At 35.4% G+C, this 280,415-nt stretch overlaps 7 protein-coding genes across 22 annotated transcripts; 4 read left to right on the forward strand and 3 right to left on the reverse strand.

The window, feature by feature from the left end:
* Window positions 1-12,914: 12,914 nt before the first annotated feature.
* On the forward strand, window positions 12,915-15,445 carry Mettl2 (methyltransferase-like protein). 2 transcript variants are annotated; one of them, XM_073093097.1, is made up of 4 exons: window positions 12,915-13,304; window positions 13,791-13,943; window positions 14,405-14,839; window positions 15,081-15,445. In XM_073093097.1, exons 1-4 carry the CDS (start codon window positions 13,123-13,125, stop codon window positions 15,391-15,393), a joined length of 1,083 nt encoding a protein of 360 aa, XP_072949198.1. In that variant the 5' UTR covers window positions 12,915-13,122; the 3' UTR covers window positions 15,394-15,445. The 2 variants fall into 2 exon arrangements, with proteins under 2 accessions (XP_072949198.1, XP_072949199.1); XM_073093098.1 differs by having other exon boundaries at window positions 12,918-13,153.
* Window positions 15,393-26,686, reverse strand: LOC140757409 (cytochrome P450 CYP12A2). 2 transcript variants are annotated; one of them, XM_073093093.1, is made up of 10 exons: window positions 26,669-26,686; window positions 21,015-21,101; window positions 20,037-20,197; window positions 19,158-19,294; window positions 18,768-18,880; window positions 18,563-18,679; window positions 17,736-18,011; window positions 17,233-17,392; window positions 16,495-16,707; window positions 15,393-16,192 (listed from the first exon to the last, which is right to left on the reverse strand). In XM_073093093.1, the coding sequence occupies exons 2-10, from the start codon at window positions 21,077-21,079 to the stop codon at window positions 15,866-15,868; spliced, it is 1,569 nt and encodes a 522-aa protein (XP_072949194.1). In that variant the 5' UTR covers window positions 21,080-21,101; window positions 26,669-26,686; the 3' UTR covers window positions 15,393-15,865. The 2 variants fall into 2 exon arrangements, with proteins under 2 accessions (XP_072949194.1, XP_072949195.1); XM_073093094.1 differs by lacking the exons at window positions 20,037-20,197; window positions 26,669-26,686 and having other exon boundaries at window positions 21,015-21,479.
* LOC140757407 (tripartite motif-containing protein 3) lies at window positions 21,501-39,524 on the forward strand. 2 transcript variants are annotated; one of them, XM_073093091.1, is made up of 12 exons: window positions 21,501-22,029; window positions 26,900-27,009; window positions 27,574-28,211; window positions 28,703-28,943; window positions 29,207-29,369; window positions 29,845-30,021; window positions 30,906-31,009; window positions 31,095-31,180; window positions 31,530-31,688; window positions 32,381-32,513; window positions 32,887-33,146; window positions 33,734-39,524. In XM_073093091.1, exons 1-11 carry the CDS (start codon window positions 22,010-22,012, stop codon window positions 33,132-33,134), a joined length of 2,079 nt encoding a protein of 692 aa, XP_072949192.1. In that variant the 5' UTR covers window positions 21,501-22,009; the 3' UTR covers window positions 33,135-33,146; window positions 33,734-39,524. The 2 variants fall into 2 exon arrangements, with proteins under 2 accessions (XP_072949192.1, XP_072949193.1); XM_073093092.1 differs by having other exon boundaries at window positions 32,887-33,138.
* A 4,679-nt stretch (window positions 39,525-44,203) lies between these two features.
* LOC140757411 (transducin beta-like protein 2) lies at window positions 44,204-167,713 on the reverse strand. 3 transcript variants are annotated; one of them, XM_073093101.1, is made up of 6 exons: window positions 167,392-167,713; window positions 163,687-163,884; window positions 95,063-95,286; window positions 57,018-57,390; window positions 47,378-47,563; window positions 44,204-44,754 (listed from the first exon to the last, which is right to left on the reverse strand). In XM_073093101.1, the coding sequence occupies exons 1-6, from the start codon at window positions 167,543-167,545 to the stop codon at window positions 44,540-44,542; spliced, it is 1,350 nt and encodes a 449-aa protein (XP_072949202.1). In that variant the 5' UTR covers window positions 167,546-167,713; the 3' UTR covers window positions 44,204-44,539. The 3 variants fall into 3 exon arrangements, with proteins under 3 accessions (XP_072949202.1, XP_072949201.1, XP_072949200.1); XM_073093100.1 differs by having other exon boundaries at window positions 95,063-95,301; XM_073093099.1 differs by lacking the exons at window positions 44,204-44,754; window positions 47,378-47,563; window positions 57,018-57,390; window positions 95,063-95,286 and adding an exon at window positions 111,427-112,760 and having other exon boundaries at window positions 167,392-167,711.
* Window positions 167,714-168,291: 578 nt separating this feature from the next.
* Window positions 168,292-170,686, forward strand: Chchd2 (Coiled-coil-helix-coiled-coil-helix domain containing 2). The gene is made up of 4 exons (XM_073093105.1): window positions 168,292-168,442; window positions 168,825-168,969; window positions 169,052-169,193; window positions 170,116-170,686. Exons 2-4 carry the CDS (start codon window positions 168,920-168,922, stop codon window positions 170,356-170,358), a joined length of 435 nt encoding a protein of 144 aa, XP_072949206.1. The 5' UTR covers window positions 168,292-168,442; window positions 168,825-168,919; the 3' UTR covers window positions 170,359-170,686.
* Window positions 170,687-171,798: 1,112 nt separating this feature from the next.
* LOC140757417 (coiled-coil-helix-coiled-coil-helix domain-containing protein 2-like) lies at window positions 171,799-172,930 on the forward strand. Its single transcript, XM_073093106.1, has 3 exons — window positions 171,799-171,979; window positions 172,382-172,598; window positions 172,827-172,930. The coding sequence occupies exons 1-3, from the start codon at window positions 171,911-171,913 to the stop codon at window positions 172,835-172,837; spliced, it is 297 nt and encodes a 98-aa protein (XP_072949207.1). The 5' UTR covers window positions 171,799-171,910; the 3' UTR covers window positions 172,838-172,930.
* A 1,501-nt stretch (window positions 172,931-174,431) lies between these two features.
* LOC140757418 (rho guanine nucleotide exchange factor 10-like protein) lies at window positions 174,432-225,433 on the reverse strand. Of its 11 annotated transcripts, none has more exons than XM_073093116.1 (14): window positions 224,962-225,433; window positions 219,786-219,889; window positions 208,602-208,704; window positions 197,425-197,641; window positions 191,428-191,604; window positions 183,782-183,941; window positions 182,309-182,538; window positions 181,744-181,866; window positions 180,766-180,915; window positions 180,067-180,271; window positions 178,818-179,032; window positions 178,093-178,356; window positions 177,382-177,564; window positions 174,432-176,717 (listed from the first exon to the last, which is right to left on the reverse strand). In XM_073093116.1, exons 2-14 carry the CDS (start codon window positions 219,838-219,840, stop codon window positions 175,095-175,097), a joined length of 3,705 nt encoding a protein of 1,234 aa, XP_072949217.1. In that variant the 5' UTR covers window positions 219,841-219,889; window positions 224,962-225,433; the 3' UTR covers window positions 174,432-175,094. The 11 variants fall into 11 exon arrangements, with proteins under 11 accessions (XP_072949217.1, XP_072949216.1, XP_072949215.1 ...); XM_073093115.1 differs by having other exon boundaries at window positions 197,425-197,644; XM_073093114.1 differs by having other exon boundaries at window positions 197,425-197,647.
* Window positions 225,434-280,415: the final 54,982 nt, after the last annotated feature.

The following is a 280,415-nucleotide window of genomic DNA, read 5'->3' on the forward strand; positions in this document are numbered from 1 at the left end:
ACGGAACGTTATAAAGTATTCAATAATATTTTTATTAAGAAGTAAGTTGTATTACACAAGTACATAAATAACAGCCAGTTAATGCGAGTATAAAATAAAGCTATTATATGCGAAATTACCCACGTGGTAATTTATTATAATACTTAAACCATATATTTTAATCAAACACATATTTATTTCTTGATTTTCGTAACCCATTTTTGCAAGATTACAAAATTTGATATTTGGTACAAGTACTTTGGTATAAATAGATTATTGTTTATTGTTATATATTATATCATTATCGTAACTTAAGTACAACAGCTGCAACCTGAAAGCAAAAAATCCCTGAAAAATAAACACATAATTAAAATGGAGTTCGTTATAATCCGCGACACTTATTCCTCTCCGAGCCACAGTTACCCACAATACTCAGGTACGTTTGAAATAACAACGTTACCTCATATTCCAGTTTTATCCGTGCAAAGTGAATCGTGATTGTAGAGGCGTCGAGGAGCTGGAGCGCCGCCAGGTGGCTCTCGTGAGCGCCCTCCGACGCCTCGCAGTAATTAAGTCAATTATAAATTATTCTTAATGGTACCATTTCTTGACTTCACATTTTTGCGTGACATTATTTTATTACCGAATATTTAATGCGCGGATATTTATTGTAAAATGTATTCGGGAAAATAATAATTTCGCTTTTAAATATTAAGATTGAAACTATATTTAATATAAAAATGTGGCAACACGTGAAAGTTTGAATGGCGCTGCGAGTATCAAAATGATGTGGAAAGGTGTCTTAAAATAACAATACGTTACCCTCGATACCTACACACCTACACCCTTTTGCTTCGAAAGCTTGTTATATTTACCTCGTCCACTTCACCAAATACGTATGGTGACGATGGTACTGTCAAGGGCTTCTTATTATTATATAGCCTTCTTAGTATTATGTGATATTACTATAAAACTGGCACGATTGATAGATGGATTTATACATGTAATTATAAATGTACGCACTAAAGAACATAATGAGTCAGACTTATTAAGTCTAGGTGTCGCTGCACTCGATTCTCGATCCCAAATTAATGGTAAAGCACACTAAGTACTTCACTGTGGTGTTTCAACATGGAGCCATAGAAATATGGAAAGGTAATCCAACTGATAGTATTTTAAGTTATCCAAATTTTATGTAACCGGTAAATATGTGATGGGTCACGAAAAAGTCCCTAAACCACAATCGGTAACCCATTGCACCGATACGGTTGAAGTACCGATCGTCGTGAACCGCGCTTGGTAATGCTTAACTTGGCAGATTGGTTGCCAAGATTACCTACCTATGAGCACATATTACGCACCATACATTATAGGAATGACGTTTATTCTCTAGCTTTACCTGTAACGTCACTGAAGACATCTAGTATTTAAGAGAGAGTAAGAAGTGCTTGCAGATGTTTGGTACAACAGTAATAGTTGTAAATCGCAATAAATACTCAGTTGTTATAATGAAGTAATTTCTAAGAACGTATAATGATAGGTACCTATATACAGTTATTCTTACCAGTTCATGCCGAAGTAGCTACGAATATTGTGGTTTAGAATTTCCACAAGCTTACAGCAATATATACATTTGCGTACCTTGAGAGGCGAGGAAAGATTAATATTTTACTCGTACCTTTTCATGTAATATAAAAGTAACAGATGAGCATGCAGTCCACCTGATGGTAAGTGGCTATTGCCGTACATGGAAATTAGTAATCAACCCCATATAAGATTACATTCCTGCCTAAGGTCGCCGAAAAATACGCCGCACTAATCTGGAATGCCTCGAATAAGTATGCCCCTTCCCTTCAAACCAGAACACACTAGCGTTTAACATTGTTGTTAGGTATGAGGCAGAAATAGATGTGGCGGTCGTGCCGCCGGAGTCAAACCACAGAAGCTTCTACCACCTTCAACATATTAAAACCTTACTCGTTTCACTATTTAAAATAACATAGCCTGTAAAACAACGAGCATACAATTTCGATACATTTATACGACCGTAAAATAAAGTTGAAGGGTAATTTTGCGGTGTATGTCGGAATTTCAAACAGGCTTGCTCGAAACAACACGGCATATCGAACATCCCAGAACTAGATAGGGTCGTTTTCAGTTTTATTTGAAAAGGGTTACGTAGCCGATATATCGTTAACATATCGATATGGAAAACGGTTTTATCATATCGATATTAGAAGCGCAGCTTGTTACTAATTTAAGTATCTGTGATATCATTTGTGCCTCTACGGTAAACGAGCGCTCTATATATCTGGAAGATATACTATCTACATATATATTGCTATATACCGATGGGATGTTAATTAATTTATAATTTTATTTCACATACAAAAATGAACAGTTATTCAATTTATATTAAAGTTCAATCGTTTCAAGTCTTTTCACCCCAACGAATATTGAAAGCCAAAAAGCGACGTTACGAATATAACATTGTTTTAATTTTGCTTTTTATTTGATTTGTGTATTTATTGATTCGTTATTTTATTGGTTGCGTTATAATATTTGACTATTTATAATGGGTTAATATTTCATTGGTTTCGTTGTAATATTTGACTATTTCTAACATATAGTATCATGAACGATGAATTGATTCGTTGGGCTTGTTATAATGGTTAGATATATTTGGTGTGTCGATATGATACGATACATACCATACGACTTGATAACGATTAAAAACTGTTTGTAGTATATATGGTATATCGAGACCGTGCCTACTAGAGGTGAGGCGTATATACTGGAACAGGTTCAGGGACTAGGTATTTTATCGGACTAGGTAGGACCTAGTCCATTTTTTAATATGTACCTAGTCCAAGAATAAGTACCTAGTCCACACCAAATTACATTAACTAATGAGACTTTATGGGACTAGGTGGAACAGGTTTCTGGATCAAGTATTTTTAAATACTAGGAACAGGCATACCTAGTCCCAAATTTACCTAGTACAACCCATCTCTAATGCCTACAGAACCGTTACCCGCCACATTGGACACGCGCCAACAGGCCATGGTCGCCACATTTGCAAAGGCACACATACATCTGAGAATCAAGCCAGCACCCTGGCTTTGATAATTGACGACCTAGTAGCGTAATTGTTTCATTTCCGACATTACTACATTCCCGACATAAAGACGAAGAATTTTTTAAACCATTTTCGTACTTCTGTAAACAACTCTATATAAAACAATTGCGTTTCTACCCCAGAAGAAAAGAGATAATATTTACATATTTATATTTACATGACATTACAATGTATTATAATAAACGGTACAACATGATATAGAATAAAAAACTGTTACTAGTTACGGTATGGTATCGGAACCATGCCTACGGAACCGTTACCCGCCACATTGGACACGCGCCAACAGGCCATGGTCGCCACATTTGCAAAGGCGCACATACATCTGAGAATCAAGCCAGCACCCTGGCTTTGATAATTGACGACCTAGTGGCGTAAGCGTTCCAGACTACATTCTAGACATAAAGACGGTGGTGTCATTTTTTATTCTATTCGTACTTCTGTAAACAACTATATACAAAACAATTGCGATTCTACCCCACGAGATAAGAAATGATATTTACATATTTGTATTTACATTACATTATAATACATTATAATATATTACACTATATGACATACGCTTCTGGCCTGCTTATTGTAAGTTGGCTTTAATCGTTATTAGAGTTCTTAGGTAATTTTCTTCTACAAGCTATTATCTGTCAGTACATGATGTATCAAACTAGTATCTATCCTAACTAGTGACTAGTGTATCCCAAATCCTTTCCCACATTGGACAGGTTCCAATAAGCAGTCTGAACACGGCCACATTTGCAGAAGGGACACTCTTGTACAGAAATCAAGCTAGCAGTTGCTAACAATATATCCGGGTCAATAGCAAATCCTAAAAAGGTATCCTGCTATGTTTATAACCTTTTCTTCGGATCCTTTACATTCACGGCTACAAGTAGTACCTTAATCAACAGTTCAACACCTACGTATAGTCCGCATAAAACTGCTAGTCCGCTCTGAATGTAGAAATGAATCGCGTCGTCATAGCAAATTGTATGACTACACCTGCTCGCAACAACTTCAAAGCGAACTAGCAGTTTGGCGCGGACTATATGTATTGCAAATGACAACTTAAAGTTAACAAACCAATTCTGAAGAAATAAGTATCGCTTTCAGCGTTTTCTTAGCAGGAATATTTGAGCGGTTATGACGGACTAGATCTGTTGGGCTGTTTTTTTTCGAATCTGAATAGCTGTTGATGTCATTTCTTAATGGAAATTTATATCTAAAGTTACCCATGTAGCACCACGGGATGTATCTTTCCAATTTATCACCAACCCATTACAATCGCTGGGCACAGGTCTTCTCTCAGAATGAGAAGGATTAGGCCATAGTCCACCGCGCTGGTCTAGTGCGAATTGGTAGACTTCACATACCTTTGAAGGCCTTTTTTTAAGGTTTGTCAGGTATGCCTGTTTCCTCACGATGTTTTCCTTCACCGTTCTTAAGCAAATGATAATTATTTTATACTACGCACCTAACTTTGAAAAATCAGACGTGCGTGCCTAGGATTTGAACCTCGGATACCTCGATCGAGAGGCCGAGTTTTTTAACCACTAGGCTATCACTGCTCTTTCCAATCCTATCTTTCTAATTAGCAAAAGAATTTCCAACATCGCATCAATAGTTCCAGATATTTATGATACATCCGAAATTACAAACTCACAAACCTCGTTTCCTTATTTCGATTTGCTTTGAACCCGATATCATTCCATACAGTCCTAATTAAGGTAGGCAAACATGTATCCAACTATCCCAAAGCCGTTACCCACTACATTGGACAGGCGCCAACATGTCGTGTCTGAACGTGGCCACATTTGCACAAGGGACACACTCATCTGCGGAAATCAAATCGACACCCTTTTTAAATTAATAATGGAATATAAAAATCCTTATAGATATTCACGTGTAACTTACACATAACTCTATGTAAATATGATTTGTACTACATCTGTGTCCGACATTTACAACTCCAATATATTTTAAGTTTCAACACAGACCTAAATGAATACCACTTTTAGCCAATTTACACTGCCAGTTGACACTTAAAAGTATTCAGTCCACCAAAAAAAAACGATTGAATAATTGTTACTTTTATTTCTACCCGATGAAGAAAATTATAAAAGTCAGACATAACAAAATATAGAAGTGCCAAATCAGTAGTTTTGCCAATGCCAAAGCTTTGTGAATGTGTTTATCTTCGTCTTCCGTACTTACTCACCGAGTGTAGCAATTCGGATTAGAGGAAGGTACTCACATACGGGCTGACCCTTTTACCAAGAGCCACTTCCATTCGAAGGGCATTTACCTACAACATGGCGTCACATTACACCACAACGTTACCCGCTTCATTGGACAGGCGCCAACACGCCGTGTCTGAACACAGCCTAAGCCACATTTGCTTTAGGAACCCACTCATTGAAATCCTACTGACTTATTGAACTTTAACAAATGGTAAGAACGAAACAATTCTTAAAACTTCTTACTAAGGAATACACCTCTCTAACGCGCTGAAGTTATACACATAAATTATACAATAATTTAAACTAATAATTTAAACAAAATCAAAAACAGTTGTGAAGTCTAAGAAAAAGAAAAAAACAACAAGAAAAGCTATCTTATCTCTAAAGGAAGCAAGAAGGAAAAAAAGTAAGAACTTCTATCTCATTTTTTTCTGAATATAGGAAAATAGGTATTAATTGTTACTAAACATTTTTTCAAATGGGTTTATTTAAAATGAAATGAAAAATGTAGCTAAATTGCTTCCTCTCTTCAACCAGCTTTTCATCTCATGAATTCGCCTTAACGAAGATTCATTTGTGGACAAGGCAAGACTTACTTCTGTATCGAAGGTGAAATATCAAAACATTTTGCTTTAAAAATATAAAGAACATCCCTAATCGTCTATTAGTTCCATCAATGCGAATTATAGTAATATGCGCTGTAGCAACAATAAAATTGATCTCCCGCCAGCAATATTTTCCTATTATTCTAACAATCTGCGAAGCTATCACTACGTTATTTCAATTTTAAACTCCTCGTAAAATAAGCTAACGCAGAGCAATGTCTGTACAGTGAAAGAATCTATTACTCTATGTCCATAGTACATTTGTTAGCTCAGGCTACATTTCCTACTAACCAATTTATTTTATACATAAAACGTAAACTCTTTCTATCTGTACCCCTCAGCGTTGTTCTACTGCTAAATATGGATTTCTGGGCTATAACAAACATTGCAGTTACAAACGAAAATCAAAGTAGATACTGCTATAAGTTTTGTATTTGATGCAATATTTTTGTTCAAAATATGGTATAGGGTCAGGGGTTAAAATTTATAGCTCGAACTTCAATTGTTCAGTCATGTGTGTACTATAATTTCATTAAGCGGCACTTGCACGGTAAATGAAAACCTGAATTTTGGTGAGAAAACCTAAAACATAATTTTATATCCATCAACGATTCTCTTCCGTAACAAAAGAAACGAACATAACAGAATAGAACTGAAGAAGTTATAATTAAAATTAAGAAGAGCTGTATACATTTCTTATAAAATTACTAAACTTCGCTATTTTATTCAATACGCTATAAATAAGAACATTTATATACTATTGTATAATTGAATGTACTCGTATATTAGCCATCGTCTTATTGCGGCGATGAAGAATGAAGTCTCATCCGCCGCGAGAAGTGCACTACACCGCAACAGATGGCCGCGCTCCCTACACGACCTTTCCATTATATCCGCCCTACCTATACTACACACATAACTGTTATAAATGTATTTTTATATGAATGAAGTAGAATAAGCATGCAAGCCATCTGATAGTAAGTGGTCTCTCTCGCCCATCGACTGCTGTAACCAGCTTAGTGTAGAACTGAATAACTGAATGTGTATGAAGGTGGTAGAACCCTTTCTGGTTCGACTCCGGCGGCACCACCGCCACACCTATTTCTACCTAATAACAGCAGTGTTAGGCGCTGCTGTGTTCCGGTTTGAAGGGTGTGGTAAGGGAGACAGACTTTTCCGAGGCGTTCCAGCTTAGTCCTCAGGGGTAGCGGCGCATCTGTGGCCGACCTCAGGTAGGAATATCTAATCCTATCTGGGGTTGATTACATATGTCCATGGGCGGCAGTAGCTACTTACCATCAGGTTGACTGCATGCTCGTCTGCTACTCTTATATTATAAAAAAAAAAAAAAAAACTAGGGCTCCACCTGAAGTAGCACATGAGGGTTAGCCGACATCCTGCAACCAAGGGTATATATTAAGGGTAGATATTAGTATCATCAAGATCGAGCTATCAGGAGGTCTACCATTTTCCATTTACCATTCAGAAAAAATATAAATTAAAATCAACAATTACTGTATTAAAATTACCTGTATCGTACCATATTATCCCATGAAGACGTGAACACAATAACATAAATAAATATACACCCAGATCCGGAATAAAAAAAATATTGACTAGATGTTTGAGCTGAGGATCGAACATATAACTCATTGCATTTCAAACCGGTATTGCTACACACGTCGAAATATCACTAAAGTAGTTAGTCACACTTTCAAATCATTAATTTTTGATTACCTACATCTCACTTGCTATTGCCATAAAATATCACATACAATACAAGTAATTACGAGCTACTTATATTTCATAGTTACCGCGTACATCGTTTTATTGTGTCTGTGAAGGATGGATGCTCATTCCACTTCAAAGAAGTACACTTGACGTCAAAAGATGGCTCCACTCCCCTCATACCGGCGACCCAGCCAGTATGTAGCTTCTTGTTTTTTTATTATAAATAAAACATGGTTTCTAATCTTTGGTACTATTTTTACTTTTAAAATATTTTTGGAAAAGTAATATAAATTCCAATTAATCAAAAAACGATGTTGTTGCTTTGTTCTATGTTGCTACGTGAACTATTTTTCGATTTATTTAATTAGTGTCGTTGGTATATTGATTTTTATGTTATTTTTTCATCCCCACTACATCTTTTTATGCCTTTGGCATAAAAGATGGCTTACGGCAACACACCTTTATGATCCATTACTTAGCCATAGGTAATTGAGGGAAGCCTGAAGCATACTCCACTGCATCAATGTAAATTACTCGAGATTTCTGCCTTAACACAAGCCACCCTTCACTGCTTTATTATGCTGCAATAAGTAAACTGCTGTTATTATGTCGTAATAGGTTTAGCCGTAACGCCGCACTAGTCAACCAAAAAGTAAAAGACGTGTAACATACCATTTTGTAACAATGCAAACATTTTACTACCCATTTCAGCAGGAAACAGAATTTAGGTTAATGACCTAGTTAACTTACAATAGAAATAGTTTTAAATAAAAGTACTGTTATCATCGTTAATAAGAAGCTTGGATATTAACGATATCACATTTTTATAACGTTACATTAAAATAATAAGTGACTCATTTGATACTACAGTTTAAAAACAGATGCGGGTAGGTGAAGTGGGGACGACACCTTGGCGGCGCTCGAATTAACAGAGAGCGACATTCTGGTCGGAGACTTCAGCAAGAACAGTCGAATAACGGAGATACTTGTGTAGTTATACTACTTCTAATCACTAGTGTGAACTTACTTGCGTATAGTTATTATATCGTTACTCTGTACCTTTTATGTGACTATAAGATTACACGCCTTCAAGACCTTCAAGATGACTATCATTTATAGTACGTTTAAAAATTAAAGTTCCTTTACTGTGGCTACTGCTGCCCATGGGCATCTGTGGTAATTAGCCCCAGAATTATCCCCAGTCATAGATGTTTTGCTACCTCTCAGAACTATATTAACGCCACTGATTGGTCCCCCCACACCCGTCAACCTAAAATACGACAGCACTTAACACTGCTATTATTGGCCAGAAATAGGTGTCGTGGTGCCTCCGTAAAACCACAAAAGGCTCCATCACCTTCTCCTAGCAGCTGTTAACAATGTTATTTGTTTTAATTTTTCAGCGGTGTAAATACTATACTTATCTATATAAAGAAACATACTGAGAGGCAGACGAACAACTATTACCAAAAACAACATCATCAACGCCTTTAATATAATAATCTAATTCTGATAAAAATAGAAAACACTACCGTATAATATTAAAGATTTGTGTCCTCGAATAAGTGCTCAATGAACCATAGTGTGAGCTTTTTATATTCTGTTATACTCTGCAATGAACGCTCGCTACTACGCTACGCTGCTACAGTATCGCGTATCTCCCGGATATTGGTAATTTAATCTTGAAACAAATACGAGAACATTTTAGCTTACTTGCTTTTAACTTTACCAATTTAGTTTTACGCCGTAAAATGTCTTAAAATAACTGTTGGATATCTGTCCAAAACAACTTTGTAATCAAAAAATATGATTGATTACCTATTGTCATTTTTATCTGCATTGGCAGAATACCTATATAAGTCACCATTTGCCTATGTATGCCAATATTCCTAGAAATAAACAAGACTATTCCTAATTCCACATTCAAATCAAAACTTAATTTGTGTGAGAAGTAATTTAATTTGCTTACACCGCTTCACATTGCCTTTAAATACTAGATCGATCTTAATATCCGAGATCAGAATGTTCATTTGTGAATATCAGTGCGAGCATCCAGCGCAGTCATTCTGGCATTGTCTTTACGAAATAGCTGAATATAAACGAGATGAAAATGAGGGCATTCATATCTTCATATCTTCGCACATTGGTTCCCGCGCAATGGGACGAGCGGTACACGCAGCCGGCGGCGGTGCATTTCCGAACGCATCGCCGTTCAATATCCGCCAGGATTGTTTGTAGATCCACTCCTATACCCCCTCGTCCTGCCTCCCCTCGCCCGATACCGCTGCTCTAATGGAGCCTAGTGGGGTGTCTAGTTTAGAAATAGGTTGCCTATATTATGTGGACATGTCGGAATTACGTCTGCGGGCGCTGCTTTCAATTTCTTTTTGCGGACAAGATAGTAAATTTTGTAGCGAAGAATTTTTCAATGTTTCCTACTAAAAATGTGAAGACGCTTTCTGCTTTCAGCTTATATGTTTTAGTTGAGTATTAAATTTTAACATCATGTCATGTCTCTAAATAAAATACTTCTATTTCGCGGATTGAAATAGTTCCTATATTCATAGATGCTTAGATACACATACAAATTACAAACAGCACAATTTAAATAGCTATATTCAACTCTTTCATAAGTAATGATACTTCACCGCCTTGAAATTCAATGAAACCACAAAGGGCTGCTTTGATGATTTGTCAGTTTTTTTTTTTTTAATTCTTGACAAATAAAAAATATTTTTAGAGAAAATTTACTAACTAATACTGAGTAATTCGCATAATAAATAAATAGGTATTCCAAATATTTTAGAGACATTTTAGCACGGAGACGTGGCAAAACTTTTTTACGCAACTATTTCAATTCTCAAAACTGGTTACATTTTCTTGTTAGAAGTAATCTTAACTAATCTATGATTCAATTCCTTTTTTGATAGGATCATCAAAATATAAGGTTAGATTTTTAACACGCTTTTATTTTTATAAATCAGATTTGTATAGTAAGTTCTGTCTACTCCTGGTAAAAACGGTAATAAAAAATATTTCTGAATCATCTGAATAATAAAATAGAAGACTGCATACTGGCCGAAAGAAACTACTTTAAACCTGAAAATTTCTAGGGCTCTCATTTAAGAATGTAAAAACAATGTACCTACAGGCAAGCAACCGGGCTGTTCATTTCGTTTGACACGGCAAAGCACTACCTACACTAGTATTTAGAGAGGTTTATATAAGTGACTAGTTTCATACCTACCTAGTACCTACGTATCACAGTAAGTAGTGAAGACAGTGAACTAATATGTTTGACAACGAACAAGTTAAACTCACGTGTAAACTAACTCGGGATTCAACGGGAAAGTTATGCAGTCGATTTCAGAGTTGTCACATGACACCTTTTCACTGCACGAACATCGCGTGTCGAAGTTTACTAAATCCGATATTCTCGACTTTAACTTGTTCATGCCGTGGTCTACTATTTTAATAGTTGCATGAATTTAGATACGGTTTATAATGTAACTGATGATTTTATAACAGTAGATATTGTTGCATAATGAATCCTTCTGACACATATCTACCTATAAGTTATGTAAGAGTGTAAGGCACTTCTTACCACTAAAGATAATATTTTTGCATAAGTAACGTGTAAGTATTTGAATGTTGGCATATCACAAAGAAAACATGATTTTTCTTAGAAATCCTAAAAATAAAGTAACGTCCCTGTGTTGTAAATGGCATATAAGTAATACGATATTAGAATCTCAAATAAAATACGGATCTAGATCGGCAATTCAAGCCTAGTTTTGTGCTATCAGCTTAGAATACTAGTCCCTTTTTTCCCGTGGAAGTCGTAGGAGGCGACTAACGGGATTAAATGTAAAAGGCAGCAGCGTCTTGCAAAATTCTACTGCGTTTACCAAAGCGCGATGAGTACGGCAAAGCCTCCCTTTACAGAGAGTCTTGTGTCCAGTCCAGTCTCGGGTCTATAGACATTTGAATTCTGGTAGATCGTTGGAGAACTGAAAGTAACACGTTGAGAATTCGAAGTAGCAACTTTATGTAGGATTTATTGCCATTGTGACTTTATCAGTCGTAAGCTCATAAGTCTCTGATCCAAGAATTTCAAACAATCTAGGCCAAATGTTGTTGATCTAAACAATTTAGAAGACAAACAACGTTACAACATCCATTAATAGTTATAACATCAACTAATTACTTGTAGGTTGTAGGCTTCCTTCTAGAATCCTACTTTGTTTTATGATGCTATCTCGCAGAAGTTTATTTAGGAGACGATATAAATTTCAACGCGCAGCTATTTCGTTTGCGGGATGTCGTTAATGACCCGGAGAATCGTTTTTATGATGTTTGCTTTGATCAGAGAACAGCATCAAACGTCGTTTATGGCGCAATAACATCGAATTCGATAACAAATTGAAAATGCTGTACCAGAATGTGCCGTTAAATGAATGCGAATTTGATTCGGAAAGGTCCTACTGACAAAATAAAATAATTTTAAATATCAGTCAGCACGATCAATGATGGTATCAAGTGCGTATGATAGGATTGATATAAACTATTTATTTTGGAGGAATTTTATAAAAACTTTTTCAAACAACCGGGTGCCAAACAAGTATTTTTGTTTTTTTCAGTTAAACGATTCAATGCTTTTTTCTTTTATTTTGATGACATCTGCTGCATAGTGATATCTCAGCTCAATACGCTGCTGCCCGTTTCTGCTTTGACAGAATGACCTAAATTCATGCTAGATTTTAAAATAAAATGAGGTATTCAAATCCAACCATTTTGCCAAATCAAACTGATTTGACGGTTTAGTGTTGCCAGGTACGTGTGAAATATTAGTAGTGATGTAAGTATCGATATATAAGTACGTGTACACGCATAATATGGTACTACACTATTTTGATCCAAATAAATTTTCTCTCTCCGGAATATATTTTTATAATATTGCAAAATAAACAGGACACTTATCTTAGTATCCTCGATAATCGTATCGATATAAGCTCAGCTATTGATTCTCAGACATGAACTTCAGTCATGATATTGAGGATTGATTTGGTGTAACTAATTGTATCAATACGAATTACATCTAAATTATCAGTACAGTATCGAACGAACGAATTTAATGAATAACAAAAACCGTACACCGAAATACCGATATTAATAGTAAACAGCATTAATGAACAACAAAGTCTTACAATGGCAACATTGTGCTGTCAATGTCATTTGTCAAAGTAAAGTAAATATTAAATATTTTTAAGGTTATAATCGTGTGTTTCATGTTTCTTGGAATATTTATGAGTATACGAATAAGTTTCATGGCTTTAGGCGTCTTCTATGTGTAAATATTTTAAGACTGTGTCAAACGTGTGTGATTGATAAATGGAACCTGAAAGAAGGCCTCAGTTTGGCAACAGAATACTTGAAAATGCTGACGAAGTATTCAAACACAATGCTTGGTACTGTATTTAAGTTTTTGACAAGAAATAAATGTTTTAAAAGCTATGATGATAAAATAGTAGAATTGGAAAAAACGAGGCACAGGAAAAAGCCTCCAGGTGGTTCACGATATCTGACAGATAAACAACAATTGTATCTCTTTAATTCATGGTACATAATTTTTACCCTAAAAATTATAATATATACGTGCAATTCGTAAGGTCAGACCTAATAATAAAGATATCAAAAATATATTCTTGTATTGTATGTTTAATTAAAGATGTGGTCTGTCTGTACTTAGCCTTAATTATACTTTATACTTATTAATTTAAACTACTTACCATCCATTATCTTAAGACCTGTGTGGAATGCTATACCTCTCTCATAGTTCTTTTTTCTCTATAGTCAATTATTATACAAGGCTTTCCTCTTCTATTTGATTAAACAATTGATAATCTTACAGTCTATTACACATTGGATGATTGTTTTGATTGTTATCGGTTACATGTTCCCATCAATGCTTACTAAGGATGGAGACATATCTAATTACCTTATCCAGAAGAAACTAAATACATCACAATTAAAATAAGTTATTTAACATATACATTTTACATATGTAGGATGCACTTCTAATAAGTTGCACTTTTGAATTTATAGGGACAATGTGGTATGGGATGAAGAGCAAGAAAAGGCTGCTGAGGACAAAATCAAACAGAACAGTATGGTGACATTCTCTGAAGATACCCTGAAGGATTTGGAAGAGAATGCTGACAAACATTGGGATGCATTTTATGATATACACCAAAATAGGCAAGTGTTACTTTCAATAATCCTAACTAATATTATAAATGTAAATGTGAGTTTGTTTGTTGCTACTTCTTCACACCTTAATTACGTATACATTTTGTACACACATTCTCGGGGGGTTCAGAAAAGGACATAGGGTATCTTTTATCCCAAAGAAGTACTGTTCTCAGAGGATATATAAAAACCGACAGAAAAGTCTTGGTTAAAAGCAACTCAGCTACATTAAATTAAAGACAAAATGAGATGAAAATGGTAAATCTTGGATAGACTGCAATCAATGTTATCTCCATATTTGGTTTGCTAAGCTTATCATAATACATTACAGCAAATGTACTGAAGTATATTTCGTTTTCATTCCAACTACTAGTTTCAGGCCAAAATTTTAAAGATATGGTGTTGCAACTATTATTTTTCAAACTGTTTCAACTCTTCAGTTATTTATCCCATACTTTCTACATTTACAGATTCTTCAAAGACCGTCATTGGCTATTCACGGAGTTCCCTGAATTGGCCCCAGATAACACTTCTGCTCCAGTGCGGGTATTTCCGAATAATGAAAACATAAAATCTGGAGAAAGTACAAAGGAGGAAGAAAAACCAGAGAATCAAATTTCCAAAACGTCAGATTCTAAACGCTACATATTTGAAATTGGATGCGGAGTCGGCAATACAATATTTCCCATTTTACAATACAGTAATGATCCTAACTTATTTATATATGGATGTGACTTTTCTTCAACGGCTATTAATATTATTAAAGAGAGTGAACTGTATGACACAAAGAGATGTGAAGTGTTTGTCTTGGATGCAACTGTTCCGGAATGGAAAGTACCATTTGAGGAAAATTCACTGGATATTATAGTACTTATATTTGTACTTTCGGCAATTGATCCGACAAAGTAAGTATAGAATGAATACCATTGGTTTTTATATTCAAAATTTGTAACATATCTTTACCATAGTTAACACAATTTTTACAAGGTACAAATAAGTGACACAGTCAAAGCAATAGATATAAGAATGTTCTGCTATTTATTTTCACCATTTAAACTTCTGTATTTCACACAAACCACAAATTAATTGGCTTGACCACAAATTAGTTGAAGTACTTGTTTTGAACTTGCTCTTTTTAATTTACAGGATGCAACCTGTTATAAACAATATATTCAAGTATCTAAAACCAGGGGGATTGGTTGTATTCCGTGACTATGGGCGGTACGATTTAGCCCAACTACGATTCAAGAAAGGAAGATGTGTCTCAGATAATTTCTATGCCCGAGGAGATAACACATTGGTATACTTCTTCACCCAAGAAGAAATAACCAACTTGTTCAAAACAGCTGGGTTTATAGAAGAGCAAAATTTAATAGATAGAAGGCTGCAAGTAAATAGAGGGAAGATGTTAACCATGTACAGAATTTGGATACAGGGGAAATACAGAAAACCATCATGACAAAATATAAATTTTATTGGAAAATAAAAGTTGATTTACAAATTTAAGCATATTATAAGGCTCATTTCTTAAAAGGTAAATTGATATAATTAAAGTTAAATGTGTGCACGTAACTTAATACTTAAACTTTCAACACATTGTGCGAGATAATATCCATACCAGGCATGAATAACAAATTTTGAGCTATTTGTACTCTGCGGTGACAGTTATTTACAAGTGGCGTGTGTGTTGTTAAGAAAACCCATTTAACTTACCTATTTATTCGCCCTATAAATTAAACAATCCCAATGCTTATTATGGACCAAAGATGAATAAATAATGTATATATACACATTTGTATATGTAGGTCAACTTATCAATATATTCATGCCTGGTATCCATATTATGTCAACTATTAGCCTAGAATAAATAATATAAAAAGAACAAGAATTCACAATTTGTCAAGTGCAATTTGCATACATTTAACTGTAGTTCATTTAACAGATTCGAATTTAAAATGATATGGTAATGCAAATGAATTCATGATTTTGGTTACAGTCTTCACTGGTGGACCATCCCACGATACTTTGAGGTGTGTCAATAGTCTTCTTACAAAAGTCTCTATTTCTAGTTCAGCAATTCGTCTCCCAATACACATTCTAATGCCGAATCCGAATGGTAATGTCACCATTGGATGAGCATTTCCATAATACAAGGGGTCTGTTTTTTCTGCAATCCATCTTTCCGGAATAAACTCTTTAGGACGTGGGTAGTATTTCTCCAACATCGATAAATATTCATTTGGTGCTATGACATCAACCTGAAAATAATAAATCAATATTTTTATAAAAATATACCAGCCACTTGACCAAGTCAGCCACATGGTTTGGGTCATGTGGTTGATCAAAAGCATTTTCCTATAACCTAATGGGAAGATCATTGATATCATGAAGAAATAATTATTAATTTCTTCATTATTCAAAGATGTACGTCTTGATTTTATGTATCGATGACGACTTAATTGAAAAACAAGTCTTGTATGTTTAAAATAATTTACGATATTTAGATGTTGCGTCTTTAACCTCGATAAATTAATATATAGTTAAATTTTAAGTTTCTTACCCCTTCTGGTATAATGTAATCGCCTACGATATGTTGTTTTGAGGTGCGCCTCAGTTGAGCCTGTATAACGGGATACATTCTCAGAGATTCCTTCAAACAAGCTCGAAGATATCGCTTATTTTGATCAGATGATTGTATTTCCTCTCGCAGTTTATCCTGTGCTCGTTGGTTTGTGGCCAGGTTATATAGAAGAGCAGTTGTAGTAAATGCCACCTACAAAAGAAAATAATTATACATAGTTTAAAAACTACAAACCACGCTAAAATCGCACAAGGAAAATCGTTAATCCTGATTCCTGACAATCCTGTGTGTAATGTTGTTAATAATTGTTCAAAATTTTAAATTAATCGGACTGTTCAAAGTGGGTAAAAATCGAGTTCAAAGATTCCGTTACATAGATACATACATACATACAACCCAAACTAATAAAGGCGTGGTAATAAATGTAAGAGCCAAACTTTATTATAAGCGTGATGTGGTGACTTCTTGGAACATACAATATATATAAGCATATATAAGCTCCGAACTGAGACTGTTGGAACACGCCCCCTCCCCGGGCATAATCACCTAACTCTGCCGAAGATGTTCCTTTGCTAAAGTTGCATACTGGTAGCTAAGCATTAGCGCCACCTATGCCCGAGGAGATAACAGAGATTGGTCATATCTTTTTATTGCAACCAACCCCCCCCCCCCCCCCCCCCCTATTAACGTATTAATGATTATTTTTTAAATAAATACCGTGTCAATGCCAGCAAACAGCATATCGCTAGCCATCATTATAGCAACTTTTTCATCAATAGCCAACAGTTTTTCGATTATACTTTTGTCCTCGTCAGGAATATCGTGACCGCGCTCATTTATTTTTCTTTGAGCTTCGTTGATGAATTTTGAAGTCACCCTGAAATATTTTATTATCTTGCGTTAGAAAACACTAATTATTTATGTAATTGTACTAAGCAAAATAAACAAAATAAATCTAGCAGTTTACTAAATAGAATCGAATTAATTTTAATTTTGACGACCCGCGTGGCGGAGCGGTCACTATACCGGTCTGACGCGCAAAGGGATTCGATCCCCGGCCAGACAGATATTTAAAATGATGAATTTAGATATCTGTTCCTGGGTCTGGGTGTTTGTGTATTTATCTATGTGTGTGTCCATGGCGCCCACGACACAGGGAATCCTAGTGTGGGGCTGTGAGTGAAAAAAGCGTTTATTTAATGTTATCAAAAAGTACTTACTCCCACTGCAAATCAAACACTTTGATAATTTTCTTAAAACTTGGAGTAGAGACGTACTTCCAAAGGCTTGGTGACAATTCTATTTTAAAAGCTAGATCTAAAACATCTTTAGAACAATTCATTAGTTGTCTCGCTGGGTGATCAGGACTGAGATTATCTTGGAAACATCCCAACCGTGTTCCCAAACCAATCAGACCTATAGATTCTAATGACAACTTCGTCATTTCCAAATGAAAATTATTTCGGAGATAGTCGTCGTCTTTAATTTTGACTAGCCTGTAAAGCAAAAATCATGTTGATGGTTTATAATTAAGTATATAAATTTTCATCCCCGGTTTTCTAAATCTAAATATATATAACTCAAAGGTGACTGACTAACATAGTGATCTATCAACGCACAGCCCAAACCACTGAACGGATCGGGCTGAAATTTGGCATGCAGGTAGATGTTATGACGTAGGCATCCGCTAAGAAAGGATTTTGATCAATTCTACCCCCAAAGGGGATAAAATAGGGGATGCAAGTTTGTATAAATCTTCTTAGTTAATAATATTACTTCGTAACGCGAGCGAAGCCGCGGGCAAAAGCTCGTAATGCATATAAACTCATGTGGGATTCCAGATTGTGCGAGTAAGTGGGGAAGAAAGACCTAAGAGTAATGGTCATACCTAGACGGACAATTTGCCCGATTTGAAAATTGTGGTCATATCGCTGAATGCTCAGGACAAGAACAATCAGGGTGGCATATCAATGGACGCTAATGCTCAACATACAAAGATACATTTCATATGGCTGATGGATGATAAATTGTTATGTATGTTACATACCTTGCAACCATCTCTTGTGCTATTTCATCAAGAGCCGGTTCGTACAATTTGACCAATTTAGGTTTGAGTAAAGCTGGATTTACTTTCGTCCGAAAATCTCGCCATTGCAGACCCTGTCTAAAATTCACACCGTAATCAATACTTCATTTTAGTTTAATTTCTAGTATATATTTAGCATTTAATACTACAACCGTGTAATACTGACGCATTAGTGAGTCCCTCTACGCCTTGATAAATAGATTTTCTCATCTTCGATCTATAATACACGAGAGTTTCAAAACCAGGCCTCAATGGAAGAATATCCTCCGATCTATAAACCTGTATTAATATTTACATTATGTAAGTATTTTTCTATATGCATAAAAGGGGAAGTTTATCTTGGCACCTTTTTAAGTTACACTTCTTTAACATTTATAATAAAATGTACATATAGTTAAAACATAACGAGAATAATTTAACATTGTGTTATATAACAAGTATCTACAGTTTAAAGTAGATACAAAATTTAACATTAAATTCCGTTCTTTTAAAAATTAGGTATAACATCAAAATAGCTTGCACGCAAACTACTTTACTAAGTATTCATGTATAAAACCTGTTCAAAATCTTCAGGTTCAAATAGAAGGACCATATCGGCTCGCGAGAAAACTCCTTCCATCTTGACGACAGACCCATACTTTTCATGTAGAATTTTAGACAAATTATACATGTTAAAATTTGCCCCGACGGTACCTAAAATTAATAAAAGCAATTAAAAAACCTGTCTGAATAAATATAAATTTAAAACGATTTTCAAATCACCGCTTATATTCATCAAAATCATATAATTTTTTGAGGTAAAAGTACCCTCTTATTGGACGAGAAAGAAACTTTTAAATATTACTCGGTGCAGTAGGAGTGACACATGGTTATGAGGAATTTTACTTATTAAAACCCTCTTACAGCTAGGGGAGCCCTCTTGCGGTCCCGAAACTACTGGAACAAGAGACATCAAAATACCCTACATTGCTTATTTAAAAATTCTATACAGGTACATAATTTTATATCTTTTATTGAAAATTATTTTTTTACTAGTTTTTGCCTGCGGCTTCGCCCGCGTTTAAAAGAAAATAATATAACACACATAAAACTAAATTCGTACCCTCAACTTTGCTAAAGATCATCATTTGATCAAATGCATAGTTTACGATTCGATCCTTACTAATATCGAATAAATAATCGATGTTTTGGGTCCAAAAGATCGATTCTCCGATTTATCGATATTAGATCGCCATTCCGTAGGAATTCCGGGATATAAACTATCCTTTGTCCTTTCTCGGGTCTCAGACTATCTTTGTAAAAACTTTCATTAAAATCGGATCAGTGGTTTAGGCGTGAAGAAGAGACAACCAGACAGACAGACAGAGTTACTTTCGGATTTATAATATTAGTAAGGATAAGGATTTGTGTATTGTAAATAAAAAAAAGTACTAACCGATTACAGGTAAGAAGTGATGCAATGGACCAATCAGCGGCAATGCTGATAATCCTGGTATCGATTTAAAAGGTTTAGGTGATCCGGTTTGTTTGGAATATGATAAACTATTTAGACGACTAAGAAAACCTTTATAAACATGATCATTTTGAATCTTACGTCTGAAATCATTTTAATATTGTAATTATTTCGTTACTGGGCATATCTTACGATGTTAGATCTTATTGTTTCTTGTTTTAAATTTTAATTATAGATTGTAGAAGCAAGGAATGCCATCTTTATCCAAAATAGTCTGTTGAGTCGTTTATTTAAGGTGGCGTTTGTGTAGCAAGAGGGTTAATTTTCAAAAAGCGCCAAGAAACTATGCTTCGTTTTTGCTCATTATTTTCAATGATATGAAGGATTTTTTTTTATAGTTAATAATATTTTTATTTATTTCATGAATTAAATGAAAATAAACATATTATATTCATTATATATAAAATAAAAGTTTCTAATATATTTAAATAATATGTATTTTAGAAAAATGGCGCACCCATACAACTGCTGCTAAGTTCATTTCATAACTTTTTGGTACACTAGCGCCATTTTGAATATACTCCGCATATACTCGTAGGTACATAAGTTAGTTGCTCTGCCTCTTACCTCTACCCTCCATAATTTGAATATTGAAAACGTCTCTACCGGTCACTGGAACCAGTTTGAACTACAAGTATAGTTTTAGGGCAAAGGAGTATGCATGATCAGCCAACAACAATAAAATATTAAGTCCGATGCTAACATTAAATCTTTACAAGAATCGAAATATGATATAAGATTAAATTTATCTTATAGTAGCCTTAAAATAATCGGCGTGCGATGTGGTTAGTTGTACATCATTATATTTTTTGATTGAGCAAGTTGTTCAAAAATCTTTCTAATTTAAGAAAATACTTATATAAACAAATTGAATGTTTATCTATCAAAATTATAACTTACCTATAATTATACCCCAGCCGGCCTGATAACTTATATGAAAAACCATAAGTACTTGCAATATACATTATACTCGTATTGAAAGTAACCCTGGAAAATAAATGTTATACTAGTCAATATGTACTTATGATACTTTATATAACAGTATTCTCGTTTTACGCTTTAATGCATATAAACTACTCTGTAAATTTATCAACAAAAACACGGCTGATTTGTGATTCTCCAAGTGTCTAAAGATAAATTCATTCGTCCTTGACTTTGTTGATCGCAATTATTTCAATACAATCTTTGTTACCATTTACAATATTTAGTTGAGAATAACAACAAACTTTATATCGCACCTGAAATATTGTAGGTATAATACTAATTGTTTAATTATACGAATAGTAAGTAATTTCACGGCGAAAATATAGTTCTCGCTGGCTTTACACAAAAAATAATCTTTGCCTAGACAGTGAATGCATTTATTTAGCGTAATTCTGAATGACAGTTGACGTTTAGGAGAGGTTAATGGTTGACACAGGTTGACATTAAAAATAGTTGTGATTGTGATAAATATTTGGAAACAAAACTATTTTAAACGAACACATCAAAAGTAAAAATGGCTCATAAACGTATTTTTGTAGCTCAGTGATGAGAATATCGAATCTTGTTTTAAGTTTAATACAAATGTGGCTAGTTAGGAATAATATTTCTTTGTCACGATCATAGTTTTCCTATAATATCGATCGATTACGAAATAGCATTTCGCTTTGTATTGTTTGGTAAATTGGCCAGAGTATTTTATTTTAAATACATGTCCATAATACATCGTGCCTGTGTGATTATACATGCGAAGTAGTATCGTATACGCTTGCTAACGTGTTAAGTTTACTTGAAAATGTCTTGTGTTACTAGAATATATAAAATCGTAAACTAGTGATTTTAAGCGAGATTAGGCGTGCTGAATATGAATAAGTAAATAAGTGTACCTGGAGTTATTCTCGGAACTTTCGTCCATGTATTGTTGCTCCTTTCTGTAAGTATCTCTAATCATTATGTATATTTTTATGGAAAATATTCTAATAATTCCAATACACGCATGATCATATTAGTCTACAGCAACGAAGTCTTACTACATAGATTCACTCCTCTCTTTAATCTATAATTTAATAGCTTTTAAAATACACTCAATACTTTTATACACTATTTATTTTGCATTAAGCTTTATCTAAAAATCTCATTAATTAATTACAAACATATAGTATTATTGCTATATAGCTGCATAAAATTAAGAAATCCATTTAATTTACTACCTAATTAATCAGTATTTAATTTTATCCATAATTCATAATAAAAATTCAAGCTTTTATAACATTTTGTTTTCATTAGTACTATAATGGGGGGGATTACGGTTCTTACGGCGCCAAGATTTGAATGCGGATCCGTATAGATATCGATGAGACAAGACGAACAGTAAGAATATTTTTTTTTGATATCTCGCTTAGTTTTCGAGATATCGATACTCAAAAATTATTCGAAAATTTAGATTTTTTGCGTTTTAAAAGTGAAATTGCCGAGGAACGGCGCGGCGGAAACGGGTGCGACTGGTATCTCCGGATAGGGGAGGACGTGCAGAATACGGTAGAAGAAAAATGAAGATAATTCGTTAAGAAACGGCGGAGGAAAATGAGAAAAACCAAAAATAGATTTTTGAAAAACGGAGAAAATTATATTTAAAAATTTAGAAAACGGAGAGAAACGGAAGTAGTATGTGCGAAAAGGTATCGTTGAGACGAGTACGATGGTATAAAATAATTTGAAATCGGGCAAGGGACAACGAAGTTAGAGGTGATTGAAATTTGAGTTGGTATTGGTTAGGTTAGGTTAGGTTAGGTTAGGTTTGTCCCTGTAGTTCCGGGACCAGAATAGGGCTACGGTATCCTCTGCCTGTCGTAAGAGGCGACTAAAAGGGGGCTTCCGGGGTTGCGGACGGCAAGAGTGGGAGCTCAAACCGCCCGGCCAGCGACCCCGGGAAGGACGGCGGTATGTGTGGTCGTATACCGTCGTGCACACCAGACGGTGTGGTGAGTATCAAGCTCACCTGGGCGGAGCCCGACGGGGCACAGCGCTAAGAGGACTCCGGTTGCGTTCCGTTGGAGATCCCGGAGTCCTCTACGCAGCGCCGAGGACGGCCACCGGGGGGGGTTTTAGTGCGGTAAGAGTCCCACATAACCCCGTGTCGCTCCCACGGCACCGGGTACCTTTTGAAGGTTTCCCCCTCGTTAACAAAAAAAAAAAAAGGTTAGGTTAGGTTAGGTTTTTTATTATTATTATTATTATTATCATAATAATAGTGATAATCATAATAAAGGATAAAATATATCTTCAAAAATTTTTTTCAATAAAATTCCAACATTTTTAATAATGTATTTATTAATATCTTGAAAACTAAGCAAGATATCGAAAAAAAATTATTCTTTGTTTTCGTTTTCTTTTCCAAAAATCTATCGAAATACATCATTAAAAGAATATTTTTTTTTTATTTTTCGATTTTTAAATATCGATATCTCGAAAACTAAGCGAGATATCAAAAAAATTTATTCTTACTTTTCGTCTTGTCTCGTCGAGATCTATAAGGATCCGCATTCAAATTTTGGCGCCGTAAGAATCGTAATCGTGCCCTATAATGAATTATAAAACATATTTATATGACAAATATTCTAAAACTATAAAACTTGCTTACCTCTTTAAAAGGCTACTACATGCATTTTCCTAATATGTAGCATAAAATGTATTCTTGTCCTAGAAGTCCTTTGTTCCTATTTAGGGTTACTTTTAGATGATATAAACTAGATTGGTTCAAATTGTAATAATTTAAAGTGACGTAGAATAAGTTCTCTGTTTCTTGAATAATCCATTTTTTATTCAAGTAAATCCTAAATATAAATATATATAGGCTTACAAAACATTCTGACTACTATACTTCGACACAGTCTACAAAGTTAATAATATCCAGCATTCACCATAAGTTATGTATATGGGGCAATAAAACATTTTTGGACATTCAATTGAAAGTAATGGAATAAATCAAGAGCAATCTGCAATGATTGGTGAGTCACAAGTGAGCTCACAGCATTATCTCACATTAACTGCCCGAGAACAGACTGCATTAATTGATACTATTTGCATGTATATTCTGTGATATATTAGAAATTAAATATCTTTATAATGTATTCTTGGTACCACTTAAAACTTTTTAAGAATAAATTTGGACATAGGCCTCCTGTAATTGACACAATCCCTTCTGTGTTCTGTAAAGCCAAGGTGTTCCCACACTTTGTTAGTTCATTATGAGATTAGAAAACATACTTCTAACTGTAACTCATTTTTGGCTATTGGGAAACTTATTAAAACAGATGTGCTTTATATCTCATACTTCTTCATATGTAAATGTCTTAAAATGACAACATATTCCTGTAATAATAAGAGTTACAAATTTGCATAGATATTTGCAAATATTTATATTCTTAATTACATTAGTATGATTTCTTAATTACCGTGACCTGAGTGATGTATATGTAAATATATTTATACATACAATTATTCTTATTTAATGAACAGGTATAGAAAAGTGACCTTTGACCATATAAATAAAGTCGAAGAACTTATTGGTAGCATCTTCTATTCCTAAATACTTATATACATACTTTCATTGATTTCAATTAGTCTTGCTATAGATAAAAGTAAATTTAGAATAAAATATATCAATGCATGTTAAATATCTTCAAAGGGATTATAATTTGTTAAGTGAAAACGTATCCCTGAATTTGTTGCAATCTTAATTTGTTTTCCAGCAATAGTTTTAGTATCAATTAGATATTATATTAAGTAGCAAATGAACATGAAGTCATGATGGTAAGTGATCACTGCTATCTATGGATACTTGTAAACAACTCCATATAGAACTGCTGTTCTGTTGGTAGGCGCGATTGTGACAAGTTTTTTTTACAGAGGAAATTTGGTTAAATTAGAACAATTTTTTTCTAATGTACTTTAAATGTATGTGTAATGTGTGTATTTTAGTATTTATTTTAAAGTCTGGCATATTCTATCCTACTCCGCAGCAGAGAGGAATCCATGCATGGGTTCCCCACAAAAAAAAATCTAACCAAGTGTGAGTCAAACTCAACTGTTTTGGGGGGTCATGACCTTTGTGACCTTCCCCTGGGATTGTGGCTGTATTGTAGTTGCATCAAATATAAGCCACCTAGCATCCACTCCCTCCCACCACAGAACTGAATCATGCTAGAACTAGTTATAACAATGGTACCTCTCAGTGGACCCAAATTTGTCTTCAAACCTTTCCAGAACTATTATACATACCTACAAATATTTTTTAGCAATTATTAAAGCAAATTGTTTGAAGTATTAAAGACATGTGCATGTTTCAATATGTATAAACCTTTATCATTGTTTGCTAACTTTAATTGCTGTCATCTGGTTCATTGAATTAAACTGATATGTTTTGTTGTACCTACAAGTATACAGCTAGAGCAAATTGTTTGCTTTGTGATCTATTTGTTTATTTTGACAGTGAGTATAAATTGAATAAACAATCATTACTGGTTCAAAAGGCTTTGTCTATCTCTTGAATAAATATGATATTGTATTTTTATAGTTTATTTATTATGTAGTTTTTTTTTTACTTTTAAATTGATTAAAAGTAGGGATAGTCTAGTGATTAAAGTTCTGCCTCTCAATCATCTTGTTTGAGGGACAAACTCCAGGCACGCACTTGTGATTTTTCAAAATGTATAAGAAATTAATTATCACTTGCTATAACGGGAAAGGAAAACATACTGAAGAAAACTAAATCCCCAAAAGTTCATAAAAATATTCTCAAAGACGTGGGAAGTCTCCCAATTTGCATTTGGCCAGCATTGGTAGATTATGGCTTAAATCCTTATCATTCTAAGAGAAGACCTGTGCCCAGCAGTGGGACAGTACTGGATTGATAACAAAAGTTACTTACAATTTTACTTAGTGAATAAGTAGTTATTTCCATAATTAAAGAAACATTATTTTTAAATGAAAGTTAAAATGACTCTGAAGGTATTTTACACATTAATGTAAGTGGCTTGTAAAATTCTCACAAATGGGCAAAGATGCAAGTACAATAATAGTTCAAAGCCACAATTTTATTAGTACATGTTCAATATCTGCTCTTTAATTTGTTGGTATAAGTATACATATGTTATGTATTTACATGTGTTATTGTCAGACTGGGAGGTATGAAGAGGAGATATCAATAATTATAATTTCCAATTTTCTATGATATTGCATTTTATTTTCTATGATTAAAATGCAATACTTTAATTATTGTTTAAAAATATTAACATAAAACTCTCTTCTCTTGATTTTGTAATATTATTGAAAACAAAATTTGGAAAAAAATCTGTGCCTACCTACATACTACCTATGTCTTAGTTGTCTAGTCAAGTTGTAAATTGTTTTATAATTACGAGTATGTAATTATAAAATAGTAAAGATAATGTATAGTCCACAGCAAAAAATATCTACTTCCTATAAAATATTGATGGCTATTTTTTCTCAATTAATTGCTCATTAGGTACGTCAACCGAAGCTGTAATCACGCTATACCTTGCAAAACTTACCATCATTATATACAGATCTCATACAATCAAAACATTTATGTACAATCACAATTAATACCACTCGCGTATAAACTTCACTATTCGGATCCGTATATATAAATTTGCTGCACTGGCAGTAATGTTTTCCTTTTATTATCGTGTAGGTATTCTAATTGTAATATCATTAGGTATTCACATTTCCGTTGGATGTATAATACTCGATGTTTATTTTGCATTATTATGGTGCCACAGTTCACGGCTGGGCGTCGGCATGGCGAGCATGAGTTCCACGCTCGTCGAGACCGTCTCCATCAACTATGAGGACTTTAACGAGAGCTTCCTCACGTGTGGCACATGTCTATGTTAGTACACTGCATTCTATTTTATTTTATAAGCACTATAACGCACTGTGTTATGTTCGTAAATACTCAGTTATTTGTTTTTTGGCGGCTGCGTGATTTGTCGTTGAAATGGGTTCGATTCCCGATGTAATCTAATGTCATTTATGTTTATGAAAATTTTTGATTATTACGCATTTTAACGTACCTTTGAAATTTAATCATAACCGATGTGTTATTTTACATTAAGTTTTAAATGTATAAAGTGTTATATTACAGTTTAACGTATGATATACTTCATACTCAGTACGTACTCCTTATAAACATCCTTAATAAATTGAAGTTATCTAAACGATACATAAATTTAGAATTTATGTGTGAGCCAGGCAAACAGGAAACAATAACATTACTGTTTTCAATCTCCTTAATAACCGAGTTGTGATTAATCTATTGTTACTGTTTCGATGAAGTTTTGGGAGCGATTTCTTGCACAAATAAATGTATGAGTGTTTTTGTTCTATAGCGTATTGGATATGAATGTATAGATGCGCTATTATTTTATAAAAATGTATTGTATTTTGTTTCCAGGCACTTACGATGGTGGAGAACATACACCGAAGCTACTGCCGTGTTCACACACAGTCTGCTTGCACTGTCTCACGCGGATAGCTGCCTCACAGACCAGGGACGCAGGGAGTTTCAGATGCCCGATCTGCCGCGAACTCATCACGATCCCACGTGGCGGCGTACCGGCTCTACCGCCCTCATTCTTGGTCAACCAGCTTCTAGATTTAATGGCGAGACAGCGCAGAGAGGTCATACCCCAGTGCAGTTCCCATCCCGGCCGGGAGTTACTCTTCTGTGAAACCTGTGATTGCGTTTTCTGTAGGCATTGCGCGGACGGACCGCATAGTGACACGCCCTGTGACCACACCGTTGTACCCTTCTCTATAGCCTTGAAGAGAATGTCCGAGATACTATTGTATAGAGCCAACGAGTGCCTCAGCAAGCTCGGGTCGGCGAGGGAAGCGGTGGCCAGTGAGCTCCGGAGATTGGAAGCGGCTGCCACCGCGGCGGACGAAGCGATAGACAGACACTTCAACGAACTCCGAGCTGCTTTAGATAAGCGTCACAACGAACTGAAGTCGGCTGCGGCGGCCGCTGCCACACATAAGCGAAAGTTGTTAGAAGAACAGTTGAAGTTAATCGATGCTGAGAAAGCAAAGGTACGTTTTACCGATTTGCATTCATAGGTTGATCCGTTTTTCTTAAAGTAGGCTGCGAACGCCCTCTGGTGGAAGTTGTTGTATTGGTTGAGGGCGATGGTTGATTTGAGTTTTTTGATTAGATGGCAGAAATAGGTTAGCCTTTGCTTGTTTTATTCACTGCCCTATTTCCAAAGAACAGAAAATTACTGAACAAACACAAATTAAAGGCACCTTTGATGCCTTTTATTTGCAAGATTCTGTCTAGCGCGAAGCTGTCCGTAATTACCGGCGCCAAGCGTCGCTACTACCGTCTGTAATTATGGTATTGGAAAAGTATGTCTTCTCAATTTGGGCGATAGATGAAATAAATGCCAAATAAATTATTGACTTGACGATAAAGACATATGGCACAATGTAAAAAATGTGTGTTTGATATTGACACCAACTCCAAATTAACATAAAAGAAAATTAAAACATGTTTGCTAATCAGTTGCTTGTTTTAATTCCAGGTGGAAGCGGAGTGTTCAGGTCTCCAGCAGCAAGTGGAAGTCCGCGAAGTGAGCAGTCGGGCCGCAGCGCTCGGTGCGAGACTAGGCGATGCTGCAGCGCTAGCGGAGCCGAGAGAGAACGCCTTCTTGGCAGTCGACTTCGCGCATAACGACGCGCAACAACGCTTCGTTGAAGCGCTGGCGGAGTTGGGCAGAGTTCGAACGAGTACCACTTTCCCTGGATTGTGCACTTTGCAGCTGGGTAAGATCACAATTATTTCTGATTTTGATAGATTGTCTACTATTGTTCAAACATACTCTTTGCTATTATAGAGCTCGCCTATAAGGTTTTATTCATACTCATATGTTCACGAAATGTGCAAAGAGTTCGTACGAAGTGAATGCACGGGTTTCAAGCTTTTCTTATGGAACATATTTACATCCTTTTATTTTTGTAAAACTCATCATCTTTGTTCATCTTTATTAAAATTCCAACCATTATGATAATGAACTATCTGTCTACAGAATCCTTGTGCGTATGTGGGCTGGAAGTGGTAGTGGTGTTGCGGACGGTGGACTACCACGGCGAGGCGCGCAGCACCGGCGGGGATCCTGTTTCCGCCGCTGCTACCCTCGACGATTCGCCCTTAGCTTGCACTGTCACGGATCTCGATACTGGACTCTATAGGTAAGGGAATTTATAAGTAGAGAACTGTGCCTTATTGCTAATCTGGCAATTTTTAAATATAAAATTTGCACATTTTCGCCATTGCGTCATGGGTGAAATGGAAACAGTGATAACAATTTAATATGACAAATGTTTTTACCAAAAATTCCTATACAACATTATTATGTAATGGAAGCCGTAAAAATAATATCCAATTTCTTATAAAACGGAAGCTTTATCCGAAATGGATCACATAAGTTACATTAACGCATGTAATCCATAGGACTGAAAAACTCGTAGAAGAAGGGTGTCTGCCTTTAAAATCAAGACAGCAACGTTACTTTGCTGTTTTAAGGCAAAAATAAACTCATGGTATTGTTAAAGATAAAAAGATTAAAAACTAAAAACTTACCTAGACGTTGACGTAGAATGACCCAAGTATCTTCAACATAAAAAGGATTACAGCCACTTCTATATGATCCATGATAATTTCCAGGATCACAATGCGTCCCTGGGCGTCGGGCGCGCTGTGCGTGCGGGTGCTGGTGTTCTCCCGGGGCGTGCGCGACTCCCCGCTGCGCGCGCACGTGGCGCCGGTGGCGGCCCCGCTGCGCGTGTGGGGCGCGCGCGGCACCGGCAAGGAGCAGCTCAGCCAGCCGGTGGCGCTCGCTAGGTAACGAGCGTGAAGGCGGTGGAACCCTTTATGGTTCCAATCCGGCGGCACCACCGCCACATCCAAATAATGATATCTATTAAAAATAATCTTCTCTTGTACCTTAAAACGAATTCACATTAACTCAAATATTTTTACTTCAAAATTCAAGAACTAAGTATAAGATCATAAGAAGTATAAATAGCCTAGTACAGGTAGAAGGTGGTAGAACCCTTTGTGGTTCCACTTTGGCGGCACCACCGCCTCATCTGTTTCTAACTAATAACAGCAGTGTTAGGCGCTGCTGTGTTCCGTTTTGAAGGGTGGTACGGGAGACAGGCTTTTCTGAGGCGTTCCAGTTTAGTCCTCTGGGATAGCGGCGCAACTGTTGCCGACCTCAGGTACGAAAATCTAATCCTATCTGGGGTTAATTACAGATGTCCATGGACAGCAGTAGCCACTTACCATCAGGTGGACTGCATGCTCGTCTGCTACTCCTATATTATAAAAAAAAGATAAACGTGCTTTATAAGTCATGTGCGGGTAAAAATTTTTCATAGAAAGTATAGTCAAATTGATCTTCCTGTTATATGTATATTACTATTTTTATTTCCTTACTTATTTTCTTTTCAAAATTCAAATCGTATTTGTACAAAATTGATTCCCATAGAATTTCACTACTTTATCGTCTACTGCTACGCGGAGCAGCTAAAAACATCAATTCTCCTTTATAAATACGGAAAAGAGTGAATCAGATTATATCATTGTGACTCAATGATTTTATTAATTTTCATGGCAATAAGACAGGCGTCATAAAATATTATCATTATTTTTACTGATAGTGCTCCTAACAGAAGACTACATATGCATGTAAATTCTGAATGTTATTTTTACTTACGTTTCAGGTGTCCCAAACGTCGAGAAATATACGTTCTGGATGCTGGCAACTCGAGGGTGAAGGTGTTAGACGACGAAACGTTTGCGTTCAAAACACACATTGTAAATGAAGGTAAAATTCTTGTACCAATTGATGAAATAAAACTGTATTTTTTATTTAGTACAGTTATTTGAATTATTTTTCCATATACTTTCAGGTTTAGCGGGTCGGAGTTGTACAGGGATAGCGGTAACGGCGGATGGCGTGGTAGCGGTCAATTGGAGGACTAGAACTCTTACAGAGGTAATATTTAATCTTACCTATGAAAAAGAAATATCGTAAACGATGTTCATTTTTGTATCTAACTTTTATTATACAAAAAAACAATGTGTAAGAACAATAATAGTCATTATTTTTGTTCAAATAATATTATAAAAAAGGTTTGTTGTTACATCAAAAGTATATTTCATAATTTGAAACAGCAGCAAAAGTTTCATCAGTGAATAAAGTTGCATTTATACTAACCAAAAAAAAAACTAATTATTAAGTTTATTTTCATTAAAGTTCTATGAATAAATGAGACTTGTTCACGAACATTACTTGAGGTACTATTAACACACTAATGTTTCGCCTTAATTACACCGTTCGCCAGGTGAACACTCTGGGCGCGACGCTGCGCACGGTGCGCTCCCCGCGGCTGGTGGAGCCGGTGTGCGTGGCGGCGGACGGCGCGTCGCGGCGGCTCGCGGTCGCCGACAACGGCGCGCGGGCCGTGTTCGTGTTCGACGAGCACGGGAACATCGAGCGCGAGGTGAGCCCTCGTGACGTCAGCTGTCGTCACGTGTCTCCGCGTACTCACGTTCTTTTGTTATTTTACATTTTACAGTGAGCTCGCGTGGACTTTGATGTGACATCACGTGACCCAGCGTACTCTCGTTCTTTTGTTATTTTACTGTGATCTCGCGTTGACGTCGATGTCACGTGACCCTGCGTACTCTCGTTCTTTTATTTTACTGTGATCTCGCGTTGACGTCGATGTCACGTGACCCTGCGTACTCTCGTTCTTTTATTTTACTGTGAGCTCGTGTTGACGTCGATGGCGACGTGACGTCACGTGCCTTGCGCACTTCCGTTCTTTTGTTATTTTACTGTGAGCTCGCATTGTCGTCGACTTCGATGTGACGTCACGTGCCCCGCACACATCCGTTCTTTTGTTATTTTACATTTTACAGTGAGCTCGCGTTGACACCGACGTCGACGTTACATCACGTGCCCCGCGCACTTCCGTCCTTTTGTTGTTTTATTGCATTTTTTTTAAATTAATAAACAGATAATTTCGTCATATTATATCGGTTTATAATGAAAGAAAAAAATAAGGAATAAATGGCAGTAAGTTTACTGCCATTTATTTTGTATTTTGGTTATTGATTTATGATGCATCGCTGTCTTATTGTTAATTAACGTGAGTTGATTACATAAAAAATGTGTTAATTTTTTTTACAGATTGGCAATGGTGACCTCGGTTTAGTTGGAGGGCTGGCGCTGTCAGAGGATCTAATTGTAATAGCTGATGTAGCCGTGCGCGTTTATAATGCGGAAGGAATTTTGCAGACTACTTTAGCGCCTGTACCGAAAGGTAAAAAGCATTTTCATATTATTGTAAATAAATATTATATTAATATCTTTTCACTTCGTATTTAATTTATTTTACCAAAATCAAAGTTAATAATGTTTTTTGCTATTTGTACTATAAAAATAAATTTCGAAATCAGTATATGTGAACGCGTTCGATCGCGTAAATCGCAATCCCTTTTTTATACCTTTATTATATTTATATTATTACCGCATATCTCATTCTTTTATATTAAAAAATATATATAAGGTATGTTTTTGTGATCAAAAGAATGAGTCTCGGTGAAGAATTCGGTCGCGTCCGCAAGACGATAAGATAACATCATATATCTATTATATTAAAATTAATACAATTTGTTTTATTTGTCACATGTTAGGTCGTGGCGGCTACGGCGGCATAGCGCTCGAGGCGACGGAGAACGGGTGGCACATCGTGTGCGTGCGGGCGGTGCGCGGGCGGCCCGCGCTGGTGGTGCTGGAGGCGCGCTCGGGGCACGTGCTGGCGGCGTGCGAGCTGGCCGAGCGCCGCCCGCGCCGCGTGGCCGGCCTCGCGCTGCTGCCCGCGCGCCGCGCGCTGCTCGCCGACCTCGCGGGCGACTGTCTGCGGCTGCACGCCTACTGGTGACGCGGTGACGCGGTGAGTGCGCTGGGGGTTGAGGTGAATGACCTTTACCCGCCTGTTGTCTACTGATGACTGAGGTGAAAGCCCTAGACCGCCCGACGCTTGCTGGTGACCGCGGTAAGTGCTGCTGGGGACTGGGGTGAATAACCTCGCCCACCCGGCACCCGATGATGACTGGGGCGAGTAAGAGCTACTGGTGATTGGGGTAAATACCCCCGACCATACAACGCTTGTTGGTGACTGTAATAAGTGTAACGCTGCCCTTCACCTGCTGATACCTGCGATTAATCACCCCCATCCGCACCAAATTGCTGGTGACCACGATAACTGACCCTCACCTAATCTTGCCTTTCTCTTAACTGCGGTGAGTTAGCTGCTCAAACCCACATATACTAGTGACTGGAGCGAATGTATTATGGTGACTACGTTGATTGCTAGCCACCCCCCTCGCTGCACGCGCTGTTGACCACGGTAAATATTCACACGGTAATTGCCACAATGAAAACCAAAATTAGTAACAAATACATTACACAACCTAAAAACTCTTAACAAATAAATTTTCCTGCTTGAATCATTAATAACGTTTCCTTTATATTTTGCAGAAGAACAAAGAAACTGGAATAGCAACGCATCGTGGCTGGAAGGGAAGGCGTATTGTAATCGAATTTCATGCTAGTCCAATATTGTAACTGAAAAATCGAACCGTTGGCCATAATCTCGGACTGCGAGGGACGAACTCGTACCAAAGTGAGGCCGGTGACGTCACCGCCGGCGATATCCGTAGTACTTACAGTATTTATTTCGTTTTAAGTTTTACTGCGTTATTTTTAGTATTTTTTTTTTATTTTATCTTCGTGTCGAAATTTCGACTCATTTGACAAATTGTGACTGATTTTTTTTCGATGTCTGCGTTCGCTGATGTCATTTTGTATTGTATCGGTTTATGTTATAATAGTTGTGGTCCAGTGAGGCAATCCAGCGCTAGACCTAAGAGTCTAATATTTCAATCAACTTAACCAAGATGTTTAGTAGAATAAGTAATGAACAAACATTCGAATTAAAATAATAATAATTGTCAGAATCATTAAGATTCACGGGAAGCATTGCTGATTGTGAAGCGTGATTGTTTTCAGTCAAACCAATTTTTTTAAGTGCCATTCACGCTGGAATAAAACATAAACCTTTATTCTAGTATTTCCTCCACATTCTATATAGCATCCAGTATACAGTAGGAGAGAAAACAATATATACGTCTAAATGTCAGTAGCAACTGCAGCCCATGGACATCTGTAATTAACCCCTGATTATTATCACCCCTGATTATTATCTGAATATTTTCAGTCCTTAATTAAGGCCGGAAAGGCTTAGTTAGAACCACACGAATTACTATGTCTCCTATACAACCTTATCACCAGTTCGACTGCAAGCTTATTTACTATTTGCGATTTCCAAGTGTTGGATTGTATCACTGGAGTCATATGAACCGGCCATTATTATTTGTGACTTATCAAGTGTATTTTTTCCTTTTCTCAGTTAATTGGCAATCTCGACGTTACTAGTCAGATGACGAACGCATTTATGTATTATTGAAATAAATATTTGTCGTCATGGAAATTTGTATTGCCGCGCCAACGACAATACGCGACTCGTGACAAATATGTTAATGCGTATTATACCAACGACTTAAGACAATATACATAATATACACTACACTACTTACTTAAATTATTGTATATAAATTAAGAAGGTAACGACTTTGTTTTCAATTGGAACGTATCTCTAATTTGTTCCTATTTTACTGATTTTTTTTCGAATTTTAAATTATGATGATAATTTATTTATCATTAAAAATATCATCAGTGGTCTTGTAATACTTCTCAAATTACTACGTTACGAATTAACACTTACTCAATATCATTTAGGACTAAATTTTTATCATTATTTATCATTAATATGAAACACAAAATCGTTAAGCGACTTAATTTTAAGAAAAAAATTAAAGAAACTTTTATTAATAAACGTATTTAATATTTAGTATTTTAAATTTGGGAGAAGAGTTTCTTCGTGAGTATTTTATTAAAAGGTCTAAATCATGAAACACTATTTACTTTACGAACAAAAATGGGATGCAGATGGGAAGGAAGAAATCTTAAAAGCGTATTTAATCAACGGACGTATAAACTGCATTAAGGCAACGCATTTGTTCCAGTATAAATTATTATCAAAAGAGATAAAAAGACGTGATTACATTATTCGTGATGCAGTGTGCATATTGAATAGACGTTTCTTTTTGAAAGTTGAAAATTCAATCGAAACAAACAAGAAGCAAACAATAAAAATCTGTATAAGTTTTTTACATTTGATTTGAAACAAAACTTATTTGGTGTTATAACAACTGTTCTGAATGTTTTCAAAATAAATACCTTGCATTAAATTTTCATTCTTAAAAAATAAATAAGTTTTTACATGGACTGTTTTGTAAGAAACAGACTAATTACCAAAAATAATTATGAAGGAAACGTGTATTACTTGTATATATGGATAATGTATGTAAGTATGGACACTAGTATAACGACGATAACGAGATTTTTGAAACATACAACTTTTACTTAAAAAATAGTTTTAATAATAAATTAGTCACCTACTTTTTGCTTTGGTGCAGTTTATAAGTCTGTAAGTTTTTACTGTAATATTGCACGGTTTCCATGCATAAACCTATTTACTTCGTGAATGACATTTCAAAGTCTTCAAGTACATACTAATTGTCTGGTCATTTACATCTTTGTCTATTTGACATTGCGTTCATTGACCTCGTGGCATAATCGCAAATTTGTTCTCTAGCTTACATATTATATTTTATTAAAACAGTTAAAACGCAAATTAATGTTATTTATGTTCAGTGTAAGGAAATAATTGTACAGAAATTAAGTATTGAAATTGTACCTATTCATCATAAATTTAATTCTAAAATTAATTGTAAGATCTTAATTTCGCACTGGAAAAACTAGCAATGCCACGTAAATTTAAGAGCCATGTGAACTGTCGTGTATGAGTAATATGGGACGGTTTTCAAATCAGAACACAACAACACCATACAAAAAAATCAGGCGATGCTTTTGTCGGAGAAAAATATCAGGCATTATGCACATGAATCGTTCGCCAAACATTAGTCGCCAAATTTGTTAAACGACTTTAATAAAACGAATAGCGAAAGAGAATGCAGTTCACATGATGGCAATTTGTAACAAGCAAAAAAATTGGCGTTCTTTACGACACACTTTAAATTCATACCCGTTGAATAGTGCCCTAGCAGAAATATATTTCCATATGGGGTTATGTAACTACATATCTCGTATGCCGAATATTAAGAGCCGCGTTTAAATTCTGCATAATAGTAACAACGTTTTATAGAATATGCACCGAAGTGCCGGCAACTGACTAAAAGGCTGTACTGTGGTTTATTGGACGTTTTGTATACCCAACGACTAAACCCAAGTGCCCTTGCGAAAAGTTTAAAAGATCTAACAATAGTTTATATTTATTGAATAAGAATATAACGTTATGTAAGAAATATATGTGAAATTTCTACGTTGGCAGATTATTAGCGCCTAGTTTTGTCATTAAAGCGTTGGTCTATTTGTTCATGATTTAAAAAAGTATGAATATTGGCGCTAAAAATATGCGTCATCGTAAACGCACTTGTGTTCATAATTGTACTTTAATTACCTTAATTTTGTAACCATACACGTTATAATTGAAATCTCACAACGCGTTATGTAAATACGTTATGTTTGTAATTGGATACCACATAATTATTTATTCACACTACTTGTTATTTGTTACATTTGTAACTCTAGTGACACAGATATTATGTATGTCTAGATGAACATCGATTACGAATATGGCACAGATATCATTAACATTAACTCATTATTGTCTCATTTCTTTGCAGAGGCATATCTTAGAATGGGAGAGCTTAGGCCGTAGTATATCCATCCGGCGAAGTGGTTTTGGGATTGAGTTTAGAACCACATAACTATGACTCATGTTGGTATATGGTAACCGACCCCTTAATTCAATACTACTATTAGTTTGAACCACACTTTTGGGAAACTTGGGGTTCAGACTTTCAATCTCACAAACTCAATTTTGATATTTAAAAAATCCTTTGTTGGCTTAACACACTGGTTGGACATTCGTTGAGAACTGATTAAAGTATGTACAAAAATACAAGAAGTATATACTCAGAATGTACATACATACAACACACCAGCCAAGCTTGTAAAATTTATAATTGTTTGTGTCCCGTGATGCGTTTAGACATGCATAATATCTTAAACAACGTTTGCTCAATGAGTACGATAACACCATATCACATTGTTGAAGCTTCCATTTTGCTAGAGTTTAGGTATAATAATAAATTACAGAAGAAACACTTATCTTTGATGTAATTGCATTGCGTAATTTATGTAGCATTGACTTTGTCGATTTTATCTCAAGTGTTGCGAATGTCAAGTGTAGATATGATACGACTGTAATACTTCCGGGTTCTTCTTTGAGGTTCAAATCATAGAAAATGTTCATGTCAATCTGTTTATTTTTTTATTTTATCTGTTTGTAACAACAAAATTATTCTTAAAATCTAAACATTTTTACAGATTGAAATTCACCTCGAATATTTAAATTTAGATATACAAATATTCTTCATATTATTTATGCAAATTACGTTTTTATTACTCTATATAATCAAATTTGACTTAAACAACAAACTTCTTGTGAAAATCTGTTCAAAATTAGGATGACCTGCTAGAGGAATTATTTAGCGCACAATTTATATAAAAAAAAAAAACAAAGAAATATTTTTGTAGATTGGACGTCTATGAAAGATTACAAAAAAGAAAATTAGATTATTGAATTCTATAGTAAGTATTTACGCGATTTAAAATTATATAAGAAATTGGGCCTATGTTTCTGCTCACTTTACCATGACGTGTACCTAAATTACAAAGTTAAATCATAAATTTTAACTCCATATAAAGAAAACAAAAAAGATTAACGTTTAAAATATACTTTGTTTTATACTTGAGCTTCTCAGAAAATTTTGGCGTTTTGATTTTAGTGAATACTTTTGATTAAAATTATGGTCAGTTTAAACAACTTAACTATAGTCAGTAATGTAAATACAGATAAATTTGATTTATGAATTCGAACGCATTATATGATGGTACCACCGATAGCAACAAAAATATTTGTTACAAGCTTTTTCAATATACTTTAAATATTACTTAAATTAAAATGTATTTTATTGTTAATATTGTGGCTACAGAAAATTGTGCTCTGACACTATGGCGTACTCGAATAAAAATTTCTGTAAACGACAAAACAGTAAGTAGAAGTCAAAATAAATTGAGTTTTTCGTAAGTTTTTGAACAAGTTATTTTAATATTTTACCATTCACTCGAAACTTTGTGTTCAGATCAACATATTTTTCGATTACAGAATATTCTGTAAAACTGTTAAATGTTTCTGTGAAGTGTATGGATCACTTGTGTATACATGTTAATATTGTAATTACATGCATCAATTTTGTATTAATTATTGAGGCTTTTAGCTCATAATTTTTAGATTTTAACTATTGGCGATAAAATGTTGCATAATACAAAAAATATATAGGAATTAACAAAATATCCGGAAGAAGGACAATGCCATTGTGAATATAGACTTGTAGCCTTAAGAAATAGTGTTGAAATTCTTGTTAAATAAATATTCTTTTAAAACTGGTTGCCGCACCCTGAATGTATAAAGAAATTGTTAAGTTTCGATTGCGTTATAATTACAAAATATTGTATAAAGATGAACCGTTCAAATCTCAATCTGTAGGTATTTGAAATATCTAAATTTCGTAGAAAATGGAATATATTTTTAATATATCAGCGATATTGTGTAGCCGGCTATATCGGTAAATAATTTCAATATTTGCTGCGATTTTGTCTTACTAACACTGCTTGAGAATCGAACAATAAGATTGCGACAAATTATAACCTTTTTTTACTACGATAAAGCTGGCTGGATATTGCTGAAAAACTATAACTTTTGAAAGTAGAAAATAAATCACTATCCTTTTCCAAAATCTGCAACATTCCACGTTTGGAAAGTGTTTGTCCGTTCTATGTTGTTATTACTTGTCTTACTGTTACTGCCTTAATGAAGAGGCAGAAATGTATTAATTATTTTGCATATTCTTCAAATTACCGTAACATTTACAACTTTGTTTTTCACAGAATTTAATTTACAATAAACTAAGATGATAGTTTAATACTTTAGTTTTCTAAAAGTACACCCAGAAAGTATTAAAACAGAGTTTATACTAACTAGACAAGCATACATCTTATCACCATCAAGGGAAGAATTTCCCGGATATGGTAGTTCGGAAAAATATGTAAAATAGTTTTTAATACAATTATGCCTCTGGAAAGTATATGTAAGAATAGTTTCTCAATAATTGCGGTCGACAATATTCGTAAGAGAAATTTAAGGAGAGAGTATAATATCTTACTTTTCTCTAAATTGTCTGTTTTGAAGAGACTGATGCTTTTTGAGAAACTACTTGTATGAACTTGAACAGCATTAGTGTCTAGTAGTGTACCAGTATGTAATATACCAGTTTTGTGCCTCAGTTTTTGCAGTGATGTGTTTACCTTTACAATAGTTGAATACCTTAACGACACGCTAGTGTTATACAAGCATAATTTTCCTGTGATTTTCCAATGTTTAATGTACCTACACTTTTCATACCTTATTTTATTCAATGTTTTTCAAACTATTTATCGGGGCTATCATTGAAACAAACCATATAAACGCTCTACTGATTTTAAATAGGCAATATGTAAGCCTATATAAAATTACGTAGTACGTTTTAAAATGTTTGCTTGACTTATCTGGGATTGCAGTAAAAGAATATATAAAGTACGCTTTAGACCAATATTCACTTGTAAAACCCTACCCTGAAAATATGTTGAAGAACACTGATTTAGCTAATTATACGTTTTAGCAGTAGTTACGTAACAACTCAATGTATGTCGCAAATCAAATACACCACCACTGCCTCTAGTACCTTACATGCATTTATAGAATACACGACTAACAACACGGCCAGAGACCATTATGTTAAATGAAAATAATAATAATTACTATATTAACTAGGACAGTTAAAACAGCGATTGGTACAAACATAATTTGTGATTGAATACATTAAGATATAAAATAAAAATGGTTATTTTTTGCATTGCATAGACAATTTAGATAAATCATTTAATATCATAGTGACGCATTCAAATTTCGTTTTATGAATGCTGAAGATATCTATTTTGGCACTAAACGACTATTTTTACATAACATATAAAGGAATTGATTCCCTAAATTCATTGTTTAATATTCCTCATATAGCTAAATTGTATTTATCGAAGCTGTGAACTGTACTTAAATTGTAATCACAGAGTATCTCAGTGTATTGTCGATAACGTCACTTATGCAAAATACAATAAAGTTACAAAATAAATAAAACTGGTTTGTTTTATTTTTATATTCTATTAAACGTACCTACCTGTCATCTAAGCAACCAAAAGTTTATCAACTACCACTTCGAAATGTGGTTCTCAAAGTTTGAACCAAAGACTCACGAAGATTCTTTCACTATAGAAGTCATAAGAATACAGGCACTAGGAACCGTAAGAATAAAGAAATATGAAGTATGAATCCGTTACACTAGAAGCATAATAATAATACTTTGTGGGCTTCATTCAAATTCTCACTGTATCCAGTATACAGTATAGTTGGGTTCCGATGACTTATGCAAGACGGTCACGGAACTGTCTATGGATCAATAAATAACCTTATTAATAACACACACAGGTGATCACAGGTTTATTTCATACGATAAAATCATCATACTTTGTCACATCATCATCACGTCTGACATGATGTGTTGTCTTTTTATAATATTTAATTTAGTATTAAGATATCAGTGGATCTGTATCTCTACTAAAATAATAAGTGTTAGTGATTTCAAAAAATCTTCTATCGTATGTTCCAGAAAATAAGAGATCTTACGGTCCAAACAATAGTTACATAAGTAGCACCATTTTGTATTTACCAAACCAAAGTTATACCGTTTTATTTTTTAAAGTGGCTCTTTGAATTACTTATACATTCAGAATTATTCATGTTTGATCTGACGTTATATCCGGTTTTCCGTATTTATACAAAAATATTCACAAATTCGTATCGATGTCTGAATACGATCGATTTCACAATATAAATAACAGAAACTGTATAATTTTCCTCAGAGGTATCAACTTTAAATTCATTGATTGACCATACGGGTTCTTATTCATGACGACGATATACGCCGGTTATTATTATTCAATCTAGCTCTTTAATCAATCTATCAAAATTTCTACCTACTAGAAATTGTGATATTTTGACGTTTGGTAGGCAAACAGCACAGAATGATTATTTATTTATTAATAAATTTTTCGTAAATCGTTAATTAGACAACTTGGTGAGATATAGCGTAAGGGTCCATCAGACATGTTCCATTTAGAATCGGCGAGCGATGATCTAGCTCGGCACATTGTACTTTTTCATGCAATTAATTTTAAAGTAAATTAAAAACAGATTTTCAAATAAAATATTTATTCCCAGTTAATATCCGACTACAGACAATCTTAGGAACATACATAAAAGTTTCACAAAGTAGATAGTTCAATAAAAAAAGATGTTTTAATGTTTACACGACAAATGTCTACCAAATATATTCTATTATAATGTGGCAGTCACGCCAGCATGTATTTATTTCAGCATACTAATTCATATTAAAATTAAAATATATTTGAAAAAGCTTTTCGATTATATATTTACTTTAGACAAATTACTAATGAATATATTTTTTAAGATCTTAAGGGTAAGGATTAAAAAAATTGGTCCAGAATACATACTAATAATTTATTCTTACATAGAAAGAAATAAAGAATATCAGTCAGTAAACATTTTAAATACTTACGATATATAATAAAAATGGTGAAATACAACTCACCTCCAACATACATTTTATTTAAGTATATAAAACGTATATTTTACATACATATATAATAATTTCATCAAATACGAATACTTAAATATATACCACGTAATATTGAAGCCAACTATGAGAGTTTATGTTTTAAACATTTAAGTTACTAAGCTCAATTTCAACCGGAGCATATGATTTTTTAAGAAATGTAAAAATGACCAAATATTGGACTTTGTTAACCCAATATTGGTGCAAACATTTGGCGTGTATTCTACAGCCTGTGCGAACATTTTTATTAGTATGACGATGCACGAATATTTGGAGCATGTAACGGTAATTAGGTATTGCTAAAGATAATTTCTAATTCTAACATATTACGCTTAAAGTCTTTTTCCTACGTCCAATAATATCATTACTTACTTTAAAAACTGGCTACATTATTATACTTATGTAAAATATCTTAAGATCACACCAATAAATTCTATAAATGCTTGATAACTAGACTCCGAAATTATATATCACTGGCTACTTTTCTTACTCTTAAAATAACATTAAGTGGCACTAAGATTTTGAATTTCTATAAAACGTAGATACAAAAACACTTAGGACATTATTAAACGACAAAATGAGGAAATAAATCTATTAATTCGTAATAATAAAAAAAAAATGTGAGCCGTCACGGGACGCCTGGCAGATGTGAAACATCGACATTATTTTGTAAAAGTAATATGCAGAAAAGAACATATTGTGATAGGAACTAAATATGTCATAATGATAAAATAAAATATTACGATTTTTTTTCAGATAACGATGACTATTTATTGAATTCGATTGCGCATGGCGACGCCACGCCAGAAATCGGTTTTTCGTGCGGCTATAGATGTTTCACATCAAAAATAAAAAAAACGCTGAAATATTTGAGACAAATATAAGTAATAAGAATATATTTAAAAGACAATAGGTACCTATTATTTAGGATTTCCAAAATTCATAAGATATTAATAGTATAATCAGCATTTAAAATGCAAACAGTGAAAATAATTATTTTTCTGTCATTAATAAAAAACATTTTATATAGGACTCTTTCAATAGGACTTTTAAATTAATTTTATCTAGTACGCTTCGATCACAAAGTTCTTATTAGTGATCGAAGCTAGTACGATAAAATATAAAGTAACTATGAAAACATTTCTAAAATAATGGATTATTTAGATTTTATCAATGAATAGCTATAATATTAATAAGGTAAGTAGTAAATAAATTGCTAAGGCTGTCTTCAAAGCAATTTTTCGGTTTCTATTTTAAGAATTTATCATATGCAACTGAAGTGATAAAAACACTTTTTTCATATGTTATATATGGAACAATGTAAATATGATTTTTCAACGCTCTAATAGCACATAAACCTAGTAGTCGGCCTAATTTCTAAGCCTTATCCTTTCTATGTCCTATAATATGTTTAATGTTTATATTTACTGGGATTACGATAGACACAATATTACATACGACAAAAATGCAATAAATGCATAATTAAAAAATAATTCTATAGAATATAACAATAGAGAAACACACTCGGCGGAATTCATGCGAAGTTATTATAATTATAAAGAATAGAACCATTTTTCAATTTCGCAAATCGGCCAACCGAGTGCGTTTGTACAAAAATAAATGCAGTACGAATCTTATAAGGGGTTATCCATATATTATTGTCATGTACTGAAATGTTTCGGTCTGGATTAGCACCACTCAATTATACCCTTGAATGTTCCAAATAATTCCATCAGAGGCTATATGATACAGGAGTCATTCCTTTGTGAAGTTATTTTTATATACCTACTAATGTCACCAACATACATTCATAGTTTTTTACAGCAAATGGCCTTGGGATGGAGAGCCTTATTGAAGATGGGATGTCTAGTGGTTAGCTACTAATTATTACATTACATGTCAATGTCATTACATGTCAATGTCATTACATGTCAATGTTAATTCGTCAGAATTAACTTTATAATATGAGGAAAAATAAGCGAATCTACAAAATTTCAAATTAATCAAGTAGAGAGGGGAAATTATAAGTTGTGTAACGTCACATTACTAATAACTTGACTCATTAACCATATCAAAACGATTACACATCGCAATTTATTAAAATATTAATAAAACGTAAGCAATTCTTTTTAAAACCAACTTATATAATGAATTGAGATTTTTATTCAGAAAATTAATTTTGTGACGTCACAACAGGGTTACTTTACAGTTTACACGACGTAAATTGCGGCTTTTCATGACATAATTTACGGTTAACCCCTAACAGCATAGAAGTATGTAGCATAAACAATTACTTTCCGAATTCAGTGAGCGTCCCCTTGCAGTCTTCGATGGTCTTCTTGAGGCGTTCCACAGTGGCCGAGGTTTGCTTCTGGGCGAGCAGCCTGGTGCAGCTCTGGATGGTGGTGTAGTAGCCGCAAACATTGTGGAAGATGCGCACGGCTCTGTCGCCGCTCACGAACAGATACTTGCCGCTCGCGTCGAACATCATGTGGTTTATCAGCCCTGAAACAAATAGGATATTTGAATTATATTCAAAATTATTCATTCTCTGAATGTTTTATAGTCTACTGAAAACAGAAGTAATGAAGCCTTTGTAACTTTATATTTTGAAATCCGTTCAGCCATTTGAGCTGCAGGGCGTGTCAAAGAATAAAAAATATCTAAATATGCGTTTAATACATTAGCCTCCGTATTCAGTGGTATGGTCCACGCCAAACTGCTAGTCAGTTTTGAAGTTGTTGCGAGCAGGTGTAGTCATACAATTTACAATGGCGGCGCGATTCATTTCTATATTCAGAGCGGACTAGCAGTTTTATGCGTACTATACAACTCTATTTGATGTTTTCTATTTCAAATTAATATATTTCTTAACGCAATCCTTCATGGGATGGGATGTCCAGTGGTTAGCTACTAATCATTACATTTAATTGACGAATTAACTTTATAATATGAGGAAAAATAAGCGAATCTACAAAATTTCAAATTAATCAAATAGAGAGGGGAAATTATAAGTTGTGTAACGTCACATTACTAATAACTTGACTAATTAACCATATCAAAACGATTACACATCGCAATTTATTAAAATATTAATAAACCGTAAGCAATTCTTTTTAAAACCAACTTATATAATGAATTGACATTTTTCAATCCTTAGCATCGTCTGCATCGTCTCCTTTTAAGTGGTAAAGCATAGTCTACCACGCTGCCTTATGTGGATTGGTGAAAAATAAAATTGTTGGGGAGTAAATTACTACTTCATCATCATTGCCATCAACCCATTTCTGTCTAGTTAGACAGAGTACAGACAGTCAGACAGATATAGACAGACGATTTTTATTTTATTAGACGATTGCTTGTTTACCAGGCACTACCTACTCTACTACTTATGTACTTAAGATTACAAAATATCTTCCTTGTTAACATTTATTACGGTGAATTATTTATTATTAAGAAAATTTCCATGAAACTTTCTGGTTCACAAGTTACGAGACACGTGTATTGATTCTAAATTATATCGAACGTACAAGTCCTTGGGTGTCTGTCGTTCAATAATTCAAAGCAACTGGTGACCTTCGACCGAAACCAATTTGCTAGCGATGTATTGAAACTGCAGCCAGCCTGATTTAACAGATACTCTGGGCCATGGACAATAAAGAGAAGATACATACGAAAAAATACTCGTCATAATTAAGTCTTCGTATGTCATACATATCATAAAAAAGAGTTTAAGTCGTACCCATAGATTAGTAAAGATACTTCGCCGCCTTGAAATTGAATGAAGCCACAAACGGCTTATTTTAGTAAGTTCTTTTTTTGAATCCTTGACAAATAAAAACATTTTTAGAGAAAATTTACGTTTAAATTTACGAATAAATAACTAATTTACGTAATAATTACGTAATTTACGTAATAAATAAATAATTATTTCAAATATTTTAGGGACATTTTAGCACGGAGACGTGGCAAAACTTTTTTACGCAACTTTTTCAATTCTCAAAACTGGGTACCTTTTCTTGTTAGGAGTGAGTAATCTTTACTAATCTATGGTCGTACCTATCAAATAAAATATTATAACGTAATAAAATAATATTTTTTATTTAATTAAAAGTTATTTTTTTATTTTCTTTAGCGCATTTCAATAAAAGTTTGTTTTATAAAAAATCTGAATAAATGTATAATAAACTAATAATTACTTATTTTTTCCGGTAAGAGAAACAGTCGTGCAGCAGTGTTTCTGCGAGCGCACGACTAATTTGAAATTTTGAAAGCACCTTTTCTTTAAACGGTTTCTTTCACAAAATAACAAATATCCCACGAAAGGAATACAAAGGTATAGTTCACATTACCCGTTCAAAAAATCAATAGCTGAACCTTGAAATGCTATTCGAACAATTCTACTATTCAATTATTAACTGAACACTACTCGGTTGCTTTGTTAATAAATTATTTAAAAATTTGGACATTGTCAATACCTTTTCAGCTTATTTTCTTTGATTGAATAATATAACAAAAGTACCTAGTTATTATTACAAGTGCATTTAAGACACGAACTTTAAGTCTATCTTCGATTCGTTAGTTCTTTTAGACATAAAGTTTTTTATAACTAAAAAATGCGATATTTTACGAGAGCGAGTTTACTTTGTAACTTGCTATAACTTCGCGAAACTCAACGAAGACATTCTAGCGTCGTAGAGCTTCTTAGGGTGCCTTTCTACCAGAGATGTGCTAAGCTACTGGTGTGTATTAAATACACTAATAGGTTGTTTTATTTTCATTTGATAACACTCTTGCATCTAAGTATTTTCACATAACATCTTACTCGCTTAGCTTACCTTCGACATCGCGAACCTCTTAAGGCCCTTGCACATCTTTAGTGTAAACAGCGCTCATAATGTTGTTATAACGCTAGTGTCAGCAGAAATGACACTTTCACTAAACTAGTCTAGCCAAGAATCACTTTGTGTATACCATGTTACCCGCACCAGTGTAGATTTTGGCAAGTCGTAGTAGTGGTAGTAGTTGTTGTATCATAGAGCTCGATGTTAGTGTCAGCAGATATGACATTTTCCCGAAACCTAGTCTAGCCAAGAATTTACTTATACGAGTACTATATGACACTCACCAGTGTATACATTCTCGATGGTGTCGTAGAGCTTGCCGGTGTAGGTGTCGTAGAACTCGATGTTAGAGTCAGCGGACACAGCCAGCACCTCGGCGTTGGGCGAGAGGGCGATGCGCGGGGGATGCGCCGTCTGTGTGTACGTGCCCGTTTCTAGCACGTGCGGGGACTCGCCCAAGGTGTATTGAACTGAAACCAGAAATAGTCGAATTTAATGATTTGTTGAACATATCTAATTATAAACCAATTTTATCCTTTTATAAGACCCTAAAAGGAGATTAATGAGGTCAGAACTACAGGAGTTTAAGCCATTGTCATTACATCGGCCACGTGCAGATTAAAAGCAAGGAAGAAATGGTAATTGATTATTTATTGTATAAGAAACACAACTGCAACATAATGGGAAAATAAATTACACAGACGTTTAAGAACTTTTAGTGAACTTTCATGTACCTTTACGATGATCGCCGTTAAATTATGCGTTACAAAATCTTATACGTAAGGCACTAGCTTATATAGTTAACGGTGCAGGGTTCGTATCATGATAAACAGATATAAACAGATACATAAATCATACTATCTGCATGTTAGTATAGTAATTACCATAGAACTTACATTTTACATATTTAAAATTGTAATAACAGTGAACGTCACACACGTGTTACATTTTCATTTATGATTTATCGATATAACATCTATCATAATGATATATTATATTTGTTACGACTGTGACAAGTCATAAAGAGCATATTTTACCTCAAATAAAAATAATACAATACCATAGGAAATATGTTCCACTAGGTACTCAACCAAATTAGATGCTCGTGGTGCAATTTATTTGTTATATGAATATACAAACATATTTTTATAAACTTCACTTAATTGTAGGTATGTTTATATGTTATTTGCGTCTTTTCGTATATTTTCCCTTTTTTAACATTTCATTATTTGAAAGAAATTGCTTACTAAGCGACAGGTCAAATGTGTAGCAAAAATCAATATTTTTTATTTGATATCGATATATTTAATTCCTTAATACTAAAGTCATAGTCTTAAATAGATATGACTGTACTGATTGTTCTCCAAGCTTCGCGTTGAACAAAGAAATACATTCAATAGTCGATATATTACTAAAACATAAATAGAATACGAAAATAGATCTATTAAATAATAGATTATTATTATAAGAGCCATGAATAAATTTATTACGATCCATCTGACCTTTGCCCAGCGTTTTATTTAGACTAAGACTATTTATATTTAGTTCGTAGAATACGTTCGTTGTAATCAATACAAGGACGTAATTAATACAAGAAAATATTGTGACGAAACCCAAAGACATTAAGCCATTTAAGCTCCTTGCAACCATAACTCATCATCGACGATAGCTTTATTAAAACAAATAGTAATAAAAATAGTTCTAAATAAAAAAACGCAGAATTACCTTTAAACGTCGAAAAAATCGATGTACAAATACAAAGGTACAGAGCAAAATATAAGCTCCTATTTTCATGAAGTCTGTTTAAATATAAAATTCAAACGAGAAAGTGAATGAATTCTTTGTCGGCCAATAATACGTCTATAATATTTAAATTATATATATTACATTTAAACTAATTAAACTATGTATATTTATTTAAAAATATTAAATACAAATCAACAAAACATGAAGAAAAGACAATTTAACTAATTAAATATTTTCAAACCACACATTTTTATCATTATATTAGAAAATATCATAGAAGAATATAAGCTATTTGAATTATTCAAACATAAAGATGCTAAGCGTATAAACTTTGTATTGCGGCAATAACATCATAAGGCGCTGTTATTCATTAATTATTAATATGAGAAATTCCATGCAACGTAATGAGAAACCCGCAGCAAACGTCGGCGTTGTTGAAATAATTTTCAAAAATAGATATTAATAAGGAGCAATAAACGTGCCCTCCGCCCTCCCTCCACCCACGCGCGTCAGGCGCCCACGTGCAACCCCGTACAGTTCAATACGTAGGAAGCTTTGATATTTATCGTACACAAGTAGAGCCCGCGACTTCCCCCGCGTTAAAAAAAATCGTGGCATATAATTTGTACCTTCATTGGAATGACAGTGGCGCTATCTGTCGAAAATTGATCGTACCAACTCAGAAACTTTCGTGGGCTCATGCACGATAACTTTTATAAAGATCATCACATAATTAAATGCATAGTTTACCATTCTATAAAGGACATACAGACAAACATAATTTTTTATGTATAAACATTATTTTTAGGTATAAGCAGCTTGTCGGCGTAAATCCTTTTCCTTTATGTAAAAATAAGTATTTTGTTATTACGTTCAAATAAACATAAAACCTTAGGAAGAAATTTATTATTAAAGCTTCTTTATTCGCAACAACAGAGTGAAGCACCTACAACAAACACTAAACAAGAATTTTCCACTTAAAGGAAACTAGTGGGCGGATCAAGTAGCATCTTCGAGAAAAGCAGCTGTATAACGATGTTTATTGACGCTGAAGTCCCTTGCGTTGTAGGTTCCCACGTAATCCTGTGTAGGACGGCACTATGCTTCGGTGCCTCGTTAGCGAACTAAGCATGGTTCCGATATAATATATAGTAAAGATCGTTTTCATTCGAATAGTATGCGATATCAGTACCCTTACCATGAGATTTTACGTTTTGACAAATATAACAGTTTTGGTATTTGTTTAAACATTCGCCCATACAAATTCTAATCAGCGCCCCTAGCGGATTGTATCAGAACTATAGTGTTAGTTACGTAACATTAAATGTCTAAATTGACAAAATGGCGTTTTATGTTTTGTCTCTCTTTTTTGCGTACATGTGAGGTAGACATAAAGACTTGAGCACTTTACTTATTATTACGTTTACATAGTCTACTGAAGCGACAGAACAGAATAATGGATTGAGTAAACGTAACGTAAAATTGTGGGATGTTTTGAAAACTCATGGTAAGGGTACAGTACTAAATGTAGTTATAATAACACAAATAAATAATCGATAAACGTACGTAACCTATGAATAGTACGCGAATGTAAAACCGTTTCCAATCTTATATTATATACTTCAACTTTTAAAACAAGCTAAAATGATAAAGTTGATTTGAATATTAATGCGCCTAAAAGCCGAAAGCTGCGATATAAGAAAACAGTTTTCCATATTGATATGAAAAGCCATATATCGGTAACGTTATCGTTTTCAAATAAAACTGAACACTATTATCATCGTTATAGCATATGGATTATTGTTATAGAATAGTCTGTCTTGAGGGGAACGTGAGCTTACTCATAAACTGTTTTCCCAGAACTTGAGCGGGGTTTAAATTTTCCATCGATCGTAGGTTCATATTGTTTATGACGGGATTTCTCGCTCACGTGGCCGTTACGTTAAAATCATTACGCATTTAATCAAATTACGCAGAATTGTATTTTAATATTCAGTTTATATCTTGACAAATTACATATAACGTAAGTGTTACGTCATAGAAAAACAAACATTACGTAGTGGATAACGCCTGCAACTTTGCTTGGTATACTTACTCATGTGTATTTCGTAATAAAAAAAATGTTTTTAAGACGCAAAATTAATCTAATTAAACTCTGTAAACCTTAATATAAAACCAAAATAAATTTCAAACAAAGATCACTGACTGTTGCCAATACTTTTCCTCAGAGGCGTTATATTTCCGACTTCAGAATATGACCGCGAGTCATTAAAATTTAAATAAAAAAATAATTTTCAAAGAATTAATACATACGATTGAGTAAATTATTACAGTCTTCTGTGAATAGGATTCGAAAATCGATAACCATCCACCCGAGAATTTTAATACATTATTAATTTGAATGCTTGTCCTGGATCTGGGTGTTTCTGTAGTCTTTAATAATAATAATAATAATACTCTTTATTGTACCATAAAATGAAATAGAACATAAAATGAAAACATACAATTTAGGACGACACAAAAGGCGGTCTTATCGCTAAAACAGCGATTTCTTCCAGACAACCTTAGGGTGAGGAGTTAAAGAAAGTATGAAATACAATAAAAGGTAGGGTGCAAAATTATTAAAATGTTAACTAATAATATGTAAGGGATAGCAGTAGGAGAAGAATAAATAAGTAAAAGGGAAAGAAGCTAATAATTAAATTTAGAAACAAAGTATGATTAATAGCAAGAGCACAACTTTAGAGAAGGAATAAAGTCTTTGTGTGACGTCACGGCATGCACGACAGATAATTCAACATTAAAGATATATGAATATAATCTTAAACTATTAACATTAGGTACATGTATATTTAAATGAATTGTGGATTACGTAGGCGTTTCGTCATGGAAATTAGTAAACAGACTAAAGGATATAAACAAGGATATCATGAACGTCCATCCCATATGGCTTCGGCGTAGGCAATTAAACGCATAGACCGGCCACGTGACGTATAATCAGTTAGGGCGATTACACGCTCCGTAACAATTGTTTAATTAGTAGATTTCTTTATTAATGGGTAGTAGGACCCGTCGTGTCTCGACTCTAGGCACCACTGCCGCAGATACTTCTGCATTTTTTATAATATAGGAGTAGCAGTCCACTTGATAGTATGTAGGTATACTGCAGTATGGCCACTGCCACCCATGGATATCTGTTATCAACCTCAGATAAGATTAGATACCTACCTGAGGTCGGCCACAGATGCACTGCTACCCCTGAGGACTAAGCGTAAATGCCTCGGAAAACCACCCACAACACAGCAACACTGCTGTTATTGTGCCTTTTCAATAGCCGTGATAACAACAGCAACATAGCAAGTATTAATAATAATAATGTCATTGTTATAGTCATAGGTATACACCGTTGAATTCAGGGCTTCATTCATAAAGTGTAAACAAATGACTAATAACATATTATTATTATAACGTGCCAAATTAATGTGACGATTGTTTTAAGTGTGCGTCAGGATGATACATTTTTTATATCTTAATATTAACCACGTCATGCCGTACCATAATACCTCCAATAGCCAGGAATTCGTAAATAAAGGTATTATAATTATCCTCAGTTAACAAAATTTGATTTACGCGCAAAAACTTAACCATAGTTAGTGCAACGTGACTTATTTTCTTCGTAAACAGGCTTATTTTTTATTCAATATGAACGGAAAATACATTATTTCGAGTTAAATATTTCAATCTTAACCTTACCTAATACCAATGTAGTATGATGTAAGTATTGATGTTTGAACACGTCATAAAATGATGTCTCCCTTACGCACCCTTTAAAGCAAAACAAAGCTTTTAACACTGCTAATACAACCAATGAATAGATGTGATCATGGTGCCTCGGAAGTCAAACCACAAAGGGTTCTTCACCTTCAATCAGTTAATAATAATATACTTTTATATAAATATGACTGTAAACTAAATCAGTTTATATATTATACGAAATATGACTAATCCAAACTATAAAAGGTAGATTTACTTATTTCCAAATATAGCTACCTACCTTACTTCAGCTACCCAAATTCAGTTTGGTCGTAATTACACAAGTGTGTGATTAGCCTTAGCCGCGTGGGACAGACCCCTGCGACGTAACCCGCCTGTCAGTCAACATTGTTGTCCAATCGGTAACTTTACACATGACTAACCCATACTAACGATAGACTACAATGACGCAAGTATGAAATATAACTTAAGTATTTAGTATTCAAATTCATTTTGGCCACTTAGATAAGTACAACTATAAATAAGTACAATAGTCTCGGCAAGATAATTATATTGTGTGAATATCTTTACCTCATTGTTACTTACAATTATTTTTGAAGAAAAATAGAATCAATTTTAAGAATGAACCATTTTGAGACTCGAAGAATTTGAAAAGTATTTTTATGTTCTCTTACTCACTCATAATATATAATTACCTAACTGATAAGAAAATCGTAAGTAATAAAATCTACAAAAATACATAATAGGTATTATCGCAATTCATTATGAATCTCGTAATTAAAGGTTTTTTATTCGTCATTTGAATTAAAATATTTAAATTAATATTAATATTAAAAATATATATGTACTTAAACATTTTACTTATCAGTAACATTACAGTCCAAATCCAATGAAATAAAAATAAATACCTAAAACAATTAACATTGGAGTACAGTACACAAACGATTTTATTCCTTGAATTGCACATATTGTATACAAAATCAAAAGTATAATTTGGACCCGAATTTCACACGAATGGACTTTTGACGTATTTTCCAAGAATATAAACGATGTGGCATGAACGTGTTCTGACCGGAGGTATTCCCGGACATAGTGATGATATGGCGCTCTTCAAAAAATGTCAGAAAGACCTCTCCTTCAAAGCTGGCGATGTGCGTTCGCGTCTCCTACTCTCGTCTTGTTTTGCCAATGTTCATATGCAACGATTACTACTTTCCACTAATTAGCTCGATATAATTATTAAAAAATCTTCAGAGATTTTATTAAAAATGACCACTATCACTTGCTTGGTATAATGTTTTCTCAAAAATAATTTCGTATAAGTTAAAAGTCGCTACTTAAACATTACCATAGGAATTTCCAGATACAAAAATGTAATATGATGTCATACGTTTACGATCTCGTGGGAGACCCCGTGAGGAGGTAGGCTAAACAAGAATATGCCGAATCATTCACGTTACGTATTTTCCGATATGAATTATACCATAACAATAAAACGACTAGTATGGATGTGGCATGGAACAATGGGCGAAGGTAAACTTTAGTCAAAAGCAGTGACGTAGACGGTATCAGCGAAAAAAAGGTCGAACAACTCTGAAATTCATCGCCGATGTGCTAAGGGAATTAATATTCTCTGAAATTTGTCCGACGAAAAAAGGTCTTCAGTTTTGAAGATTTTTTACTTCCAAAGCTAGGAGGTGTCAGGATCCCCTAAACCCTCTTCCTTATATACGCCCATGCATAGAACCGTACTAGAATAGTTATATTAATATTTTTCTAATATAAAATACATATGACAAAAAAACACGCTTATAATTATACTCAAGGATGGTTGTCTCTTTTGCTTCACAAATAAGATAAATTACTTTATCTAGGCAAAGGTCTAATCAGAATAGGTAATAAGAACCATGAGTGGATGGACCTCAAATAACTTGAAATCTTTATGAGGAATGTTTTTACGGTCTAGGAAAACATTGCAAGGAAATCTTCCCGACAATATTTTCCTACATCATAAGAAGTATATTTTATTTGAAAGCACATGTCTTTGAAAGTATTAATAGTGTCTTTTATTAGAAACTTGTGGGTGTCACTATATAATGTGACAATGTATGTAGATACAAATGCAACAAAAAAATTAATCAACAATTCTGTTGTTCATATTGTATGGTATTGAAAAAAACATTTTTTTAGTATCCTACACAAAAATATAATATGTATTGTATGTATATTATATAACACTCGTTGACATAAACTGACCTAAATCGTACCATACAAGTCTTTGACCAGACAACACACTTCTTTTACCAACCGATACGTTATCGCCGACAAATATCGAATACGACATGTCGGTTCTACATCCGTTCCCAAAGAATCTCCAAATGAGGATGTGTGACGTCATTGTACATACGTACTAGTCTAACGAACATAAGCAGAACCTTTAAGCGCGTCAAAGTGCAGTTGCGATGATTCACGATTCTGTATACATATGTATTTTCCTTCCAATGTTTATTAAGTCTATTGTCCTCATGCAATTCGCGGTTCGTGTACAGGGAAACTCCTTTTTAAATACATAAATTTAATGGATGATTGCGTAATGCAGGAGGAAATGAATATGCAGTTTACTTGATTGTCAATGGATGTCGGTGATGGATATTTCCAATCAACTTTAAATATGACAAGAGTAAGCATAACCAACTTTATATGAGATTTCTCTTTTATTTGAAATGTTTAAGTTGCATAATCGATAGTGTCCGTATTGACCACTTGACTTTAATGCAAAATTATATCAAAAAGCCAATAACACCGAAAACATTGTTCTTTGAACAAATTTAAATAAATAAACTTAAAAAGTCCTAGACAAATTTCAATAAATAAAAATGAAGTTATCTGTTTATATATACCTGTTTATATACCAATCAAAATATAAAATATTAGGGAAATTTATAATCGTTGTACGTCTGCTTTTTCTTCTTATCTTACGAGTATATAGGTTTAATCTAATGAACCTATTTGGCCGTGATTATTATTTTAAATATTTCATTAGGAACCACAGTGTCTACTGTAAATTTTTACAGTTCCAGTGTGCAAAACGAAAAATCGCATACGACACATGCACGAGAGGGTACTGTAAAGTCCAAACATAATGCACATCAACTTATACTACTCCACGCAACACAACACTATTTTGCACATAAGTTATTGTTGTTGTGACCGCCTGTTGCCAATTTATTGTCTGGGAGTACGCGGCTCGAATCGATAACCCAAGAGATTTCCATGCCTGCTTATGTCCAGTTGTTTGAAACGTTGAATAATTCCGCCTCAAACACTTGACGGAATGTAACATCGCTTGCTTACCAACTCGTGTGTTTATTTATCGATATTTGTGTATCTGATCGAAGGTGGTAGAACCCTTTGTGACTCGACTCTGGAGGCACCACCGTCGCACCTATTTTTGCCTAATAACTGCGCTGTGTTAAGCGCTGCTGTGTTACGCTCTTAAGTGCGTGGTAAGGAAGACATACTTATCCGAGGCGTTCTAACTTAGTCCCCAGGGATAGCAACGCAGAGCTCTAACCGCCTGGCTAGCGACCCCGGGAAGAACGATGGTATGTATGACCTCATATGGGGGGGGGGGTTTAGTGCGGTAAAAGTCCCACATAACCCGTCGTTGCTCCCACGGCATCGGGTACCTTTTGAAGGTTTCCCCCTCGTCAACAAAAATCAGTCGGCCTCAGGCGGAATCTGATCTTATCTAGGGTAGATATCAGATGTTCATGGGCGGCAGTAGCCACTTGACCCCAAATGGACAGCATATATTATAAAAATAAAATCTGAAATTTTAAACCAAAATATAGTGGCACCAAAGTATATAGCCACTGTTTCAAAGCAATTAAAATTTTGTAATCATAAACGGTATTATAATGAATTTTGCGTCAAGCGCACACAATCGAACGTAATATATGCATACATGATGAGTAATATTTTTTATCGTGGGGAATACCTAACAGACACATAAAATTTAAAACGTAACAATGACAGTTTTATACTAGTATCGAGATATCGTAGGCAAATTTGTTGACGTACGTGGCTAAGGTTATTTATATTTATTAGATATTGAAAACAAATCGAAATCTATATCTACTATTTCACACAGGAACCCTAAATATTTACAACCGAAGTACATACTCTTAAGTATGTTATCGTATTCATCCGCGAACAACATTTTTTACGATAAATTATTTAATCGACTTTAAAAATGCAGTTACTTTTTATTTGCAGACAGACACGTCAATATTGATTTATTAACATGTAGATCATTGTCATAAACGTATTTAGCGGAATACGACGCAATACGGGTGTTTACAGATAAGAATTACGCGTTAATATTCATTCAACAATACTCACTCTTTGTATGATATAGCTTCCACGTGCCGTCCTTCGATATGGTGGCGATGTGTGACGTGTCCACGTCGAACGCCACGTCGTACACTCCCGACGTGTGGCCGGAGAGTTCGAAGGCCTTCGTCAATTGCTTGAACTCGCCTTGCTTCGTGAAACACACTTCGATAACTTTGACGTCCGGTGAGAAACCAGTGGCGACTACGAAGCGACCGCACGGCGATATCTTCGCCGAGTACGTACTCATCAGGTACGTGTCTAGGCGCTCGAGTTGCTGGCCCTTCAAGTCCCATATGACCATGTCGGTCTTCGATGAACAGGACATCATGAACTTCCCATTGCTCGATATGCCGAAGCCGACGATGTCCTCAGCGTGAGCCTGTAGAGGAAATAAACTAAAGGTAATTTTGTGTACTTCAGCTAAATTAATGCTGACTTAGATATTCACAGATAAAGGATACGGGTCTTGTCTTGTCAATAAGATTCTAGTATTAAGCGAGGATGCATTATTCCCTCTGAAGTCTAAGTTTAATCCCCTTTTACATATGCATGAGACTGAAATACTGAGAACTTTACATTGAAACCTCGCTAAATCTAACCAAGCTAAATCTAAAACCATCAACAACCGAATACAAATATACATAGAATAACCGAATCCAACGCAACCGGTCCAATACGAAGTTCTAAATACAATTAATCAATAACACCTTGAGCGACTATGGTGCTCAATAATTCAAGCATCCAACAGCCTCGACGGTCTCGGCGCTCTATCGAAAATACCTCGACCGATATTCCAGCTTATAGGTTACATAAATGGAACTACCGTTCCGTGGTTGGCTGATAAATTATTAAAAGGTACCATGGCTAGGTTAGAGGGTGGTAGTTATAGAACTTTCTTTCACTCGAAGGTTGCAATCGAACCAATTTAAAAACATAATTATACTGCAAGATTAAGAAATGGTATACAATTTTAATATATCACAATTCTTCAAATAAATTAGCTTGATTTTAAACTTTTAATTGGTTATGAGAATCCAATTAAGATGCCAAGCACCTCATATTTTAATATCTACGAAAATATTTTCTTTCAGCATTTAGTAAATTTTGTACATCTAACAGTAATTCGCTACTTGATTCAGTGCTTTAATTTCAAGTTTTTATATGGCGTTGTTATTTATATGTAACGCAACATTCATGATTAGAAACAAAACACCTATGATTGATTTCAGATAGGATTTACATATCATATCTTGCCGTTGGCTACTTCTATTACAAACGAATGATAATAATAACATTTTAAAACACACACACAGCACACTCGAGGGATCGCTGTGTGTGTCTGTGTGCCGTAGACACACATAAACAAGTGTACACATACAGAAGTAGAATTTATTGATATCCAGAATCTTACCTACAGTAAGATTTTACCTGAACATTCTGCATCAAAATCCCTAGGCATTATAAATTTAAATCAATACTAGGAGCCTACATCGCTTCGCAACGCAAAAAAAAATGAATCCATTATAAATAAGGCCATGTAGATCAAAAGCATATAAAAACGGCATACATAAACAAGTCCTATTCTAGTCTGATTTAAATAGAGTGGCTTATCGAATTTGAACACCTTTAACGGACATTATAAAAAGATGACATTCGTGTTCTTCGGATTAACCCTGCAGTTGGGTGTAACGTCCTCATCGACAAACAAACCGGACGAAGTCTCTCGAATCGAAGTAAACATCGAAATGTAAATAGAATTTGGGGGACTGTCTGTGATTGAAGAGTTTGCCTTTATACAAACTCATATGCTCCATCATCATGCAAGAGAGAGGAGAATCCTTAGCGGTTTGATTCCGGTTTAAAGGGTGTGGTAATGTAGAGTAACAACGGATTCGTGGTCGAACTCATATCGTAGTACGTAGTCCTAATGAGGGTTGATAAAAGATATTCATGGGCTGCAGGGGATTTTTAGCTGTTGTCTTTTGGTAACTTATGTAATCTCATTATTCCTGAAAGACTATTTTATATAATAAAAAAAACAGTAACAACTCAATTATTTATTTTCTCTGACAATGCTTTGTATGACATTCTCTAAAAACATATAATATCCTTCTCTCTTTTTATATAATTCCCCGCTACATTGCTACTCATAAATTAATTAAATAGTATTGTAATGAAAATATACTCTTACACTTATACATATACCTACTTTATCATCATCAACCCATTTCCGTCTCACTAAAGGGCATAGCTATCTTTTTAGAGTACAAATGGATTATTCAGTAGACTATCATTGCTTTTTATATCCCTGATAAGATTTATAGAAGCAAAACAATTATAACTGTTTGTCAGTTTGTCTAAACTAAAGACGTCATAATCCATATTCTGACGACTTCATCGTAGAAAATATCGTTCAAAATTAGGTAACGCAACTGAGTACATGTGGTATAATATAATAAATATTGTTGTTATCAACGTCATGCGCACTACCAATGAGGTGACAATAGGTCGGGAGCTCGTTAAGTAAAAATGGGTCAAGTGCGTGCCTAACTCGGTGAGCGGGGGATCTGCATTTAATCTACGGGATGGGCCCTCGTTGCTACGAGCGAACGAGGTGTTAAATATAACCTAGGCGTAGGTACTTCGGAATATGTACTCAATTTGAAGAGTATTTTTACGTTATACATCTCTGGTATTCATGGTTTTTATTATTTTATTCGCGAAAGGTGAACCCTAAGTGGTTTTAGTTAAGTGGTACTCTAGCAGCACGTAATTTTGCCTTATAAAAACAAATCTAGCACATCTAAGTTCTGCTTCCATACAGATATCCATGGGCAGCCCCTTACCTTTGGGGGATAAGCAACGTATTTTCTAAAAAATCATTGCTCACGATCCATTTTTACCGACATCAATCGTTTCGCTAAATTAGAATTCGTTTGCAACACTAATAGGTAAGGAAGTATTATCACCCGAATATAGGGCTTGACGCTTGGGCATTGAATGTATAAAATGTTTATTTACGGAAGCTATCGATATTAAAAATTCAACACAAAGACAAACAATACGAAATGCTGCATACACAACGACGATACACCTAAATTATACTTTGAAATGCTAAATCGTCCGACTTGCATACAAATCAAAGTGTTAAACAATGCTAAATGCGTCACATTGGAAACGTGACCATCTTAACAGTTTTGGGTCAGTTGAATCTACACAAAGAAATAAAGTTAAAGTGGCTGTCTGTAAATTAAAAAAATATATATATTTATCTTTTTACAGAATATCAAAACCATATCTATGATCAAAACATAAATTCAGTTCCTACTGTTTATACGGTCTTGGAAGACACGACACCTAAGAAATCGGAGTTAGGACGGGACACTCAGAATGAAAATTACTTATTCAAATTTGATTCACCATTATTAAAAAAAATACTTAGATAGAGAAACAAAAGTTAAAAAAACAAAGGAGATGAACTTTACAAAAATATAAAATTTTTAATTAGTTAATAAAAACTTAGCAAGATCATATACTATTCTGCAGAAAAAGTCAACGAAAAAGGACTCGGCGAAACCTTTGCTTCGTTAGCACACTTACAAAATGTCACGTGGTACGTGGTGGTGGTGGTGGTGGTGGTGGTGATAAAGTTTATTTTTACTCGGAAAATATCTACGGTTTCTTAGTAAAACCTGGAAAAACGTGTACCGCGGGCAGAGACGAGCGAGCAAATTCGTTCATTATACAACCTCTTTGTCTTAGTTGCTAGGTGGTCGACTGATTGTATGCCATTTTATTTGTATTGTATAGTTACCGGGTTACAAAAAAATATTATAAAACAATATAAAGATCCACCTTTATAGATACATACATTTAATAACAAATTAAGATTATGTACAGCAGAATAAGCCTACGAAAAAAAACTCGGCGCAATCTTTGATTCGTTAGGACAGTTAGATTTCACTTGCTGAAATAAAGGTATTTTTACAGAGAAAACATGTAGGGGTTCTTAATAAAACCTGGAAAACCGTGTACAGCGTTGTCCGCGGGTAGAGACGGGCGAACAAGTTCGTTCTTTATACAACCTCTTTGTCTTTGTTGCTAGGTGGTCGACTGGTGGCCATTGTTTTGTATTGTAATACTGGGTTAATGGTCAAGTTCTGTCAAGTTTATGTCACTTATTGTAGTAAGAACTCATTTGTTCGGTTATAAACTTATAAATAATCGCTGTTTGAAACGTATCCTTGAAATAACGCCTCTTCGGTATTTATTTACCTAAGCAGTGGTTATATCAAGTTTATAATTGAAACCAATGATAAAAATGTAACTTCTCGTCATTAATATAGCTATATGTATGAGACACACTATTGAGCATTCAAAGAGCAAAGTCCAGTAGTGAGACATTAAAGTATTGATAATTCTCATCTTAGATGTTAACTTCCAGAAATAAGTAATGACAATTAGACGCTTCTTGCACTTATAGCTTCCCACTAAGATGCCATATGCTGTGGGAGGCATAGACAGAAATCTAAGTTCATTATTTAATATTTGCCTGACCAGGGTTCCAATCCGTATCCCTTTGCGTGTCAGACCGTTTACTATCCCATCATACGAGTCGTTAAAAGTACGTCAAATTACCCAACCGTTCCGCGGTCACCATACCGGTCTGACGCGCAGAGGATCCCGGGTTCGGCCCCCAGGCAGAAAGACATCTAAATGATGAAATTATTCTGGGTCTGGGTCTGGGTGTGTTGTATATGTCTTTGTGTGTGTGTCCATAGCACCCACGACAGGGAACCCTAGTAGGCTGTGAGTGTAGAATGCGTTTATGATAACTTTATATCTTGATTACCTATGGAAGTGGAACTTTAAACACATGAGAGTTAAATGATTTATTTAAAGTAGGCAGCGATTTATACTTTTGTGAACTAAAAATAGAATTTATTCGTAAGTAAACTTTTGCGAGACACCTGTCGAATAACAATGGACAAGAACGAGGAACGAGGAAGATTGACTTGAACTTGAACTGTTGGGATCAGCGTCAAACAAAGAACGGCGCAAAAGTGCTGTGTAAATAGATGAAAAAATCCTTAAGACTTTGTTTTGAATTGAAAGACATTCAACTGTGAGTAGTAAAAGACCACATTACCATCCACAATTTCTTACTAACTGGTAAGAAGTCCGAATTGATTTCTACCTATTTAAGTAATTGTAAAATATTTAGGACAACTCAGTCAGTTTAGTAAATGTTGATCTGATATACTACTACGTTTATCAATCAATCATCGAGTCAATTGTGTCATTGCAAAGCGGGGTGAAAGATTATGTATGAAAATCTTAAGAGTATCTGCTTTACAGCCATTTAGTCTCATTATTTTTAATGAACTTTCCATTGGTGAAAGGTTCTCACACCTACCCATAAACTCTTAATTATAATGATCTATCCAAACACATCGTCCTCGCCACAATATTCAGATCACAACACATAATATACACAGCTTCAAGCAGTAGTTGATATAACTAAATAAGTAATAGCAGTAACTAAACGATCATTAATTGTGATAATTCCAGCTCTGCAGGTTGCAAACTAGCATCCATTAGTGCGATATTCGAGTAGCGTCGAATCCGAGTGTAATATCGGGCAAACTTGTATAATTAATATTAGAGTATCCGTTCTCTGCATTTCATCCTCAGAGGCAAGATCAGCTGGTAATTGGTAACATAATAACTTATCTCTAAGGAATTACACAACATGTTTTGCTCAGCTTTAAAAGCAACCTTTCGAATAATAGGTCGCGACTGCCTAATGGTTGGTTGAACTGAATCTTTAATTCGTGTTCGTCGTCGATAAATTTGGATTTACATTTGGTTATAAGTTTAATTCTCCAGCAAACCGTATTGGAGCTTGGTGGAGTATTCAAGGCCTTCTCCAATAGTGGGGAGACCCTTACCCGTTCAGAGACTGTAAATGATAACATTTGAAATAATTATTTACATTCGAGTGATAACAGAGGCAATTTAAGTAGTATGCACTAATCAGAATATAAACACGATGTGATAAAGCAAAACTCCACGGTAGGATTCCCCGCATCATGGGCGTATCTTATTTATAGGAAAATTGATACTTATAAAATTCAATTAGCAATACAGACACTGAAAATTATACCCATTAAAGTGGACAAAATGAGACCTAACAAATTGCAGACATTCACTGCTATTACCTTATATGCATACACGTTATTTATAGGAAAATTGATGGTTATAAATTTAAATTAGTAATACGGACACTGAAATTATAGCCATTAAACTGGACAAAATGAACTTAACAAATTGCAGAAACTTTTAAAGGAAGACAACATAGACCGATCGAATGCGCATTACATTATTGCAAATACTAGAAATCGTATCGAGTTTACAAAGTCAATAATCCGCACAAAGGATGGGCACGAGTAGGTAGCCGAGAGCACACATCGTGCCCGATGTGGGCGTGCTGTCGAGGAAATACGACCGTCGAACCTTCCTGTGGCTAAAAATAATGTTTTCGAGGTTGCGCGTGCGACGATACGAACGCTCATGTATGCGTGGTGGACCAGACGGCGAATCGGGCAATGTTTACAATATCCAGTTAAAGTAAACAGGTGTCAGTCAAATACCCACTTGATGTGCAGACTCTGTCTAGCATATAATGGTATACAATATTTTACCAGAGATATTCGTCTTCTATTACCTACTATATTTCACAAGATTAATAAACCGAACAGCCAAACTTACAAATTACAGATTAAGAATTTGTTTTAAAAATCAAATATTATGGAATAGATTGAATATAATTGATACAATGCTAAGAACCTGACTATCAATTACGTGCGTCTATTGAAACCTCATCGAGAACTCCTAGTTTTTATTATTTTCGCGATGTTTTCTTTTAATTCGAATATCATCCAACATTTTTTAAGATTGTATAGAGTTTGCATTTTTAACATACGAATAATAGTAACATTTAGATATTATGACTACTTACTATATTCGCACGGCATTCACACATTACCTATTTAAACATTTTCACGACTCTAAGCATTAAGTAAACAATTTAAATAAACATTGTACATTAAATACGTAATTTATCTTCTTACATTTATTTTGTAATTAAATTTTCCAAAAGTGCAATATGGCAGTTTTAATGACCATTACGTGTACTTAACTTTTTCTTTAGTCTTACAAGATTGATGAAGATTTCAATTAACCATTTCATAAACCATTTTTACTTCCATTGTGATTGATTCTGTATTGTAAAATAAAACACTGTATTAAACTCTTTTTCTAATATCGTACAAAGTTACCCGAAAAAATAAACTGTCCTACGATTCATAATTTATCAACTTCTATGCTCATTTATCGACGTTTATAATACTTAGTTGCCAGTTGCAAGCTACTTCTAACGAATTTTATTAAATCAGCTTAATTTTTCAATCTTTGACGGATTACAAGATAATTATCGGCACACCTGAAGGGTCCTCTGGCCCGCTACACACACAATACAAGCGCAGTGTGCGGCTACTGCAGCGCAGCCCATTGTTCGGAGGAAGGCCGAGCCGATAACGAATATAATGACTCCTCTCTTGCGTTACTTGCAAGGAAAATTTGAAGGCACACTTTTTGGAAACGTTTATACTCAGTCCAGTATGTTTAAGGTGGTAGAACCATCTGTGGTTCGACTCCGGAGGCAACAACGCACACCTATTTCTACCTACTAACAACAGTGTTAAGCGCTGCTGTTTTCCGATTTAAAAAGTGTCTACCATCACTTACCATCACATGAACTGCATTCTCGTTTGCTACTTCTATATTATAAAAAAGATACCGGCCGAATTGATAACCACCTCCTTTTTGAAGTCGGTTAAAAAGAGCAATGGCAAACGAGTAGGTAAATGGCTATTCCATTTGGAATAATCTGATAGAGATCAAAACTGGCACTGGAATCCAATTGGAATAATCTGAATAGTGTTTTCAGACCAGTAATTGGATTGTCAGAAAACTTTTGACTCAATTCCGCATAATCAACTCTGACTGGATTCATCTAGATATAAAACAGAGGGAGATTGGCTGGTTCTAGTACGGAAAGTACATCGCAATTTTTTTTTGTTATTCATTTGATCCCCAACGTGATATATATTTTTAAATAACATATCATTAACATATTTTTGTAGCTCTGGTCAAATAGCTTTAAAGTAAATTGTAGATATTTGCAGTAATTATCAATAATAAATGTTTACGTAAATGTTACCTAATTCATTACGCTCAGTATTATATATTACAAAATCTACTAAGGAGTAGTTTTAGGATCTCTAAATCTAAATCACCTATAAACACGTACTTAACTCTCTCTCATAAACATACTACGAAATACCTTATAAAGATAAATGCGTCTTGAGTAGTAACAGTATTTCGTCAACCTTAAGATATAATAGAAATAATATAATAGACTATAAATTAGGCTTTTCCTTTTGGACATCAAGACTAATCATAAATCATTCAATATAATCAAATTTGAACACAACCAAAGGCTATTTCTAGAAGTGATTCTGAAATAACAGCAACAATAAACATTAAACACAACGTTTAGTTACGTGCCAATGCTAAAGTCAGTATCAATTTCCGGCGCCACCGACATTATTGCAATCGTACTATTTGTACTACAAATAATTGTAATACTGCTTACCTACTTATTACCTACTCGATACTATATACTACCGAGGAGGTTATATTTAGAAATAAGCAATAAAGTTACCAATAAATATGATACTTATGAACTCAAGAAACCTCATCGAAAGAAACAAACGTTACATATACAATAAATTATACCTATTACGTTTATTTTTAATTAAGTTGGTGGCAAAAAAATATTATTTATATAACTTAATTATACCGGAAAACACAATTTTATTATTATTTAACGAAAAAATAACAAAATCGGTAGTATGTACTTAAGATTAATTGATTACGGTATTTTGAATTTAAATCACTTAGCTTGGAAAATTTAGAAGAATCGGCGCGTAAACGAGCTCATAGAGACGCATTAACACAGTCATCTTCATTTTAATTATATATAATACCCACGAGGACCTTGAATTTAACTTTTTCGCATAATAATTATTTATGTTATATTTAACAAAATATTGTGACGACCAAAACGAGTTTTAATAATTCTTACGTGTTTTTGTATGTCTGTAGAACAAGGACGTTGGATTTGGACTTAGTGGTTTACGTGTATAAATTTGAATCGCTCTGTATTTTCGTAAAAGTTGTGTAATATGGTGTAGTAAGGAAGACAATTGGAATGAAAGGTGGTAGAACCCTTTGTGGTTCGACTCCGGCGGCACCACCGTCACACCTATTTCTACTTAATAACAGCAGTGTTAAGTGCTGTTGTGTTCCGGTTTAAAGGGTGGGGAAAGGGAGACATACTTTTCCGAGGCGTTCCAGCTTAGTCCTCAGGGGTAGCGGCGCGCCTGTGGCCGACCTCCGGTACGAATATCTGATGCTATCTGGAGTCAGTTACAGATGTCCATGGGCGGCAGTAGCCACTTACCATCAGGTGAAATGCATGCTCGTCTGCTACGCTATATTATAAAAAAAAAATTTTTTTTTAAACCTCCCACTTTAGTCCTCAGGAGGAACTGTTACTAGGGATAGATGCCTAGATTAGAATCAGTGGCCATTTAATAGACGGATGGTGCATGGTCATCTGCTACTCCTATATTATAAAAATATAGTTAACTGCACAATTACGTTATAAAAATATAAGTAGACACATATAAGAAGACATTCGTTCTTAAAAAGTGGAAATCTAGGAATGTATTTGCTGGCCTTTACACATACATTCTCACCTTATGACGGCACACATACCTGAATGTCCATTTTATGGTGTGTCACCTCATAAAATTTCATTTCAATTTATCGACTTTATAATTCTCTAGCTCTTTTAAAACTATGTTCTTATGCGTTGTCTTTTAATCAATAGATCTCCCTATAATTCACGTAATCGGAGGCAATATGTATTATCCAAAACATATTTTTGTTCAAACTAATTCTTATAACGCGAACATAATTTTGTTAAATATTTCAAATCTTCAACATCTTAAGTTTAACGTTTCATTACCGATTCATTCACTTATTTTTAACTTTTTGCCCTTTGCTTGTAACGTAAAAGGGTGTAAGGGGGGTTATAAGACAGCTTGAAATAAACAAAGTTATTTGCGACCTCATTATTTGTGCTGCCAGTCGTATTAATAAACCCTCAATGACGTCATCTATTTCCGCTCTCGTTTCCAATATTATCTAAGTTTCTATATATAGACAGACGCTTTGAAGCATCAAAGTGGCTCTGTTGCGCAATCTTACTCTATCTAAGAAGATAATTTCTCCTGATATTATTGTAATTCTATAAATTAAGTCTGTTAATAACTAATTTATTCATACTTAACTAATTTATAGTCCCCTTTCTGAAACAGAATTTTTGTTTCGATTCTGGTTGTTTTTCTACTTATCTATGAGTGTGTCCGTGGCACACACGACACGAACATCTAGTGCGATATGAGTGAAGAACAGTTTTTAGAGATCTTGGAAGCCCTCTTTGAACAAATATAAATCACCTTTGGCGACTAAATTGAGACACATTACATTCATAGACATAAGCCCGTGTGCTACAATCTTTCCAAGCAATGAGTCCTAAAAGCAAACGGATATAACATGAACAAGACATAACAAACTATGCGACTTTAATGAGGAAATAGGTGATACTGACATAGCAACGCGCCCTCTGATGCACGGGAGGGCGCTATAAGCTAACGTCAAAGCAAACAAGCGTTAAACCACTCATCCAATCCCACTGTTTAACGTTTCCAATCTGAATATGTAGCCTCTATGTCGTCACGCATGGTCTTTGATGTTACTAAACTTTATAGATCGGGTAAAATCGAAACACGCCGGGATATTTCTCCAACAGCAAATCTCTAGCACAACTTAACTAGTTCTACGTTATAATCCGGTTACATTTTTTGCTGATTCGTATCGGTTGTCACTCGTGTTGCTTGCTCAATCACAATGATGGGAAAACAGCGCATGGAGACAATATAGAGAGCGAAGTGCAGTTGCATACTGCATTCGAGATGCAATGAATACAGAACAAAAAACTTCAAGCGATAAATAACGTATCACATGTGTCGTTAGTAATAGACTAGTGTTGTGTACTTGTGTAGGTTTCTCTTCGCATATCAGTTCGAAATCTGCACGTGTCAAATTTTTGTGCGGGTTTTTGTTTTGACAAAAGAAATGAGATGATAAATAAAAGGATAAGTTCAGAATTCGGGTTATATATGTATATCTTATTTTTACAACTTACTAGCTGACCCGGTAAACGTTTTGTTGCCATATAAGTAAAAAAATGTTAAGGGTGAACAACCCTCATCACTTAGGGGTATGAAAAATAGATAGTAGCCGATTCTCAGACCTACTGAATATACATATAAAATTTGGTGAAAATCAGTAAAGCCGTTACAGAGGAGTACGGTAACTAACATTGTGACCCGAGAATTTTATATATAAGATTAAAATGGATTGTTAATGCCATATCTACTTATCGTTCCAACTTAATCGCGATTGATTTTGAATGATATCCAAAAATAAAAAGGATAATAACGACACGATTTTTATCAATTTTTATTCTTTACATTACTTCCTTATTTACATTATAAGTATCTCCGAAAAACTTGTAGGTACGACTTATGCAAAAATGATGAGCACGTACTTACATACTACGAGGAGATAAGTGCGAAGCCGTGAACCGAATAGTCAAGGACTCGAGGTATTTTCGCGGACAATAAATACTGCTAAAATTGTACCTAATTTTATAGTCATTCTAAAATCCAAATGATTTATGACTTCTTGTTTCCTTAACTTTTTGACATATCATTATAACCTTAAAGTTATAGTCTTTTAAAAAATAAAGTATAACTGAATATAGTAATTCAGTTTTATTTCAATGAAATGAAAAAGTAAAATATACTGTGAAAATATTTAACACACAAACACAAAAAAATGATTCCATTTGTATACAATTATTTCATATTTCAACAATAATATAATTGCCAACATGCGATATTTTAATATAACATGTATTTCTTTTCTCCCTGCAAGAAACACCTCACCCTTGGCAAAATGTCTCATTCAACGGACATATATTTCGAAGACGAAATTTAATATTTCAAAAAATATTATTCTTACCAAAACAGTTACAGGATACTAATCTCGTAATGAACAACTTTAAGTAAACTAAGTTTCTTTTCGCTATTCATTACAAAGGTAACATCACTGGGTATACATGACAAGTATTGGTTTTAAGACCGAGACAATACTATTGTGTGCTATGTTATTTCTTATTTCCCAGTATTTCTATGCATTACATAACGTTTTTGTATACTGTCCATTGATACGATAACGAGGACATGTCATGTTCGTGTTACGCAAAACTTCTAGTACAAGTGTTACGAAAAGTTATTTTAATACGCAATCGCTGTCATTCGTGCTCTTGTTATTATATTTACTACAACTAAGTTATTATCCGTTTGTATAGAAAATCCCAAAATAATTTTGGTGAAAAAAAAACATGATCGTTGGACAAGACGATTTAGTTTTTTTTGGTTTCGTATCGCGAATATATAGCATTTGCCGCTTGCCTGCTTTCTGCGTCAGATAATGAATTTGAATATATAAGAGCTTAACAGTTCTTCAAGTTTTAAAAACCCTTGTTGAAATATCCGTTTAATACTAATTTACAAATATGATGCCCATGGGTGGCCATGGTCGCATATTAAAAAAAACATATCTATTTAGTTCAGCGAGACAATTTTAAAAATATATAATAAATAACAAAATTAATGGAAAAGTTAATTAACTATTACAAAATTAAAGATGAAAATAGGCATATAGTGCCTACGAGTACCACTTTGTATAGACTGTACACGAAAAGCCACACAATGTGATTCCCAGAATTGTCAGGTACAAATTACAATACATAAACTTACCAGTATAATATAAACAAGCGAACCCACGACAGATAGATATCTGATTTCTTGATTCAAATGTAGACATCTGAATCGAATCGAAAATTAGTTCTAAGTGAGCTTTTGAGCGTCTTGTTACAAAACTTCATTCAAACTTATGTCTATTACATTTTTTTTTGTAAGAATTTACTTATATGAAAACATACTTAAAAATTATGTAAAAATATGTATTATGCGTAAATTTTCTTAACTACCCAATAAAGCAAAAAAAGTATGATAGTATAGTTTACGACATGTAGAAAACTCATACAGGTAGCATGAGGAGCAGAAACTATATATACACAATTATCATGCACAATTATAACGAATGTACACAATTACTTATAAGTAATTGTGTTAATTCATTAATGTTATTTTAGTAGGAAATTATGTAAAGTGTTTTGAGAGTAAATTAATTTCAAAGCATGCGTAGTAGTATTTATAGGAGTTTTATGACGTCTTTAATGGTTAATACACGATTAATGTTAAAATTTATAACGTATAATTAGCGTATAATCAGGTCATGAAGGAATATAAGATAATAATAAAATAAAAATACTTACTATCCCATACAATACAAAAATTATTTATTGTACACCAAAGAAAAATAAAATAAACACCAATAATCATAAAATAGCGATCTCTTCCAGACAACCATTACCTATGTAATATTTAACTAATTTAGAATGTATATTATTTTATTACGTTGGTCTGAGCTTATGAAATTGGCCTACGGAAAATAGAAGGAAGTGAAAAGAGAAGAAAGGGACTTCAGACGTCATGTAGAAAATCATTTCAAGAGACATACATGACGTCATGTAGGCCACCACAGTAATACTTTAAATGTATTGAATATATTATTTTAAAGTATAATAGAAGTATACAATGAGCATATAGTCCACCGAAAATAGGAGATCTGTGATAATAAAAATAATATCAAGTGCAGGCTTGTTTGTTGTTACAATATTTGAGGTGTGAATAAGCGTTAGTGTGAACACAGCAGAACCACAACCCGATTTATCTTTTCTTAGTTCTGACTTCGTTGAGTAATTATATAAAAATATTTTTGTATAAATGGCTGGCGTCACTCCGTCTCGAAGTCATACTTATGTAACTAATTTTCAAGAAATGCTCAGTGACGTGTTTCGTTTATTTTTAAATAGACTCATCTCAAGGTGAAATGCATTGTAACTGTTTCATATAATAACTAATGCATAATTAGTCCTTACTTTTAATGTTTTGAATATATTAAAAAAAATAGCTATTATAATCGATATTTTAACTATAATAGGTTTCACAATAAATATTTTTTTTTTGTTAATTTTACAGGCGTAGAGTAATTTAATGTATAGGTATATTACTCTACACGTGTAAAAATTAACATACAATAATATATATTTATAAGTTATATAAGAATATTGTGTCACTGAGAAAATATATTACAGGTATTACTATTTATTACAACGAAATTATATTGTACAGGTAAACATATATATAAGTATAGGTGAACTTAAGTATGCCTACCTATTTATGTTACTGCGGAGTTATTCCCGTGCATTATGTCATAGGAATTTTCAAAACCGAAGTTAACAAACGCTTAAAAAATAGTGGTACAAATAATCATAAAAGAAAAAAGGTACTCGGGCTGTGGGATTACTCACTATAACCCTATCAGCAGCCGTTTTCATCGCTACGAAGAGGAGTCCATCGAACGTCGGAGGAACTGCTTCGAAAGCGAAACATGGCCTGTGTCTCCTAAGCCCGATACCCCTGTTGTGCGCTCACCGGGAGAGCTTATTGCTCATTCTACTTATAATTAAAGAGTACAAAGGAAGTATCTATTATGGTTCCAGAAGTAGAGTACTGTGATAGACGGAGCGCAGGCTTAGTAATACGGTTCCGTTTTTACCCTTTAGGTACGGAACCCTAATATACAATGCCTATGTCTATAAAGACGGACAAAGCAAATGTAGAACAAAAACGCTCACATACCTACTATTTCCAGTTCCTGGTACCTGTATTGCCTATATAGATAAGTGCTAATCCTACTGCGTATTTATTATTTAGTCACAGTCTTTTGTGTCGGAAAGGTAATTAGGTAATTAGCAGCGTATCCAGCTACCACGACTTCCGTTTAAGTAAGAGTTTCATTTCCTATATTCGTCTTCCTAACTTCCTATTGATATAGATGTTTGAGTTATGATCTTGTGACAAGGTATTTCGAAGCTTACATCTCATTTGTTATAAGTGTTAGTACATTGTAAAGCACGTTCAGTTATGAACATTAAGCAATTTAGGTTAGTGCTTTGAAATTCAGTCTCTTAAGCTGTTAGTCCGGCATTAGAATCCAACTTAAGTAATATTTTCGGTATTCGCCTATTGAAAATTTATAAATCACTAGATTTAATGGAAAAGGCATCCTAAATGTTTGAGTGACCGTAAAGAATTCTGAAGTGTCAATTCTACCAATACGCACTTGACCAGCATAATGGACGATGTCGTAAAAAACATTTCAGTCCAGAAGAGACCCGTGTCTAACAGTTGGACAGATTTGTGAAGGGTTGATTATTATTTTCAATCAAGCGCCACCGCAAGACGTTTTGATAATAATCACTAATTTCGTCGTCGCGTCCATCCGATTTGATAACTTCCGACAGATGGGTCCACCACAAACCCGCTTCAAATATTTCTGAGTTAGGACCTACGAAGAGCGACCCCTGTCCAGTATTGTGACATTTAGGGCTAACAGCTATAAATACATAAATAATTAAAGAATTCTATTGAAATGTTATTTATTTATTCACTTAAGTATAATTTTAAGTGGTAAGACTCGTTGTGGTTTGACTTCAGAGGCTTCATTACCCCACCCTTTTTCTGTTTGACTCGCAATCAACGTATTATTTTTCTACTTACTGTACGGGTCTCCATTCAGAATGAGGGGTTAGGCTAATTCCAGCGTGCAAGACTATGGACGCTGGACGCATATACCCATGGACAATGCAAAATCAATGAATTACGGTCTAACCTTAAGATTTTTTAAATGAAGAAATTTTAGGTAAGTACATTATTGTACAAGTCATAATTGTTCTTTAATATGCACATAGCCTTGAAACATTAGAATTTAGCCAGGTATTCGAAAATCGGACTTACCGATTAAGAAGCCGATTTTTTGCCACTAGACTCTACCACATATTTCAGCTTATAACGACTTAATAACAACACTACATCATTTATGTTAAGGCAATGCAAATTACCCGGTAAGTGCCTGCAAAAACGTATTGTCGGCACAAACCGTTAAAAAGAGAGTATGCACTCGATTGCATCACAACAATTCACATTGCCCTTAACAAGGACATCCGCACTCTCCACATCTCTGCACGCAAATAAACTAACGTCAATATCCTGTCAACTGCAGTGCCACTCAAGATTATTTTTGCCTACTCGAGAGTTTGGGATCGGTTAAGTGCATTTAACGAATGACATGAACTATTTCTTTAGAATCTCTGTATAAAAACCGAAGACTAATAAGTAAATAAAACATTTTTTATAGACTTAAAAAAGCTGCAAGTTGGTGGAACCAGTAGGTTCGATTGAAGAGGTTGGTACCACCGCTTCACCTAATTACTTCTAGAGTGAAACAATTCTGCTCGTGTACAACACTCCATTTAACACTGTGTTATATGATAGAAAGAGGTGTAGGTGTAAGATGCAGTGATAACGATTATTCTTTAATTTTACATTTACGTTTACATATGATAAGCAACAGTACAAGGGAAATCACATAGAATTCATACAACTAAGTACTGTAATTAACACAAAAACCTTGTTATGAATAGATAAAACATACGCGGTTTCTATTATTCGAATCACACAAATCGTTTAAAAGGCAAGCTGTTTAAATACTATAGTTATCGCAACAAAGATATGCAAATAATGAAAAAACAATACAAAGAGTTCACTTCCTGCCATTTATTATGCGACCCTCGAAATTTTTTTGGATCATTATTTATACTAAGTGTGCTTAACATACTGAGCTAAAATGTCAAATACACATTATTTATTTAATTTACTTATTTATATAATTTACTTACTACTATAAATGGAGGTATTATACTCTGCTTTTCTATAAATACATAATATACGTAAAAATGCGTCACTGTTTTAAAATATTTATAATACCTTTATATTATAAGGTATCATATTAATATATCCACAGACGGAAAACCCAAGGGAAAATATAGGGCCCCTTCTTATCGTTTCACTATGGAACCTTACAAACTATCTTAATATTGAAATATTACAATATTAACGTATTTACGAAATAATATTTAGTGATAAGTGAGCTAATATTAAAGAGATGATATTTCCTGTCTTATGACTTTAATTAAATATTTCCTCTCAATTTGTCAAGTTTACGATCACACCCAACCATTTTCCTCTAAAATCGTCTTAATTCGATAAGACAGATACAAAGAAGGTCGTTTTCCTCTTCCGATAATGTACGATGACTCATACACCCAAAACAAAGTCGACCGGCAGTCGGCACACATCTTTAGTGTACACTATTACACTGTCTACATTTATTTGTCCTCGATATTAAAACCTTGCAAATTATCATTTACACACCCACATTTGCACTTGAATACTTACTGAATAGTAAACATCCGATTTGCAGTTTTGTACTGTGGCCTGATATGGGCATGTAGGTAACTTATCTTAATGTACTTTTTGTTCAGAATCTACCTCGAGCGGTCAACGAACCAGTGACCGATGAATCCGGTAGACCTCCAAACGTATTTGGGGTTGGTGACATGTCCAATAAATAATTAGACGACGTTAGGTGGACTATATGTCCGTGTCTAATATTCTTATTGAATCTAAAATCAAAAAGTACTCAATAACGTTAGCGATAGCCTTTTTAATGTAAGCACCTTCGTTTTCTTTCCAAAATAAAAAGAAAATCATAAAATGTAGCGACTCACAGTTAAACAAATTGAAACAATGAAATAACTAAAGTAGTCTAAACAGTCTACACAGCCAATTCAATTATTTTAATTCAATTATCTAACTAGATAGTTAATTGTATGAGGCGTTACTTTGCGGAAATCCATGCTATTAAGTTAAGATTAAAACTACTACGCAACAATCCGCTATAAATATGTATGATGGTATACCACCCTCCCTCCCTCAAAGCATTCGTGCAGATGCAAAATATTCACCACCATACATACCACCACCAACACGTGTTTCGCTCCAAAACGGAGCATCATCAGGGTAAGTTGAGTCTACGACGTTTAACCGTTAAGCATATTTGTAGCGGATTGTTGCGAAGTAGTTTTAATCTTAACTTAATATTTTAACTCTTCCATCTCCAAACACGAAAATCTATGTACATTTTTAGAAGCATCTGTTAAAAGCGTTTATATCTCAATTGTACGAGTTTAATGTGCGGCATTAAAAGAATAACACTTAGGATTACACGAACAAGCAACGACCCTGAAGTTCATTTTACGATAAGCGGTTAATGCATCTCGCGAACTGTTAGGAACTGTATTAACAGATATCACAATCGCCTTGAAACTGAGATAGCTCGATAGCGAAGTTAATTCGCTTATAACTCTTATAACCATAGTTTCCTTTCTACTATTATCAGATTAATACAAGATTATAAACGTTTTAAGTTTTAATATACCGATTATATTCCTTATGCCCATTTAAAATAGTTACTGTAATAAGTAATATAATGATGTAATGTCATCGTAATGTATGTATGTTTTCGTCTTTCTCATATGTACCGTATCATTGTTATGTGGTGTTTCTTTTTCTCTATTTCTGTTGCTTTAACACTAATACTATATGTATCCTATCCTTCATAACCTATTCCTTCTCTAACTTCACGCACACTATCCTTATTTCTTAGCTTGTCTCTCTTTTCTTTCTCATTCATAGGTTGTCTGGAAGAGATCGCTACTTAGCGATAAGACTGCCTATTGCATACTGCTTGACCTGTGTATTTATATTGCTTATTATTAAAATTCAACTGTAAGGGTGCAATAAAGAGTATTCTATTCTATTAATATTATTTGGGAATAAATTATAAACTACGTTATTGTAATACATGTTATTAGATTTTTTATGAATATTGTTTGAAAAGTTTGTTTTCACACATCAATGAAATTACTAGTACAGTATTTACGTGTTAATGAAATCGAGACTGTACGAGTAAAATATACTTTCGTTACATGGACGCTTCACATTGAACAAATACGGAAATTAATAGGCGTATTAACCTCAAACAGAAATATATTGGACGAAGTACATACAATAACAAACTATAGTTAAACAAAAGGCCTTAATTAGCCCTTCAATGAAATAAAAGAAGTAATAGTACAATCATGCTTATTTCTTTTTATTACCTATTCCTATTGACATGATCAATATCAATTTTAAGGAAATGGTTCACCATAATAACCTTATCAGATAATAATAACACTTTTCGTTAATTAACAAAACATAGATGAGTTAATAAAATAATGTAGATAAAGACTTTCATAAAATGAATGACTCATGAAGTTAAGTCTATAATATAAACAAAGACGTCAAATATTATGATGAAAAAATGCAATTCAACCCAAAATTATTATCTAATTAAATTTATGTCCGTTGGTAGGAATATAAAATAGGGGTGGGACCTATTATATATACAAGAACAAAAAATAAATAAAATTATTAATAACAAGATAAATGTATATTCTTTTAAAAGGCAAAAATACTAACATAGTATTATTAACTGGTGTTTTTGAACTCTTATCATTAATTATCGACTACTACGACTGAATGAATAGTGAGCTTTCAAAGATAAATACACAGAAGGTGCCTACGTCGTAAATATATTATTACGGTCCTGAAGTTATAAATCTGTCTACAAGTTAGTGATAGTTATCGTTTAGAGAATCGGTCTCTCACTCTGTGGGTTACGGTTCGAATCCCAGAGAAAAAAAAAAATCTGACTTTACGAAGTAAGTGATATGCATATTGGAAATAACATCCTTTAACAGTAAAAGTAAAAATCTTGATGCCTATTAGGGCTCTTGGTCCTTGGTTGGTTGTTGCATCCCTAAGGGTTATAAATAAAGTCCTCAAAGTTGTGCGAAGTCTACAATCTGCACATGACCAAAGTGGTGGACTTTGGCCTAAACTCTTTTGAACATAAAACAAAACCCGCGAGGAGTGAGAAAATAAATGGTTGATGATGAATATGCCTTAGCCTTACACGTGGCAAGTGGCTCTACAAGCGAAAATTGCCCACCAAACTAATGACCAAACTAGTCGACTAATCGAAAGATTGATCGGCACGTCACTAGCTAATATAAGCCCATAGTTTATATTACTAGCTTATTAGCCACAAATGATTATAATTAATCACAACGTAGAATTTATTAATATTCATAATTACATAGCTCCTATTTAGGTCATAATCTTAAATGACTAATACGATTCATTATTTCAGCGAACGTTGACACCGCGTCTGTGCATATTTGCATTGGAGATTATTAATAATATACTAGTACATCGGCTACTGAATTGTGAGTCACACGTGTGTGTAGACATGTAGGTAATTTATTATAATGCCTTTATAATAGTATGTTTGTATTTTCTTGTCATTTAGATTTATTTTCTATCGACACTTTTCGCTTAAGTGCCTATGTCAATTTATATAAAATAAAGTGAATTAATCTTAACTTAACCCTTTATCAACTACAAAAAACCAAGAGTCCTAATAGGAAATATTGCACTATACAGCATAATTATAAATCTCTAGGATTACATCCTTAAAAAAAAAAAAAAGATACCGGCCGAATTGATAACCACCTCCTTTTTGAAGTCGGTTAATAAATAGGATAAATACATTCAAATGGTGCAAAAACTTTTGTACTTGCTTTTACATCGCATTACGTACGAACTACTCTCTCAAATGACATGGAGAGTACAAAGACAAATTTATTTACCTTTTTTCACGCTAACAGTCAAATAAATTATAAAGTAGTCCTTCCTAATATCCTACGCGAACGAACCTTGTGGGAATAAGTTAGTGAACAAACATTATTGAAATTCGGAAATAAACGCACTTTAAGGCTTCGACCTTTGACATTTACTACAGCTTCGATCAAATGAGTTATTGATTCATACACTAATGAATTTTAGCATACTAATTTAAATGTCACAGGAGTCGTAAAAAGGTATATCAAGTGGTCATTGCTGTCCATTGCTATTATGTAACCAACTGACATGAATGAATCAATGTATGTATGAATGAGTGTCTATCTATAAAACAACATCGTTACAACCTGAAGATGTAGATGTAGGAAAGAAAGAAAGCCTTAAGACAAGACTGTTCCTAAGAAAGGAGGTCTGCCATACACTCTCATTTTTACCTTTCTCTACCACATTATAAGATGGTAGAGAAAGGTACCACAACACCGTCACATCTATGTATTTCTGCCTAATTATATCGTCAAGCGCTGCGGTTTTCTGGTTAGAAGGATGTGGTACGAGGGACATACGTATCCGAGGCGATCCTTAAACTTAGGTCTCAGGACCAGCAAAGCATTTGTAGCCGACCTCAGGTAGGATTTTAATGTCGTTGGAGATTGATTATAGACGTCCATAGGCAGCAGTAGCTATTTATCATCAGGTGGACTGCGTGCTCGTATTCTTGTTCTATGCTATAAAAGATCTACCCTAATTCAAAGTCTCTAAAACCAGAACGTACCACTGATAGAGTTACTGAAATTTCGGGTAACCAAAACATTTTTATGTCATGACACAACGAGAACTTTCTTTACAATAGCGATAATTTACAGCATCATTAATACAATACAAGTCTTCAATTTCTATTAAGAAATCAAGGCCGGAATATCGTAGAGTTCATCACACCACGAGTTGAATGAAGTTCATTTGAAGTACGTACAAGCGTACCGAATGTTGAACTTGAGAACGGCTGGTGAACCCGTATAGATATTTGAAGACGGGGTTTGATGTTGACAAATACTAATATAATATCCACTCTTAAACTATTTAATGACGAATTTTAGTATAGTATCTCTTTAGTAGAAGTTCTTTCTAGCTATAAATCGGCTGAGTTTGGATTCGTTCGCCTCGATTAGAATTTTATGATGAGATAAGTTATCGAGTAGTGAGTGATAGCCTAGTGGTTAACAAGCTCGGCCTCTCGATCAAGGGGTTCGAGGTTCAAACCCCAGGCACGCACCTCTGATTTTTCAAAATTATGCGCGTATTAGAAATGATATTACTTGCTTAAACGATGAAGGAAAACATCGTGAGGAAACCTGCATACCTGGGAGATTTAAAAAAAATCTCAAAGGTATGTAAAGTCTACCAATACGCACTTGGCCAGCGCGGTGAACTATGGCCTAATCCTTCTCATTCTGAGAGGAGACCCGTGCCCAGCAGTGGGACAATAATGGGTTCACGACGAAGTTATCGACCTTTAATAAGAGATTAATTTCCAAAAATCCTTTTTAATGCTAAGGTCCTGTACCCGATTTAATTATTGCTAACTTATATCTAGAATTCAGAATCAGACTCTTTATATTCAGTTTTGGAAGAATCGTTGCCACCGATAGATGCACCAAAATTATTATAAACACATATAAAATTAAAATAACAATAAATATCAACGACTTAAATATAAATCACTTCAACAGTGACATTAACCACATCGTGAGGACTAAATTGAAACGCTTAGTGTCACTTTAAGCATTAGTTTTCACAACTTTCAAACTTTCACTATGCTACTGTGCGCAATGTAATCACTACTGCTTCGATAGCAAAAAACAGATTAATGTCGTCTACATTATAATAAAATGGTAATCTTTACAAATAAACAAAATTAAAATATATTGTGGCAGAATGTTTTTTTAATCTGTGGTGCGGTGAGGCGCGGTGCGGCGTGGCGGGAGAAATAGAGTTTTGGCGGGAAACCAATTGTCATAATCGTCATAGTTATAAAGTATTTAAGAAAATATATCATCTTCCTCCAAATGTTTCTTTTATTGTGATACACTCAAGAAATATAGCTTTATAATATATATGTCGTTTTAAAATACACTTACCAAGCTCTTATGATTATATGCACATAGTACCAAAACGTAAGTACTATATCAGTTAGGTATATAGTTAATTAACAATAATACCTTTAATGCTACGGAGGACACATTAAGCTGTCGATCCCAGTTATCATCTGATAACATTCGGTTAACCTTGCCAGACACTGGACAATGTATATAAGTCCAACGTATATGCATAATTAATAACCCGTATCTTTTTAACGGTCCTTCCAATTTACACTTATTAATAAAATGTACATTGTACAATCCACCTGGAGTGGTCACTGATATCAATGAACATCTGCAACATCTAAGTTGGCAGAGCAATGACTAGCTTTCATTTTTTCCTTAGATCCGCACTCTAGCTATATAGTATGCTATGGCAGAGGCATAGCGTTCTGGGGCGGAGAAGACAGCCCCGGGCGGCACATTTTTGTTCGACATAATCAACTATTTAATATTATATAATACAGATCTTTAAATTCAATATACGCTTCCGGGTCGCACGCTTTGAGGGGCGGCAAAATTTTGTTACGGGTCCATTTTTTCGCCGACATATTGCAGAGACGCACAGTACAGAAACTACTTAGTATTAACGAACTTTTTTTACAAAATCAACCATCACATACTTATGGACGGGGTCCCATACAAAACAGACTGAATCATAAATCGGTTGCAAAAACATACATTCTAGTTCACACTAAAATTAGATTTCCGATCAAAACAAAGATATTAATTATATCGCTGCGCATTCAAAGGCATGTGTAAATTTTGGTGTCATTGGCTTCGTGGAACACGTTTTTTGCCTCAAGTGAACATAATAAACTGCGATACAAAAATCGTAATAAACACGGTGACATATTTGATAAATATAGATCTGAGTAAACATTTATCGATGATAACAATATAAATAACAATCGGAACTGTAACGATTCCGGACAAATCTTATCAAATTTGTTTAAGTGTTGGGTCGTAATTATATCCGTAAAGTGATTTACATTTACTGTTGTTCATGTGTTTTATATTCTTTGTAACTGTGTAATACCGTTTTTTCTGTTTAAGTTACCTTTGCATATTTATTAAGTGTTGACAAGATTTTACGATGATAATGTTATTTTATTGATATGATGGAAACGAAACTATTTTGCCGTGTAATGCTCTTAATCCCTATATACATATTTAAAATCCAGGTACTGGAGTGTTTGAGAAGATTTATTTTAGATTACTTTATTTAATTAATTGTTGAACAATTAAATAACATTAACATAACATCAATTCGTTAACAATGTATAAGAAAATTCAAAATAAGAATAATCGAAATACAATATAAGAGGTGGCCTATTTTTTTGTCTGCTAAAATAATTTACAAAAAGTATTTATCTATTATTTTGCTCTCAGAAGTAGGACAATAGCATGATTAAATAATGAGCACTAATGTAGAATTGCAAAAGAAACTTATAGGATTAAACTTTGTAAAGGAGGATCTAATTGGATTACATGTTGCATACTAAGTGAAGTTTTATTATGTACTACTTAATGGGCGTTGTCGAGTTTAAACGATAACAAGATTATCATAAAAAATGTTTTTCTTGTACAAAGTCATTGAAACTTTTAGATATACATGTACGTAATTTTATCAACAAAGTGGAAGTTTATAATAATAGAACGGTGTTATTATAAATTGTGTTGTTATTCGTACACGTGCTCGCTCGTATGTAAATACGTTTTAAAAATCGTAACAATAATCTTAAAATACTAAATAACTTATAACGAATGCGTGACTTTATTTTGTAAAATGATTTTTTATATTTATTTAGTGACACTATTATAAATCAACACTTATGTATTAAGTACCTATATTTTTTTTTAAAACTTAACTGGCTTATTTTTGGAAGTCTATCGTAAAAATGACAATTAATATCAGCATACAGTTTGATGGAATTTAATTGCAAACTAAAACAACATAAAAAATCTGCAATATGCACATACGACATGCGTTAAAACTGCAAGAAAGGAAACACATTCATATGATAAATACATAAAAAAATATACTTATATTGTGTACTGCTACGGAACGTTTAGTGCGCAGGTCTGATTTCTACTTACTCGTTTTCAATACTCTATTTACAATGACAAAGAACGAGCCATAAATAGATAATTAAATAAGGTATCAATGACCCGCCACTATGCGCACTTACCAACTAATCTATCACAACTCATCACTATCAATTTAGATCAGGATTACAAGCAATCGACGATAATAAAGTGCAGCAAGCCACTAATTGCACTGATTGGCCGATTGCTGATTGCGTCTGAAATAAAATCCTGTACTTATGAGCTATCAAGGTCTGATTGTCACATCAAAAATAATAAAATAAAATGGTGTTAGATTTAATAAACATAGCTATGAGCCAGTATGATGGAAATTGGCCTTTCTCATCCTGACGGAAGGCACGTGCCCAGCAAAGTCATCGTAATACGTAGAAAATGCAAAAGTGGGTTGTTAATGTTAGTACTTTTTTTATAAATAAGGAATAGCAGAGGTTTGTTTCGAAAATATATGTAATTTCCCTTCTAATGTATCATGGGACATGAAAGTATTTGATAGTACAATCCTAATGAATATTAAAAATCTAAGCTATCATGTGTCTTCTATTACCGTGTAGAAATTTGCTAACATGCAAATATAATGCAGAAGCTTTGTTTAGTTGACAATACTTTGATTTGATCATCATGTAGCTCACAACAAGGTGTAAACTATTTTAATCAACATCTAACACTAATGATTTCACAGAGTAAAATATACGAAAGTCTGCATCTCACCCTCCATACGTTACATGCATATAGAGCGATAAAATATTCAGCTTGCCTGCTAATTGTGTCCAATAACGTGGCCAACTCCCGCGTGTAAACGTGCATACATATATGCAACATAGCACTTCGTCTAGACGGGGTCTAAAGTAAAACTTCGTTCGGTAACTCACGTCTCAGATAAAAGCGACAGGTATAGGTGCAGGTGTGTGTGAAATGGCAATATGAAAGGAGCGAGGTAGATATCCACATATACCCATATATGGCTACAAAATCAATATGAAGTCTCCCACCGATGCGCTCATAAATCTATAGCGCTGATGTTTGAACAAAAATATAAATACTTAAAAGACGTGTAAGTTGAAGATGGTAGAACCCTTTGTGGTTTGACTACGGAAGCACTACCGCCACACCTGTTTCTGTGCTAAGTAAACAGCAGTGGTAATTGGTTTGAAGGGTGAGGCGTTCCACCTTAGTCCTCAGGGGTAGCGGCACATCTATGGCCGATCTCAGGTCGATATCTAAGGTTGATATCTAATCCTATCTGGGTTTGATTACAGATGTCCATAAGCGCCAGTACCCATTCACCATCAAGTAGACTGCATGCTCGTCTGCTACTCCTATATTATAAAAAAGTCACAAAGAGCAGACGAGGAAGCCGAGGACATTTTAAATAAGTATGAGTTTATAAAATATGAATTATTGCAGAATTATGGACAGGTCAGTACTTTATTTTATTTATTTATTCATAGAGATATCGATCTTATGTGTTATCTTATAGATATCAAAGGTTAGGTACTGCAGAAACACTCTAGCCTTAACAGTAGGTAATAAGCGTAATACTGTATAATATGTGTTCGATACCTAAACATTTCCTGCATACCTATACTAGTTATAGAAAGACCTGTGTCCAGCAGATTCTCAAACGGGTATGGGCAACATTTTGAAAGTTGCGGACCCAAAAATAAAGTCAGCGAAAACAAAAACAGGATTTTTGTCGTTTCTGATAATGCCGCCCCGGGCGCGAGATGAATTTTGCCGCCTAGGCTATAAGTCAAGAATAAGTTAAACGATCCTCCAAACTTTTATATATTCTTTATTGCCGCCTTAGGCGCATTCAGCCCACGGGTTGAAAGTTACTCAATTGCAATGTAGAGCAACATGATGGATGTATGTTAAAATATGCCCAAAAATATTATTACAGATGACACACCAATCAAATTTACAACACCTACAACAATAGCAAGGTTACTGGACCCACGTACCAATTATTACGAATTCATAATTAATTAATGCACTAACGACTCCATTATATTTTTAATTAGATTCGTGTACAATTTAAGCATCAGAATCTTTCTTTACGGTATCCGATGAGTATATCATGATATACATACATTTGAAAGAAGTATTCATGTGTGTTGGAGCAACAGTTACAACAGATTTGATTGACATTCAACCTTCAAAACACAATTGTATGTAATCTACGTCGATGGTAAGCAGTAGTATTTATTATGGATATTTTCAAAATAATAATACCTAATGCTTAAACATTTGTTTGCGAGAGCTAGAGCTGACTGTATTAGAATGTGTAGTTACAATAAACATAACTTGAATGGTTTCTGAGATTTATGTACTTGGGACCATCAGTCTGTCATCCCCCATAATAGTAGAGTTTATGGAATATAGAAAGCAACACCACAATAGAGCAATAGGAGTCTCTCTATAAGACACACTCGCTATAGGAGGAAGTCGCATTATAGTTTATATTTATGATATTTAAAATAATAGATTAATATTCATTTTTAGGAACGAGCTATGCTCACGACATCAGTTGCATGGACTTTTTGACTTTTGACTACACATAGTTCAATATAATTATATTTTTTAACCTTCAGTATTAAGGTAAAACAAAACCTATTGATCTCAGGGGGTGTTAGTCTATGCATTATTTAGCTAAATTAAATATGTTAAGAGGACATAAATAAAATTTATTATTTATAGAAAAATATTAAATCAACGCAGCTGGCCGGAGGTCTCATAGAAATACTTCCACTATCTACCTTGCGACAAGACCTGCCAATCTATTGAACAATCACTTGCAAAAAATACAAAATATAATAACATAGCGATAACACGAATACAAAGACAAACTACACTTATCTATATAGATAATCAACTCTTTGTAACAATGATATGTGGCATGTTGTATGTGGTCATGATCAGCATGTTGCCACTCATTAAAAAAACCAATCGTTGAATAGACATCGTGATTCGTGACTTATAAAAAACCAACGCCTATCAAATTCGATTGGTTAACGATGGTCATGTATTACTTGTTCGTTTAAGGAATGAAAATGAAATTAAAACTATATATTCATAAAAAAATAAACATAGCATTTTTATAACTTGTTACAATTATTAGCCGTAATTTCTTTTTTTGTAATTATGAAATCAAAAAGAAAAGAGAATTAAGCACAAATATAAATTGCAATTTTGCAATACGGTAGTCTTAATACTTTTTAATTACACAAATTAATAGTCTGTCGTTTTTTAATTTGATATGTAATTTGGAACATACCAAAACAGAGACCGGTTTTTAGGACCGGAAATAAAATTCATATTAATTATTATGATATGGGAGCTTGATTTCTTAATTGGTTCTTTATTGGTGCGGGTCATATTTATGTAGTTTGCCTTCAATACCTTAGTCACCGCATTCGGCAGATGTTTCACCGTCACTTTGTCACCCACACACCTCGCTTGTGGTTTTTGGATCCAGAATATAACTCCTTGAATGATGATCCAAGTTACGCAATTTTCAAATCGTGATTCATACGGATTTTATGTTATTGACCTAAAACGAGGTTTTAAATAAAATTTGCTTACGACCTATAAACTGCATTTTATGTATGACAAAATAAGTCGTGAATGTACAAGGTAATCTGATTCAATAATCTTAGAAGATGGTCAACTTAAGCATAGATTGTCATCTACGTTCTGGGAAAACACACTGTCACTTGTAGGGATGTGGTCAAAATGCATATTTTATTAGTTTTCAAATGTTATATGTTCATAAAATACTTTCACATTAAATGTACGAGACTAATTAACTACAAGTACTTAGAGCTTAACTACAAGCTTAACAGACAAATATTTTTTTTTCTATTTTAATCGATTTTGTCATTTACAAAATAATTATTTTACCCTTCATGTTTAATGTAGTCACGTAATAGAATTATTATTAGGTAAAAATAAAAAGTATTGCAAAAATGTTACATTTCGTCATGCACAACGTAGGTACTAACGTTGAAGTAATATTTTTTTGTATTATACATATTAGAACAACGAATATATAAAATGATTACAGAAGTAGGACTGTGATTCCACTGCGGCGATAGGCTAGGCTAGACTACTATCATTACACCTATTCCTGCCTTGTGGCAGCAGTATTTGCACTGCTGTTGTGAGGTTGAAGATAAGGCACGTGTGCTCATATAGGTCCCAACTAAATGGCCTGGGAGAGTAAGGCATGGAAGTTATCTTGGCCCACTCATTATTAAGTGGAATGCATATACGCTTACTTACATGAGATATCTTGAATTAATTCTCGGGGACAGTTAGACACTTGTGATTTTGGCGATGGGTACCCGACTAAGATCAAGTGCCTTCATTCTTCTATATGTGATCTTGACCGATCGCGCCTACTTAGCGTTTTTAGTCAATAGTAGTAGCCAACAATTACGGACAACCTGCTGGTAACTGCTACTTACGGACGTTATGTAATGCTCCTGAGAACTAATTTAAAACGCTTTGTAAAAGTGTTTCTCCTTTATTCTACACTTCAAACTAGAATACAACAGCATTAACACCAACACTGCTCTAAGAAGAAATACGTATGGCTTTGATGCTATCGAAGTCAAACCACGATGGTCAAAGCGTGCAATAATTGTACGTCGATAAATTCCCTGGACATCTAAACATCCATCCACATCGTAAACGTATAAAACAATTTGTATTAAAAACATTGAATCCCTCAAAGCGCTATTCAAAGCATCCATGCAGTATTGACCGATTTTTTTTTATATAATATAGGAGTAGCAGACGAGCATGCAGTCCATCTGATGGTGAGTGGCTACTGCCGCCCATGGACATCTGTAATCAGCCCCAGATAGGATTATACATACCTACCTGAGGTCGGCCACAGATGTGCTGCTACCCCTCAGAACTAAGCTGGAACGCCTCGGAAAAGTATGTCTCCCTTACCACACCCTTCAAAACGGAACACAGCAGCGCTTACGCTGCTGTTATTAGGTACAAATAGGTGAGGCGGTGGTGCCGCCGGAGTCGAACCACAAAGGGTTCTACCACCTTCAAAATCATCAATCAAAATCAGGTCGATTGAGCGACCGTTTGTTTATAAAAATAAACAAACGGTCGCTCAATCAATAAAATCGCGGGGACGTGAATGGGAGTAGGCGCAATGTACGATGTTTTCAGTTTTCAGCGGAGGCCATTGCTCTAGGTACGTTTACAGTATCACGCCCACCTATTTTCGGCGATGCTATATCCGACGCGCATTTCACAGCACCACATGAGTAAATAATATCAGAAGGTTACCTTCATACGTTCTCTGCTAGTGGAGACTAGTCGGTTTAAATTTTATTTCGATCGGCAACTCACAAAGTGGTAACTACGATAATAAATTTCATTTTCATTGCCACTCATTACCAATATACTTATCGAAGTAATATCTTTATCAAAAATATTAATAAGTAGTTAGTACCCTTTTTAAAAGTCACTGTCCATTACGAAATAAGTAACGAAATTAACTCATTATTTGCACTGACATCAATAAACATTTAACTAAAAACTTCACACTATATAATAATTTGATGTCTGTTTTCTGTTTTGGGGTAACACTCAAACATGTGTTATGTGTGAAAACAACGCTAAAATAATCCACTAAGTATTCAATTTGCACTCATAACACACCCTTTGAACGTATTACAGAAACACACTACGTACCTACCATATGCAAAATGCAATCAAAACACGAGGCAGGCACGTTCCATTTCTCAATTTACAAACGCAAACACAAATATAGAGTCGAGCGTATGGTGTTTCATAACTAATATTTATTTTAACACAATAGGCCAATGAAAACAAACAGTATTACCAAAAATATTTGACTATTTATCTGCATATATGATCTTAACCGCAAATTGTTAACATTAAACACGCACTTTACATGTATTTAACACCTATACACATAGAGACCAGTACCCTTAGTATGAGTTTTACACGTTTTTACAAAAATGACCGTTTTTGTATTTGTTTACGTATTTACCCATACATTTCCAATCAGCGCCCCCTGCGGATTGTATCAGAACTAATTGGAAATGAATGGGAAATACGTAAACAAAATTTAATAAAAGAATATTTTTTTTTCTAAAAACGTAAAAACTCATACTAAGGGTAGGTAGTGTAGGTACAGCACACACACACAAATACCCAAAATTTCATATACATAGACGTATTACACAGATATTGATTCATAGGCCACTAGTGGTCTTAAAATACAAAAAAGCAGACAATTGCGCGCATGCGCCATCATGCTTTCAGACTAAAAATAAACTCGTCGGGAAAATCAATCCATTTCCGCAACTTCCTCTCTCGTGGTTATTTGTTTTGATTGAAAGCTTCCCTTATTTATTTATTTTTCATCGTAATCATTGAAATACACGTTTTCCAGCGAAGTTATTTAGCTACTGTATCAACATGAACAGCTACTAAGCATCCTACTACTACAGCTACTAAGAATCCCTTCTTCTAGGGAAGTGCTTGTGTCCTAAAGACAAGAGTCTTGAGTTTATGAATGGGATATGCATGAATAAAAAATATTTTAATTATTAGTTGACATGCTATTTCTATATGTTATCGTATACACCGTACATCTAACTTCGTCATCTACAACACTAGCTCATACAAAAATAATGCAATATTAATAAAATGGATCACCAATTGAAAACGAGTCCGTGCAAGCTAACTGAATTTGCCATTTAGCTGCGAGACAATAATATCAGTAACAGGCGATTATGAAACAATAAAGATTGCCGGGAACAAAGATCAAAGGACAATCGTGGTCATTAGCACCTTAATGTTCAATACGGAGATCAAAGTTCTAGGATAATTGCGCACTTGTCGCAGGGTTACTCCATATTTAAAGACATACAATACAATGGTTGAATCTGAGCAAATATCATGTAGCGTATAATTTTGTCGTAAAGCAGAAATATGCAATTAATGTTACTTGTTGAATTAACTTTACTGTGCTTAACCTACCGCAATAAACCAAGTATTACTAATAGGACCTACAGTATAGGTAATCCGCCGTTCAAAATTGGCGGGCGCCAAACAGGTAAATTGGCGCTTATTCTCTCTAGTCTACTTAATTTCCTCTTAAAAACATTATTCCTTTCATTAATTTTCGTCAGTATTGTTAAGCTCTTTAGAAAGCGGCGGTTTATACTTTTTGTGGGCTCGACTCAGTCTCACAATTGGTCTAAATTAGTCTGATCCATTTACATACTATGTACTCCAGGTACGGCTAGACGATCCATGTTAACATTATTTCGCCAACAGATACGTGGAAAAACTTATGGATGCGTCGGTGCATTAAGTTTGCTATACGCTATTTGATGCCGAATTCCCGGAACATTAGTCATTAGTACGGAATTGTCCACGAGACTACCAAGTATTCGTTTCGAATGTTAATATTTTCCTCGAAAAGCCGATGAGAAAATCGTATTGGTGAGATAGTTCTCGCCTAGCCCTAGTTATAGTGAGCGTATTAAACTGTGCGACCTATGAGCATTTACAATCCCTTCAAATTGAATTAAATCTAATGAGGTTTGAGTGCGATTGGGAATGCACGGTGAGCTATAAAATATTATGCATGGGATTCACCTCGTAACATTCATATAAAGCAAGAAAAATTAAACTTCCGTCAGTAGATGCAATATAAATAAACTACCTACTTATTTATGTAAGAAAGCATTATTTAAACATCTAGTTAGTAGAGCTCTTATTTCGCTTTACTAGTCATTTCAGTAACGTCATCGTCAACTCATTATTGCCCCACTGCTGACCATGAGTCTCCTCTCAAAGTGGGGAGCTTCCAATGAAGAACTGATTAGGTTGGAGTGTCCATGACCGGCAGTGATCCCTTACTACCAGGGGAGCTTATTCTTTTGCTACACCAAATATCATAAAAACAAAATTAAAATGTGTGCAATTCTCAAAACAGGAAAAACCGGTAAGAGGCCCCGAGGGCGCAGTCCAATGTGTTGAGAAAAATCAGGTCAATCAAGTCAATCAGGTCTGGTCAGAGCTTCACCAACGTACATGATGCTCTACGCGAAACTGAAAATAGCGGCCACAACCCTCACAGCACTGAGGAATACGAAACTCTAAGAACACTAATTTCTAAAATAAAGCATTGCTTCTTTGTTTTTGTAAAAAGAGTTTAAAAAAAAAAACAAAAAAATATAACAGACCGGTAACTTGGTAAAATACAAAGTAATATTTTCGCAAAATTCACCAAGTTAAACGCCTTTGACCTACAGACGGTGTAAAAGCATACAATTATGCACACACATCACAATTACTGTTGACAAAGGCTTTACGTAAAAACGTTTGGAACCGCCCATTATCACAAGTATACGAGAAAGTACACAAAATCGTGGAGTGAAGCAATTAACCTTCTATTATGTCGTGGACAACGAGTAATTAAACGTCCGTACATCATCATCACTACTCAGATGTTTATCAAAGAAACATAATACGATACGTGTTATAACGTTGTTCTGGCAGATATCATTTGTGGTGTGCTCGTATGCGTCGTATGAGGATGTCAATATGGTAAGGTTTAATACTTATTCAGCGCCTTTAGTACCAACGTAACTTCCATAAGATAATATAATGTTCTCCCGAATTATTTTTAATAAAGACGAAGTACATAATGTTTACTTCGGAATATAGTTAAAACATTAAAACCAAGAAAAAAACCTTCAGTATAAGTGTAAAATCAATTGCTGTAGTGAAGTTGGTTATAACTAAATGAAATAATGTGCGGCTATAAATAAAACAATAATTTTCTTAAAAGCGCTAGTAATATTCGGATACAATGGCCTTCAATTTATTAAAGTAATCTTCTTGAAAGCCCAACATACATATGAATCGTAACGTTCTGCATACTCGTTCCATTGTTTAATGTACCGGCACTTTTTTATACACTTTGTATGAAACATTAAAACCGTATGCAACAGGCAGTCCGCGTCGCTCGGCGTCGTCGCGTCGCAACGCGTTCAAATCAAAGGGGATTTTCAGCCGCTGTCAGCGCGCGTTACGCGATTTCCTACTTTGCAATTGATATAATTATTCAACTTTAGCTTACACCGAACGAAAATCTGTCAATACAGCGTGCGTTACGCGATTTCCTATTTTGAAATTTATATAATTATTCAACTTTAGCTCACACGAAGGAAAATCCGTCCACCAAATACCATATACCCTATACGCGTAATATTGTTAGCATAGATTTCAAGCTCACCCCGGGGCTGACTGACAGCTCGCTGTAACTGATTATTTATACGCGCTAGTTTTAACGCGCACTTATTTACACGTACTATCGTATGTTTAGCATTTTCGCTAAGTTTTCCAGCCAGGATCTCAGAAAACCGTTCACCTGTTCGTGACATATATGACATTGGTCGACTTTTCCAATATTAATTGCGTACAAGTATTAAATTTTGCATCCGCATCCAATAACAATGTATTGAGTTCACGTTTACCGTATGTTTTAACAGAAACGCCAATACTTGTACAATACGGACAGGAGTGAATCCGTGACAACGCATTAAATAGGCATCAATAAACCACAATTATATGAATATAAAACAGTACATAATAGTTGAAATCCGTGATGGAAGCTATATTAATCCGAGTACATACATTACCTACAACGGTAGGAAAAATTTGAAGTGATTTTTAGTTTTATCCGACTTCCTAAAGAAGAGAGGTTATCTATTCGACGCCTATATATTTTTTTTGTAATCAATACTAAAAATAAGCATTAAATAAGCTATCCGGTTCAATAGAAACCACGAAAATAAAGACACTTAGAAAAATAACGAAGTAGATAATAAGTACCGATATAAGCACATTGGCAAACACTTTAAAATATTGTGCGCATTTTTACGATAGGTCCTTAGGCTATAACCATTAGTCAAATTTCCACGCTATTGTTACTGTATCAGATATGGACGTCTGCGACCAATATACTACGTTCTACGTTACGTGTAATGATACGATTTCACGGCTCAATCGAGTTTTAAAATTATCAAAACAATGGCCAGCGTGCGTAATTACGTTGATACGTTTCATTTGCATTACACAGTGTTCTCTGCTTAACGAGGATTGTATCTTAATTATGTGTACTTACGTTTTATTTAATCTTGTTTGCGTTTGTAGATATGGCCTTTACAAATACAGAAGAATTGCGCTTTTGTGAGCCCACAGTTTAAAAAGTTGTTCTATTTCATTTTTGCTTTAAACGCTGTCTACACTTAAAATTCAAAAATCACATATCAGATCGAAGATCAAAACCTATAACTCTTGGCAAGGAGGATTTCTATAAAGTCATTGTACCAAATAAATTGTTAATTCCTATCTTCTTTTCATCTCATTCTACATTCCATTGTAACTAGGATGTTCTTGAATCAATAATTTAAATTATATTGATGTTTAATGTAGACAACACAGTTTATTTCAGGATTTTTCATATTCGTTCAATCCACCGGCTGCAATGATATAAACCCGCCTTAAAATTACATGTACATCAAAGTACTCAAAAACGAACTAAGGGCATTAATAATGCCCTTAATGCCTTGTTATAAAGAAGCAAAACCAATCAATGACTCAAACACTCATGGTATTTGGCCTATAAAAACAATTTCTACAGATTATCTGACCTACATCAATACCTTTTGTAAGAGTCAAACGAAGTCAATTTCAAGTGTAGTACCGTGGTCAGTGTTACGAAATAATAGCATACAGCTTGCGTGCCTCGGCAACGACAAAGAGTGGAATAATAGACAACAACATATCGTAAAACGGAAAGTAAAAGTATGCCACTATAATTGCATAAAATATATTCTACGCAATAATAATTACGCTTTTTGATGCATCGAAATAAACTGTAACGTGCGAAAATAATTTTAGAATCAACTTCAAATTTTCAACTTTGATTAATTGTGGTCCCACTTATGGGAATGGGTCTCTTTCTTATAAGGGTGTTGTAGGCAGTAGTCCACCACGCTGGGAAATGTGAACGGTAGATTTAAGACCTACATAGTAAACAGTAGACTTAAAACGCATTAAAGACTTTTTTGCAGTACTTTGAGGAAAGAGTCTTCCTCACGATGCCTTCCTCTACCAAAGCAAATGATACAAACATATTTTTTAATATACATAACTTCGATAAGTCGTGTGTACGCGCCTGGAGTGAGAACCTCGAACCCCAGCATGAGAGTTCGAACTTCAAATTACTGCGCTATCCCTGCTAAATATTTTATTGTTATCAGAATATACCGTCTAATTTATGCACAAATATACAGAATGAACGTGCTTCTTAGTTAAATTATTAATTCATCTCGTCGTTATCATTTCACACCGATTACAGGAATATAGCTCGCTGTTTTTAACCTGAGATAGCATTTAAAACTGGATATAGCCGACTAAAGGCAGCTGTATAAGTGGCTGTAGCACGCATGAGTTAAAATTTGTATACGATAACAAACGTATGTTTACTCCGTAGAGTATACGTGTAACGTATTATGCAAATATCAACAGTGATTTGAGATTTATATTCATATTTTTTAAAACTATGATAGGAATATATATGTATATAGATTTGTAAAAAATCTGATAAAATAGCCAAACCGAACCGAAGTTACACATCAAAGCCAAAGACTACAGTATCATTTATTAATTACGCAAATTTATGAGAAAAGAGAGATCGCATTACTTAGATTAAGGCTGATCATACAGCCTTAAAGTCAAGTTAAAATATTTTAAACAATTTGAAAAATATAATATAATACACACTAAATCCAATACTGCATGCGTGACGTCACCATATTGACATATGACGGGTGGTAATTACGAGAGCAGGGGATCTATCTTGAGATGTATGTCGACCTCGATAAATTCGAAATAACTAAACTGTTGTAAGTGTTGTAGAAAGTTTGAGAAATGGTATTCATTCCATCATAACATTGACTTAAGGAAGCAGAAATTTTAATTTCAATGATCATTGGAAAAAAGATTTCACAACTTTTAAGTAGTTTAGTAATTGGACAATTACTAAATACTCAAAACCAATTTTAAGCAAATTAGACGAACCAAAATTCAAATTACGTTCATTGTAACTTTATAATTCCCAGCTATTGTTAAATTTAAGATTTATAGAATCATTGTTACTTTATTTAAAATTCAACTATTAGTTTAAGCAATTTATGTAGCAAGTTATGGTAGATTAAATAGCTGTGGCAGCCTAGTTTTATTTTCTGTCTGTGATGTTGAGCGTCCGATATTTTCATCCAGTATATCCAGATATCTATTCCCATTCAATGATGTCAATGCTATAGCTTTAATGGAGAAGGAAAACATCGTAATATTCTTATTATCTTGTCCCACTCGATTTCTCTATAAAACTCTCAAAAATGTCTCCAAAATGTCAAACCATGTCTCTACACACCAGCATGATAGAGTATAGCCCTAACACTTCACATAATGTCTCCTTGCAGTGAGGCAATGACGATAATGATGATAGGTTTATTAACATTCTTAATTTCCTAGTCGTTGTGATTTATTAGCTTTATCCAAAGAGTTCTATCTCTACATTAATCTGAGCAATATCATTATATGATAATGAAGATGATGACCTTACCTTACCAAACTCGATGACAGGCGACGCCGAGCCAATGAAGCCATCCTTTTTCTTCTCGATCTTGTAGACGATGATGTTGTTGCCCCGCACGGTGTGTATGATGAACGCCTTGGAGTCCGGGCTCCATGCGACGTGGGACGCGTGGTCGAACTCGATGTTCACACGGAGCGTCTTGTGCTCCTTCTGGTTCAGGTCGCGGACGTCCCATAAGATCACGGAGCCATCTGGTGGACAAAGAACTAAATATTCTTTATGTAATTTATGTAGTTATGAGTTAAATTTATAAGCACGGTTATGTTAGTATGGTTAAACTTATAACACTCTAAAATGACAGACTGGATTAAGTCTTTACTACCTACTACTGAAAACTGTACTGTCTTTTACTACTGAAAAACATGCATGCATCATCCCTTCAAGACTAACTATAAATATCCGTTACCAATATTCAATCTATCCAAATTTTGCCTACCAAAGATAGACATTTGACAACTTCTAGGGAACAGAAATTGTCAGTCTTAATCGGCAAAACATTAGATACATTTATTTTTACCCGACTGCCAAGGAAGGGTTATGTTTTTCGCGCGTATCTTGTATGTTTGTCTTTCTTTATTTGATCCGATCTAACAAACGGCTGGATGAATTTCAACAGTTAAGGTGTCATTATATTTGTCTCAATGACCCGAGTGTCCTTAGATAGGTGTTAGTAATAAAAAAACAAAATGGCGGATTATTGGCGCGAAATAGTAACACATTTAAAAAAAAAAGTTAGCCGAACCTATCGAGTAGGGTATCAAATGAAAGGAAATTAAACGGAGATTATAAAAACATATTTGTATATATATAAAACAGCAAGGTGACTGACTGACAGACTAACTAAATGACTTTTTCATTTTTCAGAAATCAACGTACAGCCTAAACCAAGGACCTTACACTTCTGAAATTTTGCACATAGGTTCTCTATATAGCGTGAATAAGTACTAAGAAAGGCCTTTTGGAAATTCTACCCTAAAGAGAGTAAAATAGGCTAAAACAGTTTTTTTGAAATCCTTTAATTTTGAAGCAACTACTATAAAATTTCGTATTTGGCTTTCTGAATAGGAACAAGGACGCACTTATTTATCGCCCTCCGAAAAATCAATGCCGTAGAGGGTAAAATAAGGGTTTAAAGTTCATTTGAACAATCGTCAATTTTGAAGCAAACACTATGAAATTTTGAATCAGGCTTGTTAGATAAAAAAATAATGAAATTCTACCTCTAACGAGGTAAAATAATGACCGAAACTTTAATTTACTGAAGTTATATATTTTATAGACCGTAAATAGTGGATTTTTTCGCGAAATACGAGTAGTAACACGTTTTAAAAAAAGTTAACCAAACCTATCGAGTAGGGTGTCAAAATACAGGAAATTAAGAGGAGATTACAGATACGTTATATAATATATCTTATATATAAAAATCTCGTGTTAGTTACCGTACTCCTCCGTAACGGCTTCACCGATTTTCACCTAACTTTATATACATATTCAGTAGGTCTGAGAATCGGCCACTATCTATTTTTTTTACCCCTAAGTGATAAGGGTAAGTAATGTTCACCCTTAATTTTTTTTTATTTATTTGGCAACACAACGTTTGCAGTGTCAGCTAATACATATATACTCGTATATACACATCAAGATGACTGTCTGACTAAATGAGTGAGTTGCTGTAGGTACCAGAGATCGACGCAAAGGGAAACCGCTGAACTTAAGCGTGCTGGAATTTTGCACATTTTTTAGGTTCTTTATATAGCGTAAATGAGCACTACGAGGATAAAATTGTATGAAACTTTGTATGTGGCTTTCTGGATAAAAATAACGAAATGCCTATTTCACTGCTTTTGGAAATTCTACTTCAGCCTTTTTGGTGCAGTCGGGTTTTTGATTTTTTTAATTAATTACTTGTTATTGCTTATAAATATTGATACCAGTGAATTATTTTTCATTGAATTAGTAAACCAGTTGTTTTCTTAGAAAATATTCAATTACTCATGATTACAAGATAATTTCTGTCATGTCTGTAGACGATACATTTATCCGTTGCATACTATTATCTCAAGTGATAACATACAATCCTTTGTTAAACAAAGCTATATAATCCTCCGTGGAATGGATATGCAGGTAGCGAAGGACGGTCGGTTTAAACGTTGAACTAAACGGGTAGGATTATCCATTAGTGCCGGTACTCTCATGCTGGTACACAATTTTAGAAGCTATAATGGCGACCCTGACTAAATTGTTAGTCAATGCCACCTCCAACCAACTATTTCAACCTTAAAACCGGCGAAGTGCGTATCGAACTACGCACTGACGACGGTTCCGTACAGAAGATGATCGGTGTTTTTTTCAGCCACAGTAACAATATCGAATTCTGTGGTATTTCTCGAGAGCAGAGAATTCTCGTGAGTGAAAAACAAAAGTTATTTCTGCGTGTCTCCTACTTCCCAAAAACAACGGCATATGCAATGTTTCATCAATGAAAAACAAGTCTGGTTTAAAAAAGCTTTACGAGAGTCAACAGTGCAAATCGCTATTAATAAATTGAATGTTTTTAAAGCATTCGACTGCGCTGTTGGACACTTTTCAGGGTTCGACGATAGTTGTATCGAGAAAAGAACTGCGTTCAATAGTAATGTTTCTTAACTAAGTTTGTGTTTATGTTAAGGATTTAGTATTAGGCCGTCTTTTTGCAAATAATAAAGTAGGCAGAAAAACATGTATTTTAGTAAGTCAAGTTAGATTATCTTTCGAGTAATGAATCACCTGATGCTTAAATATTGTGTATGTAATGTTATTATTAAATGTGTAAAGATAATTAACATAAGTGATAAAAGGAGAACAATTGTGTCCACTCGCAAACAAAAGACAATAACAGAAGTATACCTAATTAAGTACCGTAACTAAAAAAATATAATTATGTGTTAAATCTAACACTTAAGTTACCTTAAGTGACATACATTAAAGTATAATATTAAAAACCATATTTTGTCGTCATTGTTATAGTCTTGTCGACAAAAAATATTGCCTAAATAGTTGTAATTACCTGAGTGACGGCTTATCTTTTATTTTCAAGTTTGTGACCAAACCATTCTTAAGAAATATTTATTGTTCAAATGTTACAAATTATATTTTACTATATTCTCAATGGAATTTTGAAGTTTTTTGACGATCTACAAGAGAAGGTACGTCTACCTAAATAAAAAATAAATGTCGCCCGAAATGGCTTAGCCAAAAGGATTTTGTCAAAATTGAACGGCTGAGTTTACGATAACTAAACCATGTTTTGTTACCGACATTGTTTTAAGGATCGGAGTACAAAAAATATCATAAAATTTCAGAATACAATTATTTCAATGAACTAACGTTTTGTAATAGTTGAAGCAACTGCAATATATTATAATGTTACCCAACAAATCGCATGAACTGTTTACAATTCATTAAACAGCATAGACTTATACAAGCGATTTATTACTGAAATTTCCAACAACAAAAAAATACTCAAAACCTATTTCTTTTTTAAGACAAACATTCGCAGATGACAAAAAGTAACTTAACAGTGACTATTGATTTTCTCGATGCGCAAAAACGGCCGATAGAACCACAAAAACGGCCAAACACTGGTGTTTTGATGAACTAGCGTTATGTAGTAAGTGAAGTAAGTAAACTAGGTAAGCGTGCAACAATGCGGGAACCGGTAAAAGGTCAACAGACCAACCGAGATATCGAAACTGAGTCACTGTACCAAGGCCTTCGGATTTCAGGCACCGAGCGTAACCCCAGCCTAGCGCCGCAGCGACGGTAAGTGGCCGATGAAGCGTGTAATGTTAACGATTGGAAATCGTAATCGGAGCTATATTACAGTTTTAGGGTTCCGTAGCAATAGGAAAAAAACGGAATCCTATTACTTAGCATCCACTGTCTGTCTGCCTGTCTGTCACAAGGCTCTATCTCTGGAATCGGAATGACTACTATGATACTAAAAGTAAGAAAAAATAACATTTTAGTAGTACAGAACCCTCCGTGTGCGAGTTCGACTCTCACTAGGCCAATTGTTATAGTGGGTTTGAGTTTATTTCATTTCACTTCATAAAAAAATCGCTTCATTCTGCTTTTCTTTATTCTTTATTACATAGTTACATTGTTGTAATATTTTTAAGTAATGAGCTAGCCGAGCTGATTAATCGGCTATTGTAGAAATTAATTACAGACATATTATGCACTTAACAAATTGAAACGCATCAAGTGTGGATTAGGGCGCCACACCTTTTTGTCTCGAATACAATGGCAAAAGGGTTTCTGCAGATTATTTATAGTCCAACTTTTATTAAAAGTAAAGTTAAAATATCTAACAAAATTTGCCACAAAAAAATCTGTTGTACAGATTTCCTTTTTTTTTTAGGAAGCCAACGTTAGGGATATTAAATAGTATTTTATTCACCGTATAACCGCAGCGGTTTATGGCAAATATGGCAAAACGTCTCGTTTATAAAACCTGTATTAGGTGTGCAGAACAAGATAGTGTGTACAGTCGTAATAACTACCTATTTGAGCAATACTGATGAGTTGGGTATACGTGTTTATTACGTTAAAACTAACACGGCTGTGGACACTGTTTTATTATTAATAAACACTAGAGAAGTAGGTAGGTAAGTATGTAAGTTATATAAGATATTTAAAATATTAAATCTCAAACCAGCTCATTATTTCGGGTTTTTGGAGTTTACTCCTTAAGAAACGATTTGAGTTATAAGGCCCGGTACGGAAATTTTATGAGGAGTAAAATCAAGTGTAACACGAAAAGTTGAGGCGTAACGTAGAAAGAGACAAACATATATATCTGTAGGATTGAACGTGTAAAAGAATGAGATGGAATACATTACACAGCGTATCTCATTCTCGGGGTCTCCTCTTTGCGCGATACTTCGTAGTCTCACTGTATAGTTCACTACCTCCAGTCTGAGAGTTGAATGTGTGCGTATGTTTGTACGTGTGTGTTGCGCGCCTGCGTATTACGATAATTACAGTATTTAAGAATGATATTATAATTCAAAGTGAAAGAAATCAATCATCCTAAAATTGGATTTGTATAAATTGAACACAATTATTATTATTATTTATATTATTTTGTAACATACTTTATGTAATACGCATTATTGGAGTAATATAAATAATCCGAATAATTACAGATATATGTTTGTTTCTCTTATCATTTTAGCAGATGCGTTCATTTACCCTTTTTTTCTATTCGATATATATCATAATTATCGTTCGTAAGGAGTAAACTCCAATCGTGCGTCGTAGCTGACACACACACACTTTTTTATTTTTTAATTTTTGTCTGTCTGTTTGTTCTGGCTAATCTCTGAAATGGCTGGTCCGATTTTGACGGGACTTTTATTGGCAGGTAGCTGATGTAATAAACAGTAACTTAGGCTACTTATATTTTAGAACTAGCTGTGCCCCGCGGTTTCACACGCGTTATAATTACTTTTTAACAAGAGTAAAACCGCGGGGCACAGCTAGTAATAAATACGTTTGAACCAATAAATGTAAACAGCGATTGCTGCGCTACATATAGTTTTCTTTAAATTAATTAAAAATACACAAACACAAACACGAAAGAGCAGTTATTCCTTCGTCTATTTTTTCCTTCAAAACCAGATTCAAGGAATCACCCTTCAATACTTCTTATATTTTTATTTCTATAGTTGCGCTACGAGTATACATGCTGAGTAGTATGTACATAACTACTATTTGAGGAAAAACATTAAAGCATGACGAAACACGTTGAAACCATAAAAACATCAGTCTGCGAAGAGACAAAGAGGGCGATTTTATGATGCAATACACAGGAAAGTTCCTTAACTCAATAATAATTAGGGTTTCGGTTCAGCTGATGGCAGGCCACATTCCAAAGTTCCTGAGAAGTCACGTACGTACTCGTGTCCTTTCTGACCATTACACCGGAAGACTCGCATTACTAAAGTGTTTCACACGACTTGTAAGTCTTCAATCTGTTGCAATGTTTTTATACGTTTCGTATGAATCATGAAGACAGCGGCCGTCTCACAAGTGGATTAAAAAGTTGATTATTGTTTTTCATACAGAGATTTTATTCCAAAATAATAAATTATACTTAGCGACTCTTTTTAGAATAATAGTGTAAATCTCCTTCTAGCGTGAAATTGTTCTTGCGTTTCGGTGGAAGAGCATGGAAGCCGGCTGACTTTGATATTAGCTGACCTTCTTAGTTCTTAGAGACAAGTAGGCAAGGTAGCTGATCCATACTGATAGGTTACAGATAGTGGCAGTGACCACTTACCATTAATTGGACTGCAATTTCCACTTTGCCTACCATATAAAAACCATGTCTTTCTCATCAAAATCTTACACGTCAAGTATTAATCATTCGAAGTGTTTATAATCTGATGCTGTATTAATTAGACAATGTTAATTACTACGTGATAAGCTCTCATGTTAATAACCGATTAGATTAATTTCACCTCTACGAAAATGTATGTAAATTTTACCAAAATTACGATCTAATCTGAATAAGGTAAAGAGTTCATGTTTCCAAGCAATATTTTAAATAAATGTATAAACATAAATGCCTTCGTGCAAGGAACAAGATGACACCATAATATTATAAAATATAGTTTTCGCTGTACTCATAAATTAACATTAAATTTAAATATTTATTATAACTTGTATAAGAACATATTCTTAATTAACATTAACAAAAAATAACAATTATGTTTAAGTTGAAAACAAAAAAGCTATTAAAAAATCAATAACATTTCAACACTAGACTGAGGTTAGAATAAAGAATAGTCTAGCTCAAAATGTTATGTTGTGTAACTTTATAAATACTTCCTACATTTTGAACAATTCGGAATCTCCTTGACATATTGGCCGGTATTATATTTAAATTTTTATATATTAGTACAAGGATTTTATTTTGTTTAAGTACTTGTATATTGTTATATCTTAAATTGAAAATTTCTGAAATCGAAACATAGCCATCGGTAATGCGAAATAACTCATCATTTTAACAACCAAATAAGCAACATTCTGAACACTTTTCTTCTAATGGTGAAGTAATGTTTAAATCTCAGGAATTTATTTCTGACTTTTCAAAGGTTAGTGTATTAGAAATTAATTAACACTTGCTTTTAAAGATGAAGAAAAACATGGTTAGGAACCAAACATATCTCGAGTTCTGCTTAAAAGTATTAACGAATTCTGTTAAAAACTTTATACACATCACTTTGAGATGTGATCCTTGCTCAGCAGTGGGACAGAGTTAACGACGATTATTTTTTTGTAAAATGACCTGCAGATTATACACAAATATACCCTCTGACTTTTAATATTTCTGATTACACATACGAACATGCGTCTAGAAGCGCGCGTTAAAGTCTTTTAGTGCAATGCCCTCTCAAGGGAACTAGGAAGTTTGCCATCGCAATACTGTGATAAAAACTTGAACCTACTCGCAATGTAATCGTCAGTTACTTCTGCGAGAGCCATATTTGAGTTTACGCAAAAAAATTGCTTATTGAGTCATACATACTTCCATACTATTCAGTTTCGTTTGTAAATGAAGATTACATCGACATTAACTCCATTATTTAACTAAAGTACACTCATGATAACGATCTTTAAAAACTATACTAGTGTTGTTGAAAATCATTTGACCCGAAATTTATCGACCCTAAATCATTCATATCAGCAATTGTTGCATCGATAGAATCAATACTATCACAATAAAAATAATCCGCATCGATACCGAATATCAATCCCACTGTCCGTATTTTGGTAACGTTCATGTGAAAGGATCTTTATCAACAGGTGGTCGCTACGTCAGAAATCGTCCTCGCAAAAAAGAAGCAGCAATTACTTCGGAATGCGTATGCGTATTCATTCTATTAGGTTTTATTACATACTCCTATATACACCTTTTCTTTTTACTGAGCAAAAGCTATTGTACTTATACAGCCAGGATATGTATATACTCGTAGCAAATAAAACTGAATAATTTTAAACCAAACTGTAAGAAAAACACAAGCGCTACTCATACTAAACTCAAGGTTCTATGCCATTGTGCCCGGAGTGAGGTAACTTATGTACATATTTTACTGCCAACCGTCAAGTTGACGAGTTTTAAACAGTGTGTTTTTAGAATCCTTCAACACTACGTTTAATTAACATGAATATTGATAACCTACTTAATAAGTACATAGTTTTCCTTATTCATGTTTATAGTTCAGCTCATAGTTAATCTTATTAAAGTTAAGTTAAACCACAGATGATTTTAATTTCCGCGTCATTATATTCTTGAGGTAAAAATTTAATTATGTAAAAAAACTAATTACAAATAAACAATATTACGCCTATCGTCTATTATTAGTCGATAAAACTGAAAAATAGAGATAAATGACTACCATTAGGAATTGTACGCCTTTGAGATACCCGTGAGTAGAAATTTACTTGTTGTTCAAAAAAAAAAAGGAATGACTTCTGATATTAAAGCTGCAAATGTGATTGATCTTGTTACTAAAAATAATACCTAAAATTTTTTTATAAAGCTTTACGTTAATAGAATTTTTAAATGTCTTTTTAGGGTCACTAGAAATTCAATAAAAGATTTGTGCCTCACCGGCACCTCTAAATGTGAAAGACATTCCAATTTCATCCCTAGGGTCACGTAGTAACTATTTATTCATCTGTGCTTAGGGCTAGCAAAGCATCTGTACCAATTTTGACTTTACCTAAATAAAATTCTCATATATTTGTAGGTTGCTCAGTTGCAAAGATTTTGAAGCAGATACCATCAGAGATCTTCATAACATTACACAAATATTAATTTACACATAGTTTGATGCTAAAGGGAAGTTTCGTTAGCGCGGTCATGTCAATGGAAGGATAGACTGGTTAATGAGTTTGCAAGTCGTGAATGAGCGAGTCAGTCGAGGGCGTACTCGACTGACATTCAGTACCTATATACATACACATACATCATCATCAAGCAATTAAATCGGCGATGTAATTAATGGAGACAACCAGAAACGTCCGGAAGTAACGAGCTTTTGTGAAGAGAGCATGTAAAGGTATTATTGAAATCGTGCTATCATAATGTTTAACTATTGTAGTAATTACTATTATATTGAAGTGTTTTGCTTAAAGTATTAACTATATTATAATTTTATAATACATAGAAGCGGTCTCAAGACCCGTTGGGTTTATTTAATCCTAATTTACGTTTCATGCGTCGTGAAACACAAACTAAGAAAAGAGATATCGAGTATGTATTATATTTTAGCCAACCAAGATTGATTTCATTAAATAGAACTCAATAAGTAGACTTTAATAAGTTGGATTTAGGTTTAACAAGTAATTTATGACCGAACGATCTAAATTTCCAAGATATTTCTAGCCATCGCACGGAGACTAAAATCCAGAAATCATTATACCTACTATAGTCCGATTCATAATTAGGTGTCCAAAATGTAAACAAAGTGTTGACCTATCAAGAAAATACATTTGAAATGGTAGTTTCTTATTTTTGACGATATTAAAGTAATACAACGATAATAAAATTATAATCTAAATAAATTAATATCAATTAATATTTTCCAATATTTATATTAACTCAATTTCGTTCCATACAGTAATAATAATAAAAAACAAGGTTTATGGTAGAAAATTAAAATGTGGTAATGGTAACACAATCGGGATGCAAAACATTTTTTGTGCCGCCATTTTTAAGTTTCGTAGTTGATGTTATTCATTTTCGTGATCGTGGTGGAACTCTTAATGTTTTCTCGTTTTCATAGCGAATTTGTTAAATTGTGTAATGTTATTATTTTTTTGTTTTTTCTTGAGTTTCTTTAAGTTTTATTTTATTGTTAATTTATTAAGGTTTACAATGCATGTAATCCTATTTTAACAATGACATTTCTTTGTTTACATTTTGGACACCTAATTCTGAATCGGACTATAGTCAAATAAGAAAATATTAAAAATTAAAATTCATTTAAGCGAATCCTAACCTTAATTTCACCCTTTTGTGACAAGTTTTTATTTCAAAAGGTGACACAATAAACAAGAATAATGAAGGTACAATATGACACGAAAATACAATAGACATGTTTGACGACTCGCGTGGCGGAGCAGTCAACACGCATGTGGTACAAAGAGGGTTCGATGTTCGATCCCCGAGAAGGTCATCAGGACATCTCCATAATATACTTTGGGTATTCTAAGTATACATTTATCGAGCCTTGTATGTATGCCCATGGGAATTCATGGCATACATCACTCACGAAATCGTATAGGGGGCTGGGGGGGTATAAAGCGCAATTTTCAGTTTCATGTTAAAAAGTGTAAATAAAAGAAAACAATGCATTTATTCCTGTTTTTAATTAAGCTGCTAACAGACTACATTGCTCTTTAGTTGAATGTTGTATATTATTTATCCTGAAATAATACGCGATTAGTTTGTTACGATGTGGTTAACTTGATAGAACCAGTTGTGGTTCGGCTCTGGAGGCACCACAGCCACGCCTATTTCTGAAAGGTATTGTAAGGGAGACATACTTATCCGACGCTTTTCAACTTAATTCCTCAAGGATACCAACGAATCTTGTTTAACCTCACGCAGGACTCTAATCTTATCTGGAGTTGATTACAGTTGTCAATGGCGGCAAGAGCCATTTACCATTAGCAGGACTAGATGTCCATTTTCTACTTAATATTATAATTAAGCACTACATTACGTCCCTTACAACTTTTAACATTACCTGCATTTTAGTCTCTTTTACATTTCCATCTCCTATATTATTACCTCGGAAATACTACGGGATTATATAATAGGACCTTAGTTCAGTCTCGGTATGTGACCCGGGTCGTTGGTGGGGATCCTCGTAGGCGTGTCGAAGTGTATGACGAAACGGCGACTTGGTGCAACACTTATTGTGAAAGAGGTATTGACGTGGCGAACTCGGCTCCATGGCCAACTGTATTGTTTACCATCTTATATAAACCTTTGGTTCTGTTAACATATCGAGATGTAAAACACAAACCCAAACGGTCAGTGTCATATAAGTGTGTTATGTCAATACCCGGTGCTTTTTAAGTGCTTGTTCATTCTTAACTAGCTGTAAAAATTAAAGTTGCGTTATGTTATTTTGATGCATACGTTCTGTCATGTCTCCGGCAGCTGCCACCTACATTTAACCGTCACCTTTGCACTGCGCTTAATTGAATGTGTAAATTAATAAGTTCCCCAGGGGCGCAGTGTTGAAAATCTGAGCGCAGAGGTAGCTGATCTAAGCGTTATAAAATTAAAACAGATCGAACAACCGGCATTACTTTACAAAAACAATAATGAAAAACATAGACAAGTGACGAACTAAATAGACTTCTAATGCAAGACAATATATATACTTTGTCTTACATAATTTAAATAAATCTTATGTAAATAAGTTATGTAATTATTGTAATTCATATATTGTATGATTTTTTGAAGATGCCGACCAAGGCTCCGATTTTTTCCGAATTGTCGAAGTATTTAATATTAATTTTAATATTAGTGATTTATGATTATCTTTAACATAAAACAAAAGATAGGGAGGCAACCTACATGCTTGTTTTCTAATTCGTATCTAAGTTATAAGATGTTCTAGACAGCAACTATCATCAGGTCTCTTAGGAGTCCATTTGATTACTACGTCTACGCTGAAAAAGTAAATACTAAACTGATTACTCACGAATATATCACGGCAGCTTTGAATGATTATGTCATCGATTCTGTTACTATTGCGAGCTCATTTGAAAGCAACCGTTTTGGTCTACTCTATAAAAAATATAAAATAAAATATACAACGCAACGCAATAATTGTGTCATCTCATCGAGACTATAATAAAAATCGCTAAAAACAAAGTCTATTATCACTTACCACCTAGGTCTATATTTTAGTTCAGATTAAAGTGGACTACGTGATGAAATTTGCAATAATTTGTCATAGAACAAACCTCTTGAGCAACTGTTGAGGCAATATCAATTTTTGCGTTTTCGTAATTGATATTTCCGTGAAATGCGCAAGACGTAAGAAATGTATCGCACCACTAACGAAAAAATAAGTATACTTACCAAACGTTCGTTTTCCAGTTTTTGTGGTATTATAGCAGCAACAGGCGAGAAGGCTGTGAAAGTTTATTGTTTTGAAATTCGACCAGTAACCACTGGGGGTCCGGAATTTGAACCCCAGGTATATCTCTCTTATATTTCGAAGCTAACATATTGAGGAAACCTACATGTTTGAGATCTTTAAGGTAAAGTACCTAATCAAAGGTAAAATTTTTGCAAACGAGATTTTCCTACATATCTTTATCTAAATCTTATCCTACTCATTTAAAAATTTGCCCCTATACTCTACAATCATAATTATTATTGTATGTTTAAAGACAGATATATGTTTTCATAAAAACACGAACAAACGAACATATTACCACATCCCTTATGTATAAAATATAATAAATCATATTAAATAAAATAATTTATTATGTTCTAAATCTGTCGTAAAATCAATGCAAATCGATTAATATTATAATAACACTGACAACCATTACGACTTTAATTAATTCCACCAAAATTTATGCTATGTAAATCTAGTCTTAAATTATTAATGGTATGCGAAGATAACTGCTGTTATCAATATCATATTCGTGGCATACTTGTTGCCAATCGGTGCAGATAATGAGTTTGACCTGATTACCAATATGCGTGTAAATGATCTGCGCTGTTGGCTGTTGGAACAAAACGCTTCTCAATTATAATGGGTTTCCGCCCGCGACTTCGCGTGGACTTCAGTACCCTTAGTACGAGTTATTACGTTTTTACAAAACGACTGTTTTAGTATTTGTTTACGTATTTGTCCATACATTTCCATTCAGCGCCCCCATCAGACTGTATCAGAACTGATTGGAAATGTATGGGAAATACATAAACAAATACAAAAACAGTCATTTTTGTAATAACGTATAACTCATACTAAGAGTACTGATTACCAGTATGCGTGTAAATGATCTGCGCTGTTGGTTGTTGGAACAAAACGCTTCTCAATTATATTGGGTTTCCGCCCGCGACTTCGCGTGGACTTCAGTATAAACTAATAATAGTTACATAATAAGTCAGTTGTGTCTAGTTAAAATTGCATAAAAATCTTCTCTATGATAAAACATTTAGATTTGCCAAGTTTTATAGTAATCGCTCAAACGGTGTTAGATTTTAATCCATGTTTATACATACATATCATAGGCATATAGCAAAAAAATCATTTTTGTGTTCAAAGTAAGTAAGATCTACACGATAAAGAATTTGTTTTTGTAAATAGGTATATACAAATAAATAAATTGAAGTGAGAGATACTTCAATTCATTTACTTTCGAAATCATCTAAGCTCAAAAAAACGTTTTTTTGTGTTACCTCTCTGAGTCTGAGCACCTGCTTTTTGAAGACTTTAAACTAGTTTCATAGATACTTATTAAGAGGAGAAAGGTAAAAAACTACGACCATACGTTTGTACCATATTGTGCAAAAAATATTTCTTTTAAACGCCGCATCGCTATCCTCTTATCAGTGCGACCGTGGCCTATGACACACGGTGCGCTAGCGGAAGCTAATTCAAAACCTAAACTTTGAGGTTATCTATCCCTCCAGGCGACACGCACATGCGTATGTAAACATCACACAATGTAACATTTATACAAGCGGAAACTACCAACAGATAATCATAAAAAGTCTATCACAAAAAGACGACGGTGTCTCCTTTTCAGAAGAAAGATATTAAGTATATTTTATTTTGCATAAATTCATAATACAAAAGGATTTGTAATATTTATCTGTATTTCTTTACATTATCTACAGCTGTGTTACACTTGTATGTGAATTTACCGTAAATATTAATGAAGTGCCATCCTTGACAATATACCTACTAAGTGACTGTTGCGATATTATTCAGTGGTAAATCGTCATGCGATACAAACGATTCGATTAAGCTTATTCAACTCGAGTCAAGTAATCGTTTTATTGTATTACATCACACAAATGCGACAGCCAGCAGCTTCCCCCAGTTATACGTCAAAATCGTCATCAAAGAACTCACTGAACCGACGACGTCACACTATTGGCAATCCCACGCCGGTAGATCGTTTCTATGTATTTTATAAAGTTTCCTTACAATTAAGAATGTTACAAGTCACTCCTTTAAGGATAATATTGTTTTGATAATAATAAAGCCCGATAAAAACTAATTTGTTTACGTAAGCATTTAATCAGCGGTCGAATGACGTGGCAGTCACCTCCTATTTCTCGGTAACTCGAATGACTAACACACTGTTTTGATTTGCCTCCATTTTAAGACCACTTTATGCTTGTTACTAATTTATTATGCTGCAATTACGGACCGCCTAGTGAAATTCACGCTCATACAATTATCTTACTCGTCTCGCGCTGTGTATGTATTTAGGCCGGCAAAGGGACATTCAACGCAAACGTATGCTGTAATACTAGATTAGATAAGCGAACGAGAAATCTAGTGTTTAGTTGATATCGCACTATCACGCCACCGTATCATTTAAGGAAATTATTTTGTCCTCAATGATTAGGCGGCCTTATTAGCTAGTTGGGTGCGTGCTAAATGTATTGTTATCTTAGCAAACAGTGGATCGGATACGGACGTGATAATGAAAGCAGCTTTATTTTGGCGACATGTAACGTAAACAGAGTGGCGTCGACAGACGTCCGGGCGCAAGGGCATTACTCTTTCCTGGCCGGTGCACGAGATTTACATAAAAACATCACTATTTTTACAAATACTCGCCAGTAGTTCCGATAGCACGATAAACATCTACGTCACCGGTATCTCAGACATGCATGATAATATTATTAATTGACGTGTTTTGCTTTAAAGTTAATAACAAGCGCACACGCGAGTCCAATGCATAATATTTGTAGTCTTGCGTATCTTTTATCAAATCGTATTTAGGCAAAACATAAACAACTTATTATTTTTCTTCTGAGAATTGAAAATGACGAACTCTACGATAACATCAAAACAATCTCTATACCTACACACAAATATTAATATTTACGAATATTATTCAACTTCAACTAGGAATCAAAATATACTTGAATTTGTGTACCCTACATGAAAACCTCGAGAATAATTGTTGTGACATTGTTATACGAATAATAGTGAATTATAATGCAACGCCTTTGCGATTTCACACTAAGACCAACCAAGGTGGAAGTCATTAAGTTTGCTCATCTACAAGACGTTTCGTCATTAGTTTATGTAAGAGAATTATATAAGCTCTCTTGGAGTACACGGTCGCTTGTTAAGACTCTATAATTTCATAAGAGTAACTTTGAAACAGAGCACTGTATAGTCCACAGTACACTTTGATATTGTTTAATATGTAACAAATCGCATGATGAAACTGTCCCGTAATAACTTTATCATAACAGCCTTTCTTTACTAAATTACTGAGTCATATACGAAGAAAATAAATAAAGATGAGTTGGTAGAACTTCCACGTAAAACACGGCTTAGTCATTTGGCAGAGGAAATCGATCGGAACATATGATTCTTGTCGTAATTTTACTGATAACGTAATACTTTTATAGATCTGAAAACACGGTTACGAATCTATAATTCGCACTATCGCATATTTTCCTTGTGGGTTGACCCAGACATGATTCGCGGTAAAAACGTATGAATTGTGTTTCTTGTAAATGCATTCAAAATTTCTGATAAATCAATTTAATAATAAACATTACATGTGTTTAATTATGCTTTGCGTATTTTGCTGTTGAATGAATGAATTTATCATCATTTACTTTTGAATTATCCTTATAATACTGGTAAGTGTAATAACCAGAGTGTATTGTCACATACAAGCATAAAGAATTTGTTGTATAAAGTGATTATTTATTCTTCATCGTACCCTCTACGCAAAGTTATTAACCGCATGAATTATAGTGAAATCCAGCTTAGTGAAAGTGTATATCGCAGCGAATAGATACGTATAGCGTAGAGTCAGGTGCGAGCTCAAGTGATAGTGTCATGTTCTATTGAAACAGTAGCTATTTATTTAATGCATACAATATATTATGTTCGTGTTATTAATGTTTAAGATGTTTGAAACAAAATTACCAACATGTATTGTGTAAATATTTGTCAATCTCTACTTTTGTTTAAAATGCATTATTGACCTACGTTTCTGTGTTTTCTGTACTCAGACGGGGAAAGAAAACAAACATGTTAAAAAAAATATTACGTTTATTGCAACATCGCAATTCGAAGGCACATACTCGTACCGTACGCGCACTCCGTCAACGTAACATACAGTCACTTGAATAGTCCATAACACTGATCGTTTTATAAAGTTCATATTCATTGAACAATCGTTCATCATTTATCACTTAAAAGTTAGGCGGCACTAATTAACGGGTCATACGGTTGGAGAATCGGCAGCTGATTGGAGACGCGGGCCCGGCTCGCTCGTTCCTCGTGCACCTTGAGGAGAACGAGATCCATTGCGGCCCGGGCGTCCTCCAGCGGCGAGTGGCCGGAGCTCCCGCGCTGCACGCTGCGACCCAGCAGCTCCGCCGAGAGCGCTCGCAGGGACCGCCGCAGCGGGAACCCGCGAGAGTGAGGATATAACGCGCATGTGTCCACTACTGCTCCATGTAACAGTTTTAAAGCTCGGAGGTCATTGTCCAGCGCGTGACCGATTAGGATCGTATCGCTTCCTACGAATCCTAGAATATCATTTTGTACATCTCGTAGCGTCTTAGTCGCGCGCGCCAGGTCGCGCGGCCTGATGCCCGAGAAACGTGTGTTGTGGTCCACGACAGGTGAACTAGGTTTCACTAGTGATTTGTAGACGAGCCGGCCGTCTGCCGCTATGACCGCGATACTCGCGAGCTCTAAGCCAGCTGTCGTGTAGCACATCTCTGCGTCGATGGCGTAAACGCCTCCTCGAGGCGATCGAGCTCGTACATAGCCCTCGAGAGGGCCATTCATTCCGGGTCGAGTGCCACTCCAAACGTGAAAACGCGCAGTGCTGCAACCTTTTGAACCGAGCGGCGCATTGCAACAGGTATGTCGAGAATCTCCACTTATTCGACCCCAATGATACACACAACTTTCTTGAACCACATATTCACCTTCGCGAGTCATTCTAAACATTTTATCACATCGAACGCACAAATGTTCCACTGCATCCGCTTCTTCGTCACTGTCGGAGCGAGGAGTGGACCCCCACGATCCCCGCCCGCTGTCACTTTGAGATAAACCAGGTACGAATTCCGGTGCGTTCACATCGAACGACGTGAACTGTAAGGGTCTCGGTCGAGGCGGCGGATTGATGTAGACGACCGCCTTGCACGAGTTGGGCTCTATCTCGAGCGGGTAGCCCAAGGCCCACATGCGCTTGGGCGACAGAAGATGAGGACGCAGCGCTTCCACTAGTTCTTCGGTTGAGATTCTCTGCGGCGTCGACGGCGTCGGCGGCGAGGACGGGGGGCGGCGTCGATCACGCGGTCTGCGCCGCCGTGCTGCGGCGCTGGCAGTGTCCACCGTCGCGATGGTCTCTTGGTAAAACCAATCGTGCCAATGAGTACAAAAATGCATTTTTCTTGATCAGCTAGTATACACATAGAGTCGAGAGAGCGAGCGCGGAGCTGGAATCGGCAAATACGTGCAATCGCGCGCGCGGGCGCTGTACTAATGGCGCGCTGGTGGGGCAACCCACGCTTTATACGTCACGTAGGTAGCGCGCGTTCGTTAACGGGACATTACAATCGACCGGCCTATTCTCATTTTTCTAAACAATAATAAAACTTCTTTCTGTGTAAAATATGTTAAGCAGACTACCTTACGGGGTTTCCGAGCTATAAACCTATAACAATGGTTCAAGTTTGCAAAAAATAAAAGCGTCCTGCTTTGTTTACATGAATCAGCTGATTGTGTTTCTATGTTATGAACCTCCAATCAACATCTGATCGTACGCTATGTATGACTAACATTATTTATTGTTTCGCTGTACTTTTTAGGCCAATCTACGGTATTATATGTTCTATTTAAATGATTATATGTATTCACCATATGTATAATTTTGTACATTTATTTAAAGGACTAAAATAAATAAGTCTGTTAATATTCCTTAATAAATAAATTCCTATTGTTACGGCAATAGTATATAAAATATATTTTCGCATATAAAATATAATATACTCATAAGAATATACAGTGACATGCGTACCACACAATGGATTGAATCTAGGTCGTCATAGTTTACGAAAATATCTTATCGCTCATACTTTTAAACAGTCGCAAATAGGACATTAGCTACGATTAACTAAGTGGCACTAGCTAATTGGCGTCAATTAATACGTCACTGTAAATAAAACCATTACGGTTTCAATTACATATAATGGAATATATAATATTATTTTTATTTAAAACACAAATTAATATCGATATTAAACTTTCAGTGGAACCATATCAATACATTTTCGCATGCGTCAGTTGGAAAACTGAGAGGTCAAAGGACGGCCACAGCCCTGAGCTATTTCAAGCACCGATCCATGCAAGCTCATCGATTTTGTGTATTCGCTGAGAGTTGGCGGAAGCACTACGTTATAACTGCGTATTAAATATTCCAGGAACAAAAGAATTAATCGGATTGCGGATCGCCGAGACTCTGAGCACGTAGCTAATATGAGCGACGGGTCGCAATCGCACCACTGAGTAATACGATTTGCGAAACCGAGAGAAAACCATTGCAACTACGGCGGATATACCGTATTTTCATCAGAATATTTCTAAGGAAAATTTCACGTTTCTGAAACTTACATCGTCAAATGAATAGACTCAATTTTGTTAACATAACCTACATTTAATACTTCGTCTACATGAAAATAATTATTTGATTTTTTAAGAAATATGTTTGCTCTTTTGCAAGCTTGAAAATGATAGAATTTTATAAAAGAAAATTACCTAGATGTTTTTATCAGTCAAGGAAAATCAAAGAAGTAGTACTCATAAATAAAGTACTTTACTCCTATAAAAATATTTTTAATTACTCCTAAAAGGCTATTTTTCAAATTGCCTTTATAATATGAAACCTTGCGGAAGCTATGTATTGGTATGTACAGACTTTCTGACTTACTTACTAAACATTGTCTTACTTTATGTGTGCGAAGTATTATTACATACCTACAACAAAATAGGGCATCGCGTACTAACGTTAAATAATAATCAGGAACAAACATAGACTATCGCTTGCGTCCGTCCGAAGATACTGTCAACGAGAGTGGACCCGCGTACAAAGTATTGGACGAGCGTGTGTACCGAAGTGGGCAATATCGGGCGAGCGTGTGTGCTTTGTTTGTATACAGAAGCGCGTATGGGCGACGGCGGCTGGTCGCTGACACCGTCGGTGATAACCTTCAAAACGATGTCAGAGCGAACGGTACCCTACCGGCTAGGATGGGAGACCGACCAACATGGCTTGCCTACGACGATCCAGCTACGCGACATCATTTTTTCAACAACAAGTCTTACAACTCGACATTAAACAAACAAGATCGTTTAAAGAGATCGGATTTAAAGATTAATTTTAAATGGCTTGTTAAATTTTAGTATCAAGAGCGAACTTGGTCACACAAAATTAAACTTTAATATACAATAAACTGATACGGATTTCAAAACGTATAAAAATTAAAGAGTTCGCTTTCACTAGCGGTTACGTAAGGCATCCTGATGGGTACGACTGTTGCGAAACAGTCGAGATGCAAAAGAAAATGTATACGTGTTACGTTTTATTTGAACGAGATCAACTTTACCTTTAACCTTTACGTAATTTGTACCAATACTGCTTTATTTTTAAATGTTTTTGTATCAATGGAATATTGGAAGGAATGGAAGGAGTTCTTTTCAGTTTTATTTGCGACATAATATACGGCGTATTGTGATGATAAGGAAATCGAATTAATCAATTATTATTATTGTTCGTTTATAAATTATAAGCATATTTTAATTAAGTACCTACTCCTTGACCCAAATAACCTAATATTCAATCAAACACGGCGTAAAGGTATGAATAATACTCTTTGTTGTTGTTATAGCAAGTAATCTGAGCAGAGGAGTCATAATTTTATGCTTACTGTAAAATGGATCAGGCTGTTTGCCTTACGTGGATGATTCATGTCTAACGCACTAGGAATAATGAATCAGTTCTTTGTTATCGAACAAGCAAAGGTTTGTTTTTTTTCTGTAGAATAAAACACCTACTTTTTATGTTCTACTCTTAATCACGGTCAGTTGGCCATGGCGAAGAGCATTACCGGAACTTTAGTTTGAACTACGTGTTGAATAAACTATTTTTTTGGGTTGGCTCGTTTCTCTTAAAGTTTATCGAATGGTAGCTATCACCGGCGCTTTGAAATGAATTGAAATTTCTTAAAGCACACCCATGTCGATTAACTTTTTAACAAATATTAAGTTTGTAATAGAATATACAGTTAGGTGGTTTAATGTTAATTTAGGTTACCTCAGACAAAGGCATTATAATATTAAAATTAAATAATATAATAATAAATGTAAATTTAAAATGTTTACAAAATAACTGTAACAATTACGAAATAACTGTAAGTTTTATAACGCATACTTATTTTTAACATTCGAAAATATTTTTTTCTTTACTAAGTATACCCAAATATCCGTTTTACAATCTCGGTCAGTCTTTTTTGGAAACTACCAATTTGGTCCGGGTTTCCGGGCAAAGATAGAAAACACCAGCAACAAAAGCTTACTTTTCATTCAAAAATATTTAGGATGCCAGTATAACAATTAAGAAGCCTCACAAATAAATAGATATTAAATCGTGAGCTCGCAAAAATCATAAAAGTATCAGACGACTAAAAACAAACAACTAGTTTCTCCAATCGACTAAACAAAGTATAAACCGTCCGTTACCATTAGCATAGGACGCGTAACATAAGGGAAACGTGGTACCATTCATAACGAACATGACGTTCTGTTTCGGTGAAAGTTGAACATCATTGGCGGAGGCGGTGGCCACCATCACGATCCGCGACCCAAGTGTGTCAAGGAACACGACGGCTGCGATCGAGTCCGTCACTCGATGGCAGATTACGATATATTTTTTGTTGTATACATATTGAGATTGGTTGCAGAAAAGTTTTGGGAGAGATGGGTAAAGTGATCATATCAACTGTACATCAAATATATCGATCTTATACTTATCGAAAATTATACTGGACTACTGTTACTAACCTAACCCAAACACATTGATAAAAATAAAGATCTGATGATAAGACTAATATAAGAGCGTGAAATGTGATTCCACCTGAATAAACTCTTTTACAAAAGAAAAAAATATTCAAATTTTATTCAGCAAGCACTGTCTGGCATGTTGATGCTAATGTAGTTGATTTAATAAAAAAAAAAAAATTTCAATAATTTCATAGGAATTTTTGCGCGCCCATTTACAACTTCATTTCTGGCGGAGAATTCAATAATAAATATTTAACACATCAGGTGATCTGACGTACAAATATTATTGTCTGTATTTGTATACATCGTACGATTTTATTTGAGATGTAAACAATAATATTGACGGACCTAAATAATTCGATACGAATACTTGGGGGACAAAACATCTGTATTAATATAGGCAATGTGGACCAAAATGCCGAATAGTTGGAATTACTCGATAAGGGAACCGGTCGCTAAAATATTTATGACAAGTTTCGCTCGCGGTTTCACCCGTGTGACTGCAATCTTCTTTAACCCTTCACCTTTAGTTTGTCAAAGCAGTGAAGTGACTTATAACTCATTGATTTACGTTCGTTAGTACGTAATAATCAATGTTAACAAAGTTTTGCGCACTAACGTTAGAAATTTCGTAATTTTACTACATAATACCTAATTGTTAAATTTCGATCTTGGAAAAAAATATTAAGAATGATTTTTACTGATTTTTGAAATTGTTTTTTTTTTTTTACTTTTATTCTTCCACAATTTGATTACAATATGTAAGTGCATTTTAATTGTTGCTTTATTCTTAATGCTTTTTGTTAAGTTTAGTTTTAGACCCGAATTCCATTAGTTGTTAACTCAATGTTATACAAGATTCCCTCTCTTAAAAGTTATCGTTATCTCGTTAAATTAAGAACCTTCGTTAAATTTAGCGGTCGTCAAAATCTGACAATCATTATTCAACTTTAAAACTCCTTTCAAAACCACAGACAGACATCACTTTTATCTATACAATCACCGACGCTCAGTGCCTCCGTTTCCGAAATATCATTGAATATTCGTAGGTCTTTAAGTAGCGGTCTATTGGAGGCGAAACGAGTTCACAACAAACCGGAAAAATAACGTTTTCGAGGCACGTCCATTCGGCTTCGCAGTAGTGTTGTCAACCTTTCTGAACAGTGAATAGTCTTTAAAAACAGTAAAAACAGTACACTTTATAAAGTTGATCAAATGTTTACGTAGTAAAGTAAATACAATATCTGAAATGTGGAGCCACAGAAATATTTGTTGGCGAACAACAACGATGCAACGATATATGTGATATCAGTGTTAAAATCGGGCGAGTTATTTGGGTTTAACAGTGTATCAGAGAATAAGACTTGCATACATATGCTCGAAAAACATAACCCTCCGTATTCGAGTAAAAAGAGAATTAAAACAGAAAACAGGAATGACCAAAAAAAACATAAATCCACTGTGAAAACAGTAGCGTTGACAACACTGTTTCGCAGTCTACACGGACGAGCATCGTTACATACGAGACGCGAATACATTAAAATGTATTGATGTAAAAATGTGAAAATGTCATGTCAAAGTGAGTGGAAGCGAAAATTTTATTTATTAATAAATAAAATTTCATAACAATAAAATATAAACAAATATATTGAGATAAGACTTTAGTATACATTTTTTTTGTGTGTTTTTTACAAACATAGTAGTGTCGCGCCCCGTTTCCTGTACTCTTCTTTTACACTTTAAAAATGAATGCCTCTAAGAAATGCGCTGGCTGCAGAAATCTGTTACCGAAGAAGGAATACCTACAGTGCCTAATGTGTAAGTCAAAATATGACTTGGAGTGCGCCAATGTTAGCAATAAATCCTTCAACCAAATGGAGAAAAAGGATCAGTGGAAGTGTCCGGAATGCACAAGCAAAGTACCAAAGAAAGGAAATATCAATACCCCGGTACGCAACACTGCATCAGCCCGCGACGAAGTACCAATAGAATCGCCAAAATCTTCCCCACCAGCGCAGGACACACTGAGCAGCGATAAAAATGTTACCCATCGTACTAAGCATACACGTACACCGACACTTATTGAAAACACCAGCCCATACGTGGACAACAGTGATTGTAATAGTAGTATGCAAAGTAAATGTCTAGATGATTTAAAAGCGTATATGAAAGAACTATTCAGAGGCGAATTAGATACAATACGGACAGCAATTGCGGACCTCGCTAATAGCATCAAGACCCAGAATAGTCGTCTGGAACAGTTAGAAGCTAGAGTGAGCGTATTGGAGAATAAGTCTGAGGAAGCAAACCGACCAGATACTTCAGCATTGGAGAGTGTAGTCTTGCAATTGCAGTCCGACATTTCAGAGCGCGATCAGGCTCTTCTAATAAACGATCTAGAAATCTCAGGTTGTCCAGAATCAGTAAGCGAAAACTGCACCCATATTGTTCTCACGGTAGCAAGAAAAATCGGTATAGAGCTTGATGAAAAGGAAATCGTAAGCGCAAGACGAGCAGGGCCTGTGCGGACGGGACTGGATGGAAGCGCGTCGACGTGGCCGAGGCCTCTCGCTGTGCGTCTGGCGCGCCGCTCCTCGCGGGATTCCCTGCTGCAGGCTGCGCGTACGCGCCGCGGCCTTAACACCGATGGACTTAATCTACCCGGGGCATCAAGACCGATTTATATCAATGAGCGCCTTACTAAACATAACAGGCAGATATTCAAAAGAACCCGTACTCTAGCCCGCGAAAACAATTACAAGTACGTATGGACACACGAAGGAAAGGTCTTTGTACGCCAGGAGCACGGTGGGACTCGAATACGCGTGCGCAACGAAGCAGACTTACTAAGGTTTTTTCAAAAGAAAATAGTTTGAACACATGTAATTTTAATCTAATGTTAATTACTTTTAAATTCTCATTGCAATTTTCTGTTTCTCTGTATTGGATATTTTTTTTTGTATTATTTATTTACTTTTGGGACTCCTGCAATGAATCCGCGTATATATCAAACACACACATATACATATACGTTCACTTACAAAACACTATTACATTTAAACACATGCACACACCATCACTGATATACGATCTTATTTATAGAAATAAATATAATTACATTGGACATGCTTATAGGGTTTTGCGGATTATCATTATTATTGATTCATAATGGCTACCACAAACAAAAAATGTTTGAGATTAAGTTTACTAAATGCTAGGTCATTAAATACAGGACAAGACGAATTATATATGACAATACTTAAGTACAAACCGGATATCCTAGCCGTTAATGAGACCTGGTTAAAAACTGGTGAGGAGAGTCTCGCGCCTAATATACCAAACTTCAAATTTATGCATAGACCTAGACATAATAAAAAAGGGGGAGGAGTGGGTTTTTATATAAGACAAGAAATTTCGATAAAAGTGCTAAAACACCCAGCATCTGTATTGGAGCAGATGTGGCTCGAAGTGCGAATACCAGGAGCCACTATGGCTCTAGGCACAGCTTATAGACCTGAAAGCGTAAGTATTGCAGAGGCGCTGGACTCTCTCAGTGAGTCAATTAATGTCATGGGACGTTACGATTATACCTGGATATTAGGTGATATTAATGTTGATATGGCAAAAACAGACTCTTCTAAAGCAAAAGAAGTTAATGTTTTTTGTGTTCAACACAGTCTAGAGCAACTAGTTAATGAGCCAACTAGAGTTACTGAGCATACTCAGACTATTATAGATTTGGTTATGACTAATAGTCCTTCAAAATGTAAAGATATAAAAGTTATTCATAACCACTGTTTAAGTGATCATGCTCTGATATTAGTTGATCTTGACATTAAAAAACCTAAAATACAAAAGCGTATAAAATACCAAAGAACGTTACAAGATATTAAATTACCATCTTTCGAAAAGGACCTGACATTGACCAATTGGGACTCTATTTATAATCTAGATAATTTAGAAGACATGATAATTGCATTCAATTCACATTTAACAAATTTATTCGAAATTCATGCTCCAATCCATAAGATTATTCTGAAAGACCGACCAAAACCTTGGATAACTAACATGGTCAAATTCATGATGAGTTTACGCGACGACGCTCTTGTCAAAGCCCAAAAAGAAAAAAGCGACAGTTCCAAGGTTTATTATCGCACCTTAAAAAATCTTGTAACCGCAACTATAGAGCGTGAAAGGAAAGCCTTCTTTAACTACTCTATAAATAACAATTTAAAGAAACCTAAACTTTTATGGAGAAATTTACGGAACGCTACACAAGTCACCAGAACGCTATCTAACCCCATTCCCAACCAACTTAATGACCCGGAAATAATTAACGATCACTTTTTAAACATACCACCCAGCAAAAAAGTAGGAATAAACACTGATGTTATAAATCTACATAATCTTGCACAAGATGAACTCTTAGAACTTAAACCGACCACAGAAATGGAAGTTAACAAAATTATAAATAGTATCAAGACTCTTGCAGCTGGTGAAGATTGTCTGAACATAGAAATGATTAAGCTGACATTAGATATAACCCTCCCAATAATTACCAGGATTATAAATAAATCGATTGAAACTCATTCCTTCCCATCTATATGGAAAAAAGCTTTAGTCAGACCTATTCCAAAAAAAGACAACATTACAGAGCTGAAAGATTTGCGCCCTATTTCCATTCTACCGGTGCTATCGAAAGTTTTAGAGAAAGTAGTACTCATTCAAGTATTAAAGTACTTAGAAAATAAGAATATTATTCCTAAATTACAATCCGGATTCCGCAGAGATCACAGCACTGAAACTGCCCTATTGCATGTCACAGACGACCTTACCGAGGCCTCTGACCTGGGCTTGAGCAGTATAATGGTACTCCTTGACTATTCCAGGGCTTTTGACTCCTTAGACCAAAATCTACTTCTAGTCAAGCTGGAAAAGTATGGCTTCTCCAAGAACACCTGTCGTTGGTTCCATACCTTTCTAAGCAACAGAGCGCAGATTGTTGTGACTGAAGACGCAGAAGGAAACAAAAGATTCTCCTCTTCCAAGCCAGTTCAAAGGGGAGTCCCACAAGGCTCGCTGTTAAGCCCAATCCTGTTTACAATATTTACAGCAGATATGTCTAGCCAGATTAAATCCTGCAAATATCACTTGTACGCAGATGATACACAAATATACTACTCATTCCAAGTAAACGACACCAAAACAGCTATAAAACTAATAAACGAGGATCTTAAGAACCTTTACACATGGTCTGAAAATAACTCGCTTGTCCTGAACCCAACAAAATCACAAACCATTGTAATTGGCACCAAGAAACAAATTGAAAATGTACTGGATTGTGAAGATAAAATAAAGATTAATGACGTAGCCCTAGAAAAAGTAAGCACCGCACGCAATCTTGGCCTAATTTTAGATGGAGAGCTCAAATTTTCAGAGCATACAAACAGCAAAATTAAATCCGCATTTTATAAACTTAAAACCTTATATAAGATTAGGCCCTATATCAAACCAGATTTACGCGTACAACTTTGTGAGTCATTAGTGCTCTCTCAATTTAATTACTGCAGCTCCATCTTTGGACCTAGGTTAAATGTTAAGTTAGAAAATGCTATACAAAGAGTACAAAATGCCTGTATTCGCTTTTGTTTTGATGTCCCTAGGCGAAAATTTATAACACCATACTTAAATAGCAAAGGCATACTTAACATGAGTGCGAGGAGGAGCCTACACTATGCTTGTACAGTGCATCGAGTAATTTGGAATAAGAAGCCTGAATACCTATTTGAGAAATTGCACTGGGTCGACGACTTTACCCACCGGAGCCTTCGCTCAAATTCTCAAGGTCTCCTAAAAATTCCAGCTCATAAATCGGCCAGATACAGGCGTTGTTTCAAATTTGAAGCAGCAAAAATTTGGAACGACTTACCTCCCCCTTTGAGGAGAAGAATGAGAACGGAATGCTTTAAACACAAATATAAATCTGCTTTGTTAAAAAGACAACTTGCTGGTGAAAACTTGAAACCTGCCTGCATGCAATATCTACCAATAAAAAAGTTCTTTAATGCTAATTAAACACATTATTTAACCTCCAAATACGTACATACACACTCACACACACACACACACACACACACACACACACACACACACACACACACACACACACACATACACGCTTGGATTTTAAAACCCAGGAGATGCCCCACTGACGGCTGACTATCTTCTTATCCCACCTAACACCACAGGGATTATAGGAGCGGCTGAAAAACAGCGCTACTCGAATCCCAGATTCTGAGACAGCAATGCTGAGCCGAATTCCTTTTGTCATATTAATATTACTGTAAAATGTACATTTATTCTTTCTGTATTATGGCAATAAACGTTTATTATTATTATTATTATTATTATTATTATTACTCGCTGGTGGTTCGTTCTGTATGATCTTTGTCAACATCGCAGGAAGAGTCGAGATTTGCGTGTTGTAAGTTTATGTAACGCACCCGCGACAGCTTTCAATACAGATTTTCGATTATCACGTATTCACATTGGATAAGGATTTCACGAGAAAGGAAATAAATAATCATGTATCGCAGCACGTTCGCGCAGATGTATTTGAGTACCTACAAGTAGGTGAAATTAAATTGTTTGCTTGTAAGTAATTAAGAAAAAACTCTGCAATAAAAAATATTTATGTATTATTTTCCCGTGCAACATTAATTGCGACTTACTGAAAATGGCCAAACCTGATTTGAAAAACTTTTACACAAAAAATCCTCAACTATATTTATTGGATTTTGCTAACAGTTTAGAAGCAGAATAACCATTGCATAAAAGTACAAAAACAGTAATTTCCGTATGTAATCCTACCAAATCAAAATTGACTTAAGACCAAAATTCACACCAAAATATGAACGTAAATAAACCATTCTATGCCAATATTAACGTCGTCAATATTAATTAGGTTCTACCGGTTAATGGACGGCTGCGGCCTATATCCGTCCAATGTGATTACATGAGTGTATCGGCGTCGTTCCGAATACTGACCGCTTATCACCGCTGTACTGCGCAGTAAGTGGCGTCAATAGACCAACCGTTCATCACTTACTAATTATAATGTAGACTATGAACAAACAAAAACAACTACTGTTCCATAAATATGGCGCAGACAGTCTGAAAACGTGCTGGAGATTTCGTAGGCAAACAAAGATAAGTAAATAAACATTTGGACGAACAGAAATTTATTATATAACATTTCTCTATCATGCTGTATTCTCTATTACATAGTCTATATGATAGATCAATGTAGTAACCACTGTGCCACTCGAATCGTCAAACCATATTGTCATAAACTCAGGTAGTCAAATTACTTTAAATTTTTAAGGAAGTAAAATAGCAAACTGTCTATCTGATGGTAAATGATCACTGCCGTCCATGGAAAATTTACCATAACAATTTTGAAGTCCCATGCGATGTGAACCACATGTTACGCCTCGTCTGACTATCTCTGCTGTACCTCACCGTATCTACAATTACATTGAGACTCAATACATTGAAAGGTTCACTCTGCGTTTGAACGCCAGACCGAGCAGCCCCGCCTGCTCGCGCTCTAGTGTTTCCTAACCCAGAATTTTCTCTGGCCTTTCGGCCGGTTCTCGCCTACTCGATATTATCGATAGCGGTCCGTGCTTTGTTTATTGCCAATTTATTGGGAATAAACAAAACTCACGTCCCGACGCGTTTGAGTTGGTGGATACCTAACGGTGCCAACGAAACCAGCTAGCGTTGACCCGGTGCGCTTCTCAGACCTCTCGGCCTGAGAGAAACCGGCAGACCCGATCCCACTGCACTTGGGCTATCCCAAGGGTGACGGTAGCAGTTACTTTCCCTTAGGGGTAATTGCATTTCCCTCCCCCTCCCCGTTAGCTCCCTGCCTCGGCAGGGAGGCATCCCTGGTTACCATGGCCTACATGGTAACAGATAGGTTTTTCGAGGCTCTGTCCTCCCTCTTGAGCAAGGAGCTCAACCGCCCCATTGACGCTGTCAAACTCCGCTCCCTTTGCGAGCCCTTAAAGTCCGTAACGGATCCCCTGTCCGTTACCGACTCACCCGCATCCCCTGATGCCACCCCGAGACACGAGATGGACTTTGACGCCATCTCGCTAAAACGCCCCGCCTCCTCCGACGAATCGTCGGAGCACACCCTCATCACCGCCCCCTCCTCCGACGACGACCAGGGTTTCACCCCTGTCAAGTCGAGGAAGACCAAGAAACGACCGGTCAAACGCGTCGCTAAGGCGACAAGTGAGACTTCTTCCGAGGCCTCTATCGAAGCCACCCCAGCCCCAGCGGCCCCCGCTCTGGCCCCCGTGCCAAAAGCCTCCACCCTGGCCCCCGTGCCAAAAGCCTCCACCGAGCCCCAGAGCTCAACCCCCGCGGCTAAGGCCGCCAAGCCAGCCACACGCTGCGAACCGGCACTTGCCAAGTGCAAACCGCCCCCACACATTTTCTTCAGAGATAAGTCGAAATGGTCCGACTTCTCTAAAACCCTAGTGGAAAAACAGATCCACTACACCAAGGCACGTAACCTTCGCGACTCTATTCGCGTTTCATGCCCCACCACCGAGGACTTCAGGAGCCTCATTAGGCTCCTAACTCACCTTCAACTCCCGTACCACACGTACGCTTTAGAAGAGGACCGCAAAATCAAAGCGGTCCTTAGGGGTCTCCCCTACGAGCTTCCCACCGACGAAATCCTAACGGATCTAGTCAACCAAGGGTTCCCCGTGGAAGGTGTACACAAGTTGTACAACCGCAACGGGGTCAAATACCCTCTAGCCCTGGCCATTCTAGCCAAGACCCCGTCCTCCAAGGACATTTTCAAGGAGAAGGAGCTCACAATCTGTGGCCTTTCTGAGATCGAGGTGGAACCACCTAACAAGCGTGGCTACCCTGCCCAGTGCCACCGCTGCCAGCTCTACGGCCATGCAGCGGCGAACTGCACTGCCCCCCCAAGGTGCGTCAAGTGCCTAGAACCCCACGCCACACGTGAGTGCAAGAGAACTCGTGAAGACGAGTCCCCTCCTGCCTGCGTGCTATGCACCACTTCAGGGCACCCGGCTAACTACCGTGGCTGCCCTAAAGCCCCCCGTCCCGCTCAAAAGAAGGTTGCTAAAAAGCAGCCCTCGAAAGCAGGCCCACCTCCGGTCAATTCGACCAATTTCCCGCGGCTAGGGGCCTCCAAAACCCCAACCGCTCCCATGAGTTGGAGGAAAGTCGCACCCGCGACCGCCCCACCAACCCCGGCCCCTAAGGCCACTCCCACTCCCCGTCCCACCCAAGACGCATCGGTAAGGGAACATATCATGTTCCTTAAGGACTGCGTTAAGGGCGTGAACCTCGACGAGATCATACTCGTCTCGCAAAAGATGCGTAACGCCAGCCAGGCGGAGCGCATCGCAATCTACTCTGAACACCTAGCGTTGTTCAAGTCCATTCAATGAGTAACGTTCATACTCAACCCCTTCATCCCGGTCGTCAAAAACCTAAAGGCGTCTCGCTTATCTCCTTCAATGCACGAGGTCTTAAGCCTTGCATTCCCGAACTCAAAGAGTTCGTCCGCAACAGGGATATCGACCTGTTGCTTGTTCAGGAAACTTTCCTCAAGCCCTCCCTTAAAGGCGTAAGTCTCCCCTCTTACGCGCTTGTACGTAATGACAGAGCCGACGACCGTCGTGGCGGAGGCACTGCCATCTACTACAAGAGATCCTTCCATTGCACCCCTCTGGAAACACCCAAGCTCACCAATATGGAAGCCACCATATGCAAATTAGGCATGACAGGACACCCGTCCCTGATCATAGCCTCAATTTACCTCCCCGCCAATAAAGCCCCTCTCCAAAGCGACTTGGAGGCCCTCCTCTCGCTCGGAGACTCTGTCGTACTATTTGGAGATTTCAATTGCAAACATACCGTTTGGAACAGTCGTCTGACTAACACCAACGGTAAGAAACTCTTAACCATTTCCCGCGCACTGGACTTTGATATCTTCTCTCCAACAGCGCCTACCCACTACCCCGATCGGGAAGACCAAGAACCCGACGTGCTGGATTTCGCCCTCCTTAAAGGCGTCGCGCTCAATACAAGAGCGATCGAAACACTGGACGATCTGGGCTCAGACCATCGTCCAGTCTCTCTACAGTTAGGTCCCTATGATCCAACTCCCCATACCTCCTCGAAAACCTTCACTAATTGGGAAGGGTACGAGAAATCTCTCATCTCGGCCATAGAGGCCCCCGATTCACCGTATACTATTCCCCCAGACTACCTTGTTAGCTCGGAGAAAATAGACAGTACGGTGAACTCACTCACCCAGCTAGTTCAGACTTCGCTTCATGACAACGCGAAGGTGGTAGAGGTCCCGAACCGCAAACTACCTCGCGAGGTCGGGAAGCTAATCCAAACTAAAAACGCAGCCCTCAGATGGGCCGCCAAGTATCCCACCCCTGTCCTTAGGAGGCGCGCGAACGCCCTCCAAAGGAAAGTCAGATCCCGGCTAGCCGAAATGAGGGACTCCAACTGGAACTCTCTCATGGAGGATATCCAACCTTCTCATAAGGCATTCTACAAAATCGCTAGACGATTTCGTACCGAAGCCTTCTCAAGCACTCCCCCTCTCACGCGCCCCGACGGCAGCATAGCCTTCGAAGACGCTGAGAAGGCCGAATGCTTCGCAGATAGCATCGCTGCGCAGTGCTCCCCCAGCACTCAACCGTGCGACCCTATCCACATTCACAAGGTGGAGGAGGAGGTCCTTAAAAAGATCTCTCTCCCTGTCACCTCTGCTCCCATTAAAATCACTACAGACGAGGTCCGGACCGTCATCCGCGGTTTGAAACCTCGTAAAGCCCCAGGTCCGGATGGTATCTCCAACCTGGCGCTCAAACACTTCCCCGAGCAGGCACTGACCCTTCTGGTCATTATCTTCAATGCCTGCCTCGATCTCAGCTTCTTTCCAACAGCCTGGAAGACAGCAACGGTTATCGGTATTCCCAAGCCTGGGAAACCGAAACATATTCCCTCCAACCACCGCCCCATTAGCCTCCTCAATGCAATGGGCAAGGTTTTCGAACGGGTGATCCTCGTTCACATAAGAGGGCACCTCTTCCCAATAGATGCTCCCCCACTCATCATTCCTCACCAATTTGGCTTTCGCCTCCAGCACTCGTGCCCCCAACAAGTCCACCGCATTGTCGAGTACATCACAAGCGGGTTTTATCCAAGACGTAACAAGACACTAGCAGTCTTCTTCGACGTCGCCAAGGCTTTTGACAAAGTCTGGCATGGAGGACTGGTATACAAGCTATACCATTCTGGCCTTCCTGATCGCCTAGTCCGCATCGTGGCTTCCTACCTTCAGGACAGAACCTTCCGCTACAGGCACGAAGGTATCCTCTCTCCCCCACGCCCCGTAACAGCCGGAGTCCCTCAAGGCTCAGTGCTCGCTCCTACATTATTCATATCGTACTCCAACGATATTCCTATCCCCAAAAATGGGGTGCAGCTCTCACTCTTCGCCGATGACACCGCCCTTTACATCCAAGGGCAAAAGGAGTCATCTGTCCTCGCCAAACTCCAACGCTCGGTCAACGAGTTAGGAGATTGGTTTAGGAAATGGCGCATCGAAGTCAATGCGGAGAAAAGCTCCGCAATGCGCTTCGACCACAAACGCAGGCGTTTAAACAACCTGCCCTCCGTCAAATTACTTGGGGCCCCCATTCCATGGAGGCCCACAGTAAAATACCTAGGAGTTACCCTTGACCCGGGCCTCACCTTTAGACCCCACGTCTCTAAGGTCACCCATACCGCCCGCTCTTACATGAGCCGCCTCAACGCCATGATTGGCAGACACAGCAAGTTGTCAGCCAGGAATAAGCGAACGCTGTATAAGGTTTGCATTCGACCGGTGTTAACATACGCCTCTCCAGTCTTCGCTCACGCGAATCCCACCATCCTAGACAAACTCCAGGTCATACAAAATCTCTTTTGTCGTCGGGCACTTAATGCCCCCTGGTATGTCAGAAACGCTGACCTCCACCGCGACCTGGAGCTCGCTCCAATACAACAAGTCCTCAGACAATTCTCTGAAGCGTTCTTTGACCGCTCAGAAAACCATCCCAACCCCTTAATCAAGGGTGCAGCGGACTATGCTGCCCCTCTTCCTACCCGTTACAATTGCCGTCGGCCAAGAAATATCTTGACCGACGCTCCTAACAAACTCTCCACCGATGTGGAGAATCTTCTGGCCGCCCACAGGGGCGTACAACTCTCCATAGAGAATCGTCTTCCCAACGATTCTAATCTTATTCATGATACGTTGACACCTTCAGTGTCATCTATCCAGCGGTAGCTCTCTAGGGAGCGCCGCTAGCGCCTCTCGCTCCGCAAACGAGAGGTCGCTATCCGATGTCGGCTGTACGGTCCCCTTGGACGAATGCCTTAAAGGAGTTTTTAGTGGGATGGTCCTCCCTTCAGGAGGACCTTTCAGTCAGCCCCACACGACGCAGGCACCGGCCGTCGCGGCCTGTAAGTGCTTGGACGCATTTTTTGCTCCTCCCTCTCCGTAGAGGGTCAGCCCTTTTTCCACCTACATCTGGGCGCCAAAAAAAAAAAAAAAAAAAAAAATTGAAAGGTTTTCAAATCAATATTAACAAACGAAGATCATGCCGACGCGATGATAGTTGATAAATTCCTCGTTAATGAATAGTTATTTTTAGCAATGAACAGCATTTCAAGGTAGAGGCCAACGGTCGTCGCCACGTCGGGGGATTGTCTAAGTGTATATGGAATCTCCATTCGAGCAGGCAAAACGCCAATCTACAATTACGTCAGTTGCATATGTAAACATTCGGAGAATTCGGTTCGGAAACGAATATTCTTTATCTACTAATTCTTGGAAAGGAAATGGCAAGGGAAATAATTGTTTCTGCCAAAACGCTAAGATCTGAAGTGGTAGGACGCATCGTGGGTCGATTCTGGAGACACCACCGTCACACCTATTTTTGTCTTATTACATTCGTGTTTAGTATATTTTTTACAATCAGGAAAGGTTGTGATAAGGTATACATTTATACAAAGCACTCCAACTTACTCATCAAGGGTAGAATAGCAATGTATCCGTGTTTAACATCAGGTAGCTCTCTAATCTTATTTGGGGTTGATTTAAGATTTCCATGGAGGGCAGTAGCCACTTACCATCAGTTGGATTGCATGTTAATTTGTATTTCTGTATTAAAAAAAACGCATCTATTGCTCCAAAAATGCACAGTAAAATAGGTTCGCCTAATTGTTATTCTTAAAACTTAAATAGCGACACTTATTCTTCAACCAAAACCGGTTTGGACCGGTTAGGTATTTGTCAAAATTACGGTACTCTACTGTGTTTCTGCGGTCACTGATATTACAGACTCGCTTCCATCGGTGGCACTTAAAGACGGTCATCGGCCTTGTTAGTTTATGAGTGACGATGTTGTCGATCTATGTAAATTGATCCACGCTAACTCATGGAAGAGTACAATGCTATCCAGACGCCATATTACAGGACACCGACCCGAAAGAGGGCAAAGAATGCTAACTATCAAGTAATTTGGATCATTTGTCCTATTACTGGGCACGGATTTCCTTTCAGAATGCAAGGGGTTTAGGCAATAGTAAAACGCGTAGACCAAAAATGCCGGAATTGGTTCACATACCGATATAAACCTTTTTTAAAGAGCTCTCAGGCGATTACGTTTCTTCACCATGTTTTCCTTCATCGTTATAACAAGTGATAATTAATTTCTAATACACATATAACTTTGAAAATTAATAGATGCGTGTCGGGGATTGACTGAATGTCGAAAATTAATAATGAATTGTAATTTATTCACACAAAATACTAACAATAACAATAACCATTACATCTTCTACAGAACTGACCCCAATTTACGTCGACTCATTCATGATTAAGCGACCTCAAAAATGATTTCTCATTACCTACAACCTCATAACTAAAATTGCAGAGTACGCCCGTAATTTTCATTTAAATTCATTTCCTTATTTACACGAAACCATAGTTCGGAAACGTATTTAATTTAAACGGAAATATGAGTTGGAATATGTAAAACCAATTTTTCGTATTGATATGGGATATCTACTGTTTACAAGTTATTTTAACTTTACAAGTTACACGCAATAATAAGAGGATAATACGATAGCAACTGATGATGAATGAACTTATTTTGCCATTTTTATCTATTACGCATTACCGATGTTTTTTTAGTTTCAATTTGAAAGACAAGTGTACTTAAGTTGTAAACAAACAGTACTCCGTCACAATACTTAATTACTTATTTCTTAGTAATAATTATGAAATATCCACGTCATGCTTAAACGACTTGGTAAAGTTACATAACAATATAACATCACTAAAAATTTATTAAGTAAGTACACCATCTTCAATTCTCCAAAGAATCTTTCTTTTTTCCTCATCATTATCTGTTTATATTCCATGATTACAAGACAAGAAAACACTAATTATATTATTGACTGATTATCCTCTTATTTATAACTATTTAATTTTCACTAACACATTTTTTTTTTTGTTTAGACATTTTATCAAAATAATATTTTGTACGCGTATATCCCAACTCTAGTTGTCATTGGTCACAAGTGGCGCCATATTTGTTTACAACTTATGTCAAGTGTAAAAACGCAGTGAGTGGATGATGTTACATTGTCAACATAACGGTATACTTTTAGCTTGTTTCCATGAGAATAAGTATATGAATAGAGCAACGTCAAGTCACTGTTGCTTAACAAGTTAAACGGTTGGTTTCTAAACGGAAACTCTCTGTTGCGGTGGATTTGTACGAATGCGAATGTTGAGCAATCAGTCATTCATGTAACACTGAAGGTCTTACTAACACGCTTACACGATGATTTCAAGTGACAGTAATGAACTATCTTTGTGAAATACAGACGATTTTACTTATTTGGAAAATATAAGATTATTTTTTATCGCTCGAATTTTTTTTTATACTCATATTTACTTCTTTGAAAAGATGGCGTAGTGCGAATGACTGAAATCATCGTTTAAGATTCCTGTCTGGGAATCAAACCTATTGCACTACGTAGCAAACTGTTGTTTATATTGTGCAACACCAGTCGTATTTTATAAACAGCGCACATTTTATTAGACCCAGTAATTTAAGAGGACTAATATAATGTAGGTTAGTCCATAAAGATGAACTGCCCACGGGCGTGTAGATGCAAATGTGCGCCCGATCTAACGCAATTCGAATTATAACTAATCATTGACACATAAACATCATTTTTCATGACTGGTTCATATTATTTAAGAAAGGTGTAAACGCCAACACCTTTCTATCGTAAATTTTTAATGACCCATGTGGGGGCGCAGCGCTTTATCGATATCACATAAAGAGGGTTCCGGGTTCGATTTCCAGCCAGACACATTAATTTTAAATTTCGATTTCTGACCTGAATCTAGGTTTTGTATTTGTATTTGTTTTCGGACATCCACGATACTAGGAATGCTCTTATGGGGCAAAGTCTGAATAAATTGACCTTTTTAAATTTTAAATAAGTTGTTCTATATAATTATTAGGTACATTAAACGAGTACCGTCTATGATCATAATAAAAAAATAGAATCGAGATCTGATTTAAGCCGTATGTACCTAATAACATTAAAGCGACTTTAACAAAATTCTGCAATATAATCTAGGCTTCGTTTGCACAACAATGAATTCCAGAAACAGAATTGCTAGGGCGTTCTTATGAAAACCCATAAAACAACTAATAAAACGTCAACTATTTGCGTAAATTTGTCAACAATCGTTATATTATCTGGGGCGTTTATTTCAGAATCAGTAGCCATGTATGTATAGCCTAGAAGCCCATTTCCATATTTTGTATTGATTATTTTGGTATTGGCGAATGAGGTCAGATGGTCGGAAGTTATGAATTTCACTGTTTACCCAGCATCCGGCGGGCATCACCGCTACTGTAACGTCAAACTGAATAACGGAACTAACGGTTAGTTCTTTGTTCGTACATTAATTTAATTAACGCGACAGTGAGTATGAATGAAATTAAAACCGCGCTACCTACGTGCCGTGGTTGTTCCAATTTCAATGCATTGTAATGTCACCAAATGTGACATGTTTTGCCGACCTCGATATAGCGTTTGATTCATTATAAAATATTAAACTGTCAAACATTATTAATGTCTTAATTTTCTTTTTGGAAGTTTTTTTAGTGACCTGTAGATAGGTCAAATCTTGCAAATAAATAAGTAACTCTTCTGCTTAACAGATTAAAATGAAGTTTGAAATACGTATGTAATAATTATTGCGCAATTTTCTTCAGTTTTATTTGTTGTATATAAACACTAGTTTTTTTAATAACTTTTTAATACGTTTTTTTTTAAGTTAATAACTTCGTGTTTAAGTAACCTTCTTTTGGATTTGCATTTGTATGTAATATAAATGAAAAAATCAAGAGCTCATAAATCTGTCTGCGCGCACATTATATCTATTTGCGGTGTTATAGCTATCATTTATAATGATATAAGCTGTGAAACTTTAAATTTATTTAAAATTATAATCCCTTACATCGTTTATTTACGTTATAAATAAATATTAGGATGTAAAGACCGTGCGGTAATTGCTAACAGCGCGGTTACGCCACGGCAACATATTACTAACATTAATTTAACTTTAAATTTGATTTCCGACTATAACTTAAACACAACATCATAATAATGTAATTTATAATGTGTGTGGTCGGTTAGAAAATCTATATTTCCTACCTTCTTGGGCTTGTCGTGGGCCTAACGTGTCGTGTCGCGGCTCTCTTTGTAATGGGAGCAGCCTTAGGCTTCATTCTGAGGGTTGATCATTGGTTTCTCGTTGCGAAATTTTTCGCCGGGTACGGTCACCAACAAGCTTGATGTCTGTCTTATCTATGTGGCGTCCTATATCCTACTAAGAGTTGATAAATGAAAGACCAACGTATAACTTATGACACAAAAATGCTAAATTATTTTATTGAAATATATATAAGAGCATCGAAGTTGTTATCACGACTAATACCGTCTTAAATCATGACCACCCATGCATGCATACCTCCATTCAAGTAATCCCATATGCACGTAGCTGTGATGTTCCGATACCACATTCATATCAGAACTTAAGTACAACTTGGTGTAACAGCGAAGGTAAACATGCTGAAAAAACTGGTTTGTCAGTCTCCATAATGTTTAAGATGTGTGGAGTCTTACAAATCGTGCATGGTTAGCATAATGCCAATGATTATAACCTTAAACCTTATTATTCTGAGAGATCAGTGGCCACCAATGATAAATGCAACGTTCACATAATTATATTCGTTAACCAAAAATAAATCTGTCTGGCAAAAGTTATTGAGAATAACTTGTCCAATTAATCTCCAATTCATTTAATAGCAAAGTAATAAAAATATGAAATAATAAAAGTTGCAGCATTGGAGCATTGGAGAACTCTTGAAAATAATTCATTAATTATTTATTAAGTCTGCCTTGAAGTTCATTAAAATTATAATAATACAAGACTAGACATAATCGAATGTATAACTGATAAAAAATTGTCTTTATCTAAGCCTGTCCACCTATTGTTTTTTATTAAAATTAAGTAACCATAAACTGTAAGTTCAATAAAAAAAAAACATATTTGCTCGAAAGTCTGTCAAAAAATATGAGTTTTTCATAGAAAATATTGCATCGACTTTGATTTAATTAATTGTTTTTTATACTAAATAAGCCACTTTTACTCAGGTTGACTGGAATGCTAATATACAAGACGCAGGAAAATTGACGATAGAGAATTGACAAAAATAATTTACTATCTCGACCACTACTATTTTTAAAGCAATCAAAAATAATGGCTATTAAATAACAGTACTATTACCTACTTCCGTATAACCGAGCTAATCTTTATTATGTTTTCGAATTCGTAATAGATATAATTGGACACCATATATTTAAGTAACACCTACAGATTAAGATAACAATACTAACTCAAATACAATGAATTCATTATCACTCACAAGTGTATTTTGTAAAACAGTGAACGTACCTGTAAAGCGAAGGCCGACACGCGAACATTGCAAAAACCCTATACTTTTTCAGTACATTTCAATGACATTGAAAACTGAATAGAATCTAAAATGAATCTAGTAAATGACATTTTGTGAAGGGACGACTAAAAACGTTAATTGAAAAGGCCTATTATAGAAATAACCAACAAATAACCTAATAGTTAACCAAGAGTACAGCGCACGCACGTTAAATCCAGCTAATTTTAATGTAATTAACATTTAAGTGAAGAAATAAGAAAAAAAGAAAAACTGCAAAACATACATAATCGACTCTATGTATACACAAGCTCAAATCAAGGGTAAAATAAAAATAAAATAATAATAATTAAAAAAAATGCCACCACCAAGGTTAAAAAGCGTTGTTATTACGACATACAATTAAGCTTTATATAATGTTAATGTTAACTGCGATGTGCACTTTTGATGGTCCATACGGTCTTCCAATAAAGGTATAAAGTGGATAAATAATAACATTTTGTATAATAGAGTTAACGAACGGTTCAATAATCCACCTGATATTAAGTGACCACAACCCGTGTCGAGGTGGGTTGTTTATCATAAAAAAGGATTTATAATAAAGAATTAGCAAACGGGCATGCAGTTCACCTGATGGTAAGTGGCTTCTGCTGCTAATGGACATGTGTAATTAACCCCAGATAAGATTAGGGTCCCATCTGAAGTTGGCTACAGATGCTAACTATGAGGACTTGGTTAAAACACCTCAAATAAGTATGTCCCCCTTACCACCCCCCTTAAAAAACCAGAACAAAGCAGCGCTTAATACTGCTTTTATAGGCAGAAACAGTTGTGGCGGTGATGCCGCCGGAGTCGAATCACGTTCTAGATATATGAATTAAAGCAAATAATCGATGTGTTGGCATTTCTGAAGACGAAGGTGGAACGCTCTATGTACTAATGTCACTTTTAGAACTCAGCAAGGACACATCTGCTACAAGGTCGCCCTGCTACGAAAGTCGTACCACAAAATGTTCTACCACATTAAAAATAAAATAAAGCAAAGAAAATTATATAACCCCAAAGGAGATTAAAAGATCAACTGCCACATTAAAATGAAGATAAATGTAAGGTAAAAATACAAAATCTAAGGAAATGGAAATATAACTCTACCTACACTAATTACTGATATATATACCGTTACGATTTTTTTCCTTTATATCCTCGCAACAAAGATTTCAATTTGCTTCCTTATCTCTGTTTTATTTTGCATAATTATTTAAAATGTAAACTATAAATATATACCTAACTATAATTAAAATAATATTTAGTGTTTATCTTCTATATTATGCATCGATCTTCTTAAATCACAGACTCAATCTTTCGATAAAAATACGTATCTTTTGAGAAAACACTCAAACGATGTATTAACATGTATATGTGATATAATAATGGCTTAATATTGCTACGCCCAAAGAACCCCTTTTTCTGAATTACAGAGATCCACATGAAATCTTTACAGCTTTACCGATTTTCACCAAATTTTATATGCATATTCAGTACGTCTGAGAATCGGCTACTATCTATTTTTCATACCCCTAAGTGATAAGGGCAACACAACGTTTGCCGGGTCAGCTAGTATTTAATTAAAAAATATTCCCTTTAAGTATTACTTTTGTATACCACCAGATGGCGCTGTTCCTATTTAAAGACTTGTATTGTTGTATATTCTAGATAAGTGTCGAGGTTGAGTTAATCGCAGATCTTCCGCGCTTGGGGTGACGCTGCTGTTTAAACAGAAAAGACCTCGACGGTTACTCCTTTCCTGATTCTTGTCAATTCGACGCCCTTGAAAATAATTACTAAGTTTTTATTAACACAACCGACCATTGAGAACCTTTATTTAATTATATTTACACGTTACAGTTATTTTTTTATGTAGCTCCATTTATAACGCCGAACTTGATATGTAAATCGTATGTGTTATGTGTTCGTCCGGTCAGTCACACTCAGACGAAAATTCAAGTCGATTGTTACGACCGCGATAAATACCTAGATTTTTTTTACGAGGAATTAGGATTTATGACCTTTTAAAGTGAAGAAAATACTTAATTGAACAATGTGACGTCGTACATGTCTTTGACCGGAGCGCGCACCGAGCGTGAACGGTAGCGCCATCTGAACGCAACGATCGGAAACGCGTCACGCTGCACCACGCTCGAACTGATTCCACAAAGTGTAACTAGATGGCATGAGCGCTCGTATTGTTTTCATAAACAAAATATCTAGTTATAATTACAAAGAATCTACATAATTATATTTTAATATACAACAAATGTACATACGTACATTACTACCCGATAACGGTTTGACGCAAATCGCTAATCGTGTCAGCTATTCCGTGCCCCACGTCTACCTATCTGCCCACCGGTATATGACTAAGTTGTGTAATACGTAGTTTGCTCGATAATATTATTATGTATTAACCCTTACTCATATACTATCATATGTTACTCATAATATTAGATATAAAGGTATTACGTTGTAAAAAAATCATGTAAGACAATAACAATTTGCGGAATGTTGAGATAAAGATACGCGTTCATACGTCACTACTACTCTACCGCTTTATGTTACTAAATAAAATACAATGAAATAACGGAACTTCCTACTTCTTTGCCAATTCTGCCATTATATCCTATACATTATATCAATTTATGTTAATATAAATATAGTAATAAAATAACTCCTCTTAATTAATGATTGCAATGAACCATGAAAGTATATTACCATCGCTTATGTAGGGAAATCATTACTTTTTTGGTAGCATGGAACGTCGTTGCAATGTAGATTATTTCATATTTCTGAATCATAATTATTTATTAACTAGACCAATTAGACTAGGAAACAGTTGCACGAGTATCGCTGACATAAGACATACATAGTTGCAGTAATTACACTTGGAGAATCCTATCTGTCACCTTTTGCCACCGGATATTTAACCCATCTTTAACCTTCGTTTAATTTTTAAGAAAAGAGTCATACATTATATCCACAACAAAACTGATAACTCGAAAGTATATTATTATTTTCGTTGTCACACATAAACAAACGAACATTTTTATTTACAACGATAAACGAAAGATAAGTTCGTTCATTGAGTAGATATCGCACTACAACTACACGATACGAAATGTTCGTGTAGTATTTACTACGGACCACGTGGACCAAACACGCGCTCGCTATTGGAGCCGGCGTGTGCTCATGACTAACGTTACATTAGTCAAGCAGAACCAATGTGATGTAATTCATGTGCTGTTTTCAAGGAAACTATGCGCTATGTCCATGTTATGTACTATTTCTATTTATAATGTCTCAGAGGCGTGTCCGTCTGTTAGAAAAGCATTTTCTCACATTATCAACTGCTACACTACTTCTATTCAATTGTTCACTATTTATTTCCAACAATTTCTATAGACATAAATAACTTTTTTCAAATATCAGTGGATGTTGCCCCCATACGTAGTTGGCAGACTTTGGAAAGGAGGATAAAGAACTTGAGCCATGACTGATTCCCGAAAGAAGAACAAAACATCGCTCCAAAGGAAATCATCTGAGAAAAATATCTAATGACTAATACTGCATGGCATTCCCGTGCAAAACGGATCCAGTCTCCGCCGACAGTCAGTAAAATTCTGCGGTAATATGGCATTGGGAGGAAAGTGATTGAGGAAACTTAATCATTTATTTTATCATACATACATACCACAAATGGTTTATCAACCGGAATTCACATTTTGTCGATGGGGAAACATTGTGATGAAATATATTACTCATCGAATTAGATCATCCGGGAATATAGCCCGTCGTAGCTTTGGAATCCATAGCTCATTTATCTAAAATCACGAGCCACTTATACTTTGACTAAGATTTTAGATTCTCTATTCATACGAGTTTAGATTAGACCCCATTTATCCATTCTTACAATAGTTTAAGGGCCATAAATACTTTACGTTAGCTTCCTTAGTTTAACAAATTATTCATAAAATAAGATTATTGAGTTTTGGATTCCACCCTATTTACCATTATGCTTATTTTTAAATTAATTACACCAATAATCATTTATAAAATGACAATTAAATGATGGCACCTGTATGCTTGTAATCTTTTGATTATATTGTCATTTACGAAATAATAATCTAAAGTTGCAAAAAGTACTTTAAAATTACGATTTGTGCACAGATAGATAATTGAGTACGATTATTCAAAGATATTTTGTTTTTAAAGTCAGTGATTTTCCTAATTACAAGAATTTTAATCCAGACTAAGATAATAGATATCACGTTATCATGATAACAAAAATTACTTCAATACGTCGTGTGAAAATTTATGGAATGTCTGAGTTTCATGTAATGGTGATATACCTGGGAACTTGTAGGTTTCAGCTGCACGTACGGTGGGAACAGAATGTAAATAAATATGAGGCGATACCTTTTTCAACGGAAGACGATATTTGATACGCTTTGAGGCTCCTTACTGTTTGCGATTGTTATACGACTTCGATTAAATTATGCAATGAGACACAAGAAAATGAGTACGTACTTATTATTGTTGACTACAATTGTTATATTATTCTATAATTAATATTATTTTTATCACAAAATATAAATATTTGATTTAAATAGATAAGTTAAATTGATGATTTCTATTATTGTTGCGGACGGCGAATAAAATAGTCTTAAGTTGTGATTGTAAATTGTTTTTTAAATGCATAAATTGTTATTTAGTTAAGGTTTATGTTATATTACGTTTGTTATGTATTAGAAATAAGTTTTATGTAAATAAATAAAGGAAAAATATAAAAACCCCTAGGATAGAAAGAGAGGGACATGTATGAGCGAGATAGCGTGTTAGAGAGAGAGGGCTATAGGAAGTGAGCGAGACGGGAATAAGAGCGACTGCTGCGTTAGCCCCCCGTCGGTTGTAACACTCACTTTGCCACTTAAGGTGGCTAGAAATAGGGTCCGGCACGCTCCGGAAAATAGAAGAATTGTGAATAAATGGTCAAGAAAAGAAAATACAGGAAGAAAAATTCAATTGGAGTTTTTATTGCAAACCCGTACTCAACATTGGTCCTTCGAGCCGGATACAGAAAAAAGAAGCAACCAGCGCGTCTACAATGAACACACGAAGCAAGAAGACCCACTCCGAGTCCGGCATCGGCGAATCGGAGCACCCTCCACCAGGTGGGCGGGGGCTGTTCCACCGTATATATGAAGAATCGCCGAGATCGCCATCGACCGCAGTCCTCACCGGGACGCCCGCCGGTACATCCGTCGGGAGGATGCCACCAGGAAGGGTCCTCGAGCGCTCACCTGTACGCAGCACCGCACACCCCGAGCACCCCACGTCGCAAGAGATACCGTCGCGCTCCAAGTCGCCTATATGCCGGCCCACGTCTCCGGCATATAGCGCGGCGCCCAGTATGCGTTCGCATCGTTCGTCGGTCAGCGTCGCGGCACGAGTTAGGCTAGTCGAATACGAAGCGGAAAAGGAGCTAGCTGAATTAGAAGAAAGAAGAATACAACTTAAGAAGACGCTAGTAAAGAAGCGGCTAGAAGCGGAAATCTCTGCGATCGAAGCGGAAGAGGGGGGGGAAACTATCTGCGACCAAGAAAGAATACACGACTGGGTGAACAAGAGCCACGAACACGCCGGAACACAAGTACACAGGGAACAGGAGGTCCTACCTCCCCCGTTAGAAGTACGGGGGGAGGAACGGCCTCGGCAGAGGGGAAGGGGCATCGAACAATTAGCAAACGCCTTAGAGAAGATGATGCACGTACGACCCCCGCCGCGGCAAACATCGGAGCTCCCAGCATTCTCCGGGTCCGTCATGGAGTGGCTACCCTTCAAAGCAGCAGTAGAAGATTCGACGCGTCTCTACAAATTCAGCGCCACAGAAAATTTATTGCGGCTTCGAAACAGTCTCCGTGGGGAAGCGAGAGAGACAGTGCTCTCTCAACTGTACACGGCGACTCACCCGGACAGCATAATGAAGACGCTAGAAATGAAATACGGTCGACCTGAATATATCTTCGATAAAACAATGGAAGAACTGAAGAGACTCCCCAAGGTCGGCAACTCCAGCAGCGAATTGAATGAATTGGCCATCAAGTTACAGAACGTCGTCTACACTATGAAGAGTGTGGACCACCGTGGTTATCTACGAAATCCATTACTGATAAGGGATGTAATGGAGAAGCTAAGCCCTCACCTGGTGAGCAAATGGGCGGAATACGCGGCGATCAACGAAGGGAAGATTGCATACAGCGACGAAATCACAATACTCTCGGAGTTCCTGATGGGTGAAGCAGACAGGGTACTACGCTACACGCACACGGCGAGGAACAGCGCTCCGGGGCTTCTCAGAGGGGAGAGGCCAGTAAGGAGGACAGCACCTCGGGAGAAGGTCTATTCTACGAGTGAATCGACGCGTGAAGAGCGAGCACCTAGCTGTCTACGATGCCAGTCTACAAGCCATCACACTCCGAAGTGCCCTCAGCTGAAGGAACTCACCATCAACGACAGGTGGAATTGGGCGAAGGAACAGCGGTTATGCTTCAAATGCATGACACGACGACACAGTAGAACCACATGCAGAGCGAAGCCGTGCGGAGTCGACGGGTGTAGCATGCAGCATCACGCCATCCTACACAAGACTGCAGAGCCCGCCAGGAGGGTGGAGACTTCTGAGTGCACAGATCAGGGTGCACCCGCAGCGGTCATGAGCGTCACATCAAAGGTGGCACCAAGAGCGGTACTATTGAAGACATGTGAAGTAAAACTCAGCGGTCCACGGGGGGAGATAAGGACGCACGCCCTCCTGGACGAGGGGTCTACAGTAACCCTTATAGATGAAGAATTGGCAAGTCACCTCACCAGCGGCGGACCGAACCAACCTCTAAACATAAGAGGTATCAATGAACAAAGAAGAATCGACAGCAAGGCGGTCAAGATTCAAATCAAAGGTCTACACGAACATGAAGCATACTCCGTGACAGCCCGCACGGTGAAGGGACTTCAATTGCATCATCAGCGCGTACCTCAGAACCTGGAGCGGTATGCACACCTGCGAGTCGTAAGGGAGAAAATCAGCACGGGGGAAGCTCGACCTCGCATACTAATAGGCACCGACAATTGGCACTTAATAGTGTCCCGACAGCTGCGCGCCGGCAAGAAGAACGAACCTGCCGCATCAAGAACGAAGCTGGGATGGGTTCTACATGGGTCGGTACCTAGGAGGTTCGTCTACCAGGACCAGGCGGCCGTGCTTCACGTCTGCACGGGCGACATACAGAAGCTCGTCGAGTCGCATTTCGACGTGGACTCGCTCGGCGTATCTACGAAAGAGAAGATTAACAAGTACGACAAGAGAGCCAGCGACATCTTCGAGGCGACCGCCAGACGGAAGGACGGACACTTCGAAGTGGGTCTACCTTGGAAAACTGACAACCCCACACTCCCCGACAGCTACGAGCAAGCATATAAGAGGTTACGCACATTGGAAAAGAAGATGGAAAATGAGCCCACATTCAAGAAGGAATACAGCGCTCAAGTGGCTAACCTGCTGAAGAAGGGTTACGCAGAAGCATGCGACGGCAACGAAGAAAGAAGTAACGCCAAGACGGTACTTCATTGGATAAGGAACGATAAGAAGAAGTACACACCGTTCGTGGCGCATCGACTGGCGGAGATAGGCGAGCTGTCCCAGGTGGAAGATTGGCGATGGGTGCCCACGGCCGACAACGTAGCCGACGACGCCACGCGAATCGAAACGAAGAAGATCACTGGCGCAGACCGATGGTTCACCGGGCCGTCATTCCTGAGCTTACCAGAGGAGGAATGGCCTACCGAAGCTACAAGCAGTGACACTTCAGAAGAGGCGGCGTACACCATCACCACAGACGACATCACGGACCGCATGGGCTGCCTGCCGGACATAACGAGGTTCTCCGCCTACAGACGACTCATAAGGACCACAGCGCTAGTTCAACTCTACGTACAGAAGCTAAGAACAAAGAACAGAAGCCTGCTGTTAGAAGTCTCCCACATACAAGACGCCGAGCTGCGGTGGATACGACAAGCACAACAGGACTCCTTCGGCGAAGATCTACGTAGACTGCGGGCTGGACAACACTTACACCGGCATAGTAAACTAGCGAAGTTGGACCCCGTCATCGAAGAAGGAACACTGAAGGCCCGAGGCAGAATAGGAGCCTCTAAGACGTCGACGCACTCGAACCGACCTGTAATATTGGATGGTGGTCACCCCTTCACACGCCTACTAGTGATGGACTACCATCGAAACGCCGGACACGCTAACAACGAGAGGGTCGTAAACGAGCTGCGACAAAAATACGTTATATTTCGACTACGACCGACAGTAAGAAAAATGGCTAAGGAATGTCAATTGTGCAAAATAAGGAAAGCAACGCCGCAAACACCGCCACGAGGGGACTTACCAGAAGAGAGGACAAGTCCAGGGCATCGACCGTTCAACTACTGCGGCGTGGATTACTTCGGCCCCCTAACAGTCACTATTGGGCGCCGACATGAGAAGAGATGGTGCGCACTGTTTACCTGCTTAACTACACGAGCAGTGCATTTGGAATTGGTGTCATCGCTGTCGACCGACTCGGCAATTATGGCACTCCGAAGGATGGCCGCCAGAAGAAGATGGCCACAGGTGATCTTCTCAGACAACGCAACGAACTTCAGAGGTGCTGACGTCGAGCTAAGAAACGCGTACCGGGCATGGGGTCCGGAGCTACATAACTTCTGTCTACAGTATGGAACCAGCTGGCGTTTCATCCCACCGGGGGCTCCGCACATGGGCGGGGCATGGGAGCGGCTCGTGCGGTCAGTCAAGACCGCGCTGAGCACCACACTGAACGAGAAGTCACCCAAAGAAGAAGTCCTTCAAACCCTACTGGTGGAGGCCGAGTACTGTGTCAACGCTCGGCCACTCACGCACGTCTCCGTGGATCCCGCCGACTCAGAAGCACTAACCCCCAACCACTTCCTGATTGGGTCGTCGACCGGGCTGCCGCTGACGGGACCCTGCGAGGAAGCCGACCGCAGCGTGTGGAGAAAAGCACAGGCGCTGGCGGACCAGTTCTGGGGGCGGTGGGTCAAGGAGTACCTGCCGACGCTGATACCTCGAGGACAAGAGACAAGGGCATCACGACAACTACGGGTCGGCGACCTGGTCATCGTGGTCGACAACACGCTACCCCGCAACACATGGCCACGCGGCATCGTCGAGCGAGTGCACGAGGGACCCGACGGCATCGTTCGCTCAGCAGACGTGAGGACCAGGGGAGGAGTCTTCAGGAGGCCCGTGGTGAAGCTCGCCGTCCTCCAGATAGGGAGGGCTACGACGGAGCTGCGCCGGGGGGAGGATGTTGCGGACGGCGAATAAAATAGTCTTAAGTTGTGATTGTAAATTGTTTTTTAAATGCATAAATTGTTATTTAGTTAAGGTTTATGTTATATTACGTTTGTTATGTATTAGAAATAAGTTTTATGTAAATAAATAAAGGAAAAATATAAAAACCCCTAGGATAGAAAGAGAGGGACATGTATGAGCGAGATAGCGTGTTAGAGAGAGAGGGCTATAGGAAGTGAGCGAGACGGGAATAAGAGCGACTGCTGCGTTAGCCCCCCGTCGGTTGTAACACTCACTTTGCCACTTAAGGTGGCTAGAAATAGGGTCCGGCACGCTCCGGAAAATAGAAGAATTGTGAATAAATGGTCAAGAAAAGAAAATACAGGAAGAAAAATTCAATTGGAGTTTTTATTGCAAACCCGTACTCAACAATTATGTTTGGATCGGATTGAAATCGAAACAGGGAAAATCATGAGAAAACTATTGAAACGCCTCATACAAGTTATTGCTTTACAACATCCTTCAACTAGACCTAAATATTCCTGCTATTATAATTTAATTACATGTACTCAAAAACGTATTTAATATTACACTAGTACGTGAATTGGTATAATACGATAGGAATGCCTAGACCGATCAAATTTGTAAACTTAAAGTTAGCGTCCGAGGGTGAAAGTGGTCCGACATGTTTAGGCTCTCTCGGCCAGTACATTTCATTTCAGTACATAATCGCCTAATACGTATTTACGTTATTGGATAATATTATTTCATGCTTTCTCCGTCTTTTGGTTAACGAATTTGTTACCCTGATAAGTTGCGGTATGAAGTAGAAATTAGTTTATTTGTTTCAAATTTCGTTACCTATAATTCTACATCTGTTACCCATCTGACCCATAAATGGCAAAAATAATTTTAACAACATTAAGATAATATTAACCGCGAAAACAAATTAACTTGAAAATTTATTAAAAAATTCCTAATTACCAAAAATAATTTATAATTCTTTGTGCTTTTACTTAGATGTTGTTTAAAACTAAAACAAAGCTGAACTTTGAAAATTTAGCTTGCAAGATTTAATTACAAGCACCGGGTAACATGGAACTAAATAAAAGCTTTCAAAAAATAACATTACTCAAACGTTATATAACGCGTACCTTCAACTAAATGAAGAATACGTCAAATTTGAGCTTGAAAAGTTCAATAATATTTTTAACATAGGATTTAGATTTGCTCAATTTTAATCTCATTCACACGTTAGCAATATGTCAAAATTACAAAGCTATCGCCCGGAACATGCTAGCTATTTGCTAGCTTATGCAAAGCCATAGGATTATCTGTTCGGAACTAATAAGCACAATATCCATAGCTCGACGAGGGCAGCGTGAATGCACTGAACTATAGAAAGTGTGCAGCGAGACAACTTTCGCGACCGAATTCGAGAGAAAGTAGTCCGGGCCGCCGTGCGCATACATTATATCACTTTATCCGACCACTTTTGGATTATATCACCTCACAACATAAACAACGTTAAAACATATTAAGTACTCCGTTTAACCAATACTACAGCTGGGTTGCGTTGTACGTAATACGTGTGTAACGTTTTTCACGTCGGATAGCGCAACGTTCAAAGCTTAGGTTGAGTTTTCACCACGAAATCATATAGGAATAAGTCGCATTTGCGATATTTGAGTATTTATTTGATTATTTTGGTCATTTATTAATTTCAGACACAAATCACTTCTTGATAGCCGTAAATAGGGATGATGGCTAGAATTGATTTGGAACACACAGGTTTGTGGTTTGGAAGCACTATTTTCAAGTTTAAAACTATGAAAAATAATGTATCCAAAACATAGGTAATATATGTATAGATATTATTAGAAATTGGCTTTCAGTAAACAAGCAGACTAAAAGAAAATGTTTCTTACGAAAGAATTAAAATTACAGAGGACATATTCACGTTTAGTGTGAACCTTTGAGACACTGTTAGTTTCTGATTAACATGGAACTTGAAATTTTAACTTTTATAAATGTTATTAGCTTTCAATTAATTCAATATTTGATACATATAATACATGGGCATAATACGAAAAACACCTGGCGTTTATAACGAAACATTACTTATTTATCGAGTTTCGCAATCGTTATCAGTTTCCAAGCGGAACCGGCGATCGAGCGATCGCATCCGTTTCGCCAACATTTATTTTTTGAAATATCACCTTTCGATTTCAGTTCGATGTGATTTTCGCGCTACTCTACAGAATTGTAAGAGATAACGTGCAAAAGCATACCAGAATATATATTTTTAATGTCAGACCTACACTTTAATCTTATAAAGATTACACAGAGAATCCACTTTCTGTGTATTTGCAAAACTGAAAAGTAGTGTAGTAATGGTTTGACTTATTTTTTAAGCAACGTGGCATTTTGTTTATTATTGTTTATATAAAATTATCCCGAATGTTCTACGAGAAATAACACGTGAAAAAGCGTGGCGAGACTTGGCTTAAAGTAGAAGCTAGTTAAAAGTAGAAACAAAAATTAAAGGGAGAATTAAATTAATGAAAAGGATGATCCTTTGTCTTTTTATATAACGCCAATGAACCAGAAAAGTAGACTTCAAACCTGACCGTGTTGAAACAGATTTCAATTAGCCGTATCATAGATCCCAAAACGGAAGCTTCTTACACGCGTGCGGTGAAACGCCTACATATACTTCGTGTGTAAAGTGCTTTACGCTGGCACATAACGTACGGAAACTGAACAAGCGTGTGTACGAAATTAGCGTATCCATGTGTTAACGCCGGCTATTTACAGACAAAGGAAGGTCACAATCCGGCGAGCAATACATACAAATGAACATGATTCCATCACACCCATCGGTTTCCTGATCGATAAGACGATCCAATAATCATATATCATACATAGGTGATTTGACGTATGTATGCGAATGCATATTACTATCGATCTAATAGCAAACAAAAGTTTCCTTCATCATCATATCTTTCATGATATACCTATAGCATTAACTTATTTGGCAGTTGATTGTAAATTGAATAAATGCCAGGTAAATAACGTTTACCATAATTTAAACATGTACAACCGGAACTAATTGAATAAATAAATTAAATTAAATAATACACGGTGTAATTATAAATAATATAATAATAATAATAATAATATATATTGGTATTGTTGTATTGTTTTAAAAATGACGATGTTTCCTATTCGGCCACGTACGATTTATCTATTATGTACTGTTTTGGATGTTCTTTTAACTCCTAGATATATTACATGTACTTCAGTATTATGGAAAAAATATGATAGCCGTTTCAGAAACCTCTTTTTAGCATTTCTCGATATAAATTTAGGGCGCGTTTTACTATTGAAGAGCTTTTGTTCGACTTTTTACCAACAAAAGTATGCCAAGACTACCAAACACAGCCTCACATTCATGTCTGTACATGTTCATCAATAATGGGATATCAAACGGTTTGTCTCACATCGAATCTGACTCGTACTTTCACCGTTAGCTTACCGTTCCAAAGGCTTTGGAGCCGGACCAAATAATGTGGCGCGACTGATCGCGTCATATTGACGATGAATCACTATGCCACAATTGGTAACTCAAAAAAGAGATAGTTGCGCAAGTAGCTGATGAAAGATGTTGAGAAATTGTGGAAAATAAATGCATTATGTAAATTTTAAAGGGGTTCGCCCCTTTGTATTTGACATGGTTCAAGATATTTAACGTAACAACAAATTCTGGCTTATACGAGTAATAGCAGTGTTCAGCTCTAGTCTGATTTGATTTCAAGGCTGTGGTAAGAGACATACACAAATCGTTTCCACTTAAGCCTACAGGGATAGCATCTGTGGCTAACAGCTGAAACGTCCATCCAATTTGTGGTTGACTGCAGATCTTCATGGCCGACAGTAACCACTTACAATCTGTAGACAGACTACATACTCGTTTGCTAAATAAATTGTTATTATGGCAAAATATACTAGTATATATATGAACCTCGGTAAATAAATGTGAAACCTGAATTCATAAGACGAAGCTCGTCGTTATTGAAGAATTACAGCACTGAACTAAGGATTAGCACATCTTGATCACCTCTTGTTAGAAAGTGGATTATAAACGTGATGGAAAGAAAACCTTGAACACACCTTAGAACACCGATACATTAGAAGCCATCGTATGAGACGGACGGATGATAACAGTACTACTTTAATAGAAAGGATGAAAGTAGCGCAAAATTGAGAAAATATCTACTACGAATGAATAGTATCATTCCAAAGAAAACAGATCGTACAACAAAAATACGATTAGGTAGTTTAACTTTGACTCTCGATCATTTAAAACAAACCAGACAAAAATCTGAGTACAGTCAGCAAAGTAAGACTTATCAAAGGGCGGAATGTTGAGAGACACGAAACTGAATTCTGTGTCGAGAAAGTAGGCCTTATCAAAGGGCGAAATATAACACACGCGACTAAAATCTCAGTGTCGAGAAACCAGTAGGCCCTGTAAAAGGGCTCATGCCGACGGAATTGCGGAACGTGGTCGTGACGTTCCAAGGTACGTATGACACTGCTTTTACGCTTTGACGCCTAGCGTTTTCAAGAGCAAGGCTTTGCTCTAGATTATCTAGACATTCTAGACAGGACCGTGTCTACGCCTTGTGTTAATGAAACGTGGTTAATGTATACATTACATATTGTAAATATGTTTCGTAATTATATTCCTGAGGATAAGTGAACACATTTATTTTATTATTATTTTTGTAGGAAGCAAGCTAACCTGGTTCCTTAACCATGAACTTCTCTCATTAAATTTAAATATAATTAGAATTTAATTCAATTATACATTAGACTGCATTAAAATGTATAATTCAACCTAATACTAACAAAATAAGTATGGCAATAATGATAATAGAACCAATGACTCCTTAAACTTAAAATGTAACCCTTTCAATTTGGGTGTATTTGCTATTTTCAAAAATGCTAGTAAAGGGTTAAAGTTCTCACGTAATTTTCCATTGTTTGTAGGATCTTTAAAAATAAAGATGAGTCATATGTGCCAATGGCAAAGGAACTCAGAGAGCAAAAACTAGTAAAATTGCATGTATTCGAAACTCATTAAGAACGCAGCTAGTTAATTTAAACTGTATTGCAACATCCTACGTATTTTGTGTTTATAACTTGTCTAAATTTTAAACTAAAAATAGTCTTATTCGTATCCCTCTCTCTTTCGTTCTATATAATAGATGAGCAAGAAATATACACATAACGATCATTTTTGATACATTTGTTATTGAACCAATATGTCCATAATGAAGTGTTGCTACGTAAATTTTTTATGGGCTATTCTTTGGAATATAAAATCGTTTCGTGGCTTACTTTTATAACAAATGCAAGGCTACGTTAACATACAAGGAGTAATATAACAGTAACCATATATTAAAATATAGTTAAGTACCTACCTTATCTTTTGTTTTTATACTTTTCGAACACCTACCCTTTTTCTTAATTTGATAACGTGTTTTTTTAATAGAAGCTCTTTTTATAAGCATTTAATTTTAAAAACGACACGGTCATTCCTCAGCAAGATTCGTAATCTTAATCGCATTTTAATTAAATTAAATCGCGAATCTTTTTATGGCCTCATTTACAAGCACTATACATTATAAATCAAAATACATGACAAGGCAATATATTTATCGAAATTATCTAAACAGAGATGATAGGTCGGTGTGCATTATATGACTTTAAACACGATTACTTATCCGACTTTATAGTGATGTCCATCCGATGATAAGTGGACATTGCCGCCCATATATGTATATCTGTGATCAACACCAAATACGACTGGAAACATCTTGGAGGAAGGTCACAGATGCTAGAACTAAGGACTAGTTTGAAAAGCTTCATATAAGTATTAAAACACCCTATAAAGATTACAGCCGTGCTTTACACTGCGGTTATAAGTCAGAAATAGGAGTGGCACTGGTTCCTCTGGACCGGAACCACGAAATCTCCACTATATATTTTTTCTGTAATACCATCTCTTTGTGCAAAAAGATTAGTACGAATATCGATTAATAATGATTTTATTTTTATCTTAATAATTTCAAGATAACCTTAACGATTGTGAGTGACATAATAATGGTTAGTGTAATCATCGTACTAATGTACTGAGATAATTATATTGTTGCTATAACAACTAACGGCAAATTCTATATTTGCTAACTCGGCTCAATGGCACTTGTTCCATGAATATCGTAGGAGGCGGCTAAGGGTACAATTCCAGGAGATAAATTTACTAGGAAATCGACTACCTGCAGTTATCATCAACACCTGTGAGGTAATCTTGGCTTATAATTCAAAACATTCTCTCTAGAGCAAGCTTTGCCCATCACTGGATTTTTAAGGCAGACGGTCAGATATAATAACAACTGCGATTTACTAGGAATCGACCACCTGCAGTTATCAACACCTGTCAGGTATCAAATCTTGGCTTCTAATTCAAAACATTGTTTCTAAAGGAACCTGTGCCCATCACTGGATTTTTAAGGCAGACCATCAGAAATAATAGACACTTAGGTAAATGAAATTGTATTGAAAACTAACTGATTACGTTCTAAAAGTGTAACAAACTTTCAATTTACTTGTTAAGATGAAATGCTTGCTCCTGTATGGTTATTATTCAAACCTACGAAGATGTGGTTAATCTAGGTATACAAATAAAAATAAAGAGGTAAGGTTTGTAACTTTGATTGTTTGTTTGTAATCAGAAAGCTACACTATTCAGGAGTGCTATAGGCTAGATTTTATTATGATTGAACGAAAAGCGAGCGAAGCCGCGGGTACTGTATTGCATAAAGGTATCTAATCACAATTATTCATAAATTCTGTTGCAATATGGAAATACATATCAACACTCCGATATGGAAAGCTAATAAAGCAGTTTTCACTTTCAGGTTTATTTTCTCTAGTTATTATATCGAACGAACCAAGATGGCGTGCATACATTTAATATTCCAAGGTAATTGATAGCACTTTGTGAAACTAGTAGCTAAGTAATATCAAATGAAGAAGTTCTCTAGTTTATCTTGGCCAGTCTGATTAGTTCTCGCCGCACGACATCTGTGTTTAAACGACTTAATTCACCATCAACGATCAACTTCTGAGCGAGGAGTCGTCGAGAGGAAAAAATAAAAATTAAAAATTACATAATATTTAAATTCGGATGTATAACGTCAAAGGCAATCAACGGGTATGATATTGAGTATGGTCGAGGACAAATCCCTTTGAGGAACGCTTCAATGATTTTATATAGGTTGGTGGTTCCTTTAGATTCCTGAAACTTCCCTATACGCGGGTAGCGGTCAAAGAGGAAGTATTATTGAGAAGACAAAAATATCATAAGCCCAAAGGATCCGATATCTTTTAAACATTGAATCATTCCCAAACACTACAAAACATAGACTAACCTTTTGAATTTAATTGAAAATTAGGTATCAGCGATATACACTTGCCACTAATCAAATGACTAAGATTTTCAAGAGACAGAAGAACAAATAGATATGTTCCTATAAAGGACCTGACATTTGTGGCCTCTTTGAGGGCAAAATCATAAATCGCGTATAGTTTACCCGTGTACAATAGAACATAAACAAAGGTGGTGACCTAAAATGGATCGCTTTCAGTACTCTACGTCACATCGCGTGCCCGGCAACGGCCGTGCGCTCCATCATACAACTTAATAGCCCATTGTTTTCTTCTACCGACGACAAGGCTTGCATTTTGCTAATCTTACCGCCTACTGGCTGGTTAATCGAGACTACACATTCGAACAATAGGATGACAGAATCTCAGCCTCACAATAGTAAGTCGCTATTGAAATAAATTAGCCGAAAATCCCTGAAAATGGAACGAATATATTCGACCTTTCGACTGTCTTTAACCTAATTTAATTAGTGAGCGTATCATTCGTAATTTGTGATACCATACTGTATTACATAAATATACATGGTTCATTATAACTGGCTATGCTTATACCACGTTTTCTACGCACTTTTGAAATGTGTCAGGACTAGTATGGTTCGACCGGAGAGGCAACACCGCCACACCTATTCCTAGCTTGAAGAAGTTCAGCATTTCGATAGAATAATGGGAATGCCGGCTAATTATGTAAGTAGGGGTGTCCATATTAGTTCTCAGGAGAGGCAAATTCTTTGGCTTCAAGTAGGACCTCTGATGTACAAGGCGTTGATTAGAGGATGTCTACGGGCGGAATTTCACGGTAAGTGATCTACTTACCGTGAAATCAGGTGGACCACCAAATCTTTTGCAACTTCATTCTTATAAAAAGAACCTATAGTAATATATCAATTTATATTCCACGCACCGTTTCTCTCAACATAATATAGTATTTTAAATATATTTCTTATTCATATCGCGATTAGAATTAATTTATTTCCAGTCTTCCGTGGTTACGTTGCTAGGAAATTACGGTCGTATTTTTTTTGCACGACCATTAAATAGGCAATCGAGACGACCGTAACGGCGTTCTAAAAAGTTGATCGGATCCATCACGCAATTAGTGCCACGCCTGTTTGTGACTGCTGACAAGATATCCATAGCTTCTCAAACTCTAGGGTCTGGGGGTTTCAACCTCTAAGTGACCCCCCTTAGTTGCTGCTTGTTAAAAGGAAAACCTTTAGAAAATCTGTTGGAAGTGGCATGAATTAAATTAAAAGGAATTCGTTTCATCGTATTAAAAATAACATGTAATTAACAACATAAAAGGTATTATTTTAACTTAAAGGTAGAGTTGCGTTTTCAATTTATAATTTTAAAAACATATAAATATGTTGTTTGCAATATTATAGTAAGGGGTAAGGGGTCGTTTTTGGGGTCGCGTCATGAAAATGGTTGAGAACCAATGGCCGAAACGTCGCATGTTGTTTAAATTGAGATATTAAGTATTTGTTTACAGTGGCGCCGTACCCGGAGTCAGGGGTCGGGTGACCGTGCATAGCACGACGCGAGCGATGACGCGTGAAGCATGACCGTGACGGGACCTAGGACGAGCGTCCTCGCGGCTCTGACCGACCATAACGACGGTAAGGGCCGTGGCGTACGGCTAGCGAAGATTTTGCAAAACTGAATGACTTAGAACTCAGTGCTGCATGCTCTACAAAATAATACTGATAAAAAATTATACAACTAGAATTGTTTTATAATATAGGAGTAGCAGAAGAGCATGCAGTCCACCTGATGGTAAGTGGCTACTGCCGTCCATAGTGTATCTGTAATCAATCCCAGATAGGATAAGGTATTCCTACCTGAAGTCGGCCGCAGATGCGACGCTACACTTGACGCCTCAGAAAAGTATGTCTCCCGTACCACACCCTTCAATTCAGAACACAGCAGCGCATAACACTGCTGTTATGACGCAGAAATAGGTATGGCGGTGGTGCCGCCGAAGTCGAACCACAAAGGGTTCTACCACCTTCAAAATACTATAAAATATTATAAAAACAAAAATTAGACATTTAAAATTTTGCCTATGTCACTCCCGCAATTAAGACGAATCCAACGACACGTCATACGTAAAAATCTGTCAAGTTGTTTGGGTTGCAGGGAATGCCAAAGACTGAGTCATACACAAATACACTCAAAACATCCTCCGCAGTCGGGTAAAAATAACATTTATGTTCTAATTTTACTCGGATAGTGGAGTTCACTATCTAAGTAAAATTAAAATATTGCAATGTAATAGAACTATTCATAGAGCCTTGCCATTAATTGTCTGATAAGTTTTTCCATGTCACCTGTGTTAGGTGTCGAAACTTAGATAACAGTTTAAATTAAATACAATTTAAATATATATAAAAAGTTGTTCTAGGATACTAGAATAGACTTACTAGAATAATCGAAATTTTAATATATAAGATAAGAGATAAGTGTTGGGTCCTCAGGGAATTTGACGTCTTACCAAGACATTGTAGTCGGTATTCGGAAATGAATATCAAATGCCAGATGGATACAATCAATTCTCATGGGAGACCATTTTAGATGTATGACGTCATGAAGCAATGGCCGGCGGAAGTGGTATAGACACAAAGGTCCCATAGCATCATAATTCCTTGAATTATACAATAAGACCTAACATATAACATATTTATAGACTAAGTATTGTGTTTTATTATGTTTTCCCCTTAATTCCGTTTTCTTTCCTTTTTCTTAGTTATGTTTAAAATATAAGAGTAAGACATTACCTTGAAATAAAAAAAAACTATTTATACGCGTACCTCTTTTTGTGTAAAACAAGGCCTATTTCGAATATCCACGATAGTTAAATATTTACCGCTGTCTTCCTCTATAAAAAACACGGCGTACAGTCGGTCACGAATTACAACTTAAACATTATTGTGGATAATATTACTGTAGAAAAAATAACGATATTATCTACCTCAGCACGACACAAATAGACCAAACAAGGATCGCAGCTTATAAATATTTACTTGTACTGTAGTCACGAACCAGGCAGTATACAAGACCTAATCGAGATCTCATTGTACTCTGCCGGATCATTTTATAGTAGTTTTATTCCAGTCACTCGAAATGAATACTAACTAACATTAAAAATGCCAATTTGTTTGCTTAACTGTAATGAAATTTTGTACACACGTCACACTTTTGCAGGGGTTCAGTTTTCTCTCTCTCTTGGATAACTTTTATTCCGAAAAAAATACTGGTCCCGAAGGATCCCGAAAGACCTCTGAGTGCGAGCGAGGCCGCGGGTAAAAGCTAGTGTATAATGTAAAAAGAAGCATAGAGTATTAGATTGATAAAATATAATTATAATCGACAATCACTATAACGGCGGAACGTTTGATAACTAACAATGATAAGGTAAAATCACTATAACCATTACAAATACAATTATTTAACATTCAATTCAATTTATAAATAAATCCAATAACCCACAAATACGGAAACAAATATGTTAGACGCAATACAAACAGAAAATAAATTTAGTTCAGTTTACATAGTTGTACGGCCGCTATTCCACCATACAATAAAAAGTGGGCAAACATGATACACGCATAATTGTATCGCGCCACGCCTCTACAATAAAACATATGTGTTTTACATTTCGACCCAGTTGTGGTCGCCCAAAGCCGGCAGAACCGGGCCGGCGTTTCGGCGAGGTGAGCGACCTACGATACCGCGAACATTCCGGTTAGAAGCTTATCACTACGTCATGGCACGTCACGTCACGTAGACAACTGGACCGGGAAACTGATTTTTCATCTCCATTTTTAAGTTTTTCGACAGCTTGCGCAAAACTTCTCATACGATATGGGTATTATGCACCATGTTGGAAAAATCTAAAAGTACGATATAAAAGATTAGTATAAACAGCAAATTTTTAATCAATTTTAAATTTTCATTTTTTTTTATATGTTCTTCAAATGTCTAATGTGCTAGTCGCCATTTTTATGACACTGTGACGTCACTTCGCTGGTAAGCAAATTATTTTTTGAGCATTCAAATTTGCAAGTAATTTTAAGGCACTTTTAGGTTTTATAAAATTCAAACTATCAGGAGTTTATGAAATACATTACAATCATTAGACAAGTTAGTTCACAAAAGGCCCTAAATACCTGACTCGTTACAGCTAGAACGGTTGAACTCTTTGGTTCGTTGGCGGTAGCGTCACCGTTATTTCTGTATATCACATGTTCCTTTATCATATTAAAGCTTAGTTCTCAGCAGTTAGTAATCTACAATCAACATCTGCTGGAATTTGGCTATTTATACGCGATAAGTCAGATAAACTTAATAAAAATTTTCGAAATCTTAATATCTCTTATCATAATACACAATACACTGTGTTCGTACAGCTAATCTGCGAAATAGCTCAATACATTTCAATGAAATTTTAAGTGAATGATACGAGATTGAAAGATGTCTTTAGACTCAATAGGTGGCGTTGTTGTCGTGTCGTATATAATATCCTTCTTTCTTTTTATATAGTTTTCCCCTACATTGCTACTCAAGTATAAATTAAAAAGTATTGTAATGAAAATATACTCTTACACTTATACATATCACCTACCTACTTTATCATCATCAACCCATTTCCGTCCCTCTAATGGGCCTAACTATCTTTTTAGAGTACGATTGGATTATTCAGTAGACTATCACTGCTTTTTATATCCCTGATAAGATTTATAGAAGCAAAACAATTATTTCTGTTTTACAGTTTGTCTAAACTAAAGACGTCATAATCCATATTCTGACGACTTCATCGTAGAAACGGTATCGTTCAAAATTAGGTAACGCAACTGAGTACATGTGGTATTATATAATAAATATTGGTGTTATCAACGTCATGCGCACTACAAATGAGGTGACAATAGGTCGGGAGCTCGTTAAGTAAAAATGGGTCAAGTGCGTGCCTGACTCGTTGAGCGGGGAATCTGCATTAAATCTACGGGATGGGCCCTCGTCGCTAGGAGCCAACGACGTGTTAAATATAACCTAGGCGTAGGTACATGGCAATAAGTACTCAATTTGAAGAGTATTTTTATGTTATATATCTCTGGTATTTATGAATTGTATTATTTTATTCGCGAAAGGTGTATCATGAGTGGTTTCAATTTAGTTGAAGCTTGCCTGATAACATGTGATTTTGCCTCATAATAACCAATTTTAATCAAGCGCAGCTAAGTTCTGCTTCATAGGTATCAGAAGACGACTTCAGGCATTTAGGGTCCACTACAGATATGCACGGACAGCAGTGATACCTTACCTTACCTAGGAGGATGCAAGATGCTCGTTTGTTACTTGAAGACGTTAAGAAGATAAAATGTTTAATTAACATAAGTAACATACGTTCTAAAAGATCACTGCTCACGATGGATTTTTAGCGAAGTTACCTCAATCGTTTCGCTAAATTAGAATTCGTTTGCTACAGTAATAAGTAAGAATGTATTGTCACCCGAATATAGGACCTAACTCATAGGCATTGAATGTTTAAAATGTTTATTTACGGATGCTATCGATATTAATAATTATAGTTCAAAAAACTAAATAACACGCTTTTATGATAAAATTAAGTAAAAAGTAGAAAATAATTTTCGTGGCGTGGGGTGCTTCATTTATCAGGTTCGAAAAGCGCCCCACACTTTTTCCACAATTATACTATTTACTGTTCCTTAATTGATTCTTATATTGAAAATTATTTTCTACTTTTTAGTTAATTTTATCATAAAAGCGTGTTTTTTAGTTTTTTGAACTATAATTATTTATTAATTTTTAGTATTTGTTGTTATAGCGACCACCATTATGCATCGTTTGTAAAAAAATCAAGTGTCTATTACGATTTAAGAGATAAAGCCCAATGACACGCGAACAGACCGCAGAGGGTTTCGTTTTAACCTTTGAGTACGGAATCCTAAAAATAATTCTACAAGAGGGCATTATAGATGTTTCAGAACATTTGAGTTATAGGGAAATAACATTATTATTTTCTAAACTAAAAATCACGCTATAATAGTTACGCCTATTTAAACTAAAAAGCAATAATTATTTGCAATTTAAACTTGCGATGAACTTTGCTGAAGGTGCTTGTAAAATCTCGCTTCGAAAATCGTTAATCCTGAGGATGTTGATAAGGACAATGGTACAAAATTATTAAAATCGTGTATTGTCATCGGTTTTTGATAATTCTCCAAAATTTTGAATTAAACTGAACGTTCAAAGTGGATAGAAATCGGGCTCAAAGATTCTGTTACTGTTACGTACATACATACATACAAACGTACAACCCAAGCTAATAAAAGCGTGTTAAAAAATAGGTATCATCCAGGTGTATCATAACTTCTGATGTATCATAACTTAACTAACAGCTTTTAACTTCTGAATAACAAAAATATATATTTGCCGTATATGTATAATGTATTTTGTGTTACATTATTTTAACAGATCTAGAAAAAATACATATTATACATGTAGGTACATAGAGCGCCAAATACACTTGACTACTATTTCGAAGTATGTTTTACTCGATTTCTTTTAGAAGTTCAACAAACTTCACGTTTCTACAAGTCTACGTTCACCGTAGAGCTTATAACGTTTTATAAATAGCGTTTTAGAAATATCTGATTCGATACAAAGTCTAGTGCATCTATAATCCTAGACATAATAACAGTCTTTATAGAGAATAGACATATAATCTTAATTTGTTGTGGTCATTGACACAGCTTACGTAATTGAACATTAATAGATACGACGCCGTACCTACTCGTAAGTGTATTTTCATTTAGACATGAGAAGTTTAAGTTCGAGGACACTTTAGCAAATAAATAAAATTTATGTCTTGTCTGCGAATTCAAAACAACACCATTTTCTAAGCTCATTATGCATGAGTATTGGCACGATACCAAAACAAAAACTAGTTTTTTTTTTATTGTGGTCGATCTCCTCGTACGGGATATCTTTGTAACGGCTTTGTCAATTTTGACGTAACTTTCAGAATAAAGATAGAGATTTCATAGTTCATACTTTTACCGTGAAATATTTATCTAAAATTCTGTAACAGGCTTTAGAAAAAATTTGGTTCATTATTCGCGTGGACATTATTCACACCGAATTATTTTATGACCCTCGAGGCGTTGTGATCATCATAATCATCATCTGAATAGGTATAGGTTCGATACGAAGTTGGCAAGTTATTATTAAAATGAATTAGGATGTTAATTCTAGATCTGAGCGTAAGGCTCGTCATAAAAACTAGTCATTGTTTGCGGAAATCCTAATATGGTACCGATGCGTCGTTTAAGTCTATTTTTCAGATTTAGATAAGATATTTGATCTTACGGTGGATAAAAATAGAATAATCTGACTATCGCAACGTTACGAATTGGTGTCATAATGTGGCGAAATCCTTTAAATCCTTAACTGTCAATATTTCAGTAGATATCATTCTCCAATAAATGTGACCGATTATTTTAAAACAAAAGAACCGAGGTTATCAGTATTGGTTGAGATTTCTTTGTTGATATAAAACCAACGTCTTCGGATGATATACAGTTACGGTCGTGATATCGATGGGCAGTATCATTATCGATATATTAGGCAAAAAGTTTAATTTAGACTATGATTTTTTGCACATATAAATAATCGCATACTTTTTAAAGTACTAAGCTTCCTACTAAATATACCTAAAGTAATAACAATAATTATTAACTTAATTACATAGATCACTAAAATAAACTTAAAACATCTCTCACATTTAATCTACTATTTTGGCTTCCCCATAATCTAACAACTTTGCTTAATTCCATTCGCTTGCAAAGCGCTATCAATCTGAATTATGACATACATGTAGAAATTAATCTAATATTAGATTAAAGCTGCTTAGCTCTCCTTGCATAACTGTCAGTGTGAGTTACTCAGATATACAATTACGGATGTCCGAGCGAGTTACTTACACTCCTACGGCGGGTTCTAATTACATTTGTCAGTGAAATTTAATTGACGACACTCGGTAACATTAACGACTTTACCTTGTACCCATAGAAATGTTTCTAATTAAACATTTTCCCATTTCCGGATTTATTGTCGCCTTGCTAGATACTTAGATTAGGAAAGATATCAGATACGGATGTTTCCTTAAAATCGGTGTATTTAGTATTACTTTGTTAAACGTGTAACGCATTACATCGCGAGATAAAAATCAAGGCGGAGGAACATTTGTGTTGTGATGACGCAAATAGTTTATATCAAAGCTGATAAAAATATACTATTTATACATCATAATATATTCATATCTATCAAGCCAAATACGTTAATAACTCCGTAGGTATAACGAGTACAATTTATCAGTAGGTTCAAAACAATAAATTTAAAATTTGCTACATATAGTTAGCCTATCCATAACCTTACGCAATATCCGATAACATAATATAAAGTCTGAGTTACACAAGAATAGAAAAGCGATAAGTTTCTTAATCGACTTAAGGCTTACATGACAATGAGGAGTTTAGGAAAAAAATATAACCAAAACTTGTCACTCTTATAAATATTTCGACACCATAATAATATTCTTAAGCTAATCATATTTTTTGATAATATTTCAGTAGCAAATAAGCATGCAGTCCATCTGATGGTAAATGACCACTGTCGCTCATGGACATCTCTAATCGACCTCAGATAAGATTCGATTCCTACCCGAGGTCGGCCACAGATGCGCCATTACCCGTAAGGACTGAGCTGGAATACCTCGGAAAAGTACGTGTACCTTACTACAATAAAATATCAAAAAGTAATCGCACACGATTATCCAAGTTGTGTATCCATACAACATTGGTACCAGTGTCAAAGTTCAAACGTCATAAAATACACAGCATCATAATCGATGGCCTTACATCGATTCCATGGTTTCCCTATATTTAAAAAAGTTTATAGTTAACCTTGCGGAGACTGACCGGCGGACCTCCAAATTACACATAACAGTGGCTTAGCGGAGTGACAAAAAACGTACAAGGTCTCGGTCGGAAGAGCCAGCGTTCGCTTCCTCGTGTTGAAACAAACGTATTGTGATTATCCCACAACGAAGATACTTTTTACTTAAGATTTTATAGTATTAAAGATGATAGAAAACTTTGTGGCTCCACCACCTTGCAGGAGTCTGTCGATGTAGGACGATTTAGCTTAGCGTAGACTAGGTCTTCTATTTAAATACGTACGTATAAATAATAATTAAAGATATTATTTATTTCAAAATAAACATATCAAATATCTATTTATATGAATAGAATTGTTCTCGAAAATAAATTAGCTTGACTGAAATAGATCTGTCTGATCACCGGCCAAAAAAGCACAATTTTATGTCTGTATATTTGTATGTATAATTGTATATAAATTATGTAAATGGAGATTTCGAGATGGTGTTCAGTAATGTTCTTAAAACATATCATTTTGCAAATGCCGGTAAAACATTACGACGAGTGATGACCATGCGCAATGTGCTTTGACTTCCGAATTAATCCGAGAATAATTGCAATTAAGATTTAATAACACAATACTACATACAAACTACAAACGCAACCATTAAAAACGGATTTTCATATTGATGGACTTATATATCATTTTTATATCATAAAATATTTTCACGTCCATACCGTCGAATAAAATGACTTATCACAAGACCGATCGAGCTGTATTTAGTAAACATCAAGGCAGCAAACAGATGCACCTATCTGATCACAACCACCAATGGACACCCGCAACTAATTCTATATAGAACAGGAGTTCTACCTGGATGACAGATACGTAGCCTCTCCTAAGGGCGAATGTGATCGCTTCATACGAAAGCCGGCAACCATCGAATTGTTAGCATCTTCAATATTTTTCCATAAAAAGTAACTCCGGTGTGGGATCGAAATCATACAAAGTAAAATGATCAAATACCTTGGTAAAATCTTCAAATCTTCGTATTATACAACTCAGTTACTGGCTCACTTCCGATGACTGCACGTCAAGGTAGGTTAATCAAGCGCGGTAAGCTAACTGTTCTTTTAACTTTTCTTTGCATATTATCTAGTTATGCATCATACTTCACTTTAATGTTGTTAACATAGAATCGATGCAAAAATAATAAAAAGAACAATTCGCGTGTACTTACACATAAGCCCCAATTTTATGGCAGGTTTTAATAAACTTATCAAAATAAATTATTTTGACAATACTGACAAGAATAATTGATATGATACAATATAATTAATGCGTTAAGATAATGATTGTCTATTAATGTGTTTATTTGATTACATATCAAATTACCAATCGCCAAAAAAAAATTATATAAAAACAATCAGCTTTATTTTTATTTAATATAATTTTAATGTCAATAATTTAATTTAATTATTTATTTTATTGTCAATAATTAAATTTAATTTAATCAATGAATTTTACAGTTATTAGTCTAATAACTGTAAAATTCCTTTAATTTCCTTCTAGAGTAAAGTGAAGTTCGTGATAAAACCTGTTAGATCCTCGTAATTACAAATACATACAACATTAATGTATGCATTGCATTTATAATCCTTGCAAATTTTATTCAAAAGGATATCCGTTAACAGGTCCTTATTTTAACGTTAACGTTACATTTTTTATTTGATTTTAACCATTAAAATTATTTTTCTGCTACCAAATTGGGGCTTAGTCATCAAAGGCTTAAAAGTTAAACATCGAAACAAAAATATCAGACATATCCAGTTTTCACATTAACAATATACTTTTTGTTTGTTATGGGTCGTTACTATTTTATACAAATATGAAACGATAACTAGTGTCCGATATTTTTATTCAAATTGTATAATATAATATCTTCAACTGCGTCTTCAGAATGTACTATATCTATTTGTTAAATTAGTTATTATTTATACAGGTTTTTTTTTGTCTAAAAAACATAAATAAGTGACTTTTTTCATTCGAAGACGTAATAAAGATAAAATATTTTTAAACTGTCATTGTGAAAATAAATCATAAAATTATTAATCTTAAATCAAATAATAAATAAAATTTTAAACAAAAAAGTGCAAGATTTTATGAAATAAATTCAGAAGTTACTTCCTTGTGGTGTGATTTCTTCACAATGACGTTTCAGGGTTTACGTAGCTTATGTTATCATTATGTACATATCAGTGACAAATATCTGAGATAACCAAAATGTGTAGCAAAGGCGTCCGCTCGTGCTGATAAAGTCTAGTTTAATAATTGTAATTCAATGGAAATTGTCTCGATGTAATGATCTCTTAGAGATTAAGAAAAGTCAAATCATGGACACTTGCAACTTATATCAAACAGAAGTTCTGCTTAGAGCAGCTGAACATAGACGGGTTTCTAACGAAAGATAACGTTGAAACACCTCATATAAATTCATTTGCCTTATGGCTCTGTTCGTGCCTGATAAGTCAGCAAAGATCTGAGATGATACGTTCATCATTCAACTACTCCTAATTGAAACACACTAAAAGTAAACAATGAAAGCTGTGTTCTCGTTCGCTGTCATTATAACCTAAAGGTCAAATTAGGCTCGAATCATTAAAAACCTGTTAATTTACCCATGGCGAGGAACAATGGAACAAACCAGTTAATTCAGAATATTTGAAACGTAAACTTTAAAAGTAACCAACGAAAAATAAGAACACAGACAACATACAAATAGTATCGCAATAGCTTGAGTAAATATGAGACATAAACTATTTTTGTATCTACAAAAACGAAACTAAATGAACGTAAAACCTCCGAATTCTTCGCGGAAGCAAAACAGTTCGCGGCGCGTCTAATTCGACCACAATTGATAATGATCTAGAGAACATTACTGCACGAGACACTTAAGACTATGGAAATTGCTTTAAACGCCTCAATAATCGTATATCATGTATCTACACGCTCGTTAACTACAAAAAGGTAGTAATTACCAACACATCGCGAATCCACCTCAAAAGTGCCGCACATTCTTATTATACTCGTGAATAATTTATTAGTCATCCAGCCACCTTATATGTAAGAATTGACACTTACCATCACAGGTAGCGGCCATGAATTTGCCGTTCGCCGAGAAGTCCACGAGTAGAACAGTGCCAGGGTGGCCCTTGAGATTCTTGAGCAGCCAGGGATGGCTGAAGTCCGTCTTCCCTTTCCATGTTGGTCGTTTTTTTGTCTTGCCAGAGGTTCGGCTCTCAGTCACGGTCGCGTCGGACGTCGCTTCGGCTTGATTTCCTGTAACGTTTAAAGGGCGATATCGATAAATCAAAGCCAATAAAAATTAAGGTCGCTTAGATGTGCCGTACTGGGAGCGGGTTTGCACGAAGCATTAGTCATCTGATGACTAAGGATTAAACTGTGAAGATGATTAATAAAATATATAAAAAATACTGCAAAACAATTTGGACGATAGGACGATACATGCTTATTTGTAAGTAAGCTAAATCGATTTTGATGGTACTTTAACACAGACAAAAGAAGACAAGTGAAGATGTGATATAAGCAAATTTCAACCTCAAAAATATCATTTTGAAAATCCAAAAAATGCGTATTACGTAAAATATGGTTTGGTATATACATTATCATACAATATCAAGATTTAATCACATCTTGTCATGAATTCTGAGTCCTCTTAAATATGATAAGCTTTAAAAAAAAACCTTGTTACATACAAAAACGTAGAGGCCGGCGTTCGGCCAGCTACAATCTCACGTGTTTATGTCCCCTGCACGTCGTAATGAGTTGGGAAAACGTATGATAAAAAATGTTTGAAGCATGTTATGTAATTTTACGTCAATACCACTAAAACCGGTGGTCGACGAGTAACGACCGTGCAATAATATTAATATTTTTGTATTGCGTGACTTATCTTTCGTGGGCATTTTCCGTATCGATATCGATATTTCATCACAATTTGATGGTTAACTGTGCGCCGCGTACGTTTTTTGTTACTGTGTAATAACATGTTTAGCGGTTGAAAGATTCAACAAAGATATTTCTCGGGGTTCCGCATTGACTTTCACTTTCTTGTTTGCTTTTTCCGGAAGCTACTTTTACGATAAGGTGCTAAATAAAAGTAATATTATAAACAGTTTCAGTTAAAAACAGTTTCTCTGAATCGATGAATTCATTATTTTTTTACGACGAATCGTAATGATTACGATCACAACACGATTACACAAATATGATATCACTAAGCATAACAACACAACTACATTATTTACATTAGAATAATTGTTTCGGTAAAAAAGAAATATGAAATCAACCGTGTCATTCTCTATAACTTTGGAATAATTTGATTTTCGTAAGCCGTCACTTTCACGAAGATAAAACAAAGCCTAAGGTATTATTTGGTCTAGGGCTATTTTTACGCAGATGTAAAGCCTAACAGAAAGTAGGCTTAAGTTCCAAACATTATCTTAAATAACTAAACATTTATATGTATATACACAAATATTATTTGTGTATAAATAGGAAGTTTATTTAAAGTTCTCCGAAATAAAAGAAGTAGGCTGTTTAGTTCATTTTCGCAGTCTTGATTTGAAAACCTACAACACTTTCCTCATCACAAGGCTCTACTGTTTGTTTTCACAATTTATATCAATAATGATTATTATCTTGGGCATTTTTTAACAGCAGATTTCATGTCCTTTGTTAGCAATATAAGGATAATTGCAAATACAGCTTTATTTTGTGGTTCTAATTGCAAAAATGTGCCTACAATAATTAGTCTTAGTCCTTTACTCATAAAGTATTGTGTATATTTAAATTAATAATATTTTTTATGACATTGCAACTTTATTATAATAAACTTTTTTTATACTTTTCACCTCTAGACAACAAACAATTTATTCAACAAACATTTATTATATCATGAAATAAAAAGCCTGTGAATAATATGTACACATTGAATTCCTTTGATGTGACTGTGACACGCATGACTTTGAAAAAAATAATTATGTATGTAAGTACAAAATAGACAATAAAGGTCTATTTAAATATAAAACATTCAATATTGAAAAACGGGTAAAGTGAAAAATTTGTAGGCATTTTATAAATTTCAATAATATTCTTTTTACATGACAAGGAAAATGAAACCAGACTAATGGAATGAAAGTTACAATTATACTAATGTGATAAGAGTTGAACTTATTTAGATATTTATATGGCAATTAGTACAAGAGGTATAAACCCCCCATTTTAAGACATCTGAATTATTCGCGTGCTTAAAGGTAAAAGGGCCTATAGCTAAGGGTTAATAGGGATTTATGCTGAAAGGGCACATAAATTTTTTTATTTTTGCCATTCGGTTTGAAATTATCTGAAATGTAAAAAATTTTTAGTTCGGTTTGAAATTATCTGAAACGTAAAAAATTTTTACGTTTCAGAATGGCAAAAATAAAAAAATTTATGTGCCCTTTCAGCATAAATCCCTATTAAACCTTAGCTATAGGCCCTTTTACCTTTAAGCCCGTGTATTGTTCTAAAGGAAAAAGTGTTATGATTTATTCTACACCGAAATTTCAATGTTCACAGTTTGGTCACAAAAATGCACTTCAAAAATATAAAAAATAACACTTTAAAAAATTCTGTCTTAACAGACATTGTATTAAATGTATTATTACTTCTCATGATATATATATTCAATAAATGCATAATAAATAACTATTGAACCATTGAACTGAATCCAGACATCATACACATGTTTACTTAAAAACCAAGTGTGCCACATTTGTTTAATAACAACCATTTATTTGCTCAGATGCAGCTTGTCATTACCAAAGTGAATTTATGTAAGTACTGAAAAACAAGGTTTTAGACAATATATGAATCATAAAATATTATAAGTGGTAGTACTGGTGGTTTGATGATGATCTTAAGATGAGTTCATTGTCCTTTTTGAGCAATTTATAAATTAAATTTATGTTTCCAACGATTGTATCTCATTGTTATGATTAATCTTTGTAATCCTCCATATAATTTAAAAAACATTTCTTATATTTCGAACTTTTAGTTTTTTGTATTTCTTGTGTTAAAGCAAACATAATTTTTTAAAGTTGTTAATTTTATTAAAAACTAACTTTATGAATGAACATTAAAATATTAAAAAAAAAAAAATTGCAAAGAAAAATAAGTTGAATTACCATTTTTTTATACACTTTCAGTCAATTTTAAATAATTAAAATATTGATAATAAAGTAATAAAGGTTTTATCCACAATCAACTATAATTACAAAAGAAATGAATTTCAGTGAAATATCTTAAAGAATACAAGTACAATTTTCTTCAAATTCAGTATGTTTTGTTTACATTATATATGTGATAACAAATTGTCAACTTTTTATCATTGCGGTGTTCATACATAGACTAATTACTTATTTATAGTTTTTGTACGTTCAGCGAAGGATTTCAGTTAATTTTATATAAAAAAAAATAATATAAAATCTCAAAATACCTACTTTTGATAGAACCGGAAAACACGCGGTATATAATATACGTTTTATATACACAATTTTAAGATTCATGCAATTAAATCGTCATCTACAAGTCAGAGAGTGGATAAACAGTTATCTTTCATTATACGACCGGTGCAAAAACCGCAACCGATAAATGAACTCACGAGGCTCTATTTTCGCAGCGCGCCAAATTACGGTGTGGGTAAACTGACAAACACACATATTTTCCATCTATTATACCCATATTATATTCATCTTTAATACATCATAACATATTAAAACCCACCTGAATCAATCTCAGTATCATGCTTTTCTACCTCGCCGTCGTTGCCGCTGCCGAAAATAGTCTTGTATATTAAGTGTAGTATTACACATGTCAGTACTGTTATCCCGATCACGAAGAACGCGCTCTGGGTCTGACCGGCTTGAACGTCTTCCATTTTCACTCAAAAATACAATATATCTGCCGATACAATAATACTTCAGAACTTCGATAAATACCAATTGATCACGCGGTAACAATTTCACTGACTGACGACTGACTAAATAACTGAACTGTTGTAGTCTTGACTTCTTGTGACAGACGGGTTGACTGAAAGATTGAATGAGGTGAAACGGATCGCGCGTACTATATTCGTACAACTCGCGACAAATTCACGATGTACTGCCTATTTCAATGTTGTTTTATTTTATTTCTTAGGGTCTTCGAATTAAGGATCAATTTGACTATTAGTACAACTACACTAATATCTAGAAAAACGTTTCGTGTTACGTATATTCCATGAAATCATAATAACATCACAATAACTTTTTGCAGTGTTATTTTACATTAAAATTAATTTATAATTGAAACAAAATTATTTTGCCTTATTTCCAATGTAATTTTAACTTAATATTTATATATTTGTGATAAGTTTTTTGTAAAATTACGTTTTATAAGGGTTTTTCTAATAAAGATACTTGGTTCGCAACATAAATACATACTTTGTATGAATTTTCATTTTTTCCATAGAAAAAGAACGCGTGTATATTTATTTACAAATATATGATTGAAGTGTACAAAGAGAATATAACCACTACGTTTTAGAAGTGTAGTCTGATCTTTACTGAATAAGTTTTATTTATGGGACTGGTTTATAATAAAAAGAATTATGTAATCAAATAAAACTTTAAAAACAAAAATAATAAATGACATTTTGTACTATTTATAATTTCAAAGATGATCAAATTTTAGTTTGAAGTTAGCACATCACCAAAATGAACATGTAATTAATCAAATTAATGTGTTTTATAAATCAACATTAATATTAAATGCCCGGCCGTAGTAGAAGTCCCAGGTAAAATCATAATGTGTATAATAATTTTCTGTAACTTTAAATATTCTATTAAATAAATAGTATAATAAAAAGTGGCCAAGATAAGCAATATGATATAAATAACCGTTTAATGTATTGATATAATGTAGATTTTAGTGATAAAATAAAAAAATATCTATTACATATTTTTGTCATATAGTAACAATATGACAGAAAAAGCGTACACGTTTCGCGTTTATTAAATTGGCAATCCTGATGTAGTCTGTCTCTTATATTTACGTGTGTTAGACAAGGAGAAAAAGTTCCAATTTTAAAATTTCTAGAATGGTTCCGAACGAAGTTCATTCATATATTATGACAACCGTGACGTGACATTTACAGTGTTTCGTTTTGTTCACTTCAGTCAGTTCATCAGTTGAAGTCCGTGTGTGACAGCATTGCGTCTGTTTTTCCCAAGGAAATTTCTTTACCGCGATTTAGTAAGTGATTTTGTTCAAAATGCCTCGCCGAGGACGTTCTGCAAGCCCCCCGCCCGCTCCACAGAGAAGGTAATTATTAATTTTGCTAATTGTATTCTTTTGTTTTTGTGTTATCATTGGTAAGATAACCTCAAATTTTATTTTGTTTTAGGGCTGCTCCACCACCGAGCCATGTCCCAGCTCATGCTCCTCCATCCGCGCCGGCTCCCATGGCGGCCGCACAGCCTCAGCAGCCTTCGTTGTTCGGTCAGATGGCTGCGACCGCCGGTGGTGTGGCCGTAGGTTCGGCTGTGGTACGTATACTGCGTTACGTAATATAAATATTGCAATTTTTGTCATTTTTCGGTTTTTACTCGTGACTGCTTTTTATCACATTTTTGTTACGCAATTTCATATGAAAATTGCGAAAGTATTCGCATTAATTCCTAAGTTAGGCACTAAGCCAATTTAAAAATCACGTGATTGTATGACGTTATAAAGACATGCTGTCGGGGAAGTAAATAAACATGTTTTGCACAATAATTTCTATAAGGGCTTTGTCATCATAACAGAATTGCAATTCATTTTATTTTGATATAAATAGATTAAGCAGTGGTAAGCCTTCTTATTGGAGTAATTTGTGCCGGCCTGTTCTATTTTGAATAGAAAATCATTCATTATTGAAATTTACCTATTCTTAAGGCCTAAATTTTGAACAATGCTTTGGATTTAAATGTCATAAATGGCCTACTACTTTGGAAATTTTGAAAATATGAATATTAAAGCAATTTGTTCAAAATAATTTTTAATTTTAAACAAAGAAGAAATAAAATTCTTGTATATATTTTATATAGACATAGATGCCAAATATAATTTGTTTGTTTCATGTTACTTCTATGATATACAATATTATATAAAACTTGCTACTGATATTATTATGTAATGTAAATGGCATAATGTGAAATTATGATACAGGAATCTGTAACTGACTCCAAATAGAAGAGAGATTGTAAGGGTTAAAGCACCTCATGTAATATTAACCTTTAAACATAGCATATTTTTAATAGATGGGTAGTTATAATAGAACTTGAAAATTAATATTTTAAAATTGTAGCAGGAGTCGAAAGAATTATTTGATTATGATCAATGTCAAATACAAATAACAATTTAATACAGGATGTTTTCGATTAATCCTATGTTTGTAATTTAGTTAAGCATGAAATTTTGTTATTTCAGGGCCATGTGGCAGGTAGCGCTCTAACTGGAATGTTCAGTGGAGGAAGCAGCAGCGAGCCTGCCCCAGCTCAGGCTCAACCGGCACAGGCCACATACCAGCAGCACCAGGGACAGCAACCCCAGGGACCCTGCGCGTGGGAGATCAAGCAGTTCATTGAATGCGCCCAACAACAACACGACCTATCACTGTGCGAGGGCTTCAATGAGGCGCTACGTCAGTGCAAACTCAACAACCACATTTAAATTAGACATTCAATTTCCATTGGTGCCCCAAAATTCTAATTTCCAATTATTTAATACTTATAGTATTTTTTATTATGTTTGAGCACTTGTTACAAACCTCAAATTCAGTTTATCTCAAATAGAACATTCTTTGAGGCACCTTTACTATTAGCATAGTTCTTATGAATATATTTATTTTATAATACATTTAGTAAAATTATAGCTGATAAATTTTATTTTATATAGACAATATTATGTTTCAAATGCTGTAATATTGAAATATCCATATTTTATTTACGTAATTAATAGTAGACAGTTAAATTACAAATAAACATAAACCAAAAACCCAGTCGTTATTTTTATTTATTCCATTTACTTAAATAGATACAGGTTCCTGTAGAATTGTCCCAAAATAGAAAATCTTTTGACTTTTTTGGTTCATAGAAGAAATTGGATGACTATGACTAGGGGTATATAGAATTGAAACTTTAATTTCATTGAAGAGTTAGAATACTCATAGCATACATAAGTGTACCATAATCGTTATGATATTTTTTTGTAGAAAGGCCTTTTTGGGAGTTGTTAGGAAACAGCAAATATGAACTTGATTTGCATACTTGCGCATCTTTAGCTAAAAGCAATAGTAATTACATATATTGTATTTACAATAGCTATTAATTAAGACATTGTCCGGAATGTTGGTAATGGTAATATTCAAATCGGCTATTAATTTAAATTTCAGAATTATTTTTTAATTGGTTTTGTTATAATTCTTGTAATATTATATAATGGATTAAAGGATCGTTTTTTACATGCTGCGACCTTGATTGTGGAACAGCGGTTGGTAACTCGCTAACCGAAAAAAAAAACGGTCGTCACGTAAAGATTTTTCATATAAATTTGAAATAACGCTGATAAGGAGCTAAGCTTAAGCTTTAGGAAGGTATTGTCTGCGCCAAACTGCTAGTCCTCTTTGAATATAGAAACGAGTCGCGTCGAATAGCAAACTGTAGATATTAGCGGGATGAAGACGGCGCGGGACCCCTGCCGGCACCCGTCCGCTGCCCGCTCTCGCCCACGGGTACATAGCTGCATTAGTATGCCCTTACATTGCTACGGAATATATGCTTGTAGTTATGCGCAACAACTTCAGAGCGGACTAGAAGTTTGGCGCGGAGTATACGCAGGCTGCAAGGAGAGGTTCTAGGACTGCTAGGAGATGCGCGCGCCACAAGGAGGTTCGCAATCTTGCAGGCCTCCAGTAGAATGATAATTTAGGCTCAAGATCCTTACTTGCTTTATTCAAATCATAAAGATCTGGAAAATTCCCTATGATAGATCTTTATGATCAAGAAAATTGAAATAAAGATCAAGTCTTAAAAAATTATCGTTATTTTGCAATCATAGTTTAATGCACTAACTTATTTTAATGACTTAGCTGAGTTATTATATATTACTATCAAAATGTCATAAATAGTATTATTTATTTGTTAGTCGTAGCGCAAGCCGTTCGCGCTACTCTCATGCCGACCAGCATGCTCCGGCACGACCGCCCAATATCATCGTGACGCCGATGCCGCGGCGTTCCATGTTCCGGGATGCAGTATCTATTGCGGGCGGTGTCACCCTCGGCACTACTATGGTGAGAATCATGTTACGGCGTTCTTTCGTTTGGCTTTAGTTTGTGTTCTGGTCAGAAGATTCATCATCTCTACCATGTGGGTCTTCTGTTCTCTCAATTCTAAGCTGAGCACCAAGCATATACGCTATGACGAAATGTTGTAATTTGTTCTTGGCCTACATTGCCTCTATAGCATACTCAAGTGCTTATGTTAATCTTAATGTGTGCCTGACCATCATGAACCGTGGTATAGCGTATGCTATGGCTAATATGTACATATTTTCAATGAAATTTTCAGGATACATACTTCAAGGAAAAAATAAAGAGAACGTAAAAAACGGTATTCTTGAGTAGTACTTATTTATGTTAATTTAATAGAATAGAAGGTTAATAAAAATATCCCAATGGCGTATTGTTGCGCAGGGGCATTTAGCAGGCGAAGCTATAACCAGCTTGTTTACCGGGCGGCGGCGAGAAGAGGTGATGCAATCTCTACCTCAGAACTACCAGCTAGGTGCGGAGCCGAGTGGGCCCTGTGCGTTTGAAATCTCCCAGTTTCTGCAATGCGCCACAAATCACGAAAATTTGCAGGAGTGCCAAGCTTTCAGCCAGGCACTCAGGGAATGCAAGCGACGTAACAGTAAGTACCATCTAAATTAATCACCGAGGGGGCGTGTAGTTATATAAATGTGATCATTGACTATTTTATTATTATTCCTAAAATGTGAATGCACGTGTAATTATAAGCACAGTATAAGGATATAAGTTACCTTCAGTCTATATCGTTAGGTAGCAAATTATGTTTAACACCATTAACAGTAAAATCCCTACGAGTTGGACTACTCATTTATTTCGTTTCTTCTTTCAGATTTGCCGTAGTAATTGCAAGTATTTACCGAAACCAGCCATCCAAGTAACCCGTAAAAGGCAAAAAACCGCGATCTTCATTTTTATTACGATATTATAATACATAGTTTTTCAATATTACTTTGTTTATATTTTACTTTTAGATGATAACAGTAATCACTCTTTACTTCTCACATTTTCTGTATAGCCATTGATGGTCATGATTAACTTGAATGTTATCAACAACGTCACGTACACGTGGTCTTTATTATTTGTAGCGATGAACAACTCTAGAAAGTACTACGTTACGTAGAGGTTACGTAGCGTAGTATTTAACGTTTTTGCTACATGTACGGTTATATATCTCCTAGGTGGAAACATCTTGCGAAATAACAACTGTGGATAATACTACTAACATTACAATTTTATCGAAAAATATTTTTGATTAAATCATAAGGCTTAAATGAAAATAAAACAAGATGTACAGGTGTATACATATAAACTTAAAATTTATTTACACCTTAATGCATACATGTTGTGACGTTTTCTGTATAAAGATCAGTTTGTAATACAAAAACTTAAAAATGAGGTTTGACAATGTAATATTCGAGATAAGTTTAATTTTAGCATCAACCATTTGACACATAAGCGTATAACAAACTAAGTTACATTCTGTAGTAACAAAGAAATAATTTAATACACAGAACAGGTAAATTAAAGAAAAGAAATCATTACATATAGTTTCTGTACAACGAAAACTTTGAATAATATACAATTTGGCACGATTATTACTGAAGATAACAGTTGCTTAACACATTTATTAACAGGCCAAAATTTCAGGTTTATAATAATGCCACTGTAACTACACTCGGGTCTTTGGAATTGTTCGTTAATAAAAATATTTCATGTATGTACTACTGACCGAGAGTAACATTTCAACATAACGACTAACAGTAATAAAATTGATAGGTATAACTGTGTAATAACTTGAAATTTACTGATAATATGGGAGACTTCGTGTGGCGAAATCTAAGGCTTAACTCTAACAAAATAATCACTTTGTGACAAAACAACCTGGAGCATTTATAACATGTAACAATAACTGTAGGATCCTTAATAATTTCTTTTCTTATCAGTTAGTACATTTGATGTGAATTTATACTTCGGCAGGCATCATTTACACGATCATTCTGAAATAACGGTAAAGATTATTCGATCGAAATTCGTTATTCGTCTTACTAATTATAATTCAACTAATAGTAAGTTTTAACGCTTAAGCTAAATCAGTCTAATTCTTAAAGCGACATAAATTATGTCTAACAATAAAGCTTAAACGAATGCCATAATCACACACTGGAAATTTTTATTTTGAAAAATAAGGCCACTAGTTTTTAATAATTAAGGTTAAACCAGTCGTAAATTAAAACGATAATGGTATATTGTTATTCTGAAATCAAATTTACATTACAATTATGTTTATATAAACAAGATACGCTACGAAATTATTCTAATGTTAATATGGCGCTTCATTACAATTAAATAAATTTGTATTAACAACCAGAATAAGAGATTATAACTCCCGCTCCCCACCTTTAAAATGAATATCAATTGCAATGTAATTAATCATACGACAGCTCATTAAAATAACAAAACCATTACATATATTCAACTAGAACATGTGTTCAAGAATCCATTCTCACTTTACTATTTATATAACATCGATATAAAGGATCACAAAAATAATGCACCTGCGCTTACATATTGTACGAAAAAATATCAGGCCATCCGGGCGAACCATTAGTCTCAATATCCAAAAATAATTTAAAGCTTATCACAAGATTCACACTCTGTGTAAATTTTTTGTTCTCATAAATATTTTCCTCCGAATCTCAAGGTCGAAACGATTCATAAGGAATCAATGCAAATATGCGACTCGTTAGAATTGTTTACTTGTCGAGACTGAAGCGAAACTGTACATATACATAATAATATAATATAAACACTATATAATGCTACTTAAATAGCGCTATAAAAACTGGAATTTACATAAATCTACAGCGTGCACCGGGTATTATTTACAAATAAACATTAATTTGATTGGACAAAGGAGCCGCAAGGAGACTATTACATCTATAAAAATCTTCACAAAGCTCCGCGGAAAATTTATGAATCGTTCACATTGACACGTGAAGTTATAACGTACGTTTTGGTGTTGCTCCTTGCGGCAGAAAACGGCAATCGATTGGATTCCGATAATGAAACGCGTACGTTTCAAGCGAGCTGCACTCGGTCACAAGCGCATCTCCCACAGTACGAGGTGTGCGTCCCGAGGGTTGGGGTCCGCAGCGGGCGCGGGGCGTTCGGCCGCATCGGCAGTTTGCCGCCAGTCCACATACCCCCGCCCGCCCACTACGGTAACCACGGACCGGCGCGCCGTACTCTCACCCACCACGTAGTCCGCACCTCGAAGACTTCGTGCCGCACTTTTACTTGGAGCGCGAAGCTCCGGTGCGTTCGCTGAATCGCTGCGGGAGATGGAGCGTTCCGATGAACTCGACTTGCCCGATGACGAGTCCGGTGTTGAAGCAGCGAGGGGCGCTAAGTTAGCCGCTCCCGACGCCCCGGAACTAGTTCGCGAGACTCCTCTCAGAGCCATCGATTCCTCGCTACCCGACGACGTGCAAAGGCTCGAGGCTCTCGAGTCCACAGACCAGCTGGAGAGATCCAAGCTCCGCGGTCTTCCAGCTCTCATTCGCAATCGCCTATCAAGCGTACTGACGCGGAACGGAATAGCTGCCAGTTCGGGATCGCTACGCCTAAGCGCCTCGCCGCCTGAACCATTTACGTCGGCTTCCCCGACGCAATCCTTCACGAACATTAAATCACCAAAGAGTCCATAAACATCACAAGCGTTGAGATTCGCACATTTGGGCAACGTTTTACTTAGGCGAACGTCACCCGGCTTCTTTCTCCTTATTACTGCCGACTGGACGCGTTGGGGTCGGTAAGGGCTTAACTCTTCCGATATCCGTCGCTCGAGTTTAGGTTTGTCGTTATCGTCTTTGGTCTCCTCTTCCTTAAACTCATGTACGGTCTCGGCGAGAGCGCGTGCATTCGACAGGTTCCGTCGTACAACGTTAACGTCGATCTCCCTGCTCTCTGGCTGTAACGAGAGAAGGAACGTGACGGGTCCCGCGTGCGCATGGTACGAAACGGCTATATGTCCTCCGATGAGTGGAAGACCCTCAAGTTTTGGTAACGGTACTGTTACGCTAACTCCAGCGGTGGTGCCGACCCACAATAGACCCTGAACAGCCAACAGAGCCGATACGTAGGCCGGTTTGCTTCCTTCCCTCGCACCAATAGTTTTCGCCACATCTGCAGCGATGTCAATATTCTGCAAGTGTTCGAAATTTTCCGCGTGGTATAAACTAACGTAAGTGGAATCGGAGAACGCAGTCCACAACCCTACCCCTGAATGCGCGAGGTACCTGACAGAGCGATCACTGTCTCCCTTCAACTCCAGTATGCGCATGATCTCCGCAGTGAGCGCGTTTATCGCAAATACTCTTCGTGCGCACGTCGCGTAGATAATGCCGTCGATTGGCAGAACGCAGTGTACGGGTTTATCGCCGAGTTCTATCGCGAGGGGTTCGTGTAACGCCCATGAGTCATCGTGGTTCCGTCTGAAGACTGACATCCTGCCGTTAGAGAGTCCCACGAACATTGAGTCGCAGTGATAGCGGATCTGCGTGACCGGAGCGATGGTGGGCACCTCAGTCAGCTTCTCCTGCTTCTCCGGTTCCACGCCGGAGAATATGATGAGCCTCTTGTCCTCAGTGCCGAGCCACACTGTGTCACCGCACAGCGTGGTCACTTGTCGTACTCCCTTTGCATATTCTATCGAGGTCACCTGTAAAGAAAATAGACACACCAAACATAAATATAATTTTTATAACAAGCACACACGGGTTGTTAATCTATGAAAATAATCAATGTTAGGCCTGACCAGGAGTTAAATAGGTAGACGTTAGTGACTAAATTTAAAGTGGACTTTCTTGCAGTTGTTAAACTTTTTTAAATTAGAAAACATTTAATATGGCTTGAAACAAATTCATACAATCTACCCACTATATCACCGCGATTCCTTCTTTTATCAAACTCGTTCCCTATGTCTCTACAAGATTATAAAAGTGTTCAATTATAAGTAGTACTTGTGTCCAACATTGAAACATATATATCTTCGTTATAAATAATTTCATTATAAACATATTATATTTCCTCACCCTCAATGATAAACATATTAAAACTATAGGTATGTTACATACCCACTAAACAAAATAAAAAAGTGAACGAAATGCGAGCGTATTGACACACACACATGCACGTTTTTTATTTTACAAACATATTACTACATAGATACTAGACTAGGTTATTGAAACAATATGATAAAAAAAGACATCTAGTGTTTGACATTGCATTTCAAGATCCATTTGATAAACACCAATTGGTTGCTTTTGTAAGTTTCAAGTATTTCCCGCTAGTAACGTATCTTTATTTATTATATCAATGCTCACCCTAGTGTCCGGCAGGTCGATAGTGACGAGCGTCTTGAGCGCGGCGGCCCGGTGCGTGAGGACCGCGACGTGGGTGTCGGGCCCGCGCGCCACGCCCGCCCACAGCAGCGAGCGCGCCCGCCGCGCGCCCGAGCCCCGCGCGCCCGCGCTACCCGACGACGTATAGAAGCAGCCGCAACGCACCTGGTGGTGGATGAATATAGGACTCTTTTATTTTGTAGTATTATCATTTTTTACATTGCGCTGCCGAGAAGAGGACGTCGTGTGTAATAACTACAAAGTCAATTTTGCAGATAAAGAATAATGAGAAACAATGATACGTTAATTATTATATTGCTACGTAAACTTGTTATTACTTATCATTGATAACTATCAAGTATTTGTTATAAGTATAATGGTCTAAAATTATGGCACGTAATCCGAGTGCGAGCCGCAAAATCCTTGACCTAATCCCTCCGCACGGAGAATATAACATGTTTGGAGATAACAAACATGTCATACAAACCTCAGTAAGGTTATTACACGAGTACAATGGCGCCGCGGTGACGAAAAGCGGCATCTTGTGTGGCGGCGCTTGTGGTGCTGAGGCAGGCAGCGTCCACACCGGCCTGTTAGCCCTAGCGGTGGCTAGCTGTGCGAGCCGCAAATCCTTGACCTAGTCCCTCCGCGCGCCGGTTAATATAATGGAGATAACAAACATATAATACAAACCTCAGTAAGGTTATTGGATGAGTACACTGGCGCCGCGGTGACGAACAGCGGCATCTTGTGGGGCGGTGCTTGCAGTGCGGGGGCAGGCAGTCTCCACGCCGGTCTGTTGGCCCTCGCGGTGGCTAGTTGCGCTAGCCGCAGCTCAGTGGCCCAGGCCCTCCGCGCGCCGGGCTCGCTCGCCCGGAACGTGAGGGCCTCCTCCCGACCGCGGATCGTCAGTTGTAGGCAGCAGGAGTCCACCCATGCCATTTCGTCGTCTTTTTTCTGTGGAATATTAATTGTCCCTTTATATTTTCTTTATTAAGCTTGAGTAAATGCTTTGTAGTTAACCAGAAATTAAATAGACACTGCAGCATGTGGAATGTTATATCGAAATTAAGGTCCAGTTAGGATAATGATGATTTTAACCTGATCAAAGATGCATTGCTACCACTAATGTCTCGAGAAACATTGAATTAAATGTGTCTAAACACCCAGCAAACTGGCCCACACCATCACTACAATACTGTCATAACTATATTCAATTTAGAAGTTAATTTGCGGATTAATACACGCTAAGTGTACACAATAATAATATAATTTTGCTAAAATCCGGGCAATGGTATATTTGTCGCATACATTTCCTTGCAGTTGTAGATAGCGCTTTATACACGTACACAACTGACATGCAATGATATATTTTTTCAGAGAAATGTAAAGATAGGAATTACAAACGTTTTACAAACCTGTATACTCTGCTGTATATTCTGCAACAGGGCTTTAAACATCTCCGGCGCGAGTTCAGGGTAGGGTGTACGTAATGACGCCGCCAAGTCGGCCATCCGCGAGACTGTCTCGTAGTCGTGCATTAGCGTGGACATCTCGTTGCACAGCGAGTCGCCCGTCGACGTGCTGCCCGTACTGCTAGAGTTCGAGCGGAGACTGCCGCTGCGGTTCATGCCTGTGAAACACATAGAAAACGTTTAGTAATATCTTCATTGATCATCTATACAGTGGCAGACTAAGCTCGTCAGATGCCCGGGGCGGAAAGTTCAATGAGGCCCCCAGTCTAAGTTTTACAAGCTTTTACAAATGTTTAAAAGGGTACCCCAAGACCTGAGACCGGGGGCGGAGGACCTCCCCCTTGCGCCAGTATCTATACATTTTTTTTATAATATAAGAGTAGCAGACGAGCATGCAGTCCACCTGATGGTAAGAGGCTACTGCCGCCCATGGACATCTGTAATCAACCCCAGATAGGATTAGGTATTCCTACCTGAGGTCGGCCACAGATGCGCCGCTACCCCTGAGGACTAAGCTGGAACGCCTCGGAAAAGTCTGTCTCCCTTACCACACCACTCAAAACGGAACACAGCAGCGCCTAACACTGCTGTTATTAGGTAGAATAAATAGGTGTGGCGGTGGTGCCGCAGGAGTCGAACCACAAAGGGTTCTACCACCTTCAAATAATATACATATACATACAATATACATAGTAATAAAAAATAAAGAACGTTATTTTCTCAAAGTGGACTCATGAGACATGCTATGATTTCATACCGACCAATTTTCATGCGTTGTAGCAAACACAAGGAGTCAACATTAGAGGACCTAATACATAGTAAGAGTTATTCTCTTCTTTCTTTCACTTTTGTAGTAGAATCATACCACATATGATATGACTCATATGGTTAAAGTCGAGATATGTAATTACTTCGATCACAGGAGACTCCACGACTAAGCGTGACGTGTCCGTATCAAGCACCTCTACATATTTTACATTGGTTGTTGCCAATGCATTAATGTGTGATTAGCACATAGGGGAGTGAGTCTTCAGGTAAACATACTAAGTTTTTTTTATATACACTGTCAGGACTGCACGCGTAGATTCTTCCGCGATCCTGGAGACGTTCACGCTTCTGTAGGGAAACTTACTTCACGCCAACCTGAACACTAATTCATACAAAAAATGAATGTCTTGCGAGCTCAACTCACCTTGTGCTAGCACCCGACTGAGGGTAGGCGACGTGCCCGTGTCTAGCACCTCCACGTCTTGCACCGGATGCGCCCACTTCAAGCCGAGCCGCTCCGTATCGTCACCATTACCACCGGCACCCACCGACACGCACACCACTAGATCGTTTAGTAGGAGCAGCCTCCGGGGCTTGCACTTCGTCAGGGAACCCGATTGGTTGAACTCCTGAAAGAGATTGAAAAGATATTTAGTTTCTAGAAGATACTCAATATTGAAGTAACATGAAGGTTGGTTTAAAGAAGTACAATGCAATTGTTTTAAAATTTTATTGAATGAATTCAGTACCAAAACTACGATTTGAAATAAAATAAGTGAATACACAATAAATCACAATAGAAGGCCTCGACGGTAAAGCAGTATTGCCGCAATTGCTTTTAGGTATGCGAAGCCGTTATGCACGATACTGATTTTAAAATTTTCTCATGACAATTACCACGGATTACTATATAGATACTTGTATGAGTTTTGTGGTTGCATTCGTCAATTGATTGATGATTAGTGATTAATTGTATTAATAGCAGTTTCTTTTTGCTAACTTGAGGTCATCAACACACGGAGCTACGCGCAGTGACTACCCTACCCCTTTCCACGGTTTCATATTGTCTAGGAAAGGACGATTAACGCTTGCTGTATAGAACAATATACGTATTCAAACTCACAAGTTGCAACAAGTCGTCCTGTCGCAGTAGATGCCGCTTATCCGCGCGGGAGGCTAGCAAGCGCGCGGCACCGAACCGCGCCGCTCCGCCGCCGCCGCCCGCGCCCGCCACACCGCCGCGCGTCAACCGTCGTAACGCCGCGCGGAACGCCTGCGGATAGTAACATATTTGTTGTAGATTACCGATTTTTCATTAGCTTATTGAAGTAAAATAAATCGTAAAATCATAAGTGTGTATCCAATCCACTAAGTATGAATTGATATTGTTTGGTTGAATAAAATTTTATTTTCATAAGTATTCAATGCAATAATCTTATATAAATAGTGATTATGTATTATGAATTTGGTAATGTTTTTGTATACTCCTCATTGGAAGTAAATTGTAAAATTTGGATCTCAAATTCGAGTTCAGATTTGAGTTCGTAATATATACTTACTACTTAACTACCACTTTTTGTTTTTTTTTCTTCTTTACTAAGATTTTAAAGCATTTTGTTTGGGGTTTCATTTACGGTTTTTCATGTATTCATTGTGAATAGAGTAATACCTCGGACTTACACGATTGGTGGGACCGAGTGATAACCACGTAAGTCGAATTCGTGTAAGTCGGGGTATGCATATTTGCGCGATGGTATATACATGCATATGATTTCTAATGTGTTCGAATGACTTCGCGCAACAAATATAAATGTTTAAATGAATAATTGTAGGGTTACTAAGCTTATTTTTTATAATCGGATATTGCGGGATACTTAAACCATAGGAGAATCGATGAGATTTAAAAATCGCGTAACTCCGAATTCGCGTAAGTCGGGGTAGCGTAAGTCGGGGTATTACTGTATATAATAGATATGTGAAACATCTGTTAAGACATACCAAGTACTCCCGAAAACAACTCTAAGCACTACTTCCATAATTTTGTAATGGTTTTTAATATTTTATTTCAGTTTAAAACATATCACTAAATGTAACAAATTACCTGTGTCCTCTCGGCGTCTCGTTTCCTCTCATTTAAAGCCTCAGCCAAAGCCTCGAGTCTCGTCAACGCGCGTTGTAGAGCGACGCGATCGGCGTGACCGTGAGGTGTGTGTTTCAATAGGTCCTGTAAACGAACATTACGTTTAATAACATTTTATTGAATATTTGAACCGGTCGCTAAGAAACAAACTTGTCAAACTGACTTTTCATACGGAAATATGTATATTATTATGATTTGAGAAATACTTCGTTAAAATGTAGCTTTGTTTTTGGGGGGTAATAAGCATCAATGATGGAACTTAGAAATCTATCCTTAATAACTATTCACTTCACTTGATGCTTAGTCAAACTTACCAGATAACATAGTGGCGACTGTGAAAATTTAGACTATATGTTAAACTTCATTATTAATCCATTACTGCCCTAGCACTAGGCCTCCTATCAGGTCGAGTAGGTTTTAGGCCACACTGACCTAGTGCGAATCGGTCGATCACACATAGGTACAAAGGAAAAGTATATAAATACTCTCGCAAAACTTTTTCTGTCAAACTTGCAAACAAACTCACCTGTAAAAACATAATAAACTGCGGAAACCGCTGCACCGGTTTCACCATCAGCCCAAAGAACGAGAGCCGGTCGTGAGCGCTGATCTGCTTCACCTTGAAGAAGTCTGCTAAGGCGGACTTGCGCTTCGATTCCATCTTAGCCAGCTCCATCGCCACCGAGAAGTTGTTTATGAAGTCCGAGTACACATCAAGCACCACTGCCTTCGAGAACGCGTTTAGGAAGACCTCGCCTGAAAATATGCCATAGAAATAATTATTACTTTAGTATCTTAACTAATGTTATAAATGCGAATGTGAGTATGTTACACTTTCAAGCTTTAGTTATATAACCGATTGGCATATAATTTTGTACACACGTTGTCAGGGGTTCAAGCAAGGACACAGGGTACGTTTTATTCCGAAAAAGGTATTGTTTTTGAGGTATATAAAAGCATTATATTAATCGAACTATCTATGTCATCACACAAGTTGATTTCTGGATTTTGGTCTAGTTTGTTATTTCTTATTATTCAAATAGAAAACGAGCTTGCAGGCCATCAATTGGTAAGTTGCCGTCGCTTCCAAAAGCTATTTAAGTTAAGATTTAAGATGTCAGCGACATTTGTAAACTCCAACTGAGACTGTGGCCCTATATGATGGATTTCTATGTTTTAAGCTTTTGCATGATAGGTAACAATATGTAATAATTTCAATAGGTATACGTAACAATTTCAAATTGCGCGACGCGTCTGAAGGGGTTCAACTTGACAACTGTACCTATCGTAAACGACTTTACTGAGCATAATAAAAGATATTTTTAAACGAATATTTAATAAAAAAAAAAACCTTGCACATTAGAGCAAGCTGCGCGAAGTGCTTCGTAAATTCTCGCATACTCGCAACTAAAAACTTGTCCCACTCGTGTAGGATGCAACACGTGGTCGCACGGATACCTACACATTTTTTCGTCGCTTTCAACGGATATGCAGGTGGCAGTGAACTGAAGTAAATTTGTTTAATGTTCGGTAACCGTATACAGATTTATACGGATCGGATATTAAGATCGTTTATGTTAATTATGAGTAATGAAGTATATTATTTTACGCATATTGAATGTTAGCAAAAGCAGTTTTTAGAGACTGGTTTTTTGGCTACAAAATATGTGTATAATTTAATAAACTTTACAAAGATGTGTAACTAAACAATCAGTCGTTTTTTACGTTTTTTTTTATAATATAGTAATAGCAAATGTAGGTAGGCCACCTGATGGTATTATAATTTATGTAGTTGGTAACCGCCACCCATAGAATTCAAACCTAGACTCACATGCGCGTTACATAGCTGTTATAAGGCAGAAATAGGTCGAACGGTTGCGTCTCCGGAGTCCAACCACGAAGGGTTCTACCACCTTCAAGTTCTTCAAAGGGTTCAAATTTTTACGCAATTTACTATACTTATTTTTTAGTTTACATACGAGGACACGAGTATAGTTACCAATCTTTTCGTCGCGGTCCCACGTGCGTGCGCAGTCGGCGAGCGCGGTGCGGAAGTGTAGGTGGCATTGCAGGATGTCTGGCAGTCGGTGGAAGAGCGTCTGAATCTTGCTGGCGTTCAGAATCGCTGGACTGCTCTCTTCTAAGGGTTTCTTGTAGTCCTGGGTGTTGAAAAATGGGCACGCATTCGTTAAATGCTTTCGTACTCGTAGATCCATGTCAGGGATTTTTGTATTAGGGTAATGGACATACAAAGATATGACCATACAAATCCAGATTCAGAATAAATTTCTAGGTTTGTAGGTAGATTCACGATGATCATCAGTAAGACATTCACGATGGAGTCGATCGTGGCAAATGGTAAAATGACGATGTTAAGAATTAAGTTAAGATTTATTTCTGTATGGAATTAATACTCGAATATTTTTCACCTACTAGAGTACTTTACATTTTACCTAAATACTCACTCAGTATAGGTAAATATAAAAAACGCCAATGTACTGTGCACCTACTGTAAGTTTAGCTTTCGATCTACCTTTATATTTAAAGTATTAAATATAAAGGTAGATCGTAAGCTAAACTTTAAACTGTATCAAACAGTGAATAAATTAGCATTACACGCGGGTTTCAGACACACGCAATCCAACTTCACCTCGAACTTTGTCGTTAAGATGCACGATAAAAACTTATGAAACTCTCAGACGACGCGTCATCGATTGAAATAGTACCGCGCGCTCGTATTAACCGCCAATACATAAACACATGTGTATGGAATTCGTATTTGAAAATTAACGTAACGTTTTTATTGCTAATTTGAAGATTTATTTTAACACTAGTGTTTGCCCGCGGCTTCGCCCGCGTTTAAAAGAAAATAATATAACATACTAACATACATAAAACTGAAAATTCGTACCTTCTACTTTACTAAAGATCATCACTTGATCAAATAATGCATAGGTTACGATTCAATCCCTACTAATATCGATTAAAATAATCGATGTTTTGGGTCCAAAAGATCGTTTCTCCAATTAATCGATCTTAGATCGCCATCCCTCGTTCCCGTGGGATTTCCAGGATAAAAACTATCCTATGTCCATTCTCGGGTCTCAGACTATCTTTGTACAAAATTTCATTAAAATCGGTTCAGTGGTTTGGGCGTGAAGAAGAGACAACCAGACAGACAGACAGACAGACAGAGTTACTTTCGGATTTATAATATTAGTAAGGATACTTATTTTATGTCGTAGAAGTAGGTACCTACTACCTACTTAAGTAGCTTGTAACTATGATTTGTCTATCTGTAGGCCATTCCAAATATGACAGAAGTTCTTCATGAGATCGATCATAGATACGTTGCTTGGAACTAACTTGGCCGCTTTACATTAATGCACACACGAACACCTCTGCCTCACCAGGTTCAAACCAGGAAACAGTGGTTTTTATCGCTACTATTTGACTCACATGTGTAAAACTGGTACCTACCCCAGCCGTCGCATTATAAATAGCTGTACCACATTTATAAAGATTATTGCTTCTTCTACCCTGGTAGGATGAACAATTAACATCCTTCAAATAACACAATAACTCTAAATAATCTCTCTAAATGCATCTTTTATTATATCCGACAAAAGTGTGTTACAAAACAAAATTTATAGGAAACAGGAAGCGATTAGTTGAAACTATTAAAAGTGTGACGGTCACAGTCAATTCGGCTATGAGGCCAACCGGCTGGCCAACATTAGAGACAATGCGTTGCAAACGCCGTGTAAGGACACAAAACATGCGCTATTTAATAAAACGTCGGCCTCCAGTCAACTTGCGAATTCATATTAGATATAGGGTTGGCACATTTTTACAAACACACATGCAGTCCATGTGAAATGGCAACTCGGCACACATGGACATTTGTAACTAACTCTATATGGAACAAACGTTCTTCCTGAAGCAGGTTACATGTGCGTTGCCACTTCGAAATTGGTATAGTCCGCGCGGAACTGCTAGTCCGCTCCGAATATAGAAATGAGGCGCGTCGAGATAGCAAATTGTACGACTACGCCTGCTCGCAACAACTTCAGAGCGGACTAGCAGTTTGGCGCGAACTATACTATCGTAAATCAGCCGGCTAGGTACGAGTACATTTAAACCTTTCCAAAGACAAGGTTTTATGTTTGAAATATGTGTTACGATGATTCCCTGGTCAAATAATATCGGTTCTACCTTCATGATTATAAAGATAATATTTTTTGTGTAGTTTTGAGACAATAAATAACTTATGACGTATTATTTCATCCCTAACGCTATTGCTTTGCTAGATGATAAATTACATACACAATAGTATGTAGATATTCAGTTTAATAATACTAGGAACAAACGTCGTATTTCATCTTTATTGAAGTCATTAGTGCTTACTTTCTTAAAATAAATTTTATTAATTCATTAATATTTATTATTGCAATTAGCGGATAAACGAGCACATACGACCGGTCGGATTTCAGTCGGGTCATTGACCCAAGCGTACAATAAAGTCCTTAAATAAATTGAATGAAAGCGGTGTACGCGTATGAGCATGGAAGTTGCACCTGTTCGGATGTTATGGAGTTAAAGCGGGTTACGTAAAATGGTATGCTTTAAAGTTTTAAATAGTTAAGCAAGTCATGTATTAAAAAATGAAAACCCAACTGCGAAAATAAGTAGCATAATGCCGCACCGAAAAAAAATAAAATTATAGATACTATTCATATTGGGTGATAGAAGCTTTACGTAGGCATCATAGGAAGTTGGGGTAGGTACTTACAAAAATAAGCGAATAAAATTCGCTTATTTTTGATGACATGGGGACCGGATCGGGAACTGGATAGTGGTTATTTCAATTATATCTTTTTTTTTTTGCAATATTTAGTAGTAGTAGATAAATTCAATCTTTACGTAAGAGTAGGGAAAGGAAAGAGATTTACTTCCTTATCTTACTTTCGCTTAAACTGTGAATTAACATCAACATAGTAATATGCCATATCTATTAAGGATACTACAAGCATAAAAACATGTTCAATAAAATGTAAAGATCATGCTTACGTAATTAAAATATTGTTTTATATAATAGTCCAGGTGACAACCCTAACAGACACCGCCCTACTTCCTAATATGCAAAACTATAACACGTAAACAATGGCCGAACAATATCGAAGTGGGTTAAACGAGTTCGTCTTTTTATTTACATTTGCCTAAGGATCTCTTGACGGCTAGTTGTTGTTTTCCACGGCGAACATTTTAATATTTACAATGGTTATGGAAATGGTATGCGAAAGTAGGTTTTCAAACATGTTTTACACGTTTATGTTTTAATTTTTGTTTGGAGAGGACTGTATAAGTCGTTCTACACTGTCATATTCACTCGGTCGTTTTGTATGTAGTGTCATGCACAGTCATTGCAATATATGTAGACCAAATGTAATTAACAGAGAGATTCAAGAATAAACATACATCAGAATATATTTTTAAATTTAATTCAAGAGAAGACAAAATTTAAAGACAGCTTGCGTACATTGCAGTTTTCACAACAATATTTCTCTTTTGTCGACCGATGTCCAGTCCTGATCATCTTGGCCCTAAGAAGTAGCACCGCATTAGTAATCGGTTTCATGGAGCGACAAAAACCGTTTATCGTCGGGTGTAATACACTCGAACAATAAAATTGAACAGTACACATTAAACAAGCCCAAATTGCACGATCACCAATATTATGACAGGCAATAACTAAAACAGATCCCAGTACGAACGTAATATCAATCGTAAAAGAGCACTTAATTTGCATAAACCGTTTCAAACAGTCGGAGGCACACCTTTCACCTCATAAAGCGCCTATTACCCGTCTTACATAAGAGATTCAGTAGTCGGTTCGCAATAGGCAATAGGCCACAAACCACCCGTTCAACGACTAATCTCATTAATAAAACACAAGTCAACACTATGTGCGTCGGTTTTGCAAATGTCACTACGATTTAATTAAGTGTCCTTTCATGACTGTCACACCTCCGTACCGACTAATAGACACACACGACACGACATGCACACGACACGGTGTCGTATCGAGGTACTTTGCGTCTTTGTGTAACGTTATGATGTCGCGTCGGGATTATCCACGACGTTCGTCGTAAAAATCACGACGTCGTGAAAATTGGTGACCTAAACTAGAATTATTTTTTCCAAGGTTTTTCATTACTCACGAATATACTTAGTCCATCTTTTTCCTTCGATCATGAAAAATGGAAATCACTTCAGAAAAAATAAACCAGGATGACATCACCAACTTTACGTCGTGATGTTTACGATGCAAGTCGTAGAATTCGACGTTCGACGACGTCAGATCACAATATTACACATCGTATCGTAGGAGCGTGCCACGATGCGACGTATCGTTTAGGTGTGTTAGCCGTCACTTCGATTAAATTAAACGTCCTTTCACGAGCGTCACACCTCCGTAAGCCAGGTAGAGATTGAACCGTTTGCATTAATTTGTTTGGCGTATTGCGCAATCGGGATTATAGTATGTGAATTTACATAAGTATTCGCAGTTCAATAGATATCGGTTATGACGAGTGTCGTGGGGATTACTAGAAATGGTATCGACCGCATAATACTTTATAACAGGTTGGTTTCCTTAAACTTTACTCGTATTTACTTATGAAATGTTACGGTTACGAAATAAAGACCGACGATAATGTTAAGTATGTTACCCTAAATTAAGAACACAAATGAGCTTGAATGGTCATACACCAGTATACACTTAACTTTGCTGAACCAAACGAATTAATCATAGAGCTAGATTAGGTCTCACTGTAGATTAATGATAGTGATCACTTTTTAATATATAGAGTCGATACATTGACAGCAAAGCAATTTCAGTTAACACGAGTTGCGCAAAGCAAATATTTGAATCGGCCTTGTAATTACTGGATATTTGCCCGAGATAAACGGTACACTGTATGCACATTCTGTATACACGATTTAATTAATTTTAGCTCACGTGTGTACAAAACCTTCGGAATTTATTGGTACTGTTGGGACATCGGTTTGTATCAATACAGGGTATTGATACAAACATATATGTGAGTATTGCAAATTAAAACGACTGTTATGATTTCCAGGCTTAAAGTAAAAAAACTACAACATAATTATTATCAATATCTTTTAGGAAAACTCTGCAGCTAACGGCCCTGCTATGCTGTATACCTAAGATACATTTGTAAACAACTGTGATAGTAATAAACGAGTTAGATACAAGACGCTCACCAGTTAATACCTAAAACATAATTAAAATGTGAATTCTACTAACTGACTCTTAATCACCTAGATCAGTGGTCGGTAACTAAAACTTGAATGTTGCGTTTTGCAAATCTTAAAACGAAAAGTGTAACCGAGCACCGTCTTCGATAAACTTGAGCTATGGAGAAGTGTGTCTAAAAATGCACGACTTGCTTTCACAATAACTTATTGCACTATAACACGGCGTGTGGTCTATATGTGGTCATAAAACACACAAAGGTCGTTGATGATGTGTTCGTACTGTTTGGGAATTACGAAACGCTATCAAGGAACATGCATGCAAAATAAATTACTCGTAACTTTGTGCGATATTAATATTCATAGGCGTCACATAACTGATTTTCTATGTAATTTAAAGATATAAAATGTTTCTATTTAATACGTGGCATTTATTTATTAATTATATAGTAAGCAAAAAATATATTAAATAAACTTTGTACCAATACTGTTTATATAGCGTTGCGTAAAATACTATTAACTAGGTACCTATATATAAATTGTGATCTAGGGTTAGTATAATAAAATTGTTATAAAGGAGAATCTAAGTGTCCTTGTATGGCCTATAAAAATAATAAATAAAACAAATATTAATTGCGAAAATACATTAATCATTCGCAGACTATCCAGTAATGGTAATTTACTACCCCTTTGTATTGACCTATTAATCAATCATGTTATAACAATAGGAACTTGTCAATAAACAAAAAGTATATTTGCGTAACACGTATGTTTTTTATAGATTTGATCTTATATTACAATAAGATATTATTAAATTAGCAAGTGTCCATTTATATAGAATTTATTCTGGTTTTTTTATTCTTTATTTCCTTAATATCAATTAACTCAGTATTTATAAAGGGATGTGTTGAACATCTTTTTCGAAAGATTGACAATCTTTTTCAAAGGTCCTACATACATACATTTGGCTCGCCTTTCTGGCCGAGACAATTATAAACCAATAAGACTTCGTATTTCCACTCTGGATGGACAGTCAGAGCTCACACAACCCTACTATACGAGGCTATTAGTACTAAGTTTGTAGCGTGTCGTCAAACATTTAAACACATCCGGAGGCGTACGTAGTAACGTCGCAATGTAACTATGCGTTCATTGAAAATGCATTAAATAGGAAATATGCCATTTGCTGTAATGACCACACTCGACCTATTCTACTATTTCTACTTAACTTTCAGTAAGTAAGTAACGGTGAGTAAATGTAACTTTTTTATTTATTTACCGTTTGTACTAATAAATCGCTAGAAACGTTAAAAACTTTAAATATGCAAATTGATTCATTATTAAAATAAATTATTTGCATTACAGACTAAATACACACAAAAAAAATGTATGATAGAAAGTTTTGTATACGAGTATCATTAGTGGTTAGTCTGTCTAATTGTATGAAATAAAATGATCTTTTCAATTAAAACCTTACAAAACAAAGTAGGATCAAGCCTTCAATTTGTCGTTAAAATGAGCCTGCGTTTTACTTATTAATTACAAAAGTCATTATATAATAGAATGCGTATTAAATCCATTACTTCACACAACGTAACATCGGAAGAACCGGGTGTAGAGAGAGAAGTTTAAATAAATCATGCGTGATATGATATTAAACATAAACGCGAGCTGTGAACGAATTCATTTCAATTTGCATATAAAATTAACATAGGCACGTTCACAAATAGCTATAGCGCTTTCTCACGAACCATTTAAATTTGTTCAATTGCTTAATTATATCTTAAAAAGACCCAGTGATCGTAATGTTAAAACTTAAAGTGTACGATTGCCCTTCAGATGTTTATGGCTATTGAAGTTAATTGAAACGTTTAAAATTATCAAATTATGATCACTTCTCTGATTGGATTACCTTGGATAATTTAACGTAATTTTAGATAGTTTTTTTTGTTAAATTATGAATGCGCATGCGCATATTGAAATGTAGCCAATTGTTATGCGTACGTACGTGTATATTAATTGTAATTTGTACACGTACGTGTATTTAAAAAGCATAGTAATTTCATAAAAAAATGTAAATTATGGCGTAATATGGTTCTAACTTTGCTTTCAAATGCTTATTTCATCGACTACAGTTAATTCGTAATGGAAGCAGATAGAAGTCATATTAATGATTGATCACAGATGCGTCGCTGCCTTTGCATAACTTGAAACACTTCATAATAAATGTCTAAAAGAACGTGATATTCGAGTTATTTTCTATAACGCTCGAAACAGTCTCATGTACGAAACGCGCTACTGAATCGCTATATCTAAAAGTTGTATCTAACCAGATATTGAATCAAGAAAAAAGTTAACTTCACTTACATTAACAAGTCTTTGCAGCGTCGCCACATAAGAGTTCTCGCTGTGTATGATGGCAGCGACCACGTGCCTCCGTCGGAGTTGCACCGGAGCCAGCGAGTCCGGCGGCGCGCCCAGGGATGGGGGAGGCACGCGCCCGCCGCGGACCTCGCCGCCGCAGGAGAACATGTCCTCCTCCAACTGTAATAGAGAAACACACGTTTTGAATCTCTGCCTACTTTTGTATAAGTGACTTAGGTGCAATAATGAAAGTGACATTGTAATGCGATTACACCGTCACCAGGAAAATGCTGGCTTAAATTAGCTCGTATTATGGTTTTATTTGTATCAGGATTTCGCACGGTTTATTTGTGTCAATTTTAATCATATATAAATCTGCAAGTATTAAATGTCATATTAGTAAGTTTACTAATATAGTATCGGTAAGTAAATGCTTAAATAAGTACCCACGAACTTCGCAATGGAGGAAAGGAGGAACCACGACCATAAAACATATTACCGCAATGTTTCATGAGCTTTTGAATGCAAATTTTAAATTCTTACGAACATAAAATTCTTGACAGTGAACGAACACTTTATAGCCGGCAAAGGGGCATTTTGCTGATTTTTTAATACCTTAGGGCATCGCAATACGCACACGGAGCGCTTTAGGGGAAAGTTTGATAAAAAGGAACACATGAATCGTCGATATACAAAAATGGAAAAATTAAATGGAATCTAATAAAGAATTAATGTTATAATTCACGTATAAGGATGTTTTTAGGAAACCACACTTTCTAATAATACGACTTATCGTTTAAAGTTAGAATATGAGAACATATTTCCATTTGCCTTTTAAAACGTCTATGCATGTCATGTACTGTTTTCCAACCATTGTTTGGTCGTCATTGAAGCTACATAACCTAAATAAGATACCTACAGTACGGAAGTTAGACCGTGAAATTGTAGAACATCACCAGAAAGTAGCACAATCCTAAAGAAATGCTGACACAGCTCGACATTTAAAAAAGTAACTAGAACATTTTATTTCATAAAACGACATGTGATTGTGTTACACTTGTGAAATTATTTCATATAGTTTTGTTTTTTTAGAACCGAGAAGCATTTTTGCACGTCGGAGCACAATTATACGAAACTCGTTGGAAGGTCACGTTTACTAATGAGGGATTTTTAAATTGCGTTGCCTCAGAAACATGAATGATGCTCCCACTGTTGGTATGTGTCTTAAATAAGATAGTGCGAAATAGATTAAAAATGGCTTCTCCGATGGAAGCTCTATATTTAAATTAAATTATTATTAAACTAAGGACAAAAAGCAGTGAGTCAGTATCGTAGGCGGTTGATTCTATAATCCATTGTATGATATTAAATTATGTACCATCTGCTTCAGATAGACAAAAAATAGAACTAGTTTAAATGCAAATGAAATCAAATTAATAAACAGAGTTTATATTTATTTACATTGTATTCCTATTTCGGTTACATAAACAACGTATTTTCACTAAAACTTCATCTACCTCATCATCCGTTTACGTAACTATCGAATTGAAATCTCAATCTTTTTGAAAAGAAAAAAATTGCGATAAAATTTCAGATAAAAAATTGCAAGGCGTTGAAAAAAGAGTTAAAAAGGCGTCTAGAGGTTTTAGTCGTTTTTGTTTCCTAATACCAGTCTAGTATCAGGTTCTATAAAGGAGGAACCGATGCGAGACGAAGTGGCTACATTAGACGCTTTCCTTACTGGCAAGCGAGAGGAGATATAAATAAAAATTTAATTATAATGAAATTATGCATATAAATAAATGAAATTTATGTTTATACCTATTATTTAAAAATAATTCCTATTTTTTAAAGTTTGTTTATTGCTTATTTTCTCTAACATATAACGATTTTCACATTTTCAGTAAAGAGTAATATTTAATATCTCAAATATCTTCCGTATATCTTACATCTTCCGTGATTCTCGTAGACGAAATTTAAGTTTTAGCTAAATAAGAATTTCTGTAGAATCCAATTTAAATATGGATTAAATTTAAATTTTATGCATAAAGAATGTTTACACAAATGAATTCTCTAATCATGCTAATAATTCGCTAGGTAAATAGTTATTTTGATCGTTGGCGATGCAACAGATGAATCGAAAACGACAGCTTATCTTGTATCGCGTGAAATCGGAAGCGCATTTTGAGGCGCCTAGCGACCTTAACTCTCCAGTTAAGCAACAAGTGGATTCGGTACTGACCGAGTAAAAACTGCTGGGATTTGCTGTAGGTCAGTTAGTTGAAGCGTATTGAAGCGAGACCGAAGTAGAAAACGACTACGTATGGGCGACAGTGATCACGTGATGGCGAGTGGTCACTACCGCCCATGGGCACCCGTAATCAACCCCGAATAGGGTTAGAGTGATCATCCAACAGAGATTTGTGAGGTAGCTATTATCTCGGCCATGTGTTTTGAATCTACCAGTAGGATCGCGTCATTTTCATTGCTTAGTTTAGCTTAGCTCTGATAGCTAAACTATATTTTTTATATGAAAAGTACATATATTGTAGCATTTTTCATTAAACCTCCTAGTCTCTTAGCTTCGATCTTAGTAGATCTTAGTTTGATATAACGCGTTAAAGATACCGTTTTTATAACGTAATGTAAAATATTAAATATTTACCGTAATATAAATAGTCAATGAATATTTTAGCTTGAATTAAATTGTAAAAAATGTATTTAATAATGACTGTCCGTATCTTTGTAAAACTACCAATGCTATATTATTTTATATAATGTTTATTACATTTTAATGATATTTAAATTTATACATACTTACATGCATAATGGGAGGTCTTACAAAACTCACAAACACTGACAATTGTAGGTACTCGAGTGAAGTAACGCTGAGCTTTACTGTACAATGTACATAAATGTAAATTGTATTTTAGATATCTTTAACAGGAAAACAAACAGCCTACCTGACCTAACCTAGCGAAACAGGTCCCTGTCAACAGTTGTTCGTAACGGGTACAATTATACGTTCCTTGGCGCAGTTTAACATTACACGTAATCTGAGAAAGATCATTTATAAACTAGATATACCAAAGGTAATATTAAACGAATTAAAATGCGAACATAGAATGCTAATACAATGATTGCTCCCACATAATTAATATCAACCACTTTAACATTAATTTGCCTAAGCAGTAGCAGCGAGATAATGAACAGGTTATAGTTGAGTACGTACTTGCTAAGCGGAATAATTACATTTTAAAATAATTACGTATAAAACCGGTACTGTGGAGAAAAAGTCGGTATTCTATGTTTTGCGCATCAATATGTACAAATATTTCACGGGCGATACACACGTAACAGCATTCGCACCGCTGGTGCTATTTATGTTTATTCATTAACAAGCTCTACATGTAGGCACTAGCACCAACTATATTAAAATGTGGATGTTATGAGATTACAATACGTGATACAAATAAACGAGAAGTAGTAGAAGTAGTATTTGCTGTAGATATGTATGTATGACGTTGTTATTTCGCGAAGGCGGGAAATGTGCGTGCAGTTTCGTATATACAACTCAACACATTCACTGACAGCATCCAGATGATGTGATTTCACTAGCGCATTTGCGATCCGCATAGAAACTCGAGCGTGTATGATAAAATTTCACTGGCGTGAGTTGAATCGCGCGTCCGTCTAACGCATAATATACATACACTCACATCGCCGGCCGATCACGTCATCTGATCGATACCTTTGCGGGGCGCTGACGACAGGAAACCGGACCATCTGGACACCGTCACCATTACTAATGTACGCACGTAAACGTCAAAAGTGGCGTCCGCTGGGGTCACGTGACTTACGCCAAACGTCGCCATCGAATACTGATCTCTGTCAGCCAAGAGTTTTACACAGAACATGTTTTATTATGTTACTTATACATTTATCACAACAGAAATACGCCAACTTAACAAATTCTACACAAAATCTTTTGACATTTACGAACAACACGTTACACGCGGTGTATCACTAGAAATATACTGATGTAAAAAATTACAATCGTAAACATCATTCCACTATGGTAGCGCACTGGACAGCGATCGCACATCATTATATCACATGTTTAAATAGACTATTTATTTAGTAAACTCGTGTGTACGAGGTAGAGTTAGCGGCGAGTCGAGTCGTAACTGACGTCTCTTGTTGAATGGTCAAACACTCGAACGATCGTGATTCATCTTCAATGTGTATGTGATTCATACATACTATATATTTAATTGTACAGTTCCTTAAGCAACATGTGGAATTATAGACGGCGAGCGGGCCAATGAATGACGTCTCTTAATTCCAGAAATTGTCATCGTTAGAATAGAAGTCAATGACCAACGGGCATGGGAGACAACGCCTTCGTTCTTCAACACCAATTGTATATATTTTGTAGGTACTTAAATATATATTACTATGTCACCTTTTCTTATTTATAATTGTATCCATATGAACACTGAATTTCTGTATTGAACATAGAACTACGAAATGTGTTATTTATTTATTAGATATTTAATAACATAATTTTGGTAACTCCACAAAAGTATTATAATATAACCATATTAGTACAATAATAATTGTTAATTGTCTCCATATGTAAAGTAATTAATTATCCGTTTAAAAATGATAAAAAGCTGTATTAAAACTCTTTTATGCACCCTAATTCGTAATAAGTATTTGGTTTCACCCATCAGTACTATAATTTCATGCTTCACTTGTTATTTTTCCTATAACTCAAGGTAAAAAATATTGTGAATAACGGTGACTTCATTTACACCTTTATGTTATTATTCTTGTTACATCATTATAAGAATTCCCCTTAGGGCCTAGAAATTACCCACTTAATTGTTTGCCTGGTAATGGACAAATCTAGTTAAAATGGAGATACAATAAATTTAAATTCTAATTAAAATGTGGAAGAATCCTTTGATAATGGACGCACTTTGAATGGTGTATGGGAGACATACATATCCGAGGCGTCCAAATTAAATCCTTAGGAGTAGCAACGCACATGTAGTTGATTTTGGGAACTTTAATCCTATCTGGGATTGATTACAGATATCCACGGATGACAGCAGGAACATACCATTAGGTATGCACTTGCTACTTTCTTATTAAAACAAAACTTTCGTTTAATTGATTCATTAGACTTTTGTATGCCTTACCTTTAAATTAAACTATTTACGAATTTTTCGTGCATTTTGGAAACAGGCAAACTTATATTTATTTGTCAATTCAAACCAAACGAATGGTATATCTACATACATACATATTTAAAGTAGGAAGGTAAAAAAGTGAGGTGAATACCCAAATGAACCGACGGCTCCATATATAATTTTTGCGAAGGCGTTGTCGCCAGACTTCGATCAATAAGAAGCCTTCAGAATAATGATTAATCTGAGATTTTTTTAACGTAAGCTCGTGCGTTGTGTATCCGGCATGTTTCGGAAACAATCGTTCAAATGGGCTTACGTATTCAAGCTTCACAAATCAAGTTATACGGTACCGGATTATTTATGTAATACAGGTACAGCACGTCGATTGTTTGAAATGCCGGTATTTATTACTTTATTTTTAATTAAGGTGGAAGTAACAATTCGTCTGATGGTAAGCGGTCACTACTGCCCATGGACACCTGTGACCAACTTCGTATTGCAAACGTTAATCTGCGGAGGAAGATAAGAGTAGGAATACCTCCCTTTATTCTCGATGAAAGCCTATTTTACTACTGGACATGTGTAATTTTATGAAGCAGTAATAGCAAACGGTGTAGCATGCAGCATTCAATGTAGTTGATGCACAGTGGCCAGTACCTTCCACTTATATCTATAATCAACCACCGAAAGCATTGAGGCCCTCAGAGTTAACAACGCATCCGACCCTAAAGCCGTACTAAATACCTACGATTGACTCTTAATAACGTTACCTAAGACCCTGAACATATTTCACAATCCTTACATTTCTAATTACCTCAGGTAGCTTCGGCATCTTGTCCGTCTCGTGCGCGTGCATGTCGTACTGGTGCGTGGAGCCGCGGCGCACGCTGAACCACCGCGCGAGCCGCCCGCCGCCCTCGTCGTCGGGCGGCGGCGCCGGCGGCGAGGGCGCGTTGCCGCCGCTCCGCCACCGCTCGCATAGCTCGCGCGCACGGCTTAGCGTGTTACGCAACTGGCCACTGCTCCTGGAACAAGGTTGAGCTATAAATTACTAGGTAGAGTACAACGTACAGGATATAAACACACTAAAGCCCGCCGCATTTACACTTTGTTTCTTACTTCTGAGCGGGGACAGTATTATTTTCTATGTTGGATTGATTGAACGCGATTGCTTTCCTAGAAGTATTTATGTAATTTCATAATACAACAGCTTTTGGACCATTGTCAGAAAGAAAAAAAAAACAATCAAAACGCAATCAAACCGCAAAGAGATACGCGAACTGTAACAAAATTTTAGTTAATATCAAACGATTCGAGGCATTGGTTGCAAAGGAAAACTTACTCGTAAGAGTTGTCTAGACTGCGTGAATATTTTAACCCAATAAAACGTTAAATAAGTTAAATAATAACAAAAAATATTTTAGTATTATTGTATTATGGTAGTATTGCATTGCAAAATATATTTTTCTAGATCATTAACAATCATACAAGAAATAGTAAATAAATGTAGTCCATTATCGAATGACTCAATTAAAACCCACTTAATAACTTTCTTTTTTATTAAACCTCCAAGCGATTGTTTCTGTTGGCCGTGATTACGGAAAACCGAGCGGAAAATCGATTATGTACGATATTTGACCGTGCCCGAATACCTAACAGTGAAAGCCACGTAATAGCGCCTGTTCAAATTGGTAATAGGTTATTCAATTACTTGATACCCGATACAGTTACGCTATTGAGTTAATTATTAACATTGGATATGTGTACGTCTCTTGAAATGTGGACATGCATAGTATTTAATATGCATGTTTTAAATATGATCCAATTTAGATCTTGTTTATATACAGCACGACTGTGTTCACAGTAGATAAAATACGTCAATACATATTTTATAGGGAACCCTTTTTGTCTGACATGGCACGCGTCTGATACGCTCTATGTATTTAGACGTCAAATCATTACAACTATATTTTTTATATAAATAAAATATGAACATGAGAGTTTAGTGTGTAAGTTGACATTTAAAAGGCGAAGTATTACGCGAACTATAATTTTAAGATATTTTTGTGGACTCTTGATTGAATATTTTTTATCGTCTATATTGGAAATTGGAATATACAATTGAGCGAGACTTGGATTAGAGCTATATATTTTTAAGACAGAAGAGCTATGTCTAAAGTTTTGTGCTTTCATTCTTTTCTATAGAATGACGTTTATTTTCTGTAGACATCCTATTAACCAATTAGAACTTTAAAGACACTAAGTGAAGATCAATCAATACGCCGCTGAAAAGCAACAACCGAGAAAAAAGTAAAATGGCAACGACCATTAGACGGATCAAACAAATTGATGTGAGACACCGTTATTAATAGATCACATTAATTGCTATACGATTGGCAGGATGCTGGCAATTAGTACCGCGGAAGCTCTTCAATTGAGAGGAGAAAATACGATCACAAATACTCGGTTCCATGAAACAGTGAAACGTGTTACACACGGACCGCTGTCGGTAAGTTATTCAACTTTCTGACTATTAAATATCTATTAGGTTTGGAGACTGATGACATCCGCATATAGGTATTAAGTTAACATTACACGTGAAAAGTTCTTGTTAGAGAGTAATATACAAGGTGGGATTTCTATCTACAGATATCTACAGATACAAATCTAATTAAATGCAATATATATATAGTAGCTTCTGCGTTAGGTTGGTGTCTTTTAATGCATAATATACATTTGATTCAACAGTCGTTATAGTAATTATACAAACCTAATAATTGACATCTAAATTCATTACTATTTGCCTGGCTAGAGATCGAATTCGGAAACCTGTGCATGGTAAATATGATTCGTTATGTTTATAGATGGCACAACAAACTACAATATCGTATACGTATTCGTCTATGCTCATATTCGAAGACAGAGGACTAAAATACACTTGTCTTAACTCTCAGATAAAGACAATTAAGTTGGAAGATAAATGCTAGTCATTCGCTTAGTTATGTGTCCATAAACTTCCCATGAACATTTTATTATAGGTGATTGCATAATGACATCAACAAACAATCCTGTAGGCCTTCACATACTGAATAATGAGTTGTCACGTTCCGGTTATAGCGATTGCAAACAATCAGATCAAACAGACACACTGTTAAACGATCCTGTCGTCAGCATCAATCGAACATGACGACCGCAAATAGCCGACGGACATATGACAAATGGATCGCAGTTATTAAAACGACAATAGAACAATTAGCGTGACAAAATACTAAACAAAGAAACCGTCGAAGGTTGCGACAACTATTAAATTAAATAGATTGTTTGTTTGAGTACCGACTGCAAATACATTACATCAGTGGCAGTCAATCTTAGAGCCTAGGATACTTAGATATCCTATTTAAACTACTTAATTTTGTATGTTCAATTCGAGTATTTCTATTGTCTATTCAATTTGTTTTTGTTGCATACTATGTCTGTATTAATGTAGTTTCTAAATTTTGTAACCAATTAAGATTTGCGTAGATAAATCAAGAATATTTTAATTTGTCAATTAAAACACGGAATTACACTTCCGCGTTCTAATTACTGCACGGAAACCCAATAAATCGGCAATGTAAGTTTTCACCGGACAAAAACCTAATAACGTGCCGACAGCTAATCTTAAGTGAGAGTGCCTTAAAAGAATAAAAAGTTTATGTTTATTAATGGGAATTTACATGTTACAATTAAAGTTTTACACGCTATCAAAATGTTACATACGCAGTACCTTTTATTTCGTAAATACTGAATGTAGCTTCTCAAATATCCAAAACTATTATCATTCATAGATTTGTTCTGAAATAAATTCAAATTAAGATCTATATCGAATACAAAAATGTTGAGTACCGCTGTATCAGACCACATGTCATTTATTAGACCGATCAATGATAATAAAATTGTACAGATCAATAATGAGGTAATGTGTTATTTTGTTATGTGGTAATACCGCTACAGATATCGTGTTTATTCCAACGGGTTTTACTCGTTATAATATATATTTTCCCTAAAAAAATGTCATTATGTGTATTATAACAAAAGTTGCTGACCGCTTAGTATATTGAGTGTGGTGGTTTACCCTCAATCCTTTACACCGAAGTTACGGGAATTTTCAATGCATGTTATTTTCCGAAGAAAATTTTACGATATGAGTTGACACGTAAACCCTGTTCTTTATGGCATCTAAAGTATACAATTTGATGGTAGTTTCATCGAATATTTTTGTCAAAGTTTCCTTTGAAGCTTCGTTCATGGACGTATAAAGTAGACCACTGGGTTATACCTGTCCAAGGATGGTGCCCGTTTAGGAATTCAACTACATATATTAACAAATTCTCTTACTATTTTCATTACTTATATTACATGTGTAATTATATTTAATATTAGAGGGCAAATAGTATTTATTTATTTTTTATGTAGGCTTCAAAAATTACATTTCTCTCAAGAGGCATAGTCGAAGTTCCCATAAAAAACATTATGAAATATTTAGTACCGTTATCAACTAAGTACTGGTAGTTTATTGCAACATATTGAACTTTACTGACACTTCGATTAAAGATTAAGTCCATGAACGAATGTCACCTCTCGTGTATTTCTTGAAGCTTTACTGCGTATATTTCTCTATGAGCGTTAGGATTGACAAATCACATGGCGTCATCGGTAAGCATTCACATACTTGCAACAAAATGACATCAAACTATATATTACTAGTTTTTGCCCGCGGCTTCGCCCGCGTTTAAAAGAAAATAACATGACATACTAACATACATAAAACTGAAAATTCGTACTTTCATTGGAATGGCAGTGGCGCAATCTGGCGAAAATTGGTTGTACCAACTCTGAAACCTTCGTGGGCTCATTGACATGAACTTTGCTAAGGATCATCACTTGATCAAATGCATAGTTTACGATTCAATTCTTACTAATATCGATTAAAATAATCGATTTTTATGGTCCAAAAGATCGATGCTCCAATTAATCGATCTTAGATCGCCATCCTTACTTCCCGTGGGATTTCCGGGATAAAAACTATCCTATGTCCTTTCTCGGGTCTCAGACTAACTTTGTACAAACTTTCATTAATATCGGTTCAGTGGTTTAGGCGTGAAGAAGAGACAATCAGACAGACTGACAGACAGACAGAGTTACTTTCGGATTTATAATATTAGTCAGGAGTAAGGATTATACGCTCGATATTAATAATCGACCTATCCAATGTTTTGCCTACTATAGATCGACATTTGAAAATTTCTTCATACAACTATTGAGAAATTTCAATTTTTCATATATTGATAATTAATAAAGACCGATATTCCTGAGAAATTTCGAAGTTATTCTTTTTTTATTTATTTATTTACTTTAAGTAGTTAAATAGTTAAGTAATTGAGTTAATTATTATGACAAAAATGTTACTAGAAGTTTCTATAGGTATATTAAATGATAACCGACTTAATTCCTTGGTTGCGTTGCGAGATTTTTGCTTCCGTACATTTGATCTTTTTGATAAAATCTCATTTTGTACATTATGTATATTTCGTTATAGACATAGACATAGGTAGACATATATGTCAATTTATTGAATATATTTTCGTATATATCTTCTGTGCTTTAAGATTGACAAATCACATGGCGTCATCGCTAAGCATTCACATACTTGCTACAAGATGACATCAAACTACGAAGTAATCCTTCATGTTTACTGTTAAGTACACGCATTCACATTCGCTCGCGATATTTACTCAATTTACCAACATGTCAATTGCTTCTAAACATTGCTCAATTTCTTATGTTCGAATGATAATTTGAACTAATTGAGTTTTAATATTTTACTTTGATGATTGAATATTTTACTTTGACTTTAAAGTTGATTTAAGTCTGTGACTCTATCTCAAACAACGTATTGTTTTTGTCCAAGTGAGATCTTAGTTAAGAAGTTATTTAGTAAATATACAAAAACTTACAGTAAAAACCTTTGAATATAATATAGTGGTGTTAATAATTTACCAAATACTTTATGCAAAGACAATTTTAATGATTCATATTAGCTAAAAATCAGGATGTTAATTTAATTCTACTTTTACTTTCAGGCGTATGAAATATTATTCTACTGAAGTAGCATTTATCAACCCGGCCCTACCCAACCCACGATAATCCAGGTGATGTCGAAAACGCCCTAATTAGATATTCTATCGAAATAATCGAAGAGCCTTGGGCAGCATACTATTGGAGAACAAGTATTTGTGGTGCAATTTCACGAAATCCTTGAGAGTACATTTACAATTAAGCGCGAATTGCTTGCGCCCACGCCGCATCGGCTTGTCATATGACTGCGGTGTAAAATTGTAAACGATACAATTTAATGCTCAGATAATAATTTAGTAAAATAGCGCCAGAGACATTTCGGAATAACATTATGTGGGTTTCAGAAGATATGCCGGCCTTTTCGGAATGCTGTTAGTTGTTATGGAATTTAATAGGCAATATAAAATTAAATATTGGACTGAGTTATATGTAATTGTAGTCGATCTTTTACTGTAAGTCAGTCTTATTAAATGACATGTTTTATTGTTTGTATGCATTTAAGGGCACAGAAAGCCAGTTTTTTCTACTTCTATAACATTATAAAAACTTAACAATTATAGTATATTTCCATATAACGAGAAAGAAAAAATACGTTATGTTAATTTATATAGATTACACTTGGTAATAATTAAAGTAATTATCGGATTGCTGTAATTAAATGAGTTATTTTGCATACATAAAAATATAATAATATTTTTAAATAAATAATTAAGGAAGATCAGAACAAATAAACTGTACAGATACTCTTGTCATGCCCTAGTGATATGTAAATTGATGTGATGATACATTATAGATTTTAACCGCCTTACAAGATACGAGGAAGAATCATAACATAAGCTTCACGAATGGGGTTACGTGCCCAAAGGCGCGACAGTAATGTTTTGATAAATGAAGCGGGACAGTAATTAAACTAAATAAACAAACTATCTATTCAAATCTATACAGTTGGTAGGCTAGAGATAAATAGACCGAGATGTAGAGGTTGGCATTTACGAGTATTTGAAATGAATAATGCAGAACTGACGGCATTCCGTCTGCGCTGCCGAGCTATCTGGATGACCTGTGCCATGCGTCATGTTGTAAACAAGTTATATATATTATTCAATTCAATGGTATTACATACTATCTTCTCATTGTGGTACTGTCTGCGTATAATTTTACTTATATTCATTCCCCGAGGAAAGCTTACACATAGAGGGTTCCTTCTTTCGCCTTTTTCAATGCCGGAGGGAAACCTTGTCACACATTCAAATGATGAATTTGGATTCCTGTATTATTGTTCAGGTCTGGGTGTTATGTACTCCTCTTTGTGTGGGTCTATAGCATATGACAAGGAATTTCAGTCTACGAATACGAAAAGGTTATAAACGTTAGTGTATTCATCATTAAAAATAGAAAATGATTTTATAAGCGCTTAAAGTTTTGGTAATATGTAAATTTTAATAACAGAAGGTAAAATTGTAATCATTTTGAAATTACATACAGACAATTTATTGACATATGTACATAATGAAACATATAAAACCATATTTAACATCGGCCATATTAGGTACCTACGTAATACATTTTACACGTAATTCTTCCTATTAACTATGATAAGTCCATTGACAATTATAACGTACCAGGATATTTCTATACGTGTTCCATTCATCAATTAGTAGGCAACTAACGAGCATTTGACCTCATTTAAGAAAAATAAAAACTACATTCAATGACAAAACAATCATAGTTAATGAATCCCCTTGCAGCAGATTCGCTATGTCTATTTCCAGCTCTCTTTTATTAAGCCTACTAACCACAATTAGGCTGTAAAAGTCTTCAGTTTATTGCCTTTGAGCTTTGTTCATATATTTTTATGGAAGTTAAGTGGCAAGCGGCCATGTAGCCTGTTTTATGATAATTGGAATTGGAATTTGTATATAATGTTCCTATATGTGCCTTATAATATTGATAAACATAATGAAGTACGTAATAATAATTATATGTTTATTTTGTAATATGATAGGATGACATTTCTCTATTAGGTACATTCCTACTACATATACATATTACTACATAGTAATCAACATTTGGTCTTGATTTAATTCTAATATGATGAAAAACAGCGAGAGTACTGTGGCATCATAATGATGAGAAATTACCCCATACAAATTGTATACATAAATATTGGATCATGAATTCATGACTGATGATCTCTATATAGTATAGGTAATATGTTATGTAGGTAATGTAAAAGTGTTAAGTTTTGTTCAAAACTTAACACTCCATTCGTATTTTTGAAGCACAGAAAAAACAGTACAAAGGTAATAGCAGATGAATCACCCGATTTAAAAGTCAGACTTCAAGTAACACTAACAATAGGGGCCGGGATAATTACAGAGTTAAACCATTGTACAGTAAAGTATAGTATATATTTACCATTATCAGTAACGAACATGCAAATTGAAGACTACCCTAAGCCTTGACACTGTTTTTAGTATCTGCGTGCAGTATTTAATGTCAACTCAATACTGCGCCTTTGACTACATAGTAATAAGTGTTTTTAAAGATTACAATACTTACGAATAAGGCTATCGTATTATAGGACACAGTGTCCTAATTTACTGTATTTTTTAAACTAAAAGTATCGTATGAATGAAATTTCATAAAACGCATTTATTTATTTATTCCTGACAGCATAAGTAATCAAAATATATACTTAGGTATGTATAGCGGGTTTTAATCCATAGGGTCATTATACGTAATACTTCTATTTTTCAGGAGATAAAAATACTTTTCTTGACGTCAAAAAGGTATTAGTCGTCTTGCAAAAAAAAAGGAAATTAATTCATCCGACAACCCAATGAGTTTCTTCTTTCAACATCAACAATCTTGCTTTACTTTCTTACATGGATGCTAACAACAAACTGTTGCATCACACCCAGAACAACGCTAACAGGAGGTGAATAATCACCGAGTGGCAGTGCCCTCTCTGGCCTCAGCTCGAACACAGGATATTTGTGTTAATTGGCGCCGCGGCGTTGCCCGCTAATTGTTCAGCGCGACGGACCACACCGTTGGGAGGAAGTCTGTATGTCGGTTAGTGTTTTGTGGTAAGCGGACATGGTGTACTTAAGTCAATCGATTGGAACATACCGTGGATACTTTGGAATGTATGCAATGCGGCTTTAAGTCTTTGGACTTTGTATAAAACTGGTACGTAGACTGTAACGACAAAGTTTTATATTGAAGAAAAATAAGTAGCATACAAACATGCAGTCGTCACCACCACGTGTAAAGGCTCCACGTAGAATTGAAGCTGAAGTTAGCCATAAATGCGTTGCTAAGACCCCATAAGTGTCAATTTGGATCTCCTCGTATAAGTGTTTCTAACTCATGAAACCCTTGAAACTGTATAAAACATTTGTACGCCATATGCCCAACATAACACCAACTATCTACACTAATATTATAAAGAGGAAAACTTTGTTCGTTTGTTTGGTTATAATGAATAGGCTCAATAACTACTGGACCGATTTTAAAAAATTCTTTCATCATTCGAAAGCTATATTATCTACGAGTAACATAGGCTATATTTTATATGAAATATATTTGATAAATAGATTTTTAGGGGGTACAAAGTTTGCCGGGTCAGCTAGTCTATTATAAAAATGTCTGATATACACCATTGATATGATTCAATCCCGTTAAAAATAAATAAAGTTTCTATTTCGTATTATTGTGAAGGCATTGATATAACAATAACAATTATTTTATATATCAGTAAAAATATAATTAGTTTTTTCTACTAGATCTTTATAGTAATACTCAGTCATAATCTCAAATAAATAATGTATGGGTTTAATGGTTTTTTAGTTAACCCATAAGTACAACATCTCTACCAGAATAATTAGTCATTACATACGGTAAGAGCTTAGTTTGTGCAATTAGCTGAGCGGTTATGTACAATTGGGATGAACATTTCCTTTGTTAGCCACTTATTTGTAAGCTGTGTTTGAGTATAAATTAACAACTAATGGTGATTAACTAGAAACGCTTACTGTTCAATTAATGTTGTGATAATATTAAACATTTTAAAGTATATGCTTAATATTATACAATGCATTTAAAATGGGACATTGAACCTATATTTCTTTTTAATTAATAAGTACTGAATGTCAAGTGGAAAAATAGTTTAAAGGCATTTATTTATTTATTTTCATTTATGTATTTTATTGTGTAAACCATTTAATACATTAGGTAAAATGCGATACATAAAGTCCAATTAATAGCTACCTTTACAGGTGTTACCATGTCAAAACTTAGTTAAGATGTTAGAATTAGCAAGAAGATTGGAAAATATAATTATTAGCTCGATTTATGTTCTGGCATGCTCTAGATGAGAATGTCCCTTACATTGTGAAATTAATTGTGAAGTTAAAAATATCAAAAGAACCTAGCTTAACTACACAGATTATTGAACACAACATTTCTGTATATTTTAAAATAGTCATACATAATCTCAAGAATAAACTCACGAGGCACGTACTAGCACGTCCACGGTTCCAGTTGCGCTCCCCCATTCCAAGCGAGAATTGGTTCTAATTTCGGAATCGCTATCAATCATTGTTAGTTCGACGGACTACTGTATCCTTTATTTTCGAAAGCTTCATTTATTTGTTTAAACAGACCATTATGAACCCCATGGTGAATTATGGGGTATGGGTTGAATGGCCTAAGGGTAGAGCTGCATATTATAACACTTAAAACACGGTATGGATTGTCTAACATAAAAAGTAGGTACACGCAAGCATAAGCAGTTGGTGTGAAATTCTATATGAATTGATTTGGGAGTTCTACCTGAGGTGGGCTAACAGATGTATTGCTATTATTGAGGGTTAAATTGTAATGCCTTATGTATTTCACCCATATCATACCTTCAAACCACGTAATAAGACAGAAGTAGGTTTGGTGGTGATCCCTCTAGAATTAAATCACAAAGGGTTCTACAACCTCTAAATGATTTCTATCGTTGATATATCCTACTACTATAATGCTATTACTATAATACAAGACTATAAGATGTAATTTTAAAGAAGTAATACAATATACATATACATAATTGAAACAAATTAAACAAATAATTATTACGAAGTCGACACTTCCACCAATATAATTTACATGTTTTATGTTAATTACGTAATTACCATTAAATATTGTAGATGATTACAAATCAATCATATATAATTTCAATTTCCTTCCTTCAACACCTACGAATATTTAAATTCCTCTAATTCAAATGGTAATCACCTAATCACTAATGATAATATTTCTGAAATCTACTATATCTGTGCCAATTTAAAATTCAAATGAGATATAACGGGAAATTAACTCTCTATTTTCCTTGAAAAATATACAAGAACTTAAAAATACTTAACTTTCAAATTTTATTAGATAAATACGTTTAATAGTAAATATAATTATAATGAAGAAATGTACTTTGGGATTACTTGTGCTGACGGCGCCAACTAAATATAGTAGCGTAGTAACATATTCGTAGCGTGAAAAAATTTTACATTTTGGTGAAAGGGTATTGAAGTCGGCTGAGCTATACACATATGGACGACCATTTTAGTCCTCAGGAGTGGTTATGTGTGTGTGTGTGATCTACTACAGGTGGACCATTGTTCTATATGGAGTTAGTCACTTATTGTCATCTGGACTGCATGCTCGTCTACTACCGCAGTTAGTTAAGCACCAGAATACTCTAAAAGTCATTCCAGTAGTATATTGATGTCCCCGTATTTGATACTCAGGTCACTTAATATAATGTTAGCGCGCAAATCTTAGCAACAAATCTTATGGCTTTTAGCTGGGACTTACCTTGAGTCCAGGGTTGAATTGAGCCTCTGGGAACGCCTGAGGGGTGCGTTCCTCACTGCGCTCACCGGCTCCTCCCAGCTCCCTCCCGCCGACCGGTGCTCATCTGGTCAAAAAACAAAAAAAATAAGTAACAAATTTAACATAATACTATCTAATTATTAGAACAAAATTAATTTATATGTCATTAGATGTTTATCAGAAACATCGTTTATCAAAACAACATTAGATACTATAAATAATTTTATTTTGATAATTAACATTTAGGTATATTCGCTTCTATTGAAATGAAAATAACAAATCGGTTATTTGCTTTGATCTTTAAGACAGACGTTTTTTATTTTTTTGCGTTCCTGTGAATAATTTATTCCAAAGTTCGTGGAAGAAACGCAAAGAGAACATCTACACTCAATTTCCAACAAAGCTGTATTCTAATCTAAAAAACACACAGTCAAACAAAGAGACATTGTGCATATTTGCGTCTGTGAATTTTTGCAGAAAGATATTTAAAGATATATAAGATATTTTAAGATAGATATTATCTTTCGTTACACAAGACACAACTGCATTTCTAATGAGCTACATATAAACACAATTTGCTACATAAAACGACGTAAAAACAGAAATAGATGAGGGCGGTCTAATTAAGCGAAAATGAACAAACATGTTTAGCAATTATTATTTATGATAATTACTTTCATTTACGCTATAAAAGGAGCAGCAATTAATGGCACTGCGTATCTTGTTGTTTCACTTCTAAGTTATTCTACAAGATAGAATCTTTGAGAGGAATGAGAGTGAAGAGAGATTGTACCTAGATTTATTTATTAACTGCATTTCGACCGGGGCTCTTTGTGCGTTTGTTTTTGGAATTTCACAGGAAACATTAAAATAATATTTAAGTTATTGAGAATGCCAATGACTAATGTCTGAAATATGGTTGCACAAACCACAAAAAAGTTATGTTTAACATTCATGTAAATAAACTCTTTGAATATTATTTTACACACAACATTAAAACTATGTTGTATGAAATGTGGATATAACAAGTATGAATTAATCGTGAAGACTTTTAACAAATCTACGATAAACAGAATGGCAAAACGTAAACAATAAAACAATATACCTATAATAAGAGATCATTATCGAATTAGTGTTTTTGCCGCCGCTCTAGCTAGAACGCAGTGACATAAAAATGCCAGCTGATCGCCGCGGCGTTCATCGTTACGACTTTTTCTTCGATACAGATGAGTCCGGTTAGTCGGTCACAAGAGGTATAACGGTCACAGATGCTGCCGTGTGCAATTACACGACAAATATTTAACATTTCTCCGATACTTATTCATCCGGCGGACGGGAAACGACCGCAAAGTCTGCACCTGATTCAACATTGTTATGTGGGTAGCGGTAATTAATGTGTCTTGATAATGTTCATGTGAATATCGTTTATCACAATGAGTATCTTAATAGCCTTATTGAGCATTTATAAACGGTTTTCTGTGTGAACTTTATACTGATTGTATATTTATTTAAAATTTACGATGGGAAGAATGTTAGTAGCTATGTATATTTTCCAATAATGACCCCGATTGTTTTTTAATTTGAATTACGTCACAAATTCCTAACTGCTAATCATTAAAAATGTAATGGAATAAATAAGCAAGCAAGAAATGTAATATTTATAATACTGTTAGCGATATAATTGAATTATTCAATTAAAATTTATATTAAATTTATTTGCCTCGTAATTGTATTTAATCGTTAATGCAAATACTGCGGATATAAATATCTAAAATAAATAATATTAGAGTAAGATTAAACTCACCCAAGTTTTAATTTGTTGACGTCCTTGAGTGCTATGAATAAAACAGTAAATATTCGCAATAAATAAACAGACAAAATAATACTTTTAGTACACATATTAATATATTATTTCCTGGACTTTTTGTGCGCTTATCTTTATATATATATATATATTTCTTATGTGCGTGTGTATGTCACGGAACTCCTCCTAAACGACTGGACTGATTTTGATGAAATTTGTTGTGTGTGTTCAAGGGGACTTGAGAATGGTTTAGATTCACAATTTAGTCAGTGGGAAAAGGTTTTTTTTTTATTAATTTTTAATTCGTAAGTAGTTATAGAATCGGAAACTATGCATTTGATCAATCTGATCTTTAGCAAAGTTGTTGTCCAAGAGCCTACGAGGGTTTGGGAGTTGGTAAGACCAATTTTCGACAGATGGCACCACTGTCATTCCAATGCAGGTAAAAAAAATCCGTTTTATGTATGTCATATTATTTCTTTATAATGCGGGCGAATCCGCGGGCACTACTAGTGATAGATGAATTTGTAATAATCTCTATTTAGGCAAGCGTGGTGAAGGCAAGACGAGTAAGAAGAGTAACAGGTATAGATAGATATAGGTTACATAAAGCGGAGGAAACTTACATACTTGTTTCAAGAATTTCGTAGTACTTTAAATATATTATACTTAACTTTAAATTACATCAAACGGTTAGGTACACACCAAAAAGATGATTCAAAGTAATTTCATGATATTTTTTGCTTCTATTCGTACGAGAACATGATAGCAGACCTTGAAGTTACAAACGTAGGTGGCAAGGCGACCACGTTTTCGGTTTCGAACCACGTTGTATCAACCTTAAACTTTGAATCGACATTTTGCAAATTTGGATTTGTTCCATATAAAATTACGATCAAGGTTTAGTTGTAATAATTCTCATTTAAACTAAGTAATAACTTTATAAACATGAGCTCTAAATACATATAAACAATACTGAATACAGAAGGTACAATGTTTACCTACCGTTATCGTATCGTTTCAATGTAAATTACGTAAATAAAATTAAGAAAACGTACTTGTCCGGCATTTCTTTATTAGTTTGTGTTTAAACTTAGATATTCTGCTATCTGACTTCCTAGAAAACTTCATTGCTTCACTTTCTCTGTACATTTCACGTCACATACACTATCATTCCAGCGCAAACTCATTAACAACTGACTATTACATAATCAACAATTTCCAAGATCATATTAACGATCTTTACACTGAACACATGCAAGCACAATACCGCGGTTCGTATCACTAAACACAAACGTTTCTTATAACGCAGACATGTATACTGTCCGGTGTCATACAGTTATATGTTTACACACACAAACTCATCGCTAATGTATAGTGGTTGTAGCGTTTCGGTAGCACAAGACAAACAGGGTTGACGACCCTGTAATAATTTTAATAAGTTTCTGATATATGTTTACCGTGGGTTTAATTTGGGTATATAACCAAATTATGTTTACCGAAATTAGCTTACCCATTATCTTAAATAAACACATTACAGATGCTTTTCATGCGGTCCGAATGATTTGTAAAACATTACTGTTTACTTATAACATTTGAAGTACGTTTTAAAGTATTACGTGGGAAATGATTAACCGCTAACAACTGAAACGAATCGGTTATGGAGGTTAAACGTAATTCATAAAACAACTTCGGCTGTGGTTAAAAATAACTTTATCTGTAACACGACCCACTTAATTTTTTCATTGAACTTAAAGTTACTTAAACAGATAACTCGAGATTCCAATGAATTAAAACAAGTAAAGCATGTGGTTTGTGGTTTTTCTACTTTGATTTCTTTATATTTTTTGTTTCATAATTGCATAAACATTCAGTTACGTTGAAATCATTATGTGACGTTGCATTAATTATTGGTTTGTGAGATAGATTAAAAATAGGACTTTATAATATTGTGTATCTCGGTATGATTCCTGAGATGCAATGTGAAGAATTCAAAGAAACGTTAAAGTACAACACCGAAATTGACACAAAAAATGAATTCGCAAGAGATAGCTTGGAACACAAGCGGCGTACAGCGGTGGCAGCATTTGTATCTGTCAGCGTATCGAGCACGTTGAATTAAGATGTCCGCATCCTGAACAACGCCGTCGTCCACTTACGGCACTACCAGACTGGCTACTTTTAAACTAACGTTTTAACGATTGCATCGATGCTGCATCACGTTTTGGCGACTACTTGCGTTCGTCGTTCGCGTCAAACAAAAAGGCCCGTTTTAAAGACGATACTGACAAACATGGATTTTTCCGCGTTCGCTTTTTTTGTATATTTGAACCTGACGATAAAGCAGACTTGCTACCTGATGGAAAGTAGTTAACGTCGCCTATGGACATTTGCAACACCAGAGGAGTCGCCAATGCATCGCCGGCTTTGAACGAGAGCTCTTTTTGCACCTTTTTTGAAGAGCCCCATGTCATAGCGCTCCGGGAATACCTCAGAAGGAAGTTCATTCCACATCTTGCACGGTCTTGGCAAGAAAGTCCGTGCAAACCGACGCTTGCTGCTACGAGCGCCAATAGTAATTGGGACCGGCGCTCAAACCTGAGCGGATTTTTTTAATGGAAGTAGCTGTGCATACAGTCCATCTGATGGTACTACTGCCTACGGACATCAATAACCAACGTCAGATAGGATTACATTCCCGCCTAAGGTTGGCCACGGATGCATTTCTACCCCTGAGGAATAAGTTGGAATGTGTCTGATAAGTATGTCTTCTTAACGCCCCCATCTAAGCAGAGCACCATAGCGCTTAAGACTGCTTTTATAAGGTAGAAATAGATGTGGCGGTGATGCTTTTAAAGACAAAACGCACGGGATTCTACGACATTCATAAGTAGCGTTTGATCGTTGCATCCATCTTCCAAAAGAAACTTATAAACGTCAATCGCCGACGCTAAAAGTCTGACGCTAGTCTGCTGAGCTCCTTACTACTGATAGTGGAGCTGGGTGACTCGTAAATCATAATAATGTTGTCAGAGATAGCATCTTCTAATACTTTATACGTTGATGGCTTGTTTGTGCATGTAGATGTAGTTGTGAAGATTATACATTCGACCTTTGTGTTTTTATCGCAACTACTGTGGATTATCTGACTTATTACACGTAATTTAGATTTAGTTGTAATGAATGATTGCTGGTCTAGATTTATTAAAGCAACAAACCTGAAAGTGAAGAGATAAAATCGTCTTTGTATCAAGTTGACGAGATACATCGGTAACTAGCGGTAAGTGCGCTCGCGTTTGAAATTGGCTTCCAATAATTAATTACATATCTGTCAGAGCATGCAAATTAGACTTGTTTTAATGTCTTTCTAACAACTACACGTGTCAGTACTTTCGAATAAACAAATAAAAATATCCAATCATGGCCTGAATGAATGAATGATTCTTAAAAAAAGTTATTGAAAACATTTAAAATGTTACAGCCATAAAAAGCTGGATTTATTAGTTGTAGTTGTGCGGTTCAGATTGATCTGTTGGATTTGTTAAGAAGTCCTTCAAGTCAATGAATCAAAAAAGAAGAAAGTTATTGTCTAAAGGTCGTAGAAGTCAACTGTGCAACAGTCGTTTATCATCCTATGTTTAGGTGTGTTCAATTACATTGCAACAATAAAATAGACAATGACAATTTCACAATTGTATTTTCATTTCAATTATGTGACCTTATCGTTACAACATGTAGAAAGAACCGCGCAAACCGAGCGAAACTAACCGCTCACAACCTATGTACCAATACTAGATTGGATGATAGATAGGTAGACACAACAAAACCGAGTTAATATACCAGTTGGCTGCGCGCGATAACCCGATTAGATGGTACACTAACCTGTGGGCAATGTAAACAGAAAGAGCGAAATTGCAGGTCCATAACGCTAGTCGATTTATGGACGGTCAGTACCGAATGGCTATCGCCGATCTCGGTATCGCAGTGGGTCGAGATCAGAGCCGCCGCCCTGCACGCCCCGTCACTCACACGCTCATTGTTTGAACCGCCTGGCTCTGTGATTCTCAACCTATAGCTTCTGACACAAAGTTTTCCATTAAAGTAAAGGAACAAACGAGTATGCAGTACACTAGATCGCTGCCGCCCATAAACGTGTGTTCACTTCAAATAGAATTGCTTGTCTTTTGATCGGTAACATATGTGTTGTACTCCTAAAGTCAGAGTTTGAATGCGTGTAGGATAAATTGTTGTGTGTGTGTCTCTCGTATAACTATAAGTCTAAAGGAACAATGAAGTCTGTTTGTTTAAAAAAATATTTATCTGTATCAATTTATCTGTACAAACAAGTAATACAAAATTAATTATTAACATCAAGTCATTAAGTCAAAGTTTTACAATAAATAAATACAACCTAAGCTGCGTCTATTACTTGCAAGCCGGATGAATGAATTCGCCGAAACGTAGGTTGGGCACCTCTGGGCTTTATCTTATGATTCATACCGGCAATTGCAAGTCTGAGATAAGAATGCAACAAATAGGGCGTTGCAGGCAAACAATCGAGCATGGGAAGTTATGCGGCCGACACGATTCCTGTACTGCGTGCGTCCTAATTCACTGTGTCGATACTCAAACGTAATGTGCATTCAATGCAATCTATTCTTAGATCTCGCTTGGAGTTATGGATTTGAGTCGTCATTGCGAGGCTAAGTTTTCAAGTTGTTTAAACAATTGGAGAATTATGTTATGTTTTTGCATTGTACCTATAAATTATGAGTCAATAAATAAATTGTGTGAAACTATTCTATTCTTAGTATTTTTAGACGGAAAATAAATTATTTAACATACTATCGTTCTTAGTGACTATAACGTAAGAGAATTATTAAAGTTTGTCACCCAGTTTAACTTCGAGAGTAATGCGGAACTATAAATGCTGTTTTTATTATAGATTTTTTCACTTCCCGTCTTATAAAAGATCACTCACAGGTAAAATTGTATAAGACTAGATTTGAGCCTTAGTTCCTGTATGCATTCGCAGTCCTACGCATCAATATTTAACCCGATTTTAAAATCAACACAGATAAACAAAAAAATAAACAATAAAATATTAAAATCAAATGTGTAATTATTATATAACTCTAAATAGTGGCGAAAATTAAATCATATTTAAATATATTATAGCTTATTAAAAAAACATGATGACATAATGAAGGATAGACAATGTGAAGAAAAATACTTGGCAAAATACGTCATGGGTTATGGGAATAAGATACGGTAAATATTATTATTCCTTATTTTGTCCAATAGTCAATGACGCTCAAACGTGTTATTTGTAAATTGAATTGTGACTAATACTATGAATCGATTTAACCGCAATAATGACTAGGTTTTTGCGAAAACATAATTCGAGTGAAATAAATGTCCTTTCCTGTTTTCCTTTTGGCTTAATATTTAACATTTTAGACGGGTAATTTTTGGGGATCATTCTGGTAGCACTTTATACGTTCATGGTTCATGGGCTTATTCATTAGGGTATTCATGTACAATATCCATATAAAACTGATGTTATTTATAAACAGTATCAGTGTTACAATTACTATGAAGATAAGGCACGCGTGATAGAAATTTTTCAATTACGTTTATTTAGATGGTTAAGAACGTCACCTATAGTGTTGGTGCTGCCAGCAGACATTATAAACAAATAAACACAAATAACTTTCTGCCAAACGCACATTAGGAATCTCTGTACACAACAGATGTCGTCAGTGTTTACGCGGACTGAAAACAGATATCTAAATTATTAATTAAGATATTTATTTAAGCGATAACCTAACCGGGTAAACCTCTGCAAGGAAATCTATGCGCACCATTGTGCAAAGGAAGCCGTTATTTTATATGTCAGGCTTAAGAAAAATCTGTTGAAGAAAAAAATGAAACAAGGCATATGGAAGGGGCGATATTTTGTATGGATGTTATTTGTAACGTTAAATTGTAAATCTATGATTATTTAATATACCTATATGTACATTTAAAAGTACTAAAAGTGGTAGTCTTTAAGTTATGAGTACCCAACGCGGGTGATATAAATAACTTAGATGGAACGTAAAATTAACATTTGCACAAGCAATACAAATAAAACTAAATGAACAACAGAAGGCTAGACGTTGCCCTCTTTTAAATTAAACTTTCACTTCCAACGGATAGATTGTTGAATATCAAAATTATTAATTTCATTCCATTGTAGTCTCTTAACGACGTTAATACGTACATTATTTTTTTTATTATGTTTATATTTTTTATTATTGTTAAGTTAATTTATTTTCTTCATTAGTTATGCTCATAGATTTTTTACGACAACTGATAATAAACTTGCATGTTCAATGTTTATACGACATAGTAATAAAAGAGTTTGTACGCGTTACTTCTATACTACACGTAAATAAACATTTAACTCCCCAACCAAAGTAACGGGTTAAAATGGGAGAAAAGTCGTAATAGTTGGGGAGCCCATGAGGGGATTTCGGGAGTATCTCGAGCGCGTCAGACTAAGATATGGGAGATACCTTACACCCTGTATCCTAAACCATAAATAAACAAAAAAATCGATCACTGGACATGCTCGAGCGCGGTTATTTCTCTTTTTAATATAAAGGAAATTCTCCTAGAAAACGGGAAACATCATACTCTGTCGATTACAACACGTCGAAGTAGTGAAAAAAATAGTCATTTTGAACAAAAAAAAAACACCCTGTATCATTATGCTATCTGATAGTGTCACTTATTAGCATGAATCTCTGGGAAATAATGATGTATCACAAACTAAATGATTATACTAATTTTTAGGAAAATACATTATTCTTTATACATTCTCATACTATTTTTTTTCAAATCGTCAGAATGAGAAAACACCCACCTAAATCGAAAAAATTAAATATCATATAACCTTTTCTTTATACTAACGTCTAATCTACACAATCGTATAGGTTCCAATGACGCTTGAGTTTCTACACATTTAGCATCATGGGCTCTCCTACTATAAATGAAAAGTATTAGGATAAGATGGTAAACATTCTAAAAGTTCGCAACCTGACCTTGCGTCAAATGGTTATTTAATCACAATAATAAATATTTGAAGTATCTATCGCTGATAAATAGTATCGCACCTATTTGCTTGAGCGGCTCCTCTGTAACCGGACATAGCTTGACTTTGTTCACGACGATCACCAGCGTAAACTGCATCGTAACACACGAACACATACACTGCTATTCAACTTTCTCACATTACTTCCACATATTGAGAAATGCATTGTTTACGTGCAACACAACGCGGAGTTCGCTTTAAACTAAGCAGGATTAGCATAATGGACTGTGTCAATTGCTAAGCCGGCAAGGGAAAAATGAGTGTGTATGACTGGTCTCATCCAATGTATGACAATTATTATTATTAGCGCGAGTTAATTGTAATGCGTCTCCCTCCCGCATCAATTGAGCGCGTGGTGAACACAACGGGGGAACTTTCGACGACGAATATAAACACGATCGACGCTATTCCTGGAAATGGCAAATAGTTTACGATACCGATTCCACCGAGTGTTTATGCTGTATCGGGGCGCGCGGCTTCAGCAATTATTAATTTCGTACTGGTTGCTGAAAATTTTGCATGCGTTTTAGATTTTCGCCTCGAGCCAACTAACTTTGGTTAAAATAATGGCAGCGTTGCAAAAACTACACGACTCGCCTTGACCTTCGTTTTAATTTTGCGAATTTTACAGAACATTACACACAGCTTAGCAATGTTTTTCGAATTTAATATTAGTGCTGAGTACAAAACGAGTGGCTACGTACGTGTTTAAAGTTTTTATTTTACTATCATCAGGCTGTTAACCTACTTCTAGTTACCAAACACCGTTTTTTCGTTCGTGTCTTATCCTAGTTATATTCATAGTATATTTCATTACAAATAGACATATATACCAGCTAGTGTCATCATCTGCATTACGATTTTCAGATTCCTTCAGTTGGGATTACAAAATTGACAGGAAATATCTGGTTTTATGAAATTAAAGGATCAAATAAGAGTACAGACCATCTGAATAATGGTAATTTGATGGTCACGGTGGTGGAAATAAGTTCAATTCTGCAATACGTTTTATAAGTGTTTGCTTTAGCACACACTTCAAACCAGAACACAGCAGCGTGTTACGCTGGTTGGGATCTATGATTGAGATGTAACAGAAGTGGCTACCGGATATGCAATGCAACAGCTGTTAAACGAAATCCGACCGCCAAAATTCCATATAACTCAATTAAATGTGTCTCATACGGGACAGCATTTTCGAGACTATTAGAACATTTGATTATACACCTATATTTCGTGGAATACAGACGTACTCAAAAGATACGCAATTTAAATCGACATTAAATTGAATTTAACATTAGTTACTAAATACATATATTAAGACGTAATTTTATCAATTAAGTTATCGTACCTTACAATTAGTCTCCATATTAGACACAATACTTATGGAATTGCGACATTTAAAGGGATGTTCGGGGCTAGTGGGCGGAGCGTAGGACTTAATTACGAAAACGCCCGCAGACGAAAGTGTTAAGTAGTAGTCACTTACATTTAATGATTATTGCAACCTACGCGACATATTTTAAATCGACCTGACTAGCGATTTGCAAATTATTACGTAAATTATGAAATCTAAACAAAATATATCATCGCTGTCCGATGGTATTATTGAGTGTTTCATTGAAACTCAGGTACGTACTAAAATGAGTACGAAAGAATTATCAGCCATCATTATAATACAATATCAATAATTACCGCAGGGACAATATTTTTATTGACTTAGATTGTTAATATTACAATGATGTCGCATCAGAAAGTGCTTCAAGAATGTACGCATAGAAAGGCTAGAGGAAGTCTAGAAACGACATATTGTCATAACAAAAGCTCGGGCATAAGATCTACTTAATAAAACTAACAATGTTTGATTGGCAGACAACGCACAGCTTGAAACGCTCCTCTTAAAGCAAAATATTTTGCTCGAGTTTCGTATAGAGCGAAGACTAGAACTAAGGAAATATTTTAGAAACCTAAGAGAACTAAATGGTTGATCTTTTCGGGGGTTCAGTGTGGACCTTAACCACAGTAATGAGTATCATAATAACATGTGTTAATCTAGGTCATAAAAGCTCTGTCTAGCAAATTTTATACAAATCCGATCAGTAGTTTTTGCGTGAAAGAGTAACAAACATAGATCCATCCTGCATAATATTAAAACATTCGCGTATTAATTATTCCTTGTAGTTACTAGTTAGTAAGACAAAGTTTTAACAAATAATAAAATACTTACATTTAATGAGCACGACAGAGTCGTGGGGCTCGCACTGGACCTGGGTGGCGTTCATGGCCAGCAGCCCGCCGCCGCTGGCCCCGCCACCCGCGCCGTTCGCCTCCCTGCAACACACATGCCTTGAGTAAACAGTGCCACAATCACACAGGATGTACTGGATAATGTAATATGAGATAAGGTATAATAATTGACTTAAGTAATGTACAATGTGGTAAAGGATTTCTGTAAAGTACATAGATTAGACAATGTAGGTAGAAGGTGCGCTGAACCCGGAATGTGAATATTATTATGAGGAATTGGATGGCAAACAAATATAGAAGTAGTAAAACAGTACGTAGCCTACTTGATGGAGAATCCTTCAAAAGGTACACCCACCCGGCACCGTGGGAGCGACAACGTAACCCGGACAACGTAGCTACTTCTGAGAATTAACTTTTTTCTTTACTACTCTTATCGTAACCGAACACTACAACATTTAACACTGCAGAAATAGACGTGGCGGTAGTAGGCCTCCGAGGCAAGAATTATTTCAAACAACTCGAACATTTCAATTACAGTTTAGTTAAAATTGGTTTCGTAGCTATTTTCACTTATTTTCTACGAAACAACGTGCACCATATCTGTTTATTATGATTTAATTTGCGAGTAACGCCTACTAAAGTTCTTATACCTAAGTGGTGTCTGTAAATTGAAGATAAACAGAGCAATTCCTAGCAAGGTCAGGTGGATAGCTGGCTCGTTTGCACTTCATTTCCATAAAACAACATAGGTATTAAACAATTTGAAGTACCTATACAACGAATAGGATAAGTAACAATTCTGATGATTAATATTCTTAGAACAGGAGACGGCTCCTTTAGGAGTAGGTTCTAATAGATCGATTTGAATTACAGCCAACTGCACTTCACAATTGTTGGTAGTACATATTAATTAATATGTAAGTACCTATATACCTTACATGCAATTGTTAAACAGATGTGGATCAGATGACCGATATAACATTTTTATTTCTGATCTGTCACAGGGCACCCAATTCAATTAATTTTTTTACAGACAGCCATTATTACTTAAATCTATAAAATATGTCATGATATCTTTACTTGTATAAAGTATCCTACTTAACGGCTAATAAAAAATAAAATTTTAGCTTAATTATTCCAAAGCAAACAATATACTATAATGTGCAATATTGGGTGTAAAAAAAGCTCTTTAAGTTAATAACAACGTCACCATGTGCTTGGCTAACTAGCTAGTAAAGGGTGATTTTAAAATTTTTCTCTGTCCGTCACCAAAATCCAAAAAGCACTATATTTTTTAGTGTCTGTATATAATATTGGAAATACTTAAACGAATTTATATAATTATGCTTATGCCACTTTTCAGTAAAAAACTTGAAATGATTTGGAAAAATTTGAAAACTAGATTGAGAATGCTCATAGAATACATAGACTTGAAACATAGTTTTTAAAACACAATTAAGAGACCTACATTAGAAACCTACATATTTTCTAAAAGCTGTGTAATTCTGTGCACCTTCTTATAATGATATAAGTTCACGTAAAACTGCTAGTCCACTCTGAATATAGAAATGTGTTGCGTCTCTATAGGAAATTTTATGACTACACCTGCTCGCAACAACTTCAGAGCGGACTATAACAACTTTACGCTCAATGCCAATGTGTAATGGAAGTCATAATTAAATATTATATTATTGCATTGTAATTTAGTCTGTCAGCTATTGATGAATCAAGTTTTCACAATGTTTTTAAATTAAATTATAAACACAACAAGTTACAACAGACTAAAGGCCAAAAAATATAATTTCATTGACAAAAGACACAATATAAAATAATAATTTAGAAAATTGTATCAATAAATATACTTGATTGAGTTGTTATATTTTTTATATCACGGCGTGCGTAAATTGACGTTTTACGCACGCTTCGCGTGCGCAAAACCCCCATTTCCGACCCCGTAATATAAAATTTTATACAACACGCGGACGAAAAATGTTTTTCTGACTCGTGTGATTGCAGTCCTCGCCTGCGGCTCGGCCTGCAAACTCACACTTGTCAGAAAAAAATTTTTCGTCCTCGTATTGTAATGTACTATTAATACTTTGATGTCAAGTTTGTCTAAATTTGTTAATAAATAAAATAGAGTTATTGTACTTTATCGTATAGTCCTGAATACATAAATATTTCAATGTTATGAATGTACAGATATTAATAGCTGCACAATTATGACAATATCCTGGATATGACTAAACATGGGTAGTGTGTAATATTTTTATTATAAGTACTTAAAAATAATAAAAATTAAAGGATGATTGATTCCAGGCTTGGAAAAGGTTTTGTAAACACCAAATGATACACTATCAGGTTTGGCCCGGAACTACTTTAAACTTAATATAAAACCATGTTATGACAGCACCCAATTATTTTCAATTTCATTTTATTTTTAGTATTTGTTCTTATAGTGGCCATGGCACAAATTTACAGAGTATGTATACGCTATAAATTTCAAGTGTCTATCCAGTCCGGTTCAATAGATGGAGACCTAGCCCTGTGACAGACACACAGACAGCGGAGTGTTTATATCATATGCAACTTAACTAGGAGAGGAAAAAATTTTCATTATCATGAGTATATTAAATTGATATCTTATTGTTCTTGTTTGTATGTATTAAATAAGATCATAAGATCAAACCATTTTTACAAGAAGCTATGAATATGTAAACAACCGCTACTAGAGATAGACTCCTAAAATAAAATCCTGAATAACACACTAAAATTTTTTATAGGTGGGAGGTTGTGAACAGATGTGAGTGATAATAAACTGGCACAAATGGCAGCTGCTTTTATGTGGTTATCTGTGTGTCATTTCAAGTGTTTCCAAACCCATGCGGTGAAAGACAGGGGTGGAATGTTTATTTGTAGTAAAAAATGTGTTGAGTAGTGTTCATTATACTTCTTGCTTTGGTATATAATTGTATCATGGAACATAATGAAGAATCTATGGCAATTCAATAATATTTCAAGTCATAGGTTAGTTTAGGAGTTCAACTTGTAAAGGTGGTAGAACCCTTTGTGGTTCGACTCCGGCGGCACCACCGCCACACCTATTTCTACCTAATAACAGCAGTTTTAGGCGCTGCTGTGTTCCAGTTTGAAGGGTGTGGTAAGGGAGAAAGACTTTACCGAGGCATTCCAGCTTAGTCCTCAGGGGTAGCGGCGCATCTGTGGCCGACCATAGGTGGGAATATCTAATCCTATCTGGGGTTGATTAAAGATGTCCATGGGCGGCAGTAGCCACTTACCATCAGGTGGACTGTATGCTCGTCTGCTACTCCTATATTATAAAAAAAAAAAAAACTTGTAAAATAATACAATACAATTTGTAATAAGTTATTGACCTACATAGATAAGTATAGGTATCTCACCGCCTTGTAATTAAAGGAAGCCATTAAATTGCTTAAACGGCTGACAATTCTGTTAGCCATTTAATGGCTGTCATGGTCTAATTTACGCGGAACAATGCCGACATACGCAGTTAAGTGGTGCAAAAACACGAAATCAATGAAAAACTGAGGAGAAATATCATTTTATTCGTAAATGATTTAAAAACTACATTTTTTTTTAATTTTTCAAACATGAAAATAGATGACAGTAACAATTTCAATTGTCAAAACTTACAATTCCTTGTAAGGAGTGAGTAATCTTTACTAATCTATGCTGACCTAGTAAACTGACCTAGTAACTTAAAAATTGATTTGATGACTAACATAAAAATCTGCAGTAGTGACCACCCAAGATCAAGTGGGTTGCATTCTGGGTTCTTTTAAAATGATAATATTAATATGATTGTAATCACTTAATATTAGTGACTTGAGTCAGCAACTGTAGTAAAAACTTGCTAGACATATTATAGTTGACTTATAAGGTCGTTCCAGAAAATATATTTTTAAAGGGAATCTACATTTCTAATTATAGTAGTATAGTAGCCCCATATATAAAGATTATAAATAATTGTAATAATCTCATATACCTAATATATTTTGCAGAACAAGTGCAATTATTGAATGAATCACCGTCCACATGCTAAGTAGGCCAGTATCATCTAACATTACACACCTCTCAATGTTTTGCTATAGCTGTGTTTATAATGATAAGATAAATGTTATGTACACCTTACAGACACCTATACTACAACACCATATTAGTATGTAGTAACTTGCTTTACATATATATTTATGCATATTTAATTTACAGCTTCCAAAGTAATAATGTTTAAAAATACCTTCTTACATTTGTTTTGGTCTCTATTATCTAATTGTAAACAAAACTCATGATTCAAGATAAAGACCCAAATTAGTTTTAATTATCTGTTACATATTGTGTAATCATTTTGCAACAATATAGTAATATTAATATTATTAATAATATTTATTAATTGTAGATAGATAAAAAATTATACCCATCTTCCCTTTAGTTCTTTAAATGTCAACAACACCCCTAATATATTCTGGAGGCTTCGAAGGTGACTCAATTTTGTCTGCAGCAACACCAGATCCACATTTATTGTCAAAATTACTTAATGATAAAGAAATCTACCTTTTTTCTCTATAAGTCAAATATGTATGTTGTATTCGAAAACTTTTATGCTAAAAATTAAAGTTAGTGTTCAGGGACTAACATTACTGTACTTAATAGCATCGTAAAAGTAATCATAAACATACATTTATTAAAATTAGTGTGATTTAGTAATAAATCACCTACCTTTTCAATATTACTGTATACTTTTAATATTCACTTGCAATAATCCTTGGATATCCTTGGACTTGCAATATTACTGACTAAAACAATCGAAATTATTATGAATTTATGGGCATATTCAGCTTAGGATTCTTATATTTTAGTGAACTCTAGTGGATTTTATTGCGTAAAGGTTATTGAATTAATTTGGGCTAGATAGAACAAGAATGTCCAAGATTAGGTATATTTTAAAAAATCCCGGTATTCTCCTGAGCAGTCAAAGGCTTCTAGTCTGGACACTAAGTAAAAGTAAAAATGGGTCAACCGCCATTCGTTGTGGGGTATTTTTCTCACGTGTTGGACATCGATTACCATTGCACAGTTCCAGGTCAAAGGACGTTGAACTTAAGCGCGTTACTTACCGTAAAATGCTTATTGCCGGCACTTGCTTCCCGATGGAATGCGTGCATTCGCTAGGAAAGCATTACCCACTGTTTTATGCACGTTTCGAAAGTTTCCTCCACGGAAACCTGCCACGACAACAATCACTGATCACACGCTCGGGTCCACGATATACAACAGGAACGTACTGAAATAGCACCACTCTTGTTTTATTCACAGACAAAAGGCACTGGTATCCAAGTAACGTACACTTCAAATAACGACACTGTTAGCCAATGTCCGAAGTTTTGATAGTGTTTAGTTCGTTAGTCACTAGCATTTGTAAATATTTTTCACACGCGTAAATACGTGAACTTGTCTCAACAATGTTTGTAAATCAACGGAAAATAAGAACGAAACGTCAAACTCGCTACGATAACCGAAAAACACAAGGCAGGCAACAAGAAACGAACGCGCAGCTGGCGGGCTGTCGCCTCTCGCTTGGTCGCGGGTGTGTTGCGGGGGGGCAAGCGGGTGGAGGGGCAGGACTGCCGTCTCCCTTCAGCAGTCCCGCTTCGTCTCGCAAGTCATTTTCATTATTACGCGTTCATTTTATTTTATTTAAAGCTGGCTATGCGTTTACTACACGACTGCATCAAGCTTATTTTGTTACAATAAAATTACAGGCGAATTATGTTGACAACCGGTCTGGATCGGATGATCAGTTCATCGTCAATATAGGCATAGGACTCTCCTGAGATGAATCTAACGATACCTCGTGTTTGCTTCAAAATTATAAGCTAATTAAGTTAGAGCAATGATATATAATACTATATATATATAGGTATATAATTGAGCTAGAGGAGGTTCAAAACTTCCCGTATAAAGAAATCCACTTACTTATACACCCGAAAACCATCACACTCTACCTGGCACTGTTTTCCCGGAAGAGTGCCATGGTCTGTAGTCTGTATCATTTTGCTGTAATCCTATCCAATGCTATCTATCTACAAAATTGAAAATTTCAAGTACTTCGGTATTTAAGTTATATCCTTAGGAGGCAGAGCGTGCAACATTCAACATTCGCTTTGTTGATCTTTGTATTGATATGAGACAAGGAGTATAATGGAACGCGGTTTGCGCAAATGAAAATATAAACAAGCAGCTGACTGGGCTCAACTGGACTGCATAGTTGCATGTTGATGAAAGCACGCGACGTCGTCAGAAATCTGCGTGCGCCATGCAGTTCGTGCACCATGCACATTCCACACTAAAAAACCCTTTTCACACGACACACTTTCGTTCAATTTTCGAGAAAGTGATCCATCATCGGCGATCTATCATAAGGCTCGGATATTTTCTCCTCCTGACTGCGAGGGGAGGCAAAACAACCATCCCTGTAATTATTGGCAGTTTGCCGGCAGATGAGTAAATGCTCGAAATTCTGGGCTGTGGAGAAAGTGAAGTGTTAATGCGACAAGTTGATCATAGTGTATCGTCCCTCGAACCACGAACCGGGAAGGAATTCTGCGAACTTTGTGTCTGACCTCGCTGTATACAGTCTGCAGGGTAATTGGATTTTAAATAAACGATGTCACCTTAGTACAATACCCATTGGATGTACCGACATGTTTTACAGGTCAATATAGAAATTTTACAATTCACTCAATATGGTTTGTCACATCTTTTTTTTCTTTGTAGTTAAGTGGTTCACCCTAATTTAATATCCCATGGCGCCCATAGCGGAAACAGGGTGTGGTGCGGATTGGGTGCGTCCTTGAAATCTGTTTACCTGGGTGCTCGTCCGGAAATAACTATTGGGTTTGATTTAGCATTCGTTGCCTGAGCAAGTTACGCACGCCTTTGTGAAATATGAGGCCGGAGCTGCCTATTGCCTGCTTACTTATTATGTAGTATTTTTATTCTGTGACCAAATATCTATTTTATATAGGTACCTACCTAAATACAAAAGTATAAAGGATATAATCTATCGTGTACGAAAGTTGTGTAGTAGCAGCTAAGTATCTTGTACGTTCTGCAAATATGAATGTTACTTACTATAAGTCTTCTTAATTTTGCCTTTACGGCTCAAACGGATATCCTTTCTATTTATATTCAAGGATAAATGTTAAACAGGCACCCTGCATAGTTTCGGCCTGTTAATATATTATATCCAATGCACGCTTTACAAGACCATGTACATTATATTTTACTTAGAAAGCGATATTAATCTATATCTGTACAATGTTCTAATAAAATTGAAATGTATTTGTATGAGTTATTACCAATAAAAATAAAATTAACTTTTTAAGCTTAAGTGCTCACTAAGATACAGAATAAGATAGTACATATGAGTCTATGTTGTCTTGAAAACACATTATAATTTATTTTAGGGGACTTCAATGGAAAGATAAACGATAAATTGAGTAATGACAATTAATTACACAAGGACTTATGGCATACGATAAGAAGAGATAATACTAGTGGACAAATCGATAACGGAATCTTATTAACCTTAACCTTTTGATTTGCATTACAGCTCTAGTTTTGAAGGATGCACAATCACAATCGTCATTCCTCATATTGTTATAACGTTGCTTTAAATTATGGCGTAACGTGTCAGGTATTTGAACGCCGCGGTGATTGTTGTCCAGTAGAAATGTTTATTTAGCTGTAGGTAATATAATAACTATATTTATACTGTACATGTCGCATGCCGAGCGCGCCTTGCTCAAAATATCGCGTCGTCCCGGCGACTTCCGTCGATTCACCGCCGACGAGTGGACCATTTCCATAAACAGACGACACGTCAACAACATCTAACGGATGAACTTATCAATGACTTTTTAATTAAGAGGATGACAAAAAAATATAGCTTCTTATGCTCATAAGTTCTTTTATCGTGTTTAGGATTATTTGTTATGTTTATTGAGCTTATGCAGTGATAAGTCACTGCATAAGCTCAATAAACAATAACAGTCACATTATAAGTAATGTGTAAATTCCTTTGAGTAAAGTACCTATTATTTTGTATAAGTACTTGTACTAGTATCAACACTATCAACTCACATATCGCGTTGTTGTTATTGTATCGAATTTATTGTGCCGATAGTTTTTCTTATACTAACAATATAAAAATCCTGCAGCTAATTGCGCATATGATAGTTTTTCTCCTGGAGCTGCTTAAATAAATGTATGCCAATCTATTGCTGTAGATATTAATCCAAAATTCTGGTGACGACACGTTAATTCAGACACTCATAATTACATCAAATTCGTAAGTGATTGCAACCTATGGACATCTGGATCCAACTCTCTAAATAGAACAGGAGTCCTACCTGGAGACAGTTACATTACTAGACCCTTCAAAGCAAAACACGGCAGCGAAAACATTTCATTTATAAGCCCATTATGGTATTTAAAGGTGTTAGACCTCTTTGTGGTTCGTACAAAATTTTTTACGACCATTAAAGAAAATTATTTTACTAATTTACGTACTTTTATATAAAAATAATTACAAAAAACGGTAAAATGGAGACAGTTCCTTTTTTGTAAGTTTTTATGTGATCATTGTCCTGGGGTTATGAGCAGAAGGATGAGTTATCAGAAGGTACTCGCTGTGTAAGAGGGCGGCGCTTTTAATCAAGTTTTCTGCTTCATTTGTTGCTCGTACTTCGTGTTTTAAAAGCATTAAAAGTGATATGGTACCTACTTGAAACTTTTACAACATAAACATATTTACCGAGAGAGAATCTTATAATTATATTTTTATTTATGTTTGCGGATCTACTCGGTTAGTTTCATTGCGCCGTTATTGAATTTTCAAGTTCAAAATTCTTAGTACTTTTGGGAGTTAGGACTCGCTGATGCTATTTTAGTTGTTTAAATAGATTAGGTTTCCGCCCACCATTACCCGCATACTTTCTGATTCTATGAAATTACTGTGATAAAATAGAGCACACATATTATTTAACGACATCGTATATATTCATCATCAACCCATTATTGTCCAACTGCTGGGCAAGGGTCTCCTCTCAGAATGAGAAAGATTAGGCCATAGTGCACCGTGCTGGCCAAGTGCATAATGGTAGACTTCACACACCTTTGAGATTTTTCTTTCTATAAATCTCTCAGGTATGCAGGTTTCCTCACGATGTTTTCCTTTACACTTATAATTATATTGCCAAAATAAAAAAAGAATAGCACGATGATGTTGAAAGTTTAAACTTTGAAGAAGTGACGTAAGATTAATAAGTTAAAAATACAATTACCCTTAATTATTTTATTGAAATGAAATGTAGAGTACAAACATAACCTGCTTTTAGTTTTATAGGTATATTTTAGTTTTGAGCTTTTAGTTTTAGTGTTCTACTTTATTAAGAACACATTTTAATGATATAGGTATCTCTGTATCAAGTGACTGTAGTAATAAGCAGTAATTTCAAGATGTCATATTAACTTACACTCGCGTGATCACTCACACTCGTATGTGTATTGTAAGTATAAATTACCAGTAGTAATTACTACATTCTTATTTCTCTTATGGCATGAACGTACACTTACAATTTACATTATATATTTTTATTCTTTGTTAGCACGTAGTCTACCTGATTATAAATGGCCACTGTTGTCCTTGAACATCTGTCAGCAATCCAAATAGGTTGATTTTCTTACCTGTGGTTAGCTATGCATATGTTGCTACCTCGGAGGATTAGTTGGACCGCAGGAGGCGGTCTGCAAGTCTCGTGGAATACTACACCTTTAAATCAGAATACACCAACACTTAAAACTGCTGTTTTAAGGCCAGAACAGGTGTGACGGTTATACCGGTCCAGACGAAACATTAAGGGTTATCCCTGTGAGAAATACTGACTAATTTTCTTTACCGTTCACAGGCAAGTATGAGAATTTTACTTTCACAATTGCATGTCCCGTGATATGCGAGTTCACGAGTGCAACTATATAAACATGTAGGAACGATTTCATTTGTACTATCGTATCAAATCACTGTTCTACTACACCCTAATCAACCCGATGTAGGGATCATTCCCGCAAAGGAACAAAAATAAAGTATAATTAAAACAAACTTGTTAATCAAGTCAAGTTCGAATAAAGAACTTTTTTCAATTACAACCACACCAGACCACATGAAACTTTTCATTTATTTTCTTATACTTAAACAAAAAATAACTGTAGAAACATAACTTACGCGCCGTCAGTCAGTTTGTCGGCCGTCTGACCCGACCTCGTGCAATGCCGGAGTGCATTATTTGATAAGGGAACTAAAAAAACTCATGAAGTACATTCATGTAGACCACTTCAATGACCAAGTACAAGTATGTTCGGTAGTGTACACTATTAAGTATATCTAAAGTTACCGACTGTCAGCTGGTCATTGCAACATCGATCTGAACTACAACCTGGTTTTGTACTGACATTTGCACGTCAATAGAGTATTGGTTGGTATTAGGTCTTATTAGCGTGATACAAATGTTTAAGGTAACCTAGTAGGTACAACCGAGTCGTAAGAAATAAATAAGTATTCCTTAAGTCTGTTTACCAGTTATACGAAAGGTATAACTGGTAAACAGACTTAACAACAGTAGGCACTTGTATTATAACTTTTTGGTTTCAAACGGTATGGATAAGAACAAGAACACACATGAAGTGATTATTTAAATTTATCTTGAATCTATTCTTCAAAAGTAGCAATTAATGTTTTCATTCAAGAGGATTATTCTTACTACTGCCTATTACTACTAATACTAATGTTAATACACCGCCTAATCACGATTCAAATATACGACAAAGTATATTCCTATCGCCACATACGTGTAAAACTTAATACACAATGTAACTTTTGTAACTATGAATTTATAAGAATACAGCTTATTACGGCGTGGAAAGTGTGCATTTATACCACATTGTCTTCAAGCCTTCAGTCAACTTGTCTCGTTGGCCTGACCCGAGAGGTCATGCATTGTGGGTACCCGTAATACGATAAGTGATACATAAAATCTTATTACTAAATGCACTCATAGACTTACATATTCAATATGGGATATTTCATAAGGCGTACCTACTGGAGTTGTGCCCCTATCCAGTTTATTTAGTGAAGTTATGTCATAAAATAAAAAGGTCTTCAAATGACATATAAAATTGTTTAAAATACTATACAATGCGAGTACAGATTTATAATAATAATAAATTAATGATATGTGTGTAAAAAATAAAAAAAGTATTTCAAAATTATTTAGATGGCATGTACCTATTCTAATTCATTACCATTTGGACGATCGTATGACAGTCGTTATGATAAATGTAGATAATATGACAGAAGCTTTGGATTTTCTGGGACACACTGTCCTATTTACTTACAAAATATTCTCTAACACCATAACGAAAATCTGTGCAAACAATTTAATTCCAACAGCATACCAAATGTGAGGGCAGTGTCCATAAAATTTGAATTCAATTGATGCATCAGACAATTTGTACCGGATACTTTCCGAATCACTCAACCAATTAAAGGGGTATTAGCGAATTGAATGGTGTGTATCAATAGGACGCCATTGTTATGGGTCGCACGGCCCATTTGACCTGCGTTATCAATCGGTAACATGCGGGCCCAGGTCGTTGCTCTACCTTTGAATGGTTACTTGCAACAAATGTTTATCTATCACGAGTTCGATATTTGCGATTGGTTGTTTAGACTCCTCAACATGATCTGGAACAACCTCATTATATGCATGAAGATAATCTTAAACGCTCGTACCAAATAGCTAAGTACCGAGTACGTAAAATCGAGAGTAGGTAAATTCTTAGTAATATATTTGCGTTGTGCAAAATAAATGATTTGATTTTGATGATTTGATGTGTCCTTGTGTCTCTAATATATTACAGGCTATAAACTAGAAATAATAGTGTGCTGTCCTTATTCGTATGTACTTAAATAAAATAATTTCACAGAAATTTGGATGATGTATTCCATGTTTACCTTAAAATATTTTTTGCTATTTTTTATTTATACGCCACAATCCCATTTTTAAACTTGCATTAAATTGCTCGCTTGCTTTAAATTTGCATTTTGTTTCCAGAACCTTTACAACATTCTAAATTTATTTTATCTCAAAGACACTTGTTTTTTTGTTAACGATTAATTCCACAGCTTCCAAATATCTAAACGTTAAAACATGGGCAATGGCTAAAGTGGCTATTCGTCAAAACACCGGGACTCGGCTAATCGATTTTTTCCCGGTATTAAAACCCAGGACCGGTTCCGTGGGGTCTTAATGCGCGCCTGTTGTTTTGTTTACCTGTTTTTAAACTTTACTCGACGCCATATTTTTTTAATCCTCACGAATAACTTTACGTTAAACGTTGTACATGTATCTCGTTTTTAGGACAGTTACAAATTCACTTAATGTAAGTTATTACTCTTTTCGAATCTCACGTGCACGAAAAATTTTATTTTATTTATAAAACATGAAATGTCACAGAAATTGTAAGAAGTTACAAGTTTAAAAATAAAATATTATTAACAACATCGTGTATATGATGTAGATAGATGTGTATCCAGATTTTATTTGTTTACTTATAATAACTATTAAAATAAAGGGGCGTTTAGCGCTATAACTGCCTAATACACTCAATATATCCTTATTTACAATTATTTAATAATTATTTTTATGGGCATTACAAACTACCACTCTTCTATTATAAAGTACCTATTATTAATACTATTTTATATAACAACACACCGGTACCGTTTTGTTTCACTAAAACAGAATAAATTTTCCCACACAACCTGTTTATCATTTTTAGAACTTTTTCCTCACGTGTTACAACTAAACTTTAAAGCATTCATCTAGCACATAATACCATTAGATATTACATAACCAGCTGTGACTGATCGTATTTTGCATAAAATCTTAATTTTACCGTGAACCCTTCGGCAACTTACAATTTTATGTAACTACTCAACTATTACTTAGAGGTAACTCTTCGTAGGCGGCTACGTAACAGGTCACAATTATTTTAAATAGCTCATTGTGGTAAATATAGCCTTTAACATTGTTTACATGGTTAAAGCAGGTAACTTAACTGCATAGATAATGTTGATGTGATTAAATAATATGGTAATTCCAGCGTATAAACAGACAAAAACTATTTAATTTAGTGGGTTGACTTGTATGTACCACCAATTTGTTAAGATTGATCTATTAAGCTGTTGTTTTTATTATGGTCGATTGTATGTATTAAGTAAATTTAATGACGTGTTGATTATATTATAACATGCAACGTAATGCTCTAAAAATTAATAAATTTCGTAAAATTTTACTTCTTTATACCTGCTGTTAGGTTTTAAATAGTTATAAACGCATCATAAAAAAAACAATAGGCTAATTGTCGTACGTACTCACGAATACAAAGGTTTCAGCCCATTGTGGTAGTAGTCGCCATTTTAACCCTAACATTGATCCTTCGCTGTTACCGTATTAACGAATACCAGCAACAACAGTACAAAGCAAAGCCGGCACTCGAATTCTATGAAAGTCGTGCTAAACGTAATCCGTCTCATTAGCTTAGACAAAAATTAACCGTTCGCTTTCTTTCTTTCATAACTGCGAAGACAACGATCGAAAGTTCAAACTTACAATGGTTGTACATAAGCCGATGACATCGGCTACGCTTATCGACCATCAATAGCTGAATCACTGCCCATACAATCCTCTTAATTATTATAATTTTCGTAGTCAAACTCATCCGCGCGATAACTCGCCTCGTCGAGTGAAAGTATTCTGGTTTCGATAATCACACGGTCGGCCATAGATGCAAGTTCAATGCCTTGATTATGACTGTTATTCAAATTATATTCTTTTGCTTTCTTACGCGATGAATGGTTACAGGTGGGTGCTGTAATATACGTAACAGGCGTAACGTTGCACTGGTCGTGACATGCGATTTCCATTGCGATGTCAGTCGGTTTCCTCATCAAAGATCCGGTTGTAATTAATTAGTTTGTCGATTCTATTTTGCGTTCGTAGCAGTCCGTTCTCGGAAACGCTTCAGTGATCAATCGCGATGGCTATGTTAAAGAAAACTCACGCCCAAACGTGGCATCGATAAGACGGCACGATAAGCTAATTACGCTACGTGTTGGTGTGGCTGCAGAAAAAACACAATCCGAATTAATCTGATTGATTATCACGAAGTTTCGATTATGTATCTGGAGCATGGTGTGCTCGCAATGTTAATTTGTCCACACTGTCGGACAGTTAGTCGCCTTATGTAGAAACTATTGGTATTCATCGTAAGGTATGTCGGCCAGTGGGACCGAAGTCGATGTAGTATTTTAACGCTATTGCAACCGCGTAAGGAATTCAGCTTTACGACTTTTCGTGACTAAATTATTTTCTCATGACATTTGAAACGGCTACAAATTGAAAGCCCCTTTACAGCCAAGAGTGCTTGATAACACTGTATCCAGATCTAAACATATTTATGTATTACCAATTAATTTATCTTTACCACCTGATAATTTAAGTATCTCTTAGTGCCCGAGTTCAGAAAATCTGTGTAAGGATGCGAGTATACATATAAAGTAAACTATAAGTAACAAATGAACATGCAGTCCATCTGGCGGTAAGTGGTCACTGCTGCCCATGGACATTGGACATCTGTATTCGACCCCAGATGAGAGTCCTACCTGAGGTTGGTCACAAACACTTTGCTGATAACTAACTCTTCCTACCTCTTAGGACTAAATCGGTACGCATTACAGGTATACAGGTGGTAGAACCCATTTTGGTTCAACTCCGGCGGTACCACCGCCACACTTATTTTTACCTAATAACAACAGTGTTAAGCGCTGCTGTGTTCCGGTTTGAAGGCTGTGGTAAGGGAGACAGACTTTTCCGAGGCGTTCCAGCTTAGTCCTCAGGGGTAGCGGCGCATTCAGGTAGGAATATCCAATCCTATCTGAGGTTGATTACAGATGTCCATGGGCGGCAATAGCCACTTACCATCAGGTGGACTGCATGCTCGTCTGCTACTCTTATATTATAAAAAAAATATGCATCCTTTACCACATCTCTCTAATCAGAACACATCAGCGCTTAACACTGCTATGCCTTCCGTAAGTCCATCATAGATAGGGAAGTGATTTACTTAAGCTCAAGTCTCTTCTCCATTCGGCTGAGAAACCGCTGTCAACAGGGCTTCAGATTAGATCGTACGATTGCACACAAGGCACATGTAACGGTGTTATTGTGGACATTCACCGTATGCGCTGAGATAACAAGGTTAACGGAGCGCCCCCGAGTCATACGAAATGTTACTACTTGTGTCTTAAAGAGTAGACTTGAAATTGCAGAGGTACCTATCCCTCCTTCCTTCCAAAAATTGACGTTATCTTAGAATTGTCAAAATACACGTCTATAGATACAATTGTGAATATGCCTTAATTTAATTCATGTTTGGTATATTCCAACCCGATATTTTAAAAACTTTTTACTGTTAAAACTGTATTTTTTTTCGCATTTTACTAAGGAATCGGTATGGCTATGTCGTATTTCAAGTTCACAATTTATTTGCACGACTCACGCCATCGAAACATGAAAGAATGCAACATTACGTTAGAATTACATACCTACCTCGCTTTGTTTACGTAAGTAAATGGGAACCTGGGTGTCGTAAATACTAACATTTCTGCTCTCGTTTCACGTGACGGGTAAATCACAGTCGCAAGGTAAAGCTGGCTTAATTATGTTAAAGGGAAATTCCGAGATCTTATCTATAAGAACTTTTCTTAGTCAACTAATAAAGTGTTAGACTAGTGGTGTGAAAGCCGGGACTTTCCGGGGCTCATACAGCAGATCAGTTTTTTCGAGATTATTTGGAATCTTATGCGTATTATAATTTAATTCCATTACATGATCATGGTGATGGAAAATACTGTCAGTGCACATACTTGTCAGAGGATCTACAAACAATATTTATAAGATGTGTGAAGTAATGCCTTCGCGCTGCGAGCTAACACAGTGTTACATGTGCCATTACTTTAAAATAGCAAGATAAAGCTTGTTTAATTATTTTAAAGGTAATATCCAAGATGTTTCCCCTATAAGCAGTTAACATGATTGAAAATCAGCAAGGAACTCTTGTTAATTAACATGTTTCATAAAGCGTCTCTACATAGAGCTTGCATCAGTTGTGATTGATGTGATGTAATTTGGTGCATGGTTTGCGGATTTTTTGCTTAGATTATATGTATGTGTAAAACTGATTTTAATAGCGTTTACTTAATAGGTTGGCACCTAAATTCCCACGCGTTCTTAAAGTTATTAAATAAACGTTAAGTTATTTCAAATTAATATTAATAAATTAATAACGTATTTTTCTTTGCTGTTTACAATTACTTTACATTTAAAAATTAACCGACATAAACTATTATTATGGTTTTATAACGAATTACTCGTATTAAAATAATTATTAGGTCGCAATGTATCAGGCTAAATTATTAGACAGAAATGATGTTTAGAGCAAAAACATGGCGGGAACTCAGCTGTCAACTGAATACATTGCCTAACATTCCCTATCTTTTTCTTATTATTTTCCGAAAACATTTGCTTGTAATTAAAACAGTAATTAGTTCTCAGTATCTGTAGTACATATCAATATCCTACTACAGTTGTACTGTTGATTGGATTAGCTGAAAGTAGACTACGACCCATTTGCCTATTTCCATTCGTGGTCGCTAGATATTGTTTCCTATTTAAGGCGTTTCCTTATTCCAACAGGTCACTGCCGTCCAATTAGCCTTTAATTTTCTACCTAATTGATATAGCAGCTTTGTTTCCATGAATGCGTGACTCAATAGCTTTGAATACACTATACCGTGACTTTGTCTAACTTTTGTATTTCTATTATTCATTAATTATTATCAGCATCAATTTTTGACATCTTTATTTAGCCTTTATAGTTCTTCTGCTGGACAAAGCATTCTTTAGAAGAGGACTTTGCTGTAATCGATGTTGGGCTGAGCATCTGGGTAAACTTCTTTTCAAAGAGATATAGTCTGATTCATAATTAGGTGTCCAAAATGTAAACAAAGAAATGTCACTGTCAACATTAACAAAAAACAAAAACTTTAACAAACCCAAATCAAAATACTACACTAAATATACACTATAAAAACTATAACAAACGTGGTATGAAAACGAGAAAACATTCGAGTTCGATCACAATCACGAAAATGTATAACGTCAACTACGAAATTTAAAAATGACAGTACAAGAAATGTTTTGGATTCCGATTGTGTTACCATTATCACATTTTAATTTTCTACCATATACCTTGTTTTTTTATTATTATTACTGTATGGAACGAGATTGAGGTAATATGAATATTAGAAAATGTGAATTGATCTTAATTTATTTAGATTATTATTTTATTATTGTTCAATTACTTTAATATTGTCAAAAATAAAAAATAAAACTACCATTAAACGTATTTTCTTGATGGGTCAGGTCACTTTTGTTTACATTTTGGACACCTAATTATGAATCAGACTATAAATATATACCTAATTTAACTCCTTAAACGTATCACACTCCCCAAACCAAAACATTGCAGTGCTTAACGCAGGTGTTAATTTAGCACCGACACCATATGGGTTAATATTCACGGATACTTAAGAAATAGTAGCGCCACTTCGTAGCAAGTCTGCTACCGAGACTGACTATACCTTTAAATAAGAAAAAGTTTAATACGTTACAAGCCTATGTTTATTTATCGATTTTTATCAGATAATTACGAGTAAGTCGCCAGGTATTATAACAATAAGGGGAGAAAGTTAGGTCTTTGGGGAAATAAATATTGTTGACTATTATGTGGCTGTTTAGACGCGCTTTGTATTTAAATAGACTCGTGATTATAATTATAAAATATGTAAAATATACTATAACAATAGAGAACTTGAATATCATAAATATGTTATAGACATTTCATTTTTAGGAAGTAAATATATAGACATATATAGAAGACATTAGACACGCACATTGCAGACTAAACTATTCGATTATTCGAATGTAAATAATATAAAGAGACAAGTTAATAACCGAACAAGCATATACTTACAAGTGTGAATTGAACTCGCAACCTGAGGGTTCCGTATCGATTATCTTTTCATAGTAACGGTAAGAGTGCATGCATTGCGAAAATTTTAAATATGTACCTATTACAGATACCTCCTTATATAAATTATAGTAATATAGCGGCCATAATAATACACGCTTTGTAAAAATGATATGTCTATCTATGACGGTTTAAGAGATAGAGTCTTGTATAGATAGAGGAGAGAGAGCATAGGCTTCATAATTGGTTTCCTATCTTACTCTTTTAGTAGACGATCCAAAAAAGTAAAATATGAAACACCTCGTTTCAATTTGAAATAATATTAATAGGGTATGTAAGTACTCGTATCTGTGGCTATGGTGACCACTGTCTGGTTTTCGTTATATCGTCCTCACCCCTATTATAATATATTATTTACTTTTTATATTCTGTTATAACTTATTGCATATGTCTTGACGATTGAATCACGCTAGAACCATAGGAACTTAATTCTCACTAATATAAAAAATACAAGGAACTAGAAAAATAACCTAAGTCTATGTAACATTTGTTATAGAGACGCCTATTATACCTGATAATTGCAAAAGTTATGTAAGGATGAAATCTTGGAGAAATTATATCTGACGATGAAAGCCTCAAGGCGTTTTTCTTTATTCCATTACGGGGATCGATTTATATATAAAATGTCCGGTCAGCGACCTCGAATGTTTTATGGCCATGCAATTGATTGAATCGATTAACCGTCATAGTTTCCATGTGAAATCACGTAGAGATCTTACGTGTAACTGTTATAATTGAATCATAACAAGCAACATTATTTTTTTAATTGTAAATAAATTACAAAATTGATTGACTTTTAATATTAGAAAACATACTAATAAATTTACCGAGTACCGAGAAGTTGTTATACGCTTCAGCTATATATCTTACTGGAAATCGTGTGGCCTCAGTTGTCACTGGTCTAGATTTAGGTGCGCACATTGTGAAATATTAAAATTATTTTTATTCGTCTTACGAAAACTAACATAGTACGTTTATGCTGTGTATTGTGAAATTGTTTAATTTCTCACGCTACTGAAATATTACTGTAGCCTTTATCAGACCACCGCCTCGTAGATCATGTTGGAGTGGACAATGGCCACGATTTATTTAATAAACACGCATATGTCTTGCTCGCTGATAACTTGTGCGTAGGTATATCCGCCGGGGTAATGGGTACCAACTTTCACTAGATCAAAGCATTCGCGAAAACTTGGCCAAAAACTTCGCGAATTTTATTTTTATAGCACGATCACGGCAGGGCTATAAGTTATTTGGCTATGTTGCTTGCAAGGTCAGAGAACCGGATGGCGTTACAATACCGTACTTTCGTACTCGATCATCGAAAGCGAATGCGATGCCTCCCGTTTTGGTGACAACTTTCAGTGTATATTCGAACCACTTTTTGTCCTTTCCCAATCGAATTCTCGATAAGCATCAATCGTACAAACTGAGCAGGTTCACTTTCCAGAGTTACGTAAGCTTTCGGCAGTATCATTGTTACCGAGTCAATTGAAGGGTGTGTGCGATAATTCACGAAAGAAAGGGGCTTTAATTAACGCGTAGGAGGTTTTATGACGCTTATAGAGACGTTAGTGCGTTACGACCGCGGTTAACGTCTTAAACAAGCGTACGTAACGCTTACTTTTTGTCGAGTGATTAACGTACAATCACGTGTGAATAAATTGTATAATACCGAAATACAGATAAAAGTCAGTAACTTAACGATGTAATGAGGCAAGTGACAGCCGTAAACAGCTATAAATAGGTAGGTTTTTTTTGTCAGCTTCTTACTTAAACAGTTACCTAGGTATTTAGGTACCTTGTCTCATATATAGATACAACAGTTTTTTCGTCAGTTTTTTATGTTTATTTCATATGTGTTAATGAAATTCCCAATAACCCGACTGAAACACAACACATATAAGTGCGCAGTAGCAAATGAGTGTTTATTTATACTTTATATCATACATTTCCATGAGAAACAGTTCTTGTGCGCACATGCTACTATTAGCGATGTGTTCGTCATAATAAAATCGAGAGCATGGAGATATGATGATTCAATAGTTATTAATATACACAAAAACTGTAATATGAGAGTAACGGCAAGGTAAAGCAAGCATTTATAAGCAAGGTATTTGTGAAAGAAATATATAATGGGAATTATTTAGCAATATTTGATACTTTTTGATCGTAGACCCCTTTTTTGGTTCGTCTTCGACGGCACCACCTCCACAACTATTTCTGTAACAGTCAGTAACTGTCTAATAACAGCAGCGTTAAACGCTGTTGTGCCCTGGTTTGAGGGGCGTGGTAAGGGAAACACACTTTTCTGACTCCTTCCAGCTTAGTCCTAAGGGGTAGCGGCGCATCTGTGCTCGACCTCAAGTAGTAATATCTAATCCGATCTGGGGTTTATTAGATGTCCATGGCGGCAGTAGCCACTTACTAACAAATAGACAGATTATAAAAAACACGATAAATCGTCATACATGTCAAATATCTGGTACCTATATATTGACTTGGGTTTCTTACCAGCGGCCATCATTGTAGCTTAAATAGAGAGAAAGTCAAATAGCAATAACGTTAAAAATAATTATCTTTCTTTCGGTTATGTAACAGCACAGTCTAGTCATTTCCTCGCGTGACTGAAGAGCTAATAGAACCCTGACATAGCTTGTTTACTATCCGTTTTCAATGACATCGAGTTTGTACTTTGTCTCTACATAACATTTATTTTAGTTTTCCTCATATTGAATATGCTTCCCTGTGCGCCTCCGAAACCATATTTTTTCTCCAGTAAGTAGACATGGTTTCAACATTATAACAATGAGAATGAGGCAAAACTGATGGAAAGCATTTCGAGAACTGAAACATCAGCATAAGCTTACACTAATTTTCTTTCAACTCTACTAAACTTGAAAATTTTAAACATACATATGAAAGTGCCTTATGCATAGGGGTTTCGAAATTTATTATTATCCAGATCATAATTGCATCTTATTTATTTGTCTGACTATTAATGCCTTAACACGTTCACGTATTTTACGTTCATACGAAATTAAAAAAAAAACCTATGATTCTCTGATCTCTTTTTACAGATGTTTGTTGTAATATTTAAATTTAATGACAAAGACCATAAAGCAAGTATTTAATATTATTATAAGTAACTGGTACATTCATTAACATTAACAAGAGATAATTGCTACATTTGAATACCTCTCTTCGTTAACGGTGTCAGTTTCCTTCGAAATCGCGTGAAAACTGTTATCCTCACGCGAACCAACCGACAAAAGGTCGTTACTAGCAAAATAGATAACCTAACATTTCACGTTTACAATAGAAGGCCACTAACGACAAATGTTAATTTGTGTTACACTTTTGTGCTTGGCACCAGGGATGGCGATCTGACATCGATTAATCGAAGAATCGATCTTTTGGGCTAAAAGTCGATTATTTACGATCTCCAGTAATGGATCGATTCAGTGAATCGATTTTTCATCCTAGAAAATCGAAAGTCGATCTTTTCGACGTTTGGTTGAATGTGTTATAGACATTTTGTGCTGACGGATACGTATTTCAGTCTTTTTATGGTCCTGATGACATTTTTACGCTATCTTCGCCCTTCGTAGCTGAAAAGATCGAAGATTGATTTTTGGAGAATCGATTCTTTGGGCCTTAATTTTATTGTGAATCGATTTATTGCACTTCGATTCGAATCGATTCAAGAATTGATCTTTTTCAGAAATAATGGCCATCCCTACTTGGCACGACACACTATTCATATATCGGGGCGAACGAATTCGGTGGTGGCCTTGACATAATAACATTTATTCGGATTCGGACTGAGCAATTAGGTAATTCGCCAGACATGCTCTGGAAGCTGTATCTGATATTATCATGATCGATTGGAATTTGCTAATTCGTAACGTGATTGATATTTAGTGCTTGCGATTTGATAGATAATCAAATGTGTAACATAAAAAAATCGGTTGTCTGTAAAGTCGGTTTACTGACGATAGTTGAACGTGACAACGTCATATGAAAATACTGATGGAATGGTTGCATTTTTCAAAAGAAATTTGTAAAATAATAATTAATTAATTAATTAATTTTAAACTAATAATTTACTTAACACTATCAACATTTATCAATAGTATGACATAACCTATAAACTCAGTTTCTCAACTTTTGTGTCAATCTAACAATTAATCAATCAATCATAGTTTACGATAATGAAATATCAGTGTACAATTATTTACCTTTATTGTTGTAGTTGTTGTAAATGATAAATGACGAATCTAAGCACTCCATATTTTCACTACAGACACAGCTGACGATACTTTAACCACACGTGTGAACTTGTATTGTGACGCTTTCTTGTTTTTCCAACGCCAAGAACGTTCGAGAAAGACAAAGACAGAGACACAAGCATGCGCCGATTCAATGCGCCTAATTCTCTAGTGCTGCGCGCGCGGCAGACCGATCATAGTTGAGTGGGAGAGAGACGCAAGGCATTCGGCGGGCCTCTCTCTCGTTCGGTGACTCATCGTAACGTTACCGGGCGTTACACTTTTTCATAAGTGACTCCCAGCCGCAACCTAATTTAAGACGTTGTCACGTCAAAATGTACTTTGATTCGATGTATACGTACATAACTTTGTACAACATGCAAATTATTTATGTCAGTGGGTATAAATTGCAAAAATGTGTTGTGTCACGTGGTAAACATGTACGCGATTCGACTGCTCTAACACCATCTGAATCTAAAGGGTGTGGTAATACAAAGTTGCGTAAAGCATTCTAATTTAGTCTTGAAACGTGATACGTCTATGGTCCTTTCGGATAATATTATATGGGACGAATGCAACTCCTCTCATAATTTCGTTACTCATATGGTATAAGTCCTTATTGAATTAAATAAAAATAAATAATCAAATAAAACACTTGTGAATAGTTTATTTTTTGCATGTAAAAATATTGAGTTGCTAAACTGCGCCATAAAATACCAAATCAGTAACACATTGTTAAAAATGTATACAACCTTGACGTAAACGGTAGTAATATGAAATCAATAAACCAATATTAATTTTGGTAGTCAATAAAAAACAGTTAAGACGTTTTAGACCGTTAATTATATCTCAAATGTGGTTATTTCGGTAAAATAAAAAGGCAAATGAAGGCGGGATGACATTGAACTAAAACCTGTGGCTATAAACATTGAAAGGTCATCGGAATTAACATCGCTCGTGTCCCAGTTTGCGGATTCACAAATTGACAGATGTAGTGTTGCTCGGTGCCTGGATATATGTAGGATGTCCTGAATCCCCTTTATTTATATTGAAATTAAAGATCTGCTTACGTGCTTTTCGATATTAATAACGAATAATAATTACATTTTTGGTTGTTAATAATTAATAGTAGTAATAAAAGTCAAAAAAAGTTTCTTTATCCGTTATTAAAATAGTACCGTATTGCTTTTACATAAAGTGAAAATTAAAAAATATGTAAAAACGTTTTTGTATTAAACGTAAATTTATCTAAGTTATTTGTGTAAATGGCGACACAATGTATCATTTTCCAGATACATATTTAATTTAAGTACGTGGTATAACATCATTTACAATTTAAATTTTATTTTAATAACATTTAAACATACAACTGTACAAATGTTTAGATAAAATTAAAATATTTTGAATTCTAGCAGTCAAATATGAACATTAATATACATAGTCGTTATATAGAAAATCGGTTAAAATAACAATTTTGTTAATCAAAAATGTTTCAAAGACATGTCATCCTTTGTGAATAACAAAGACTTCTAATTTTTTTTTAAATATCTCCCTAGCTTGTGGCAAATTTTCTTCAAAAGATGGTTCGGTACGCTTATTGTGCTTACATAACCGGCACGACCCCGGGTCTCACTTTCAACCACGAAGCTGGCAACTCTACCCGTGGGTGAGTCGATGGCGGGTTATTTTTCACAAACAGTTCGGTAATCCGTGGGTGCACTCGCGCAAGGTCAAGGTTGTGATAAATTATTGTCGCGAGTGCGCTTGCGCAAACAATCGCGATTTGCATAGGATTCGAGGCCGGAGTAAGGACCGCCCGCGCCGCCGGACTTTGTACTTTAAGTAATTTATTTTAAATAGTGACTATGATAGCTTGCGCGTTTTTTTTGGACTAAAATTTATTAGCATAAATAAATATAAGATTGATTATGCTCTATGAGGCCACCTACGTCAGTTTAGCTACAGAACGTTTATAATTAAATCATCGTATTGAATAAAGATGAAGATATAACGCATAATGTAATATAGAAAGGCAAATTAAATACTTAACATTTTTAAATGCTTTCGGTGGAGGGGTGTGAAACTGTGAACGTCGGCTGACTTACATATGAGGAGACCATCTTAGTACTCAAGGGTAGCAACGCATCTGTAATCGGCTTCAGCAACACCCCTGTTACATATTGGTTACAGATGTCCATGAGCGGCAGTGACCACTTACCATCAGTTGGACTGTTAAATGTCGTGGTATTTTTTTGTAAATACTGCATCTGAATTGTCAAGACTATATTATTCATCCAGTATACGATTAATTCATGATATCAAAAATATTTTTGAAATTAACTCGTTCATTATTTTAATAACAGGCCTCGCACGTGGACGTTTATCTGCATAACCTTTCATGCTTTTAAATGTTATCTAGGTATCATTAATCAATAGTGGTTAGTTTTATTTAATATTATCCGGTTGACCCTGCCGGCTTGGCCATTGAGTGGGTAGTAAGAAATTAACATGTGAAGTGTGTAGGAATTGTAGTCTATATTATATGAGACACGCAAAAAAAATATGAATCCGATAATAAATGCAATAGGTAGAGCCATCTTTGTGGTTATTTCTTCTGCAACGAAACTATCACTAGGAACTTATCTTTTCCTTCAACACAAGTCGAGTTTTTGGTGTTTTGATTTGATGGTTATCATAATGCAGTTGCAGAACTATTGTAATGTCAGTCTTAGTCGACATATGATAATGGGTCATTGAGGATCTGTATAGGACTAACATTGCATCCCCGCCTTATTTTGAAGATGATCGTGGCAGTTATAATCAGAACTCAGCTGAAGACAACTGAACAATCTAATAGAGTAGCGATGAAAAAAGTTATCATTCCAAATTTACCAATTGATCTAAAAAGAAAAAATAGAAGACATACTTGCAGGTGCTTAGATCCGGTAGCGAAGGAATGATAAATGTAATACATTTTCATTACGTAACTACAAAAGCAGTTCGAAGAAGTTTCCTAGAATTGGATCTAGTACACATATCAATTCCTTTAATGGTCTATTTGTGGGTGTACATTTGGGGCACGCTTACTCCAAATTGAACAGTAGACTAAATACTCGTTCGCTGATTGTTTGAACAATTAGTTTGAATAGTGATACCCATCTGTGCATAATGGAGATGCCGACAAGGTAACTATAGATAAGAGTTGTTTGTTAATGATTAAAGGGGTTAAAGGGGGGTCGGTGCTTCTATGCCCGACTACAAACGGTAAAACAGCCAAAGGCCTCCGAGGAGGAGGACTTATGACTACTACGAAATGTATCCAATTGGTGTAGGTGTACTAAATATGCTTGTCATTCTTCTTGACACAGGCTTCTTCTTCGGAAACATACAAGAAAAGCAAAATTCTTCATCAGAATTTTGCTTTTCTTGTATGTTCCGTGATATGCAAGATCGCAAGCAAAATTAAAGACTCTTTGGAAACATTTGAGTCTTCGGAAACATCAACCCGACGTATAAAATATATTATCCCCGCAAAAATTACAAACATCTTTTAATAATAAAATATGCTGACGATGTGTGTCGTACTGATTTAAGTAGGTCGCCGTAACATTATTTAAATGGAAATTACAATAATATCAATAATAACCTGGGTGGCACACACAATGTGGTCCGAAATTACGATACAATGTGGCGATTAAATAACAATGTGAGTTCAATAATTGTATAACTTATTCAAAATTATCAATACGATTTCCTGTCTTTTGTCTTTTCGTAACACAGACGGACCGTAGCTGGCACCTGAGTGGTTACCATATGTAGAAAACAAACAATGTAGATAAACATACGGTTACGAAAACCGCTAACCAGTTACTTGAGTTGCGAATCAATATTTACGTAGATTGAAGCAAACCGCGCGGGTAAATAGTGAATTGCCGCAAAGCTATTTGTTCAATGAGCGTAATAGTTTAGCTACTTGCTAATTACTTATTAGATAAGTTAGGGTGTTGATGAAAGGATTATGGTTGATAATATATACTGATATTATAAAGAGGTAAAGTTTGTAACTTTGATTGTTTGTTTGTTTGTTTGTAAGGGCTAATCTTCGGTCTATACAGAAACGATCATGAAAATTCTTTCACAATAAGAGAACTACACTATTCAGAAGCGCTATAGGTTATATTTTATTAAGATTGCATAAAAAGCGGACGAAGCCGCGGGTACAGCTAGTCTTCTCTAAAATAAATAAAGCGTGCGACAAGAGCTTTCTGACTTGGTGTCCACCTCCCTTTAATCAACGCATGACGCAACGCACGCATGCCGTGGTAGTCTTCCACGCTGCAGTGTATTTGTAGAATGGGGAATGAACATTTTTCCAAGGTAATTTTGGAATTTTATAATAATCAAAAAACTGATGGTCGCTCTTCTGTTGATGTATATATTGATAGTCGATGGAGACTGTTTTCAATCAGGTAGCCCTTCTGTTTTACCGCTAGATAAAAAATATCACCTACCTGGTATAACAGGTATATAACCATAATACCTATAAGGAACATCATAAAGGAAAATATGTTATTCATCATTGTAAAATTAAAACTACATACGTTATAACGGACTCTGAATAACGGACTATGAATGTCTTGATAAGGATCTAAGATGAGAAGGGTTGTGGTGATGTAATCATCGCCCCTAAGCTTTACAAGGTTACGTGGTTAACAGTCTACTGAATGACGTAATCAGTGTGTACTTAGAACGTGTAGAGTTAATGAGAAACGGTCGGCAGGTGACGCAAAATGACTTAAATTATAAGACAAAAACATAATGTAATGGGGAAGTGTTGTAGGAAATCATTATTTTCGCTTCGTATAAGAAATAACGTCTTATTTATATACGTTGACCATGTTTTTACGTGAGTTATTAGATTAGTAGTTAGCATAAAAGTATATTATTATGAAAATACCTTTACTCGCACATAATGGCGCAGCGGTCACCATATTGGTCTAATAGGCAGAGGTTCCGGGTTCCATTCTCGGCCAGACTCATCGAAATGATAAAATTAGATTTTAATTTTGGGTCGGAGTACTTAATAATGCCATTGTCTTCTGACTAAAGGAAATCGAGTGTCACGAAATTTCAAAATATTGCAATCGAGTCTACCCAGTATAATAAAGCGGCAAGTTTCTAAATTGAAATCATAACTAGCTTTCTAAGTTTATCTGAATTTTGGTGAAACCTTGATAGTAAAATAACAAATTTTAAATTTGTCAAACTTTTGATGATTTCAGTGTTGACCGATTGCTGTTCCACTGCTGGGCACGGGTCTCCTCTTTGTCAGAGTGAGAGGATAAGGCCATAGTCCACCGAGGTGGCCAAGTGCGCATTGGCAGACTTTACATACCTTTGAGAACTTTTTAATTATCTCTCAGGTATGCAGGTTTCCTCACGATGTTCTTCTCCACCGGTAAAGCAATTGATAAATATTTTTAAATACGCACATAACTTTGAAATATTCCTAGGTGCGAGCCTAGGATTTGATTCTAGGACACCTCGATCGTTGTCCCAGTAGTTCCGGGACTAGAATAGGGCTTCTTCTTGCTTCTTCCGGGGTTGCGGGCGGCAGATTGGGAGGTCGAGCCGTCCGGCAAGTGACGTCCGGGGGGGGTTTAGTGCGGTAAGAATCCCACATTACCCTGTGTCGCTCCCGCGGCACGGGGTACCTTTTGAAGGTTTCCCCCTCGATAACAAAAAAAAGGACTCCTCGATTGAGAGGCCAAGTTTCAACCATGAGGCTATCACTGCTTTATACTACTTGAATTTGATGAATTACTCATAACCTTAACATTTGAGTTTAAATTTCATCACGTACAAAAATCTCAGTACCAGATACAAATGTAAGTTTACAATCTTACTAATAACTGTGCTAATAAAACAAAGGTCATGGATTATTCTTAAATTGCATTGGGTCAACAATGTGCAATAACTTAATATTATCGCCTACATAAAGTTTTCAAAACAGCAGCCCACATATTAATTTATGGGCCACGTCCGTTGGTACAATTAGGGAATGAACAAAGCGACAATTCCTTTACAATTTACGTTGGAGTTTTATTACGAAACAAAAAAAGTTGTGTGGTATGTGGTCAGCGTACTGGTATGCAGCATATCTAAGTTTTAATAATAAGAATGAGAAGTATATACCTTTTACATTAATTGCTACGAATGCTAATATGTACTGCTCGGAGATATTTCAGTTTAAAATAAGTAGTCCTTTGTACTATGTTTTATTTAACGTTAGATTTATTTCATGTCCTATGTTCATGTTATCGTGTCTACAAATTATAAAAATAAAATAAGAATAATCGTTAAAAATTTAAGTTAACTCGTATAAATTTATAATATTTAATGTAAATAGGTATCTACCTAAAGTCGTAGGTGCCGTATTATGAATGTTAATCTTATAAATCGTTTAAATAAATAAGTGAAAGTAAAGTGAATAGAAGGAACGTTTGAGTTTATGGAAATACATTTCTCCAGATTTAATTTTACATGCTTAAAAATTTAACTATGTTAGTTCGATCAAAACTTTTAAAAGTATAAAAAATGTATCAAATAATTCATAATTTTTTAATGTTTTTAAATATGAGTTATTGCACCGTTTATAGTAAATATTTCGCTGTCATCGGATATTTGAGTCGCCAATAAATTATACGCATGTCTATTATACATCATATACAATAGGTGTGTGGGTAGATCGACATGGTCGACTTTAACTAGATTATGTTTTGATCTAGTAAAATAAATTATAATACGGAAGCGCGTATAGCCTCGTGAAGTGTGTATGTGTGTGATGTCATAGATTCATATTGGAGCAGCGTGGAGAAGTATCCTCTAAACTAGATTCTAGGCCCTCATGTTACTTTCAAAGCTATACTGCATTTGAAAGTGGTAGAACCCTTTGTGATTCGACGTGCGTTCTAACTTAGTACTCAGAGGTACCAACGTATCCATCGCCAACCTCAGGTAGGACTCTTATCTTATCTGAAGTTGATTATAGATGGCCATGGGTAGCAATAGCCACTTAGCATCAGGGAGTTGCTTGCCCGTTTGCTTCTTCTAAATTATAAAACCGATAAGCCTATGTGCAAATTAAAGTAGGATTAAGTCAAAATCTAAAATATCTTTACCTACTATAGATAATCTCAAACTTGAAATCAATGTGCTCAAATGTAAAAACGCGTACGGTTCATGTTTACAAGTAGACGAACCGTTTAGTAATAAGTTAAACGAAGTGAGAGGTAAATGCACTGAGAGTGCACTGCAGTTGCAAACGTCAACTCACCGTCTTACAGAGTCTGACGCAACACTCACCTGCAATATATGGAACAAAATACATAACTCGATCGCTACTGCATTCCATTACCTTAAGGAGCAACTTGCTTACTATAGATACTTATATTTACACTGTGTTTCAAACAATACTCTTTGTTTATGCTGGATTAATGAAACGCGGAAAATTGACAGTGCGATACTAAGAATTTTTCTAAGTTTCAGCCTGACCTTGCGATTTTTCAACACAATTAGATTTAAAAGTTGTTTGAGAATTTACGGTATTTAACTTGCCGTGATATTAGTGGTAAATACTCGATTAAATTGTTTACAAACTAGTTTATTTTCCTCATTGTTTTATCGTTACCCCTTGAAACTTTCGCTGCCTTGAACATTTCCAATTTATATTTGTTTAAATTAAAGTTGAGAAATGCGTCCACGTTATTTTAATGGCAGTATTAACTTCTCTGGAGGTGATAAAATACATTTAAGTACATGTATTGTAACTTGTAACGTGTTAACATTTCCTTAATATCGCTTTATATTAATTTTGTTTACACATAATAAATATCGATCTTTGTTCTCTGTAAACTGCATCAGTACGAGAACGATCTGTTTACATCTCCGGGTAAGATAAAATAAATATCTTAACAATGTTTATGCAGCATTCTATGCGAAACCGTGTTAACCTTGCTTTGGTGCATATCAAAGTGCATTGTGTACTGGAATTGAAAGTGTTGTTATGATTTTATTTCATCTTGTTACTAAGCAATGTTATTGTTAAATGATCTATTGTACCTACCTGGAGACTGAGAAGTATGTCAGCTTAGCTCGATAGATAATATGAATAATTTTGATAGTCATGTAATCAGAATCGATTGAGGGTTATGAAAATTTATTTTATTAAATAAAAGACAAGAAAATTTAAAACGCATGGTATAACAAATTTATTAAAAAGAATACGGTATTGAGTATTTGAACAACTTTACCCGACTTCCCCAGGAAGGGAGGTTATCTATTCGTCGTGTATTTATGTACTGACATCGTTTAATACATGCGTTGAAGTTTAATTTTCGTAATTTTGTCATTTTTAACCGATTTGAAACAAGGAGGTGGTTCTCAAATTCACTGTATTATTTATTTCACTTTTGCTGCTATAAAGTGAGATAGAACATAAATAACGTAGTTATGATTGTTTTCAATCGTCGTGTGAAAGAATTTTGTTGCAGATCGAATTCTCGCCAAGATTAATACTTTCTCACGATCGGTTTCACCTTGTGATTCGTAGTAACTTATTGAGTTTTGTATAGTCCATATACCATTATGCATAACTATTATATACTTAAGACATCACAATTAATAATTTTATATATGTTGCTGTTGGCATGTAAATAAATAAATATAAAATTCACGTGTCACAATGTTAGTTACCGTACTCCTCTGAAACGGCTTTACCGATTTACACAAAATTTTATATGCATATTCAGTAGGTCTGAGAATCCGCTACTATCTATTTTTCAAACCCCTAAGTGAAAAGGGTTGTTCGCCCTTAACATTTTTTTAATTATATGGCAACACAAGGTTTAATTATCGTCTATGGCAAAAAAAAATTTTGATGGTAAATAATTAATTAATTATGATTCAAATTAGCCTCACATTTGGTTATTAATTATAACTATATCCAATTACCGTCAGAGTTATTGCGTATAGTTTGCCTACTTATTGAAATTTACAAAAACCGTAGAATTTTTGCTTAGAACTTATAAAAGTTTCTCTTTAAAAATAATTTCACATTTATTTTATCTTCAACATATTATATCATATTTCAACATATTATCTTAATCAGTAATTTTAATGCTGATTAAATTATAAGGTACCGTTGAATATAACTTTAATTAACTTGTCAATTACATTAAAGAGTGTGACAAATGGTTACGTTGAACTAAAATGGCGTGTGATACTTAAAAACCAACGGAACGTTTAATAAATAAGAGGTTTAAGCGGTTATTTTAGCAAATAGTTATTATATTAATTAAGTCGAGCTAAATCATATATGTTAATTATTACAAAATTATTATAAATGTTAATTATTACAAAGTTTATTTGCTTTTGATTTAATTTTATAATGTTCTGTTATATGAATATGGCTATTATCAATAGGTAGGTAATAAAATTTGGATGTCTCATTTTCTCTAAAATAGTAGTTACAATATATTCATGTCGATTTATAGTTTTGGCTCATGTCGGTATTCAAAGTTTTAAAAGCTGATTAATAATAACCTAACTATCTTTAAAATAGATTTAAAGTTTAATTTACTTTCACCCGTAGTATCAGTACTTACCCCATATTGTGATAGAAGTATTGATATAAAATTGTAGCATTTTGAACCCTATTTGCTATCAATACTAATTTGTATAATGTTATGCCTATGTTTGATCCCACATCACGTGCAACTTCAATAATAACTATTTACCCCGGAAAATGAAGGATTATTTGCAAGCGTAGAAAATTGGCATCTCCATAGACCACGCAATTAAAATTGCGAGCAGAGAAGCTGGTCATTAATAATTTTAATGTCTTTCAAAGTGCTATGAAAGATATATTATTATGAACAAATTAAAATGCGAATTCCGGATTTTATAACGTAAGCTACATTTAATTATAACGATCAAATCGGAATAGCATTTCACATAATATCGCGATAAAAACATCTCTCCTTGACATTTCTCCGTGATGTAATGGCTAACATAATATGTGATATAATATAATATTATCTTAATGCAAAAAAGACGCGTACTTCCGCTAAACCGGTATCTGTTGACGATGTGTCTACCGAGGCAACCATATGTCGAAAGTTCGATAAGAATGATAATATTGATATAGAGCTATTGCTCGTAATATGATATTATCACATCGAAAAAATATATATTAATATCGAAGTGAAAAAATATTTGCTTTTGTATTCGTGATTTGATCATTTTATAGAGCAATATGAATTGGTTGGGAAAAAGGTCCTCCTTTGAATAGAATATTTTGCGAGTCATAAATTATCGATTTTTCGATAATATCACATTGAGACTTTCAATATTAGCAGCGATCGATCATTAACAGAATTCCTAGATGTGTCTTAGTTTTATAGCAATATTTTCTTGTTTAATTTTAACAAGGATAAGTAAGCAATTAACACGCAATTTTCTAACAATTAATTTAATACCTAAGCAATAGGTATTATAATTTGTTAAGATTAAGTATAAATGATGGGTACAAGTGCTTATTGGCACTTGTGTGTGTGGTGTTTGTATGTGTCGTGTGTATGTGTTGGTGTGAGATGACTTAACATAAAATTTCTATGCGTGTGACTGTGCAGTATTCTTAATCCGTTGACTGGATAAGAGGCAGGTAAATATGTAGATATATCTGCCAAACACGACTGAACGAAATGTTGCGGTTGAAATAAAAAAAAATTATAAAGCAGAGAAAAAATAACTGAGTGTGGAAGATGGCACCGTCGCAATCAAAGCGTTCAAATTCTTTCGTTTAGAATTGTTACATGTTTTTCTATAGTCTTACCAGGATGACATGGGCTTGCTATAAAACCTTTCTGTCTGATTGAAGGTCAATACCACAAATTTACGCGCAGTATTCAAAATTCAATAATATCAATATTATGACATCACTTGCATGCCAAAATAAATATACCGGGCAATAAAACAGAGGTCATTGCCGTTGCGCATTAACATTCGCACTCGAGTAATAACAGAATCGCACGGTGAGATCGCCGAGTGTTCTACAAATATTTTTACTTCATATCCAAACACTCGAACCGCGAACCGAATGATAAAATCGTGATCTTGAATTTGAAATATCACAAGCGACTCTTTAGCTTAAGTTCGTGAGTTTGCGCATTTCAAATGAGTTACGCTTTACCGTGAACCATTGTTTTGGCAGCGTTATATTTGGACCATAGCGAATTAAGTGCGGATATGTTTGAGCAGACAGCCGTGTAAACCAAGGCTGATGCTCCCCTTTATGCATCCCGTATGATTGGTGCAAATGTTACCTTTACGTAGTCTCATAAGGAAGCGAAACATTTGGATTTATAATAACGATTGTCGTTAACGAGAATATTTAATGCGATTCAATTGCTATGTTTATATCGCTTACATATATTTTCATTAACTTCTCATCCGATTTTAATACTCAGTTTATGTTATAATGAATGTATATAAAGATCTATATGAATCGTGTGGTTATGGCTTCTCAGTGAATAGTGTGATTAACTGCAGTTCAGGTGCATTGATTGTTAGTTTAAATTAAAAGTCTTCTGTTGGACTAAATTATAGTTCCGTTGCATTTACCGCGCTTCAATTGATAGTGATATAAAGAAAGATATCAAACTCAAGTATGTCTAAGAAAGATTACATCGACGAATTGAATCATAAGTTTTCATTTTAAGTACTTTTTTCTTTGTCGCGAATGGTCATTACGACTCAAATCATTCAGATAAATAAGCCTATGTAATTTTGCTTGTGATTTTACATATCACGAATATGCAAAAAGAATATCGGACTTACCGTATAAAATATTTACAGTATTTAAAGTATACAGTACTGCGAGCACCGAAATTTGTTAACGCACTCTGTTCTTACTGATAGCGACATTCAGATATTCCTGCCTATCCATTTGTGAACTATGAACTAAACAGACACCCGTAGTAGTATTACTTAGATTAAGACGTTGCTTTTATCGCTTGGATTTGATGTCTATATCATCTTTTATGGCACGGTTACATGTTGGTTCTATAGAGTAACCTCATACGGTATAATCAAACAAAATTGAATGCGTGTTCTACATCTTAATCGGTAACTACCTACGCGTGTAATCGTTGCAACGTGTCGTTGCCTTGCATTTAATTTGACCGATTATCGTCCAATCACGTTCTGTTGGTATATTATCTTTATTTCTATTTATTTAAGTCGAATGTGAATTAAGCAGGCAATATGACTTTTTAGAAAATTAGACTGTCGTCTTAAACGTAGGTATTTTTAATTTGAATTCATTATATTGTAAAGACTTTAATTCATGTTCGGATATTAGCAAATTAAAATATTAAATTACTTATACAAGGGAAGATTTGGTAAATATAATTTCTTCCTAAATTTCTATATCTAGGTCCTCGGGACACGTAGATTAGGAATAACATAAATACGGAGTCCGTATTAGTAGTCCATTTCGATACCCAATTCCTACCCGTTCAGTAATAAAACAACAATAGGAATCACTATCCGTTTTGTGTCGTTGTGACCCGTACTGATCATTACGGCGATAAGATTATAGGAAATGAACGAACGGACGGACCGCGAACCACGATGGGTGGTCCGAGCCTTTACTAGGTAACCAGTACTCCGAGAGCCTCCGCAATATATTACGTACTTACGTCTGAGAGCACTCCAGTTAATAATAGATCCAATAAGAGGTCAAGTTATAATGGATAGTAATGTACGAGACAGGCATACGATCCCAAAAACTGTCTCAGCGAAAGTGTGTGAATGCGGACAAATGTGGTACTTAGCATATTTTCTAGTACCTAATTCATCAGCACATTTCGCAAGTAATCAACCCGTGGGTGGTATGGTTCGAGAGCGAAAATGTTTTTAGAGAGCAAGTGGTAAAATCAAGAACAAGTACACTTCACTTTGTCTGCTATGTCGTATGGAATAGCACTCTAATATTAGAAGATTATCGTTCTCATGAGACAACTTGCACAGGTTACGTACAGGTTAGTAGATTTCCATTACAGGTTAGTAATGGAAAATTACCTAAGTATATAAGCGTTTTTATAAATTACGGGAAGTAAATTAAATAACATTCTGTGGTACTTTCATTATCCTAAGGTATGCAATAATAGGGCAGAATGTTATTGCAAATAGTTGTTTATATTTTTTCACATCATTTCTTGAAAACTCCGTAAAAATGGATTATCTGATTCTGAAATTAGCCCATAATAGCACTACAACTTTTAAGAACCTGTTTTTATATTTGATCTTATGTTATAATACTTCTAATCACTAGTGTGAACTTACTTACGTATAGTTATTATATCGTTACTCTGTACCTTTTATGTGACTATAAGATTACACGCCTTCAAGACCTTCAAGATGCCTATCATTTATAATAGGTATATACGGCGTGCATAAAGTATCATCTTTAGCATACCTATGCAAATACTCGGGATCACAACACAATTAAGTATCGTTATCATAATTTCGTAATTACAACTTCTTCCTTTTTCATTCGGTAACCGTATCATACCATCTCATGGTTCGAATAATGTAATACACGTTACTCGTATAAAATGAGCTATGAGTTGCGAGCGTGGTGTGTGGCCGATCGCGAACAGGTTTCTTAACCGCGGGCACATTGCCGTAACCGTAAAAAAATGTTCAAATTTAACGATGCCTCCTAACGAGCCAGTCAAAACACTCCTCCATATATCTTTCAATAGAAATCTCACTTTCTGTAGCATAGTGACATAGTGTTACAATGGACAGGTTATGTAGAATGACGTAACGAAGAATCTATAATCCGCTATTGATATTTAAATGTTAGACTTAAAAGGTATAAAAAATAATAAACAGTTATAAGAAGCCAGTTGAATGTGCCCCTTCCACTTGTTATCAAAAATGAACGTAGAACTTTTTGTGGTTCGACTCCGGCGGCACCACCGCCACACCTATTTCTGCCTTAAAACAGCAGTGTAAAGCGCTGCTGTGTTCTGGTTTGAATGGTGTGGTAAGGGAGACCTACTTTTCCGAGGCGTTCCAGCTTAGTCCTCAGGGGTAGCGGCGCATCTAACTTACCATCAGGTGGACTGCATGCTCGTCTGCTACTCCATATTATAAAAAATGCATAAGAGATTTTTAAGTGATAAACTTAGAAATACTTTTCGAAGTAGAAATAACAACGTTTTCATTCAGATCACAAAAAAGAACAATACGTGTACAAAAAAATTTAATGGTACCTAAATACATCTCTATATAAAATGATCACTAAACGAAAGATAATAAACTAGGTACTTTATTATCGTGAGAATAGTGACAGGTTAATCAGATGATTTGCTACAAACCATAAAGTAATGACGAAACGTAAAGTGGGAATGTAATTCCTACGACACGTCCAAGTATCAACGTGTTCCAATTTAATTGATTACGAATAGGGTTGTCACTACCTCCTTTTTATTTTAGAACTATCGATAGAGCGTATTAACTAAATTGTTGACGTCAGACAAATTTTTCAAAATTGAAATTTTGAGTCCGCGCCTGAAAAAAGCTTAATCTCGGACATCTTAAAAAATATAATGATGATAAAATTTTCATCTATATTTTAACAGCATTTTTTTAATTATTCAGTAATTTTGAGAACAATATTAGCATAAAGTACAATTTCAGCAAAATAAACGGAATAATTAAATAATTACGTAATTTACCACTAATATTTATAGACGACCCGCTATTGTGCTCTTGCCTATAAACTCCATTCACAGTAATTGTTCACTATTGAGCCTACACAAAAGATGAATGTGAGTGACAGTGATGCGAATCTAAAGTTTCACTCGTTCCTTTGACCGCGAATGATATTTTCCATCGTACATAGAATTTTCAATTTGTATGCAAGAACTCTTTATATGTGTAGGGTTTTAACAGCACCCTTATACATTTATATTTGTCTTTAGAGATCGTACATCATGTAATTCATGAAAAAAATCATTTAAATTGGTTTAATAGTTGAGAAGGAATCTAGGACAGATTTTATCATCCAAACAGACAATTTTACAAATCTTTTTATACAGCTTTAATTGTTCGTAATTCTACACACTACTATAGCCTACATTATTCTACATTGACATAACATTTGGATATTGTACTTTTGAAAAAGAGAGAATTTATTCAGTAAGTAGTCTTCGAAAATGTATACCACATAATGCGTATGATAAAGTATAAAGAATGTCTGTCCTGTCCGTTGGTCACGTGTGGCCGTGGGCCCGAAATGAAAGTGGTAGTGGGCGTCCACCATACAAGCGACCATGCCGATTAGATTATCTTGAATGAAACTGTGACATGTTTGACATAGGAAAAGGTTGTGCCGGATTATCGTACATTTGAGTAATTTGTTCATTCATTCTTTTAAGGCAAAGGTATGTGAATCGAATGACTAAAGATCGTGTGTTTGAAACAGTTTTTTTAACTGGCAATAAAATTGTTGAGGATGTGATTTATGAAACTGAATAAAAGTTACAATAGCCATTTTAGTTAAACTTTATAAAGTGTTTAGTAAATGTACAAACAAAGTAGTGTTTAAGAAAAAAATTGTAGGATTTCCATTGCAGGACACTCAATAAGTATTCGATAAGCAAATGAAAGAAAAATATTTTCTACATTCATCTGTTATTTAGTATGACTAATGATCCATTAGATAGAATTTTCACGCACATTGTTACAATTACAAAACCAAAACGATATCACATAGAAGAGTGTGTTGCAACGCTATTGTTTAAATTTTCTTAGATTATTCTACGAATTCATGGAAATATTGCAATTGAACCTATCAAATTGTTAACTTTCCTTTAGTAATTTAGTTAGTGATGATAGAGACTCGCACTAACAAATTTCGAAATAAAACTTTGAAACGCATCCGTTAGTTATTTGTATGTCGTAATACCATTGTCAATGAAAGTCGTAGTCGTGGTGTGAATGGCCGAACAGTCAGTAATAGTTGAATAGGTAGTTTATTTGTGAATGTCAATTTATGCACTCTTTGTCTTCTTTTTCTCATAATATAACTTTTTGTATTACTTTCTTAATTAAATAGAAAACTAACTGCTACGTAACACGAGTCGTATAAATGTGTTAAGAGTTATAGCGAATGTTAAATGTGGACATGAAATGAGATTTAAGTAAATTGCTTACTATTAGTTACTAAATATCTTCTATTCAACAATTCCATACACTCGTATTATTTCGTTTAAATTTTTTGTTAGCAAATTTAAAAATATTTTTTATATCACGGCGTGCGTAAATTGACGTTTTACGCACGCTTCGCGTGCGCAAACCCCCCATTTCCGACCCCGTAATATAAAATTTTATACAACACGCGGACGAAAAATGTTTTTCTGACTCGTGTGATTGCAGTCCTCGCCTGCGGCTCGGCCTGCAAACTCACACTTGTCAGAAAAAAATTTTTCGTCCTCGTATTGTAATGTACTATTTTGACTTATTACTACTTAGGTCACACTTGTGGCCCATCACATGAAAACTTTAAAATGTAAAGTTACTCGTTACACCTTTATGCCTATGAGTATTAATAAGAGTCTTAACCAATTTGTCTATCTATGTATCAGTCGGTCTTTTAGAGTAGGCATTGAAGAATTTTGCAATTTGTGCCTAGCAAAATTGATAAATTTCCTAAAGCGCCGTGATAGGCGAAAGATGATAAAGATTGTATATTACTAACAGGCATTAATAGTAGGTAGCAAGTACATACATATGTATTAGTAAGCGTAATCACATAAATTATCGCGCAAATCGCGGACAAAGCCAATTAATTTTATACGGCGTGCTACTGCTTAGTTTTTTTGCGATTTTTGGCACAGCCGAATCTCATCAGGTAGTGTTCTTGACCTCGAGTCATACTTGACTCATCACGACCAGTTAGTTAGTAATTACGTGGGAATAGTTTAAACAAGAAACTGAGTACAAAGACAAATATTTGAACTCCTTAGAAACTAAGAATTTCTCTCATTGTAATTGCTGTTCGCACGAGTTTTAGGAAACTGTTTTTGAACCGGTGTTTACGTTCTAAAGTCTGTAGTTGTCAAAGTAATCTCGCTATTACTTGTAAATACAGACTTAATATGTCAAGGAATAATATAATTGCATAATAGCACCACGAATATTTTTTAATTATTTAACTTGTATTTGATTTATAGTTTGTAGGGCAATACTATCATTTATCAGCAGGAAAGACTCATACCATACATACTTTAGCTCACTTGGACCATGTTTTACCATGCTTCTCCTTAGTATCCTGCTGTTTATTGGTAGATACACGAGTTATTGATCAAAAGTATATTGTATATAACAAAGTATTGGCCTGATCCTGATTTTTAGAAAGCGTGACGTCAGTGTTACTGACGTCACCATTTGCGTGATCATTGTTACTCATGATTTAAAAGGAAATTCAACAAGGAAATAACTCAAAATAGTGATAATAATTTAATAACAACGACTTTCTAACATTACACAGAAACATAATTTAATAACTAGTCATAATATTATTTTCTTGCGAAAGGAATCAACAATCGAATAATGATCTGCTTTTATTTAAAATTAATCACAAGTTTTAATAATTATAAAAGTAATTTTTAACCTCACCAAGTTCGTCCGTACCGTCCGAGCGCTCGCAGCAAAAAGCCCCTATCCGTCTTACGCAGGTGCTTTTATAGCGAACGCTCGGGCGGCCATCTTAGTTTTGACAAGGAGCAGGTAAACGTAAATTAATTTCGAACTACCCTGCCACAACTTTACAATACTTCAATCTATCGCAAAATAATTCTTTAATTTAAATGAAATCACACCATCTGAATAAATACACCGAATTTACAAATTAAATAAATATACAGAGACGTCTCGCGCCGATACGGCCATACTGATTAGCTGGGCGTGCCCTGCCCGGCGTATAAGATTATAGCTGACCCCTTCATCTGAAACAATGATGTTTTGTAATTTGAGATAGGTATCTGTAAACCAGTACCTATAGTTAGGCAAAGCGTATTAAGCACGGATAGAAACTTATGATTGTCGTGCATTCTGTTTTACTATTACGATCATGCGTCTATATTGGTTTTTTATTATTATTATATCTTGCAATGCAAGAAGTTATTTATTTAATTATTGTAATTATATTTCGTTGTATTTATGATTTTTAAAGGAAAGATGCTGTGCTCTGGGCGGTCTTGTTCGCCGTGGTACACAGGGGTTCTAAAGGATATGGTATTAGGGTCGATGCTGTGCTCTGGATCTATATTTTTAGATCGTGGTACACAGAGGCTCTGAAATATAAATATAAGGGTATTGGAGCACTATGTATGTGCATGTATCCTAAAGCAAATGTTTTACTTTTATTTAAGAGTGTTGTTTAACATATTGAATTTACATTTTAAGAGTAAAATATGCTCACCGTGTAAATGCAGTGCTAGTAATATGCACCGGGGTTGCTTTTCATTGTTGAGTATCTCCCGAGGTAGACGGTTGTGGATCTGACACGTTGCTCTCGGGACACGTGGCATCCGGAACTCTTGGATCTTGTGATTCTTCTTCCGCCGATACGGTCACTTGTAGAGCTGGTTGCGGTGCTGGCCGTAGTTGGTCATGGGAGACTTTCCGCGGTCGCCCTCTGCCGATTACTTTCTTCACCAAGTACCGGTCGTTCTGTAAAATGCTACACACTTCATAAGGCTCACTGTATTTAAGATCTAAGCAAGTTTGATTTCGCGGATTATTTTTTAGTAGGACGTAATCACCTTTCTGAAATGGGCGAATCTTAGCTTTGTTCCTATCAAACCTGCACTTCTCCCTTTCACCGGCTGTTATCATCCGCCTCTGGACATGCTGGTAAAGCTGTTCAATATTAATAGTTTCATCTTGAAAATTAACAAGGTTCAATAGTTCCGGGGGTACACAATGTTTTCGACGAGTAATTAATGTCAATGGTGCCACGCCCGAAGTGGTTTGCGGTGTGCAGTTAATAGCCAACTGTAGACTATCAAGCATGCTAGGCCAGTCTGTAGTTTCATAATTACTTATCATAATTAGCCCATTCTTGAGTGTACCTACCATTCGTTCCACTTGCCCATTCGCTCGGCTGACTCCTGGCGATATGGAATGAATATCGATACCAATATTGTCACAATAGATCTTAAATTCTCCTAAAAATTCTCGACCACCGTCGACTATAATCTGAGCAGGAGTTCCGAAAAGATGTACGGTACGCTTTAGTGCGGCCAATGTGCTGTGAGGACTTTTATTCGTTGCATAATAGAATAAAACGTACTTGCTGAAAGAGTCAATGGTTATGATTACATAATCATGATTGTTAGTCGTACCTAGTTTTCCAGTAATATCCATGTGTACCACCTGGAATGCTGCTGTTGGTTTCTCTATTGGATGTAACTGTGCTTGTATTGCGCCGGAATGACCTTTCGATGTTTTACAGATGACACAATTGTCTACAAATGTTCTAATAATAGTGGACATTTTATTAAACCAATAGGTTTCTTTCAACTTCTGTAAGGTTTTTTCCCAACCAGGGTGTTTGAGTGCCGAATGGTAGGTATTAATTAGACTCCACTGAAAAGCCCTCGGTACAACTACTGCTTTCTGCGCATTTGCTTCGGAATCTAAGCAAACCTTCATCAATGTACCATTTTCTAATACATACCCGTCTATCTGGTCACCACGACTTAGTCCATCTATGGTCGGGCGTAGGGTTTCATCACGGCGCTGCTCTACCTTCAGCCAGTCAAGGTCCCGTGTCATTATATTAACTTGTAACGTACCTGGATTTCTGCTAAAGAAATCTGCATGCTGAATATGTTCACCCTTTCTATATTCTATGTCGAAATCGTAGTTTTGCAGGAATGCCCACCAACGATACACTCTAGGGAGAAGCTCCTTCTTATTCTTCGACGCCTTGAGGGCGTTACAGTCAGTAATAACTTTAAACTTACGTCCGTAAAGATACTGCCTGAAGTGTTTTATAGCTCTCACCACGGCCAACGTTTCCAGCTCGTATGAATGGTACCGGCTCTCAACTTCGGTGGTCCGCATACTCATATAGGCCACGGCATGACGACGTCCATCAATCACCTGCGCGAGTATAGCACCATAGCCAAGGCTACTCGCGTCCGTGTATAATTCAGTTGGTGCGTTTTCTTGAAATATGGCTAATACAGGAGCTGAGGTGAGATGTTGTATAATAATGTTACGAGCTTGCTCATGCCGCTCGTTCCATTCCCAACGTGCACCCTTCCTTGTCAGCTCATATAATGGTAACATTATACGTGAAAAGTTAGGAATGAATCGGCGGAAATAACCAGCCAATCCATTAAATTGGCGCACCTGCTTTATAGTATTAGGAACTGGAGATTGAACAAGTGCATCAATTTTTCGAGGACTTGGGCGTACCTCACCATCAGAGATAATATTGCCTAAGTATTCAATAGATCGCTTAAAGAATGAAGACTTTTCTGCATTTATTGAAAAGCCCGCCTTCTGTAAGGCTATAAGGATTCTTTCAATATTAGATAAACCCTCGTTAAAGCTGGTGCACTTATTCAATACATCGTCTACGTAAACTTGAGCGATACCTGCACTTAACAAACTTTGCAAAGCCCTATTCATACATCTTTGATACACAGAACAGGCATTGCTCAATCCAAACGGCATTGTTAAAAATTCGTACAAGCCGTCAGTTGTAACAAACGCGGTTTTTTCGATTGAATTTTCTGCTATCGGAATTTGGTGAAAACCCGCGGCCATATCGAATGAATTATAATAGTAACCATTAACCAATTGATCAATCTGATCTGAAATTAAAGGAAGAGGGTAGTGGTCTCTAAGAGTGTTTGAGTTTAATTCGCGATAATCAACACATAATCTGTCATCTCCATTCTTCTTCTTCACTAAAATCATAGGGCTAGAATATGGAGATTTGCTTTCCCGAATAATGTTGTGATCAATTAATTCCTGAATCATTTTCCTAACTTTCTCGCGTTCTATGGGGCTTAAACGATATGGTCGACGTTCGACGTATTTATCGGGATTCTTTAAACGGATTTCTAACTCACCAGTGTTGACCCTAGTGCTAGGAAAACCTTTAATAAACAAATGTACGTACTTATTAAGCAATATTTTTAACTGTTCAAGTTCATAGCTATCGGTAAGATCGCAATCAAGTTTTTCAAATAGGCAGTTATTTGATTTAATGGTCATTACCAATGAGTTGTTAAATAACTTAGCCCCGTTATTAGTTACTAAGACACTTAAAGAGGTGTTACTAATTAAGTCCATGCCCACTAATACACTTGAGCTTAATTCAGAATCTGGAATAATACAAAAAGAAACTTCTATACAGATTCCATCTATTTCACATACTGTTTTTAAAGTTAATAATGATATCACCGGAAAATGACCTAATCCGCGTAAATACTTAACGTTATAAATTCTTTTCCCCGGCAATTTTGAAGCAACTGATTCACACATTACTGAGCATTCAGCTCCGCTGTCAAAAATCGCGTTTATCGAAAAATCCCCAATAATAATACGCATACTAGTAGTTTCTGCCTTACCCACACAATTGATATTTGCTATAGTTTTATCCCGTTTGAAACAATTTTCATAAGTGTGTCCCTCCTTCATACAAAAAGTGCACATTCGTTTACTTTGCGTTGAGATAGTCATATTTCTATTCTGGGTTATATTTTTGTTTTGTGTTGAATCATTCTCAAGTGATTTGAACCAACAATCACGTGCGACATGATTATTTTTCTTACAAATTTTACAGAACAATGACATTTGAGAATCATTCAACTTGAACCGCTTACCTGAGACTTGAAAACCTGACTCACCATGTGTACGTTTTCTTACCCGAATTGATGATGCTACTGAAATAAGTTCTGGAACAGACTTTGCTCGTGCATTCATTAGTTCGATCCTCAGACGTTCATCATTGATACAACCGATGACCGCTTCAACCGCTTCGTTGCTACCTAATTTATCTTTCGTTACGCGTTTCCACAAAACCCAAGCCTGTGATAGAAACTCTGCTATGTCTTTTGTGTGGTCATAGGAATGTTCTCGAAATTTGACAATATCCCTAGAATACCGATTTTCTGGTTCAAAAGTCATAATAAGGTTTTCCCGAAATTCATCCCAGGAATTTGTTGATACTAACCAATTATCTCCCCATAGCTTGGCACGGCCCTTCAAAAGACTACCAGCCTTCATTCGGATGTCATAATCGTCAAAATTATATTTCTCGATAGCCGATGATACGTGCTGACACCATTCTCGTACACCTATATTACCATCTGGATCAAAGGACGGTATAAAAATATCGTTAATTTTTACCTTATCATTGTGTCGATTCACTAACTGTTCCGACATCTGCCGCATGGTCTGCATCATCTGCATGCAAAACTCCATCGACATAAATTGATTACTTACTGTTTCACTAGGGGGTACCACCGAGGTACTAGGATGTCCGGCAGAAGTGGGAGGGCATCCCGCTTCTGATAACAAAGTATTGGCCTGATCCTGATTTTTAGAAAGCGTGACGTCAGTGTTACTGACGTCACCATTTGCGTGATCATTGTTACTCATGATTTAAAAGGAAATTCAACAAGGAAATAACTCAAAATAGTGATAATAATTTAATAACAACGACTTTCTAACATTACACAGAAACATAATTTAATAACTAGTCATAATATTATTTTCTTGCGAAAGGAATCAACAATCGAATAATGATCTGCTTTTATTTAAAATTAATCACAAGTTTTAATAATTATAAAAGTAATTTTTAACCTCACCAAGTTCGTCCGTACCGTCCGAGCGCTCGCAGCAAAAAGCCCCTATCCGTCTTACGCAGGTGCTTTTATAGCGAACGCTCGGGCGGCCATCTTAGTTTTGACAAGGAGCAGGTAAACGTAAATTAATTTCGAACTACCCTGCCACAACTTTACAATACTTCAATCTATCGCAAAATAATTCTTTAATTTAAATGAAATCACACCATCTGAATAAATACACCGAATTTACAAATTAAATAAATATACAGAGACGTCTCGCGCCGATATATATGTATTGTGTAAATGTATTGCATATGTCAGAAAGCTTAAATTTGTGCCCAGTCCTCTGGCAAAGTTTGAATGCAAAACTCTGACGAATGTTGAGTACTTTGTTCTGTCAACTTTGTATACTTAACGGTCCTCGTAAATACGGAAACTCCTTGTGTATATTTGCCACCATCGGATATTAAAACTGGGGTCAGTATTGCTGACATATATTTTTATATAATGGAAGAAGCACATACAACGCACTCCTATAGTGTCAAGTGTTTTCTTTTTCATGGGAATTTTACCTTAATTGACACCTTTATGTAAGTTCAAATGTTTAGTACATTCGTCAACGAAGTTTGGGTTCGTCCAAATATAAAACTCACATAACAATCCGATGAAACAACTGCGATTTTTTTTTCGGAGAGTCTTAAACTCATACAAGGTAGGTTTAGCTGTCCAATGACTAATCGTACATCCTTTGTGAGATGCGCATACATCCATAAGTAATCGGGCGTAGGAAATATTTTAAATTTTAATAAAACTACGTAAGTATTGTGTATATCTAAAATCTATGTCTGAAACATTGCCACTACTCACATCTTAATTAAAATACCCGTCTATATTGTAGAAGTAGCAAACGAGCGTCTACTTCATCTTATATTAAGTGGTTATTTCTGCCTATGGAAATCTATAATTAACTTTAGATAGGATACGTAATTTGAGGTCGGCTATAGATGTGTCACTGACGGCTTTTAGAGAACTAAGTTTCAAAGCCTTAGCAAAATATAGGTATGAGTTACTATCACTTACCACACCCTTTAACTAAAACAACAGTCTCCTATAAGTAAAATAAAATAGTCTGTGTACCCATAGTTGGCGCTAAAAATCTACACAAAACGCGCCACAACGCATTATTTCTTATCAAATTTGTTATAAAGCACGAAAGTATGTGAAAACGTTTTTAATTTAATATCTACGAAACGATTTATTACGTGTTAAAAATAGAAAGTATACTATTGGTGTTGCGAAGCCCTTACATTTTTATTTCTAATATTTATAGCTTAACGTTTGATCTATTTCGCTATGAATTTTTATTCAGTCATAAATTATATTACTTTCACTGCAGTTTATGATTACAAAAAATAGTTATAACAACAACGTAAAATTTATATGTAGGTAATATTGACGGTATGTACCTACTTTTTATTATGAAATTGAAATAGAAAACGAGCGTGGGTTCCACTGATGATAAGTGGTCATGGACATCTGGACCCCAATCAGGATTGAGGCTACATGAGGTTGGTCGAAAATATGTTGCTACCATAAGTTGAAAAGCCTATTGCGTAAGTCCCTTAATATGATACATTTCAAAGAAGGCATAGGATTGCTTAATACGTGAAGTAGGATGTGTGTGATGTCACGTGTGGTGGTGGTGCATCCGTCTCTACAAAGTAGGTAATTACTAGACATTTTTTTATATTGAAGAACCAAATGAACATGCAGTCCACCCGATGGTAAGTGGCCCGTGTCGTCCACGGATATCTGTAACCAACTCCAACACTCTTCTCCCTGAAGTCGATTACAGATGCATCGCCACTGCGGAGAATTAAGATGGTCGCTTCATGTGAGTGAACTGGCCTTCATAACCTTCTACCTCATGATCACCTTTAAAATAGTCAACAATTATTCATCCAAAATTGTTAACTTAAACACGAATAAAGTTGCTATCGAAGTCTTCAAATCATGTCCCCAAACGATTGATGGCTAAATCACGAGCCACGACAACACGACAAACATTCGGCGATTCCCGGTACCTCATCAGTATTCACATGTGCGCGTGTGACTAACGCCAACGCCGACCGTCATGTCTGTGTCTTTGTTTAGGAGACAACGTGGCGTGTTCAAAGGTTTAAAGATAGAACGTATTTCGAGTAACCGCCTCACCTATTTTTGTCATCAATAGTAAACGAGCATGTAGTCCACCTGCAGATGTACCGTCTCTATCAATGTCTGATAATTAAGTAGGTAAAGTAGCTTACCTAAGTTATTCAATAACATAAATGGTATATTACCTATAGCAAACTTATCGCTCGCCTAATATTAAGTAAAAATAGTTAGATATCTATGGCTATTTTTGCCATAGAGGAATTAGCATGGTAGGTTCTCCGCAATGAAATAAAAAGACATTCTACTAATAATTAAAAATACTCGTAATATTTCCCCTAAGTAGTATATCTATTCTATTTTAGTATAGTCTAGTTTATCAAATGCTCATATTGACCATCATCATGTCTATTTGCCTGATAAACTTAATTAAATGTATAACATTCGGTTTTAATAAAACTATGTTTTACGACTTCAGTCGGGTATACCGTCTCAAACAATCATTATAGGTATGCATAAGAAAGCAATTTATTTATTACTAGCTGACCCGGAAAACGTTGTGTTGCGATATAAATAAAAAAATGTTAAGGCTGAACAACCCTTATCACTTAGGGGTATTAAAAATAGATAGTAGCGGATTCTCAGACCTACTGAATATGCATATAAAATTTGGTGAAAATCGGTAAAACTGTTTCGGTAGAGTACGGTAACTAACATTGTGACACGAGAATTATATATATTAGATTTATGTCGAAAGGCATACGCATAAATATATAATGGTGGTTATGTAGGTTTAGAAGTAGCATAAAACTTACCACCAAAATAACAGAGATTGATTCTATATCCACTATCAACATTTAACGAAATTACCAGGTCAAGTCAGAACCGCGTTCTGACTAATTTATCACGTAAGTAATTGGTACATTATATTAGTGTCTATAAACTGTTTTACTGCTAATATAATTAAATTCTTACGAGTTCTAAAAGCAACATAAAATAAATCGCCTTAAATAAAACCGTTATTATGAGTTTAAGTCAAATTGGTTGTTGACTTTAAGCCCTCAATTAGTCGTCTTTACACTCCACGTCAGACGTTCTCAAAGTTATTTCGTCTACTGCTTACTTTGAATCGACTTTTTATAGCATCCCTCAAAGTTACTTTATTTTATTTATTTTCTATAATCAAACCCAACACAAATTAAACACAATATAATTAATACAAGTTTTAGGAACGTTTTAATTTTTTTTTAATATCAGATATAAATAATTCCTGCCACATTCAATCGTTTCATCGTCCATTTTTATTGGCCCCCCTGTAGCCCTTTACAAAACTCCTGTTTCCAAAACGGGGACTTATTCCTCACTTTGAGAAGACTGCTCTGACTCTACATAGTAAGTGTCCGTTACGAGACAGGAACAAACATGAGGTAAGTGACAAAGCGTGTATTTCAAAATGTCGTTCTATTTTTTCTACATTCATAGACATTTTTAAATAGATACATGAGAATGTTCTTAGTTTTCAAGTGAAATATACAGAAGTTTCAAATTTCCTACCAAGAACGTGTGAGCGCCGCACATTTTTTAAAGAAAATTGTTTGGTTTTTTGTATTCTTGAAAAATATAAGCATTTAAGTTTTTTCCATTGTATTTTATAATATTATTAGAGAATTTAAAAAGTCTAGGAAATAAAGCGTTCCGAAACAAAGAATTCCGAATTAGTCTTCAAGAGTAGCAATAACAATCTTTAAGAGTAAGCGGAGTCATGTAGGACTTTACTCCAATTTAATTTTAATTTATAGATCTCTATAATAGTCAGGATCACTCAACAGACTTTTTTACAATATTGAAGTAGCCCATAAGCTGCATAGTGCATAGTTTATCGGATGTTACCATCAGGCTACTATCGCGCATGGACATCTTCACCGTCGAACAATTTTGCGATTAGGCAAAAAAGGTGTGGCGGTGCCGAACCACATAGGGTTAAATCTCCTTCAAGTCCATTCCTTTACAGTTTCAGAACCGAATAATGCACTTCATATTTATTCGCCTTATACGAATATGTCTGAGGTTAAAATTTTAACGGGACAAAGGAAATTCCATCTCAGCAAATGTATGCGGTAAGAGTACGTCATCGTGCGTACCGGCATAGTAAAATAAGAATAGAAGGTTAGCTAAGGCCGCTCCGCTAGTTAATTGCCTGCTTTTGCAGTGATGCATAGGGTTATATTTTTATTTTGAGTTATACATTATTTGCCTATTATGACAGCAGTAGATTTTGAATAACTATAGTGCGTGCTTACACGGCTCCCGCCACTTACGCGTATATTCCTACCGGCGGCGGCCGATTTGTATGAAGCTGTGCTACTACTCTTATTTTACTATGGTACCGGTGCGCTGCGTTTGCTGTGGCCTGCATTTCGCCACGTTATTAGCTACGCTGGCTTCGGCAATAATATTTACACACGCGCCGCTTCTGCGAAAATGCGGTTTCCGGCGGCGTGTGCGCAGTCCAGGCGACATAGTACAGGGACAATAGTATATCAACTGTAATAAAATAAGTCCATGGTAGCACACAGGCGACAAGGTAAATAAAGAACACTTTAAATATTTTTTTAAATTTTGTACTACCACATTTGATTTGCATTTTTCGTCGATGTAACCTGTATAAAGTATACAAAATAATGTAGTTACCACGAATTTTGCAGCAATTTCTAAGTACTTTGAGTATTTAACATATATTGAACGATAATTCAGTAATACTTAAATTGTCGCATACAGAAAATATAACGTAACATTTTTAAGACAAGTTGCCTTAAGTGAGGGTGAGGTAAGCTTACCATTATCTAAGAGTAGCAACTTACTATTTTTCTTGAACTAGGTAAATCTACGAAACCACTACTGATCCGCTTCCGTTGAAAAATAGCATACTACTCCACAGTTTAAGCTTAACAATATTATAAATAGCTATTCTTTGACTCTAAAGAACTATACGATATTCCTAGTATTCACAAAACGATTACAAAAATAATGCTAAACATTAGTGATAAAGTAAAGGTATTTTTATTAAATGTTAAATATTATTTCCATAATTGTAACATGTAACATAATAAATATATTCTAATAGAACCATCGACATAGAACTTCTTATTATAGCGACTACTGTCTGTATAGGTATATAGCTATTGCCTTCTGTCTGTATAATTTGTAAATATCTTACGTCATAACTTAAACAATATTATGTCCTTAGCCGCCGTTGTTCCGTTGTTGATCATAGAAACCATAGATGAACTAATATTGTTGACTCCTAAGAGGTAAGAAGTTCTTAACTCTCTGCTTTAGAAACAATGTATCTAAGAGCATTCTAATTGCGTTTTAATCGGCTCTAAGAACTTGAAATAATGTGAAAAATTACATATTATTATATTTTAGGTGCGGTGATAAGTATTCTAGAAAATTAACGCAAGCCATGAAAGAGCGTAAAAATATTATTTGTATTAGGAGTCTTATGTAGTAACTTCACGTCGAAAACAAATAGACGATTGATCCTTTAGCAAAACATCCGTCCTTGTTTGAAATCACTATTCATTTGCTGTTACTATCTTGTTTATAATTCACCTGATTCTGAACAAAATGTACGTGTTTTGGTTTAGCGAGGCGGTCTAAATTATTCGAATGCCGACGTGACAGGTGTAAGTCGGATGTCGTATGTATTGAAGCGCAAAATTCTCTATCCCAGATATTCAAAGGCATTGGTTAATGAAATACGGTTATAACACCTTCCTAGACGGCTGAATGACGTATCTAGAACGAGCCTGAGATATGGAGCGTCTGCTTTGAAAGCGATCTACTTATAAGTATTGTGTTGCAGTATCTCGTTCACAGAACAATGACTAGGGAAACGCGTGATGTATCGATATCCGGATATTATCGATAGTTTAGTTTTGATATGGGTTGTTGGACTTTCAGACTAAATTTTCGTTTTCTTATAAGAAAGCAAAATATATCTACTCTCTATACTATATGCACTTAGCCCTGTGATTAGGTCCAGGCAGGTCTTGCTTAGGTCCTGAACGTAAATCGGTATTGATGTGCATTATTTCAATTCAGTATTTCAGATATCGACATTTGTGTTACGAACCGATACTAACTGATTTAATAAAGCCAAAGATCGGATGTAACGTTTCGTTACACACCAAAGGAGACAGTTTTTATTTCGATACCCAATATAAAGTAACTGGTATTGTTAATGTTCCGCCAATTTTTCAAATAAATTTGATTTAATGTATGTGTGTAATTTTGGGATAGCTATCTTTTTATCTATACTCATATTATAAAAAGGAAAACTTTGTTTGTTTGGTTGTAATGAATAGGCTCAAAAACTACTGGGCCGATTTTAGAAATTCTTTCACCATTCGAAACCTACATTATCCACAAATCACATAGGCTATATTTTATATGAAAAATATTTGATAAAAAGATTTTGAGGCGGTACAAAGTTCGCCGGGTCAGCTAGTATCATATAAATAAAGAAGACGTTATAAATAACTTAAAAGTGACATAGGTTACGATTATGATATGCAAGACATTTGACAACGAAAATATAAAATAAGGGTCAATGGTTAAACAATTAAATGTACATGGGAAAGTCACATATTTGAGAAGAATTGTGAAAGTTTCTCCTTAAATATAAACTTTCCACATAATTGATTTTGTAAGAATTGGGAAAATATCGCTTGTACTACGCCCATCAGCATAATATGTCAAGAGTTATAACAGTACCAGTGAAATCATGTTGAAAAATGTCGTCGAGTTTAAAAATAATATTATTAACACCCATTTTCCATATAGTGTTGGGTAACTCTTGTCTATTTATTACTTAATTGTAAAACAGTAAAATTACTGTTTTACATAACAGATTGTACAAATAAGATATCTTTACATGAAAACAATTTTAAAGATGTCTTAATTACAATGTTCACGAATTACGTTAAGTTAATTCATTATTCGTAATTCGTAACCATTTTAGGCTTAATACAATTAAACAACTTTACATTTAAGTAAATGTAACGACAATTACGATGTTGTCAAATTACGAAGTGAGATGTTTTAAACGTCACGTTACTTAACAAGTTACGAATTAAGTTGTTGCAATAATGTATTTATCTACTTCTCAAATTAAACTGAAATTAACATTTAATATATTATACCTATCTATCGCTAAGTATAGTAGTGTTATTTTGTGATTTTATTGTAAATAGACAGATAAATCATTAAAGAACATGCCTTAGTTTATCGACGGTTTTATTTTAAAATTACTTCGAAAAAGGAGTAGTTTCTATATTCGGCAAAACTGATTTCTTTTTTGTGTGGTAGCTATTGACTTGCTTCAGTGTTAACAAAAATGAAATAATTATGATCACTAAAAAACCTAAGATAAAACAGTTATATACCTACTTATGTTCTTATGTTTGTAAACCGTTTTTTTGTTTGATAGCTATTGACAAGTTTTAGTTTTATGAATAAAAATTCGTCACATTTTGCTATTATGATTATGGCCCGATTTCGAACACTAGGCGTAAAGTAGTTAGTGAAAAAGAGTATAAATTTCTAACTAAATACGAGTAGGTACGTCTCTCATTTATCATTATAGGTGTAAAAGTTTTTATACGCTATGGACGTAAATGCGGCACTGATTGGAGGAAATGATGACGAGATGATGAGAAATGACATCATTACGACGTACTGCAACATAGTTTAAATGACATAAAGGACGTACTTAATTAAATGCATTTAAATAAAAATAAGAAATACAACAAGAGAAAAAGAAAATAATACGTTTTCATGATTTTTGTTGGGGAGCGGTCACTTTATCAGCTAGACACTGTAGGTTCTGAAGTTGGTAGAACCCTTTGTGGTTCGACTCCGGCGGCACCACCGCCTCATCTATTTCTACTTAATAACAGCAGTGTTAGGCACTGCTGTGTTCCGTTTTGAAGAGTGTGGTATGGGAGAGAGATTTTTCCGAGGCGTTCCAGCTTAGTCCTCAGGGGTAGCGGCGCATCTGTGGCCGACCTCAGGTAGGAATGTCTAATCCTACCTGGGGTTGATTACAGATGTCCATGGGCGGCAGTAGACACTTAACATCAGGTGGACTGCATGCCCGTCTGATACTCCTATACTATTATAAAAAAAAAGTCCCGGGTTCAATATTAGATGAGACAAACATCAAAATTATGATTTAAGAAATGCTTCTTTAAATATCATCTATATTTTAATTTTTTGTTGTATGACGTCGATGTTTGTACAAAATGTAAACACATTTTGTAACAGATAAAATATACATATTTATAAATATTACTTCTAATTATTTAATTAAGACGTTGAAATAGAAAACCAATTTCTCAAATAATCATTAATGATGGTCGTAAAAGGTAAGTAATCCATGTTAGAATGTACTTAAATAACTACAAACAACCGTATAGGTAAGAACAAAATGGTATAAGTACAAATAAGGCCAGATCGTTATAGATAATGAATCCAACATACATTTAGATAGAGTCTGTCGAGAGCCGATTAATTGAATGGTGCGATTAAAATTAATCAGGATTAGTTGGCGTCAATACAACTGCAAGTGTGGAGTTAAGTGGTACATAATCCGGCCAGTTCAGTTAAGTCTGGGGTTCAATTCCGAGAGCTTTAATATTTTTTTTTGAAGTTATTCACTTATTAAAAATTAATTGTTCCAAGCTTTATAGGTAAAGAAAAACATCGGGAAGATTACTGACTACTTTAGGAAGAAGACTGGTGAGAACTTTGTCTTCTTTATAAATTTCTTAGATATGTGGTAGTTTTGATTCAACAATATTGATTATGGGTTCCAATACTATATATAGATCAATACTTGTAGAGCCTAGTATTAAATTTAACATAGGCTTATAAAAAAATAATACATTCATTACTCAGGGTGTGGCCTACCTCACTTAGGGCCTATTTGGGGGTAATGACAGATCATTACATATCAGTTGGACAACTGCCTAGGCAGTAAGTAGGTAATTTGATTTCATAATAAATACATTGAGCCACATTGGATAAAAGCTTGAAACATTTTCATTTAAATAGCACTTATGTAATAAGGGAGACATACTTTTTTCAGGCATTAAGGGTAGGCCCCGACTTGAGGTAGGTAATATCTAATCTTATCTGGGGTAGATTACAGATATGTCCATGTATGATATGGGGGTATGTCCATGGGCGGCCATACCCACTTAGCGTAAGGTCGACTGCATGCTCGTCGACTTTTGTATTACAAAAAAATGTGCCAATTAATGGTAAAAAATGAGCAGTTGATAAATTAGCGTCAGTTCAACTGTACCTCCAATTAGGCGGCGAAGTCGAGTGCGGTGGCAAGTTCAACGGCGTCACATTGACACGGAATCCGCGTGTGAGTCACGCGGACCCGCATCGGCCACAAATTATAAATAAAACAGTGGTCCTATGGTGGTTAAGTAATGGTAGAAAGGTAGAACTCTTAATGGTTCGACTCCGGCGGCACCATCGCCATATCTATTTCGGCTTAAAAACAGCAGTGTAAAGCGCTGCTGTATTGTGGTTTGAATGGTGTGGTAAGGGAGACGTACGTTTTCGAAACATTCCAGTTCAGTGCTCAGGGAAAACGGCTTATCTGTGGTCGACCTCGGGTAGGAATCAAATCTTATCCGGGGTTGATTACATGTACATGGGCGGCAGTAGCCCTTTACATGGAATCTGCGTGTGAGACCCGCATTTGCCACAGATTATAAATAAAACAGTGGTCGCATGGTTGTTAAGTAATAAGAACTCTCCGTTGACGACCACGCCTATATCGGCCATGTGACAGCCGATCTACCATATTTTTGTTTGAAGGGTGTATAACACAAAAGTAAGTCGTTGGAGTAGCTATACTTTGTGATCTAATTGATTGAGATCTACCTATTTACTACTACATGAGGTCATTTGAGTATAATATGGGTACGTCTCAGGGCGATAATGACCACTTAATATCAGGTGGGTTTCGATTAAAGTTATTATAGGTAATTCGTTACGGACTGTGAATAACGTACTTAATTTCAAATGGCACCAAGTACTAAGCTGGAATGATTCATACCTTACTATTGATTTGCTCTACTATGGGGATTTTGGGTACTAACTCAATCGAGCCATAATGAGTTCTACTACTTTTGCGTAAATAATAGCTTGACTTTAAAGTTTTATATCCTACTCCACAAAACTGGTTTATCCGATCAGTGCAAGGGCTTGTGGAGAGTGCTCTTTCACGCTTTTCCAATGCGATATGTACACATTTTCTCTACATATTTTATTAGGAATCACTGTATCAAAACTTATTCTTTGCAATGAAGAAAAATTTTCCGAAACTCCACTTCATTATCTAAAGTTATCGAAATCATAAACTAAAATTGTCGCTTACATATAAGCACATTATACCAACTTAACCCACTATTAACATCATTTATAATCAACTGGTGCAGTGCGGCAACTAAATACATAATGATTATCTCACCGGCATCTACCGTGTGCCGTGGCCAGCATTCGCACTGGCTAATTTGGGAACAGCCTATTCACAAAAATTGTCTCTTACTTATACATTAAATATTGGTTATGTTTACATCCATTATACCTATTTAACCCACCGTTGACATCATTTAAAATCAACTGGTGCAGTGCGGCAACTAAATACATAATGATTATCTCACCGGCATCTACCGTGTGCCGTGGCCAGCATTCGCACTGGCTAATTTGGGAACAGCCCGCGTCCGCTGACTTAACAACCGGACGCCATAAAACAGTAGACAGGATCTTTGTGCGAGCACGCTCTAACTGAACTACGTGTGATGTTGCGACGTATGTTATGGTAAGTTAGATTAGTTAGTTTTAGTTGTGGTATTTCTTATCTTTTTCCCAATTTATGTAACCGTATATGAAGTGTTTAAAGTATTTATAACTGAACTACGTGTGATGTAGCGACGTATGTTATGGGTACGTTGGGTAAGTTAGATTAGTTTCTTTTAGTTTTACTATCTTTTTCTCAATCGTTGAGATTTATGTAACCGTATATGGAGTGTTTAAAGTATTTATAACTGAACTACGTGTGATGTTGCGACGTATGTTACGGTAAGTTAGATTAGTTAGTTTTAGATTTTGTCTAGTTTTACTATCTTGTTCTCAATCTATGAGATTTATGTAACCATATATGGAGTGTTTAAAGTATTTATATGTAGCCAAGGTATGCAGTAGTAAAGTAATAAGTTACTAATGAAGTCGTCACTACCGCATACATATATTTTAATTGGTTATTAATCTAATGCGTTAGGATCTGAGGTTTGATTCTAGTTCAAATGAAAGTTGTATCATCATATACGAGGAAGAGTGAGTTGATAAATCTTAATTTAAAGTCCGGACTTTAATGTGTTTGTGTGTATTTATGACACCATATAACTATAGAATTTATCGTACCTACATACTATTCGAAAGGAACGCATTGAAGCGTTTGATTATAAACATAATGCGATCATAAATTATATATTGTTTATTTACAAGTAAAACTAACTCATTCGAGACGTATTTATTCGAGACGTTCCAACTTAGTCCTTAGACATAACGCATCTGTGACCAACCTCAGTTAGGAATGTAATCTTATCTCATCACTTCACTATCACTTACCGTCAGGTGCATTGCATGCTTGCTAACTACTTTTATATTATAAAAACTACACCAAAAGATAAAAGTAAACCATTCATAACAACTACATTGTTTATTTTGTATTAACTAAACTTGAATGGTGTCGTAAAATGTGTCATGGCCTTGTTAATTGCTTTTATACGATCCCCCATAGTTAAACACCTAATGCGGGTATGTAAGCGATACCGGAGGTCATGGTAGCTTGTATGCAAAAATCGTAATGCTAATAAGTCTAATAACTGTGAGATTAGGTAGAGTGGGCGAGTGACTCACTCCGGTGGGAGTGCTCGAAGGTCGATCAGACTTGGTCATCAGAAACCGTTCTCTTAGATTTAAGTGCATTTGGTTTTTTGATTTTTGTCACGTGTAAAAAGTGTCTTATCGTATCTTTCTGACATTTGATTAGAAATGAAGCAGTTATTTATAAAAAATCAGGTTGTTTGTTATTTTGTTTTTATTAGTGTTGTTTATACAGGTTGATCTTTAAATATAAATTTAGAATGTTTTAAAATAGTATAATAATATAAAAGTAATATTATCTAGGAGGTATAAGCAATTTGACATAATTTAATGTTTTTATTGCTTCTAATATAAATAAAAACTTACCATAGGCAGGCAATTATAATGCCAATTCATATTTGTAGTGGTTTCCAAAGTATCCATTTTCGAAGTAGGTAATTCTTCCGTTCTCTTAAATTGCAAACCATTATTTTTCAAAATCCCAATTACGTGAATGAATTAAATTTTGATTACGTAATATTACATCATCATCTACATATAGATATATTTATGTACATAAATATATCTATATATCATGGTTATATCTAGTACATGCATTTACTTATATGGTTATCGATCAACATACAATGACTTGAAGTCTTCCGTGTTCGAGTTGATACGAGGGGCACTTGTGTATTCTTTTCAATGAAGTGGCGATCAGTATTGAATGAGCGTGTGAAACTGGCACAGTACCTTTGTATGGCTTTGTTATAGTTAATTATCTGAAGACAAAGAAAATGGTAGCGTATCTTCAAACAACTATAAGAAAATTTACATATATCGTATGGAGATAATGTATGTACGAACATAGTACGATGTACGAAATTTACGTGTCTGAAGCCTATAAACAGTTAAATGCATAGTAAAGAAATAAATAAAGAATAAATACATAGTAAAGAAAGAAATAAGCAGTGATAGCCTAGTGGTTAAGAAACTCGGCTTCTCGATCGAGGGGTCCGAGGTTCAAATCACGGCGCACGCACCTCTGATTTTTCAAAGTTATGTACGTTTTAGATATTAATGATCACTTGCTTATACGGTGAAGGAAAACATCGTGAGGAAACCTGCATATCTGAGAAATCTTAAAATAAAAGTTTTCAAATGTATGTGAAGTCTACCAATACGTACTTGACCAGCGCGGTGGACTTTGCCTAATCCTTCTCATTATAAGAGGACACGAGCCCCCTCTCCCAGTCCCAGCAGTGGGACAGTAAATGGGTTGTTGATGATGATGATGAAAGAAAGAAATAAATAAATTACATTATTTTTATTTAATGTGTAGCACATTAATACCTTCTTGAGGTCAGTGATGATATTGCTAAGTTTGAAATATAAAGTTCCAACCTCTTGTAAAAAATTAAAACGAAGAGCTTTTTACATTGTTAGTAATTTAATAACATTCTATACTAAAACGCCTCTAGCATATAATATTTCATAACTGTAAACGAGGAAATGGTAATTAAATAAACCTATACATTATGTAACTGGCTTCTTGGAAATCGCTCTAACGATTTTGACGATAGATAATGTTTTACTTTCCAAAATCTATAGATAAGTGTCAAAAACAAAGTTGTTTTCACAGAAATGTAAAATAACCTTTGCTTCACCAATTAAAGCTATCTTCAGCTATCTTTGCACCAGTATGATGCTGATTGCTGTCACAACACTAGATTAGGTACTACATTATGTCAAGATGATAAGACGAACACTTAGACCGAAACTCAGCAGGTTCTTGTTAAGTTAAGTGGAATACCACTCGTCAAATATTTTTATCCAATTTCAATTACCAACATTTGATCAAATTTCTTTGACAGATGCCTATTCCACTTGTCTAATATCTTCTCCGAGACGTCTTTATAATATGCGTGGTTGAGAAAATGGAAGAACGTGGAGCGACTGTTTTGGTAATTGTTTTTGGCCTGATTATATTTTCTTTTAGTTGGAAAAATCTTTGATCAAATATCGGTGTTCCTAGTAAATTGGATGAAGCCGTCCAATTTATTTGATCAAATGTAAATCGGACAAAGATATTTGAGGAGTGGAATACCACCTTAAGCATACCAGTTTCTTTTATCAAACAAAATATCGACATGATTTATTCGATTTGCAGTTTTTTGACATAATGGAGAGCGCTGGTTTTTTGTTCGCGGGTCAATGGACTAATGAGATGATTTTGATTTGTGGTTAATGATTCATGAATATTGTGTTTGATATTTTACGTCGGATCCGTAACGAGAGAACGTACGGTACATAATGTTACTGAATAAACATTAAATTTAGCTAGCAATTTGAATGATTTATTTAAGTATTCTTATTTATTTGAGATTTACTTCATTAATGTGTTCTAAAAAGTTCTAACTAATACTGGTAGCAGACCTTTCAGGTCTTTTAAAAAAGGAAATCAAAGAATATATTTTTTTAATAAAGTATTCTAGCTTCTTCTGAATATTTTTTAATTTCTTTATTTTCCACTTCGATTAACTGTTTAGGGTCGAATAAGAAAGTTTACCTAGAAATGTTCATGATGGCCAAACCTTTTTTGTACTTCACAACCTTTTTCATTCGTACTACGATGTACTAAAACAGTACGGTATATTGTAAAAAAAAACGCAAATGCAAAGTATAATATGAATTGTTATGGATTAAACGTTCCGTTATTTTATTTGGTCCGAGATAAAATATCCTTACGTCATTCTAATGAGTCAAGCTGGACCCACCTAAGGCTGCGTCATATTGCTTTCTACTGGTAACTGGTGAGATCATGATTAAATGTCAACCAATGTAAGTAAGTACACTTTATAGAATTCATTAATTAATTTATTTATGGAATGTGTTATATAAAATTTTTGGAGATTTAATCTGGTTTTCGTAGAATTATGAATATGTAATGTGTGAATTTAATTTGTCAAA

Source organism: Epargyreus clarus, unplaced genomic scaffold, assembly GCF_041222505.1.
Source record: "Epargyreus clarus isolate Ecla_fem2 unplaced genomic scaffold, WU_Ecla_fem_2.2 ptg000004l, whole genome shotgun sequence".
Lineage (NCBI taxonomy): Eukaryota > Metazoa > Arthropoda > Insecta > Lepidoptera > Hesperiidae > Epargyreus > Epargyreus clarus.

What these genes read in the sequence shown, in the direction of transcription:
- Mettl2 (XM_073093097.1), top strand. Translation starts at nt 13,123, where the DNA reads ATGCTGACGAAGTATTCAAACACAATGCTTGGTACTGTATTTAAGTTT. An exon ending in TTGTATCTCTTTAATTCATG is followed by an intron (nt 13,305 to 13,790) that starts GTACATAATTTT and finishes TTGAATTTATAG; the next exon opens with GGACAATGTGGTATGGGATG. An exon ending in TATGATATACACCAAAATAG is followed by an intron (nt 13,944 to 14,404) that starts GCAAGTGTTACT and finishes CTACATTTACAG; the next exon opens with ATTCTTCAAAGACCGTCATT.
- LOC140757409 (XM_073093093.1), bottom strand. Translation starts at nt 21,079, where the DNA reads ATGTATATTGCAAGTACTTATGGTTTTTCATATAAGTTATCAGGCCGG. An exon ending in GTGTTTGATTTGCAGTGGGA is followed by an intron (nt 17,393 to 17,735) that starts GTAAGTACTTTT and finishes AAAATATTTCAG; the next exon opens with GGTGACTTCAAAATTCATCA. An exon ending in TGTTTGCTGGCATTGACACG is followed by an intron (nt 16,708 to 17,232) that starts GTATTTATTTAA and finishes TTTCTTTTGTAG; the next exon opens with GTGGCATTTACTACAACTGC.
- Chchd2 (XM_073093105.1), top strand. Translation starts at nt 168,920, where the DNA reads ATGCCTCGCCGAGGACGTTCTGCAAGCCCCCCGCCCGCTCCACAGAGA. An exon ending in CCGCCCGCTCCACAGAGAAG is followed by an intron (nt 168,970 to 169,051) that starts GTAATTATTAAT and finishes ATTTTGTTTTAG; the next exon opens with GGCTGCTCCACCACCGAGCC. An exon ending in TGGCCGTAGGTTCGGCTGTG is followed by an intron (nt 169,194 to 170,115) that starts GTACGTATACTG and finishes TTGTTATTTCAG; the next exon opens with GGCCATGTGGCAGGTAGCGC.
- LOC140757411 (XM_073093099.1), bottom strand. Translation starts at nt 167,545, where the DNA reads ATGGAAGACGTTCAAGCCGGTCAGACCCAGAGCGCGTTCTTCGTGATC. An exon ending in TGATACTGAGATTGATTCAG is followed by an intron (nt 163,885 to 167,391) that starts GTGGGTTTTAAT and finishes TAAACGTTACAG; the next exon opens with GAAATCAAGCCGAAGCGACG. An exon ending in CATGGCCGCTACCTGTGATG is followed by an intron (nt 112,761 to 163,686) that starts GTAAGTGTCAAT and finishes GGTTTTACCAAG; the next exon opens with AGACCATCGCGACGGTGGAC.
- LOC140757407 (XM_073093091.1), top strand. Translation starts at nt 22,010, where the DNA reads ATGTATTGTTGCTCCTTTCT. An exon ending in TCGATGCTGAGAAAGCAAAG is followed by an intron (nt 28,212 to 28,702) that starts GTACGTTTTACC and finishes TTTTAATTCCAG; the next exon opens with GTGGAAGCGGAGTGTTCAGG. An exon ending in ATTGTGCACTTTGCAGCTGG is followed by an intron (nt 28,944 to 29,206) that starts GTAAGATCACAA and finishes ATCTGTCTACAG; the next exon opens with AATCCTTGTGCGTATGTGGG.
- LOC140757417 (XM_073093106.1), top strand. Translation starts at nt 171,911, where the DNA reads ATGCCGCGGCGTTCCATGTTCCGGGATGCAGTATCTATTGCGGGCGGT. An exon ending in TCACCCTCGGCACTACTATG is followed by an intron (nt 171,980 to 172,381) that starts GTGAGAATCATG and finishes ATTGTTGCGCAG; the next exon opens with GGGCATTTAGCAGGCGAAGC.
- LOC140757418 (XM_073093107.1), bottom strand. Translation starts at nt 217,677, where the DNA reads ATGTGTTCGTGTGTTACGATGCAGTTTACGCTGGTGATCGTCGTGAAC. An exon ending in GGAGCCGCTCAAGCAAATAG is followed by an intron (nt 208,705 to 217,583) that starts GTGCGATACTAT and finishes TTTTTTGACCAG; the next exon opens with ATGAGCACCGGTCGGCGGGA. An exon ending in AGGACGACTTGTTGCAACTT is followed by an intron (nt 180,272 to 180,765) that starts GTGAGTTTGAAT and finishes AATCTCTTTCAG; the next exon opens with GAGTTCAACCAATCGGGTTC.